This window comes from Vidua macroura, chromosome 17 (genome assembly GCF_024509145.1).
Source record: "Vidua macroura isolate BioBank_ID:100142 chromosome 17, ASM2450914v1, whole genome shotgun sequence".
In the NCBI taxonomy this organism is placed as follows: domain Eukaryota; kingdom Metazoa; phylum Chordata; class Aves; order Passeriformes; family Viduidae; genus Vidua; species Vidua macroura.
In genome coordinates, this window is record NC_071587.1 from 1,971,122 (window position 1) to 2,253,389 (window position 282,268).

At 49.6% G+C, this 282,268-nt stretch overlaps 2 protein-coding genes and 1 long non-coding RNA gene across 3 annotated transcripts; 1 reads left to right on the forward strand and 2 right to left on the reverse strand.

Annotated features, from left to right (window-relative positions):
• Positions 1-63,362: 63,362 nt before the first annotated feature.
• TOX2 (TOX high mobility group box family member 2) lies at positions 63,363-212,256 on the forward strand. Its single transcript, XM_053993323.1, has 9 exons — positions 63,363-63,486; positions 125,512-125,577; positions 153,318-153,563; positions 191,941-192,180; positions 196,439-196,666; positions 206,363-206,443; positions 208,734-209,141; positions 210,760-210,894; positions 212,146-212,256. Exons 1-9 carry the CDS (start codon positions 63,385-63,387, stop codon positions 212,254-212,256), a joined length of 1,617 nt encoding a protein of 538 aa, XP_053849298.1. The 5' UTR covers positions 63,363-63,384.
• On the reverse strand, positions 196,668-200,512 carry LOC128816054 (uncharacterized). Its single transcript, XR_008439780.1, has 2 exons — positions 199,949-200,512; positions 196,668-197,387 (listed from the first exon to the last, which is right to left on the reverse strand). It is a non-coding gene; the product is annotated as an uncharacterized LOC128816054 (long non-coding RNA).
• Positions 212,257-249,736: 37,480 nt separating the features above from the next.
• On the reverse strand, positions 249,737-263,047 carry SNTA1 (syntrophin alpha 1). The gene is made up of 8 exons (XM_053993105.1): positions 262,754-263,047; positions 260,306-260,491; positions 253,007-253,205; positions 252,708-252,915; positions 252,509-252,639; positions 251,144-251,340; positions 250,876-251,063; positions 249,737-250,605 (listed from the first exon to the last, which is right to left on the reverse strand). Exons 1-8 carry the CDS (start codon positions 263,016-263,018, stop codon positions 250,513-250,515), a joined length of 1,467 nt encoding a protein of 488 aa, XP_053849080.1. The 5' UTR covers positions 263,019-263,047; the 3' UTR covers positions 249,737-250,512.
• Between the last annotated feature and the right edge of the window lie 19,221 nt (positions 263,048-282,268).

Genomic DNA, 282,268 nt, shown 5'->3' on the forward strand with positions numbered 1-282,268 from the left:
AATGTAGTTTTATTGAAAACATTGTTAAGAAAAAAAAAAAAAAAAGGAAAATTTCAAATGAACAACTCTATTTTGGGCACAAAAAAGTTTTGCCCACAAAGATTTTTTTTTCCCTGATATCTACTGGTTGCAGTACCACTGGGTGGCTTCAGTCATGGATCCCTGTGCCATGGAGGTCTGCTGGCACAGGGACTTCTGACATTCAGGATGTCAGTGGGGATGGACCTGCAAGGCTGGTGCAGCTGTGCAAGGACAGGGTCGATGTACTGATGGCTGTGGGTGTTTGTGCTGGGCCACCAGGACCCAAAGTTGGGCAGCGCTTGTTCACTGGGGTCCCCAAGAGAAGAAAGGCATGAACCCATTGGAGTGAGTCCAGAAGGGGCCACAAACATGATCCAAGGGCTGGAGAACCACTGCTATGGAGCCAGGCTGGGAGAGCTGGGAGTGCTCAGCCTGGAGAGGAGAAGGTGAAGAGGAAACCTCAGAAACACCTTCCAGGGCCTAAAGGGGACTACAGGAGAGGGACTTGGGACCAGGGATGGAGGGACAGACAGAGGAGTCATGGCTTTACACTGACAGAGGGTGGGGTTAGGCTGGATATTAGAAAGGAATCCTTCCCTGTGAATGTGGGCAGGCCCTGGCACAGGGTGCCCAGAGCAGCTGTGGCTGCCCCTGGATCCCTGGCAGTGCCCAAGGCCAGGCTGCATGGGGCTTGGAGCAGCCTGGGACAGTGGAAGGTGTCCCTGCCCATGGCAGAAGTGGGAGTGAGATGAGCTTTAAAATCCCTTCCCACGCAAACCACTCAGTGATCCAACAATTCTGTGATCAGCTGCTTTTATTCTCCCAATGCCCCAAAATCTCCTTTCTGAAGGACAAGCCCAAGGTGGGAAGCTCAGCTGAGCTGTGGATGGCACAAGCGTGCCTGGGCCAGCAGCAGTCCCCAGCTGGGCTGCATGTGGCAAAAGCGTGGTTAAAAGCTGTTAAACTACTGCTGGTTTGAGAAACCCCTCTGGGTCTCAGGTTGTGAAGTGCAAAGCCTCCCTCAGCACTAACTGCTGTCAAATATTAATGCAGTTCCCCTTCCAGCTCTTATTCACAACAAATTTTCACTGCAGCAGGAAATGTTGCTACCCACAGCTAGTCTGAATAGCAAAAATGTGGGATTAAGTGACAGCTGTAAGACTAAACAAGGAGGCTCCTAACTAAGATATCATTCCCTGCCATGGAAGATGCTGTCAGTCCTGGCACGAACAGCAGTGAGGGACAGGGAAGATGCCTCCAAGGAGAGAGCCTTCAGTGGGATGGAAAGGAGAATTCTGTTTAAAAATCCCATGGCCTCTTGACAAAACTGAACCTCTCCTGCCCAGGTCAGAGGTGATAAGACATGTGCCCCATGTTGGATGACAAGGTGATGCCCACACTGCTGCCACAGAGCCCGTGGCACTCACTGCAGCCTCTTCTCCCTCCCACATGTCCCTTCTGCTCCTCCTGCCTCCCACATAAAAGTGCAGGGCTGGAAGGAGCATGAAGAGCTGATCAAGACAAATCCCAGGGTTACTCTTGTTCCTGGACACCCCAAACCTTGCCCTGGTCTGTTGTCCCTCTGGCTTGGCAGTCTGCTCTTGTTCTCCAGCTTGGTAAGGTGGTTGGTGAAGTAAAGCCTCACTAGGAGCCAAATGGTGGCAGCTCCTTGGGTCAGGACCTGGTCTCATCTGAGCATCTCTGCACCTTGCTGCTTTGCTCTGGAGCCAAGGAGAAACAGGCATTTGTCACCAGCATCACTCTGGCCCTGAGGATTCAGCCCTTCCTGGCTGTCCTGTCCTCTGTGTGTGCTGGCTCTGCTTGGCCACTGCCATGTCCCCTTCTCCCAGCCCTGGGGAGGGATGGGTGTGTTAAAAAGGTGTCAGTTTGCCAAAGGGAGAACAAATCGTGCTCAAGTCCTGCCTCCACCAAAGGCCTCTCTCCCCCTGAAGAGCGGCAGCAGTTTGTGAGCTGAAATCGTGCCACGGGACACGGGCCAAGGCTGGGCAGATGGAGATGCTGCACAGACAGACCTTTTCTGCAACCAAGCAAGCCCAAAATAACAGAGTGCATGAGTCCATCCTCCCTCTTTACACCAGCCTTCCTTTCCTTCTGACTCATTCAGTCTGGGTGATGAATTTTCTTTATTAGTCAGAAATCAATTCCTCCTACTCCTGACCAGTAGACAATGCACTGTGCCACTCCATGTTATCTGCACTTGTGTCTGGCCTGCCACAGAATGTGGCAGGGACTGGAAATTTCAAGCTGAGGGGGCTTGGGAGGCAGTGAGAGCAGGATGGCCTGTGCTCCACAAACACCAGGATTCCCCAGTTCAGTTTTTAAGTGCAAATTTCAGATTTAATCCCACCTGTTTTTGCAGAGTGAAGCACCATTAGTGGGGAGGATGGGTGGAGACATAGAATCACAGAATCACAGGATGGTTTGGGTTGGATGAGACCTTAAAGAACATCTCAATCCCTCCTCTGCCATGGGCAGGGACACCTTCCACTAGCCCAAGTGGACGTGGAAGGTGTCCCTGCCCATGGCAGAGGACAAGGACGTGGTGCTCCAAGCCCCATCCAGCCTGGCCTTGGACTCTTCCAGGGATCCAGGGGCAGCCACAGCTGCTCTGGGCACCCTGTGCCAGGGCCTGCCCTCCCTCCCTGGGAACAATTCCTTCTCAATATCCCATCTGACCCTGCCCTCTGGCAGTGGGAAGCCCATTCCCTCTGTCCTGTCACTCCATGCCCTTGTCCAAAGTCCCTCTCCAAAGCATTTTTTTAATATGTCCTGGAAAATGCAGAGAAAACCTTTACATTTTCAGTGGTTGTAATTGCATATAATCAGTGAATATCTTTGCCAAATATGACTTCACTCCTTTTGCAACAGTCAAAAAATTCTGGGGTAACAATTCTCCATATAATGTGCATTTGCACTTTTCCCTGAGTGTGTGTGACTCTGAATGCCAGAGATATTCACAGTTTCCCTGTAGGTGTAAATGCTGCAATGTAGGAATGTTATAAAATCTCAGGGAGTACCACAGGGGTTTGTTGAACACACACAACTGCACTGTCCTGGGGGGATCTAACCAAGCCCTGGAGAACATCTGACACCACAATTGCCAGCCCTGGAGTGATTCCTGCATCTCTTCCTTCATTTTCCCTACAAACTTCTCCTGGCTCCTACTTCTGGGTGTCAGGAAGGTTGAGCAAATACTGGAAAAGTTGAGTGTGTAAGGTAAATGTGGGTCTGCAAGGCCAGCAAGTCTCTGCTTTTTAGAAAAAACCAAACTGGTTCAAGGTTTCACAGTGAAAGCAGGGCTAGGAAAACAAATGATAAAGACAGAAAGAGAAATTATCAACTCAGCTAGTCCTACTCAGTGCTTTGCATTTCTTCTCAGTAAGAGCTATGAACTTGCAAAGTTTTCACATTCAAGGTAACCAAAATTCTTTCAGAAAACAGGAAATGAAAGGAAGGGTCCTAAATACATATTGAGTGTTCATTTACATACCCTACATATCTAGGGTTACAGCTTGGGACCCAGATACTGGAGTAGCTGTGCTGGAAAACTCCAGTGACCCGGGCCACTGCAGTCTGCTTTGGAAAGCCAATCCAAGCACAAGTAGCAGCAAGAATAATTTTAGCCCTTCTTTCCCCAGGAAGGTGTTGTTAAGAATGCAAAAGGTGGTTATTTGTACTAAATTTTCGCTGGTTTCAAAGGAATGCACCTGAAAAGCCTTGTGCAGGATGAATATGGACAGACGAGCAGAATGGAGAAAAGCAAAGCTCTTTTCTGCAAAAGAGGCAATTTTGGAAAGGAGAAAAAAAAAATAAAGAAACAAAGAAACAAAATAGAAGTTCTAAAGAGATGGACCTGACTGAGGGAGTGGGTTTTTTTTTGCAGGCAGTTGTGAGGGGTCTGTAAGCCTGTACTTTGCAGTAAGGAAGAAAGAAAGAAATCCCACTGTTCTACAAACAGCAGCAAGGGTTTCCCAGGAAGCCCAGAAGACTCATAATCCTGGATGGCACGTGGATCCAGCACTGTCCTGCTGTGTCAGGATAACCAGGTGCCATTAAGGCATTAACAGAGCTGCAGATTATAAGGTCAGGGGGGAACACTCTGATCAGAATGAGATACTCCAGAAAACATTCACTGTTCAAGGTGAATCACTCTCAAAAACAGAATTAATGCTAAGGAAGCACTGAAGACCTCTGGCAGAAATAATCTCCAGCAGTCTGGCGCACAAGGCTGTGAGGAAGCTGTTTATTTATAGAGCTCAGCAGAGCAGCTTTGCCTGGTGATTGATAACAGTGTCCTCATGGATCATCCCATGTGTGAATGCAGGTGAAGAATCTCCTCCTGTGTCTGGGGTGAACAGGGGAAATGCAGAGCCTTGCTGGGAGCAGAGATCCAGGGAACAGGAGCTGTTTCTCTCCCAGACTGTCCTCCTGCCCATGTCCCAGCTTCTTGTACATCCTTCTCATTGCTCCTTGTCCCTGTCCCAGCTCCCTGGGGTTGTGGGGAAGGTGGAGACCAGAAACTGCCCGAGAGGAGCTGCTGTCACACCCTGTGCATCTTCCCACTTGGAGACTGTCATGCCCTGTGACTCCCACTTCATCCTGGAGGTGACAGTTCAGCGGAATGTCAAGCCCCAAGCCTGGAAGAGCTTCCAGCTCATCCCAGACTGTGTGAATGTGGTCCTGACAGTGAGGAATGGGCCAGCTAAGCACAACAAAGCCATTCAGCTGGAAAAAAGGTTTGCCAGGATGTTTGGAAGCTGGCAGCCTGAACTCTGCCGTAGATGTTCACCTACCAGGTGGCCCCATGTGTAGGCAAGGCATTAAAAGATGACCCTGAGTGGTGTCTGATGGGTTGGAGAGATGAAGCTAGGTCCATCTGCAGGAGTCCATGCAGGTGCATTCACATGGGCAGCAGGAGGTTCTAAATCACACTGGTAAAGATTTCCAGTACTCACCACTCACTTCCATCTCTGTGGCATTATTTCATTCCATCTCATCAGAGCTGCTGCTATAAATTTCCCAGGCTCTGATACAAGTCTGAGAGATACAGACAGACAGCTGACAGTGAATTCAGTTTCGAGTCTTTAAAGATTTACTTTCTTTCTGTAAGCTGGTTTTCTTGTGTTCAGTGACAGTCCAGAAAGGGCAGGACACGGACACACACTGGAGTTTTCAGCAAAGGCAGGATGTTTCAGCATTTCAGTCACAAGCTACCCTTAAAACCAAAGAATAATAACAACATTTTCTGAAAGACACATCTGTAGGAATGGTATAAAAACATTTTAAAATAATTTAATTTTATTGACACTTTGATGACATGATAGAAGCTGAGTTTCCAGATCAGATGAAATTTAAGGTGAGATGGTGAGATCTTTTTTCTGCCTTTCTGAGGTTCTTGATTCAATGGGCATCTCTTGGACAATTAATTTGGGGCTATTTTTCAGAGGCCATCAGAGGTATAAACAGTGTTGGCTAGTGAATATCACCACTCAGAGCAGCTGTAGTTTCTGCCCATCCTCCCTTGCAGGGATGCCAGCACCTCAGAGACAGCTGAACCCTGGCATCAGGATGGTTTTGATGGCTAACAGGCCTTGAGAAATTTGTGGCAATGTTAGAAAGCTCTAACAAGCCAAGTGGCTTTCTATTTACATATCTACATCTCTGACCTGATCAGGGCTTGCTCCCAAGTCCCCATTCCTTGGCAGAAAGCTAAATCTGGGGATTCTTTTTCACTTTGACTAGAGCAAAATACAAAATGAGCAGAGCCAGCATCCCAGAGAGGGCAGCTCCAGGCAGGGCACTGCTCATGAAGATATTTTGTTTTTCTTTCACAAACACAGTTCCTGGTGCAGGTATTTAGGGAACAAACAGTCCTTTTGTAGACCAAATATAAGTGGTTTGTCATTATCTTGAGAACAAACTGTTTGTCTCACCAGTTGTAAACACACTGAGAGCAGCTATTTAGTCCTGCCACTACAATTAATAGTAATTTAGGTCACTTTTGCAGTATACACTGGCTGCAGATGTAGTCTCCCAGAGTTTCTTGCTGTCCTGGTAGAAAGGATAGAAGGAAAAGAATTATGTACCATTTCTTCTCTACAACCCACAAGTCATACACCAAAATGCAGAGAAAATTCTGCAAACAAGCAGCTGCTTTGTGTCCATGTGTGTGTGACAGAGGCAGAAAACACACCCATGCCTTTCTGACAGAACACCAAAGAGGCCATGAGCTTATTTAAGTGAACATGAGAGGAATTTGCAAATCACATGCGTTTGCCAGCACTCCCAGCAGCCTCACAAATGTAAACTCTTCATTCTCCCAAACCCTTCCCTCTCTGAGATCAGACACTGTCATGCATAATGTCCTGTGCTAATTTTTCTCTAATTATTTTCCAGCAGGAGCCATGTATTTGTGGAGGAGAAAACCTCCTCTTCTAAGTGGCAGTGTTCTTACTGTCTCTTGCCATGTTTCTGGGTCATCACGGATCTAAGGCAGAAATTCGCTCTAAGGAAGAAATAAGTCAAATTCTCCAGTTTGGGACTGGAATTGAACTCCTTGGCTTTATTGGCTGGCCCATTATAAAATCATGGAATATCCTCGGAGGAAAGGGACCCACAGGGATCATCCACTCCAGCTCCTGGCCCTGCACAGACACTCCCAAAATCCCACCCTCTGTCAGAGAGCATTGTCCAAATGCTCTTGGAGCTCTGTCAGCCTTGGGGCTGTGATTGCTTCATAGCCACCCCCAATTTCCTGACCTGTGTGGAAAGGCCCCTTCCAGGTGAGTGTGTTTGCACCAGAAAAGGAAAAATCCCAGGATTTCAACACCATAAGGCTGTAACATTGACCCTGGCCTCACTGACAACACAGGCTGAGCACTTCCATTCATCCATCTGTCAGAGTTTTGGGGCTGTTTCTCTTCCAATCAATCAGCTCCAAAAGACTCGGGAGAAAAGTGGAGACACCCTGACCTTTTAGGTTTAGAGAAGAGGCAAAATATCTTTTTTGCAGACTACCAAAAGCAAAGCTTGGCTTTTCCAGTGCCCCTTAGTCTTGTATTTTATACCAAATGAGAGGTAATGGGAAAGAACTAAAGAAACAGTGGATTTCAAGGGGGAAGAGTTTTGGTGCTGGTGCAAACAAACAAAAGTAGAAGGGATGTACAACAGGAGTGTACCTGGGAAAAGCAAGAGGAGTTCCCCAGTATTGGTGGATCCCCAGGTGTCCTTTGTTGTCCAGAAAAGTCCAGGAGAGAAGGGACCTAAAAAAGAACTCAGATTGGAGCCCTAGAATGGACAGATTAAAAAAAAAAACAACTCTGAGAAAAGTATAAAACCAGAGATTATTTTCTCTACACCTGTATCCCCTTGCCTGTTGCTAGCAAAAGATCACCCAAGCCTTTTGAGAGAAATCCAAGGGCTGTTGCTTGTACTCAGACTAATATTTGACAGCTGGAGAATACTAAATACTCAGCTTTCAGACAAGCAAAATGTTATTGTTTTACAAAATCATAACTTGAGTGTGGTAATTAAAAGCATTTTCATAGGCATTGCCAATTCCGCCTACACGTCAGCGCTCACAACAACTTGTCATCCGTGTGGGAATGGATCCCAAACAAGGAAAGCGCTTTTACAAGTGGTTTTTCCTTATTATTTTTAGACCATTTTCTACAGTTTTCTGGACTGTTGGGGAGCCAGAAACCTGCAGCTGATTAAACCTGTCTAAGGAGAGGAAAAATAGGGAAAATGTCCTGAAATAAAGAGTTGTGAAGAGGAACATGACCAACTCTGGTGGTGGAGAGAGCAGAATTCAAAGGGCTTCTCTCATGCTGGGAAGGGTCACGAATGCAGACAGGAATTAAGGAAAAATGGCTTTTGACTCCAAGGATACTGAAGTACTGGGGTGGATCAGTCAGCAGGGCTGGGGAGAGAGGGAAGAGGATGTGAACAGGAGGGTCCATTAGTGAACTTTGAAAGAAATAGGGTTTTTTAGGTTCCTGTCAGAAAAACAAATATGAAGGGAATATTGTTTGGGATTCACTTTGTGCCCTACTTCACTTTTAGCCCTACTCTTTGGGGTTTTTGCCAATAGGTAAATTTGTGTGACCAGGTGTCATGTGCCTGATTCAGGACACTGCTCTTCTTACACCTTCAACTCACTCCTTGGCCACCTGATAGGCAAGCTCTGCATTCTAGGATAATAAAACCTGCTGAACCTTTTGGCTTTGCCATGTCCAGAGACTCCACAGCCTGCACTGGGGCCTGGTCCCTCACCTTTAAAATGCAGGGAAATTGCTCCTTGCAGGGCTGTCATGTCCTGTGCAGGCCTGTGAGGGCAGGCAGGGCAGGCAGGAGCTGAACTGCTGCATGTGGAAGGCAGAAACCCCCGAGGGCTGGCTCAGTGTGTCACACAGTGCTCACAGAAACACTTGCCATTTGAGTCTAATTTATGGTTATCCCACTCACTTCAGAAAATCCTGTTTATTTTTCCAAGACATTAATTTTTCTGACCGCAGAGTAATTTTTAACCCAGTTTGTAGTCAGATTCCTGGAATGCTGCTGCTGCCTGTGGAGCACGCTGCTCCTGGTGAGCACTTGGCACTCGTGGGACGCAGGAGGATGAGGACACAAGGACAAGCTCCCACCAAGCCACCTGCCCCTCTCTGTTCTGCCTGATCCAGTCCTTGTCTCAGGGTCTCCATCCCAAGCACCTCCTGTGCTTTTAGTGGAAAAATTTCCCATCATACAAGAACTTTGCGTTGAAATGGTGCCTCGTAGAAGAGAGAGAAGAGGGACAGATCACTTTGCTGGCTACTGTCCCTTGTCACAGAAGCTCTGGTGGCACCACTCTGGGCTATCTGACCATCCTGTCTGACTCTTCGTTTAAGCCACTGAGGGCTTTGCCTTCCAGAGCAGTACAGTGCAGTACATCCACAATGATATTCCAACAGGCATTGTCTTGTTCCCAAATTCCTGTGTTCACCCTGCACCAACAGCAAGGTCACTTGGAGCAAGCCTGGATTCACCACGAGCCTTTTCAAGCCAACCTGAGGAAGGTTTTAAACTTCTTGGTGCAGTACATTTTGCTATGAATACTTTTTTTTTTTCCTCATATGAAGACTTTAATAGCTGGCCCAGGCTGTTCTCCCCTCTGTGAGGAGATCACCATTACAACCTTTGTATAATTTATGTTTTCATACCAGGAGATGAGTGACAGTGGTCACATGTAGGTAACATTCCCACCACCACTGCCACTTTCACATTGCAGCCTCAGCACTGGAAAACAATTGCAGCCACCCTGGGCATTCCCTGATAATCAATTTAACCTCCTTTGATTAAAGAAGAAGATGGGTCATCAAGCACCCATAACCTGCTACAAAAGCATATTTGAAAGATCCCTTCTAGTCACTTTTGTGGGCAGTAGATGAGCTGATAAACTTAAAACTTTTAGGCTGGAAAGATCATATTCCACAGTTCCACACCCCTGTGGGGTCAGGTTGGGATTTTAACAAGAGCTGGTTGCAAAGCTCTCCGTGTGCCATGATTTCTGTGCCAGTTTGTGTTGCTGGCAGAATTGAAGGCAATGGCATTACTTTTGAGAAATATTTTCTGCAGCTGAGTGATTTATTTTGAAAAGTCAGTTATTGTCATTAATACCAGTTTTTAGCTGCAGAGAGCAGGCTTATTTTTCCATCTCAGGGGAGATGAAGAAAAAGCCTTTGGGTGCAGTTTGGGAAATGCTGATGTTTGCCCTCACCCCTTACTGGCTCCTGCAGGTGTGTGACCTCTGTAGCAGATCATCCCAATATCCAGTTTTCAGAACATTTTATTAGGCTGGAAAACACCCAGCACTGGATCCTGCAGGGAGCTGCCTGGAAGCCAGTTACTCCCCACTGGGCTAAGGAGCTAAGGACATCCTAGGACACCAGTTTAATCCATGGACTGCAATCCAATCCAATCCTTTGAGGACAGGACTCTTCCTTTGCTGGGGTGGGGGAAAGAGGTACCATGGCCCTCCCCTCCTGGGGCTGCAGGTCTGGATGCTGGGCACTGCCCAGCACTTCTTTCCCTGCCAGAAGAGAAAAAAATCTCTTAATTCCAGAGAGAGATAATTATCCCTGACCAAGTCCCTGGTCTCTAATCTGCAAACAGCTGCCAGTACATAATCACCCTGCTCATTAAAAGTGACAGTGCTCCAGCTCCTTGCTTCACCCACGTCCTCTCCTCCTGCACTGACATTCCCTCTCATCTCCTCCTGCTCCTGACTGAGCGACTGATCCCTCTCCAGCAGCACAAGGAGAAGTGGTGATGGCTTGTCCTTCTCATGCCTTTCTGGAAAATGAAGGCAGAGCTGCACCCATGAACCTCAGATCATCTCTGGCTGCCTCTTGCTGCTGTTTGGACCCGATCCTAATTCCCAACTGCATCCAACTGCTCCCCCATATACAAATGCTCCTCACTTGATCCCAGTGCCAGAGCTGTTATCAAGGCCATCATGGCAAAAAGGACAGAATGTTTCTGTGGGCAATGAGAAAAGTCACTAGAGGGGAGTGAAGTTCTCCTGCTGTTGGGACTGGAGTGAGTTGCTCAGAGCAGAAGCTTCTTACCAGGGCCAGGAAGTCTCTGGTGTCTCTGTGGCATTGGGACTCTCTCAGCCCTTCTCCCTTTGAACCTGCTCCTGCCAGACACTGCTCAGACACAGGATATGTGGGCACATCTCCTCTTCTACTTTTCCTCAGCAATACCTAAAAGAATTGTTCATCTGGGGTGTGTCCCAGCCTCTTCTGTCAGCATGGTTCCTGTCTAGCACAGGCTGAAACAGCAGCCAGCACTGACGCCTCCCAATAAGCACTTGCCTGTCTAAATTGCCCTGTTTATCTTGCAGATGTTCCCATGTTATTCTGAATTAAATGACACCAATTTTCTTTTTGGAGTAGGTTGATCTCGCAAGCTGCCTGCTCCTTTTGGAGGAGAAACTAGAAAAAACTCACCTGCTGAGTGGCAAAAAACCTCACTCTGTCTGTATCTCAAGCAGAGCTCTGTCTGCACATGTGTGTGTGTGTGTGTAAAGCTATGTGAACTCCACTTGCCAAGGTGGAAACGATGACAGAAAGCCAGAGAAAGGTCTCATTGGCTCTAAAACTTAAGGCACCTGCAGGGCTCTTGCATGTGTTCCCATGGGAAGTGGGTTTTGAAGTCTCTGTGGTCAATTTTGAAGTCTGAGTTTGAAGCAGCTCCAGGCTGTGTGGGAAAGGCTGCTGGAAAGCTGCTACTGAGCTGTCTCTGCCTGCTCTCCCTCATCCCTTCTGGGGCCAATGCTGGGCCTGACATCCTAACAGCTGCAAGATCCAGCTAATCCCATTGCACCAGTGAAATGGCCCTAAATCATCCCTGTCTGATTCTGGACTCCAAAGAGACATTTCATGGGTGATTGTGAGTGATACAGTGTGTGGTAATGGATGTATTTAAATGGGATTTATGGATGACACCTGTCACATAGACCCTTCCATCAGTGACAGGCTGCAGAGATTTACACAGTGACACTGAGATGTGAGCTGCTGTAAGAGCTCCCTCGGCACTGTTGGAGCTTTACAGGCTTTGTCAGGAGCACAAACTGGGCTCCTCTGGCCACTGGCTGGTACAGCACCACACAAAATCTGTGCCAAAGGCTTGAGTGCATCTTGGCATCTGTCCATAGAGGATTTCCTTAGCCCCAGAGCTCTGTTTGCCTTTTCCTCAAATGCTGTGGGAGGTGTTCTGGTGAGTCCTTGGTCACAAGAGCTTCACAGGAGTGAGCAGCATCCCAGAAGAGCCCCACCACATGATTTCTCCTCCTTCCCATGTGCTTCCCACAGTACACAGTGTCCTAGAATGGAAGGGACTTCAAAGCTCATCCAGTTCCACTCCCTGCCATGGGCAGACACCTTCCACTATCCCAGGTTGCTCCCAGCCCTGTCCAACCTGGCCTTGGGCACTGCCAGGGATCCAGGGGCAGCCACAGCTTCTCTGCCAGGGCCTCCCCACCCTCACAGGGAACAATTTCTTCCCAATATCCAAGGTGAATGTACTCTCTTTCACCTTAAACCATTCTCCCTTGTCCTATCACTGCTGGCCCCGGGCCTCCCTCTCCAGCCTTCCTGTAGGTCCCCTTCAGGTACTGGAGGCTGTTCCTCTTTGCTGATGACTCTGGCTAAGGTGGACACCCCTCAGCTGTGCCACCAGGCTTCTCCTCCATTCCTGCACAGACCTCTCAGCCCAGCTTGCCTCTCCCCCTTCCCCCAGGATCCCCCCCTTCTCCCTGGATCTCCAAGCCGTGGCTCCAAACACTCTCCTCCACCTCCCAGATTCCCCCGTCTCCAGCAGACATCTCTGCCAGCCCCATCCAGGAGATCCTTCCTGCCCTTCCTGTGGAGGATTGGTGGGGATATCTGCAGTGAGATTGTTTCTGGGAGATGCTGACACGGGCCTGATGTTAACTCGCCATGTCAGCTCCGCTCAGGCACAGCCGGGCTGCACCAAGGTTCCAGGCAGGATTTCCATTGTTTCTGATTTTATTTGGGGGCAGGGAGGCCTGGTAGATTGATTTTGTTTTTCCTCATTGCTTTTTCCCCAAGATCTGTCTCTGGCTGTTTACGTGAGGTGGTTCATATCACAGCACTCCCAGACACACACACAGGCATGGATCAAGCAGCTGAAGTCACCAATCAGTCTAAACATGCCCAATATTCACAATAGTTTGCTCCCTGAGCTATCAAAGGTGGCTGGATACTACCTTGAATTGACCTGTGGGAGTTGACTGTGCGAGAACATTTTCTCAGCAGCAACCTGATACATTTCTTGCTTCTTGGGCTTTTGGGGTTTTTTAATCTATATCTTTATAATTCTGCCGTAAGGCAGCCTTGGATTTGTAAAATTAGCCTGTCATAACAAATTCATGTCCTCATCAAAGGCTGCTGTTGTGCTTCCTCCCAGACTGGAGCATTCACAGACTAAAGCTGTATTATCGCAGTAATTTCAAAGTTCAATAGTGTATTTTCAAAAGCAATTGCTTTTAAATGCAGTTTGTTACATAACAGCAAATTTAAACTTACACTTTTCCTCAAAACGAAAATTAAATTCTTTAAATAGTAAGTCAGCTCCTGTTCACTCTTGTCTTTGCTTTTCTTATTCTAAAATGATCCAGCTACGCTTGGTGCCCCTGAAAGTGCAAGGTTAGAAGGACTATATAAAGTCTTTTTATTACAAAAAATGGGATTTTTAAGCCCAGAGAAAAGTGAATTCCACATTTTAAATCTCTCAAAATTCTCAGAAGTCTCTCACATGACTCTCTGGCCTGAATGAGAACCTTCTGTGCAGAGAGGTCCAGGGATGACTGGGATTGAGAGTTATGGATGGCTGTGGTGCAGACTGGGGTTGATGAGAAGGGGATATTGATTGAAACATCTCTGACCAGAAAAAAAAACACTCAGCAACCCAAAACCTCTCCTCCTTCTGATGCAGGACACCACCTTTATTCTTCTGGATGAATCACTGCCCTTTCTTGTCAGGGTGGAACAAGTTAATCTCCTTCAGATCTTGTCTGCTTGCGTTTCCTTGTTGGGGTTTTCTGCTGACCCCACAACTCCTCTTTTGTTACGTTGCTCAGGACACTGCCTCCTCCCAAGGGGTATCTGTGGGGATGCCCACTTTGGCCATTTTTGGCCCAGTCTTTCCTTCCACACCCATGCACACCCACCTTTCTGCCTGGGATGGTCTTGCCTGAGATCCATCTCCTTTTTTTGTGAGGGGCAGAGTTTGGACACATCCAACCCAGTGAGCATCGTTAGCTGGCAAGAGAAAGGAAGACCTTGAGAACCACAATTAACTTGACCTCTCTGTTTTATGTAATTGTCTTCAGAAATATCCTTAAAACGACCTCAGTATCATTCCGCAAATCCATCCTGAAGATTTTCCTTTCCCCTGGCAGGCACCCACAGGTCCTGGGTGCACTAAAAGCATCATCTATCACATTGACCAATAAAATAAGTCTGTTTAGTTGTATTCCCTCCTCTTTCTGCACCCTCTATTTTATTTTCTTTTGGTTTATGGTTAAATTGTAAGTTTTGGAGGCGCTGTCTTTTAATCAAATTCCTAATAACAATAACAATTATAATTTGACGATACACAGTTCTAATTAGTTGGGACAGATTTTGATTGGTGAATCTACACAGGAGGATGCTGGCTAATAAATGTTTAAATGTTTACATCCCACTGGAATCTCTAGGAGATTTTCCTTTCTTTTCCACAGGTGCTGGCTTGCCTTGTAATATAATTTGGAGACACAAGCACTGAGCTCGGTTACTGCTGAATCAACACTGCCATGTCCATTGTTATTTCTGAGAGCTGTGGCCTAAATTGGCAGCTTTGGGAGCCTAAAGCCTCCTTAACTCAAGATGCTGATCATCCCAAACCACTATCCATGTGCAAAGACAAATAATAATTTATATGAATGTGAGCTGGAAAGCTGCAGGAATTTGAGCCTGTAAGTCCAGTGCTTACTCTGCCATTAATTAAGGTTATCTCTTTATTAGTCATTTCCCTTGTGAAGGCTCAGACAGCATCAGTCCTAGTGAACAGAAGATGCTCTTAACCTTGCTTTTTTTGGCAGTTTGGGAAATTAGAGTTTATTGATTGTAAAGGAATTCATACCAACTGGTGCTCTGAGCTACATGGGTAAAGGAATGAATTGCAGCAGATCTGGAGCTCTCAGGTCTATCTGTGTGCTGGGGACAGATTTTATCCAGTCCCTTCCCATAAAATATGCTCAATAATCAGCAGAGATAATGTGAGAAGTAGCAGATGGGCTTTCCCAAGGAGCAGGCAGACAGCATGATCCTGTGGGGTTTGGGAAGGGTGGCTGTGGAGCAGCAAGGAAATGAACAGAAACAGGTGCTCACTTTTGAATAGTGATTTCTGGGCTTGAATGATCCAAGGTGTCAAGGTGCTCCTAGTTCAACCCAGCAGTGGGCACTGGGAAAAGTGTAAAAAATGAGGGTGAAGAGGGTAAAATTGGTTCTTGAGGTCACCATCACCCAACACCACTCGACTCTTGTGTAATGGTGATTCTCACCCAAAAAATGTGCTTGCAAACACAAGGAAATTGCCCAAGAGGCTTCCATGTCCAAGGAGGACCTGGTTGCTGTGGTTTGGAAATGGAGAAGGCTGACAGCACCCATGGATTTGCCACCGGAGTCATCAAGCTGGCTTCTTGTGACAAAACGACAACTTGGCCATTCAAAGGAAGTTCAAGAGCCTCTCAAGTTTTATGTCTTTGCTAAAGGCTGATACAATCATAGAAGAAATACAATTTTGGCTCTTGGCTGCCTGTCATTCCTTGCTTAGTCATCTCAGCTTCCAGACACATTGGGGCATCCATGCTACAACACAGAGGTGAACCAAGACCATGTGAGTCGTGAGGAGCAAAGAGTGAAAGCAAAAGGCTGAGAATTGCAGCATAAAGTTCACAGGATGAATTAATGAATGATTTTCATAGAGAAATAAGAACTATACTCTCCAAGGAGATTACTCACAATTCGATCTGCTCCAGCCTGAAGAGAGGAAAAGGGGAAAAATAAATAGTCTTTCTCCAAAAAGAAAGGCTATTAATACTGCAGTGTCTTAATGGCTCACATGAGGACCATTGTTATCAAGTGTATTTATTAATAGCCTGGATGCCTGAGCATTCATCTCAGTGCATGGGCAGTGAAAAGAAAATTTGTGGATAAATATGAAATTATGTGAAATAGTCAAGTCTTGAAAGCTTGGGGAGGAAATTCCACGAGTTCCACGATGGGGCAGTGCAGTGGCTGAACGAATTTGGTGCATAAAAGGCAAAGTAATGAGAATTGGAAGGGACAATCTGGACTATTTGTGTCCACTAATGGTTTCTAAATTGACTGTAACTGCCCAATAAAAGCTCATCATCAATGTGAAATGTGATGAGAACATCTGCCTCGTGTGATGTGCAGAAGCTGTCAAAGAGCAAACAAAATTTATGAGCTAAGAAAGGGAACAAGGAAGACATGAAATCAAACAAGGTCCTGGAGGGTCACACTGCCAGAGACCTCTGTGCTTGGATGCCCATCCCCAGCCCCCAGAGCACTGCAAAGCCACTGCTGTCACCTCCCCAGCTCGGAACAGCAGGAGCTTGGGGGAGACAGCCCCAAGTGAAAACTTTCCAAACCTCAGTCCACCAGTGTCTGGGGCAAGTCCCTGTTTTCCAGCCTTGACACAAGCATGTAGTCTCTGCCATAAGGTCAGATCCCTTCCTACACAGGGGGATTATTCATAGAATCCTTTAGGCTGGAAGAGACCTCCAAAAGCATTGAGTTCAGCCATTAACCAGCACTGCCAAGCCCACCACTGTCTCATGACCCCAGGTGTCACATCTGCTCCTGGTGTTTCCCACCCTGACCTTCTGTAAAAGAGCTCAGGACAGCAGCCATCAGCCCTGTGCACTGTTAGTACCAAAACAGCAGCCAGCACAGAGGGAACTGTCCCAAAACCTCTTCCAGAGCTGGAGGTTCTTCCCTCCCTCTTGCCACTGGGACCCAGCAATGTCCTTCAGCAATCCAGGTTCCTTGTCTTCCTTTAATAGCACCAATTGCCTGCTCACGCACTGTGCTGAACCATTTTAATGTTTTAATCCCACTTCCCCAGGCTCCTTCCTTTGCAAAATGAATACCCATTGTGAGGAGGGAATTTTGTGATTCCTGCATGAACATCCCTCCCTGTGCAGCAGGAAATCCCAGGCAGCAGCATGGATCTTGTGTCTCACCCCTTTGCACATGGATTCCTCCATCACTTGGTCTGCTGCTGTCACTGCCTCCAGTGTTTTCACAAGTCTTTTCTTCCCCTCACCTCAGCCAACAATAAATTTCACATTTTCTGTAGGAAAAGAGGCTCTTCCCTCACCTGCCCTGACCCCTGATTGCCCTTGGGTTGCTTTCACGCACATGAGATGTGTTTGATTTGGATGTTGGGGGATTTGGATTATAAAACTTTACGTATTATTTCATCCAACCCTGAACTCAGTGCTGGCTTTCTGTGCTGGCTCTTTGAGCACCTGTCAGCAGACAATGAACCTTCTCCAAGTTTCCTGCTCAAAACCTTCCCTTACCCTAAGCCTACCACAGTGGACATGGATGTTTGGCAGAGCATTATCCTTGGAGTACAGCTTGTCTTCAAACCCCTTCCACATAGTGCAGCACTTAATACACATCACTCTCTTCCTTTTCAACTGCTCCATGCACCAAGTTAAAATCCAATCTCATGCCCGTTCCAAAAACAAGCTTCCAGCTAGCATTCTCTCCCTAATGTCCTCTACTCCCTGCCTGGGCACTTAAAATCTTCCATTACTCTGCTCTTTCTACATATTTTATTGTTTGCTCCTATCACCTTCCAGTCCAGTCTTTTTCTTCTGTATAGAAAAAGAGAGATGATTTTCCCATCACCCCATTTATTGCATTTTTATCTCATGAAGTCTGTGGCTAAGCAAATGCTCATGGTCAAATCCTTCAAGTAAAACTGATGTATATAAAATATTGTACAAGCAGCAGTGATAACTCCATTAAGGAAGGCCCCAAATCTGCATAATTCCACGGGCTTCACTGGAGTAGGTCTTCATAGGAAGCAGGGTAGATGGAAACTCTTTCCAGCACTGGCCACATTAGAAATTGCTATTTTCAGGTCCTATTTAAAAGCTTGCAAAATGTTGTCCTTTGGGCTGAAATTGCCTGTAATCAGCACCTATCCCACAGTGATTTCTCCCTTGTTTTGAAAGTTTGTGCAGAATTAGGAGATCTGCTTTTGAATACACTAAAGAGGAAAATATCTTCTTTTTTAAGTCTTTCTGACCTTTTTTTCTTGGCAGCTCTACAGCTGAATTGGCTGTGGTTTGAAAGATGCAATTTGGCAGGAAAATAGCCCTCACTGGGGAGCAGTGCAGGGCTTTGTATTGCAGGAAATTGGGTTTGATTTGCCCATGCTAGAAGTATTCAAAAATTGCAATCTGACCATATGCAGTGGAGGGCTTTTGCTAAGCTGATTAGAGGACATGGAGACCAGGGAATAGGAGTCTGCATGAGCCACAGGAAAAGGGAATTCCTGAGGGATGGGCAAGGGGACCCCAGTGTGGTGGAGAGGGATGTTCAGCTTCTTCCACCTTCAGCACAGAATCCCAGGATGGGTCAGGTGGGAAGGGACCACGGTGGGGTCAGCTGGTGCCATCTCCGTGCTCAGGCAGGGCCATCCCTGAGCACGGGGCACAGGATTGTGTCCAGAGGGTTCTGGAACATCCCAGGGAGGAGACCCCACAGCCCCTCTGGGCTCTGCTCAGGGCTGGCTCTGCCCAGGGCAGCAGTTCTGCCTCCTGGGCAGGGAATTGCTGGGCTCAGGCCCTGCCCGGGGCTCTGGGGCCATCGCTGGGCCTGGAGCAGAGCCTGGGGCTGCTCTGAGCTCTGCACACAGGGACAGACTGGGACAGACAGGGACAGACAGACAGGGACAGACAGGGACAGATGGACAGACTGGGACAGACAGGGACAGACTGGGACAGACAGACAGACTGGGACAGAAAGGGATGGACTGGGACACACAGGGACACAGGGACAGCCAGGGGCAGCCAGGGACAGCCAGGGCTGAGGCCCCTCTCACTGGGGCTCCTCTCCAGGCTGAGCAGCCCCAGCTCCCTCAGCCTTTCCTGGGCACCGAGATGCTCCAGGCCCTTGCCCAGCTGCAGGAGCTCCTGTCCCTGCTGTGCTGAGGAGCCAGAGCTGGACACAGCACCCAGAGGTGTCCCCAGGGCTGGGCACAGGAGCTCTCTGGGCACACAGAGCAGGCACGCTGCAGAGGGCAGGAATGGCTCCGTGTGAGGCTGGGCTGGAGATGGACACGAGGCAAGAGCCACCCACAAGCTGCCTCTAGGTGCTGACCCCCAGCTCATGGCTGTGGTTTGATTTTATGTGTTGAACAGTCCAGTTTCTACACCCCAATGCCTGTACAACCATGTTATTGCCATGCACAGGAGCCATCCTGCTATTTTCAGTGGCTTTTTCATGGTTATTTGAGACGTTGTAGGATTAGATCCATACTGCATGATGAAATAAAATTTTTCCCTAGGCTGCATTGAACACTGGGAAAACTGAGTCTGCAGCAATAAACACAATCCATATTTCTAATCCATTTTAAACCAGAAAGGAGATTTTTCACAAACTTCCTCATCTATGAAGATTCTTCAAATCCTCTTCAGTCCCTTTAAATATTAAATCATTCTCATGCACACACCAGGCATAGCCCATCTCAAAAAGCAGGAATACCAGCAAATCATATTCACATGCACATCCTTTGGAGCAGTTGTTAAACTTGTGGGTGAGCTGACTGAATTAGTGGAACAGAATATTTGACTAAAATAAAAATATCTTTGGGCCTGACAACTGGAAATCAGTTTGCTACAGTGATTTCTGATAGACAGTTGTACTGCATGAGCAAATTCCATGCTTTGGGATAAAGGATCAAGAGAGAGGATGAATAAGAGGTATAGTTAATAATAACTAAGCATCGAAGAAATTATCCCTCTGAAACACGGTTCTGGCCATCCTGGACTGCTCTGCTCTCTCTGACCCAGAACTGTGTTTTCCTAGCAGAAGTAATTAGGTTTTAATTCAGATGTAGTTTCAACACCCTTCGTTCAAGCTGGTTTGTAGCTTACTCTGAAAATCTCCCAGCTGAAAGCAAAGTGTGGGGATAAACTAATGAGCGACCACATAAATCTATCCACAGAGAGGGAGGATTTGATTAACCTGGGCTCTTTGCATTACAAACACCTTCCACTGTGATTTGCCAGGGAGATGAGGATGAGTTGTTGCAGGATGAGTTTATCTGATCCATGCCCTACCCACAGCCTTCATCCTTCCTGGCCACTCACTAAGATGTGCAATTCATACTTTTTTTTCATTCTGCTTACCAATACTTCCCTCCTTCTTCACAGCGGGAGACCACACAGAGCACAAAGAGGGAGGCAGTGCTATTCCTGCCCTGCACTGCAGCACAAAACCCATTAATTGCACTTTTGGCAGTGAAGCTCAATGAGGTACGTGCATATAGGCCTCAAAGCGCTTTAAATATGCAGGAAATGTTCCCCTAACAAGCCTTCACTACTTGGGAGCTGCTCTGCGAAGTTCCAGTGGCAGAGGAGTGGCTGTTCTGAATTCAGTGTCGTTGGGATAGCTGATTGTGCTTGGGGCAAAGGTGGCAGCAGCTGGTTCAGGCATGTGAAGCCTGGGGCTGCTTTTTAATCCAGTTCTGAGGAAATCCTGCACCTTCAGGAGTACTGAATGTAGTAGCAAGGAGGATAATGTTATGCAGCTTGATATAACTCAATGAAAAACCCACACCAGGGCACCCTGAGATTAAACAGGTGGTCTTTGAGCCCCTCATGTTAATGTTCTGTGGCTTTGCTGGGTGGCTGCACTTCTACCATCTCACAGTGGATCATATCCACGTCTTTCTGCCTTGGCAACCTCCTCCCCCATGACAGTGGAGACAAAGCTATGGCATGATTTCCTGCCTCTCCACCTATGTCCTTTAATTTGGACCTAAAGTTGTATTTACTGCCTGTCCTCAGTTCTCAGGGCACAGCTGAAGAGCCCCAGGCTGGGTTTCAGGGTGAGAGGAGGTAACTGGTGCTCACAGCAAGCAGAGAGGAGCTCGGGATCAGCCAGTCCAGCTTCCCATGGCCACGCTGTGCTTTGGCATCCAGATGTATTAAACAGAAGGTGGGCTCAGGAATGAAACAGCAGCTCTCGGGATCAGCTAATCCCGGTTGTATCCAATTCAGAAATGGCTGCTGATCCAGAGGAACTCGAAAGAAGAGCCCTTAAGAGAGTGAATTTATATTCTGAGTTTTTGCTTCTCACTCACAGCTGTCTGAAAAACATCACTCCCCCCCCCCCCCCCCCACCCTGAGCTACTCAATGAGAAGAGCACAAGGAGAAGGAACAGCTCAGATCTGGATGGGCTGTTTGTCAGGTATGAATTCTCTCATCCAGCCACTCTCACTTCTATTCAGCACATGTAATGAATGTCTGAAAAATCTGGAAATTTATGTTCAGATCAATGGGAGCTGATTAATTACCTAAGATGTATTCAGATAACAGAGTTGAGAGGAAAAGCAAAGGCAATGCTTTCAAAAATGCTCAATGAAGTAAACCAAGTACACTGCGAATGTGTTTAAAGGATAAGTGCAAAGACGACCCAGGCAAGCGAGGTATCAAAGAAAGGAGACATCCAAAAGCCAGTCTTACAATCAACAACATAGACATGAAGGAGAAAAGAAATCTCTAAAGCTATTAAAAATCTGGAAACCTATTAAAAATGGATTAAAAAAGGTACAAGGAAATCAAATCAAGAGACATGGAGTGGCACTTGCAAAAGAAACCTTAAACAGAGTGGAAAAATTACTCTGTGATCCAAGTGAATTTGAAGAGTGGCTCCAGCCATGATGGAGAGCAGCACTTTCTGATTTCATAGGCCAGCAACTAACAGATGGAATGTAGATGTGCCTTCAGTCCAGGGCAACACTCCAGGGGGTTCATCCTGCCATGCCACCTATGGTGTCCCCACCTCAGCTGATCAGTGGTTCCAGAGATAGTTAAAAATCCAGGCTCTGCTCTGCCTCCTGCTCCAGCAGCAGATCAACGAGCCCTGCCCGTGTCCCAGAGGTGCTTTGGGAGTGGGAAGAGCACCAGACAGCCAGAGCAAGGGAAGGGCAAGTGAGAGCTGAGCCTGTCTCCCAACTCCCTGCACAATTAACCCTCTCAACACCAGGAGCTGCCAGGGGCCCTGCACAGATGTTGTGCCCAGCCTGCACTGCTGGACACAGCTCGGCACTGTGAGGATTTCATCTCTTTGTCAATGGAACAGACTCTGAGCCATGGACATGGGAGAAAGCTGAGTTAATATTCACACAGAGAAATCTCCAGGGTTGATGTCCAGTCTCAAAGCACAGCCCTTCTGCAAAGAACTAACATTTTATCCAGTATGTGATGGGCAATCTCTTGTGCTGCAGCATCAGCTGCCTTCTAGAAACACCACAAGAAACAGACAGGCACCAATACCTGGGGTGAAAGCAGGTGCTTGTGCAGGTTAGAATGGACTTTCCCACCTCTGCCCCTTCTAGGTAAATATTGCCCAAATCTGGCTTTCTTGTCTCTTCCAGATGAAAATCTACTGGCAGCTCTAACTTTCCTCACTTTCTCACTTTCAGTTTTTATTTTTTTCTGTACAAACATCAACACTAACACCCAAAACATTACTTCAGTGGCAAAGGAATAATAAAGTTCCCACAAACCAGGTGATTTACCTACGAGAATCATGTGAAAGGTTGAACATTCAGAGACACCAGAGGCACTTGAGTGCTGACTATCATTGCTGCACCTCGAGGAGAAGCAACCAGGCAAATGTGGCTGTGCTGCAGGAATGCTGAGCCACACCTTTCACCTCCTGCCCTTCCCCTTTTTTCACATCGCCCTCCCCAGCCAGAGGATGAGAAAAGACCTCCAGCACCCACACCACACAGCCCACCATGAATGTCTCCATCTCTTCTCCAAGCCAAGGTTTAGTTTCCTCCTTCCCCTCATCTTCAGGAGACTTTTCCAGACCATTACTGCTCTTCTATTAAAAATCTTCTCATAGCTTCCCAAATGCTTTCATGGCCTGCATGCTGCATTTGTTCTTGTTCCAAGACAGTCCTTTAGCTTAAGTAGTTTTCTTCCTCTTCTCTGTTTGTTCCCCCTTCTCTCGTTGCACTCAGGTCTTTTTTGGTCATTGTTTGCTCCTCCTGCACCAGCCAAGCCTCCCTCTCTCCGGGCAGATGAGCTCAGTCCCTTCCAGAGCCTTTCCCTGCCCCTTCCCGTCACTGTCCTTCAAGGTGGGAGAGGTCTGCAGAGCTCCTGTGTGTGGCCACACCTGGGCAGGGACGCAGCACTCACCCTCACCCATTCCCAGTGGGAAAAACCTGTCCTGGGATGAGCCTTTTCCAGAGCTGCACCATGCAGGCAGCTCCCCATCCCCAGCAACAGTGGAGTGGAAACAACTTTCTCTCCTGTTCTGCCATTTCCAAGTGATGAGGCCCAAGCTTTAAGCAGAAATTCATGCTATTACTCCCAGCATGCACAGCTCTGCACTTTGTACTATTACATTTCATTCTGCTTCTATTACTTCCCTTGTCAGGCTCATCCAAGTGTTTTATTTGTTATATTTGATCCGATTTTCCATTTACCTTCGGGTCTTTAATTATTCTTTCCTTGCAAATTTATTCTGAGCTTTGCATACCGTTGATGTCTCTAGTTGCCTGGATCCTTTATTTCTTTTTTAAAACTGGAGAACTGAGCTTGTCATTTTTCTGCTTGACGTATGTATTAAAAATCCTGGAGAGTGGACTCATGATTTTGTGTGCCAGTTCTTTTAGGAGTCTAGGTTGGATTATTTGTTCCCTCTGGCTTCAGTGCATTAAAGCTCTTTCAGTTTTGCTTTCACCTTGGATGCTGAAATTTCCATTTTTATAAATCTCATGCCCATTATGATTGTCCCTGTGCCCTTGTGTCCTGCAGCAGCCTCTTTATTGAAAATTGAAGCAAAGTACTAATTTTTTGGTGTTTTTTTTTTTTTTTTTTAATTTCATCTGGTTTGCTTTCTTTTTTGCCTGTGTGACCTGGGATATTTTTTATTTAAAATAAATTTGGAAGTTGTAACTCTGCTTGAGTTTTGGGAACTTTCATTTTAGTCTTGCAATCCCTGCACTCTAAGGGAGTTTGCTGATCCGTCTCTTCCTCTATCCCTTTCAGGTCCCATCCCCTGCCATGGGCAGGGACACCTTCCACTGTCCCAGGGTGCTCCAAGCCTCATCCAACCTGGCCTTGGGCACTGCCAGGGATCCAGGGGCAGCCACAGCTGCTCTGGGCACCCTGTGCCAGGGCCTGCCCACCCTGCCAGGGAACAATTCCTTCCCAATCTCCCATCTGACCCTGCCCTCTGGCAGTGGGAGCCATTCCCTGTGTCCTGTCCCTCCATCCCTTGTCCCCAGTCCCTCTCCAGCTCTCCTGGAGCCCCTTGAGGATCTGGCAGGTCTAAGGTGTCCCTGGAGCATTCTCTTCTCCAGCACCAGGAACATCTGCCATAAATTTGATGAAACAACCTTTGTTGCCAGGGTCTGCAGGTGACCACAGCCCCGCTCCCCCGGGAATACTCTAAACAGTACTTGTAACATTAGTGGGTAGCTGAAGAAAAAGTACTCAGATTCCCTTCTTCTGATCTTATTTTGTAACAATCTGAACAACTTTGTTCCCTTGCTCACCTAACAGCAAAATCTTATGGCAACAATAAAATAAGAATCGAAACAAGAAACTTTTCTGAGAAATCATCAACCTTTTCCCCTGCACACGTGGTTCCTGTGGTTGGAGTTTTATTCAAAAGAGCTCAGGTTACTGATATTGCAATTTAGATCTGATTAAAAAAACACCCCTTTGCTAAAGCTGAAGTTTGTCCTCTGCATTTCTTCTACTTGAAGATTCCTTAGATGCCTACAAGTGCAGTGTCTCTGGATGGGTTCTAAATAGCCCAACCAAACAAAGAAAAAGCAGTTTTAAGGTGAGCCAGTGTTAGAGAAGAGAGCCTGGAGAGTTTTGCTCCACACAAAGATATTCTGCAGCAAAATAGGACATCCTGCATCAGCCTTTCTCATCCTCCCTTTTGTTTGTGTTTCTCATCTGATTTGGTTTGTTTGTTTTTTTTGTTTTGTTTTCAGTTTGTTGGTTTAATTTGGTTTGGTTTTAATGAGATTCATCATTTCACTGAAATATTAAGTCTAGGGAGAGACAGCAGGATCCACTCATTTTTAGTGTCCAGCATTTCTCATCCCAGTGAAAAGTGTTGACACGTCAAAGACTTTCCCAATTTATATTGAGATGAAACCATTTTTAAAACCATTCCTATTAAAAAGAAGAAAGCATGATATCCCTGAGTTTAGGGCCACACAAACTTGGACCCAGCTCTGGCTTTTCCTTGAGCTAAGTCAGCACCTCATGTCCAACACAGTCCCGTGTTCCCTCAGGATTCTGCTGTCCCCAACAATTTTGAGAGGTTCCAGGAGGGACAGGAGTCTCCTCGTGTCACACAGAGCTGGGGGTGAAACCAAGGAAAGAGTGAATTCCAGTGGGTGTGGGACTGGCATGGATGGGAGCAGGCATCTCAGGGAGAAGGGGAAGCTGTGGGAGCAGCAGAAAGGGATGGCTGAAAGGCAGGCGAGGATCATACAAATAGAGAAACACATGGACTCGCCATCTCTGGTGCCCAGAGATTCCCCAGCTCTTGGTTTTCTGTATGGAGGATCCTCACTGAGGAACCATTCTGGGGGGACCAGTCCAACCCCAGCACTGCTGATGGTGCTGAGGGTCCTGCCAGATACATCCTGCAGATCCCATTGCGGATTTCCCAAATGCTGCGTCCAAGCTGTGACACAATGCTGTTAGGACAACCTCATAAATCTCTGTCTTTGGAACGATGAGTCAGCTCTGCTGCAAAAGGGAACGAGGACAGAGGTTCTTTAAATGCATTTGGTCAAGAAAAGAGTTCCAGTTTTTGTCTGAACTGTTAACTTCCTTCACATTGAAATAATTCCTTTACTAATGAGGTCCAGACCAACTTAGGAAAAGAAAGTGAGCTAATTCAGCATTTGTTACACCTCTGATTAACTAAAAATGTGATTTTAAGCAGTGATTTTTCCCTATCAGACCTCCCAGATGTGATTCTTTGCCATGCAATAAAAGCTTTTTCTAATGAAATCTAACATGCTCTAATAAAGACTAGATTGGCCTTGACAATGCCACCTTTTACTCCAAGTCATGCAAAAACTACCAGAGAATGATCTCAGGAGCACAGGGAAGTTCTGTGGGTGCTGTTGGTGGAGCCTGTGGCTCCCTTTGTGTGGGATTTCCACAGGCTGCATTAGTGGGACTGAGCCAACACAAAGGCTCCATCTGAGAGCTCATCACACACTAATTTACTGCAGGTCCTGCTATAAATAATGCATCCAGTGGGGAGCTGAACAGCCCTTTGTGGAGTAATGCACTCAGGCTTCTTCCTCCCACAGAGGCCAAACCTCACGTCTGTGCTGGGATCACAGGAGAACTTTCCCAAATCACCTCCATGACTTTGGATCAGGATAGGAAAGACTCTGGGATTTAGATCTTACATCTCAGTCAAGGCATTTATATGTCTATCAGGCTATTCCTTCCTTTACTGTCAGGAAATGCTGGCTGAAAAGCAGAAAGCAGGCAAAAGATCTGTTTAGATATTCCATGGGGATGAGATGTGGGTTCCCTGTGGGGTTTTCCAGTCACTCCAGTGAGGGCCAGCAGTGGAGGGGAGGACAAGAATGGTCACAGCTGCACTGTCCCTAGAGCCCCTCAGGCTGCTCTTGGCAGGGATGGGGATGAAGACTCATCACAGCCTTAGTCCAACACCTGCAAAATGAGAAAATTATCCGTCAAAACTGATTCTGATAAATGGAGTTAAAAGTTTTTCTGAAAATCCATTTGAATGCCTTTTTTTTTCCCATCCAAGAGGAGGATCCAGGTGATCCAGTCTTCCTGCTCTAGCATTGCCTGTGTAGTGAGGATGAAACCCGGAGCTCCTCCCACGGAGCTGTGCAGTCTGTGCCTCTCCAGGTTTCCAGCACAGGGGCGGTTTTAGTGACAGACTGGATATTTTTGGTTTCTGTTCCACCTCTTCTCTCTCAAGAATCTGAAGAGATCTTGGCTGACACCTTCCCTGCCTTGTGTGCTGTTTTGCTTTTTTTGCCCCTCCTTATTCTTTCAGTTAACCCCCTCTTGTGTCCCCTTACGTCAAAGCCCTGATGGGGCTTTGGCCTTTCTAGCCACAAACATGCCACAGCTGTGTGGGGTTTCTACTGTTCAAGATGAATAATGGAGATTCCTCGGAGTTTTCATGTTTTTCCTTCCCTTCACTGGCATTTCAACAGTGCCACAATTTTTTTGCAGCCTTCTAGTCTCTGACAACAAGCTCTCTTGCTGCCTGTTTCACTGGGGGCTGTTTTGGCCTCAAGTCCCCTCACATCCTTCACAAGGGTGGTTTGTTCTCTCTGTTCATGAAGTTTCTATAGGACAGGAGAGGCGTTTCCCCAGGCCAGGGATCAATTGTGGATATGAGGACTCTAACACCTCCAGAGTGTCCCCAAGGTGTGGAGGCTTCTTCTGGAGAATGAGCTGAAAAAGCAAATAAAGAGAGTTCAGTTGCATGCTGTACTTTGCCTTCACCCTGGAAGGGCGTTGTGCATGTGCCTGGGTATGGAGCAGGGATGTGTTGGTGCAGGTGAAGGTACCACACACCCAGGGATGGTGCTGATGGCTTTCTTGGGCAGAGATCCTCAAACCAGAACCATTTTTGCCCAGCATAGAGTGCAGGGGTGAAACAAGGTCATGGCCACACCCAGTGAGGCAGAGCCTGAAGGCCAGTCAGACATTCAGAAGCTGCTTTTTGCCAGCTGCTTTGAAGAAAACCCTTCAAACTCTCCTAAAAAACACCATAAAATTGATGTAGCTCCTTGGGACCCTTGAGACGTGTTCTGTTTGTATGACAGCAAGTTTAACAGCACATCCACAGGCCCTGAGAAACAGCCTCTGGAGGTTGTCCTCGGGGTCTAGTTTGAGCTGCAGACACATCAGGGGCACCCTCAGCTGCCCTGGAACTGCCCCTGCCCCCTCCAGGCTCCACATGCACCCCCCCTCTCCCATGGCTCTTCCTGCCCCACAATCTCCCCATCCCCAAGGCAAGAAGCACTGGGGCTGTGGGGCAGGGTCCCACTCTGGGCAGCCTCCACCCCCAACTGGGATCAAAATTCAGCCACTGGAAACTTGGGTTGGAGTCAAATCCCTGGTTACACCATGAGAGTCCCCAGCTTATTAAGCACGGAAGCAGCAGCCCAGCTTTGTTTAAGAGAGGATTTAGGAAATGTAACAAGCTGTTTTGCTGTTAGATGCTGAAAGGGGAAGAACAGAGCTGTAGTAGTTGTGTTGGTTGGTTGCTTTTTTTTTTTCCCAGTCCCTTTTTATCTTTTGGCAGCCCTTTGTAGAATTAAATAGCTCCACAGGGATGCCATATGTTGCCAATAGTTTTACACTTCTCAGTAGTGGGAGGCTAGAACACTTTCCAAATTGACATGATAGGAACCCATTACAAAATTCTTCTCTAAGAGGAACGACTAAATGTTCTGTCAAGGAACCGAATTAAAAATAGACCAACTGCTATTGTTATCTCCCCTAAAGAATGCACTTGGCATCACCCACAACGTGGTACAGCTGGTGATACATCTCTGCTCCTGGGAGCCCCAGCAGGAGCCTGGAGGGCTCTAAGAGGTGAGGGACAGGGCTGGGGCAGACCCCAAGGGCAGAGGGGTGGGTTTGGGACCTGCCTTCCCTTCCCCACAAGCCGCTGAACAACGTGGTCCTGCCAAACCCACTGCCCTGGGCAATGTGCTGTCCCAGCGATGTCCCTGCCTGCCACCACGGAGGGCACCACAGGAGGACCTCACGGGACTGTCTGCCTTGCCTCTCTCCAGCACCCTCCAGATAAGCTTTTTCCTGCTGTTCTGGAGCACGATGACACCCAAGCACTCCTTGGGTCAAAGCTGGGGAGTGTCAAATCCACTTCAGTGCTGTCTGCTGGTCCAGCACACAAAACCTGCTCCAGATGGATTTTACTTCTCTGCGAGGGTGGGGAGGCCCTGGCACAGGGTGCCCAGAGAAGCTGTGACTGCCCCTGGACCCCTAGAAGTGTCCAAGGCCAGGTTGGATGGGGCTTGGAGCAGCCTGGGTGTCCCTCCCCATGGTATTTATGGTTCCTTCCAAGCCAAACCACTCTGTGATTCTACAATCCTATGAATTTATTTCCTCACAGTTTGATGCTATCAGTTTCTGGGCCTCACGTTGGGCTCCTCCCTGGGGGTTCCCCTGTTGGGGGGAACCCCTCCTGGAGCAGTTCTGTGTCAGGAAAAGGAGACACACAGGACTTTCTGGGTCTTCAGCTTCTTGTTTATTGTTATCTTATCTAAAGTTTTGCGTGCCGTCTATACCAGACTCTGCGCGCTAGACAAGCACTGCAAAAATGGCCAACAATCTCTTGTTACAAGGTCTTTTAAGACCAAGCTATCCAATTAAGAAATGACACCTAGATTGTTTTCCCTTTTAACCCAATAACTGACCCCTCAAAGCCTGCAATGTGGACTTTCCTGTCCAATCACAAAACATCACCCAAACCCATGAAGAAGAAGGAAGAAGGCGGTGAAGAACAACCTGCCTCTGCCCTAAAACCTCCATCTTGCTCCCATCTGCAACATACTAAAAATCTCAAAACCTAAATTTCTCACCCAAGTGACATGCCATACTACTCTCTATAATCTATTTCACACGCTAGTCTATCTTGAAGTCTTGGAAGCTTTCTCCACGAATGAGGGTCAAAGTCAGTGCTTCTCTGGGGGTCAGGACCCCTCAGAGCAGACAGAGAAATATTCCCTGTGCCCTGAGTTCCCACAGGTGCCTTCATGAAAATAGACATTTTTGCCCTCCCCCATCTCCCCCTTATCTTTGACTGCCCTGTTCTTTACTTGTTTGCTCAGTGACTCCTCTCTGCAGGGCTGGTTCTGCTGTGGGACTCGTGGTGACACACATCCAGCACGCCGCTGTGGGTGGTGCAAGGGGGATCTCTTAATAACTTGATAACAGCTATTAAGTAAATACCACATACTGGAACAAAATACTTCATTTCAGCCTCAAACAGGGTGGGGTTAACTACCAGAACTGAGCTGTTTACCTTGGGCTGAAACGCCTGAATAGGGGGACTTGGAAAATCTGCTCCCATGAATTACTGGTTTCCACAAGGGCTTCTGTTCTAAGGTAGTGACAGCTTGAATAAGCAAAAGGATTTTCTTTTTGTCTCAGTTATGCCTCTTCTACAATCCCAGAGCATCATTCACACAATCAAAAATTGCCAGTGTGCCAGGTGCTACAATTGCAATCAGAGCTGCCCCTTTATTTACTCTGATGCTGTGCTGATACTGAGTTAGTAAAAAAAAAAAAAAAGAAAAAAAAAAAAAAAAGAAAGCCTCTGTGATTCTTACTTGAAGTTTGTACTAAGAAAGAATAAACCAGGAGCAAAATAACCAGGTGGCAGTGTTGGGTCAGGGTGAATTGATCTGGTTTTGGTTGCCTGGCCCTGGGAGTGAGCCATGCCAAGCCTCCCTGGGATGCACCTGCCCTGGGGTTGTGTTTGTGGAGCCTGTGCTGGGCTCAGGGGAGCTCTGCTGAGTGGAAATGTGTGTTAACCCGATTGCATGACACCTTAATGGGGTCTGCACACCTCTGTGAGCCCAGTGAACATGTGTCTGTGCTTACAGAGCTCTGTAGGTCCCTCTGGAGCCGTGTCCAGGGGCCAGATACAGTGGTGTAAGATATAACCAGTGTAATATAATCCACGTAATTCAGACACCTGGGCTATCAGAGGGTCAGCTGCCAAAACAAGGGACTTCTCATGTGTCTGCCAAAAACCCCTCAGAGGTCAGTACCTAGTGGGGTAGAGCATATCCAGAACTATGCCGTAGCAATGCCAGTTTGACAAATTAAAAGTCAGGGGATAACATGCTCCAATTATTTTTTCCTTTTTGCCACTGGGGTCACTTGATCAAGCATCACCTCAGCTCCTTCTCCTCCATGCATCCCACCATGAGAGCCCACAGCTACAGGGAGGGCTGTCCCCAGCCTGTCCCCCTGCTGCAGCTCACCATGGAGCTCTGAGGGTTCAGGAGGCCTTTGGGTCACCCATTTCTGGGAGGATGCTGCCAACCTTCCGTGCCTTTGGTGGGAGCAGGTATGGACCTACTTGGCCCTGAGTCATGTCCTAGCCAATATTTTGCCTTCCAGACAGGAGTAAGTGCCTGTAGGCTGGAGTAAATCAGCATTTCAGCCTCTGAGGCCAAATCCAGCCTCAGGCAGGTGGAGGATTTCAGGTCCCCTCACAGAGGAGCCTGGACCTGGCTGCCCTGGCTCCCTTTGTGATGCTGCCAAATTTGAGCTGGGCAGAATTGAGCTCTTGAGGGGCTGCACAGAATTGGAGTGACTTCCCCCTCTTGTCCTTTCGGGGCCCTGAGTGTGGCCCCACATGGGAGGATCGAGCCACCCCTGGAGGAAGGAGATCCATTGTGCCTTTCCTGGGACGTGCAGAGCTGCTGGGCTCATGGAGGGCTGTGGGGGAACCTGAGCTGTCTCTGTGCAGGAGCTCAGGCTGGATCATCAAGTTCTGTCTCCTCTGAAGCTCAATGAATCTAGAAAACCATCTCCCCTTGTCATCTGTGCTAAGAGATTCACAGCACCTGCACAAAAGTGCTTTTATGTCTGCTTCATGCATATTGAGAGTTGACATTAAAAAGGGGGAAAGAAAGAACAATCCATTAGGCTCTGTGCACTAAATCCTAGATTTCAAACTGACACATCTAAAAATACCTATGATATGAAAGCAGATACAGCATGATAATTATATACTGCAGGTCTATTGTACCATTGTGTTCTGTATGGGATTGCAGGAGCAAACCAGCCTGGTTCAAATGGGGAACCTTGCTGCTGGATGGATTAATAGCAGCAGCATCTCAAAATGCTCCAGACCCTGGAGGTCTTCTGTGCTGGGAGTTGGCACTGGGGGGCTCTTCCTTGCCCAGGTTTGATGTATTTCTTTGAAGAGTCCTTAGGTAGCTGGTCTGAAACCAATTTCTTGTGAGAAATGGTGAGCATCTGTGCCTTCCCAATTTCTGGAGAGATTTCTCATGTCCTCAGACATGAGAAATGAAAGAATGTGTCATTAAACTATTGCCCTCACGTTGGCATGGGGGAGCCACCCAGGCTCTGAATCATTTAACCATGGCAAAGGATGAAATTTTTTTTTTGTGTTTCTGGCAATTTCCTGTAGTTAAAAACGTCAGTGAAAATTAAGATTAAATTGTAGTCTCATTAGTTAATGATTTAATTTTATATAAATAGACCCAGTAAATCATGTTCATTATTGCATAATAACACAATAATGTGTTTGTTTGTGTTGAAAATGATCTTGAGAAAATGCACCATCCGTATCCCTGCATATGAAACATCTCCCATGGAAAGGAAGCTTTTAGGAGCTTTCCCACTCTGACTCAGTGACAACACAGGACAGACTTGCCTAAAAATCAAGCCTGCTGCTAGAATTCTGCTGCCTGCCTGAGAAAACATGAAATATCCCCTTCATCCAGGCAAAACAGAAACTGACTGGTTTGGAAACAGCTATTGAGGGAGCAGGGTGGAAGACAGACCCACGCTGCAAATTCCCGGTGTCACCGAGTGTCCCTGGCGCTGGGATCTGTGCTGGCATTTTGCAGTTTGCAGTGATTCTAAAAACCCAGTCCTGGTCAGGTGGGGTTGGAGAAGGTCCCATTCCCTTGGTAAAGGTTCTTTGGGAACCTCTGGCTGGTGCTGCCAGCCTCACCTTCCAAGTGGCCGTGTCACTGTGGTGATAGCTGTGGGTTTAGCTGGTGAAGCTGGCTGGGATCCCCCAGATGAAAGACTCCATAAAAAGGCAAGTCATTCCCTGTAATTTAAAAGTATTGCCAAGCCCAAATGTTAAAAACTTCTGAGGTTTCCAAACCACGAAACCAGACAAACTGTCACAAGGTTTTCACTTTTAATTGGAACTCCTCCTTATTTTCCTTCTGGCTTTTGAGCCTGGGTTTGGGACCTGTTCGCATTTGCAGGGAAAAGTCACAACGAAGCACAAAAATCTCTGGGTTTCAGAAGTGAAACTCAAATATCGCTCCATCACGTGTCTCTCTTAGAAATGGGGTTTCTGAAATGCCAGAGAGGGGAGAGCATCCTGACAACAGCCCCAGCGTGGAGCAGGTGCTTCTTTGCTTCCCATGTGTGTCTCACATGGCTCCTCATAGCTCTGCCACTCCCAGGGGGGAACACAGACCCTCAAGGCAGTTTTGTCCTTTCCCAGGGAGAGCCAGGGCAGCTCTGTGGGAGGAAATCACTCCTCCTGCTCTCTGAGAAAAGCACCTGTGCTGAAGTGGGTCAGAGAGAGCTGTGAAGTTCACACGTCCCTGCTGTGAGAGCAGGGGACGTGTGACAGGGAGGGTGCGGATCTCACCTCTGGTGCTGAACTCTGCTGCCAGCAGAGGTGGCCAGGACAGGGCATGTGATTGATATTGGTGCTCAATGACAGAATTGCTAAAAACCCCTCAGGAAGAGCCCCAGTGGGAGGTGATTCGTTTTTGTAATTGCTTGTTGCCTAACAGGGATGGTCTCTCCTGAGTCCAGCCCTCTCCTGGCAGTGACACCTCTGTGTTTTAGGGGCACTAAAAACAAACACCACCCAACCACAGTGTTTCAGAAGTGAGGTTTGAGCCTCTTTGTGTCTCTTCCTGTGCTCAAACCACAGGTCAGGCTCTCAGCTGTGCTTCTGGAGACAAGCAGAGGTTTGCTCCCATAGACCCACCAGCTGGGACATACGAGCAAGGGTTACAGTCCCCTGCCAGGGAACAGAGCTTGGCTCGTGTCCCTTTCCTCAGGAAATGAGGGAAAACAGGTCCCAGCTCTCCCAAATCCTTGTCTCCAGCAGTAACTCCTGCACTAGGCAGGGCCACGTGTCTGGGATGAGTACGTGGTGGGAGCACGAGCCAAAAATGAAACCTTCAGGGGTTGAGATGGGCAGTGCCACATTCCCAGTGATGAAGGGGTGGAATGGGATCCTCCAACGTGCCGTGGAAAAAGCTGCACCTCTGTGCCTCAGCTTCCCCCTCTGCTGCTTCTGGAGACAGGGCTCTGACAGGCATTCCTGGGAAAGGCTGGATGAAAGGCAGGAGTAGCAAACCCGAGAGGACAGAGCAAGCCCGGATTTGCTCAGGAACGCCCCTGGCAGCAGCAGGACCTGCAGACAGCTCTCTGAGCTAGACAGTGGTGACCCTAGGGAGGGGTTGCCTCGGCCTTTGGGGCTGCTTTACCGTTGCAGCTCTTTCTGTCAGGCTGCTTCAGCATCTGCCCAGAGCAATGAGGCTTCTCCCCAGCAGAGACCCCTTCTCTTAGCACTGACAGGACCCAGGCCTTGAAGGAGGAGTCAGGGAACAAAAGGCTATGAAGTAGTTGAAGACAAAACACAATTTCAGTGACTGTGTAACCCTGGCTCTCCCCATATGTGTTTTTTCTTGCTTTTCATCTTGCTTTCAAGAATCTGTCAAAACAGTTTTCCACTGAAACACCTATCCTGGCAGAAACTTGACTTTAGATACCATTATTTGTACAATTTCCTAAGAATATACACTGCTGTAAGGACTTCCTTACTTGTTTAAGGTCACTCACCCTGCAGTGCATCTTCCTATCAGTATCAGGTGTGTTTGTAACACAGAAGTTCTCAGGAACAGGAGTTCTGAAATCAGTCCTACCGGGAAATTAGGACAAAGGGAGATACTACACCTTCCCTCATTATTTTTCAGAGAGAGAAAAGAAGTTGCAAAGCAGGAAGAGAAAAGGGGGTTGTGTGAGTAGCAGAAAAGGAAAAATAAAAAGTAGAAAATAACAAAAAAAAAAAAAAAAAAAAAAAAAGTCCATAGAGAAGGACAGAAAGAAGGAGTAAAGGTGGAGGAAGGCAAAGCCACCTGTCCCTGTGGGCGGTGTCTGGGCTCTGCAGCAGGTGCTGCTTTGATCCCACATCCTGCCCTGCTCAGTGATAACAGCCCGCAGGACCCTGCCAAGGGCCTCATCCCAGAGTTTATGGCTCTGTCCTGTCCCCAGAGGATCTCTGGGTGTGCAGCCCCAGGTACACGGTGTTTGTAAACCACCTGCGAGGACAGAGGTGTGCCGTTCTCCTCTGCTCGGGCTGGCTGAAGAGGGAAAGGAGGGAAATTTGGGAGATAAATGGAATAAAAATGCCCTGTGGGTAAACTCCAGAAATCCCGTGTAGCTTGGCTTGCTTTTTATAGGATTAGCTATTCCTCTGCATCGTCACACAGGGATGGATGTGTCAAAGGACCACAGATTACTGTCGCTATTAAGGTCACCTGCAGGAGCTACTCCGGATTCCCTCTGATAGCACAAACCCCGAGTCTATTCAAGCAACATAAAGTAAGACAGGCTGTGACAAATTTCTAAGCTACTTCCCCAGTGCTTATCCTGCCTCAGCCATGAATCCCCACCGTCAGTGTGCTGAGCACAGGGAGCAGGGGCTGCCAAGGTGGGCACGGCCAACGTTCGGGAAAATCCGGCGGCTCTGGTGTTTGCCGACAGGAATGGAAATGATATTTGTTTTCTGATAAAAAGGTTGGCACTTTGCTCTTTTGCAAGGTGCTTTTAAAAGCAGGTACTCTAGGGAGGGATTTAACTCCTTCCAATAAGTTCTGTCCCTGCCTCTGCCCATAGAGATGTCATAAAACCTCATGAAGCTCCTGGATACTCAAAGACATCAAGATCCTCTCGCTTTGGGGAAGAAAGGTCCTTCCCAAATGAAAGTCCATCCCAAATGAAAGTCATTACAGCTGAAGCTTTTAGAGTCTGGCAGTAAGTGTATCCCACAAAGCATCTCATCCCTGAGAAAAGTGCTGTTGGGCCTGGTGCCTCTCTCTGCTCTCACATCTCCCCAGTGGGAGAAGGAACCTGAAGGACCATTTGGGATAGGAAGCCCAGCCCCACGTGGGAACTGGTTCCCTGGTGATTCACATGCTATGGGAGGAGTGGTGGTGCCCAAACCACTTCCTTTGTCTGAGGCATGAACTAGTTAATCAGAGAAAGTCGACTAGGAAAAAATTATATTGGTGAGCACTCTTTGCCAAGTGACAGAAAAAAGACTGGTGATTCATTTCAGGGGGTAACTGTAGTTCAAAGCTCCTCAGAGAAGGTTAACTACTTGTGACAATATACCCAGAAATAATTTATTTGGCAGTGGATGAGAAAAGATTAAAAAAAAAAAAAAGTTGAATAAACTATTTTTGGATAGTGCTGGATGGCCAGGACCAAGGAGCAGGACATGGGATGGGTCCGTGCAGCCAAACCCTGATGGGGTGGTGGGTCCCACACACACCTGCATCCACAGAACATTGCAGGGACAAGCAGAAGCTGGTCCTGCTTGGATCCTTGTCCCTGGAGTGCCCAGCCTTGTCTCCCTCCCACCCTCAGCCTCCCCGAGTTTCCATGCTCTGTGGTGGGCACGGGGCCAGTTTGCTGGAGGAGCCTTGGAGAAAGAAACCTCTGGTCAAGGGGTAAAATTCCCTGGGAATGAGAGCTGCCATGCCAGGCAGCAGCAGAGCCAGAGCAAGAACCCCCTGATTAGTATTCCTAGAGCTCTGCACTTTTTCAGGAGAGAAGCACCTACATTTAGTAGCCAGAGTAAATATCAGGCCTTAATATTGTGTGTTAATAGACTCGCTTCTGCAGCTACTGATGACTGTAGTTTTGGAAAATTTATTGTTGCTATAAAATGAGTCTCTCTCTCTCTCTCTCTCTCTTCCCTCTCCCTCTCTCTTCTGCTAATTGACAAAGAGGCCCAGTAATTAAAGGACAATAAAAGTTTTCCAGTAATTAGTCTCTGTTGTTTGGTTACAGGCCATCAATTGTTCTTTAATAATACCAATCGTTAGCATGCAGTAGTCAGTGGGCTCTCAAAGGCTTCTGGGGCACAGCCACTTACCAACACTACACATTCCATTCCCATGAGGGCATCCTGCCTCCAGCGGGAGATTAACCCTCTCCTAGGATGAAGCACTCCTACCCTGCCTTCGTGTTTTGGGGTAAACAGCTTACATAGCTAATGACCAGGAGATGGCAATTAGGGAAAGGTAATTATCTGTACCTGGGGAGGAGCAGGGGGTAGAGCAGCTCACGTGGGTACGGGGCAGGGCTCTGGCAGCCCGGGGTTCTGCCTCTGTTGGGAAGCTGCCATTCAGCACGCCCTGCCCTGCTGAAATTCATGACAAATTATTCTTCCAGGGTCTAATTTTGCAGAGGGGCATTCCCACTGATTACAGCAGGATTAAAGGATGAAGTACTTGTGGGGGTTCTATAAGAAAGATGAGGGCAAACTTTTTGGCAGGGGCTGTTGAAGTAGGACATGGAGCAATGGTTTAAAACCAAAAGAAGGTCAATTTAAACTGGATATAAGCAAGGACTTTTTTTTTTACAGTGAGAGTGATAAAACACTGGCACAGGGTGCCCAGAGAAGCTGAGGCTGCCCCATCCCTGGAAGTGTCCAAGGCCAGTTTGGATAAGGTTTGCAGCAACCTGGGACAGTGGAAGGTGTCCCTGCCCATGGCAGGGGTGGGATGAGATGAACTTTAAGGTCCCTTCCAAGCCAAACCACTCTGGAATTGAGTGACCATATAGGCAGTAAGCAAATCCCTGATGATTACAGCTTCATATCTGCCCCCCTGAAGGGTGCCTTTGTAGCTTGAGGCTGAAGTTGTTTGTGAGATTTGGCACCCATCTAGGGAGGGCTGGAGACAGTATTCACTGGCCTCTTTTCCCTTGCTGGACCCAGCTGAGGCTGAAATGAGAACAGATCCAGAGAGGCTGTCTCCAGGAGAGACCTCAGCCTGCAGAGATGTCAGGATCTGATCATCCTACGTCAAACTTTAAAATAGATGCTGAGGGTTCCCTAATGGTGGAAGATCCCACATCCAGGAGATGTTGCTCCTGCCAGCTCCTCCTCCCTACTGATGGTGCAGGTATCTCAGCAGGCCTGGGTGTCCAGCCTGGACTGAGATCCCAACCCAGCCAAGCTCCCTACCACCCACCGGCCTAATTTTGGGACAGATGGATTTGAGGGAAATATTTAACAGGCAAAGAAGAAAGTAAATACTTTCCTTCCACAAGGTTTTTCACAGGCACTTATTTATACACCTGGCTCACAGTTCATTTGGAAGTTGTCTCTCAAATGAAATCCTTTTATGGTTCCGTGAATGCTGACAATCTCCACTGGTGTTGCTGGTTTTTTCATCACAGGAGTCCTTTGGAAGTTGTGGCTCCTGGAGCTGGGCCCTGACCAGCAGTGTCAGCCACCAATTAAAAACAAATAATAATAATAAAAAAATTGAACCTCAGCATTGCAGAGAAAAGATTCAAAATATGATCTTCAAAATTCAGAAAGAAAATTTAAAGCCTCTTCCCATCCTCTATTCACACTGAGATACAGATAAATACCCATGGATAGTTTTTGTAAGGCCAAGACCCAGTTTGGGGAGATACAACTCCCAGTTTCTGAATCCTCAGGGTTGCAGTGGAGGGGAATTTTGCACCACCTCCTCAAGCTGCAGCTTTTCCCTAGCATTCACAGCAAGCTGAATTTTTTAGTTTGTTCTCATATTTCATTTTCTCCTCCTTCACTCCCAGAGCAGGTCCAATGAGAGCTGGCAGAAGTTCTCCAGTGCTGTGCTCCTCAAACACACCTCCCTGGTGGAGCTTTCACGGACAGCTGCTCTCAGGGATGGGGTTGAACATCAATGGAATCAGTGGAAGCTGTTCCCAGGGGGCAAAAAGGATCCCTTCTCCCAAGCGGGAGTTCTTGCTGGCCTGGAGGAGCTCCTCTCCTGCAGGCAGCTCCTGTCATGCCTCTGCCTGGCTCTGCTTTCCATCAGAGGTTCCTCACGTGCCACAGCTGAACAGCTTGGTAGGCTCCTGTGAAAAAACCTTGTTTTTGCCTAATCAGAATTTTCTGACATTTCCTGGAAGATTCCCAAAGAGCACTCAAAGCCTTGAGGAGCCTGGATCCTGGACATGATTCCTGTCCATAAATAGCCAGGCTGAAGTTCAGTTAAATAATCATGGCATCCAACTGTGTGGGCCCTGCCAGAGCTTGGCACGGGCTTGTGACCCTGAGCCAAGCACAGGGGGCTGTGCTGGGGTGTCTCAGCCTTCCCTCGATCTCTCTGGCCACCATTTCTGCCCAGCTCCTCTTCTTCATCGTGTCCTTTGGCTCCTCTTTCTCCTCCTGGGCACACTTGCCCCAGGAGGTGCTAAGGGACATCAGCCCAGATTTCCCCCAGCACTCCAAGGCTTGGGGAGGAGCTGTGGAGCTGCAGAGGAGGATGGGGGCTCCAAGGTTGGCAGGGATGGATGAAGTGTGGGCAAGTGCCATGAAGGGCTCCCAAGGGTGGCTCACCTCGCTGCAGGGCAGGAGGGAGATGCTGCTGGTGCACACAGGGCAGTACCTTGGGTCACGGGCACACCCCTCCAGTGCAAATGAATACTCAGCAAAACCATCTCCCACACAGACCCCAAAACCTTTCCCATGCACTCCTTGGCAATGGATTTGCCTGCTGTGAGTCCAGGTGCAGCTGCAGGACTACCAGAGAGACCTTGTCCATAAAAGCATGTTTCAAATTTAGTTATAACTTCTACCCGCCTCGTTTCAGGCTTCCCTTGGTGCCCACCTTGGCACAATCTTCTGAGGGACCTGCTGGTGTCCCCAGGGCTCTGGGCACCTGTCCCAGCCTGGAGACCACCTCCAGGTGGACACCAGGAGCTCTCTGGAAGGACCACCCAGAAATGAGCCCAGGGCCACTGCAGGGGACTCCTCATCCTCCATTCCTGCTCCAGCCCAAAGAGTGCAGAAGTCCTACTGACACCTCCCAAGGGACTGAGCTGCTCTCCCTCAGCCATGGGAGACTCTTCCAGGTCCTCTTTAAGCACCTGCTTTCCCATCTGTCTCCTGCATATTCTGGATCAGACAGGAGCTGAAAATCATCAGCAGAGAAACAACTCTTTTGGAGCATCAATCCTCTTTCTCAGCCTCCAACAGCTGATTTTTTTCAAGGAATCAGTCTAGCTCCATCACAGTTGGTGCTAAGGCATGGAGCACACCCAGCACAAGGGATAAATCTGGAATGTGCCCTCCCTTGTGCTGAGATGGATCAACCCAGGAAGACTTTTGCTCTGTTTGTCACTGTTTTCATCTGTGGCATCAGATGTTGGGCCTCTTCCAGCAGTTCACTAATGGAAAAGATAAAAATGCAAGGGAACACAGATAATAAACTGATGTCTGCTTTCACCTGCCTCCCTAAAGGCTCCCTGGGAGGGAGCTCATCAGAAATGCGGGGTGCAGATTCTCCTTCAGGCATCTTAGCAGCAACCTCTTCTTCTGTAACAACACAGGTACCTGCTTTAGCAAAATGCTGAGTAGCCTCAAATCCTGCTGCAACCAGGCAGGATGGGAGCAACTTTGCTGCCCAAGACAGGGCCCTGCATGAAGCCTGCCATCACTTCACCTCTGTTTTTTTTTTCAACAAGGGGGATGAGTGTTATCAGACAAGTTTTGCACATGCAGTTTGCCCAGTTCTGCCTCTGTCTGGTGAGGTGGGGAGATCTTAGAGACATGGGGTGAATTCTTCTCTTCATCCACCTGATGCAGCCCTGGCTTGAATCTGTACTCCATCCTTGGCTTCGGGGATTGCAGAGTGAAGGAAGAGTTACTCGAGTGTATAAAGAAATAATTCTCTACTACCTGCCAGTCTGGATGACGTGACATCTTCCTGTGGGCAGGGTTGAGTCCATGCACTCCTCCCTACATCTTTACAGAATTATTTTAAACTCTGTTTAATCTGAGAGGAGCAGGTTGAAAGGAGAAAACTTTGGTGCATGCAGTTATTATTTCATGGAATCATGGAATATCCTGAGCTGGGAGGGACCCAGAGGATCACCCAGCCCAGCCCCATCCCTGCACAGACACCCCAACAACCCCACCCTGGGCACCCCTGGCAGCGCTGTGCCAACGCTCCTGGAGCTCTGGCAGCCTCGGGGCCGTGCCCATCCCCTGGGGAGCCTGGGCAGTGCCAGCACCCGCTGGGGAAGAGCCTTTCCCTGATCTCCAGCCTGAACCTGGGATATTTATCGATATGACAAAGTGATAACTATCAAAATGCTGTGGGAAAAGCTGGCAGGGCAATCAGGGCATGAGAAGCTGCTGGCTCAGTGCTGGGGGGCTGCAAAGGCTTACATAAAGATTGGCTTTCCCTATTCTCCCTGCTCAAATGAGCTTCCCAATGTCTGGGTTTGGCCCTGCTGCTGGAGCCCTACGAAAAGGCTGGACACATCCTCAGACTGCACAGATGTGGTGGAAAGCCAGGGGAGGAATGTTTTTGGCAAAACCTGAGGCATATCAGACAATCCATTTCTGAGACATGGGTCTTAGGGAAAATAAGTGTAATTCAGAGTGTTTGAAGCATCTCCTAATGCTTTTTCATGTCATAGCTCAGAAATGGCTTGGCCTAGAAACTTCAGATTTGTTTAATTCAAGAGCCCTTGACGTAATCTAGCACAGATGAGGGCTTCTGAGAGGCTGCAGTGCTTATTTGGAGTTATTCTCTTCTGAATTAAAAATATATTAGTGTTTCACCAGCTGTGACAGTGAAAAGTTAAGATAGGCTTTCCAGACTTTGTAAAGCAACCTTGGAGTCCTTTTCCAGGATCCCTGTGTCAGACTTGTTTCACCCACACAAATGGTGCAGCAAGGCCTGCTGAGAAACACTGTAAACCAAAGGCAGCCCTGAAGTCTACATCTTCCATACCTCCTCAAACCTGCTTTTTTCCTCAGCTGGCAGGGAATTCCTTTCTTCTGACTTCAGTGCCCCACTCTGGTGTTGCTGCTCCCTTGCCAGGTGCACCCACAGCATCATCCCAGAAACGGTTTGGGTTGGAAGGGACCTTAAAAAATCATCTTGTCCCACCCCTGCCATGGGCAGGGACACCTTTCACTGTCCCAGGTTGCTCCAAGCCCTGTCCAGCCTGGCCTTGGACACTTCCAGGGATGCAGGGGCAGCCCCATTTTCTCTGGGCACCCTGTGCCAGGGCCTCAGCACCCTCACAGGGAACAATTCCTTCCCAATATCCCATCCATCCCTGCCCTCTGGCAGTGTGGATCTGTTCCCCCTTGTCCCACCCCTGCAGGCCTTTGTCCAGGAAATGCTGTAATAGACAGGTTCAGTGCTCAGGCAGAACCTGATTCCTCTCCTCCCAAATGCCCTCAGGAGCCCTTCCCCAGGATTGCCCACCTCTACTCCCCTGCCAAGCCTGTGCCACCTTCTTTCTGTGGCCAAGAGTGGGCTGAGTTTCCACTCATCACCCACATCCCATTCCAGCCAAACCTAAATAAAACTAAAAAGTGTCAGACAACTCCTGGCAACAATTCATCTTAGAGAAGGAGTGAGCCAGCATGAAGTTTTGGAAGAGATCTATTTGCAGTAATAAAACTGGGGGAAAAAAACCAACCCCTACTGAAATTCATTTCCTCTCCCTAATGGCCGGGGTGGCTGGGGAAGCGTGGACTTTTTTTTTTTTATAATTATCAGAGCTAAGGAGAGATGTTGCAGACAGGGTGTTAATTAGACCTGATATACTTGGGTATGTTGCATTTCATTAGGAGAGTAAATAACCCCAGCAGATTTTAATCCTGCTGGCAGTTGGCCAGGTGCTGCAGAGGGATTATCTATGAGGGTTCAAAGTAGGCCAAAGAGCTAAAAGCACCCTTTCACGAGAGAAGGCGGCCAAGGATCCAGGTTAGGAGTGGAAGGCCAAAGCTGTGGGATAATCAGATTGAATTCCTCAGCAGAAAGTACACTAAAAAGGAGATCAATTATTGTAAAGTGCAGGCGAACCCAGTGGGAAGAAATGATGATGTCCAACTCCAGTTCAGAGGGCCGAATTATTTTTTATTATAACTATACTATAATACATTCATATACTATTTAAAGGAGATACTAAAACTACAAACCTACTTCTCTAACTACCATATCTAACTCTCACAACTTGTGACCCTCTCTGAGAGCCCAGCCACAGGTGGGTTGGATTGGCCATCAGGCTCAAACAATCCTCACCAGAATCCAACCAGGCAATGACCCCAGGTAAACAATTCTCCAAACACATTCCACGTAGGAAAAACAAGGAGCAGAAATAGAAATTGTTTTATCTTTCTTTCCCTCTCTGCTCCTCTATGAAAAATCCTGAGAGAGAGAGAAATGTGCTGCCACAGTCAATCCCAATTGCCTTTCTGCGGGCGAGCAGGAGGGAGGCCAACCTGGACACTTTCTCCAGCTGGAAGGGAAACGTGGCCCGATGTTGTTTGTCTTTCCAGCCCCGGGCTGATGGAGCTGCCTTGGCTGTGGGGCTGAGGGTGACCCAGCACCACTGCCAGGGAATCCTGAGGGCACCAGAGACCCCGCAGCTGAGGGGACAACGGTCCTGGGGTGCCACAGCACCTCTGAGTAGAGGGAAGAGAGATCCCCATGGAGAGGTCACCCCCAAAGCTGTGCCTCACAGCTGTCACACACTGTTTGTGACCCCCAAAGGGTGACAGCCATTCACTGGGGAGGTGACATTCAGGGCAGAGGAGCAGAGTGACCCTGCTTTGCTTTGGGTGGGATTTTAGGGCAGCACTGACCAGCCAGCATTCACCCCACAAGGATTTCATTACTGCTGAGCTTCTCTTGTAAAGGCACAGGTGGAAATGAAACCCAGAGGTGAGGTTTTAAATTGACAGGAAAGAGGAAAGAGTTCCCAGTCCTGCCTGGTGTCTGTGGTGCAATTGCTCAGAAACTGGGGGAGCTGACCCTGTGCTCCCCCAGGATTTAACACAATCACAGAATGGTGTCTGGGGAATCTAAAAAAAGTGTCATTCCCTCCTGTGGCTACTCCTGTGCAATTCTCCATGGGCACTGGAGAGGAATCTGGGTCCCTTCTCAGCATTCAACTGCATTTTAATTGAATTAAGCTCTGTCACTGCAATCCAGCCATCCTGTCACCAAACTCCAGGAGCTTAAAAAATCATCCTGTTCCTGCCAAGGGGAGGCACACCTTCCACTAGACCACGTTGCTCCACCAGCCTGGCCTTGTTTATTGCAGCTGCTGCTTGGGAGCTGCTGCTCAGGAGAGATTGATGGACTTAAAATCGGTGCAAATAAAAGGTAGAAATGAGACCTTCTCCAAGCCTTCAGGAAGCAAAAAGAGAAAAAGGAAAAGGAAGGAAAGAAGGCCTGTCTCTGGGTGAACAGCCATGTCCCACTCTTCATCTGCCTCCTTACTGCCAGCAAGATTTGAATGTAGAAAATTACTGCTGAAAAAAAACAAGTTTCAAAACTTTTCAGCCTGGAAATGAGGGAGAAATTAATTTTTGTCCTTTTCACTCGGGAGCATGACTTGTAAATCACTGGAGAGCTATTTCAGGGCAGGGCTGGAGTTTGGTGATAGGATGGCTGGATTGCTGTGACAGAGCTTAATTCAATTAAAATGCAGTTGAATGCTGAGAAGGGACCCAGATTCCTCACCAGTGACTGCAGAGAACTGCACAGAAGTAGCCACAGGAGGGAATGACACCATTTTATGATCTCAGCTGTGAGTAAAGCTGCTCTTACCCTCCTGTGCCCACAAGTCATGCCAGTGCTGGTCCCACAAGGATGCCTTGGTTGGAGAAACCATGGGAAAAGCAGTTTGCTGAACAAATCCCAGAGCTGGAGAAGAACACAACCATCTAAATATCTCCATCCACTGCACAAGAAGAGCTCACTGGAGAATGAGTCTCAGTGGCAGCTTTGGTGCCTGTGGTTCCTGCTGGAAATCCTGCTCATGGGTCTGAGACTTTAATATTTAAACCAATACTTCCATTTGGATCTTCTCCTCCATCTCTGATGTAGTGATCCTTTGGAAATGAGAGGGGAATGAAGCCAGCCTGAAGGGAGGAGCAAACACCAAGGATGAGTTTTGCATTTATTGAGGGATCAAGCCTAGGAAATTGTTTCCTTCCCACATGGCTGCTTGTAATTCCCCTTTGGAGACGCTGCTCATTAATGCCTAAGAGGCTTCGGTGCTGTAGGTGGATGTGAAAGAACAGCAGAGCATCTGTTAGGAGGTCTCAAAATACCTTCTGCTTCCACTTAATCATTACTTCTAAAGCTGAACAGCAATTTAGAATGTTAAGATTTGGGAAAATAAATTAAATCTAGCTTCAGCTATGGGAAAGGCCAAACCTCAATGGAAGAGGACTCCTACACTGTGCCTAAGAGCATGGCTGATCAGTTCAAGAGGTGTTTGGTATTTAACCATAAGAGACAATATTGCTAGAAACAAAGGACTCTATTTATTTCTTTACATCTGTTAATTTAATTTATTTTATATATGTATTTGTATTTTATTCATATGTTCAGATATAAAAATATCTATTTATATTTAGTTATAACACTGCTAGAAACAAAATCTTCTCCTGTGTCATACCTGTTACATCTCCTATCCAGGATAACAATCCTATACAAAACTTGATTTTCATGATAGTTTTCTGAAATCACCACGATTGAATCACAACCTTAAAATTAAGAATATTGAAGTGTTTTCGTGTGCCTGACGTTGATGCTGCCTGTGCCCAGCACTGCTCCCTCCAGCCACAGGGAGCAGCTGTTGGTGCTAAGTGGGGCTAAAAATGAGAAAGCAACACAGCTTAAATGACAAAATCTTTTTAATTATCTACAAGGGACTAAACTGTTCATCTCATAGAGCTGTTCCTAAAAGCCCCAAACTGAGGTGAAGAGGTGATGGATGATGAAGCACGGAGAAGAATAGGAAGCAAACAGCAAGAAAGAGATTTAGGGGTGTTTATGAGAGGATTACTCAAAACTTTCACCTGTGAGCTCTGACTCAGCTGCTGCTGGGGAGCACTGGGTGGGTACTAAACAGCCAGCCCCAGGCAGGGTCTGAAAATAAGAATTTTAGTAGTGTCCACGTGGTGGAGGGTTAGGTGTTTTATTCCCCAGTGTTTTAAAAAGGCTCCATCCTCTAAAATAAAAAGGAAAAAATATAAAGTATTAAAGGGACTAGTTCTGCAGCTTTGTCAGGTGTGTGATTCCCTGTCTTGGATGCTAGGTAGGTGTAAGCTACTGATTATTTGTTGTTTTGGGACTGTTTTACATCTTCTGGGTTCGAGGTCGGGTGGTAATGCCTCGTCTGGAAAAGGAAAAATCAGGCTGTCATGTGTCATTTAGAAAAGAAAAAAAAATCAGAGATGGAGCAGTAAGTTTGGGAGTAGAGAGCTGTGGGAATAACTTGTCCAGTAAAAAGGCCATGGAAGGGAAATGCCTTCTCCCTCATGGAAGGGAAGAGGCCCCTGAAGAATATCAGGAATATTTATTCCCTGAAGTGCCCAGCTTGGAAGAATTCCTGCAGCCAGCATGCAAAGCTCTCTCTGCTGTTGCTATCAGCCACACATCAGGCCACTACTGAACAATTAGTATTGTTTGCAGGTAATTCAAGAGTAGAAAAAGGTCTCATGATTAAGGAATTTGGGGCATCTAATTATAGAAAAAAACAAATTCCATGTAGTTGAGGTGTCTAGTCATAAAGCTTTTGAAGACAGTCAGAAATGCTACAGGTGAGTTTGTCTGTGTGTCCAGACAAACCCTCCCGTTTGGTTCATGTCCAAATGGCTTCTGGCCAAACCAGGGCAACAGAAGTGACCTCAGAGTCAGGGCCCACCTGATGCCAGGCAGGTTGGAAGCTTTGCTCAGTGGCAGAAAACTCTTCCTCCTGTGGCCTGGCTTGGGTTGGTACTTGGGGCACGGTGTGGCAGTTGGGCTAAAGTTGAGTTTTCCCATAATAATCTATTTGAAAAGGATGCTCAGGAGGAGATGCCACTGGCTGGTGGAGATGGACAGGAATGGGATGGGACAGGAGCACAAGCACAGGTCATTTGGTGCCCAGCTTTGCTCAGAAGGAAGCAAAACCACTCTGCCTCCATTAGTTTTGGGATGCAAATGAAGAAAAATGAAGGCAGCTTTCAGGTTCCTGGGGACAGATGACATTCATTCACACTGGCATTCAGCTATTTCTGTTGTTTACATTTGATGCCTCTCATAAATACACTGTTTCTGATTAAGGAGAAATATTTTTCTAAAGGTTTGCTTAATTTTTCACTTCAAAGTCAATCTTTAAAAACCTCTTTGCCATTATCAAGCCTGCAATGGTTTCATCCTAATCCCTCTTACTCTCTACATACTTATCCTTTGCTGAGGAGAAATGATAAAATTTATTCTGACACAGAACTTGGATCCAGTGCTGAAAGATAAGCTGTTTCAAAATAAAATCATGGATTTCAAGCATTGGTTAATATTGCCATTTTTATAGATCCTTTCCTACTGCAGATTGAACAAAGCATATTAGCTAAAAGGCCTTTTCCTGAAAGAGGAGCTCATACTTTTCTAACCCTCCTTCTTCATTCTAAGTTTCCACTTCTAAGTATTGTCTTTCTATAGTAATGAACATACAGACATCAAACCCAGCTTAATAATTATAAATTCAACCAAAAGTAGGTCTGGGAAACTTCCAGTGGGTGAGTAAGCTTTAGGTGAACTTAGGTTTAATTGGTAGCTGGGTTTGTTCTAAGACTATTTTTAAGGTGCTTAAAGCCTCCCTGTCTTAAAAACTGGCACTTAGATTTTTGTCAGACACACTGACAAAAAGAGATTAGAAAAGGATGCACAGGTGGCCTTGAGCACTTTTCTGTGCAAACTCCACTGTCTTTCAGTACAGTTTGTATTGGAGTCGAGGCTGGGAGTGCTTCCAGGTAACATCTGAAAATGTCTGCCCAAGGGTTCTTGTCTCTATTGGAATGAACTGGCCCAGCATAGCTTTTTTTGGGTTTTTTATGGGTATGGCCTGGAATAGTTTCACAAGAGTCAATAGCATCACCAGCTGGGAGTGCTGAAGCAAAAAATCATAGGAAAATGTGGGTTATAACACAGATTTAGTTAAATGTGCATGTTCTGATGGAACCAGAGGGTGGAAGGTCTGCTCTGTTTATGCTTTGGCTGTTTTACTTAACTTTGGGGATGAAGCAAAGCATCCCTGACAATGTGTACACACATGGCCATGAGCTGGGCCTACAGGGTAGGATACATGGATTAATATCAAATATTACATTTTTTGCATCCTTAATATCATCAGGGAAGTGTTAACCCAAGGAGGGAGCAGTGGTTCTGGGGGTTCCACTTTCCCTCACCCTGTCTCTCCATTCCCTAATGGACACTAATATGGAATTAGGGCCTGCAAAGAGCCAGAGACAAACCCTGGGCTGCTTGTTCCTTGTTCAACAGCCAAAAAACATCAGCAGCAGCTGGAGTTCCCCCTGGTTCTATTTGGATGGCAGCAGGACCATGCCAAAGCACAGCCTGCCGTTGACAGCCCCACAGGATCCTGCCCACCTGGAACCACGGAGCGTCCTGAGCTGGAAGTGACACTCAAGGATCAGTGAGTCCAACTCCTGGCGCTGCACAGGACAGCCCCAAGAATCCCACCAGTGCCTGAGGGAGTTTTCCAAATGCTTCTTGAACTCTGGAAGGCTTGGGGCCACTTGTCCATGGCTAAAGCATTTCTATCAACTGGTCTCCAGCTACGAAGTGCCATTAGCAAATCCATATTGCAAATCCAAGTGGTAAATAGTCCTGGAAACTCGCAGCCAGGCTGGAAGCTCTTATCTTTAACTCCAAATGCAGCTGTGGCCAACACCAGGTCTGTAAAAAGCTGGCAAAATCCTTCATTGCTGGAAGTTTTCCTGGTAATGCTGTGCGCCAAGAATATTGTGTAGTTCTGAGGAACAGCTCTGCCCCACCAAACCTTCTGATGTCCCCAAAATATTCCTGCAGGAGGACAAGAGGGTGTCGTGGTTACAAGAGAAGAGTGCCAATGAGGGTGTAGCCAATCTGTGTATTCTACTCCCCTCTACCCATTTTCTGACAAATTGTTGATGATGGGTCATTTGCAGGAGCTGCCCAGCGCACACCTGACACCTCAGGCTCAGAGCTGAGTGTTAGATGGGAGAAGGAAGGAGAGGCAAACCCTGTGAGGCAGGGCAGTGTTTCTTTTTCAAAGAACCCAGCTCTGATAACTCCCTCTGGTGAAGCACCAGGACAGAGGGGTTCTCTGCTAATGGACCATCATGGGCTCAGGGCACCAGCACAATGGGCAGCTGCAACCACTGAGGGTATCAAGGACTCCCAAAAACATCCTATTACTCACAGGATTCCATCATTCCCCTGTGAACCCCCACTGCAGCCCAGGGCAAGGGACTGAACATTTCTGCCTGACTCTGAGTGTATATAATCTGGAAGTTTGGGGTCTGAGGACACCACCACCACCACTGGATGGATCCAGATGTGGAGCAGAACTTTCACAGGATCACTCATTTCAACAGGACTGCAATCACCACTTGATAGGGCTGTGCCACCACCCTGACCATCAGGGCTGTACTCTGAATTTGTGAGTTCAAGCCAGTTTTCTGTATCGCTGCATTTATTGTAATCCTTCTATTAAATTGTAACTCTGACCTGAAATCTCTCTCAAGGTATTTGTGTGGGTTTATTTCTCCCCCCCTCCCCAGTTTATTTTCAAAGCAGCACAAAGGTCTTTACCAACTAAAGACCTTTACCTACCCCATCTTGGGGTTTAGCAATGCTGAGGTAGGCAAAGACTAACCCCTAGACCCCAGAAAAATCACATATTCCCTTATAAACTACGGGATGCCTTAGGTCAGGTGTCTGACCAGGAACTTGGACCCATGTGATGGACAGAGCAGATGCATGAAGGACTGTGGGCTTGCTGGTGTAGGACCTGTGGCTGCAGCTTTTCCCACGGAGCTTCATATTTGGAAGAGGCTTCAATGAAGGTGGAATGTCAGGACTTTCAGCCACTGGTGTGGAAAATGAAGTGTGAAGTCACAGAGTCATTGAAGGGCTTATTTACTATGTGGAGGTGCTTGCACAGGAGACAGGGGTAAAACTGTACATGAAGAGTCCCCAGTGCCTGTCCTCACCCAACATCATTCACGCTGTGTGTTCCCATCTTTGATGCAAATTTTCACTGCTGATCAGAGAAACCTTTTCTCAAGCAAATTTTGTCAGAATCAATACATTCCTAACACTTAGATGAATCCTCAATGTCTGATTTTTAAGAAGTGCCATCCAGAACCCCAAACCCAGCCCTAGCCTGATGTTAATGAGACCTGAATTGTTGCTTTCAAAGCGTGAAATCGGTGCTGATATCTCAAGACTGAAAATGATACACGGGCATCAAGCCCTGTTTAGTTTGAGAGGGGGGGTTGTTTCACAGCACTGACAGGTTTTATTTGTTGTGTTTTGTACATAAAACCTCTTTACCCTTTAGTGACACCAGGGGCTTGTCCACTTGGGTGATTTTTGGGTTTAGGGCTTATAACCATTAGTTCATCTCCGTTCCCGCCACACTCCGTGTTTTCTAGTAACCTTTGGAAATTGTTCACTTCAATTTTATTCACCAGAGACAAAATGCTAATCTGCTGGCACTTCACATGGTGAGGGAGAGAAGGAGGGGAAGGAAGGAAGACCTATGTGATCTATTCATTCATTATTCCACGGCGCATGGGAAGTCATCTCTTTACATGATTGACCTGCCTGGGTTTGATTACAACACACAGCTAACCTTTTCCAAATCTGCTTGTGTCATACAAGAGAAGGGTTGAAGGCTGTTGCCATGGCATTGAGGTATCTCTTGAGAAAGAGGAAGGGGGGAAAAAAAAGAGAGAGAGAGGGAGAGAGGAAATGATGCTTCTTTACTTCCTAGCCAAGTATAAACAAGAAACACACGCACATGTTTTTGTTTTGGAAGAGCTTTCAGCTTCTTATCGAGTCTCATCTCTTGCTGTGTTTCCTTGGGAAGGGAAGGAAGAATTGTCTGCTTTGCAGATCAGTGGGAGGGGGATGACAATTGGAGGGAGGAAAAAAAAAAAAAAAGAAATCAGTCTTGCCACCATTCATGATTTATTCATGAGACACGTGAGTTTTGCATTTAAATGTGACATTCTCATGATCTCAATATTGTATATGCAAATCTAAAGATTTCTGCATCTCTCCACATGCCCAGCTTAAGTCTCGCCTCAGATCCGCAGCTCTGCAAATGTAAAACCAGAGAGGTTCACGCAGCTTCTGCTTCTCTCCCTGTTTGTTCCGTGCCTCAAAGACTGGAAGCAACACCAAACTGCTCTTAATAGCAGATCTGTAATTTAGATGTCATTATTTTTAATTTTTTTTTTCCTGATAGTGAATGCTCGCAGTCGGGAAATTACCTGTAGGTTCATGAATAGTTTAACTTTCTGAGGTCTGGCCTTGCCTGAGCTTTCCAAGCCCTTTCCTCCTGAGGCAGATCACTTGGGATTAGCACAGAGCAGTGCTGAGCATTGCTGAACAAAGAACTTACACCTTGAGCAGTGCCTGCTTCAATGCTCCAACAAAAACGTGTCACTTGTCACTCAATAAATAAGGGGAATGACCTTGTCTGCAGGTTTTTAATTAAGATATGATTGATAGAGTAAAACATAAGTACCAACTCAAGGCCACGTGATGAGGCTTTGAGCACCCTGATCTAGTGGAAGGCGTCTGGCAGGGGGTTGGAATGAGATGAGCTTTGAGGTCTCTTCCAAACCGAGCCATTCTGTGGCTCTGTGAAATGTGCTGATGTGGAGAGGACAGGCTCAGTTTGGGGCAGAACCGGAACCTTGGTGACATCTCTGTCCCCAGCCAAGGCTCTGACTCCAGGGCCACTCAGCAGCATGAGGGGTGTGAAGGCAGGACTCTGCAAAGCCACACAAACCCAGCTCCCAGCTAGCCCAGGATGTCCCAGCCCCTGCCCAGGAGAGACCTTTGGGCCAGTGCTTGCAGGAGGGATTTGTGTAGGGAAAACCCTGGTCCGTGTGCCTGCAGTGCTGCTTCATGATCTTCTTACTTAGTGAACCAAGCAGAGCATAAGTATTTTTATCGGTTTTTGGATCAGCTCTGATGCAAACATTTCTCAGTTATTAATGAATAACCACAGCATTCACTGATAACAGTGAAATTTGTAGTTTTTATAGCACTTTCCCACATTCATCGCTCAGCACCTGTTTTCTTGTCATATTGAAGCCAGAGCTCGTTGAAGTTGATCAACTTGTGTTCATTTCCTGAAGTCAGGGCCCATATCAGCAAAATTCTTCCTATTTGTTTTATGATTTTAAAGCCATAAATGTTTTCTAGCTATCCATATAGCCCAATATCCCATCTCCACCAATGACTGCTTCAGGAAACTGGAAAAGAGGCAGAGCTCGTATTGAATGACATTTCACGAGGGTGTTAACTTAGATTTAGGAAAATCTGGATATAGAGACTTCCTGATGTCATGTATTCAGGTCCAACTAATTGCTTTCAAGAAGTTGTCCCTTTCAAACCCACCTGCACATTTGCTCCCCCAGCATGGCAATGGGTGTCACAATTTAATTTCCTGTGGGGTGGGCAACTACTTATGTTTGGGAAATTTAATGCTGTTGATGCCTACTGTTTTTACCATTACAAGAGCTAATAAAATAGTTGTTCCTGAGTATTCTTCTCCATGCTGCTTATGATTTCAGGAGCCTGTGTCAGAATTCCCTCAGCAGTCTCATCTCCAAGCAAATATTCTTATGTATCTACCTACCCTATTAGGAGCTGCTCCTATGGAAGCTGCTTACAACTCTGATGCTTTAAACCTGTCTCTATAAATTTTCCAGTTCTCTAACATCCTTTCTAAAAGGGAACATTAGGACTGCCTGCAATATTTACGAAGATGGTGCAGCAGGAATTTATGCACTGGCGAAATGACTTTTTCTTTTCAGTGTCCCATGCCACAAGCTCTGGCATTCATGTTACATTTTTGACCATCCCTGATTGCTGAGCTGGTGAGGGTTTTTGAGAGCTGAGGTCTTTGTGACACAAACAGCCACAGCACATCTAAGGGCTGGAGTTGCTGTGCTCTCATTTGCAGTGCATGGCATTTCTTGCCTCTGAATTCCCTCTGCTGCTGCATCTTGCTCGGTTTTTTGGGTGGCTGTCTCCCAACACTTCTCCTCCAGCAGCAAAGCTGGTCAAGGGAAATAACTGGATACTTTGACTTGTGTGCAAACATCTTTGTTGTGTTAAATTGATCTCCTTTCCAGACCACACAGACCCCAGCCCACGTCCCTGTGGGGTTCCACTGGCCACCTCTTGCTCAGGTGAGACCATCCCTTTTTTCCTGTCTTTGTTTCCCATCTCCAAACAAATTATTTATCTCCACAAGGCAACCTGCTTCTAGTCCACGACACTGGCTCAGAGCCCACAGTGTGAATGCGTTTTCCTCTCCCAATGATCTCAAACTTGCATTCAGCAGAAAGACAGGGAAAGATTAGCAGGGGAGGAAAAATCTCAGGACTTGAATATTTTTTTTAAACTGGGTTTTTTTTTCCATCATTCTCACATCCTCTTATGCCATGTCTTCAATACTGATACAAGCACCTGAAATAGCACAATTCATAGCTGGCCAGACTGTTTTAGCAGGCAGGGAAAAGAAATTCATGCAGGGATTCCATTGTTATTTAAAGATATGTTATCAGTTTTAGCCCCTATTTAAAAGCTGAGAGACAAAAACATTTCTTTGCAAAGTGAAAAACCCAAATGTGTGTTGTCCTAAATTCAGACTGAGTTTCTTCATTTATTCTTGTTTAGCCTGGATTTAGTGGCGGGGTCTGCAGCCGCGGTCAGCGGTGATGAAACGAAGTGGTTTATTCCTGAAAATGCCCCAGGATGCATTTTCTCCTGCCCAGGGCTCTCTGCCTGAGGAATGTGAGAGCCTGTGTGTTGAGGGTACTGCTGGAACACCTTTGGACATCATTTGGGGCTGCATTTGTGAAGAATCATGAAATCCCAGAATGGTTTGGGTTGGAAGGGCCATTAAAGTCCATCTCATTCAACACTCTGCCATGGGCAGGAGCACCTTCCACTCAACCAGTTTGCTCAGAGCAAGGATGAAAGGGCCAGGGGGGATAAGCAGAGCTCACACTGATTTAATTCATGCAGGTGGGATTCACCTTGCTAAAGTCTGCTGGTGCCTGCATTCATGTGGAGCAGGGGTGTGTTCTTCCCACAAGTGAAGAATGCACTGCCTTGCAGACCTTGGTTTCTGCAAACGTGGCCCCTGTGAATGTAATCAACGTTGTGCAGAGCTGCTGAAACTGAAAACAAAGCCAGAACGATCATTGTGCTAAGTTTGGGTTCCTCATTGTTCACTGAATTACATCAGTGTTTTCTTTAGTTGCACAGTCAGCTGGCAAAGGTTTGTTTGAAATCTCGAGACTCTCCCCTTTCAGGGGAAAACATGAATTTCCGGAGATGTGGGCTCTGCTCTGCATCACGGTGCTGGGCTGCCCCGGCCCAGGACACAACCCAGCCACACAGGGGGCTCAGCCAGCCCTCAGCCCCTCAGCCAGGGCTGAAAATGCAGCCACGGGAAGAGGATTTCTACTTTTTTTTTTCCCTTTTTATTTAGCTTGATTTAATCTGCTAAAAAAAAAAAAAAAAAAAAAAAAAAAAAAACCACAAAAAAAACCAATGCAGTGATTTAAATATATTTTGTAGAGAATTCCTTTCCCCAGCTCATGGCCAGTGTTTTGTTTCACTGGCATTTTGTTAAGGTGATTCCATGGGGTAAAACTCTTGCTTTCTCCAAAGATTTATGGATGCAGAGAGTGAGAGACACGTCCCCCTGGAGTGTTGATGTCCTGCCTGGTGACATGGTGAGTGGCAGTTGTGTCACTGTAATGTGGGAACCCCTGAAATTCCCCCAGGAATATCAGGATGGGAATCAGAGAGTGGTTTGGGTTGAAAGAGACACTAAAGATTATTCTGTTTCAGTCCCCTGCCATGGGCAGGGACACCTTCCACTGTCCCAGGTTGCTCCAAGCCCTGTCCAACCTGGCCTTGGACACTGCCAGGGATGGAACAGCCACAGCTGCTCTGGGCACCCTGTGCCAGGGCCTCACCACCCTCACAGGGAAGGAATTCTTCCCAATATCCCATCCATCCCTGCCCTCTGGCAGTGGGAAGCCATTCCCTGTGTCCTGTCACTCCAGGTCCTGCCCAAAACCCCTCTCCAGCTCTCCTGACACCCTTTTAAGCACTGGAAGGGCTCTGAGGTCTCAGTGGATCCCTCTCTTCTCCAGGTGAACACCCCCAGCTCCATTGCTCATTTGCATTTAAATTAATTTCCCTCTAAAAGTCTGATTTTCATCATCCACATCCTAACTTTTCCCAGAATCATAGCCCATGCTGTCAGGGCAAACTCTTCTGGAAGGTGAAGTTGCCAGAACAAGAGCTGCTGAGTGGTGGGGCTTGGCTTTCTGAGAGTTGTATTTTTGTTTGATCCAAAGGAGGCTCTAAGGGGCTCAGCCTGCACAGCCCAGCTGATTCCAGGCTCTTTTCCTTGCTCAGGGATGGGCTTCTTGCCTTTTTTAACCACGTGGAAGAAAAGAGTGATAAAAAGGCAGAATCTGGGATGAAGTTTACTAAGAATCAAAGCAAAAATCCATCTTGGAGGAAGCTGTACAACATCCACGTTGTACAGGTTTCCTAAGAAACATGCAGAATTTAGGAAAGTCAGAAAGAAACTTTGTCAGGTGTTGTGATGCTGCTTCTGTTTGCGGGGGAGGTCTTGTATAAAAACATAGAGAACTGGAACTGCAGCTCAGAAGACCAAGGAGAGGATGCAGCAGTAAAAGGCAGGATGGAGAAGAGGGCAGTACCAGAACAGTGAGTAGGGGAAGAAAAACAGGAGCAGAACCTGAAAGGAAGAGTGTGGGTTGTATTTCACCAGGGTGCCCAGAGCTGGGGTCTGAGGTCTCTTCAGCTGGGCCTGAGGCAGACAAAGCTCATCCTGCAACACTGATGGGAGGAGGCACCTTTGTAGTGAAATCTGAACTTACCAAGGTTAGCCAGCTTGTGATTTGTATTAATTTTGCAACTTCTTTCTGTAGAGAAAGAGAGGTGCATCAAACAAATTGAAAATATTCAAAATATCTCATTTCACATTTAAAAAATGAACCATTTTCAGTTTCCACTTGGAAAGAAGGCCTCTGTCTCCTCAGCAATGTGATTATCTCATGATAGAGAGGCAGGAAGTAACCTGACACTGAGCTGCAAGCTCTGTGTCAGATGGGACATTTTGGGGTTAACCTGTGATAATTCCCCGCACCCTCCCTGGCATTGCTGGAGTCTTTAGTTCTGCCATTGAAATGAAAATCCATTATTTGTGCAGCTCAGCTAATAACACCAACCAGCATTTCCATGGGCAGCAGAAACCCTGGAGGAAGGCTGCCAAAAGCCCGGGGAGTCAGAGTTCCTTTTCATGTTCAAAGCTTCAGCTCTGAAATGCTTTAGCAATGCCATTACAAATGCCTAACGTCAGACCTGTGTCGAGCCTCTCCTCTCCCTCACTCCATTAGCCCTGCAAGGATGATGACAAACCATCTGAGGAAGCAGGAGTCATCCCAGGTCAGGCTGAAAGAGCTAAAAACCTCTGATAATCTCCAGGTTCATTAACATTTTTGTTTTTAAAAAGGTAACTTTTTGTCACTAGGAATGTATAATATATAGAGAGAGCAAGTGGAAGCTGGGATGTAATTTTAGCCTTGATTCTTGAGGCGATGTATTCTAGGTTGTTGAGCAGGGGTGCAGCCTGTCTTCATGTGTGGGAATACATGCAAAACCATTTTTAAAGTGTAGTACATGTGCTGTACTTCAGCTCAGAGGTTACCCTGGGAAATTCCCACCCTGCCCCAAAATGCCCAGTGATGATTTGTTGGGTGAAAGCAAAAGCAGAGACTTGGAAACACAAGAAAAAAACACAGCGATGAAACTGAGCTAAAATGCATTTTGACATTTAATCCTAGACCAATTGGCAAATCTTGCAATAGATGTTTTTTTTTCTTGTCACCTTGGCAAAGCAGAGCCATGGGAAACTAACTTTAAAAAAAAAAAAAAAGAATTAATTTTGAAGATCAGCTGCCAATCTTCTCCCTGGGCTGAGGGTGAGCACAGGAGCTCTCCTGCACTGTCAAAATATTGAGTAAGTTTAGAGAAAACCCAAAGCTCAGGAGATCATTTATAAAACAAAAGCCACTCTCTTCTGCAGTGAGGAGTCTGAGAGCTGCTCTGAGAAAGATTAATTTTCTGGGTAGAGGAGGGGAGCTTGGCTTCACCCCCCAAAATGAACCGACGAGATGATTCAATTGCTTCACTTTCCAAGCGCGAGCCCGAGACGCTCACGCAGAGCGTGGTTATAAGAAATGACTCCTTTACTTCAGGAGGAAGAAACTGAAGAAACTGTTAAACTTGGTCACAGTATGTGACATCCTTGAAATCAAAAGCAATACTTCTTCTCGGCGACTGCACAGTAAAATTAAAGATACGAAGCCAAATTCGTCTCTGGAGTAATTCTCTTGCCAGTGGCTGGGGAGGCACCTGGGATTAATTTCCTCTATTATACAAGTGGCACAAGACCCTGACAAATTATTTTGAATGTTTTTTGTAGCACTTAGTTAACAGAAACCTTATTCACTACGTGTCCCACACCTGAGAAATGGAGTAGCTGTGAATTTGCCTGGCTGAGGATGAGATGTGGGGTGGATTGCAGCTCCCACCCCCTTCATGTGGGCAGAAAGTGGGAAGCCCATGTGAATGTACTGATTTCTCACAAAGTAAAAATGCCTCCATGGGGAAACAGGAGATCAAGGAGGGCATGTCTGCCTTGGTGAGGGGACAGTCCCTTGGTGAGCGGACAGTCTTTCACCAGATCTGGGCTGGATTGTTGAGCTTGCCCCAAACTCCTGGGTTGTCCCGTGGCACCTTCCCCAAAGGGTGACAGAGCTCACTCACCTCACTATTCCTGCTGTCCTTCTGTTTGGCTTTGGGCTAGACCTTGCAAACCCTGTGTGAGAAACATTTCTGCTCCTGGACATATATTCCCATTCTTGGCCTACAGTTTGCCTGTGAGAAGTTTATGTTTTCCTGGAGGAATTCTGAACAGCAGCGTGGTGTGGCAGTGCTCAGTGTGCCAAGGTGAGAGCTGGGGCAATGCTGTCCCAAAATTCCCCCAGCCTTCATCTCCAAATCGACCTGGGTCCTCCCTCCTCCCCAGAATGCAAACTCCTCTCTCCTCTGCAGCCATCCTTATTTTGCTGTCCCAAATTTGGAGGATCATCTCAAGCCAGGTCAGATTTAAACATGCACAAACCATTCAGAGTTTTTCTTTCCCATGGAACAGCACAAGGAAGGAGGGAAGCTGTTACACTTCCCTGGGAGACGAGGATCCCAGGCAGCCAAACAGGCAAATAATGACCCAAGTCAAATGCAAAGTCAGGACACGTGTGAGCACAAAGCCCAAGGTCAGGGTTTCAAGGAAGCCACCTGCAGCTGCCTCCCAAGGCTGCTGCTGGCAAGTAAATCCATTTTCTACACATCTTGGAGGCTTTGAAAAATCAGGAATGGCTCTGGGTATGGGTTTAAGGAGGTGAGGTTAAGGACAAGGTCCTTGTCTCATGTGTTGAAACCTCTGGGCAGTAGAAGCAAATACATGTGACTTTTGAGAAGATCCTGAAGGTCAGGAGAAAGGTTGCCCAAGGAATCTGTAGTTGCCCATCCCTGGGAGTGTGTTGGCCCACGGCAGGGGGTGAAATGAGGTGCTTTTAAAGGTCTTTTCCAACCCAAACCATTCCATGATTCTATGAAGAGTGGTTCCAAGGTTTGATGCATCAAGCACTTGTATCATCTTGAACACAAGAAGAAACGTGCTGATATATTTTACAGTATTGGGACCTTTTGTCTTTAGCATTTTCCTGCTAATGAAGGTTTTTTTGAGGGGGAAATTATTTGCTTATATGTACAGCCAGGTTGGTGTTTGACCAAAGGTGAGATGTTTTCACTCAGGCAGAAGAAAATTGTCAATTGATGTTGTGAGTGTCCTTAATACTTCCCTGTCATGTTTGAGCTTGTTTTGTCTTGTTTTATTTGGGTTTCTGGAATGTTTTATCCTATCAATGACATTAATTATGGAGTAATTGCCTTAGTAGCATGTAACAACTCTCTTCTTTTTTTTCAAAGAGATTTTCACACAATGTGTAAACTTTGCTGTATATGTGCGACGTTTCTTGTGTCATGAAATAACGTGTAGACAAAATAATGTTTTTCCTGTCAGAAATTCAATGGGCATCTAAAGCAAAGTGACAGGTGGTTAAATAGCTGCATTTAAAGGATGTCAAGAAGATTTTTTGGACAGGTACCAAAACCCAATGCCAAAAAGAAGGCCTAATACCATCTGTTTTGTTTAGCAGAGAGATGCAATTTTACATTAGATTTTAAACGACACGAAATGCCAAATTCATAACCTTGATTTGTGGGTCAGATCTAGCTTATCTAGATTGTGAATGTTTTTATTTACCAGCACAGTTCCTGACCCAGACCCCACACAGGTAAATGATGATGTTTTCAATCTGCCCCATTTTAAAGTCACAGGAAGCTCTTGAGCTGCATTTAATTTTGTTTTGTATTACATGTAAATCCAGATGCAATGTGGATTTAATTAATCCAATTTCACTGCATTTAAATGTACACATTTGCATTGTGTTTATTGGCAATTGGCTTTATCCATTTGTTCAGCATTTTTTATGACCACTGAAACTACTGAATATTTAGAGATCCCTCTACTTCCAAGTGGGAACGAGGAGTGTAGCTTTGAATTAAATCATTCTCAGACATAAACTGGGGATAAGACTAAAATGTCAAAATATAGCTGCATAATACAGTGGGGAAAATTATATCAGTATTTTAAAGTAATAAACTGCACTGTGCTAAATTATTTTAAAAATTGTTCAGCATGCTTTTGGTTTGGTTCAGATGGTTTGTTGAGAGGAGGAGGACTACTTTGAAACAAATAATGAAACTGATAGATTTGGAGGCTTTTTCCTGCTTCTGAAAAGTGCCTTTGAAATTATGATTGTTCAGGTTTAGCCTAATATTTAGAAATACTCACTGTGGAGTTTTCCCTTCTTTGTGAGGAGTCTGTGTGGCTTAAATGGGATTGCTGAGATAATCACACTCTGCTGTTTCTGTTCCAGAGCTAATGTGAGCCATGAAATGTGAGTTGTCATGTTGGGAGCTCCTCTTTCAGCTGCCTGGCCAAAGCAACTGCAGACATTCTGGGGTTTTGGGGGTCTCAGCTGGGACAAGGAAGGAAAAGATCCCGGTGTTTGCAGCCTGTTTGGCTGCTTGGCTCAGCCCTGTTGGGGATCCTGCAGCTCCAGTGGTATTTCTGGTTCCCTTCAGCCATCCCAGAGCACTCCTGTCACCTGTGAACACCTGGGCAAAACCCAAAGTCTTGACCTGTTGTGGTATGACAGCAAGCCCTGGTAATAGGTCTGTCCCAATCTTTCTTACAGGCTCCCTTCAGCACTGGAAGGAGCTCTAAAATCTCCCTGGAGCCTTCTCTTCTGCAGGCTGGACACCTCCAGCTCTCCCAGCCTGGCTGCAGAGCAGAGGGGCTCCAGCCCTGGGGCCACCTCCATGGTGCACTGTTGATCCTGTGTGGAGAGGTGCTGGAGGAGAGCAGAGTTCACACAAATCTGCATCCCCTGGCAGACCCACATTTGCTCGACAGCAAAGTGCCACCAGGACAAAACACATTGAAACACAGGGAAAAATCCTCCTGAAGGAGGATTCAGCAGCAGGCACACGTTGGAGGCTTCCTGGACACATGGTGAGGCTGGGCAGGGGCAGGAGCTGCTGATGCATGGGCAGAGAACCATGGAGGGAGGCTGGAGGCACCCATGGCTACCCAGGCCCTGACCAAGGTGAGGCTCAGCTCCACTAGGTTGTCTTCTTCTGACAGTCTGAGGAGGAGAAGCACTGGAGATGTGAGGTGAGCTGTGAGAACATTGCTCTGAGGAGGAGCATCCCCTCTGCCAGCTTTCCTTGGCATATATATGTGTATATACACACATACATACATATATATATATATATATAAAAGCATTCTGGCTATTAATAGCAATAACGCTTTGTGACGCCGGGTGTCTTGGATCAGTCTCTGTTTGAGGTCTAACGGAGGCAGATGAACGTGCAAAGTTGGACAGGGCTGAACTGTGTAAATCTGAGAAAACCGGGCTTCACTGGGGAAAAAATGAGCTTTGAGAGGGTCTGAAAGGGAGCCATGGGGTGGCTCAGGCGCTGCAAATAAATTGGGTTGGATCAGCCAGGGAGATGCTGCATGTTTGGTGATGAAATGTGTTCATTTTTGTAGGAAACAACAGAATTAAATCCTGCTTTTAGTGGGAAAGTCAATTCTGCCTTAACTGCAAAGCCACTAGCAATTACTCCACAATATAAGAAATATAATAATTATGATAATTAATAAAGATAATAATACAGTCAAACCTTGCTAATGACTCAGAGGCTGCTTACTAATTACTGACTTTGTGGATAAACAAGCCAGAATAATGCATCAAAAAATACACTTTGTTCCATTATTTTGACATCTCTATTATTTTAATTATTTATACTTCGTAATATACCAGTCACTCTACTTGGGAAGGTTTTACAAAAATAATGAAGCTCTGATAATATGACATGTCAGTTCAGTATTTGCTGAAACAGGGAGACAGGAAAACCAGTCCTTTCAGCGTGTGTGTAAATCAGGAAGGGCACAGATCAGTGGAGCTCAGATATTCAAAGTTTTAATGCAAAATATTAGACATCTCTATTATGCTTTTGACTGGGAGCCGTCGGAGCAGCTTCCCTGGTGGAGAACTCCTGAAGCCAACCTGCTTCACTGCTAAATGAAAAAGGATCAATGCTGGTTCTCCAGAAAAAATCACACAGTTTGAAAAATAATAATAAATGTGAAGTAGTTTTTGTGCCCAAGTCAGTTTTTATCCTTAAATCAATTTTTTCCACCACCATGACAGCTGAAATCTTGTTTTTAATTTAAATGAGAGCTGCGATTTTTATATAATCACTTGATTCCTGGAGCTGGCGTTCCCTCGAAACCCCAGCCTGCCTCTCCCTCCCTGAATTTGGCAGGAATTGGCTCCACTCTTGCAATGAACGACACTGGAGGAAGAACTCAGCATTTATTTAGCTCAGTTTTCCAGCTCCAGAGAGTCCTGAAGGGTGCATGTTGGAAATAAGCCTTTGGAGTCAGTCAGGAGGGTTTTTTTCTAAGAAAAGAAAAAAAAAAAAAGGCAATTTCTCTTGGAGATTTGCCAGCAAACTGACTCGACCAGCCTTGTCCCAGCTCTTTGCCAGCGTATGGACCCGTTGTTGCAACTTTCAAGCATTTCCCTCTGCCTGGGGATGGGATAACATACTGCAAAACCACGCTGTATATAACATTCTCTCCCACTGGGCTGCTTTTCCAGAGGGATCTGTTGGGAGCCGCTGGAAGGGAGCGGGAGAGAGCGGAGCCTGCGGCAGCGGGGAAGGGAGGGGGAACCCTGCAAGCCCAGCCTGTTCACCTCCGAGCATCCTCCCTCCCCACGGACACATTTGGGTTTTCCATGCTGCTGTGCCCTGAAATTCTCGGCCCGTGGGAGTCAGAGGGGGATGGCCGGGAGGGTGGTCATGGACGGAGCTGCCTTCCAGCAGCGGGAATTATAAAGATGCATGGATGGGATGTGTGGAAAGCCGAGGTGGGGGGACAATGGGGGTTGTCCGTGCCCTGGGGAGCAGGAAGCCAACGCCAGGTGCAGAGGTTGAGCCTGGCTGTTCTCTCCAGGCTGGGAGAGGCATAGGCCTTCCATAAATAGGGCGTAGTTAGGGGTTCTAAATGGGGGGACCTATTTGGGGTTCCTGCTGAGGGTGGATCAGCGCGCTGGACACCATCCTTCATCAGCGGGCGGGCACCAGGTGCAGAGGGAAACGAAGCTGCTGGGCACCGTCCCGAGTCGAGAGAGGGCACACCGGGCACGGTGCGGGTTTGTGGGGCACGGAAGACGTGCCAGGGTCCCCGGCGGGCAGCGGGAATCTGTGGACGGCTGTCGCAGCCTTCCCCTCGCCGGGGCGGCCGGGGATGGGGGCCGGGGAGCGCAGCGGGCTCCTCCGCGGGGCTCCAGCGGCGCTGCCCGCGGTGCCCGAGCCCCCGGCGGCGGCGGCCGCGGGAGGAGCCGCCCGGCCCCGCCGCGAACAATAGCGGCCCCGGCGCGGGGCGGTGCGGAGCGGGGCGGGCCGGGGGCCGCCGCCCGCCCCCCCCGCGCCGCCGCCCGCCCTCTCCCCGCCCTCTCCCCGCGCCAGAGGCACCGCCGCCGCCGCAGCCGGGTCCATGCCCGCTGGAGCCCCCGCCTGCCGCCGCCCGCAGCCCCGGCATGGACGTTCGGTTCTACCCCTCCGCCCCCCCCGCCGTGGGCTCGCTGCCCGGCGCGGACCCCACTTGCCTCGGCCCGCTGGATTATTATCACTGCAACAAGGTACCGGGGGCGCGGGTAGCCCGGGCTCGGCGCGTCCCGCCGCTGCTCACGGGAACGGGGACAGGGGACGGGGACGGAAAGTGCCGGCGGCGCCGGCTCCTGCGGGAGGGAATTTTGAAAGTGGTCTGGAAGCGGAGCGGGGGGAGCCGTCGGGTGCCCGCAGCGGGCGGGGGGAGCCCGAGCCCGGGCGCTGCTCGGCGGGGCGGGCCGGGAGCGGAGCGCCGTGTCCGTGTGTCCGTGTGTCCGTGTGTCCGTATGTCCGTGCCGGCTGGGTTTAACCTCCTCCGCTCCGGGAGCGCTCGGCCCGGGGCTATGCGCGCCGTGGGGGGGTTGTTGTTGCGGTTGTTGTCGGGTACTTTTTTCCTGCTGTTCTTCGCCGCGTTGTTGTTTTGCACCTTCTTCACGAGCTGCGGAGCCGCCGGGCCGGATCGCGCCTCGTCCCGAGCGGGGTCCGGCCCCGTCCCTCGCCTCTGTCCCGCACCTGCCGCTGCGCTCCCGCGGAGGGGGCACCCAGCTCCGGCCTGGGGGTGTCCGTGTGCCCCCAGATCCCCAGCACGGCGGAGAGATCTCCCTCACCCACATTTTCCCCGCTCGCTGCAGCTGCGAGGCGAAGCATCCTGCACTTGTAATGGGAGAGGGATGCGCAGGGGATATTTGAGAGCGCGGAGGTGCTCTAGGAAATTTCCTTCATCCTGGAGAAAGCGCAGCGAAGGGGATAGATGCTACTTAAGGGATAAGGAGTTTTCTGCGAGTATCGCCTTGCTCGCTGTGGGTAAACAGCGCTGATGTTTCAGCTACAAAGCCCTGGGATCCAGATCTCTTTGGAGGAAGGGGGATCATCCCAGACGTAATCCTGGCTGCCTTCCGGCCGAATTGCGTCGAAAAAAAGTTAATAAAAGGAGAAAATGCTCTCCTGCGTCGGTACAGCAGTTCAGCAGTTCAGGATGCTCTCGGCTCACCTCACTGTTGTGATACTTTGGGATCAAACTCTTAAAACACAGGCAGAGGGAAATTTGTGCGGCTTCCCAGACGCGGCAAATTAATCTTAATGTATCAAGAGATGTATTTAACTGTTTCTCTGTCAGTGGGTTATTTATCTCTTTTTATTAAGTTGTAGCAAACCTAATAGTTCTCGTTTATTTTGAGATTATACTGATTATACTGAAAGGAAACAACTTTCGTTGTTTCCGCCTGTATCTGCGTACTGCTGGCTTCAAAGCGTTTTATTATCATCGCCGTTGCTCTTAAAACACTAAATAAGCTCTTAAAATACTAACGAGAGCCGGATCACCTGGGAGCAGGACATTTGTCCGGCTGAAACATCCGCCCGTAGTGTGTGAAAGCAGAAATCTGGGATCATGTGAGCGTGAGCCACTGGCAACTGCGGCTGCCCCCAAATCCTGCTGGCTTTCAGAACTCGCTTTTACCAAGAAGTTGTTGGATGCCAACATGATTTACTTCGCCTTGCAGTGCTTTTTGCGGGAGCTGGGGCTGGCGGCCGTGCTCGCAGTGTCTCAGGCTTGGGGCTGCGTGGTCCGGTGTCCCCCCGGCAGCGCCGCCCGAGCCTTGGGGCGCGGGGCCCCTCGTCGTCAGCTCATCCGTGGCCTGAATCCCTGAGATTAGTCCCGGATTAGGCGGTCGCAATTGATCCGCGGGTCCTCGCTGCCGCTGCGGCCGGGAGGCTGCGGGAAATCGCCTCTTCTGGGCGTGCAGCGAGCTCAGCCCCGGCGGGCGAGCGGGTGCGATGGGCGCTGCTGCCGGCCGGGGCGGATGGGACAGCGGAGAGAGCAGCCCAGGTACTGACCACTGCCACCAGATGCTGCTGTTGTCACTGCTACCGAGGATCGGTAACAGCGGCAGAAGAAAGGAAGTGACTTGCTCTTTGCTGATATTCAGGGTGCTTTTTCCATCCCCCCTCTTTTCTTTTCTTTTCTGAGTTATCAGATTACATTTGCTTATGCACAGCCGTGCACGTTTGTCTGTGGCATGAGGCCGCTGGAATGAAGCCAGCGATGGAATGGGCTGACTCAGTTTCCCTGACGGGCTGCAGGTATAGCAGCTATAACTTCAGCATCAAACCGTGGCCCGGAGTGGCGCGGGAGGAGCTGTCTCCTGCTGCTTTTCCTTCGGATAACTCCGGCAGGTGCTGGGGGGGATCCGGCCGAGGATCACCAGCAGCGTGCTGTTCTCTTGTGCCTGCCATGGAACAAGAGTTCTCCTTCTTCCTGGAGCCACATGGGATTCTCTGGGAAACTCCAGAACCTCACACCAATCCCAACCCCATTGCTCCTGTCTGGTGCCAGTAGCTCAGCACAGGGCTGGGCTGAGACAGTATCTGCCTCGAAGCATTTCCACTTAGAAAAGCTACAGAGGAGAGTAGGGTGGAAAAAACAGAATTCTCCCACTATGGCGTGCAGATATCCCGGATAAAATCCATCTCTGGGAAGGACCTGGGCAAGGAGCACTTACAGGCTCTTTGCTGTCCTCCTGCTTCACTGAGTTCATGGAGACGCTCTAAAGCCCTCTGATTTAAAAGGCTTGTTTTGTTCAGGATTTTTTTGTTTGGTTTGTTTGTTGTTTTTTTTTTCCCTTTACTTATTTATTTCTTTAGGGGGAGGCAGCAAAGCTGGGCTGTGCAGTGTCACTGTGCATAAATAACTCGCTGGGAGCACGGCAAAGCTCTGCCATCACCGTGAGCTGCCTTAGCCCAGAGCAGCCTGAAATGTTAATGGAATTGTTTTGTGCACTTACTGGACATGATATTGTTACCAGGAGGTCTCCAGTCTCGCCTGCACGCTGCAGTCAGCCACAATTCCTCTTTGCAGCTACGCAGGGGCCCATTGCACATCAGCATTTCCATTTCTGAAAGGACAAGGGATGTTTAGAGGGATAATGAAATGGGAGTGCGTGCTCAGCCCAGGCCTCCCCAGAAGGGGGGAATTTGCACCCTTTCTTTAACTGCTTCCACAGCATCCCTGTTTTCCCTGGAAGGGCTGGCCACTGGGGGGGATGGAGAAGGTGGTGAGGGGGTGGATACCCACAAGTGGATAACGAGAACCCTCCTGCCCCATCAGGCAGGGTGAGAAGGAGCCCTCCCTGCTGCTGGCTGCATTTGGTGAGGAGTTGTGACGGATCAGGAGTATTGGTGGCATCAAAGCTGGGGAAAAGGGCTCCCTGTGTAAACCAGTCCCTGTTACTGGTATCCTGCATGGAGCAGCCTGCCATGGCAGATGGGGAGAAGAGCCAGCTCCAAACTTCCTGGTGCCCAGGGAGCTGCTGCTCACAGCCTGATGCTCCTTGGCAGGATTTTTAGGGCTGCAGAGTGCTCAGCCCAAGGTGTGGGGGTGATGAGGGGCCACCTGCGAGGACAAGCTGCAACAAGCGTTTCCTATTCTGGAGTACTGGCCCCTCCATCCTGTGGGCTGGATCCAGGACCTTCTCAATCCCTGGGACAGCAGGAACACTTCTGGTGTCTTCACAGTGACCACAGTGGCGGACTGAGGAGGTTCAGCTGAAAGTGTGAGGAGCCCTCATCCAAACTGCGACACCCATCCCTGTCATCTACCACCTGAGCATCACTAAAGGAAACACCTACCTCTGGTTTGGATTCCTTGTTTAAATTTGGGTCTAAACCCCTTTTCCTGTCCCCTCTGGCCATTTTCCTGGGGCATTGGTACCTGCTGCATTCCCCTTCCTGCTCGCTTGCCAGGAAAGCTTTCACAGGCCTTTGAGCTGCTCGTGTGTGGTGCCGGTGTTTTGGGGAGAGCAGCGTGTTCCTGCACCACCTAAGGGGGTGTTGCTCCCTGGTGGGGCATTTTCCCACCCCTCCAATTGCTTTGAGAAAATGTAGGGATTTTTCCCACTTGAGCTCTAGGGAGATTCTGCAGCTCTATTTTGCAATAAGTAAAGCACGGTACGGTAAAAAATGTGCATTTTAGTAACGCCGAGACTCGTTCTGCTCTTAGCAGAGCTTTAGTGACCGGATCTGGTGTGTTGGCTGATACACCAGCATAGAAGGGTTTTTCCTAGATCCTAAACTGTGTGTGTGGGTCCACAAAGCTCAGGAGGGAGTTTTTCCTTCTCAGCCCAAGCAAAATTGCCTTGGCAAGGGAGGCCTGTGACAGGAATCCTGCTAGAGCACGATGCCCTGCGCTCTTTCATGCAGGGTGAGCAGAGATGCTGGGATGCAGGAGGAGTGATCCTGCTCCCCAGGGACATCTTTGGGGAGTGAATTACCATCTCTATTCTTCCTGCAGAAATAAATTTAAATATAAATTCTTCCTGCTTGCTTCTGGTGTTACAGCGGTCAGACTGGGTTAGCACAATGCCCAATTTCCAGCCAGTGGGATTGATGGGGATTGATGAGGAGGAGGAGGAGGAGGAGGAGGAGAGCTCAGCCTCAACCAAATCCACACTGCTGTGAGACCCTGGGAGTGTCCGTGGTCCTTGGGAATTCCTGTGCTGGGGGCCCTGTTATTAACCCTGCAGGATTTCTGTAGGATTCATCAGCACCATCAAACCTTTTCCCGAATTTTCCTTGTAGGATCCCGTGGTTTTCCCTCTCCAAACACACCCTCTCTCTTGCCTTTTGGGCTGATAAATTGACAAAAACTATTTTGCCAATACACCATTAAAATCTACTAGTCACGTGATGGATATTAGTCAGCAACCAACGCTCTCTTCTTTTAAGAACCCTTCTGAAATGGGATCTGAGCTGGTATGAGCCCGAGTCAACGTAGGAAATGCATTTCTGTGAAATGTTCTGGTTTGACTTTTACAATAAATTGTACATTGCAGTGATAAACATGGTCCCTTTTCCCTTGTTCCAGCACTGCTTTGCCATTCTGGAAGATAAAATACATTCTTTCCCTTCGTAATTCCGAAGGCAACTCTGTTTTGAAATAGCATAAATCTTTCTTTGGAGATGGAGGATTTTGGATGGAGAACAAAGTCCAGCGGATTTTTAATTTGGGGCCCATTTCATTCTCATTTGGCAAGCAGCTCCTGTTGATTTGCAAATGTAGATTTTTTTTTTTTATTTTTCCTTTAAGCCCTGAATATGGGCAAGGGCTTCCTCTGAAAAGTGGTTGAGTTACTCAGTGGGACAACCCTGTGTTCTTCAGAGTGGCCTTTGATGGGTTGCACAGCAGAAAGTATTTGAAGCTCCATTTTTTTGCCTTGGGCTTTAAGTCAGGGATTGGGAGCTAAATAATGAATGTCCATCCATTCATAGAAAATGTTGTTCTCTCTGCATGCACGGGGGGGGGGGGAGGCTTTAATCTGGTTGTTTTGGGAACAATGGGAGATGTTTTGAAGACCGATCTGACTTGTGTGTAACAACATGTTTGTTTGGGCTGCTTCTGAATAACCTTGTCAAGGGCCTGATCCATGGAAGTCCTTGTAGCAGAGGAGACATCAAGAGACAAAAAATTCAGGATCAAAACTGTACAGGTTTTCTGATTTATTTATGATTCTTAAATCAATGATTGTCCCCTGAATCGGTGTTCCAGAGCCTGTGGGTGTTACACCACCAAAACTGCAGAGTAAATCCATGAAGAGCTCTGCCTTGGACCTCTGAGTCTGCAGCAGGCACCAGGATCACTTTGTGCATCCGTAACAGAGAAAACATCCTGTTAATAAAGTGAATTTTCTTGTACAGATTAGAGCACTCAATAACTTGGAGGGTGCATGGCTGATCCTCATGCTAGGGCAGTGGGAGAGCACCTGGAACCTTGCAGAGCTCTTCCAGTTTTTCCTCCTTGTAAGGACGGGCACTGCCAGCTCCTTCCTGGGGGTTGTTGTTCCCATTGCAATCTTTCTGCAGCATTTGCAGAAAAATCTCTGCTTTCATGCTGCCTTCATTTTGCATGTCCTTCCTGCTGGATACAAGGAGCAGGAGGTGAGGATGCTCCAGCACCACAGACTGGCCCCACGGGGAGGGGGGGCATTTTCCCCTCAAGGTACAATTTTTCTCTATTACCTTTGTACTCCCCTGGTTTTTTTACTAAACGAGCTCTAAATGCTTTTACCATAAGTTGGGTTATATCTTGCAGTATAAATGAAGCATATAATTGTGTTTTCCTAACAGCTCCACATTAAAAATAAGTTATTGTGTTGCTAATGTGTTTTTCCTGACAATTTTCCATCCGGTGAGTGCGAGGCTTCTGTCTGAACTGTTGTGTAGCAGCACCTCTGCCTCCTCTTGAGATCTTATTCAGTATTCCTCAAGTCAGGCTGAAGTGTTAGTGTGATTAGAGCTTTCAAACTATTAATTCCTAATTGGAGGTTTGAGCTCTAATGTTCCACATTTGTGATTTTACACTCGTTTTAATATAATTAAATAATGCATAATGTATGTTCTATAATATTACACATAAATTATAGATGGCATATACTATATTCTATGGTGTACATAAATTATCTATTATCTAATATATGAGAGAAATTATATTATGTATTATATATGGTATATTATATATAATTATAGTAATTGGGGATACACAGCTCAGCTTCAGCAGGAAGAAATCTCTCACCAAAACTTACTGGAACAAGCACTGATCACACCACTCTTTAAAAAAATAATAATAAAAAAAAAAGATAGAAAACAGCATTAAATCACCAGATTTTGCAGCTGTATGACCAGATTTAAATATCTTAATTGTCTGCCTCCCTCCCTACCTTTTCCTATTGTTTCCCTCTGGAGGTTTTGTTCTGATGGATGCCATTTCTTCCCTGAAAAATGGCCCTGGCTGCCGCGGTGCTGCAGGCAGAATCTTTGCGTTGTGCCACAGAACCTCTCTCCGCCTCCCCCATCTTTTGCATGGATTGCTTGACCTCTGCAGATATAATTAAATCTCTTCCTGACGACTGTGAGATTGCAGCTCGGCTCCGTGGCGAAGGGAACTGGGAGGGAAGTGTTAAACGGGGGCCTGAGCCAGGAATTGTACTTGTGGAGAGATTATTGGTTTGTGTTGGTCGCTGCACGTGGCTTCAGAAGAACCTGATCTGCAGAAATCAGCCCAGCCTTGGTCCGAGGCAGCTTCTTGACCTCTAATTCTGGGCTGGACCTGGACACAGGAGGTGGAATTTTGCCAATGTTTAAAATGAAGAAGGTTTAATTTTTTTTCTGTTGGTTTGAAGACTCAGCCCCTTGCTCTCATGCTGCCTTTTTTCCCCCTGGGTTTCTAAGGATCTCATGACTTAGCAGGTGATAGGAAAGGGGGGGGTGACACTTTAAGGACCTGTGGGGCAGGTGGCAGAACTTGCCACAGCTCTGCTCTGAGCCTCTTCTCCCCATTCCCAACGAGCATCATCTTCCAGGCAGCAGAGACCCCCAGCCTGGAGGAGAAGGTCTGGGACAGCTCTGGCACTGTGGTGCTCGGGGGCAGGGGGAGGACAAGCCCTGGCACGTGCCACCCTCCCCTCTGGTGACATGCCACCATCCTCACTGTCACCCAGGTTGTATTTTCCCCACGACCCCATGGATCCTGTTCCACCCCCAGTGGCAAGGAGCACTTTTTTATCAGATTAGCTGGATCACATCAGCAGGTTTCTCTTCCCACAAAACTTACTGATGAGTCAGAGTTTCCATCCCCATCTGGGCTCGTCAGGGAGGCTCCATCCCCTTTCTTCCCGGCTGTCTGCATGTGCATGGTGCTTTTCCTCTCCACTTTAGAAAAAACAATCATCTTCCTCTCCATCTCTGTTCCTGCCAGTGGCCAAGGTTGGGAGATAAGAGCTGTGTCATGGCTCTGCTTTTTATCCTCTCCAGGAACTGGAGCTCACCTCTCCAAGCTCACCCTCTCCAGAAGCAGCAGCTCAGTTCAGGGCCCCCCAGACCTGTGGGGGTTATTTTAAGAATAATTTGAGCCACCCTGAGCACTGAGTATCCATTGCAGGAGATCCAGGCTCGTGGAGAAGTGCAAGCAGAGCCTGGGACATGTGAAAGGCTTCTCTCTTCCAAAGATGTGGAACTCCACATTTATACCCATGAAGGAAGTTTCACCTTTCCAGCCAGGTTCATCCAGCTGTTTACTCCTGAACATCTCCCTCTCCCTGGGAAGGTGCTGGGGCTGTGTAGGCTCTTTAGGAGTTGTCAAGCCTTTTGAAAACCCTCCAGTGCAGCAGTTTTAGTGTGAAAGATGATGCTGGGAAGGGGAGGAGATTGCCATGGAGAGCTTAGCCTCGTGTGGAGCTGGTGGAGCTCAGCCCTGTTCCAGTAGTGCAGGCTGAGCTCCTTTCTCCCCTGAGAGCAAACCCTTGGTCAAGGGTGAGCTGTTTGATTCCACCCCACCCTCACCTCTCCTTTATGCAGAGGAGAGGATGCTCCCAGGGACCTCTGTGGTGCTGTGGGGGGCACAGGGTGGGCTGCTGAAGGGCTCCAACAGGAGAAGGACGTGGAGCTGCTGGAGCAAGTCCTGAGGAGGCCACAGAGATCCTCCAAGGGCTGGAGCCCCTCTGCTCTGGAGCCAGGCTGGGAGAGCTGGGGGTGCTCACCAGGAGAAGAGAATGATCCAGGGAGAGCTCAGAGCCCCTGCCAAGGCTAAAGGAACTCCAGGAGAGCAGCAGAGGGACTGGGGACAAGGCGTGGAGGGACAGGACACAGGGAATGGCTCCCACTGCCAGAGGGCAGGGCTGGGTGGGATATTGGGACGGAATTGTTCCCTGTGAGGGGGTTCTGAGGCCCTGGCACAGGGTGCCCAGAGCAGCTGTGGCTGCCCCTGCATCCCTGGCAGTGCCCAAGGCCAGGCTGGATGGGGCTTGGAGCAGCCTGGGACAGTGGAAGGTGTCCCTGCTCATGGCAGGGGTGGCATGAGATCCAACCCAAACCATTCAGGGATTTTGTTACATCACTTAGAATTACTAAACCCTAAGATTTTTTATTTCTTTTTTGTCAATAAATAACAGATCCATTCCCTGTTTCTTAGTTTTCTTGGGTGCTTCTTTGAACAGTGGGGTTTTATACCCTGAGCCATCTCAGAACATTGTGCCTGCAGTGGAAGAATGAGGTATTTTTAGGGATTTAGATCTGTTGTCCCTACTGTCAGAAGAGGGGCAGTGTACCCTGGAGTCCTCAACAAAAAGAAGAGAAACTTTGACAGCATGGAAATGAAATGTATGAAAACCTTAGTGAATTCTAGCTGAATTATCTTAGTTTGTTTCAGCTTATGCAATGGCCCAAAAAAGCACTAGAATATCATATGAAGAAGAAAAAGCAGAAATACTGGGAAGGGGGGACATAAAGAACAGAAACTGGGGCTTGTAGCTATGGAAAATATTCCCCCCCCCCCATCAGATCCTGCTCTGTTTGTTCATGCTCAACCCAGGGAGGCAACTTTTCCCCTGCCACATTATCTTGTCTCTAAATAGCGTTCAAAGGAGAAGCAGAATGTGCTGTTAAAAATATCAAACTTTTGGGAATGGCTGGCAGACTTTAGCCCTGATAAGCATTGTTGATTGAAGATCAAACAGCCCTGGAAGAAAAACCTTCCAGCAAGCACCGTGGGCCCTGCCCTGCAGCCAGACAGTGAGGTCAGCCTTCAATCCAGGGATATTTAGGGACTGACACTGGAATTATGGTCTGGGCTCCTCTACCCCAGACGGATGTTGGTGACACTGTGGTTTAAACTTGATAAATCTGTTCAAGCTGAGACCAGCATTTATTACGTGCCAAGAGTTTGCATTAGTAGGTGATAGCTTAATATATATATTTTTTCCTTCATTTAAGATAAAGAGAAAAGGATGCAGGTCATAATGTGAACTGAAGACTGCTGGCATTTGTTTTTTAGTTAATTGACAACCTGCATTTCTGTGTCAAGGTTGCAAATTAATAGTGGGTGGCCATCTGTTTGCAAAGCAGATAGTTCTGGCTGTGCCAAACATGTGGAGTATTTAACCATTTGATTTAAATCAGACCAGAATGGTAGTTTTTTGAACACTCTATTAAGTTGGATTTTCCGTTTAAGAGTTGGGCTTTAAAAAGGTAAAAAGTATTGAAATGGTCTTTTTAGTTCATAGACTTGCAGGCCTTTAAGTGAGTTGTTTGGCATATTTGGCCTTCTTTTTAGGAGAGGCCAAATCCTGGTGGGAATAACAACATGGAGCTTCAATCACCTGTGGAAGTGGGGAACCAAATTTGTGTGAGAGCACCAAAGGAACAAATACATGTTAAAAATCATAAAGTAGCTCAGGCTGGAAAGGACCTCTGGAAGTGTATTTGAACTAATTTCAATAGCACCTTCTGGGATTGAGATGGCAGGAAAGAAAAATATCAATAGATTTTCTGCTCTAATACAGTGAGAGTCTCAGTGGTGGTGGCTGCAATCAAATGCTAAATAGAAAGTTTGCAATAAAAAGGGCTTTAGTTAGAATTAATAAAATGTGAAATGCCTCGTTCCTTGGAAAACACGTGGTATTGACTGAGATTTAGAATATGTCCTGGGAGCAGGGATCTGGACTGCAGGCTCCAGAGCTGACTCTGGCATCCTTTCCCTGCCTGCATTAATAGTATTCATTTATTTTTATTTTTTTTTAAATTTTATTTTTTGCCGGGAAAGGTCACAGTGTGCAGGCTGGAGAGGAAATAAGTGAAGAGCTGGAATCAAGGGCAGCCCTGCACAAAATTGTCATCCCACTCCTTCACCTTCCTGTGAAGGTGCTGTGCATGGCAGGGAGATGATCTTTAAGACCCCTTCCAACCCAAACTGGATTCTAAACCAGGATCCCTGTATCACAAGCAAATCCAAGTTTATCATGGAAACTTTCCCAATTAAGTTTGATTTTAAGTCCTGCTATCCAAGCTGCCCTCCAGAAGCTGCACGTGAAGCCACAGGTAGTTCCCATTTTCAGGAAAGCGCTGCTTGAATTCTCTGGGAAATGTGGATTTTAACATCCTCTTGTTTTGAGGAATTGTCTGAGGATGTTCTGAAGTTCAACAGGGGCTTCTCATTTGCCACCAGAGCTGGAAATCTTGGATAGCTCAGAGGCAGGAAGAGCCTGGTGCTGGATCTGGGGCTTGAGCTTGTGTCACTGTCATCGTGCCATGAGCACGGGGACGGTGCCAGCTTGGAAGGGATGCTCTGCTTGGCACAGAAAGGTCTCGAGAACAGGCTGCTTCCTTGCTTAGCACAGATACAGCAGGAAGGCTGCAGGACCCACAGGCTCCTGGAGAGCTGCTGGGGCTCTTCCCACCACTGGGACACCAGGCCACAGTGCTGAGGGACCAGATGTCCTCAGAAGTTGTGAGATAGGGCTGGTGCTTGCTGTCCTGCTCTCTGGGTGAGGGCATGTGCTTCCAAAAATGTGGAGATGTGGTGCCTGGGGACATGGTTTAATGCTGGCCTTGGCAGTGCTGAGTCAATGGCTGGACTTGATGACCTCGGAGGTGTTTTCCCACCTCTAGGGTTCTCTCATTCTCTGGTGGCACTGTGGGACATACAGTAGGACAAGGCAAGCTGGGCCACATGAAACTCATCCCTTTGGCCATTGTGGAGCCACTCACAATGCCAGTGGGGCGATCCAGCCTTCTCTGGGGCTTTTTCTGGATTTGGTTTGGGTTCTTGGGGCTGTCCTATACCAGGAGCTGGACTTTGATGATCCTTATGGGTCACTTACAACTCGGAATATTCTGTGGTAAGCATAACCTTCCAGAGTGAAACCCAGCAACACCAGGCCGAGTTGAGTTAAAAATGAAGAAGTTTGTGCGACGGAAGGTTTCGCGTTGCGGGTGCGGTGATGGAGCCGGGCTCTGCAGGGTGGGTTGGCCAGTGAGTTCCATGCCTTTGGGACCCTGATAAGCAGCTCCTCAGAGCCCCAGAGTTAGTGGGAGCTGCTCATCCCTCACAGCCCTGGAGCCCCATGAGGCTCAGCTTTGCCCTGGTCATGACTGAGTGTGGCCGGCATGACTGGAGCGCCTTGGTGAAGCGCAAAGCTCGGTCCCACGGGGGTGGGAAGGAGGTGACAATAGAAAGTTTAATTCCCTGCTCGTCTCAGCCACGGTTCAGGCTTGGTTTCCCTCTGCGGAGGCTTCCCCTCTCCCTCTCTGCTGTCCAAGCTTGCTTCTTTTGCATTTGTTATTTATTTTCTTCCTAGCCCGGGGGCTGCTTTGAGAGGTGTCTCTTTGCTCTGCCGGCTGTTCCTGATGCTTCCTTTTCCTTGCTAATACCAATTGTTTCTGCCAAAAGCGCTCGGTGGTGTTATGTAAACCTCGATTCACACGCTAACGCTCCGATCCCGGGGCTCCCCAAGGCGCTGGCTGGGATTCGCCCCCGCGCCGGCTCCGCTGCCATCAGCCTCGCGCTGTGCCAGGGGTCCCTGGGCTGCTGAGCCCAGGCTGGGGTGGCACTGGCCACAGCAACCCCGGCCATCTGAGCCAGCATCGCTGCTGTTGCTGGCAGCTTTAGTGGGGGCAGGAAAGCTCCCTGGGCTGGGGCTGTTCGTGCGGAGCAAAGCTGCGTTTTTGGCACATTTTGGGTTTTTTGTAGCGGTGTTGGCGGATGCTATGGGAGGGTTCTGCTACCACTTGGTGCATCTCCACCCCACCCCTGCCCTCGGTCCAGGGCAGAGCTTGCCTGAGCAGTCCCTGTGCTTGCTGGTGGAATTGGAATTCCTGGAGCATCTTCATGGAGATACCGTGTTCCTCCAAGGCTCCTGGGTGGGCACCTCTTCTCCTCAGCCACGTAGTGTTCTGTCCAAACCAGTTATTTACCTGGAAAGTGATATTATCAAAATCTTAATGAATTTCCAAGTGCTGCTTTGTGTGATTTGGCAGCCAGGATTCTCTCAAAAAAGAAAGAAAATAAAAGAGAGAGAAAGAGATCCACCACTGCTGTGTGCCCAACCTCTTTCCCATCCACTCCACTGCTTTTGAGAGATTAAAAAGAGATTAAATCCTGCTGAGCTGGCAGGTGATGTTGATGAATGTTTGGAGGGGATTAGGGTAAATCCATTCCTCCTTGTGATTTAGCTCAAGATTTGAACTCATTGATAAAACTTGTCCAGGTTTTACCTCTGAAACCTCCTTTGAGCCAGTGAAGGTGTAAATGAAGGCAGAGCTTGTTTTTGGAGAAGAAAGGATAATGAATTAGCCTTTGTAAGGCTGATGAAGGCTTAAGATTGCTGTGCATCTACAACTGTTGCAGTGTCCAGTTAATCCTCACTGCCACAGTGTTAGAGGATGCCCAGGCCAGTTCCTTGGCTGGGGGAGTCTGGCCTGAAGCTCCTGCTGTAGTGCAGCACAGCTGTGAGATGCTCTGCAAGAACCAGCCTGCCTGTGAGGACACTGTTTCCACATGGGACTCGAGTTCCCACCAAAAAATGCCATTTCTCAAACTAGGGATGACATGGAAAGGACACAGCTGCAGACTGGGGTCAGGGGCTACATCCAGCCAAAGCTGTCTTGATGTTCTGGCACTGTTTGGGTTCTGTGGTGGCACTGCAGTGGGACAGGAGGAAAAGAGGATGTTCTGGCAGCTCCAGCAGCTCTTGGACCTTCTGGTCCTCCATGCATCCCACAGCATGGGAGCAGGCATGGTGGGACTTCAGAGGGTGTTCCTGCCAGGTGTCCCAGCATCCAGAAGATTGTCCTCAGAGGAGCACTGAAACCTGCAGTGTTGCCCTTTGGGCTGAGGAGCAGTGCTGGGACTGGCAGCAGCAGAGTGTGCTGGGCATCGTGCTGGGGCTGCAGGAGAGGGTTCCACTTCCAAGGATGTATTTGGAACAAGGCTCAGCATCAGCACTGAGTGACTGTCCTGGTGCTGGGAGGAATGATCTTCACTGCTCTGTGTTGCCTCAGTGAAGTCCTTGAGGCACAGGAAGATTTGCTGGGAGGGCAGAGGTGCAGTGTGGAGCCTCCAGCCTGGAAGAGCTTTATAAACCAGGGCAGGGCATTGCTGCCAGAGCTCTGCACTGCCCAGGGCATCCATGGCAAGGCAGAGGGGGGAAAAGCTCTGTGCAAAGCCACTTGGGTGGTTTTGGTGAAGAGCTCCCACCTGCTTCCCTGCTTGGAGCCTTTCCCTGAGACTGCTTGTTCCAAAGGGCATGGCTTGGTCACCTCAGCATTCCATGCCCCTAGTTCCCAGCTCGGCTCTGAGTTCCCCTGCATGGAAAGAGTGGTAACCTTGAGATAGCAGCTTTGCAGGTCTCTCTGTGCTGCTTGGCAAAAGTGACATTTAGAAATCACCTGGATACAGGTGAAGGTGCCAGGTGGCTGATGCTGAGGGTGACCTGGAGCTGCAGGCTCAGTAAAACAGGGCTGAAGTCAGAGATGGTCTGAAGAAGCAGAGCTGTGGCCTGGAGGATACCAGGATCAGGCTCGTTCCCTGTGGAACAAATCTGCTTCCTCTGAGCTGCTTTGGATTTATGCAGCGATAGCAGCAAACACAGCCCCCTCCCAGTCCTTAAGGATGCTGGTGGGGTGGGTAGGAAGCCTGATAATGTCACAGACAACCAGGAATACTTTCAAGAACATAACTGGGAACAATTTAGAATTAATTTCTAAAGAAAGATTTTTTTTTCAGTGTGTCATTGGAATGTATGCTTTTCTAGAAAGTAGGAGGAAAGAGAGCTTGAAATTAAATGTATTATTAAACAGACCTTTCTTAACTCTCATTAAGGAAGAGGATTTGGACAGAAGTGTTTTCCAGTTTCTTTATCACATTGCTGCAAAATCTGGTGTTTGCCAAGCTGGTATTCTTGACTCCTTCAAGAAGAGCAAAAATGAAAGTTAAATTCCTTGTATATTGGAAAAGAATACTTGGTATCTGTTGTTTGTGATGATGTTAGTCTGTTTAAAGTAAAGTTACCTTTGTATTTGCTTAGTTTGACTCTAAACAGAAAAATAATGGCTTTTGTAATGTCTCTATTAGAGGAGCATTGTTTGAAAGCACTTTGAGCTTACATTAGTTGAGTGCAAAATGAATTCCTGCTCTGGAGCAAATAAACCCCAGTGGGGCAGGATGCTGGGAGCTGCCAGTGTGATGTGGGGATGTGCATCACACAGGTCTCTGGGGGCCAGTTCTTGATGTAATTCTTCATGCTCCTCATCTTCCCTCCTCCCTTCACTCACCTCAGTGATGCAGCATCTCACCCCAACAAACTGGTTTCACATTTAAATCTGAAACTGGGGGCACTGGGCAGTGTGAGGAGGGGGCCGGGAAGCTTTTCAGTGCTTTAAATAAAGCTTCTCCTTGTGCCAGCACGCGAGTAAACAGATTTTGGTGAAATATCTTTTATTTTCCCATCTGAACACCAACAAACACTCGCAGTTTGGGGGATTCCTTGGCTTTCTTTTTTCCTAACGGTGATGGGAAAACGGGAAGCAGAAGGAAAGTGCTCACTGGTGGTGCTGGGTGTGTCAGGAATTGCACGAGTACCTCTGGGGTGTGTGAGGTGCCTTGCACGAGCACCAGAGGCAGCTCCCAGAGCTGCAGATGCACACACAGGATGTGAGCTGTGGCTGCTGAAAACTCAGCACAGTTTGGTTTTCCAACAGTACCCAATGATGAGGCTGCCCCTGCATCCCTGGCAGTGTCCAAGGCCAGGCTGGGTGGGGATTGGAGCACCCGGGGACAGTGGAAGGTGTCCCTGCCCATGGCAGGGAGGGGGATGAGATGAGTTTTTAGTTCCTTCCAACCCAAACCTCTCTTGAGTGCTGTGTCCAGTTCTGGCCCCTCAGTTTGGGAAGGACATTGAGACACTCAAGTGTGTCCAGAGGAGGCAACGAGGCTGGGAACACAAACCCTGTGAGGAACGTTTGAAGGAGCTGGGGTGGTTTAGCCTGGAGAAGAGGAGGCTCAGAGGTGACCTCATTGCTCTCTACAACTCCCTGAAGGGAGGCTGTGGACAGGTGGGGTCGGTCTCTTTCACCGGGCAGCAACTGACAGAACAAGGGGACACAGTCTCAAGCTACGTCAGGGAAGGTACAGGTTGGATATTAGGAAAAAAATTTCACTGAAAGAATAATAAAGAACTGGAATTGTCTTCCCAGAGAGGTGGTGGAGTCACCATCTCTGGATGTGTTTAAAAAAACACTGGACATGGCACTTGGTGCTATAGTCTAGCTGAGGTGTTAGGGCATAGGTTGGACTCGATGATCTTAGAGGTCTCTTCCAACCTCATTATTCTGTGATTCTGTGGTTCTGGGATGATTCTGTGTAATGCAGCAGGAATTAGGAGAACAGCATCTGGGGGCTCTGCTGTCCCCATGCCCACAGCAAGCAGCTGTTCAGACTCAATGTTCAGTTTAGTCACATAACAGCATGGTAGGGGACCCATGGCACAAGCAGTCAGGACCACCTGCTTGCCTCTTTTCACAGAAAACAATGAGGACGTTTTCATAAAAAGCAGCTAAATGCATTAGAAAGAGAAGCCAAGATCTCTCTGTGCAAAGGTGTCAATGCTTTTATTTTAAGCTGGATGTTACATTTAGTTTGTTATCTACATATTATAAAATGTGGGTGGGGATGACTCTGATGTCCTGCTGGAGGGATGAGTGCCCCACTGCGAGCAGGAGGTGTTTTCTGTGCAGAGCTGGGTGGGAGGTGCTGCTGGGGCAGCTCTGGACTCTGGAGCTCTGTCCCACAGCTTCCCCCAGGATGCAGCATCCCAGTGGTGGTTGTGGCAGCACCCCTTTTCTGTTCCAAAGCCAAACAGAGCTCATAGCTGGGGTGAAGCCAAGAATTTGGGGGATAAAATTCTGTAAAAGCTCCTGCTCTTCCATATTCAGTTCTTAAAGGGGGTCAGTAAAGATGGGGACAAACTTTTTAGTCAGGGCCTGTTGCTAAAGGACAAGGGGTGATGGTTTTAAACTAAAAGGGGGTCAAATTAAACTGGATATAAGGAAGGGTTTTTTTGTTTTTTTTTTTTACAATGACAGTGGTGAAATGTCAGATTATGTCCATTTCTGACCCAGAGATGGGGCAACTGAGAGGCATTTTAAAAACCTTTATTCTATTTTCAGTCTTATGTGAAGGGTGAGACAATACAGGTGTTATAATTAATGCAATACAGGTGTTATAATTCATGTTATAATTTTTCTACAAATTCATTTCCTACAGTAAAACACTGGCACAGGTTGCCCAGAGAAGCTGTGGCTGCCCCATCCCTGGACATGTTCAAGGCCAGGTCGTGGCTTGGAGCAACCTGGGATAGAGGAAGGTCCCTGCCCATGGAAGAGGAGTGAAACTGGATGGGCTTTAAGGTTCTTTCCGACCCAAACCATTATTTCTGGCAAGGATGTGCCTAGAGGATGCAAACCTCCCTGACTGCTTTGCAGGCAGATGTGTGGTGGTGGCTGTGGAGTCTCCCAGCTCTGCATGAGCAGAGGATACAGATGAGCTCTGCTGCTTCCTTTGTGGCTCCTGTGGGCACAAAGCTCTGTTTAAACTTAGGACCTGGGCTGTTGGGTACTACTGCAATGACATGTGGCCAGCAGAGTTTTGAGGCTGCAGCTGAAAAATGTCCTATTGGGCACTTAGGAAAGGCTGGTTCCTAAAAAATACAGCTAAGGTGGACAAAGAGTGTGGATATGTGGGTGCATAAGGGAGAGAGGAATCATACTGCTCCCAGGGAATTTCTTTCCAGGGTTATTTTTCAGAAGAATCTCAGTGCTGCATTACCAGTGTGTGTGACACGTGGTACCCCAGACCAGAGCAGGGCCCTGCCCTGTGTGCTGGCAGAGGTGTGTGACACCAGAGTGCTCCTCCCTGTCCTACTGCCAGGGAAATCCATGTCCTTGCAAGCCATGGGCTTGGTGAGATTGCAGCTGGGCTGTGGCCTCTCTCTCTGCTGTGGTGGGGAGTTTGCACTCTGAGCAATCATTAGGTAAGCATAAGAAAGTACAGGGGTGATGCAGGTGAGAAAGTGTGGTTTAAGCTCAGCTTTAGCTCCAGAAGACCTCTGAGAACATCGATGCCATCAGCATCCTCCAGCTGTGTTACACAGGGGCTGATGCAGCCGCCAGTGGTTGGCACCAGGCTGCTGCCTGTCAGCAGCACTGACCTTGGAACAGGCTCTGAAACAAATGGGACTGGTCACACATCCCTGGTGGGTTGCAAAAAATGTGACTTCAGACATCAAAGAGTCAATTTTACCTCTGAATCCCTGGGCACTGTGGTTGATTAATTTGTGGAGTGGGTTCCTGGAGCATTCTGAGGTTCGTGGCTTTGGTTTTACCAAAATCAACAAAGCTGAAAAATTCATCAATCCTATTCCTTCCTCCCAGTGACCACATACTTGGCAAAATTCCCACATTTTTGCTTTCTCTTTCTCTGTGTGTGAGGTGTCCCACCTTCCCACATGAAGGGCTGCAGGGATGAGGATGCTGCCTGTGCTGTGGGAACCCTGGTCACTGCTCTGAGCCACAATGGAATGGAGCTCCAGCTCTCCAGGCTGCCAGGATGCTCCCTGTTCAGCATGTTGTCTGCTTCTTTTCCTTTTGGAAAACTCTGGGAAAAAATAGTAAAAGAGGAACTTGTCCATTTTCAGGCTCTTGCCTTGCTCCAGTGGTGAGAGGGTTAATGGAGAGGTGGCCACTGGACTGGTCACCACTGTCCCCATGGGTTTGCTGAGTTCCTAAGCACTGAACTTCAGAGCTGGGCTGAGATGCATGCTGTCAGTGAAGACCATGGGTTGCACAGCTGTCCTGTGCCCGTGAAACTGTGCTTTAGGAGGGAAGGGTGGTGCTGATAGAGGGAATTTCCCCAGAGTGGCCAAGTGACAGCTGAGTGATGGCATCAGAGGAGGCTCCCTGGAGCCCCCACAGGGGCCAGAACCTGGGTGTTGGCTTGGATTGGTGTCTCTGCACCAGCCTGGGGATGAGGGAGCCGTGGAGGGGAGGAAGGGGTTAAGATCAGTGCAGCTTGTCCAACAGGAGCAAGCAGCTGGCTGTGCAGAGAGACTCTTCTGATGCATTGTGCCCTTTCCAGACAAAGGATTGCAAAGATCAACCAGGGACCACAGCAGAGCCCCCACTCCTGTGCCCCTGGCATGGAGGAGGTGCCCAGATCCATACCCGGGCCTGGGTCTTGTCCTTAAAGCCTTCTCTGGTACTTTGGGGCTCCAACTCGTGTTCCCACCTTCATTGATCCTGAGCACCAAGGAACATGTGAATGGGAAGGAAAGCAGTTCTAGTTTACCACGTTTGTAAATTTGATATGAGCAGACTTTAATAATGAAAAAAAAACCTCAAAAACAACCAAAGAAAATCTTCTAGCATGAAGCCCACGAGATGGGTGGATTTAAGTGCTATTAAGAGATTACTGGTAATGCCCAGCTGTGTGTGTTGGTTCAGCTGCAAGGCAGCAGCAGCACAGCCTCATTCCTTGTGCAAGTGCAGCTCATCCCTGAGCTGTGGAGCCCCATCTCTTCTTAGCAAAGATTCTCTGGTGTCCCCATCTCTATCTTTCCCTCTCTGCTTGTCCCAGCAGGCTCCATGAGCCCTGCCAGCAGCATCCACAGGGATGGGAAGGAAGGTTTCCCTGGGATGTCCATTCTTTGGTCAAGATGCCACTTGCTGTTGGGCACGGACCAGCAGCCCTAGAGCTCCTGGGTTTGAGTGAAACAGCTCCTGGCACTGCTCCTGCATGTGCCAGGAGGTTGTGGCCTGAGGTCAGGGTGAGAAGCCTCAGCTGGAAGGTTTGTGTTCACTGGTTTTAGTTTAATCCCTTCACATTTCCCATCACAGCTCCTTGATGATGATGATGGTGATGAGTGCTTCTCTCCACCAAGTCACTTTTGGTGATGAATTAAATCATGGCATCCCCCCCACACCCCCTTTCCAGTATTCAGTGTTCTGAGCTAAATTAGAATAGGAATCTTTTCAAACCATTCCCTTAATAAAAGTATTTAGTTAATAGATGATGCATAGCTCACAAAGCTTGCAAGAATCTGACACGGGGTATCACAATATTATGATATTTAACAGCAAAACCTACTGCATTATCAACTTACCTCTGTAGCATGGGGGAGGCAACAGCTGAAGCATAAAAACTAATGCTTCAGTGTGACAGAGCTAAAATTGAACTTGGCAATTACCGCGTGCCTGATTCGCAGTATTGTGAAGTGAAGCTACTATATAAATCAGCTCCAGTAATCACAGGGTTTAAAATTAGTCAGTTACTATTAACTCTGCCAGTGTTAGCATATGCTGAAGAATTATAAAAGTGAAAGGTATGGAATATCTAAAGTACAGGTTTAAAGTAAACCACTTGAACAAGCTCCCAGTGGGAGGATTTGAAGTTCATGCAGAAGTAAGGTTTTGGATACTCCGACAAAGGGTTGTGGAACACATTTAATTGCACATTGCTGTCTAATCTTTTGAATGCTTAACATCCTTTCGAAAGCACCTTTTCATGTTCCCAAGACTTTCACAGTTCACAGAGGGTAGAGTGATGATTGAATTTAATTTTTCCTCCCCTACAGGATTTTTTTTTTCAGAGCAGCGCAATTCAAATAGTTCGCAGAGCTCTTCAATGCCAGGCATAGAAAAAAGGAAACAGCAGGATAATGTTTAAAAATCATTACAGGGAAGTGAAAGGCTGCTCTGAGCACAGCACAGAAATTAGCAACTGCTATGATTGATAAATTTTTATTCCATGCAAAATTCATGGAATTTGCTGCTATGAAAAATAGGGGAGTCAAGTTATTTAATAGGATTCTAAATTATGTAGGATGCACAAATATTTTATATGGGGCAGGGAGCTGTGTGTGTTTCTGTAGGAGAGCAGAAGCTGGGAGCAGCTTTGCTGGGGTCAGGTGGCTGTTGCCCTGCCCAGTCCTGTTCCCTCGCTCCTCTGTCTCATATCAATGTTTTTAGCTCCCTTTTGGAATTAACGCTGGCTTGGGCTCAGTGACGCCCGACTGTGATGAGCGTGCTGGGGTTTGTCACCTCTGAAGGCTTCCTAGGAGGGGTGGGGACAGGCAGCTGCCTGCAGCAGGGTCTGTGCCCCTTGCTCCGTGTCAGGGGACTGTCACACGTGGCACCTCTTCTGGTCACAGGGACCTCGTGCTTGTGGCTTTTGTTGTCGGGGCTGCGCTGTGCCAGGGTGATTCGGAACGAGTGCCCCCAGGGTCAGAGTGATGGAGGGGATGGCACAGTCCCCTCGGGGCTACCAGCCTGCCCTGGGCTGCTCCTAAAGGATGCTCTGGCACTTGGTGTCATTTCAAACGCCCCAGTCCCTGGTTTGTCCCTCTTGCATCCCCTCCAGGGAAGGTGGGCTGCAGTCTCATGGGGTTTCCTAGCTGGATCTTTTTCTGCCAGTGGATCTAACTCCCTGTTTCCTCACCTTCCCCACAGCTCAGGCTGAGCCCTCACACCCCACAGCATCCCCAGCACTCCTGCAAGGCAGTTCCAGCCCTGGCTTTGCTCTTTTCATGGCTGACCTTCAGATTCCCGTGGAAGTCATGATGGCTTTTGTGGGTTTTCTTTCCCTGCTTGCCTCCTGTCCATACTGTTTTGTTCAGTCACAGCCACATCTGGTTTTCCAGAATAGGCACCTTGTGTCTTGTTTCTGACTCCAGTGAAGTGGAAACGTTGCAGCAAATCTGTGCTTCAGTCTTCCTTTACTTTTAGTCCCCCCATGTGTCCTAATTATTTAGTGCAACTTGTTCAGCCAGTGGTTTTGAAGATGCTCTTGCTCTGGCAGGGATAAGGATCAGATGAGACTGTTTTTTCTCTCTTTCTCTTTTTTTTCCCCCTCTTTTTCTCTTGCTTTTTAAAATAGAGAAACCAGAGCAGTGGCAGCAGCTGGACCGTGCCATGCTCCTGGCAAAGAGCACACAGAAGATGCTTTGTTAATCAAAGTGCAGCCTGATCAAAAGGAATTACAGAGTCACAGAATGATTTGGGTTGAAAAGGACCTTAAGGCTCACCTTGTTCCACCCCTACCATGAGCAGGGACACCTTCCACTAGCCCAGGTTGTGGAAGGTGACCCTGCCTGGCCAGCCTGGCCTTGGACACTTCCAGAGATCCACAGCTTCTCTGGGCACCCTGTGCCAGGGCCTCCTCACCTTCACAGTGAGGAATTTCTTCCCAATATCCCATCCAGCCCTGCCCTCTGGCAGTGGGAGCCATTCCCTGTGTCCTGTCCCTCCATCCCTTGTCCCCAGTCCCTCTCCAGCTCTCCTGGAGCCCCTTTAGGCCCTGCAAGGGGCTCTGAGCTCTCCCTGGATCATTCTCTTCTCCAGGTGAGCACCCCCAGCTCTCCCAGCCTGGCTCCAGAGCAGAGGGGCTCCAGCCCTTGGAGGATCACCGTGGCCTCCTCTGAACTCATTCCTCCACTGGTGCCCTCACTGGTGGGTTCAGCACTGGAGGTGGAGTCTGATGAGAGCAGGAGAGGGGCAGAAGCCCCTGGCTGTCCCTGCTGCCCCTGCTGTGGGATGAGCCCAGAGGGAAGAAGGGATGGAGAGGTGAACACCAGGGGCTGTTGGGGTGCTGCCCTGCACGTGATCACAGTCTGTCCCCGTGCTCTGTGATGAAGATTGGAGGCTGTGAAGGTCACTGTGCACTGATGAGCCTGTTTGCCATCACACTGACTTTGCATTTTGGAAATAGGCTCTGTTATTGGCCTCATCCTCAGGAAGGCGTTCCTTTATCAGTCAGAGTTAAACCTTGCTGTGTTCCATTAGAGGGTTTTGAAATATATAATTTTCAATTGACTGGTACAGGGTAAATTGCCCCCATTCTCTCTGCCAATAACTTTAAGATTCATGAAGAATTATCAGTACATTTAACACTTCCACTGAAACTCTATTTCAGAGGTTATGGAAATGAGCTACAAATGAAAGTCACAATTCAGAAAGCAGGAAACAAGCCTGTGAGTGAGGAAAAAGCTGTCACTGGCATTGTGAAGAAAGAGAGGTATAAATAGGGCACTGGGTTAGAAAGCAGGAAATCTGCGTGCTGTGGGTTTTACTTGGAATTTCTTCTGGTGACCCCAGATAAGATTAACCCTTGTCTCTGCAGGCAGCTGTACGTGCTTGCTCGGGGCTCTGCTTTTGGGATTGTCTGCATGAGCTGGCTGTTTGAAAGGGGAGCCACTCCATCAATCATGGCCACGTGGTTTTTGTGCTTAGGAAGGATCACTTCACCAAAGAGTCTGGATTTCTCAATATTTCCTGTGCAGAAATATTTAGCCTTGTCCCCACACTGCACAGTCTGGGGAGAGTGAGCTCAAGGAGAAGGGTCTGTGCTTGTGAGCAGCCAGGGGAGGCTGGGTGGTGTCCCAGCCATGAGGACAATTCCTGCTGTAGATGAACTTGCTGCAGTCCATGACACAATTTCATGTTCAGTTTTATTTTGATGGAGAAGGTGAAATAAACACCGTAAACCAAGAGGGACTTTTCTTATCTCCATGATGGGCCCAAGAAGAGCCTCCCACATGAGCCACGGGTGTCCCTGTGTGTCAGTCCTGCCCGCAGCCTCCTCAGGACACAGCAGAAATGGCTCCATGACAAGGCTGTGTCCTGGGCGGTGCAAAATTCCCGTTTCCAGGAAAGGAGAGCTTTCTGCCCAAAACATGCTGTGGTGTTTCAGCCTCCTGCCAGCACTGCTAAGTGTGTAGTGTATCTACAGAACATGATCTGTTTGTTTGTTTGTTACATCCTTCAGTATAACTTTGTTAAAGTGTTTGGGGTTTTTCCAGCATACACCAGATATGCTGATAGTCTGGGGGGGCAATGAAGGTGGATAGCAGGAATGGGAAAGGCACAGAGACAGGAGGGATTATTGCCACAAATAAGACACTGTGCAGGATCCCACCCCAGCGAGGTGCAGGGATGTGCATTGCATCATAGAATCACACAATGGTTGGGCTTGGAAGGGGCCTTTAAAGGTCACCTAGGCCAACCCCCTGCCATGGGCACCTTCCACAAGACCAAGCTGCTTGGAGCTCCATCCAATCTGGCCTTAAACACTTGGGGTTCAAGGGTTGGGGAATCTTCATTCTCTTTGGGCAACCAGTGTTTTACCACCCTCATTGTAAAAAACTTTTCTAATATCTTATCTAAATTGACCCTGTGGCAGTGTGAAGCCATTCCCTGTGTCCTGTCCCTCCATCCCTTGTCCAAAGTCTCTCTCCAGTCTCTTGGAGACCCTGTAAGCACTGGAAGGGGTTCTAAGGTCTCCCCTGAGTCTTCTGCAGGTGAACACCCCCAGCTCTCCCAGCCTGGCACAAGAGCAGAGCGGCTCAGCCCTCAGAGTATTTTGGTGTCCCCCTCAGGGGAGATGTGGCTGTGAGAACAGCCATCCCACTGTGGTGTTTAGTGCCTTAAAATCCATACTGAGACAAAACTGATCCCGTGAGAAGGGGCCTGGCCTCTCTGACAGCTCTGCTTTCAGTTCCTGGGCTGGCAGCTCCAGAGCCTGTGCAGGTCAAGGGGTCGTGCTGGCCTTAAATAAAATGACAAGTGACTATGATAGTTCTGCCTGTTACCAGTTGTAGATTTGGCCTAGGGAGTTATTTCAGGCTTGTGCAGCCTAAAATTTTCTCACAGCCTGAAATGACATCTCCAATAGCAATAATAACCTCCAATTGCTGCCATCTCTGCGTGCTCTGTAATAAACAAATGGTGCTTCCCTGGAGGTGTCACCCCAGGAGTGCTGGTGTCGAGGAGTGCTTGTCTCATGGATGAAATTCAGGAGTCAGGATGTTTGCCATGCAGCTCCTGCTCCTGGAGAAGCTGGGAGCAGTAGGTGCATTTTGGTCTTGGCTCTGTTCTCCAAAGGTTAAATCAAAAGGGAAAGGTGATGATTGCTTTGTACCTGGGCAGGGTGGGGCTGATCAGCTCTTGCAAGCTAAGTCTGAATCCTCCATAGGAAAACGTGAAGGATTCCCCCTGTTTCCTATTCTTTGATATCCCTTGCCCCAACACCATCTGTCTGTGAATCCCAGTGCTTTCACAGGGACATTCCTGGTGCCAAACCTGTGAACTGGTGACTCCATGCCTGCCTTTGACTACAGTGAAACCCCCAGACCTGAGCATATTTGGGAAAGGATTTGCCCTGCCTGCGTGGCCCTTTGCAGAAGCTGTAGCTGAAACTGGTGGGGGCAGAGCAGTCATACCCCTGTGCAAGCAAAAGCAGAATTTGTCCTGTCCCTGGAGCACAAAACATTCGCTCTGTGGGCTCTGCTCTTCTCTGTGCACAGGTTGTTTTGTTTCCTGTGGTGTCTCTGCTGCTGTTGAGGCAGTTCCACGAACCTCCTGTTTCTCCTAGGGCTTGTTTTCGTGGCAGGTGTTTGCTGTGATAAAATATTGATGGGGAGGAGGAAGGAAAGCTCTGTGCTCTGGCTGGCCCTGCCTCTCGTTTTTCAGGTGGGAGGTACAAAAAGGGTGACATGGTGATTTAAAAATCAACCAAGGTCAAGATGGAGAGTCTGAATGTGTGGAATCTGAATATAACTGGGTTTGGTGTAGCTCAGGATAACTCTGTTAAATGCCTGCCCTTGCCAGAAGTTGAAGCTGATTCTGGCAGGTCTGACTGCCATGGACTGAGGGGCAGGGGGGCAGATGCAGAGAAGTCTCCTGCAATGATTTGGGGTGTACAGCAGCTTGTGCCAACCTGTGCCACTGCACTGGATGTCCCCGCAGCTGAGGTCACCACATGGCCTTCAAATGCCCCAAAATGCAGAGTGTTCCAGCTCTTGCTGTCTTTGTTGATGTCATCAAACTGTAAGACCTAAAAGCCAGTGGGCTCTGAAGAGCAGAGCAGCTCCTGACCTCTGGCCTGCCTGGATCCTCCCGGGAGGAGACTCCAAAGTGATGCCAGCCCATGGCACGTGGTGGGCACAGGCTGAGCCCCAGCCTGGGTGCCTGCCTGTGGCAGAGGGGCTGGCACAGGTGGCTGTGCTGCAGCATCACCTCTTTGGCAGCTGGGCTGAGGGAATGAGCTGCTTTGCACCCCTGTAGGACCCGCTCCTGATGGGGAGAGGAGACTCGTGGGGCTGGGAGGAGAAGCTGCATTCATTTCCTTTTAGCCTCATTACATTGCTGCTTTTGTGCTCTTGCCCAACCCTCTCCTGCCTGCTCTTCCTGCCTGCTCTTCCTGCCAGTTCTGATTTTCTGCCCCAGCAGGCTGAGGCTTCCCCATCTGTAACTAAAGGTGAAGTACAGCGTGTATAAAGTGATTTTGTATTGGACAGAGATGCTGAGTATTTAATAACCAACCTGGAACCTGCAAGCAGGAGAGTTTCTCCCCTTGCAGGTGGCAGGTTGGGCAGGTAGGACCTTGCTCCATCACATTCCTGTTTCTTTCTGTAAATAAATATGTTGGATGATCCTGTTCCCTTCCCAAGAAAGAACAAACCCTGATGTCTCTGGACCTGTTTTGTGGAATATTGAGAAACATCAGAGTGAACGTGGTGAAATCAGGAATGAAGGGAAGGAAACCAGATGAGACCAGTGTGAGGATGGAGAGTTTCCCCTGGCAGTGGAGATGGGACCTTGCTGCACCAAGTGCAAGACTGAATGGGGTTTTGAGGAGCTGTGGAAAAGTTGCACACAGCAGGGTGGCTTCCAGTGAGACCAGTAAAGCTCTCTGCGTGGCTGTTCCCTGCACACCCAGTGCAGGGCTCAGCAGCTTGGCCTTTGGTGTTTTATTTTTAATACAGATCTGAAAATAAAACCCACTTTTGTCTTAATTGAAACAAAAACAGGAGGTGAGTGCCTCAGAATTTCACAGTGCACAAGCTTGAAGTGGCTGTGGTTTTTGTTTCTAGCTACTTATAACTATCTGATAAACCGTTTCTGCTGGGTTTCTTTTCTATTTTTTTTCTTTTTCTATTTTCCCTGCATGAAGAAAAGCTGATTTTCTTTTTTTCTGGCCAGTTTGTAACTCTGCTGCTCCCAGCTTTTGCCATCAGCAGCCATGTTCATCCCTGGTGCAAGCGAGTGTGCCCCAAATCCATGTGCACATGCCAGGTCTGAATGTGACCTCCAGGGAGGACTTTAAATGACTCTAAAAGCCTTTCTGCAGCAGTGCAGGTGTAACACACCGTGGGTTTGCTGTTAGCTCTCACTAATGGCAACAATATGAGCTGCAGGGTGAGGGCTGCAGTGCCTGGTCAGCTGCACTGGAATTCCCAAGTGCCAGTGGGAGTCACACACCTCCACATGGGCATAAGGTACTGTCCACTCCTCTGTGTCCTGGTTTTGGCTGGGATAGAGTTAATTTTCTTCTTAGTAGCACAAAACAGTGCTGTATTTTGGGTTCATTGTGCCTGTAATGCTGATAACACACTGATGGTTTAGTTGTTGCTAAGCAGTGCTCACCTAAATTAAGGACTTTGCAGTTTCCCAGGCTCTGCCAGCAAGGGAGAATGGCCAGGAGAGGTGACCCAGACTGGTCTGGGGGATATTCCATACCACAGGCCATCATGCCCAGTAGAGAAACTGGGAGGAAGTTGGCCAGGAGGGACCAGGAGGGACTGGGCACTGTCCAGCAGGTGACAAATGACTGTATTTGGCATCACTTGTCTTTCTTGGGTTTCATTCCTGTCTCACTCTCTCCTGTTCATTACAGTTGTTATCATTATTACTATTAAATTTTGCTTCATTTCAATTATTAAACTGTTCTTATCTCAGCCCATGGGTTTTACTTCTTTCTGATCCTCCTCCCCATCCCACTGGGAAGGGGCAGTGAGGTGGCAGCTTCCTGGTGCTGTGCTGTTCTCTGGGGTTAAATCAGCACATACCTGCCACAAACTAAATATCTGCTAAGAGTTAAATAAATGTTCACTCACTCTTAGTACTAAAGAGAGACAGACCTGTGCTCAACTCAAAGGGACATCCAGTAACTGACCCATGAGTTTGGGGTTTGGTTTGGGTTGTTACAGTGAACACTTCTGCTTCACAGTTTTTGTTTTTTTTTTCTTCATTTCTATGTTCCTTTGGACTTGCTGTTCCTGTTCCTTGTCACTCATGGGCTGTGCTGCCCAGGGACTGCTAAAACCCAGCAAGGGCTTGTCAGACCTAATCCCCAGAGGTGTTTCATCCCTTTGCAGTTCTAGGCAATATATGGGTTTCATCTGTCGTTATCCAGACACTGTCCCATATGGGGAGTTTGGGCTTTTTAAAGCCTTCCCAAAACAAGGGTTCTTTCCAAAAAAAAAAAAAAAGGCATTGAACTAATTGGCCTGACCAGCTGCAGCAGATCCTACAGTGCAGGATTCTCTGAAAGCAGACTGATGTGACTTCTTGGTGAAGTTGGCATGTGGGTATGGAGGGGAAATGCTGGAGCAGGGAGGAAGATCTGGTTGGAAAATGGGAGACACTTACTCTCTTCAATATTCTGCTATTAAACAAGATGATGCCCTTCACTGGAAGCAAAGGAAACTCAATAAATATTTACCTGGTTGCAAACCTAGATCTTCTTGAGAAAGGGGATCAGAAGCTTTTAGGGAGTGAAATTCCAGCTGGTTTTTAGTTCTGTCTTCCTTGCACAGTCTCAAAGTAACCATACCCAACTATCAGCTTAATAAACCATGGATTAAAAATGCCAAATCGTATCTAAACCTTTGAATATGGTAGTCAGAGAATCACAGAATGGCTTGAGCCTGAAGAAACCTTCAAGACCATCTGGTTCCACCCTGCTGCCAAGGGCAGGGACACCTTCCACTCTCCCAGGCTGCTCCAAGCCCCATTCAACCTGGCCTTGGACACTGCCAGGGATCCAGGGGCAGCCACTGCTGCTCTGGGCACCCTGTGCCAGGGCTTCCCCACCCTCACAGGGAGGAATTTCTTCCTTATATGTAATCTAAATCTCTTCCCTTTCATTTTGAAACCATATTGCCAGCAACTGATGAAGCACAGACTCACAGCTTAATATTTCCAGCACTTGGTTGTGGTTTCTGCATTGTTCTGCTGGGGACATGCTCAGTGTTGATCATAATTTGTGGCTGGCATTGAAACAGGCTCGGGGAGGAGCTGGGGGTTGGCTTGGTGGTGGTGAGCAGAGCCAGGGAGCTCAGCTCTGCAGGCGGGCATGTCCCCACAGCATGGGGATCTCTCTGTCCTGCCCTGTGCCTGAGGCCAGCTCAGCCCTGGGGCAGTGTGCTGTGCTGACTCTGCTCTCACCCAAAGAGATGCCAGTCCCCTCTGTCATTGGCATCTCCTTACAAAGAACCGCAGCAACGCCTTATCAGATAAGCAGGAGAACATTTCTGATAAAGATATTATCAGATATTACAAAGTCCTTTAGATAAGATTTGTGCGAATGATGAGGCCTCTGAAAATAGCTTGTTCTTAGAGGTTTGCGTGGTGCAAGGCAGACTCCTTGTGCACCAGCCCGGTGGCAGGTGTCAGCTGAAGGATGTGCTGAGTTACACTGGCTCCCTGTGTCAGCACAGCTGGCCAGGCCTGGCACCCTGGGCGAGCTCCCCGTGCCTCTGATTCTCCTGGCTGTTCACGAGCTGGGTGTCAATGCCCTTGTGTTCCACTGCGACGCCCTCGAGGTATTGTTTGAAGAGCACTTCTGTGTGCCTTGCAGCCTTGCTGGCACTTTGGAGTGGTTATTTATTGGTTTTCGTGGGGCTTGTGCACAGCTGAGCAAACGAATGCTCGGTCCTTGGAGGGTTTTTGCACGAAGCACCTCAGAGGCAGCTCGAACGAGCAGCCTCAGCCTTGCTCTGCATCCTGCCAGCTGTCCTGGGCTGCACCAGGAGAGGGGAAAGCAAAGACCCGTCCTGCAAAGGAGAGTGAAAAAAATAGTTGTTTCATTAATAAGTCAATTGGATTAATGTAATTTTTAAACTTTCTTTAATGTAATTTTTAAACTTTCTTTAATGTAATTTTTAAACCTTCTTTGAAGGATCCTGACACAGATTACCACTCTGTAGCCCTGCCTGTTTTGGTCAGAGGTGTTGCTGCCATGTGCCCTGAGCTGGGTCGTGGCTATTCCCCCTGGCCAGCTCGGGATGTGGGGTCAGCCCTGACAGCTGTGGCAGGTCCCACCTGGGGCATGCTCCCACCCCTGGGCTGCGTGTGCTGGCCCTGTGAATTTCTGTTAATGGAAATACAATTTATTACAGAAAACAAGGAAGTGAAAGATATTTAGGAGTCATAAGGCCATCAAATTATGTCATGGTCACCCAATGTTTGACCATCCTACCTTGTGGTGAGTCCCACTGCCCTCACAGCCGCAGAGATCTGTGTCTGGCTGACACAGCTCTGGTCCCCTCGCTCACAAACAACTCATCCTCCTCATTCAAAGCGACCTGTGCCAGCCCTTCCCCTGTTCCTGGGGCACACTGGGAGTCCTTGTACCCTGCTGGGGTGTTCAGTGAGAGCCCTGGCACCAGCTCTGTGGCCCTGCAGCCCGTGGTGCAGAACTACACTGTCAGCGTGCGGTTTTGTTCTTATGTTCTCTCTCTCGGTGGGAAGGATGCACCCTGTGAGAGGGGCCAGGGTGCAGCACCTTCATTGTTCTGGCCACCACACACCCCAAGCAGCCGAAGTCATCACTTGCAGATCGTTATCCTGCACTTCTGTCACGTCCTGTAACCACCTGCCTCTTCCGATGGCAAGAGCAGTGCGAGATCTGGGGGGGCAGTGGCTTCCCAAAGACACAGGGTTTCAGGGTTTAAAGGCAATTAGCTTTGATTCTTCTGTGTGCCACGTGGCTCTGGTCCAGTGCAGGACTTAGAGGGCAGCAGCCCCCAGCTGGGCAGCGTTTCAGTGTTGATTGAAGCCTTTCCATGGGGCATGAGGCATTTGCTGTGATCCTGTTAATTTAACAGACCTTCGGAGGGATTGCTGCCCTGCAAGCCACCTTAGGATAACGACATCCCCTCGGGCAGGCAGATCAGCATCCACCCCAGGAGGGGCAGTGGAAGGAGGGCATCCCTGAATGAAATGATCCCTGAATGTCTGAGCAGAGATGAATGAAATGATGCTAAAAGCCATGCGAGGGGGGCCGGTGCTGAGTGTGGCAAATCCTCCCTGGCTGGGCCTCAGGTGAGCTCGTGGCAAGATGAGCAGAGCTCTGTCTCTGTTAGCAAAGCCTACAAAGAGCACATGCATTATTTATGCAGCCCGGATCCTGGTGTGACGGCACAAAAGCTAAAATGACAGTAATTAGAATGGATCTGCACTCAGTGACCCAGGGAAAAGGGAAAACCTGGGAAGATAATCGTGAGCGAAAGAGGCAACGCACACCACAGAACAGGGATGCTTACAACCTGAATGAGGAAACGAGCTCCTAAAGCAAACTAGCTCCTGGAGATCCCATTAATGCTGACAAATACCCAGCTCCAGGATTCAGGAAGTATCACAGTGAACATCTGTTCAGGTAAATAATGAGGATGAATCCAGTTGCTGTTTGGAAACGCTGCCTGCTCCCCTGCTTGAGGTGAGCCTGTTAATGTTCTCTGCCTGGTAAAGGCACCTGTGCTCGTTACAGTGCTAACAATTATAATATTCTCTGTGGTCGGGGATTAGGGAACACCTGGCTCCCACATTAACTGCAGCGCCGAGGATAACCCCGCCCCTCGTATTAGGGATGATGGATTGCCAGAGGAGAGCTGGGGAGTGGTTTTAAACTAAAAGAGGAGAGATTTAGATTAGATGTTAGTCCTGGCACAGGGTGCCCAGAGCAGCTGTGGCTGCCCCATCCCCGGAATTGTTCAAAGCCAGCTTGAACAGGGCTTGGAGCACCCTGGTCCAGTGGGAGGTGTCTCTGCTCATGGCAGGGGACTGGAACCAGATAAGCTTTGAGGTCCTTTCCAACCCAAACCATCCTGAGATTCAATGAAAATGGGTGAGATTACAGCAAGTTCAAGTCTGGATTCTGTTTTGACATGTTCACTCTTCCAGCTGACTGTTTCAGGTCAGGTTTTAAATCTGAACAAATGTTCTCCTCTGATGTCTCCTGAATCTGTCTTGGGCTTGTTTACTTTTCATAAGGAGGCTCAGCTCATGAGCTGAAGAAGTCCTGAAAGGTCCCCTCTGAAGACAACTTTGCCTCAGTTGGCTGGAGAAGTGACTTACTCAGCGTCACCATTTTGCAGACATCGAGCATAAATAATTTATAGCCATAAAAACAACCCTGGAAAAGAGCCCTTCTCATCCAGGAGTGCTGGAAGCATCGCACTGGCTTTGGACCTGGCAGCCCTGTGGACTCTGAGGTTTTCTGGTTGGCTTTCAGTTTTGTGAAGATAAGCGGAGGTGCATCAGGTGGGATCGTGTGTGCCTTTGGAGAGCAGCCTCTCCTCCTGCATCCTTGGCGACACACCCCGTGGCACTGCCTGGGCTCCTTCAATACAGGAAAATAAGGACAGTTTGGTCCAAGCTGCCTCTTGGCCAGAGAACAAAGCTGTAGCTGGCTGGGGAGAATGTTCCAGGCTGCTCCCCATGCACAGGGGGGGCAGTTGATCAGGACTGGGTCAGATGCTGTTCCAGGGCTTTGTTCATGTGTGAGGCCCATTCATGTGTGAAGGAAGCTGGCAGCTCTGTGTGTGAGCCCAGTGGTCCTGCCCTGCACCCCCATGAGCAATGTGAACATTTTTGGGACAAAAACTGCTGCTTTTCAGGGTGCCAGTGACAGCATGACCACCTGAGCCATCACCCAGAAGTTGACTCCTGTTTAATTTTCTCTGTCATTAGTCCCAGTGCTGAGGGGCTCATGGTCCATCCTTGTCCATCCCTGGCGTGGTGGTTTTCATCTGGGACAGGCCAGGGGGGCTTGGGGCATGCTGGGAGAGTGGAAGATGTCCCTGCCTGTGGCAGGGGGTGGAGCAAGGTGATCTTTAAAATCTCTTCCAAACAAACCTTTCCACAATTATATGATAAACTGTGAGTGAAGAAGGGACACAGCTAAACAGGGAAGGCTGTTTCCTGGGTTGGAGTGTTTTGGCTGGAGCCTGGTGTGCAGAAACCAGCCCAGAGTGAGCAAGCTGGGATCACTTTGATCCCCAGAGCATGCAGAGCTGCATTTCCAGGTCCTGATGTCATCCCTGCCATCCTCCATGGGGTTCTTTGCCTGCAATAAGACACCAGAATTTCTCTCTTGGCTCTATTTGCTCACCAAAGGCAATGCTGCAGCGGGACAAACTGCAGGAAGGAAGAGTTGGAAGAGATCCTAGTTATTTTCTATTGTTTTATCCTTGTAGTAGGATTTTTTTTTTCTTTTCATATAAAGAGTGTTAAATGTTTCAGAAGTGACAGGGCTAGGCTGGGACCCAGCACATGTGGGAGAAAAAAGCGTGTCAGCGAGTCCCCTGTCCCTGGGCTGGCTGACAACCCTCTGTTCTGGCTAATTTTTGGTGTCATCAATCACAAGCAGCCAGACAGCAGCCTCGGTGTGCCCTGTGTGCACCGTGGAGCTCATTGAGTGACCTATTAGTGCTTCCAGTTAATTCTGGTGACATATTTATAGCAGGGAGATCTACAGCACCGATTTCCTACAGGACACATCAGCCTTTGACATCAGATTAAGTTATAGAGTCCCTTTTCCTGGCTGGATCAATAGGCAGAGTCAAACAGAGCCTCGTCTATATGCAGATGAGGAGGATTAGATTTAAATTGGCAAATGTCAGTAATGGCTGTTTTTCCCACCAAGGGAAGAATAGGCAAGGAAAAATTTCCATCATTAATAATTGAAGTTTATAGGGGGGGGAGAAGAAAGAAATGAACGTATCATATACCGCTCCTGCAGATAACAGGGCCCTGCTTTTGCTGATAATTCTGTCTGGCAGACAAGTGCTAAAAAATTATTATGATTATCACTGGGTTTCTGAATCTGTTATGAGTCTTCTGCAGACATGGAATATTTTAACAAATGCCCTTTTGTAGCACAGCTGAAAATACTATCAGTAGCATGAAAGAGTTCATAGAAAAATATGGACAAAATAGTTGGAAAAGAGAGTTGGTTTAATTTGCCAAAATGGGGAGAATAACAAATTCTGGTGGAAAGCAGCATGGGGTGGGTGGCTGTCTCCCTCACCAGCTCGCAGCATGGTGGGCACTGGCCAGCAATCCTTCCCTGACCCCTTGGGAGAGCTTGGGTGTCACAGTGCTGCTCCAAGGGGCTGACAGGAACCTCCAGAGGCAGTTAAAGAAGAGCCTTTTGTATCTATTTGCAGCACAGTGTGTGAAAATGCAGAATTCTACTGGCTTGAGGAGGACTTTTCTGCTCCTTTTTGTGTTTTCAGGGAAGGCTCCCAGTGGTAGCCCAGGGATTTCATGTGCAAGCCATACCTGTCGATTTTGCTGGCAGGGACCCATCAAGTGTCCATAAAACATTTTGGTTCCTCTTCATTGCTGCTACTCTTCCTGCTGCCAGTAATTTCTCCAGGCTGCACAGCACTAGAGGTCGTGGTGCTCTGCAGCAAAGATCTCTGCTCTGTGCTCCCTTGGCTTCCAAGAGCCTTAATCCCAGCAAGCATTCCAACAACAACGGCCCATGTAAATCACACAGGAAATAATACATGGGAAGGAGGCAGCATGAATTTCTAATTAACTAAATTTGCAACTGGTACACACAAGTTAAAGGGCATGTGATTTATCACCTGTCAGTAAAAATATTGGTTGTAGCTTGTGCTTTCAGTGCTGTGGTGTGTGCAGAGCTCAGCTGGGGAGTTAAAGGGCATCTGATTTATCACCTGCCACGAGCCATACTGGTTAGAGCATCACAGCTGGGGTGGCACAGACACCACGTTCCCATTGTCACCAAATGGCCGTGCCTTGGGCATTGCCCCAGCGGAGAGAGGGGGAAAGACTTTGTTTCAATAAACAGGTAAGGAAAAGAAAGAGTGGCAGCTGCTTAAACCCAGCTGAAAGGGAGCACTGGAGAGCTGTCAGAGGCATGATGGGCCTGGTGGTTCCTCAGGGGTGTTTGTTCCATCCCTGGCAGTGTCCAAGGCCAGGTTGGACTGGGCTTGGAACAACCTGGTCTAGTGGAAGCTGTCACTGTCCAAGGCATGGTTGGAATGAGATTATATTTAAGGTTCTTTCCAGCCCAAATTATTCTATGATAGTTCTGTAAATGAACTCCTTTGTCTGTGGAGGTTTGAGTTTGTTAAGACCAGACTTTAGGAAGCCCCTTTAATTCCAAGCTCCTTCCTATGTATTAGGAGCTCTGCTTGTGCTTCCTGGCCTGAGCAAAGATTAATTTTTTAATACTTTCAAAACCTAGATCCTTCCTATTCCCAGCAAAATGATGAAGGAGCTCGAGCTGTGTGTGGGATGGTGTGGCCTGTTCCCTGTTGGATTCCAATGCCATGGGTTCAGCTGCAGGAAGTTCAGTGCCATTTTAGCATGCCCAAATCAGCCCAGTTATCTCTCTATGTCAGATTCCAGTTTCCAGGGGTTTTCTGAAGGAATCTGTGGGAGCCAAACGTTCACTGTGTGTGGAAGGTTGGCCTTGGGCATCAACAGGTACTTGCAAGTGTCACTCTGCATTGTTGTGTCTGTGATCTCCTCTTTTGACACCTGCTAGACTTGAGGAAAGGCTGGGGTTTTACATGCTTTTCTCAAGAATTAGATGCTCTCTGAGAAGAAGCAGCTGTAGGTGGAAGTGGAATAGATGAGTTCCTGTTCTTCCTTGTGAGTCCACACAGAAACCACGGTCCTGTCAGGCACAGGAGCTGTGCTGCTGGAAAGGAATCCTGTGAAATGTTTCTTCCCAGCTCCTTGTGACCTTCAACAGGCACTTTGGGTATCCCATCACCTCCCAGGGTTTGGTGGGGTCTGCCACATCTCTGTCACATTTAGGGATCAGTGGTGTGAGAAGCCAGCACAGTTCACAGCTGGGGTCCACCAGAACATCAACCTGTTGTGCCTGGATCATTCTAACTGTAGCTGTTAAGATAGAGTGGGGTAAGGTTTGTGTGTGATCTGACAGTTTCTGGAGTATCTGATGGAAAATCCTGAAAACATTTCTCTCAGTGTTTGTGTGTGCAGTCATTGCTGTTGGCTGCAAACTCAGAGAATCAGTGAGAAAGCTCTGTGGACCACAAAAACCTCATTACCTAATGTCTGGAAATACAAGACATGCATGAGTTCAAGTAGGAGCTACAGTAAATCACGAGGCTCTTGAGGATGGAGGAAACTCTTTTAAGTGGGTTTGAATTACCAAGCTCAAAAAATCTCCCAGCCCAATGCTGAGTAGAAGCTGGTGCTGACTGGAAGGGTTGGGTGCTGAACCTGATGTTTTCAACTGAATCAGTTCCTGGATGAGGCTTCCAAAAAGCTCTCAGATGATGAGCAGAAGCTCATGGTGGTGTGAAGCTGTGCTCCTCACCTGGCTGCTCCCCATCATGCAGGTGAGTTGGAGCAGGTCCTGTGAGGGGCATGGAGTGAAGCCCTGTCTCCAGCTCATCACCCAGCTCTTCTCCTGGGCCCTCCACTGTAGTCTTGCCCTACTTCCACTTTTTTTCTGTGTCCATCTCACCTTTAGGTTAGCTCCTTACAGTCCCTGTGACCTACATGCCAAGATTTAGTTGCTTTGGGGTTTGTTTTTTTAAAGTCTTTAATCTTCCCCTTGCTTTGTGTTTCGAGTGTTTTGCAGACCTGGGCAATTATTTATCAGGGTAACCAAAGTGCCCTACTAACAAGGGAAATATTCCATCAGCTAATAAAATAAAAGTCTGGTGAAGTCTTCCACATTCCAGGGTCTCAGAAGGAGTGCAGAAATGAAAAATGGGCAATGCAACAGCATTCTGCTGCTCCCTCAGCTGAAGGATGGAAGGAATCAAGGTAACACGTTTGTTTGACAGGAATACTTTGTGTTCTTGTGTATTCAATTGATCTGAAAATTAAATCATTTTCTTCTTCACCTTCTGTGCCATTGATCTCAGAGTCATTAGTGGAGGTACAAGGTGTCACGGTGACACGTCCCCTGCCTGGCACAGCCTGCAGGGAGCACGGCCTGCAGCAGCAGGTGCTTTATTTGTGTGACTCACTCTGGGCTGGGCTTGTCCCAAACCACTGCGAGGGAAAAGAAAAAACGAGGAGTTGTGAGACTCGTACAGATTTAGTCAATTTTCCCTAACAGTTCCCCTCTCCCTGGTTTTGGAGCTGACTCCCACGGGTGGGCTCTGCTCTGATGCCTTCGAGCTGGGGTTTGTGGTTTTACAGTTGGGTGCCTGTGGCTGCAGGGAGTGGGGGAAGTGGGGTGCAGGAGGCTGCGGAGCAGCACCCACCCGGTCCCACAGCTCCTGTTTTCCCAGCCCTGTGCCTGCCAGGCTGCTACAGCACCAAGGCAGCAAACTGAGCCCCCAGGCTCAATGTTCATATTCATACATGTGTGGGGCTTTTGTGTTATCTCTGTGTGTGCATATAAATATACAAGTATATGATACCAAGTCTGTGTGTGTGAATTTGCATGTGTGTACAGTATAATTTCTACAGTATTTTAGCTCAGCCTCACTTACAGTTGTAATCTAATCATAGAAACACAATCAATCTGTGCTTTAGAGATGCAGACCAAAATGAAAATTTGATAAATTCCACCGGAGGACTTAAACAATTGCTTTATTTAAATTGTTGCTCTGTATACAGGATTCAAGGTGACCTTATATTTAGATTACATTATTATTATTGAGATTTTTAGATTTAAAGGAGAGGAGATTTAGATTAGATATAAGGAAGTTCTTTATGCAGAGTGTCAGGTGAGGCCCTGGCACAGGGTGCCCAGAGGAGCTGTGCCTGCCCCTGCATCTGTGGAAGTGTCCAAGACCAGGTTGAATGGGGCTTGGAACAACAGTAGCAACCTAATGGAAGGTGTCCCTGCCTTGGGAAGGACAAAGGATGGTTTTGGACAAAGCATGCCAACCTTGCCATCCATCATGGCAGGAGTGGCTGTGGGTACCTTGCCACCACCATCTCCTCTCCCAGCGTGTTCCCACTCAGCTTTCCAGAGAGGAATTTTTGTGCTGCTAAAGCTGTTGTTGAAAACCCTCTTCTGCTGGTTTATTCCAGCTGTGAGGGATCCCTTAAAAACCACAGCCTGCTTGCCCATGAGTGCTTTTGGGATGGAGGCAGCATGAGCGGGGCCAGGGAGCCCTGCCATAGCTGGGAATAGATTAAAGGAAGGTGGGTGTTGAAAACACTGGGCAAAATAACACAGCACGGGGCATTTAGGTTTGAATCTTCCAGCTGCCTTCTGGTTGTTTTGCTGCATTTCATCACTATCCCACAGGGATGGACATGACCAAAAGGAATGGGCTCACTCCCCACCATGCTGTTTCCCCTACACCTTTCCCAACACCCTCCTCCTGAGCTCCCAGCTGGATTTCCTGTCAAGCAGGGTGCCAGGTAACCAGGGACATGTGCCAAGAAACCAGCCCCATGCTCCTGACAGTGCAGAGCATTGTCCTGGAAAGCAGAGCACAGGGCTCAGTGTCTCCCACCACTGGGAGGGATAAAGAGAAGATAAAAGGAAGGATAAAGGGAAGATAAAAGAAACAATAATATTTTTACACTTACTGTAACTCGGGTTCAGTTTCATATTTCATTAATTATTGTTTTGTCATGTTAGGAGCCTGGGGAGGAAAATATTAATCACAGGTTTTGCTGAGTGCTGTTTCAGTAAGTAAATTAATTTCAGACAGGAAACTTGTTTGTGGATATTTGGCTCCTTCCCGCTGCCGGCAGGCGAGCTCGCCGTGCTTCCTGGCACCCTGCCGAGCCCCAGGCACCCCCTGCCCGACTTTTTGGCACATTTTTCTTCAGGATTCACTGTCTCCACAGCAAGAAGAGATTGCAGGTCCCCTTGCGTTTCCTTTTGCTTGTTTTTGTTTGTTTTTTTGTTCTTCAATAACTTCTGGCAGAAGCCAAGGTGAAGAGATGTTGAGTGTGTCTGGGGCAGGAGGTGGTAGCAGCCGTGGGATGCTGCAAAAACCCAACCTGGTCTTTGCAAAACTCCTCTGGCCTGAGGCAGCTGTGTGAAAAGAACCTAATAGCCAGGACAGAGGATGGCCCATTGCTCCTGTCCCCTTTCCATCCCAAATCACAGCTCACCCTGGCTGTGTCCCACATCCCTCTCCAGGCACAGGGCTGTTCCATCATCTTTATTTGCCCACTCATGGCACTGGGGAAATTCCAAAGACACTTTTCCATCTTTTTTAATAAACCAAAGCCAGCATTTCTTTGTCAAGAAGAGAGCCCTGAGGTAGATCTGATTAATGGCACTCAGCATGTTCCCCACCTCCCTGTCTTAGAAGCAAGCAAGGAGCAGTGTTGGCTGAGCGTGGATCAGAGCAGTTACACCTCAGCTCCTCAAGGCAAACCTCCCAGGTGCCTATTTTGGGAGAGGGCTTTGCATCCTTTCTCACTTCTGGAGTTTGTGACCCCAGACAAAAATAAATAGCATGTAACTGCTCCTGCTCTGGGTTATTTCTGGCAGCACCACCAAGTAACTGAATTTCAGAGGGCTCTGAGTGTGTGTGTGTATAAACCAGTAGATCTCAGTAAGATAATCAATTATATACAAGAGGAAACCAGAACTTTTTCCATTGATTTTATCAGATATTGTGGTCAGTTGAGGCAATTCAGAGCAACTCGGAACCCGATTACGTTCATTCTTCCTATAATCACTCCATCTCTGTTTACCATATTCAGTTAAAGTGGCTTGTTTGCTACATCCGCTCTGCTGCCAAAATAACCTCATTTACCCTTGCAAACGGCTCTGCTGCTGTAGTGTTCCTGCCTTGCAAACACACACTTGGCCACAGCCCTGAGGTTTGGATATACTGATCTTTGAATCCTGACCCGGAGTTGATTGGTTGGCAGCTCATTCACTTTCAAATACCTTTTGAATGACAGCAGGCTGGTTTGGGTTTTTTTGGAAACATGGGCTTTGCTTTCACCTGCTGTGGAGCTGAGCAGTCTCTGAGCTCCAGACTGCTTCCTTGGGCTGTTGGTGCTTTGCTAATTTTTGGGTGGTTTATTTTGTTTTGGTGGTGTATTTTTTTTTTTTTTTTTTTTGTGTGTGTGGTTGCCATTGTTTTTGTTGGATTTTGCAAATTTAAGCTTCAAACAGAAGACTGTTAAAAATACTCAGGTTGCTGCTTGATGGAAAGTTGAACATGGAGCTGGTAGGAGCCTGCTGCAACTGCAGGGTGCAGGGAAGGGTTTGCCTGCCCAGCCTGCAGCCATCAGCCTGGGCTCTGTGGGACTGGCTTGTTCTGCTCCTTTCCTCCTGCCCCTTGTTTTTGCTGGAATCACATGTGGGAAGTGCCACTGGGATGGGTTGGTTTGGCATGAGGTGTTTGGATGATGCTGGAAGAGCTGTCCTCTTTGGGGGAGTTCTGGCATGGTTTGGGTTGGAAGAGACCTTGAAGATTTGTTTTAATCCCCTGCCATGGGCAGGGACACCTTCCACTGGCCCAGGCTGCTCCAAGCCCCATCCAACCTGGCCTTGGACACTGCCAGGGATCCAGGGACAGCCCCAGCTGCTCTGGGCACCCTGTGCCAGGGCCTGCCCACCCTCCCTGGGAACAATTCTTCCCCAATATCCCATCTAACCCTGCCCTCTGGCAGTGGGAGCCATTCCCTGTGTCCTGTCTCTCCATCCCTTACCCCAAGTCCCTCTGCAGCTCTCCTGGAGCCCCTTTAGGCCCTGGAAGGGGCTCTGAGGTCTCCCCAGAACCTCCTCTCCTCCAGGCTGAAAAACCCCAACTCTCAAACTGTCTTCATGGGAAAGAGTGCAAGGAAAACTGGGCAAACCATTTAAACCCTGGATTTTTGCCTTGCATTCTCTCTCTTTGCCATGGCCCAGCCCCTGCTCCTCACCCTGGCATGCTGACTGAACGTGCATGAGCATTGCTGGTGCAAGCACAGTCACCTTGGCCCAGCAGCTCCTTGGTCTCCAAGGACCATTGGCCAGGTTGGACCGGGATTGGGACAACTTGGGCTAGTGGAAGGTATCCCTGCCCACAGCAGGGGTGGAACCAGGTGAGCTTTAAGGTCCCTTCAAGCAAACCGTTCTGGGATTCTGTGATATCACCCTGTGCTGCTCCATCTTCTGTCACCAGACCTGGGATGAGGGAAGCAGATGGCGCTGGGCACCAGGAGCCTGGATCTCGTGGTGGGATTTCATGTGTCCCTGCTGGGCACCTGGATCCTGTCCTCTCCCTCCTAGGTAGGCTTTGTTCTCCCGTGTGAGGTGCACCATCACTCGATGGGAAGAAAGAGCTTTGTCTTCTTGAAGCTCAGGAAACCACCGTGGAAACAAAGACCCAAAACAACCCGAAGCAGGGATGGTTTTGTGGTGCTTTTGAGTTTCTTACGCCTCTTGGCTCAGAATGTGATTTTAGTGCTCCAAAATGAAACCGTTTTGAAAACATTGTGGGGGTTTTTGGTTGTTTAGGTGGGCGGAGAGAAACTGCTCGTAGAGAGAAATCTAAAGCCAGAGGTGAATTTGTCCCTCTTTGTTTTCCTATAAGAATTACCTTCTTCTTCAAGACATATAAGCATTTTTTTTAGCCTGAAATTCTGCTTTCAGTGTACAGAGCCCTGATTTGTTTCACTATGAATTGTGGCTCTGGCCCAGCCCCCAGTGGGATCTGCATCTGCGTTACAAAACTGGAGATAGGAGGCTGAAGTGGCAGGACAGGGGATTCTCCTTTCAGTGAACTCACAGGCTTTGCTCCCCGCAGGAGCATCATGAAGTGATTCATTGCTGTGCTGGAGATAAACACAGTTATCTGGATTTCACATGTGGGGACATTGATAGTTTCTAAATGAGCCCATCTGGGGCAAGATTAGAGCAGTTTTTCCCAGGGTGCTGGGACTCCCACCAGCTCCTCAAGCGACCCTTTCCCAGGAATAGCCCCTGTGCTGGGGACTTGCATCCCTGCATTGAATGATTTGCCAAAATAAATGATTTTATATCTTGTCATAGGTCTCTGCCACCTTTTTTGAGAAAACAAGGCCTTTTCCTTTTTCCTCCCATGAAACATCTCCGTGTTTCAAATGTTCTCACTTGCCCCAGGGCTTTGATTTCCTGTCTTTCTGTCTTTCTTCCCTTGTTTTCTCATCTCTCTCTGCTGAGAAGGGGGGAGTGGAACTGAATTCAGCACCTGGACCAAGTGTGTGCTGACAGTTTAGGTAAGAACATTGCAGGATTTTCTGTGTTCTCTCCTGACCTGTTATTTTTGCACTCTATCATTTTGATATTGCCATGATTTCAGTGGAGGTTTGTGTAGGGCAGCGGACATGATGGTTGGTCTTACCACTTACTGCTCTCTGAATTTACCCTCTGCTAAAGTCTAGAAGGATTTCAGACCCCTCCTTCCTGCGTGGACTGTTTTGGATTTGTCAGCACAGGGTTTCTCCTGCTCTGATGTTCCCTTCTGCTTGGTCAGGTGGCTCAGAAATTCCCAAGACTTCATCATTTTTAATTAACCTAAATAATGTTCTTTTCATCTGCAAACTTTGTTTCAGTCTGCAGCCTAGTTTTCAGGTCATTAATAAAGATATTGAGCAACAGGAGACCTGGTTAAATACTTCTGCTGGTGTGTTGTTAATTATTTGCCTATTGAAAAACAAGTCCCAGGCTTAGTTTTGTCAAGGCCCTTAGCAGCCTCAGGTCTGTGTTCAGTGTCACCCACACCTAAAGCCCAGTTTGGTTAAACCAAAGCTCAGCTTGGTATGGGAGGTCTTCACACAGCTGAATTCAGCCTGGTAATAATTTAGGCTTAAGTCAGCTCCTCACAGAGCAGCTGTACTGAAATGAAATTTCAGTTGAGAGCATCCACAGCAGTGGAAGATGCATCTTCATTGAAATGGGCTGAAACTCGAATGGAGGTGGGTTCAAAGCTTTAAGTTTCCTTTTTAGAGAACTCTGAGAAGAAACCTTGGAAAGCATCAACACACTGTTTCTCTGAAAACTCTCATGGCTGAGGGTGAGCCCCAGGATGCTCTCTGGGACCATCATGATCTCTTACAGCTCCTCTGGCTCTGTTTTGCTGTCACCAGTCTTCCTCACCCTACCACAGTCGTCCTTATTTTCAGGTTTGCTTTCCAAGTCTCTCTTAGGGACAGATGTGGCATTTGCCAACCCTGAGCTCTTTTTCAGAGCAGCTGTTTTTGCTGGTGATTTTGTGCCTGTCACATTTTATAGGCTCCTTTGGGACTGTTGTGCTTGGAGAGGCAAAGCTAAAGATGCTCTTGCCGTAACATAAGCTGGAGTTTAAGCTGGTGATAAAATGCTTGTTCTAATTGGATGTCTGGGGTGGGTGGTCTGAATCCTTATCCCCCAATATCATTGCAAACCCTGGCTGGGAAGCCTCAGAGAAAGGCAGAGGGATGTGATTGCTGCCATCCTCTTCATTGGCTGATGGGACCATAGCTTAGCAGTGGTGGGAGAGCAGAAACTCCCCAGGAGGGGCACAAGGAGCCTCATTTCTGAATTCAGAGGATAATTAAATGCCCTCAGGTGTTGGAGGTTGTCAGATGCTGTGGCTCAGGCTGCTCTGAGAGCCAGGGGATGGATGGATGGATGGATGGATGGATGGATGGATTGATGGATGGATGGATGGATGGATGGATGGATGGATGAGGGATGGATGGATGGATGGATGGATGGATGGATGGATGGATGGATGGATGGATGAGGGATGGATGGATGGATGGATGGATGGATGGATGGATGGATGCATGCATGCATGGATGGATGGAAATCATGTACCAAAATGATGATCTCTGGGCTGCCTGCAGTAAATATCTCCAGCAGGCTTAAACTCCAGCCCTGGCAGGCAGCAAAGGTGAATGTGATCTGCACAGAAAGTGTTTGCTGGGGCTCATCTGTGTCAGCACTTGCAGCTCCTTCAGAGCCAGCCACGTTGCCGCTTGTTTCCGCTCTGACTTGCAAAGATTTATAGATATATTTTTAGACCTAATATATTAATACACTCTTTTCCAAGAAATATAAACTATGAGCTTCCTGCTCTCTGGGAGATTCATTATGTTTTGCTGAAAGCAACTGAAGTTGTTTTCCTTTCCAATGAGCACACAAGTGTCTGGTCCACTTACTGACTGAAGAAGGTGATTAATTCCTCTGGTTTTGGAGGCAGCAGCAAAACACAGTCTGGAGATGCAGAAACACCCTGCAGCCTCGCTGGGGCTGAATTATCTGGCACAATGGAGCCTGTAATTAGCAGGTGGAGAAGATGCTGCACGTGGAGCATTAGAGGATCACAGAGGGACAGGTTACAGGGCAACTGAAGAAAACAAAAGATTAGGCCCAGGCAGTAACAAATTAAATGTTTTCATCTCTCCAGGATTCTTAAATCTCTATAATACAAATTTGAATAAAGAAAACCTTCACTGATGTAAAAGAGCTCAACCAAAACAGTCTGGGGCTGCTGTAACACATAACATGCAGCACTGGTATAATTCCTGCTGCTCTCTGTCAGAACAAGAAGGATTCTTTCTCTTCAGTTAGGAAAAATTTAGAAGTGGGGGAAAAAAGGTATCTTTACAGAGGTGCAGGTAAAATACAAAATAGAGCATTTTCACTGGAGGGCCTGAAATCTTGGTGTGACTTCTTGAATCAGGATGCAGAGTATTGGTGGAAATCACTTTCCACCACTAAATGGTTTTAGAAGAAGTGTGGGATACTAATCATTAGCTAGTAAATGGGATTTTTTTAGGTGTCTGACTTGGGCATGGTGAAAGCCTAAGCAGAGAGTCCTTTTCTCTGGAAGCATGGGGATCAAAATAACTTCATGAAATGTCATGAGATGTGGGGCAGTGCCATGGGCACAGCAATTATGGGACAATGGGCATGGGCACAGCAGTTAGGGGACAGTGCCATGGGCACAGCAGTTAGGGGACAGTGGGGCAGTGCCATGGGCACAGCAGTTAGGGGACAGTGCCATGGACACAGCAGTTAGGGGACAGTGGGGCAGTGCCATGGACACAGCAGTTATGGGACAGTGGGGCAGTGCCATGGGCACAGCAGTTAGGGGACAGTGCCATGGGCACAGCAGTTAGGGGACAGTGGGGCAGTGCCATGGGCACAGCAGTTATGGGACAGTACCTGCTGCTTAACCCCACTGGCACAAACAGGGTGGACATCCTGGGAGGTGGGCAGTGGGGTTGGGCACTCATCTCCTCAGGCTTTCAACCTGGCCTTGCAACCCCTGTTTGGAGCTGTTGGCTGCAGGTGTGCTCGGGGCCAGGATCCATCCCAAGGGTAAAATTGTGCTTATGTGGATGCAAACCAGACCCAGCAAGTCCATACACAGCATCCCTCATGTGTGCTTGTGGGAAGTGCCCCATGGTGGGCAGGACTGCTTGCAAGGACCTGGCCCTGGAGTCCCTTTTGCTCCTCAGGTGATGTTTTCTCCTCTGGAGAGGAGATGAAGCCCATGCAGGTGACTGCTCTGACAACCCAGCCCACACAGACATGGACTGGGTGGACAGCAATGTTCCATAATACCCCTCACAATTGCTCCTTTAACAGGCGTTGCTTGGGTTATTTGCAAGAATTAATAAATATTAGAGTGGATTTAAGAAAGTGGATTTAAGAAAACCCTTTGGTGTTGGTAATTGTGACTGGCAGCCAGCACCACTGAGCACAGCTACTCTCTGTGTGTCCTGGCAGGCAGAACATGAGCTTCTTTTCTTGTAAAGCCCATGCTGGGCTCCTCAGGGCCATTCTGGTGGCAGCTCCAGTGTCATCTTTGTGGTTTCTCAGGCAGGGTACAGAGTGTTGGAGCACAAGGATTTCAGCAGGGGTTAATGCTTCCTCGTTAGTGTGGCTGTGCTGATTAGTGCCTGTACCCACGCAAGTGACAACAGCCAGGCCTTGGTGCTCCATCCCATGGCAAATCCACAGCAGGCAGTCTGGGGAGTGTCACCAACCCTGGGAGGGTGGCACAGCCAGAAATCCTCCATGATCCGAGGGTGAGGGCTGTGGGAGGAAGATGGGAGCTCAGCTTGTCAGGGCAGCCTTTGCATTTTCCCTTCGTCAGCGTGAGCTGATGTTGAACAGGGCAAATCTTTCCCCCCAGAAGGAGCCTGGCAAGACCTTCCCTGTGAATACATGAATAGCAGTTGGGTAAACAGTGCATCTGAATTTATGAATGATTTGACACCGACAGGCTGGAACGAACTCTGTAATTTTATTGTGGTAGATTTAGTGGGTCAGACATATACATGCCAAGTCAAAATGACCTAGAAAACCTTTCTAGGTCAAATAATTGCTTGAAAACTTCTCTTTTTCAAAGGCAAGGCCATAAGTTTTCATGCTTACTCTGACACATTTTCCTTCTGAAAGTGCAACATGAGTCTTCAGGACAGGATTTGTCATGTCCTACACTGAGAAGAAAGAAAGAAACCTGAAGAAGGGTGATTTATTAAAGAAATAAGGATATTGATCTAGCACCGATATCCAACTGTGACAGACAAAAACTCTCTAACAGTTTAAAGTTAGAAAGTGTATGTTTATTGCGACGCCGGGCAGCGTGCGGGATAGCTCCCAAATACACACCGCACCTTTCAAATGATTACAGAGTCCTTTTATCCACACAAGTATTGAATACCCAAAATACAAATACATGTTCATAATTTTGGTACATCCCATTCCTCGCTTCCTATGCTAATCATTTCAAAAGCTATTAAGCATGCGTAGTTTGTTCCTTGAAATGGGTTGGTGGTCCCTTTCATGGGGAGGGGTCCCAAAATGAGGAAGTAAATGAAGTCTTCCTCATTCTGACCTTTCTACCTTTTCAATGTAAATATGACAAATGAACCTTGGTAGAACTCCCATTCCCTGTCTTCAACTGGTTTCAGAACAGAGGAGGCCCACAATTGTCTTATGTTCCTAAAAGCTGTTTGTCAGTTTCTATATTCTTCATTATAAACCCAGCTAACTAAACATTGTGTTGACAAGCAATCAATTATTAGTTAACTACTAACTCTTAACTTCATCAAGGTCTACTCATTTATTTTAATTAACTCTAATAAGGCTTACCTCTAACTAAAATCTTAGCTCCTCTAAAATCTCTAAATCCCTTAAAGTTTATGTTTCAAGGGGGATACTAATTTCTGAATGAAACAAGACCTTTTCTGGCCACCTCTGTTGTCCTGAGATAGAATGTTGGATACCTGGCTGGCAGGAATTTAGGGCAGAAGTTGCAACACTGATTGTATTCACACTGTGCTGTTTCCAGTGGTGTTAAAACCTTTCAAACTCCTGGGTCCTGCAGCAACCAGCACCTCCAGCCTGCCTTTGGAGCCCTAATCCTTCATGAGATGGGAAATTGTTTATTAGGAGCTCTTTCTCCCCTGAAGAGGTTCAGGGAGGCTGGTGAGGTTTGCATCTGATGGTTCCTCACTGGAGCTTTGGGGTGGGGCAGAGCCACACTCTGCTGCCCTGGACACTCCAGCCTAGGAGCCACAGGTGTGGGTGAGGCTAGAAGGACCCAGAACTTCAAAGTTGTCATCCTGAAGCTCCTTCCTGCTCTGGTAACTCCTGAGTGTGAGCAAAGGCAGCTTTTGTGCTGTTAGGAGGAAGCCTAAGCTGCTAATAAAATCTCAGCTCTTCTTGTGGGTTACTTCTTTCAGAGTGCAAACAGAACATAACAGAACCAGGGCTTCAACAAGAAGCACAGAGGGCTCCTCACCACCCTCATTTGGTCTGGGGTGGGCTGAAACGTTTTTGTCCTGTGGTGCTTGTGGCCGTGCTGTGAGATGTGGCTGGCTGAGGACCTGGGCTTGGGTGGAGCCCAGCTGTTGGCAGATGGGGGGCTGAGCTGGCAGCATCCTCAGAGGTGCCCAAATCATGGAATCTTTGGATGGAAGGTTGGAAAAGACCTCCAAGATCATCAAATCCAGCCTTCCACTGAGTGCCACCATGCCCACTAAGCCACAGTGGGACATGCCACAGTGGGAGATGCCACACTGGGATGTGACACACTGGGACATGACACACTGGGATGTGCCACAGTGGGAGATGCCACACTGGGACGTGACACACTGGGACATGACACAGTGGGACACGCCACACTGGGACAAGCCACATCTCTCATGTTTTTAACACTTCCAGCCATGGTGATCCGGCTGTGCAGCCTGCTCCCAGCAGGAGCTCCCAAGCAGAAGTCCTGCTTCCCAACTGGAGCCAAAGGCACATAACCCCTCTGGCTTTACTCCCCATGAAGAGGGGGCACCCATGGCATACCCAGGGCTCCTCCCTGCTCCCCTCCACCTGCCCAAGGTGGGGCTGTTGGAAATAAATGATCTTTAAAGGCCTCCCAAGCCCAAACCATTCCAGAGTCCGTGGTTAACCCCACAACAAGGCTGGGTGCAGGTGGGAGCCATCACCGTGGGCATCCCACCAGCTCCCTGCCAACGCTCCCCCTGGAGCAGCACGACCCAAACTCCACAGCTTCCAAATGGGTTTTTCAGCCCAGCCCTGACCTACTTGAAAGTAGCTTTTGCCATCCCAGGGAAGTGGGTAATGGAAGGCTGCAGTGCCTTCAGAACAATTACAGCTCACAGCAGTCCAAATGAAAATGTTTGTTGAAAACAACATGTGCATAATTAAGGCTTAATGAGCCCTTGTCTGTTTGGAATCTGCAATTAGATTTATAATAGAAAATACCAGCAAATGCCAAATAGCTTTAAAAGAAGATGAGATAAAAGATAATTTTGCTGCAAATCTATAGTAATACTGTAATTTAATGAGCTGGAAGTGGTGCAGAGAAAGACTGTAAAAGCTTTGGACAAGTTTGTATTGTGTGTGTTTATCTTATCTGCCCATTTCCCTATCTATAAAGCTGTCAGTCTTGCTTTTAACTGCTTGGAAAAAGGCAGGACTTTGCTAAAATCAGGAAGACTCCCTTTGTTTATTTTTATTTAAGTCATTAATTAGTCAGGCAAAGCTGCTCTTTTCTCTTTCTCATCAACATGCTTTAAACTTCTTGTTAGGGTTAATAATAGTAATAATAATAATAATAGTCATAATAATATCTTTATTCAATTATTTACAGTGAGGCAGGGGCATAATAATAATCAGAGGTGCTTTTTTTCTGGTTAGTTTCATTAATTTTAATGAGTTTTTAACTGTCTTTTTAAGATGTTGACAATTTTCAGCACTAAGGGAGATGTTGAACAAGTAAACCTAAGGCCAGCTTGGCTGCAGTAAGCACAGAATACCTTTAGCCCTAATGAAAATGTTAGAGGGCAGAAAATTCTGGTGGAATGATTAATAAAGTGAACAGACAGGTAGCAAAAAAAGGAAGAGAAGCTGAAATTAGAAGTGCTTGAAGGAGATGGTTGGGGTTTTTTTCATATTTAATAGTTGAGGTTGGTAATGAAGATTTAGGTGTGACACGTGGAGCAAGGGAACCAAGGCCAGGGCAGTGGGGTGATGGGGCTGTGAGGTGCACACCTGGAAACACAGCTCAGCAGCTTTGTGTGACCAGCCTAACTCAGCACTTGATGGAACAGGGCCACAAGGATGTGGTGGTGCTGCCTGGGGAGGCACCTCTCCGATTTGCTGTTATGGCCCGTGGGAAACACTGCTGAGCCTCAGCTTCTGTAAAACCCTGCCTCTGCCTGCCTTGGGTCTCCTGCGTGTGAAGCTCCAGCCCTGCGGCTGTGTTTGCAGCTGGGGTGCTGCAGCTCCAGCTCAGCCTTGCCAGCAGTGATGGGGGCCTGTGCATCCCCCAGGGCTGCACCTTCCCAGCCCTGCTCCTGACCTGCTCCACAGAACCGCAGGATCACAGAATGAACCAGCTTGGGAAAGATCTTTGAGATCATCAAGTCCAACTTATGACCTAACACCTTCTCGTCAACTAAACTGATGCCTTAGGATTTTAGCTTTTCTATTTTCCATGTATTTGTAACCCTGCAATTCTTTAGTGTAGAACTCTAAACTCCATGTCCAGTGTGAGCTGCTGCTTTCCCATTTTGGGCAGACACAACAATTCCTCTCCAGGCCTGGCAATCAAGGACACCTCACTGCCTCAGGCCCTGAGAGATGCAAACAAAAGTGAGGTGGGGGGAGCAAACTTGGGGTAAATTGCTTCATTACCTGAAGCTGTAATTGGAAGATGAACCCCCAATATGCAAATGGACCAAACTTAGAAAAGTGTGAAAACCAGTGACCTGTGGTCCATCTTTGTGTGTAGCCCCCGGGGGGCTTTGTCTGCCCGAAATGTACCTCAAGGCCCTTCAATAAATATAACTGCTTTTTTACTCTCTCAATCTTGTCTGCCCTCTGTTTTTAGGTAGTCCCAAAAAGGCATCAAAACCATGGCACTGAGTGCCACATCCAGGCATTTTCTAAACCCGTCCAGGGATGGTGACTCCACCACCTCCCTGGGCAGATGATTCCAGTGCCCAATCACTCTTTCAGAGAAGAATTTTTTTCCTGTTGTCCAGCCTGAACTTCCCCTGGCACAGCTTAAGGCTGTGTCCTCCTGTCCTGTTGCTGGTTGCCTGGGAGAAGAGCCCAACCCCACCTGGCTGCACCCTCCTGTCAGGGAGTTGTAGAGAGTGATGAGCTCTCCCCTGAGCCTCCTCTTCTCCAGGATAAACAACCCCAGCTCCCTCAGCCACTCCTCACAGGACTTGTATTCCCTCACCAGCCTTGTTGCCCTTCTCTGGACATGCTCCAGCCCCTCCATGTCCTTCCTAAATTGGGGGCCCAGAACTGGACACAGCACTCGAGGTGCTGCCCAAGCAGTGCCCAGCACAGGGCAAGAATCACTGTCCTGCTCCTGCTGGCCACACTGTTCCATCCACTGCTTCCCAGGGTTTTGCCCTTCTCAGGGACATGGAACTGCATGGCTCCTCTGGATCAGGCTGCCCCGTCCAGCCTAACCTTGCAGTTTCAGAATCTACCTTTCTATCATCCTTGTTTTAGGGTTGGGTTTTATTTAGTCTTTAAAGACCTCCCTGTTCATTAGCTTTATTCTTTTTGAGTCAGGAACCAGTCCAGACATTGTGAAATGGATTGTACTTTGTCAGCCTTTTTTTTTTCTTTTTTTCCCAAGTCATTCTAAGTACCACTGCAAGAGTATATTTGCATACAAAGTGGAGTGCAGAATCACAGAAAGCAGGTTTTTGCTGGTGCCAAATATCCATGTGTTGGAAACTATTTTCTAAATGACTGGCATGGAAGATCTCTGATTTATTTTTTTCCCTCCCAACTAGCTGGTTTTGCATAATATTCCCCATGGTCTTAAAAAATCAATTATTCATTTCCTTTATGCTTTGCAAGAGAAGAAAATAGACAAGATCTTGACTTCGGGGTGGGGGGGGGGGGCAGAAATGTACTTTTGCTTGGAAAGAGGTTTGAGTTGGAAGGGACCTTAAAGCTCATCTTGTTCCACTCCCTCCTCTGTCCAGGCTGCTCCAACCTGGCCTTGGACACCACCAGGGATGGGGCAGCCACAGCTTCTCTGAGCACCCTGTGCCAGGGCTTCGCTATCCTCTGAGTAAAGAATTCCCTTGTAATATTTAATCTGTGCTGAAAGAGCAGGGGCTGTGGGGTGAATTAAAGCTCCTGGGTTTTTTTGTGAATATCAACTGAGTAGCACATGTGATTTTAGGAATTATTGGAGTGAGTTAGGAGGTATTTGGGATCCAGGCTGTTTACCTGTGCAGCTGCCAGCAAGGCATTGGGATTGGAAACAAAATACATGGTCTTTAGAAAGTGCCCAGCACTGAGGCATCCCCTCCTCACTCCTCTGACAGCTCTGTTCCTCGCGTCGTTATTTACTCGCCGTGCAGTCAAGAAAAGACAAATAGAGATTTCCAAACCCGTTCCTGCTCTGCATACATCAACGCCTGCGTCACCCAGCCACTGCTGCTGCTGGCAGCTGCTGCGTCACTCCCCAAGGGATTGCTTTGATTCTATCCAGGAATTCACCTCAGGTGTGTGGCTGAGCATCACTGCCTGTGCTGCACAATCCCAGGGCAGAGGGGACCAAATTATAGGGTGGGAAAGCTTCCCTCTTAAGATTTCTTCATTCCCAGCTGCTCCCTTGCCTCCTTGGCTACTCCAGGGCCGCGTGGAGCCCCTCTCCAGTGGTTCCTCTGGCTATTGCTCTGCTGTGGAAATCAGCACCTCCATAAAAGACTCCCAGAGCAGAGCCAGGCTGGTAGCTGCTTCCCAGGCACACAGGTATCAGCGCTATTTTTATCTCAGCCCCGAGGTTTTATCTTGCAGAAAACAATGTTTCTCAGAGCCTTTGACGCTGGCACTGTTCTAGCACAGAGTCTCCGCAGCTTCTTTTAGATCTTTGCGTGTTTTCTGCCTCTCTCGGTTTCCTGTGAATTACAAGTGTTGCTGGAGGAGCAGGCAGTGCAGTTGTTGCTCATTAGCACTTATTGTATTTATTTAACACACACCAGGCCAGTGCCAGGGTGATGCTGCATCCCGTGCCCTCCTCCCTCCCCTCGCCAGGTTCCTCAGCTCTCTGCTCACTCAGCTGCTGATGGGTGAAGGACCAGCTCAGCAAGAGCCTGGTATTTATATTTTTTTGCAGATAAACTCCTTGAACACCTGTGATAAGCAGCTCCAGATGTGGTTGTTGTTTGGTTTTGAGAAGGAAGTGATGTACATGCCTGAGCCTTGCAGCGGCAGCGCTGCAAAACAAACAGCATTGAGCTGATCAGCAAAGGGCTGGGGAGGTCCTGGCTGAGAGCAGCGGGTGCTGCCCACCTCCCAGCAGCCTGATGTCAGTAGCCATGCCCAGACTCAGAGAGAAATCTGAAAGGATTTGGGTTTTGGCTGCGGCTCTGGTGAGCTCTCGGTGCCACTGCAAAGGATGGAGATGTGCTGAGCACTCCGTGCACCAGGGCAGCTCAATGCACCAGCAGCAGCTCTCCCCAGCAGCATTATTACACCAGGCTAAAAGCTAAACACAATCATCTGAACACAGTCAAAATATATTAGTTCAACATCTACCCTCAGGAGCAAAACCTGCTCAGCTGAAACCCCAACCCCTCCTCCACGCACAGCGAGGTATAACCGTGAGTGACTTTGGCCTTTAAATTAATCACCCTTTCTCTGGGCATCCTTCTCCTCAGTGCAGCTGGGAGAAGAAGAGGAGGCTGGATGGATGGAGGGGTAGCTGCTCTGTGCTGCTTTCACTTCTTTTTGGAGCCGCACGAGAAAGGGTTAAGCAGAATTTTGATCTCTGCAATATTTTCATGCTTATACATTCTGTTTCTCATTTCCATGACAAAGATGGTAGGAAGAGCAGAATAAGGTACAGAATTTGCAGAGCAATTTTAAGACTGCAATGAGAACAGAAAATAGTAGGGGGAGAAGAATTGTAATTAGAATATGAAATGGGAAAAAAAAAATTAATCTATTTCCATGTCAGTCTTAAGACTAAATTCTGCTGCTCCCTGTAGCTTTCAGTGGATGGGTTTTTTGTGTGTGTATGTGAAGAGCTTGAACTCCTCTGCAGGCTCTGAAAGATCCAGGTAAATGAGTTTAAGGCCTCATCCCCCCCAAATAATGTAATAACAATAATATTGTGTGCAGTGTTGACAGAAAGCCAGCCAGTCTCTTAGATAAATGAATGCTGTCAGTGGAATAGTGGTGGCATTTCAGGAGAATAAAAGGGGATGCTGGAGATGCTTTTGGGGTGGAGGTCTGTGTACGTATCACATGATCACATATCACAGAAGCCCCCAAACACCAAATATTGCCAGTCCTGAGGAACATCTGTGTGTCCTGAGCCCCCCAAGCAAAGCTGGGCCACCCTTATGGGGTTGTGCAGTGCCTGGTCCAGCTGAGCTCTGAGTATCTCCAGGGATGGAGGTCCCACAATGCTATCTGATCACCCACATGCTAAAAAATGAGATTATGTGTGCCCACAGAGCTCCCAGGAGCCCACAGGTCAGGGTTTATTACTATCTTTCATTTGTCCAATTGCTGTTCTGGGTCCCTCTAAGCCACAGCATCCTGCAGCAAGAGGTTTTGGTTTTGGGTCCAGTATGAAGAACTTCTCTGGAAGGGTTTAATTTCACTTGCTAATAATCTCAGTGTCTGTCTCCTTGATTTTAGGCTGTTAGAACCCTGCTCTCACTTTGTTTTTTCACGTACATCTTCGTTGAGTCCATCTAACACCCTTCTGTCCCTTCATCACCCCCGTTTCCTCATCCACGTGTGCCATTCCACACCTTGGATCCTCCTTGCGGTTGCCCTCTCTCCTTCTAACAGCACAGATGGTAAAATAATCCTTGGTCTTCTCTTCTTTGCTCTTTTCCTGATTGCTTCTAAAACCCGAATGGCATCTTTGGCAGCTGCTGAGGACTGGAAAAAAATTGGACGTGAACTCTCTAGAAAAGTTTCTCTTCTGGACAGCAACATCAATTTTAAAGTTCATTGTCATGTCTGTCGTTGGGATTGCTTTTCTTCATTGCATTACTTTGCATTTATTGACATTAAATTTAATCTTCCATTTCCTCAGTGCCACTGAGTGCAGTGAGAGTCCTAATGCAAAGCTATTCAAAGTCGCTTTTAGGTTTGGCTGGCCTGAATCATTTCTGTCTCATTAATAAACTGGGCCCTTCCAGCTCAGTTATATGATGAGCTGGGTAGATTTTACTGCAGATGGATCATGGACCATGATCTTCTGCTTGCTAAAACCTACTGAGTGTCTTGCTGTGAGTAAAAGAACCTTCCCCTGGGTTCCATGACGTGTTGGGTTTTGGGGTTTAGAGCTGGCTTTTGAGGAACCTTGTGAGAAGTTCAACCAGAGAGATCAGTTCATCTTCCCTAGGGGCTTGCTGACCCTTCTAAGGGTGAGAGGCACAAGGTCTCTCATCTTGGCTCCCTCTGGGCTCTTTGGGGTGTGTTGAGTGTGATGGGTTCACACTGAGGAGTTGGACATGCTGCTTTGGAACCTTCCCCTTCCCACTCTTGTTTGTTTGGGCGCAGAGACAGAAGGTCAGAGATTTAAAATCACTGAATCATTTAGGTTGGGAAAGACCTCTGGGATTGTTGGGCCCAACCATTGACCCAGCACTGCCAAGGCCACCTCTAACCCATGTCCCCAATTGTCACATCCACGTGTCTTTTAAAACCCTCCAGGGATGGTGGCTCCACCATGCCCTGGGCAGCTGTGGCAGAGCTGGACAACCCTTTCAGTGAAGAAACTTTGCCTTATCTCCAGTGTAAACCTGACACTCTGGGCACACTCTGAGGCCGTTCCCTCTCCTCCTGTCCCTGTTCCCTGGAGCAGAGCCCCACCTACCCCCGGCTGTCCCCTTCTGCAGGGAGTTGTGCAGAGCCAGAAGGTCCCCCCTGAGCCTCCTTTGCTCCAGGCTGAGCCCCTTTCCCAACTCATCAGCCTCTCCTGGTGCTCCTGACCCTTCCCCAAGCTCCATTCCCTCCCCTGGACATGCTCCAGCCCCTCAATATCTATGTTGTTGTGATGGTCCCAAAGTTCCCTCACATTGTTTTAGAGCAGGTGGGTGAATGTCACTTGGCCATGGGGGCTCCTTAGGATTTTCTTGGTTGGTTTTATGTTTTCCTTCTGGCCAGCCCAGTGTGAGAGCTTCTCAGATGGGTCTTTCCAAGGGAGATGCTCCAGTTTAGGAATTTCTGAATACTCACTCCATCAGTGTCCAGGCTGGTGATGGCCATTCCTTTCTTTTTCACCTGGCTGTAGTTTCTTGACAGCTTTTACCATACCTTGGCTCCCCCAGCTCTGCAGGTTTCCTCCTCCTGGTGTATTTGAGAACCCCCCCCCCCCAAAAAAAAAAAAAAAAAAAAAAAAAAAAAAAAAAAAAAACCAAAACAAAAACTCCTACCAGGTTTTTATCCTACTTGTGCACTGTTCTTAAAACAAACAAATCAACCAAACAAACCACTTTTTACTGTAAGGCTTTAAGCCTCAAGATTTAAACTGTATCAAGCTGCATTTCCCCTGGGATAATGTGTGAGAATATTCACTGCTTGTAGGAAACTCAGCCCCTCAAAGCCCCGGCGGCTCCTGTGGATGCTGCGTTTGTGTTGTGCCTCTGACACCTGCTGTGGGGTCGTGCTCCCTGTTAATGCCGTTTGTCCCCAAACAAATCGCAGTGCACGGCCGGGCTGGCTGGCACGGACAGGGACACGCCGAGCTTCCCCTGCAGGGCTCTCCTGGGGGCAGTGTAAATCTCCTGCTGAACTCCTGACCCTCCCTGACAGGATCAACCCAGGGGCTACCCAAGCATTTCAGCACACAAATAAATAATGCTAAGTAGATCACTCCGGGCCAGAGGTCGTGTAAAGACCTTAATGGGGGAGCTGCAGTTAAAGAGATTAAGCTAACCTCAGCCGTGTATTCCCTGAAGAGGTGCGACGCTAAATTACTCCTGCAGGAATTTGCAGTGGCAGCTCAGCCAGCAGCAGCGCTGGCAGGGGCAGGGCTGAGGTGAGGATTTCACATCCCAGAGATGTGTACAGAGAGCATCCTTGTCGTAGTTGACTCAGTCACAATACAAAGCAACACAGTACATTTTCAGAAGGCTTTAAACCCGTTTTTATTATAGCACACATGCTTTTCATACATTCTTACAAAACTCGTAAGTTTACACTCTTCATTGGTCAGGAAAGACAAACAAAGTGCTCATTGGAATAGGTAGTTGCAGGTTTTTCTTATTTATCCTTCTTTCTTTCTTGGTCTCTATGCCAGCAACCTTGGTAAAAATTTTTTTCAGGGGTGAACATGGATCCTCTTGTCAAACTTGTCTCTGGCTGACAGAAGTTGCTGTAAAACCTCTTCCACATTTCCTTACCAGGACCAGCACCCTTGGCTGTGGATCCATCAGAGGGCTGAGCCTGGTGTGCAGGAACAGCATCCTGGGGATGCAGGGCTTGGAAGCACCATGGACAGAGTGCATTTACAGCAAAATGTGCCACTCAAATAATACTGATAAAAATGAATTGTGGATAAAACAATTCCTGTAACATTTTCTAAAGAGTTATGTTTCCCCATGATGGGAATGGTGCCATTGGAAGCAGCTGAGTGGAGCCCAGCAACACATGGGCTGCAATTTGTTTTTCTTAATTATTTTTTTTTAAATGAGGAGTATTAAATACAAATTAACTCTGTTACACAAGTTTTCTTGGGTTAACTTTTACTCACTAAAAACCTAAAGGCATTCCTTGCATGGCATTACTTTGGGTTGGATGCCTCAGGTTTTAGCTTTTATATTTTTCAGATTCTGTGCTGCTTTAGTCTGTGGGTCTGGGCTTCATATGAGGGGATGGTGAGCTCTCTGCACAGAGCAGGGAGACAAAACAATTCCTGCTCCAGCTGGGGACCAAGGACAAATGATCCAAACCTCAGGCCCAAGAGCACAAACAGCGTGGGCTGGAGAGAGAAAAACAAGCAGGATGGGAGTGCCTGGGCTAAAGCTGGAATGGGACAATGAACTGCAAGGTGCAAATGGAGCAGAGCTGATCCCAGTGAGAGCCCCCGGGAGCGCTCGTGCATTTTGGGACCATTTTGGTTCCTCTTGGGGCAGCCCTGGCTGGGCTCTGGTGCTGCCCAAGGTGGATCCATTGAGGAGATCCTTTGAATAAATCCCTGCTTTATTCTTTAGCTCTGCCCAGCCTCTGTTCTAGGTCATCAGGTCACTCTGTCTTGGTGCTGGTGTAGCTGAGCTGGAGCTTGCTGGGAGACAAACCCAGATGCATTCCAAGAACCTCCAGTGAAATGTGGCATCCCCAGTGCACCAGTTTGGAAATGAGGTTGTCATGAGAGGGAACCCACTGCCCATCTCCTGTATACAGGGAGGAAACCAGCAGCAAGTGTTTATAGCTCTGAGCAGAAGGAACCACTGGAGGCATCCATGAACAAAAAAAAAAAAAAACAAACCAAAAAACCAAACCAAACCAAACCAAAACAAAAACAAAAAGAAAAAGAAAAAGAAAAAAAAAAAAAAAAAGAAAAAAAAACACAAAAAACACCCAAAGGAAAAAAAAAACCACCAAACCCACCACACATAAAATGAAATTAAATAAAAAGTTTGGAAGGCTTTTGAGATCTTGCAGGTGTCACAGAAGGTATTAGTGGTATGAATTTTGCCCACATATTCTGGCCTAGTGGAAGGTGGCCCTGGCCATGTCAAGGGAGTTGAACTGGGTGAACTTTCAGGTTCCTTCCAACCCAAACCAATCTGTGATTCCACATTTTCATACAGAGCTGAAGTTTCCATCTCAGTTCATGGCTCTCACAAAATAAAAATGATGTGATGAGATTTATAATAAAATTGTACAAGCTGGCAGTGCCATCCAGGAAAAAGTAACACCTTCTTGGAATCTTGGCAGGAGGTTGTGTTTCTTTCCACTGGGCCCTTCCCAGTTAGCAAACATTTGCTCTCCCTGTTTGCACAGAGCTGGAGATCCCACAGCTGCTGCACTTTGGGGTCTGTCCCAGCCTGCTGCCTGCATTTGTTTTTCCTTTTCATATTCATGTGGCTCACACGAGACCTGTGTGACCTCTGGGCACATTTACAGGTTTGAAAATAATGCTGTGGAGCAAAAATAACAAACCAAAGCGAGTCTAGATAAGCAATAAAAATTTTAAAAGCACTTTGTACAACAACATCTGAATTGAGCTCCGTGTATGGGCTGGTAGAGCAGTGCCAGCTGCAGCTCCCCTGCAAGAGCTGTAGTAAAAGAATTATATTTTTAATTAAATTCTCTGTGAAAAACTGAATTTCAGAGGGTGTTTTCTCACACTTTTATCTTTTGCTTGGACCCAAAATAATCAGTAGATTGTCCCACGGAGGGGTGCAGTTGTGGCTTGGTCTCCATCACCCTGATGTCCTTGGAGCTCCCTCTCTGAATGAGGCTGGCAGCTTCCCTGTCCTTACCCATCAGTGCCAGGCAGAGCCACATCCTGTGGCACGAGATGGCCTCGGGGCTGGAGCTCTTGTCACCTGCAGACCAAGGCAGTTCAGTGGTGTTCATTTGACTTTGTTGCCAGAATTGGTGGAATCTGGGGCACTCTCTCTTCTCTCTCACCCTTTCCCTTTCACTTCCCCCTTTTTCTTCCCCCTCCCTTTTTATTTCCCTCTTTTCCCTTCCCTCCCTGGCTTTGTGCTCATTTCATGCAGGAGAGAATCAGCCACAGCCACTGATTTGTTTAATAGGCTGCTCCTATTAACCAAAGAATAATAAAATTAACTAATTGCAACCAAGCAAAAGTGATAAAGTGATTAAGACAACTATACAAGAGGATGTTGCTTTTGAATAAGGACTTGAAAATGATCCCTGCCACATCACTCAGTGCAGGCTGGGTTTTGGGGTAAGGAGGGTGATGAATGGCTGTATCCAGGTTTGGAACAGGAGCTAGAGTGAAGGAAAAAGGGGAGGAGGCATTTATAACCAAGGGGAAATATTAAAATTTCTGTTTCTATCATAAATCTACTCGGTATGATGGGGTTGATTGTTTTGAAGTACATTCTGTAGCAAAACAATAATGAGAAGAGGGAGAGAACATTACTTATCTGCTCTACCTGGCTGCTGCATAACTGGCAAACATCTAATTGAAAATATATCCTGATGGGAGAATTTCTAATAAATTTGTTTGCACCTTCATAGCCTGGAGGAGAGGGAAAAAAAAATCCAATCAGCACTGGGGAAATTCCAAAGTTTCCATTGCATTTTGAGTCTTGATTTTCAGGCTCGCTGCTCAGCCTGGAAATCAGAGAAACAGTAATTTTGAAGGCAGGATTCATTACAGTTGTTATGAAGGCATCAAGGGCAGAAGAAATTGTGGAATGGAGGTAGGGGAACAGTAGAAAGCCATAAAAAAATACATTCTGACAAACAGAAGGATGTGGAGACAGGGGAGGGTTTGTCCTGCTCTGGGCCTCGCCACTGACAGATACTTTTGGTTTGCTGAATGTAACTTTTAAGATAATTTTTTTTTCTGGAGAAAAAGGTGGTGGCCAGGTGTGGGTCAGTGTCTTCTCGTGGGAAACAAGGGGCAGAATGAGAGGAATCAGCCTCACGTGCACCAGGGTAGGTTTAGATTGGACATTAGGGAACATTTCTTCACTGGAACAGGTAGCTCAGGGCAGGGGTGAAGTCACCATCCCTGGAGGGATCTCTGAGAGGTGATGTGGCACTTGGGGACATCATTGAATGGTGGCCTTGGCAGTGCTGGGAGAATGTGGGACTCAGTGATCCTACACGGCTTTTCCAGCCCTAGAGTCTGTGATTCTCCACCAACCTCTGGCAGCTCTGCTGCCAGTCCAGGTGTGTCTGCTGGGGTTGGTGGGGCTGTCAGAGGGTATTTAGGTGGGGTCAGAGGGTATTTAGGCTATAGAGCTGGTTGGATCTGGGTTCCTGGAAGCTCCAGCTGGTACTGTGCTGCCAGGAGCTGGCTGGGCCAGTGATCATCTGACAGGTGGAGGGAAATCCAGGTTAAAGTGGATGGTCCCCAGCTGCCTTCTGGGGAAATGGCTTGTCCCAGTGCTCACTGCATCCCACAGCTCCTGCCTCACTGGTGGATCGCACAGGAATCCTCTCCCACCTGCTGCTGGTATCACTTAATGAATGCCACAATACCTGCTCCAATTTTACAGCTTTTAATTGATTTGCTGTGCCAGAGGACAGTTTGGCAATTAGAGGATGTCTGAGGCCAAGCAGAGCCGTGTTGCCCCCACTTGGCTTGACTAACTCTGCTGACTTTAATAGCTAATCCTGTAGCACTCTGAGAAATGGAAGCGTAATTAATTGTCTAGGCTGAAAGTCTTCACCTGGTTTTATTTAGATTTCACTTTTATTGCTCTTAATATGGCCAATTTCTGTTAAGGCATAACTGGAATCAGCTTCATATCAGAGAGTGAGAGAACAGGTGAGAGGTAAATGATCTCCAATTCATCATCCTGCTGGTAAGGGCAGGAGGGTTGGCTCTTCCCCTTGTTAAGTGCAAGGTGTCACTCACAGCTGGTACCACCATCCTCATCTCGGGAGTGTTTTATGGCACAGCCTGTTTTTATTGCCATAATTAATTTGTGAACTCAGCCTTGAGGCCTGCCCCAGCTGTACTTGGAGCTGGAGACAATCCTGGAGGGCTTTTTTCCTTCCTTTGGAATCTGAGCGAGTGAAAAGCTCCCGTTGCAGCTGATTAGTGAGAAGAGTTGTAGTTCTCCATGGGGGTTTTGTGACCTGAGAAGTGGATTAGCAGCTGGGAATCGGGTGTGCACTGGAGCTGTGGGACACACGAGGACGGGCTCAGGCTGCCCAGCCCAGCCCTGGAGCAGAGTCCTGGCAGGACAGGCAGGAGAGCAGGAGATGAGGGGATGGATGTGTCAGGCTGTGCACAGAGACCCCTCCTGAATGCTCCGTGTTGTAGGTGAGACTGAGACAATACAAAGCAATGCTCCATTTTCAGGAGGCTTCAAACCCGTTTTTATTATAGCCTGCATGCTTTTTTACACTCTTACAAAACTCATAATTTACACTTTACTCATTGGTCAGGAAAGACAAAGTGCTCATTGGAATAGACAGTTGCAGGTTTCTCTTATTTATTCTTCTTTCTTTCTTGGTCTCTTTGCCAACGACCTTGGTAGAAAATTCTTTCAGGGGTAAACATGGATCCTGTTATCAAACTTCTCTCTGGCTCACAGAAGTCACTGTGAAACCTCCTCCACAGCTGGAGTGATTCTGCATTGCTGCAGGAACTTTGCTTTGGTGTTGAGATCTGTAAGAGGATTGAATGTGACCTGCCCAAGTCTGGACATTTCCACTGATGGAAGCTTGCTTTTTATATCAGATTGGTGGTCTAGTAGGAATTTCAGTAACAGCTTCTTTTGGGTGATCTTTGCTGCAGGGGGCATCTGTGGGTTCACACATTTGAATTATTTCTTTGAACTGGAGTGATTCATTCCTCATTTCACTGAAAAAATCCCATATCCATGCTATGTTAGCATATCCCATTGCAATAACTGGGATGAAGTTGTGCTCATACACTCTCAAAAGTGTTCAAACGGCAGCTCAGGGTTTTCCTCTGGGAATTCTGGCTCTTGATGTGAAGAGCCAGGAAGGTATTTGGGATGCACAGGAGTGTTGTGTGCAGATGGCATTTTATTAACTCTTTCTTTTGCCTTTCTAGTTTGATGGGGAGAACATGTACATGGGGATGAACGACAACGCCCAGGAGTTTCTATCGGCCAATCAGGTAAGTGTTGTTTTGCTGGGGTGAGATTTTTTAGGGGACTAAAGCACAAATTCTAGGAGCTCTCTGTGAATCTGCCCTCCTGGGACATCAGGAGTGTCCATGGAGGAGGTCAGAGCCCAGCTGCTGCTGAGGAGCAGCGGATGCACTTGGTGGAGGGATTGGGATGCGCTTCCATCCTGGTGCTGCTGCCTCTCACTGGAGCCTGGCTCTGCTGAAAAGCTCTGCTGAAAAGCTTTGCCTCAGCATCCCTCACCCAAAATGAAGGTGCATTTGGTGTTTCTGGACACAGTGAAGTTTCCAAGTATTGTGTGCAGTTCAGGTGTCTCCTTCCCTCATGTGGAGTATTTCCTGTAGCTAAATAGATTAAGAGGGGAGAAAAAGGAATCAAGGGGTTCCTGTTTTGGAGCTAGAAACCCACGTGTGGGGGATCAGAATAGAAGTGTTCATGTCCTGCAGGTGCCTGAGCCTTCTCTGGGCTTGGATACACATGGAAAAAACATGGAGTGGGGTCCTAAACCTGTGTATGGGTTGGAACATGATCTTTAAGGTGATCTTCCACCCTGGTTCTGTGATTCTGTAAAGTTAAGCCCATATTTGAGTCCTGCTGGGACAGGAGGACTTCAGCACATGCCTTTCTGTCCCCCTGACGTGAAGATGAGAGCTGGCCCCCTGTGCACCCCTCAGGGGTGGCCTGGCATGGTTAGAGGTGCTGCACCCTCAGCACAAAGCATCTCATCACATGCAGCCTCGGGAGGGAAGGTGGCAGCTCCTTGCTGGCACATCCCAGCACCCCATTTTTGGTTGTGTTGGGCTGTTTTGTTGACCACAGACCCAGCCCCACAGAGTGGCCCTGTGGTTTGGGACATCACTGTGGATGACATGCTGCAATGGCAGCAGGGGTTAAACTCTGTCCATATTACACTGGGAATGGGATGAAATCCTGTGGTTTGCCTCCTTGGAGCACAGCAGTGCATTGGCTCATGGCTGGGGAGAGTTGTTCCTGCTCTGGCTCTGGGAGCTGGCACTGGTGTGGGGAGAGGTTGTTCTTGCGTGAGGAGGAATTCCAGGGTGGGGAAGGAACAGCAAACTTTGTGCTGCTGAGTGATTCAGCAGAAACAAATATGTGTTCAACCAACAACGGCATGGGGTTGAGCCAGGAATTGCCAGAGCTGAGTAAATATGGGAAAGAATGGGGTGATCCCCGAGTGCCCCATCCAGGGGTCAGCCCTGTCCCCCCCAGCTGTGCAGAGCCACATGCTGTGGATGGTCACAGGGCAGTTGTTGTAGATATTTTGCCTTTAAAACCTCCCAGGGGACAAGGATTTCCCTGGGAAGGGCTGGCAGTGCTGGCACAGAGACCAGCCTCCGTCCCTGGCCACGATGTGCCTGCGGGACCGGGCTGGATTTGGGCAGAGCCATGGCCAGTATGAACCACTGGTGTTTCCTGCTTAGCACCTATTTCATCCCATTTCCCTCAAGGGTGGGCATGAGAGGAGGCCAGCAGGGTGCTGTGGGGATGGGAATGGTTTGCTGCACCTCAAGGAGGATGGTTGGCTCCCAAAGGAAAGCAGAGATTACCAAGTGGTGGAGGAATCATGTCCTGAGTTTGAGCCTGGAGAAGGATCAACCAAACCAGCTTAGATCCCTGTAACTTGGGCAGCAGGAGTTCACTCTTCATTTGCTCTCTGGTTACTTGCTGTTTCCCATTTTGGAGCAGCAGTTAAGGGTGGAGAGGAAGGAAAGTTCTTTCCCTTGGCAAAGGAGGGCAGGAGCCCCCACTGCAGGGATGGCTTCTTGCACAGGGGCTGTGCTGCTCTTTCTCCACCAGGAAAAGCACTGTGGAGAGTAACATGGAAAATAAATGTGGGCCTTTGCCTTGTTTGGCATGCCCAGTTCCCTCCCTGGGCTGGTATGGGATGGTCAGAGGGCTCTGGGAGTACAAGGGTGCAGGGGGGCACCTGGGGCTCTGTGGAGCCTGATGTGACCCCCCATGACCTCATCTGGCGTGGCAGGAGTGTAACTGGGAGGGAGGGTGAGGATCCCAGTTCATGCCCTTCAGGGATGTGGGTTCACACCCAGTATGAGCTTTGGCCAAGGAGGATGAGGAGGAGCTTCCTCCTCACCCTCCTTAGTGCATCACCTCCCTTTATTTACCTGCACATCAGCACTTGTTTACTGGTTTTACAGCCCCAGCCATGACTTCAGCACTAATGACACAACTCTGTTATTTAAATGGAGGTTCCAGATGGTTTTTATTGTTTGCTAAACCTGCTGTAACCCGAAGGAGTACATTAAACAGCAGGAGGGGGGTTTCACAATCTCACCTCAGAGGCTGCTGAACCACCAGATACCTTTACAGCCCATGAGGGACATCCAACAGCCCTTTGGTTCCTTCAAGACAAAGGCAAATTGTACACAGGGCTGGAACCATCTGATGAGCAGATGAGCCTGCTGGGTTGGGGTTTTTTCTCCATCAAGATCCTGCAGCTCCCTGACAGTAGCTTTGTCTCAGGCCTTGTCTGGTTTTTGATCCTAAGGAAGTTCTGTTCAGCCCAGGGGAGAAGGTTCCAGGGAGAGCTCAGAGCCCTTGCAGGGCCGAAAGGGGCTCCAGGAGAGCTGGAGAGGCACTGGGGACAAGGCCTGGAGGGGCAGGACACAGGGAATGGTTCCCACTGCCAGAGAGCAGGGATGGATAGGAGATTGGCAATTGGGAATTCCTGGCTGGGAGGGTGGGGAGGGGCTGGGATGGAATTCCCAGAGAAGCTGTGGCTGCCCCTGGATCCCTGGCAGGGGGGTGGAATGGGATGAGCTTTAAGGTCCCTTCCAACCCAAACTTTTCTGGGTTTCTGCAGTTTCTCATGGCAAGAGTGAGGTAAAGCCAGGATCAGGGTCCTCCTGCCTCCCCTTCATTATTCCCTGCCTAGCTGCCAGCTTGAGGGGAAGAAGAAACAGAACCCCACAGCAAAGCCCATGTAAAACCCCCACAAAACACCATCCAACACGTATGGAAGCCAGGTGCCCTCTTCCTTCCCCTGATTTTCCTTGTTGGGATGGATTTTGTGCCATGGCTGCAGTTCTTGTCATCCCAGAGGGGTTGGACTCAGATGAGGACAAAATGCAGAAATAAAGGAGCCTAAAACATAATGAGAGCACTGACAGCTCACACCAGCACAACCTGCTTGGGGAAAATAATTCCTCTTGTTCCATCAAATAGGAGGGACATTTGACCCCAGAAGTGAGTCAAATGTGAAATGTAATTCAACCTCCAGCAGAGGCCAGGGTATAAATGCAAGCTGACATCTGATCAAACCATCATGGACATTTGACCCTCGAGATGAGTGAGGTATCTCTTGTGTCTTGTGGAGTCAGCAGAGCATCATTCCTCACCCCTGTCAATTTTCCTTCTTTCTTTCCCACCCCCCCTCCCCAGACAAAGGCAAGGAATTAAGTAATGTGAAAAATCCCAAGGAATACACAGATAGGAAGTGCTCTGAAAGAAATGCAATGGTGCTGGTAAAAGAAGTAAAAACACCTGCAAAATCAGTGGCAAAAGATATTTATTAAGGTCATTGTGATAAGGACAGTAACACCAGGAAAGGGAAAGGCTGAGGAGTGAGGTTGGTTTTATTTGGTATTGAGACTTTTGCACTTGCAAGAAGAGTCCATGGGTGCTTTAAAAACATGGATTAACTCTGCCTGGGAATCCCCTGTGAGAAGGTATCATCATCCCATGTGCTGGGTGAAGAAATGCAGGAGCTGCCTTGTCAGGGAGCTGGGGGTGATGTGATGAGGTTGTGGGGACTGCCCGGCCCTGGCGTGGCTTTAGGGACCACTGTCCCCTGGCTTTTGGGATGTGACTGTGTCCCTGGTCAGTGCAGGGACATTATGGAAAGCCTTAGGGGGGTGTTTGCTGCATTTCCCCTCCCTCCATCAATATCTCTGGCTGCTAGCTGGGCAAGAGGCAGCTTGGAGGAGGAAAGAGCTGATTATTTATCACTGGACACTTTGGATCCTGTGCTCTGCCTAATCCCATGAGATTTCAGTGCATGGCTTATTCCAGCTGAGCAACCAGCCCGTTTCTGTCCCAACAAGTTAATTAGTGTGACTCCTCATGGAAAGGCTGTTCAACACCACTGTGGTTTGTTCTGGCCAGGGAGACTGCAGCTCTTTGCTTTTGAAAGTGAGGGCACAGACAGGACCCACTGCTATAAAGTGGTGAAAATTTGAGAGCTCAGTTGAAAATAGGAGAGTTAATTTGACAAAATTCTTTTGTACATCATTTCCTCCTCCTAAAGCTGTTCCTGTGTGTTGCTCCTGCTGGCAGGCTCATGCTGCCCATCTGTGTGTCAAAAGTGTCAGGTCTTGGCTGCCAGGTTTGCACAGCAGCACTGAGCAGCCTGGGGTAGTGGAAGTTGTCTCTGCCCATGGCAGGGGTAGGAGCTGAATGGTCTTTAAGATCCAACCCAAACCATTCCAGGGATTCTACAGCTGAAAAAGTAGGATGCCTGGAGAGGTTGTGGCTGCACCTGGATCCCTGGAAGTGGCCAAGGCCAGGTTGGATGTGATGCCTCAGGTTTTAGTTTTTATATTTTTCAGATTCTGAGTTGCTTCAGTGTGCACTTCTGAGCTTCATATTATGGGATGGTGAGCTCTCTGCACAGAGCAGGGAGACAAAACAATTCCTTCTCCAGCTGGGCACCAAGGACAAATGATCCAAACCTTAGGCCCAAGAGCACAAACAGCGTGGGCTGGAGAGAGAAAAACAAGCAGGATGGGAGTGCATGGGCTAAAGCTGGAATGGGACAATGAACTGCAAGGTGCAAATGGAGCAGAGCTGATCCCAGTGAGAGCCCCCGGGAGCGCTCGTGCATTTTGGGACCATTTTGGTTCCTCTTGGGTGCAGCCCTGGCTGGGCTCTGGTGCTGCCCAAGGTGGATCCATGCAGGTTTTCTAATAAATCCTGACTTTATTCTTTAGCTCCATCTAGCCTCTGTTCTAGGTCAGCCTTCACAAGGCATCAGATGGGGCTTGAAGCAACCTGGGACACTGGAGGGTGTCCCTGCCCATGGCAGGGGTGGAATGGGATGAGCTTTAAAGTCCCTTCCCATCCATCCATTCTGGGATTCTATGACAGAAAAAGGCAGGATTTCACCCAAGCCTGGTGAGACACCTGCTGCAGATAATATCAAGTGTCTCACCTGATGCGTAGAGCAGCACTAGGGGCTTTAATGTGGGCTCTGGGCATTAGGGTGGGACTGGGTAACTCGTCGATGGGCTGTTTACACTGCCAAGAAGGCAAATCCATGGGCAGGGATGTGTTTCTGGAGGCTATGGATATGTGTAAAACAGAAGGTGGGTTTTCCCTGGCTGTGTGTGACTCGGGGAGCCCCACTGGGCACAGGGGTTTTGCTGACACCCCGAGGGAGATGCAGTTAGGAGAGGTGATGTCTATCATGTGCACAGACATCCACAGCATCTGTCTGCAGCCATGCTCCTGTATGAGCCTGAGTGTGGGGTGAGCCACGGCCGCCCCTTCCTGCCCACGTGGGATCCATCTGCGGGTGTCCCCGCGTGCCTGCGTGTGGATAAATCAACATTTATCTACTGCATCTATTGCCCTTTATCTCCCTGCCTCCGTATATCTCCACGCTGGGGTCTGTATTAGCCATAATAGATACAGTGAGTCACTGATCTGGTGGGTCAAATGGTCAGGGCTCTCTGATCAGCCGTCAGGATCCATTACCACCAGGGCCTCTGCTGGGGCTGGAATTACAACTTACATTTGACTCATTTCTGGGGTCAAAACGTCCCTCTTATTTGATCGAATGACAGAAATTGTATAATTTGTATATATCCCTGAGCCATATGTGCTCTGAGTGCCACTCTAATGTGTTTTATAAAGGCACAGCTGTCTTGGTGACTTATTTAAAATGGGATTTTGAAGTAGTGTTCTTGCCGTTTAATGTCCTCATTCAGGGTTACACAAGGTTTATCAAATAATAAATAACATTTAGAACATTGGTTTTAACATAACAATGGCTTTGGTGCTTATAAGGAACTGGGCGGTCCAATAAAGCTGTGTTTGGTAAATAAGTGATAATGCAGAAAGCAAAGATAGGATAATTAGAAATTAATGATGTGTGGGAAGCTATGGATACCTTCCTCATGTTCTGCTAACGCTCCAGACGAGACAGAGCTCGTCTTGGCAGCCTCTGCTATAAAATATGCCTTCAAACCTTGTCATAATACTGGCAGACGTGTTGCTCCCACCAATCTTGACTGAATCACAGCAAAATGTCAACACTTGATAAAATAAACCTGGGGCTGGGGCAGACCCACGTGAGTGCAGGGGTTCCCCATCACTGCAGGGAACCACGGAGGCAGAACACAGTGACTGAAGTGGCTGTGGAGCCCTGGGCAGAGTGAGGGTAGCTGTGTGCTCCTAATGAAGATGTGGGTCACCCTGCCCTCATTCTTGCTCCTCCCTCCAGAGTAGGAGCTGGAACCAAGGTGGTTTTCAATCCACCAGTGGTGGGGCTGCTCTCCCACTGACAGTGAAGAAACAACATGCAATTGCCCAGGTGTGAGATGTCCTTAGGGCAGCTGGTCTCTGGCCTACCAGATGTGTGAATTTGGAGGGGCTTCCAGCACTTTGTTTGTCCCATAAAGAGCAGCAGGTTGCTCATGGTCACCACAGCCACTGCCTCAAACCTGGGATTGCTTGGGAAGAAAGGCAGGAAGAACCCAGGAGATCACTTGGCTGAGCAATTCCTTAGGGTGTCCTTCTCTTGAGTCTTATAGAAAGGTCTGCACAGAAACTTAGAGCTTATGGTGAGGTTATTCTTTGTGCAATTTCCACTCAAGTCCCTTCATGGACTTTGGTGTTTCTGATTAATCCTTTGCACATGAAGAAACTTGTTTTAACTTTCATAGAATCACAGAATCACCCTTAAAAGTCATCTAATTCAAACCCTCTGCAAGGAGCAGGGACATCTCCAATGAGATCAGGTCACTCAGGGCCCTGTCCAAGCTGACCTTGGATGTTCCCAGGGATGGGACATCCACAGCTTCTCTGGGCAATCTGTGCCAGTGTTTCACCCCGCTCTGAGTGAATAATTGAGGAGGCAGGGTTTGGGGGCTCCATATTCTGTTGATTTTTGGCTTGATCTGTTGATCACAGGAGCAGATGATATCAGAGGTTGGTCAATGTTAAAGGAAGTCACAAGTAAGGGAGGGGTTTAAATAAGGGGCAATATGACCTCCTTTCTTAAGGGGTCGTGGAGAGCTCTGGTGCTCCTGAATCTCCAGCTGTCTTGTGCTCTTTGGATTTTATTCTCTTGTGCCCATGCAGAATCTTGGTCTCTTCCAATCTGCAAATAATCTATATTTTTGAAGTCTGGAATTGGCCCCATCAGGGGCAGAGCACACCTGAAAGTAAATAACTGAAGACTCCCCACTCCCTTTACAAGGATACATTGCAAATACTGCAAGAACATACAGATATATGAGTATAAAAGACCCCTGGTGAAGGGAAGAGAGAGGTTTGTATAGACTCAGAGTTGAAAGAGGATTACACAGAGTTTGGGAGTGTGCACTGCAGGCCTCCATGCTAAGATACAGATTTTTGCTCTCTCCCTGCTGTTCTTTGAGTAATACTGTATAATTTCATATGTTGTGCTGGAGAAGAAAAAATAGAGGGGAGACATTGATAGATCCTAAATGCCTTTCTCAGCAGACGATTCAGGAAGAATCTCATGTGCTATTTTAGAATGAACAATAGAGTGTTACATGTCATTTATTATAATCAGCAGCTAATGGAAACCCTTCTAGGAGGGGTTTGGGAGTTGAGCACAACTACAGCTGATGATCCAGGCTTGTGAATTTTGCATGAACTCCTGTGTGACAGCAAAATTTTTGAAAGGTGCAGTCAAGAAGTGATTCCTGTAGCTTAGTCATAGCAAGAGGAGGTTTTACTGCTGGTGCAAGGCCAGCTGTAGTGTTTAAATAAAATAATAATAAAAAATCCCTTTGTATTACAAGCAAAGTGAACGTCATCTTCAACCCTTGGTCTCAAGGGACTCCTAAGTTTTTAGCATTAGGGTGTTTGAAAAACAGCCACCAAGCATCCCAGAGTGAAAAACGAATGCAATTGAGCTGTTCCTAGACCAAAATGGATGGTCTCTGCTTCTACTGCACTCACTCTGGGGAAAAAAGGGAAAAAGAAACAGCATCTCAAACAGCTGAAGACACCTACCTGTCAGGTGGCACACAGCACCTGGTAGGGATGGGAAACACTGAAACTGTTGTGGTGGCTGAATTTCATGGGCAGATATTTCATCAAGGAGACTGCTGATAGGTTTAGGTTTAGGGCCAAAGGCAGGAGGGAGAAGGAGATCCTCAGGTGCACTGGAGGACACACACCACACTTGACAGCCTGAGGGCTGGCCACAGCATGCACCACTCTCCAAGGTCTGCTGGAGACCATAGCCAGCTCCAGTAGCTGCCTCTCCTTGTCTTTCCTGTGTCTTTCCAAGGTTTTCTGGGATGTGAATCACCTCAGAGAATGTTTTTAACCCAAAAAAGAGTGTATGTATTAAGCAGCACATCTGGCTGTAGCCCTTGTTCTGTAAGATGTGGAATCAAAACGTGCCTGCCAATTTTCAACCAGAGCTGGGATTTCTTTTGCAGTGAAACACTTAAAAAATAATAATAAAAATCCAGTCTGTGCAGGAGATTGGCCCAGGGCTGGAGGCAGCAGAGCTGGGGAGGTGGTGGGAACCTGGGGGTGGCAGAGAAGGAGCAGCAGGACCATGTCCATCCCCCTGAGAAACAGCCTTTGCTGCTGCTGCATCTTGATCTGAAGGGTTCCATATAGAAAATACTGGTACCAGGATGAGTTCTGATAGAGGATTGGACATGGGTGGTTCTTGGTACCAAAATTCCACCCTGCCCACCAGTGGGGCTGCAGGAAAGGTGTACCCCAGATCCCAGGAATGCTCCCTGCGTGCTGGAGGGTGAAGGAGATGGAGTGACTGAGACTGCTCAGAGCACCGTGGGGCACAGCTGAGGTCCAGTCAGACTGAACAGGATCTGCTGGTGTGCAGGGTGGCTCCTGTGGCATGAGGACACGTGGCCTGACTGTCCAGCAATGCTGCTGGGCTTGTAAAGCCAATGGCTCCTGAAAGAGCAGCAAATGATGAGGAAGGTGGTGTGCTTTAGCCAAGAAAGTGTCACTTTGTCAAGATTTCCCATGTGCTTTTACTGCTGTAAAGGGACTGCACACAGTGTAAAGAGAGCCACTGTCTTTGATGGTCAGCATGGCCCAGGGCAAGGTGGAGATCTGCATGGGGAGCAGCCTGGAGCAGCTCTGGAGAGAGCAGACCCCCTTTAAAGCACAGCTCGCAGGTTGATATGGTGCTTATGCGTGATTTAAACCCCCATCAGGGCCACTCCTGCTGCTCCCAGGCTGGCCTGGAGTGGTGGCAGTCACTCAGCCAAAGGCAGTCCCATCCACAAGCTGTTTGTGCCTTTGGATCCTCCAGCTCCTTGTGCTGAGCTGACTCCCCAGCGTGTCCCCAGTTCCTGCTGTGACACAGTGTGACAGGGAGCCAAGCTGTGCGTGCCAGGATTGATGCTGAGCTCTGACAGCGCAGCCCAGCACTCTCGGGGAGCTGAGATGAGCAAGGATTTCCTCCTGTGTCCTGTTGGGGGGTTGGGCTTGGCTCCTGCAGAGGGTGGTTTGCTTCTCTAATGGACCTCTGGGGAGTTGCTCTGGAAAACTCTGTTTATTTGTGGAAATGCAGCTCCGTGGGCCACAGCAGCGTGCAAGAAAATACCCAGCCCATTGCTCTAGGGATTTCCTTTCCCAGCTGATTGATTACTTCTTCCCTCCTCATCAGAGACCCATCCTGAGCTGGTGTTTGGGTCTGCTGTCACAACACAGTGATTAACTGAGGAGCCACTTACTTCCAGCAGGAAAATGTTATTTTCCACTTCAGCATTTGGATGAAGGCCTGGGCAGAAAGGAAAGCCCCTCTGTTGCCTTGGCTGATGGCAGAATGAGCCCTTCTCTCTGTGTCAGCTCTGAGGCTGCCCTGGGCACGTGCAGGGTCGGGCTCCATTCCAGGACCATCAGCAGAGCATCTGTACCCAAACCAGAGTGAGCAGCAGGACTAGGACAGTGATTGTGCCCTGTGCTGGCACTGCTGGGGCACCTCGAGTGCTGTGCCCCGTTCTGGGCCCCTCATGAGAAAGGCATTGAGGGGCTGGAGTGTCCAGGGAAGGGAACAGAGCTGGGAAGGGACTGGAGCTCCAGGAGCAGCTGGGGGAGCTGGAAAGGGGCTCAGCCTGGAGAAAAGGAGGCTCAGGGGGGACCTTGTGGCTCTGCACAGCTCCTGCCAGGAGGGGACAGCCGGGGAGGGGTCGGGCTCTGCTCCCAGGCAAATATCAATAGAATGAAAGGAAATGGCCTCATGCTGTGCCCCAGGAGATTTTGATCTGATATCAGGAGGAATTTCTTCACTGAAGGGGTGGTCAGACATTGGAGTGGGCTGCCCAGGGAGGCACTGGAGTTCCCATTCCTGGAGGTGTCCAAGGAACACCTGGCCATGGCACTCAGTGCTCTGGGCTGGGTGACAAGGTGGGGACAGGTTGGACTTGATGATACTGGAGAGGTTTTCCACCCTGAGTGACTCCATGATGTCAGGGCTCTGCAGGCTCTGGAGGATGATGAGGGCTCTGTACCCCAAGTGCAGCCATCCAGCTCCTTCTGCTCAGAGCCAGGCTCTGGTTCACTCCGACCTCCCCTCGCTCGTGAGGCTGAGCAGAGCGGGGCTGAGGAGAGAATGCCACCAGTCCTTGTGCTCCTGCTCCTCTGGGGAAGGCTGAGATCTTCCCTCTCAGGTGACACACCAGGCCAGGCTGGTCAGAGCCATGGTGGGAACCAAAAACCAGGGGCATTTGGGCAGCTTTCCCAGGGAGCTGAGCTGTGACACGGGACCCAGCTGAAGGATGGCTGTCACAGCAGCTCCATCAGCTCCACGTTTGGCCCATGTTCCATCGCCTGTTGGGCTGTTCAGCCAAGGGCACTGCTGGGTCTCACCATCACTGCAACCATGATCAGCAGCCTCGGAGACAGCCTGAATTAAACTTACCTCAAAGTAGCAAATCCATCAGCTGCCATCAAAAGTGCCAGGTCTGATGCTGTCTAGCTCAGGTCTATCTATCTGTGTACACCATAAAGGGCAAGATATGACTTGGCTTTTATTACTTTAATTAAAACATGAGTGAAGAGTATGAGATTCATATTGAATTGTATTTTCCTGGCTGCTGTGGGAAGGAGCTAACTGATCTGATTACCATGAAGATTACAAACTATCAAAGTGAAAAAGAGCTTTTTGCAAGTATTTCATATTAAACCTTCAAACATAACACTTTAAGAATAATTATAGTTGTATTACTGGAAAATGATTCATGAATTCTGAATAAATATAAGGCCCTTAAAGGGAAATGTTCCAAGACCACAGTTTTCATTCCAATCTGATGAAATTTAGTATCATTTTGCAGCTGTAGAATAGAATGAAAAAAAAATATGTACATAGACTGTATTGAATATATGTCAGACTAAACTAATGAGATTTTTTACATCAACTCTGAGCACGAACGCAGACAAATGGAATAGCCATCCTCATTTTCTATAATAGAAAGCACTGAAAGGGAAGGCAGAGAGGATCTTACTGCTCACAAGTCTTTATTCCACCCTTGATTGTTAAATAATATATTTTAAGTTCTCATATCTCGCCCTCAGAATGTTTGAACTGACACTAATGGGTATGTAAGAGAAAAGAGTGAGCTCTAAGAAAAAAAAGTGAGGAAAGGCTAGGTTTGGGAATTTTATCAGTATTCCCAGTGGGCTGTAATAAAGATACTTTTCACACAATACAGTGAATGTTTACAGCAGACAGTTTAGTTTCCTTCCAACAATTATGAGAGAAATTGAATCTCAGGAAATGTTAGTTTTCACTAAAATTAGACATAACAATAAAGATACCCCTGAAAGTTTATTAGGGAGAGAAAAAAAAAAAAAGAAAGAAAGAAAAAGCCATCAGTCTCTGGAAGACAATTTAGCAAATTTATTTTAAGAATTCCAGATGACTTCTAAACAAAACCACACACCTACGTGGCACTGAGGGCTCAGGCTCCCCATGGGAGCTGCTTTTCTCCTGAGAAGCTTTCTTTCCCAGGCTTCATGAATTCCTAGTGCATTTTGGAAGCAAATATGCAAAAAGTGCTCGTTTCCAGGCTGGATCCAGCTGGAGGACAATGCCCATCACTTCTGCAAGCAGATGGAGCAACAGGTCACATTTTTTGGGTACAAGTCAGGGTGCTGCAAGGCTGGGAACCCAACTGCTATTGAGAGCAGGTTACTGAATGCACTTGAATGCAGCTTTAGGAAGGATCTTACCATGCTCAGACAGAGATGCTGGAGATCCAACAACAATTCAAAAATAAAAAAGGAAAGATGTTCTGTGAAGTGCAGGAAACTCTGGCGTGCTCTGAGCAACTCATGTGATGGTGTTTAATTTTTGAAACACAGCAAAGTGGAACATGCAGTGGAATTCCACTGTCCTGATTTCCAGATGTCTGCATCGAGGAGTGCTGCAATATCCCTGTTAGAGACACCTAACAGGGATATTTTCCTCCCCTTTTGTCCATGCAATCCTTGATTTTTGACTTCTTTCTCACTCTGTTTCAGTCTGGAAAGAGATTCCTGTTATTTGATATCAAGAATAGGGATGCGAGGAGAAGTGGTGAAAGCTGGTGCAGCTTAGCTTGCAGACAATGTGTCCCATTTTGGTTGTGTTTGGGGTCAGACTGGGCTGATGCTTTTTGGTAACACCAAGTGGGACTTGAGGTGCCCAGTTTGGTACTAGAATTGGCAATAGAAGCACTTGGCTCTGAGTCATCCCAGGTTTATGGAAATATCTAGGCCTTGTGTGGGCTTGGATTTGACAGATAGCAGCTGCAGCCCTTCAGTGCGCTGGGAAATGTGAATTTTTACCATGAGGTTGATGTTTTGGCTTTGTTATGTGCAGTCCTGTTGTGCTCAGAGCCTCCCCCTCCTCTCCATCAGCATATCTCCCTCTCATTTTGACTCTTCCACTTCTGTCCAGTTTTTTGGAGCAGTTCAGGTTCTACTTGGTGTTTCTAAACCAGTGAAAATAACAGAAACACCTCTCCAGCTGCTCAGTGAATGGAGAGTTTCAGGTGGTTTGGCCTCTGGAGAGCTGGGGCTGGATTTCTCTTCTGACCTCATGCCTTGGGTGTTTGGTTGGGCCTTCTGGTTGAGTGATCCGTGTTGGGCTGGTGTGGATGTGAGTCCTCTTGCACCTTCTTTTCCTCTGCAAAGCCATTCCCTGTGTGCACAAATGATGTCCATGGCCTCTGGATCTGCCAGTGCCAGCTCTGGAGTTGGTCCTGGATGCAGACTCCTGGCTGTGAGCAGCAGATGGATGCCCTGGCTGACCTCCTAGATGGACAGTTGTCCTTACTTTAGGGAAACATTGCTGTTCTGATTATTAATGTGGTGGTTTTCCTTTTTGCCTTCCTCTTGAAAGGACGGTTCCTACTCTCACTGCTCATTTTGTCCAGGTTGCTTAATGCTGTAGAAGGAATTTGATGAGTGTCTGATTTAGGGCATAGATGAGTCTCTCCCGACCATGTGTGTGTTCCTGCCTTTTTTTAGATACCATATATAAGCCTGGCTTTATTAAAGGAAAGAAAAAAAAAGTTGTTAAAATTGTTAAAGATAAAATCTGTTTGTTTCCCAAAATTCACATATTGGAGGCTTAAGGCTGAGATTTTCACGCCTACTCTGGGGATTTGGATACTTGGCCTTGCACCACGTTCCAGTTCTCACAGTTCTGTCACGAGTCTCTTGGTGCTTCCTGCTTTCCCTAACAGCCCCAGCACCTTTGTGCTCCTGTGACATGACAGCTTCTGCTTTGGATAAGGGAGGAAAAGAACAAAATTCTTGGAGCTGTAGTTGTGAAGGAAGAGTCATAATTGTGGCTCTCAGCAAATGCAAAGGAGGTAGAGAGAGATCCTGTGTGATTATCATGGAATGCTTTGGGTGGGAAGGGACCTTGAAGTTCACATGGTTCCACTCCCTGTCATGGGCAGGGAACCAACCTGCCACTGTCCCAGGTTGCTCCAAGCCCTGTCCAACCTGGCCTTGGACACTGCCAGGGATCCAGGGGCAGCCACAGCTGCTCTTGCCTTGACATCGCATGGACTGGGAGTACTGGGAGTACTGGGTTCAGGGGGTATGGGCAGTCAGAGATGGAGCTTGATGGACTCGGAGGTCTTTTCCAGCCTCAGTGATTGTGTGATTCTGTGGCTGGCCTGTTCCTGAGTTGTGCATATTTAGGATCTGCAAGGAGTGAGACATCCCAACCCCATGGTCAGTCTGTCATTGACCTCCCTTGGCCAACCACACCCCGTCACTGCCACTGGAATTGGGTCAATGCCCTCTCTGTCCCACCTCAGGGTTTGCTTTGGCAGAGCTGACTCAGGAGTATTTGGCTTTGGCACATCTCCCACGTGCCAGAGCCAGATTCGGGGGCTGAGGGTCTTCGGGATAATGTGGGAAGCTGATTTATCACCCTGGAGATTTCAGTTCATTTCCTTTCCCCATTTTGGCAACTTCCTGGCAGCCTGAAATGTTTGGCAGTGGATGGGTGGGTGAAGAATTTCAAGCTGTTCTTGGGGGTAAAGAGTAGAGAAGGGAGGGGAGAAGGTGGCATTTTACAAAGCTGTGGTACATTCTTAATTTCAATAAAATAAATGTTAAAAAAAAAAAAGGTAAGCAGCACCTCAGCTGCTGAGGTGACAGGCGCTTAAGAAGCACTGAATCAATACATTAAACATATTTGCTGAAGGCATTTGTTGTTGGAAGTTTAAACATTAAACATGCCTACTTCGTCTGATACCATAATAAAGCAGGGATGTTCAAAGAGCCATTAGTGGCGCTCTGACTACAGCTTTACATCTTCACTCGTGTACCAGAGAACCTGCATTACATCAGCAATGCCTCAGTGAGTTTTTTCCCCAGAAGGGAGGGATTTCAGTGTGGGCTTGGGCTTTTTTTGTGGTGCATTTCCCTTTTCCCATCCATCGATGTGGATGTTTTGGTATTGTTTCCCTTGTAAAGTGCTGGGGCAGGTCCAGGGTAGGCAGGAGCTCTGCCTTTGTCCCGCTGTCCCCAGGCTCAGTAAGTGCTGGCTCGGGGCCTGATGAGACAAATAAACAGGTTTGTGTACTTAGGTTTTTAAATTACAGGCTAAGGAGGAACACAGATACTCAATCCATTAAGAAATAACTAGGTGGGTGATTCAGTACCATTTGTGTAAATGGCACTAACTCCGGTCTGCCTGCACAATTTATTAATACTTCACGGAATGAAAAAAAAAATTATTTTAATCTCATAATGGATGATGAGCTGTGAAATTGCTTCTGCAGCAGCTGGGCACCCTGGGGGAGGTGCTAGATTGCACCACATTATGCAAGCCATCCCCACATCCCTGCCTTCCTCGTGCTAATCACACACATCAAATCTGGCTGATGGCGAGGGGGGGCACTGCTTCTGCTGGGATTTATTACTTTTCGATTTTTTAATATCTACAGTTTTCTTGTCAGTTTGCTTTGGGGTCCCAAGCCTGGCTTGGGAAGTGTGAGGGCTCAAATCCAAGTGGGTTTGTGATGATGCTTTGTACTTCAAAGGTGTTGGCAACAGGAAATAAAGAAATTTAGCAAAAGTACCAGGTCTGGCCCAGATGGTGAAGATTTCACCTGGCTGATACCCACACTGTGAAGGAAAGGGTACCAAGAGCTGTTACTGCTCTTTGCTCTGCCGTTATAGGACTGGGACCATGAGCAGGACCAACATCCCAAGTGCTGTGGAGTTCCCACACTAAAAACAGAGCCTGAGGTTAAGGACTTTGGTTCTGTGTGGGAAGAGGGAGCAAAGCAAGGGGTAGCATGGGGCATTTAGGAAAAAATTGTAATTGTCCCTTTAGCTCCAGCATGGGATCCTCAGCATTGGTGATGTGCTCTTGGTGGTGTCTCTGGTGCCTTGCCCACACCACCACTTCTGGTGTGCTCTGGGTGGTGAAGGCCATGCAGGGCTTCTCTAGAAAATGTCTCTTTGCTGATGAGAGCAAAAAACCCAAACAGGGTATATTTGAGGGAGAAAAGTCTGGGTTGCAGATGGGTTGTGTTGGCATTGTGGCCTTGCTGAGGGACCTTGCTGCAGCCCACAACATCCCAGAGCAAGGGATGGCTGTGAATGCCACGTGCCACACATAGGACATGTCTTTGAGATGAAACTCTGGAAAATGTGGTGCAGAAAAATCATCCATGTGAAGTGTGGCACAAAGGATTTATTTAATCCCTTAACTCCACTCCTTCAGTTTTGAGCACATGGGAAATACTCTAAGACAAAATCTGAAAGAGAACAAGCGTGGTACAGAGTGCAGTTTCCTTCCTGCTCTGCGTCCTTCTGGCTCAGCTGAAGCCAGGTTGAATTAATTTCTTAGAGTGCTTTTTGCTAATTCTTCCTTGCCTGTGCCTGGTTTTGGGCTGCCTTATCTCCTGACCTGCTTACAGTGCATTATACACCATTGTGTAACACACCCTGGGCTCAGCACCCTCCACCAAATCCATCCAGCCCAACAATGGATTGCTGTGAGTGCACTGAGCTCATTATGCAAGTTCAGTATGCCATGAGACAAAAAAGCCAATTATGTAAAACCTGTACTCAAATAATTCCCTGAAATGCGTGATGTTCTTGAGTAGAATATGATATTCCTTGTATTCACTTCAAGGAGAGATCCTAGGAAAGAAAAGAAATGGGTTTATATTTGTCTGGCCTAGTCAGTCTAATTTTAGATTCCATTGGCTGCTGTCTCACTGGACGTACAGCGCCTTTAATACATTTTAAAACCAGGCAAAAATCATTATAAACAATTTTAAGGAGGCTGATTGTGAGGCAGATGACAGAGGTTGCTCTTTGCCAAGGTGGAGCAGAGCTTGCAGATGCCCTGGCTTTGCCTGGAGCACTGCCACGTTTGCTCTGAGAGCCTGGGGAAGAACAGCCACGGAAGCAGGCAGTGAAAGGAAACAGCTCCCTCCTCAGCATGGGGAGGTAAGGAAAAAATCGGTGAGCTGAGCTGAGCTGAGCTGAGCTGAGCTGCTGCTCTGGGTCACCGAGGAGCAGCTGTGCATCAAACGTGCCCCCCAGCCCGGCCCTGCACGTGGACTACAACCGAGGGTTTATTGCTGATGTTTGTGTAAACCAATACTGAATCCTTCTGAAAACGCTGTCAGCAGGAATTGAGCCTTAATATCCCCTCTGGACAGGGCTTGGAGCAGCCTGGGGTACCGGGAGGTGTCCCTGCCTGTGGCAGGGAGCAGAGCTGAGTGAGCTTCCAGGTCTCTCCCAGCCCAAACCACTGGGTGATTCCACGATCTGCGTACCCAGGAGTGCAGGTCTCCGTGCAGGGACGTGGTGCTGCCATGCAGAGGTGGCACCTGGTGGCATGAGAAGGTGGCTCTGGAGGGACAGCTGTCCCAGCAGGCTCCCGTGGGGCTCCCTCTGGGACATGTGGGGTGCTGGCAGGGTCCTGCCCTGCCCTCTCCTGCGAGGCAGCTGCTGCCTTGCCATGAAAGCAAGAAAGGCTGAGACGCGTGGTTACGTTTTTCTTCCTCTTCATTCCTGGGGGTATCTACTTCCAAAACTCATTTTTGTCTGTGTCACCAGGGAATTAGGGGTCTGTCTGTCTCTCTTTCCTCAGGAGGATAAACACAGCACTCCTAATCCTTTCTGCACCCCTGCCTGCTGCACTGCTGCCCCTTCCATCTATATCTGCCTTTATGGAAACCGTAACCTTTGCTTGAACCAGAGATTTTCCTGAACAGGAGCCCTTTGGGATCTGAGTGGGCTTTCCTGGATACATTTTTAATAAACACAATCATTTGACTGCAAACCCATTACCTATCCCCTGTTTGTTCTATGGGATAGTCATTTCCATGCCTGCAAAAGCCACTAACTCACAGGGCAATCAAAGGAGGAATGACAACCAGGATAAAATTGGTCTGTGTTGTGATAAACCCGTCCATCTTCACGTCGTGCTCTGGAGCTTTATGTACTGCCTATAAATAATGGCCTCAAAAAGATATTAAATCTTTAGAAAAAAATCAAACTTAATTGTAACTATATTTTTGTTTTCCATTTTGGTTTATGTACAGTATATGACTTCTGTGGAGACATTTTTATTCCAGGAAAATGACAGGCCAACAAGAAGCCATAATTGCACTGATTTTTAGAAGTGCCTGCATTACTACAGATCTGATGTACTGCAAGACATGAATCAGAAAAATTCTATTAAAAAATCTCTTGAATGGCTGACACAGGAGTATTATCCATGATGATTAATTTGACTTGGTCATTATGAACACAGACAAGTCTGACAAAATTGCATTTCATTCCCCACTGAATTCATAAAATCACTATACACATAATAAGAAGTTATAGTTCCCTGCTATCCACTATTCTTGACAGGATTCCAGTTCTGGATAAGATACTGATTAAAAAAAAAAATAGAGGGGGAGAGAGAGTTGTGAGCCTTTTTAAAAGCCTACAATAAGGCTGATTTCTTTTGCTCTAAATTGTTCACAGAACTGTATTATTTTTAGCTTTTTTTTTTTTTTTTTTTTTTTTTTTTTTTTTTTTTTTTTTTTAAGTGGTGATGCAGGTCAAGAACAGCTTGGACAATATCAAACCTGACTGTGAGCTTGTGCTGCCATGGGAAGGGATGCAGCAGAATGGCCAGGCTGAATCTCAAGGGTTTTCCATCCTTCAGATAATTATAAATAATTGGTACCTTATTCTTCATTTCCCACCCACACAACAGACAGGTTGAGGCCAGAGGGTCCTGACAATGTTGTTTCTGTCCTTAGTAGCATGTAAAATAATCCCCCAAAGTGGAGAATTTGAGGCAATCCTCCTTTTTTTTTTTTTTTTTTAATTTTGGTGTGAACTGAGATTTTCTGCTACCTGTGGATCTTGCTCCCTCCAGAGCCCCATCCTGCTGAGCACCACACGAGAGCCTTCCCTTTGCCACTGTGGCACCTTCCCAAGGACATCCAAGGTTAGTAGGACAAGCAAGGATGTTCAGGACCCTCTGTGAACAAATGGTTTTATGAAATACAAATTTTTGTAAAATGTGTAGAAGAGAGACCTTTCTGAGCTGTCAGTTTTGGTTGAAACCATCCAGGCTTTGGGGAGCGCTGTGGCTCCAGGACTGCATGGGATCTGCAGGAGACAGGAGAAGATCAACTCATGTAAAGTTTAAAGGTATAAACATCCCACTGATTCAAAGGTGAAGCCATCCAGAAGAGCTGGGATGGAGCTGGGAATGGATTTGTGCTGCAGTTGTAGTGTAGAGTCAGCATCAGAGCAATGCCCACGGAGTGGGGAGGTGGGGGTTTGATCTTTGGGACAGCCAGGACTTGCTTGGGGTTTTTAGAGAGAATAACCTTGTCTTGGGAACAGGCTGGGAGAGCTGGGGGTGCTCACCTGGAGAAGAGAAGGCTCCAGGGAGAGCTCAGAGCCCCTTGCAGGGCCTAAAGGGGTTCCAGGAGAGCTGGAGAGGGACTGGGGACAAGGGATGGAGGGACAGGACACAGGGAATGGCTCCCACTGCCAGAGGGCAGGGATAGGTGGAATACTGGGAAGGAATTGTTCCCTGTGAGGGTGGGCAGGCCCTGGCACAGGGTGCCCAGAGCAGCTGGGGCTGCCCCTGGATCCCTGGAAGTGTCCAAGGCCAGGCTGGACAGGGCTGGGAGCAAACTGGGATGGTGGAAGGTGTCCCTGCCTGTGTCAGGGGGTTTTGAAAAAGATGATCTTTAAGGTCCTTTCCAACCCAAACCATTCAGTGTTTCTATGATTCTAAACCCCTGTACTCTGGATGTGGAAGAAGAGCACACACAGAGGGAGGAAGAGCCCACTTTCCCACAGGTTCCCTGCTGCTCTGCTGTGCCCCCCACCTCTTGCTGAACATTGTGCAGACACTTCCAGGGCACATTTCTGTTCAGGCAAGAACTCATTTTCCCTTTTCAACAGCATTCCTGTAGTAAAAAAACCTGAGCATGTGAAAATTAATGTAGCAGGGGCTGGGAACACTTCAAAGACAATTTGTAGATCGTATGTGACTGTTAATAAATACTTCTTTCCAGTATTTATGCACCTCTCCCCTCATAATTCATTGACCCTGGTATTCACACAGATCTCCATGTGTGTGGATGAGGCAAATCAATTTCCATTCCTAAGGCCCAGAGCTGCTGACGCAGAAAATCAGCACTGCTTCACTTCTTGGCACAGGGCTTTGGGAACGCAGGTGTGAACAGGAGCCCTCTGCCATCCCTGCCTGCAGAAGGGGTGATGGGAGGGACAGCCCCCCTGGCCACCCCACAGCAAGCAGCCATCCATTCCCATGCTGGCCCCAGAGCATTTCTCTGGAGTTTGAAGGTCCCAAGTGAGTTCCACCTTCTCCTGCCACCTCAACTGACATTTCTGTCCCTGTGGCTTCAGTGCCATGAGATGAGCAGAAAACCCCTCTGGTTTCTGTGCTGGAGAAATGTATCAAAATTCCCTTCTTGCAAATAGGATCATGCCTGTGTGAGTAATGGGTGTAGTGGGCAAGGAGACCAAAGGCTTTTGAGGAAATACGGGCAGCTGGTCCCAAGGAAGCTTCAATTTTACCTTTTTCCTTGTGTTTGGACTCTCTGTGGCTCAAGGTGTTCTCTCAACCTGGTGATCCTTGCAGTTGCTGTGACCAATGGCATGTGGTGAATCTTTGAGATGCTGTAGGGAATAGGGAATATGTCTGTATGGCAAATCCATCCATGTGCTTCTCTGTCTCCTGACTCCATCTGACACATCATCCAGCTTTGGATAAATCAAGATACCCCCAGAACCACCTGGCTGCTTGTCTGCAGCTCCTTCCCTGTGTGGTGCTGGTGGGAGAGTGCTCTCCCTGGGTCCTGCTGGGATTGGGTTGGGGGAATTGCCATCACAGCTCGTGGGATGGTGTGGGCACCCCATAACTTCCGTGTGCTCCTTGTGCACACCAGGAGCCCAAGCTGTAGCACCTCTCAGCCTCACAAACATCAATGTTTTCCTCACTTTGAAGACTTGCCAGGCTGGTTTGTGTCTCTTTAGACCCATCTCATCTCTAAAGTGTCAGGAGTGTCACTGAGCTTTTGCATTAGCTTCAGGAAAAGCCCAGTTAGATGAGGGATGTCACAGAGTCCATGGTGGTTTGTGTCATCTGGATAGATTGCAGCAGCCTCCCTATTTCCTTGTACCTTCCCAAGAACAAATGTTCTCTCTCAGGCTTGCATTTACTGTTGAATGCTTTTTGACAGGGCAAATATTTACCTGCAATAATACTACAAATCTTTTATCCTTCTCACTGTGCAGAACATTTCTCTGAATCAATGCTTGGCTGCAACACCTGGACCCTCACAGATAATCACACAGAACATGACTCAGTGGAGAATTGGGGTCACTGGACATTTGCCACGCTGCCAAGGAGGAGAATGGTTCCCCAGGTCCTCGGTCAAGCCATGTCCTCTGTGATTTATACCAACATGCAGCGCAGAGATGCTGCTGCCTGGCTGTGGAGTGTTTTGTAAAGGAGGACAGCACTTTCCTCCCCTTCCAGGAGGGGAAAGGCAGGAGAAAGGTCAAGACATCATTCATAGACATGCTCAGCACTTGTCCCTCCCTCCTGAGTCACCTGCATGAGGATCTGCAGTGTCTTTTAGAACATGGCTGTGCCATGGCTTTGGCTGGGTCACAGCTGGTCCCTAAGAGCTGTGTGACATTCAGACATCTGGACGTCCCTTGGCCCATCCTCCTCTTTGCTGCAGTGCTGGGAATGCTGCCCCAGGCTCAGGGGGTTCTATTATGGGATGGCTGGTGGGAGCTTGCTGGGGCTTGGCTTTATTTACAGTCGAAGAGGAGGTGCAGCACAGGAGCAAAAGGTGAAGCAGCAGCAACATCAAGGGTGGTTTTGGGGCCATGGCAGAGGGTGAGCAGGGTCACTGTGCCCATCAGGCCATAACCCCCACATGTGCTCTGTGTTTGCAGCAGAGGAGTCCCTGCCATGGACAGACATGTCCCCAAAGCTGCCTCCCACCCGAGAGCCCTCACCTGCAGGTCCTGGGCATCTGGGATGCCTCCTGTCCATGTTTGCCTCCCTCTCCTGAAAAGCATCAGGGAATAGAGCAAGTCTGGGAGATCTCAGCACCTTGTCCCTGTGGTGGGGAGCAGCGTTGGCAGGAGACCACATTGGGGTGTCTCCAAGGCCTGCAGGTGCTTTTGGCAGCTCAGCAGTGGGGCCTGGCTGCGCAGGCCAGCCCCTGCTCTTGCAAGGGGTTCAGGAATTCTGCCTTTCCTCTCAAATTATTCCAAATATCATGTCCCCAGCCCCGTGCTGTGAGCTGGGAGGGAGCAGCCAGTTCTCGCTCTTCTTGGTCCTGGACATGGCCTGGGTGTCACCTTGCCAGGAACCAGAGCCTCTCTCCCCATGACAATCCCCCCACACCACCTCCCCTCCAGTCTGTCTTCTGACCCTGAATCTGCTGTTAGATGGAGATGGTGCAGGGACCCTCTGCTCTGACTTGGATTTCAAGATGGAAAAAGTGTTTTAAAATACAGTTTTGCTGCTGCTGGAGGTTGGTTGTACCTGGTGTGATGCCATCCTGTGCAAGCATGGGGCAGAACCAGATTTATGAGGTGCTGAGGCCCTGGCACAGGTGCCCAGAGAAGCTGTGGCTGCCCCTGGATCCCTGGATGTGTCCAAGGCCAGGTTGGATGGGGCTTGGAGCAACCTGGGATAGTGGAAGGTGTCTCTTCCATGGCAGGAGGTTTGGAATGAGATGATCCTTCAGGTCTTTTCCCAGACTATTTTACAATTCCACGATAACCCCGGGGCCGTGCTTAGGGCAGTTTGATCCTATACAATCCCTACAGCTGGTGCACAGGGATACCTGTGGGGCTGAGGGCAAGGGGGGCACTCAGAGGAGGGGCACTGTCCCTCTGTGACAGGGCCTGGCTCCATCCTGTGTCTCCAGCCCACTGCAGGGCTTCCCTGCTCCAAGCAGCACCCGGCATCTGCCCCGCAGCGCCAGCCACGAGAGGGTTTGCAAGAAGAGGCTTGTTGTTTCAGCTGATTTCAGTGTTTTAATTTGAAGAGGAATAATGTGTAATCACAACAACTGTCATCTGTTTGACAGTGGAAAGTCCTCGATCCTTTTTTGTGCACAGTAAATGGGCAGCTATTCAGCAGCACGAGCTGCTCCACGCTCGAGTCCTGGTGGGATGAATGGCTTCAGACCAGCCCGCTAATCTAATTTGTAATGTATCCTTAGAACGTATAATTGGCTGTTTAATTTAATTGAAATTAACATAAGAATAGGAAATATAATCTGCCACAGAGCCCCCATGGTGGTGGAGAGGAGCTGGGTGTTGCTGCAGAGGGGCTGAGGGGACAGCGCTGTGCACACCGTGTCAGACCACTCCGTGTGGGGACAGAGGTGTCACTGTGGACACGTCAACATGCACTGTGTGTGACAATAAACCACCCCTTTTCCCAGCCTTCCGAGTGTCTGTGTACCTCATCTCCCTTCCTTATCTCTCTGACCATCTATTTCAAGCACACACAGAGGGAGTGAGGGCAGCCTGCTCGGGGAAGCTCGGTAGCGACAGGGTGTGAAAGCTGGCAGGCGCCGAGGCTGATTATGTTGATTGGATATTGTCTAATCTGATTTTGATTGTGTACAGCTTTGATTGTAATTTTGATACGTCTGCAAAATGCTGTAGCTATTCGGAAAGCTTTGTGATTTAAACAGGTCTTTTTTTTTCTTTTCTCTCTTTCCCCCCGCCCCCCCGGCTTGAATAGAACAGAGGCAGAAACGTGCCTGGGGGTGAGCAGGGCGCTGGGGCTTTGGCACCCTGTACAAAACCACCTCAAAGCCCTTGGGTGAGCTGCTCTGCAGCAACACAGGGGACTCAGAGTTTTGAAGAGATCTTTAGGAAACTTTGAGTGGGTTTTACATAATTTAGTTAAGTACAGCAAAGCCACTTGCTTATGTACCTGATACCAAAATAAACCAGTTGGAGGAACAAGTTTGCTATGTGATGATTTATTTAAATCCCTTTCTGCAAAGCATGGAGAGAAATCCTCTTAAATAACTGGGAAAGAATCAGTGTACCTCGAGGAGCGTAGCTCAAATGGAAACCTAGCTACGAGATGTGTTAAATGGGATCTCTCTGTCTGCCTTGAGTACATCCCCTCAGCCCACTGCCTTCCCTGTATCACAACAATGATAGGCAGAAGCTGCCTGGAAAAAGAGCTGGGCTTGAATTTCCTCTGAACAGCAACAGTGGGTACAGAGCTGTCATGGCCCAGGCTCTCTCCTGTGTTTCTGTCGTGCTCCTGTTTCCCTACAGCCAGTGGGAATCTCAGGCAAACATAAAGGTTTGGGTCAGATATGCAGAACCTGCTCTTGAATCACAGAATCATCAAACGGGTTGGGTCGGAAGGGACCTTGAGGCTCATCTCCTTCCAATTCCCTGCCATGGGCACCATCCCAGGCTGCTCCCAGCCCTGTCCAGCCCTGTCCAGCCTGGCCTTGGGCACTGCCAGGGATCCAGGGGCAGCCACAGCTGCTCTGGGCACCCTGTGCCAGGGCCTGCCCACCCTCACGGGGAAGAATTCCTTACCAATATCCCATCTAACCCTGCTCTTTCAGTGTGAAGCCACTGCCCCTCTTCCCATCTCTCCAGCTCTTGGAGCCCCTTTAGGCACTGGAAGGGGCTCTAAGCTCTCCTGGAGCCTTCTCCAGGCTCAAAACCCCAGCTCTCCCAGCCTGGCTCCAGAGCAGAGGGACTCCAGCCCTTGGAGCATCTCTGTGGCCTCCTCTGGAGCTCCAGCAGTTCCGTGTCCTTCTCCCGTGTGAGCCCCAGAGCTGCAGGCACCCTGCAGGCAGGGTGTGCTGAGAGGGGAGCAGAGAGGCAGCGTCCCCTCGCTGCCCACGTGTGGGGTGAGCCTGGCACACGGGGGGTTCTGGCTGCCAGGGCACAGGGCTGGCTCCTGTCCAACCCTTCCTCCACCAGAATCCCCAAGTCCTTCTCTCACAGCGCTGTTCTCAATACTGACCTCTCCTGCTCTGTACTCCTGCCTGGATCACCCCGGCACAGGAGCAGCTCCTTGACCTTGGACTTGTTGAACCTCATTAAGTTCCTGTGGCCACACTTGTCCAGTTTGTCCAGGTCCCCCTGGATGACATCCTGCCCTTCTGCTTTGTTTGTTCCTTTCTGCAGTGGGGTGAGGGAAAATGAGAGATGTGGGCTCAGCTTAGCAGAGGATGGGCCTCTTCCAGCCCCAGCTATGGGGTGAGGCAGGAGTGCCCCCCTGCTCTGACACCCCACAGAGCCATGGTTCTCCCTGGCAGTGCCCTTTCACCAGTCCACAGATCCCTCCTTGCTCCCACTGACTTCTGTACTCCAGTTAAACACAGGCTTTATTTTATTTTATTAAGGACTTTGTCTCCACAGTCTGTGGTGATGAAGAGCATGAATCCGAGGGTGAGCTCTGGGACGATGGATTATTAAAGCCTACAGTGCTTAATTTTTTTTTTTTTAACATCTGGGGTTTTGCTCTTAAATCAAGTATTAAGTCCAAATCCAACCATGAAACTAGGTGATCTGGGAAATTTAGCTTTAGCATGTGTGTAATGCTATAGCTAATCAGAATTTCTTATGCTATAATAATATGTGTAACAGTAGATGTTTAGAATAAGCCTCCTCTGCCAGAGACTCATTATATTCTGTGTTGGTAATTAATAATTTTGGATAGATTCACATGTTATGAAGAAAAAATGGTTTTGTCTGAAGTAAAAATGCACAGGTGTGATAACATATTTTTATATAAATGGGAATGTTTAGAAGTGAACAAGCCATGAGGAAACACGGGGAGCAGAGAGAGTTCCAACATCTCTGCATGTTTGTGTCACCTTGAGGGAGTTTTAGTAGGGAGGTGAGGGAATGCTTTTCCAGATGAAATTTGGGAGGGGATATAAGGAAGGACAAATCTCCATGTGGAGTGGAGTCATGCAGGCTTTCTTTAAAGGGTTTTTAAAGAGTGATGGCTGTGTTTCCAAATCCCCCTCCCTGGTTGTAGTTTCTGTGCTGGAGTTTTTCAGGATTCTGAGGGAGTTAGGACGAGAGAGAATGGCTTTAGCCTGACAGAGAGCAGGATTAGATTAGATATTAGGGGAAAATGCTTTAGTGTGAGGGTGAGGAGGCCCTGGCACAGGGTGCCCAGAGCAGCTGTGGCTGTCCCTGGATCCCTGGAAGAGTCCCATGCCAGGTTGGACAGGGCTTCGAGCAACCTGGGACAGTGGAAGATGTCCCTGCCCCTGGCAGGGGGTGGGACTGCATGGGCTTTAACATCCCTTGTAACCCAAACTGTTCCGTAAATCTGTGAATTTTGATCCCAAGTAATTGTTATTTCTACAGCTCTAATTCTAACAAAAGCTCTTAAAAATACCAGCTGTAGGTTGAGAGCTGAGCTGGGTGCCCAGAGAGAGACTTTGACCTAGCAGCTGGTCAGGAGGCAGCCGTGCCCTTCCATGGCCGTGGTCCAGGTGTGGGAGTTCCTGCTGAGGTTTTTGGGACTCAGAGATGAGCAGGGATGCAGTGAGGGAGCGGGGAGCAAGGGGATGCCTCAAGGGGCTCCATGGTGTGTTCCTGATGGATGGTGCAGTGCTGCCACACTCACACCCTGGCTCCTATCTCATTACAACCTGGTGTACAGGAGTGGAGGTGCCTTTTTTACCACAACAAACCCATTTCCACTGGAATTTGCATTTCTCAGAGAAATAGTAATTTTTCTTTGCCGAAGCAGCAAGGCACTGATGATTTGTGGAATAAGGACTTTCCAGTTAAAATTTGTAAAGCAGGTATGTTTTATTCCAGCTGGGACAGATGGGGGATATTTCCACCAAAGACATGTGTGCCTGGTGAGACAGATTTCAGGTTTAAATACAAATTGATCCCCCAAGCCCACACCTCCCTGCCTGCCCATTCCCTGCCCAGAGTCTTTGGTGGTGCCACACCTCCTGGTGATCCTGAGTGGATGTCTTTGATGAAGTAACATCATCTTCCTCAATGTTCTCTGCTTGTTCTCTGCTCTTTTCTCTTTCTTCCGGGCAGGTGCAGTGGAGGTTTGGCTTTCTCTCAGGTCAGTTTGTCCTGGCCAAAACCAGGAGCCTGGTTCTTGCTGGCTCCTTAAGGAAAAGGTTCTGCTTTATGGGTTTCAACAATACCTAAGTCTTGCTTTACTGAGTTTTCTTATCTTTATGGCCTTTACCTAGCAACTCAATTCTTATGTGTTCTGTTACAAGTTGTCTCTACCTAGCAAGTTGCATTCATGTTACAAACTGCGTTCTGCACTTTTGCAAATTTGTTAAATACATTTGTTAAATAGATCTCTGTTATTTCAATATATTTCTATTTTCCTCCACCTGCCTAAGTACATTAAATGCTTCTAAAATTCCCAGTTTTCATACATATCAGTGACACGTTGCAAAATGTCTCTTTGGTGTTTCAGACGTACAACGGTCAGAATGAGAACAACGAGGACTACGAGATCCCTCCCATAACGCCTCCCAACCTCCCCGACCCGTCCCTCCTGCACTTGGTGGACCATGAAACTGGATACCACTCGCTGTGCCACAGCCTCCCTCCCAACAGCCTGATCCCAGCCTATCCCTACCAGAACATGGACCTGCCGGCCATCATGGTGTCCAACATGTTGAGTCAGGACGGGCACCTCCTCTCCAGCCAGCTGCCCACGGTCAGTGCCTTTCCCCTCTCTCTGCCTTTCATCCAAAGCACTCTGTGTTTGCAGTGAGTGAGCTGAGCAGAGGAGGGTGTTGGTGATGGGCTGTCTGCCGTGAGGGGTGGCACGAGCTGGGGTGTGTTGCAGAGAGTGTGGTCACCGTGCGCATGGTGGCAGTTTCAGCCTTTGTTTTGTGTCCTCCTGAGCCTCATTAACCACTCAGGATCAGGGCAAAGGGGTTTCCCTCCCCGTGTGTGGAACATCCTCCTGTTGCCTTTTCCCCCAGTTTGGAAATGAAGCTCGAGATAATTTTAGTAAGGAGGTAATATTTTGGGGGCTGGTCTCTTTCTCCAGGCAGCACTGACAGAACCAGAGGACACAGCCTCAAGCTGCACCAAGGGAAATACAGGTTGCATATTAGGAAAGAGCTTTTTACAGAAAGAGAGATAAAGTTCTGGAATGGCTGCCCGGGGAGGTGGTGCAGTCACCATCCCTGGGTGTGTTTAACAAAGCCTGGATGTGGCACTGGGTGCCAGGGTTCACTTGAGCTGTTGGGGCTGGGTTGGACTCAATGATCTTGGAGGTCTCTTCCAACCTGGTCATTCTGTGAATTCTGTGTATAGAAGAGCTGATTTTTATTTGAAGGTTTCACGGGCAGTCATGGAAAGATGTCCACAAAAACCCACCCCCACAGGGGTGAGTACATTTTTATAGGTTTTAGGAAATTAGTATAATTGATAAAAAGCCCCAGTTAGGAGCACAAGAGGTGAGGCAATCCTCCCTCAGGTCAAGCCCCTTCTCTGGAGTCCCCCCTCAGCACTGGCTGTTCTCTGTCCATGAAATGGATCTCCAAGAGTTGTTCATGGCCTTGGTTCCCAGGAAGAACCAAGACAGCACTGGGATCCTGTACCCCTCAGGGCTTGGAGCTCTGGAATTTGTTTGGTTTTCTGTCTAGGAAAAGGTCTTGGAAAATTACTGGGAAAATTAATCACTAATACAAGAGGCTACAGAGCTACAAATACATGTGTGAAGAGTACAGAGAAAAAATACATGTGTGAAGAGTACAAAGAAAAAAAGGCAAAACCAAAAGGACATCACTGCCTGAACCAAGCAAAGTGCATGTGCCCATCCCCCATGGCAAGGTGGCCAGCCAAAGAAAGCCCCAGCATCCTGTGTCCTTTCTCTTCCTCCCTGTCACCCCTGTCCCACCGCCAGGGTGGCACCAGCAGGAGGAGCACGGATGCTCCCTGAAGGGAAAGCTCTCCTGTTGATTTCAGGGGGAACAGGATCCCTCCTTGCTCTTACAAACTCCAACTGCCTCCAGGCTCATGCCGTGGGAACAGGATACCTTGCAAAGTTTCAAATGACTGGTGCAGGGATAAACAAGGCAGGGATAATGAAGTGAAGTGAAGCTCTGGGAAGAAACTCCAGGGCTAATTAGAGCTTACGATGCTTCTGCATCAGCAGCACCGAGGAAAGGTTGTGACTTGATTTTGACAGTGATATTGAATTAATATTGCTGCTGTTTAATACCATTTTCCTCTCCAGCAGCTTCAGTCCCGTGGTTGGTTTTTGACGTTGTTTCTCTCTAAGATCATTGATTTTGAATGACATTGATATCAAACAGAGTTAATTTTACTTAAAGAGCGTGGCTGTGAGCCTGGCCCTGCCTAGCTGGGGAACGCTTGGTGTTGATTGCTTCAATAGATAAGGGTCTGAAAGGTAGTGATATTTAAATATTTAAATGGGATATTATCTCTTAGTCTAGGAAAATCCCAAGGCTTTCTGAAGTCCTGATGAGTCTCCGAGTTTCATTGTTAGTGTGTTTAAGAGAAATATCATGTTCTGCCCATCAATATTGAACAGAGGCATATTTCTATGGAATTAAATATTACTAAGGGCTCTGTGTTACCTTTTAGGTTCTTAGGTGATTAAAACATTCATTTCTGAGACAGAAAGAGTCAATTTCAGATGAAATATTTTTCCCTGGTTTAATTTAAAGCACAGCCCCTTTGCCTGACCCCTATTTTCATAACACGATAATTTTATCCCATGTTGATTGTCTCATTTTTGAGAGGTGATATTGCACTTATAAATCACTTTCTAAAATACCTAAAGAAAAAAAGAAGAGGGGCATTTATTAAGCAGCCTCTCTGTGTCTGAAATAATTTATTTTGGAGTAGTCCTTGGGAAATGTTCTCTTTCTTACTTTATGGTACTGTTTTACAAATGCAGCTCGGTGACGATAAATCAGGGCCGAGCCACAGAAGATTAGAAGGGGACTTAGTGGGCTGTAAATGTAGAATAGAGAGATTAAGATTTGTTTGCCCCTTACCATGAAAATAAAAATGTCCAGTGAACCCTGAATTTCCCAGCTGGGAGTGAACTGAAACTGCTCAGTTTTGGAAACCCTCGGAGCTGTGATACATCTCCAGAGGTCCCAGCAGCAAAGGCATCAGGGAGGGAGCTGTGTTGCAGTTTTAAGTCAGAATTAAATCGTGCCTTACCCTCCCATCACAGCCTTTTTTCCACGGAAGGGTACCACCTTCTGTCCTTTTTGGTGGGGAATCAAGTCCCCCTTTGCTGCAGCACCAGCCCACGATGGCAGCGCTGGTCCCAGAGCACACCTACAGCTCCTGAGGGTGCTGAGGGGAGCAGCACGTGCACAGCAGGGCACAGAAGAATCCTGGAGAGAAAGCTCACTTTAAACTCATCTGGTTCATACCTAATAGTTCATACCCTTCCAGTGCCTACAGGGGCTCCAGGAGAGCTGGAGAGGGACTGACAAGGGATGGAGGGACAGGACACAGGGAATGGCTCTCACTGCCAGAGGGCAGGGATGGATGGGATATTGGGCAGGAATTGTTCCCTGGAAGGATGGGCAGGCCCTGGCACAGGGTGCCCAGAGCAGCTGTGGCTGCCCCTGGATCCCTGGCAGTGCCCAAGGCCAGGCTGGACAGGGCTTGGAGCAGCCTGGGACAGTGGAAGGTGTCCCTGCCATGGCAGGGGGGTGGAAAGAGATGATCTTTAAGGTCTCTTCCAACCCAGACCATTCTGGGCCTTGTTTGCCAACACTTGCAGGAAGAGAGGGATCCTTTCACCCAGGCAGTGATGGGAGTGAGCCCTGCCTGCTCAGGGCTCAGAGGAGGTGGCTCAGCATGCAGAGGTTTTGGGTTTGTTCCAGGACCAGTGTTGCTGATGCAAATGCTGGAGCTGGAGCCTCTCTCCTCCCTGCTGCTCTCTGCTGCAGCTCACACAGGTTTTTGCATGCACAGCTATTTCCTGCCTCGGTTGCCATGTCTGTATGTTTGACTACAATGAGAAACAACAAGCAATTCATGGTAAAATGTTTAGACGTTTGGTCTAAAAATGTAACTTGAGCCTTAGGATTTTTTTTAAGTCAAAAAGAAAAAAAAAAAAAATGGACAAATCTCTAACTGCTGAGAAGGCATGAGCCAGGACTCACCAAGAGCCATAGGACTGGTATTTTTTCCTGAGAGCTCAGAAGTGAATAAAGACAATCCAGCTGCAGGTTGCTGTCCCCTGGGTGTGTCCCTTGTCCTGGGATGTCCTACATTACCCTCAGACTGCATCAAACCTCCCAGTGCCTCTCAAGGGATACCCTACTGCTCCCACTGTGCAGGTGACCAACCCTGAGGGAGTTTAATCAGCACAGAAATTCCCATGGCAGGACAGGAGCTGGGAGTGAAGGAGGAATTGCTGTGTGCCAGCCCCTGCTCCTTGCTCCAGCTCAGCCATGGGCTGTCAGATGGAGACCCTGGTTTGAGCAAAGCAGCTGTGCCCTGATGGGAAACCCAAAATCCAGCATCCCTTCTGTTTGCTCATCCCTTCAGCAGCAGCACCCAGAGCACCCTCCACACCACCACTTGGATCTGCCCAGGGATCAGCTCCACATTCCCATGCCATGGCTCTTCACTGCTGTTTCTGTCACTTCATTTCCCCTTTTTTTTTTCCCCACCCATGAGTTTTTAGAAGTTAAGGGAGTTTTCAATCCCTGGACAGGGTACAGAGAGCTGCAGAGCAGGGAAGCAGGGATGGATGGACAAGAGTAGGCAAAGACATGGCACAGGATGTGATGAGTGAAGAACTGCTGGAAGGGGTGGGGGAGGGCTGGGGAGGAGGCAGAGCTGGCTCGTTTGGGAAAGGTTTGTTGGTTTGGTTTTTTTTTTTTTTTTTTTTTTCTGTTGATGACAAGAAACAAACAGAAAATTCTTACTGCAGTGGATTTTTCTTTTCTAGTGATTCCTCTTTTCCTGTGGGAAAAAAGGAAGGGAAGAGAAGGGAAAGGAGGAATGACAGGAGGGAAAGAAAACAGGAGAGATGTGACTGTCACTGAGAAATGGGAGTAATTAAGGAAAAGTAACCAAAGAGGAAAAAAACACATTTTCCTTGGGAAGAGAATAACTTTGCTCACTGTGAACATCCCAGCAGCAGCTGAGCCTTCCAGAGATCCACAGGAAGTCCTGCTGGGCTGGGATCACACTGGGGCTGGGATGTGGGGCTGTGGGGAAAGCAGGGGAGGAGGCAGAGATGTGCTCTGGATCAGTGGGGAGGTGGGTGAGTGCTGGGCTAAGGAGCTGCTGGAAATAAATGAGATTTCAGAGGGGATTTGGCAGAACATTTTTGACAGAAACAAAGGGTGATCAAGGTCAGAGCCCAGGAATCTCCAACGCAGCACAAACGTATTTCCATAAATGTTGGCTAGCAGCCGAGAGGGCTGGGGGTGCCTCTGCTTATCAGGTGGGACAGTGCTGGGGTGGGGGGAGCCAGGAGCCCCTGACTGGGGGGACAGCACTGCCCAGAGCCCTCCAGCACTGCTCCAGGACCCAAAACCATGCTCCTCCAAGCCTGGCCACAGGATGCATCTACACACTCCAAAAAAGCAGCCACCCTGCTTCCTCCTGCTCTGCCCTGGCCAGGGGCAGTGTGGGCACAGCCATGCATTTCTGCATGTGGCTAGCATCCTTTGGGGCATGTGGCTGCTCCTGTGGGCTAACATGAGCTCTGCAGGTGTGTAGAGCTGGTTGGAGAGCCTGACACCTCTCCCTGTGTCTGCCTCTTCCCATTGCTTCTCACGATGAGTGATTTTTGTGACTCCTCTAAAAGCACTAACATTTCCTTCAGCCCACCGGGGTTCCTTTTTATGCTCACAGCAAGCTGGAGCAAGGGCAGAAAGGCTTCAGCCACAACCTGAAAGGTTTCATTTCAGTTTGCTGAGTGGAACGGAATTATTTGAAAAATATTGAAAATCCTCCGAGGCAAAAAGGAACATCCATGGTGTAAAATGTCACATTTCCTGTGAGCTGTGGAACCTGTTTAGGTGGAGGTGAGAGAGTAAAATGGTAAATGGGGGTGAATTGTAGAAGAAAGGTGAGTGCCAGCCTGAAATTCTGGAAGTTTTCAGTTGACTTTGAACAGCTGCCTCCCAACACAACGGGGCTTTGGTGTGGAACAGAGAGGAGAGCAGTAAAATAAACCAGCAGGAACCCAGCTGCCTGTGTCCCACGTGAGAAGTGGAAAGGAAAAGTAGCCCTTGCCCAGAGCTGGGATGTGCATTCCTGGGATGCTGTAGGCTCCAAGGACAAGCTTGGTGCTCGCCAGGCCTCGAGTGAGGTTGTCCTGCAGGAAAATTGCAAGGCCAGAACCCAGATTGCTCCAAACCCCATCCAGCCTGGCCTGGGACACTTCAGGGATGGGGCAGCCACTGCTGCTCTGGGCAACCTGGGGGCAGTTTTTACCACCCTCATTGTAAAAAACACATTATGTCAATTAAATATTGTCACAAAAACCAAGTAAGCTGTGCCAGTCTTTCCTCCAGGCCGCTGGAAATCCAGGATCCCAGCAGGCAGAGTGGTTTACATGCTGTGGGCAAATACTTCCAAGGCATCGATATTTCAACAATTTTTGAGTCACTGCCTGCTAAAATAAGTGATTTAAAATAATCCACATCCCAGTGCAGTGTACAGGCAGCATTGCCCTTCAAAGCAAGTTCCTGCTCTTCAGAAGAGCCTTTATAAATAAACAAACCAACAAGAGCATTGCTCGGGTCACCAGCAGCAAAAACTTCCCTGAGTTCCAAATGTTTCAGTCCTGGATAAGTTTTCACTGGCAGTTTTGTGTTGTGAGCTTTAAGGTTTTGACTAATTTGGCTTTCTGCTTATTAATGGTTCAGTATTTAAAACCTAAACTCCCAAACATGAGGTGGAAAATAGTAATAACACAACCCTACATGAAGGGTTCTTTGTATTAAGCAGAGCCCTGTTTGCAATTCCCTGCTAGTGTTTTTCTCAGAGGCAATAAATGAAAGAAATATGTCTTTTTAAATTTTATAAAACTCAGAAAAATGGTTTTAAACAGCTTTTCTTCACCTTCTATAATTATTTATTTTCAAACAGTCCTTCAGGGTAATGTTCCGTTTTCTTATTTCACACTCCTTTTTCTCATAAATGAACCATCACTTCAATAAATCATTATGAAAACAGAGACTAACACAAACCCTGAAAGGTTGAAAGATTTATGTAACACATTTATGTTTTCCATTTTCTCATTCTGGTACTCCACTGCTAAAGCTAAGCTAATAAAAGCTGCTATTAATATTTCTTGTTGCCTGGCAACCACTGAGAGGGAGTAATAGCTTTAGCTAGAAAAATAGATGACCGATAAGGAAAAATTCAATTCTTTTATTATCTCAAGGGAAAATGGGCTTTTACTGGAACATTATGATGTACGAGTGTGAAGTTGAATACAAAGGATATTTTTTCAGTTGTTTTTCTATTTTTAATGAACATTATTTTACCTTCACAAACTCGTTTAAGGCATTTGCCCCACCTACTTGCGAGCTTAATTTAGCAACACCCACACACGCTTCTGGCTCTAAGTATCTGTTGGCATTTTCCCTTGGAAGCCCCTTCCCTCCTTGCCTCCCCCCGAGCTGGAGGGCTTGCTCATAAAATTTCACTCCAGGTCGGAACCTGGGAGACAAGATCCCAAATCAAAGAGTAACTTGTTCTTGTGTGCAGAAGTTGCTTTCTCAGAGGAAGGGGCTTGTGTGGAGAGGTGTTTTCTGAAGTTTGAGGTGTCGTGGCTGGGCTGTCTGTGCTCAGGGAGAGCAGGAGCCACTGCTGCTGCTGGGGGTGCCAGTGCAGAGCTGCTGCCTGTGGGCAGAGTGTGCGTGGATCCCTCTGCCAATACCAGGGCTGGGGATGAACAGATCACAAACAGCCCTGGGAGAAGGACTTGGGGGTGCTGGTGGGTGAGAGCTGGACATGTGTGTGTGCCCAGAAACCCCCCAAGCCCTGGGCTCATCCCCCAGTGTGAGCAGCAGGGCAGGGGGGGATTCTACACCTCTGCCTCACTCAGGTGAGACCCCACCTGCAGAGCTGTCCCAGCCCTGGGGCCAGCACAGGGAGGACCTGGAGCTGCTGGAGAGAGCCCAGAGGAGGCACCAGAGATGCTCCAAGGGCTGGAGCCCCTCTGCTCTGGAGCCAGGCTGGGAGAGCTGGAGAAAAGAAGGATCCAAAAGGCCCCAGAGCCACTTCCAGGGCCTAAAGGAGCCTATAAAAAATGCAGGGATAGACTTTATGTCAGGGCTTGTAGCAATAGGACAAGTGGGAAAAATTTCAAACTGAGAGTTGGTTTAAATTAGATATAAGGAAGAAGTTTTTTGCACTGAGGGTGGGCAGGCCCTGGCACAGGGTGCCCAGAGAAGCTGTGGCTGCCCCTGGATCCCTGGAAGTGTCCAAGACCAGGCTGGACAGGGCTCGGAGCAACCTGGGCTAGTGGCAGGTGTCCCTGCCATGTCAGGGGGTTGGACTAGATGACCTTTAAAGGCCCATTCCAACCCAAACAATTCTATAATTCTATGAATACAGGTCCTGTTCTATGGGAGAGGTTCTCTCTGAGTTTCTCAGTCATCCTGGGCACCAGCAGAAGCTGCCTGTGGAGCAGCAGCCCCTCTTTTCACATGGCTGAGGCAGATTCTTCATGGTCCCTTGCCAAGTGCTGCTGCGAGAGAACTGGGGGGATGTGGGTCACTCTCAGGACCCAGCTCTGTGAGTGCTCAGGGAACAGCAGAGCTTGTGAGGACTGGGCTGTGCTGAGGACAGTGAACACGAGGAGCCTGGATGGTTGTGTGCTTGGTCTTTAGGCTCACCCATTGCTATCCCATTTCTGAGATCTGAGTAACCAGGGTGTCATGATACACTTTTCACACAAGGGAACTGTTGTGACAGCTGAGAAGCAAAGCAGATGTGGGCTTTGCTTGGTAATGAAAGAATTTGTCCCTGAGCAAGGGAAAGAAAGAAGACAAGGTGTCACTTGAACTTGCAGAGGGTGACTGTCACCTGCCAGGGTGGGAATCTCACATGGGAATCTGCTTTTCTCCCTGGAAACCCCTCATAGCCACCTCCCTGCAGGAGAACTCCGACTCAGCAGGGGATCCCTTCCAACCCAAACCATCCCAGGAGTGTATGTCCCAGAGCAGGGGGATGCAGGAGAGCCTTCAGCTGTGCTCTTACCCACAGCACCACATCGTGCCTGCAGGAAGGGCCCTGTGATGCCTCATGAAGACTGCCCTAGAACAGAGGCCAGACAGAGCTAAAGAATAAAGCAGGGATTTATTAAAAGGCCTCCATGGATCCACCTTGGGCAGCACCAGAGCCCAGCCAGGGCTGCACCCAAGAGGAACCAAAATGGTCCCAAAATGCACGAGCGCTCCCGAGGGCTCTCACTGGGATCAGCTCTGCTCCATTTGCACCTTGCAGTTCATTGTCCCATTCCAGCTTTAGCCCAGGCACTCCCATCCTGCTTGTTTTTCTCTCTCCAGCCCACGCTGTTTGTGCTCCTGGGCCTGAGATTTGGATCATTTGTCCTTGGTGCCCAGCTGGAGCAGGAATTGTTTTGTCTCCCTGCTCTGTGCAGAGAGCTCACCATCCCCTCATATGAAGCTCAGAAGTGCACATTGAAGCAGCTCAGAACCTGAAAAATATAAAATCTAAAACCTGAGGCATCACCTGCACAGTGAACTAACATGTATGTATGTGTGTGTGTGTGTGTGTGTGTGTGTGTGTGTGTGCAAGCCTGGCTGCAGACTCGCCTCTGCTGCCTGTGCCCCTTTTGGTTTTAGGCTGCAAACTGGGTCCTTATCTCCCCATACTCATCTCTTGGCCAGAAGCCAGCAGGTCCCAACCCAAGATGCACCTGCTGCTCTCAATGAACCAGAAGCTCTTCTTCAGTGTTTGTACTCCCCCTTATAGCTTCTCCATGAAAATTCATCCTCCAAAACTTTCCCTTCCTCTCCTTGAGTTGGTCACTCTGTCTCTCTGATAAACCAGTACCCTGGGGACAGTCCCCGTAGGGAAAGTCCCCTTATCAGCCGTACAGGAGGGCACAGCCAGATCCCGAGTGGGACAGTCCCTCTTGTTCCTTCCGTACCTGCCACAGCTGCCATTAATTGCTGGCGACACAATTTGCTTTGCTTTTACAGCGCTTTCTGATAGCCCTGACTGCGCTTAAACCCGCGCTTAAGCAAACTCGCGTGGAGCTCTAATGAGCGCGGTTTGCGTAAGGCCTGGGAGGAGGAGGAGGAGGAGGAGGAGGAGGAGGAGGAGGAGGAGGAGGAGGAGGAGGAGGAGGCTCACTGTGAGCAGCGCCTGTGTATCAGCAGTGTAATTAAAATATCAATTACGCCGTGTTGACAGTGTGCCAAAGAACTGCCTCTCGTGTGCGCGCTAAACTTAATCACTCCAAAGTCTCCTCACAAAACCTGACGCAATCGTGATGCCAAACACAACACAAACCCGGCCTTGCTAAAGCAAGGCTGAGATATTACTCTGTGTAATGGTGCCGTGCTCCAGAGCTGGTATCATGTTCTGGAAATTATCTTTTAATGTACAATTTGTATTGCTGCGAAATGTCACTTACTTTGCAGAACGTCTCGCCGGCATAAAACCTAAGATTTATTCCTGTCATTTTTTTGTCTCCTATGCCATGTTGATAATAAGAAGTCTATTTTATGTGCGTAATGCCTGTGTCAGTTTTGAAATTTGGGGTTTCATAAAAGACAGTGGTATAAATAAAACATGATATAAATTAAAAATATAGTGGAAAATAAAATCTCTGAATTATGGGAGCAGATGAGATGAATGCAGCGTGAAGGAGGTTTTCAGAACAATATCAAGTAACTCCAGTAAATATGTTCAAGGAATGGGATGGATCTTTTTTAAGATCAGATTCTGATCTCAGATGTGTTTGTCTCTAGTGCACAGACATGCAGGTAGATGCTTGTTCTTAGCTCAGTTTTAACCCTTTAGGTTTAGGCCATGTCCACCTTTGGGGTGAAATTTTTTTCAACCTTCTTAGCAAAACATCCCACTTCAGCAATTTTCCTGGGTGAGGTTAAAAATCCATTTTGCCTCCATCAAAAAGTCCTGCAAATGAGAATGTGCAACATACTTTGCAAAATGAACTAGAGATTTTGAAGAGAGTTTCTCTGGAATCTGGGATGCGGCTTTAGAGAAAGAGTGTCCCAGCATGAGCAATTCCTCATTTCCTGGTGAAGGATTTGTCAACTTAGTCCCAGGAGCTGGAGTTGGTGCCTGGATGGGCTTTTCCCCTGCCATTTCAGCTCTGGTGTACTGTGGGACCATCTCCGTATCATAATTTGTAAAAACACAGGAAATTCTGTCAAAAGTAGGGATGAGGAAAGATAAACTGAATAGATAAATAATGGTCAGAAAGCTTTGGGATTACCCTTGTTCAGGCTAACTAATCTGGGGCACTGTGGAATGTCTTGCCTTTAGCTGCAGCATGAATTAAATGATGCCAGATCATCTCTGCTTAAAGGCTGGTTATCTTTGATGCAACAGTTTTGGGTGTGTTTGAACCTCAGGGATCCCAATCCCTTTGGGAACAGTAGGTAAAGTGAACAATGATGTGTTTCCAGGGTCTCTCTGCTTACCAGGACATGGGTTTCAGCAGCAGCCAGGGGCTGCAAAAGGTTCATGTGAGAGCTGCAGGCAGGATCTTCCTCCCTCCTTGAAGTGTTGGAGGTGGCTTGCAGCAACCTGGTCTGGTGTAAAGCGTCCCTGCCCATGTTAGGAGAGTGGAACAAGATGAGCTTTAAGGTCCTTTCCAACCCCAACCATTCTGTGATTCCTTTGCCTCTTGCTGAATGTACTCAGCCCTCTCTCAGCTGATTAACCAGAAGCTGCTTCACCCTCCCCAAAATGCTGCCTTTGTGCCTTATTTTGTACATGTGACCAATGGCACAGGTCATCTGAGGACTTGTTTTTGTTTGGGTCACACACAGGAAAACAGAGGCATTTCCAGGCAGGAATAATCCCCAAGGCACGTGTCCCTGCACCTTCTCCTGCCTCCCATTCCTGCTCTCTGACTGTGCCAACAAAGCTGAGCTTTTATTGCCACCTCTGGACTGACAGCAGGGGCCTAATGTGAGGAAGGTGGTTTTGCCAAGGAGATGGAGCTCCCTGCATCCTCCTGGAGCTTGCACCATCTGCCCACCTTGTTTGCTGTCCTTTCTGCCCCATGCTTCTCCCCTCTTTTCTCATTTCCATGGGAAAAACGAGATGTGGTGGCTGTGAGTCAGTGCCAATGCAAAGAGGCTCCAAAAGACAAGTGAAGGGTTTTAATTTTCATCATAACCTCTGCCACACCATCAAGTGTTCACATCCACAAGTGTGTTCACACCCCACATCATAATGTGACATAAAATCTTTTTTGAAGTGCATCAGGCAGCTGTAAACAAAACAATTTTTTGCCATTTTTAACCAGCATCACCTCTGATACAAGAAAAACCAAAGTAGCGTGTCTGGTAACTCTTTGCCATCCATTTTGTGCATTTTGATCAATGTTGCAGCCCATCTTTAATTGCCCTTATCCCTTAGATCAATCATATTTATCTCATAGCTGTCGCTGGCCTCCCCTTTGCATGTTACCAGGGTGCATTAACCTGCTCCAGCAACCACTCACTCACTGCCCCGCACAAGGAGGGGCTGCGGAACTTTGAGGTTCATTCCCACTCATGCACGTGCCTTGCTTTCCATTGCTTTTCCAGAAGTTTCAGCCCCAAATGGCCTTGCAGTGACTGGTGTTAGTTCCATTCCTGTCCCGCCCGCGGCAGGAGAGCACAAAAGGATGGAAATTTCCACGGCTTTTGTTTCAGCTGTAGAAGTTATGATGACTGTTCACTGCTGTAGGTGTGTGCACGTTGAGTGAGTCTCTTTGTATTATTTCAATGGGAGCCGTTTTTAGAGGCAAATAACAGAAAGTGCTTACAATAAAAATAATGGGCTGTAACAGGCTTTGTTATGCAATGAGGAGATCAAAGAGCCACATCAGCCACTCGGCTGAGCTCCGGAGTGACAGGAGGAATGGTCCCTAATTGGTAGGTAAAATTTCCTCAGCTGGTAAGTAGAAATGGCAATCCCAGCCCTTTCAGAGGAGTTTTCCCCTGCCAGTGGCCTCGGTGGGGCTTGCTGTGAGTGTGAGTGATGGTGCAGAGCGAGGGAGACCACAAACAGCAATCCCGAGGCAGATTTCCCTTTCTTCAATAAAAACTCCCCATCCCTACCTGCCTTTTGGGTGTGAATCTGACAAGGTCCGGCTGCCAAATTCAGATCCCACCCTAGAAGACTGAAAGCTCTGAATGTGGGAAGCACACCCTGGGAAAAGCTCTGGCAGCCCCTGCTTCTGAGTGGTAGAGGCTGAACCACTTCACATCACCGTAGCCCTGAGAAATCAAAGTTATCATTTAAATGAAGAGTGCTACTTGAGTCCTGCCTCTGTGAAGAGGTGTGGGATGCAATGTCAAGAGAAATTATAATGATTGCTACAGATGCAGCTTGTCAAAGAAAGAGAAAAATATTTCTGCATCTGATGCATGGCAGCGAGCCAGTTGGTAATGTTATATGTCCGAGTGTTCCACTCGGGCTCTGCTGGCTGGAAAGCATTCCTTAATGCTCTGCCTGGCTGTTCCATTTGTCTCCCAGCTCTGCAGAATCCCATTAGGAACCTTCAGTTGACACCATGGAAATTGTTCAGTCTCTGCTGCGGGCGGGCGGCGTGAGGAGGGAGCCGGGTATTGCTGCAATCCTCCACCAGCCACAGCAATTGCCAGCTGTATTTCTCACTTACCCCTGCTGCACTGCGCATTCCTCATCAGGGATCCAGGTGTCCTGGAACCTGCAGCAGGCAGCTGTGGGACACCAGGGTGCTGTTGGAGGGAGTGGCATCTGCTCCCTTTTCCCAGAGCTGGCCCCAATGTCTTTTTGGCCGAAGCCTGGGTATCAATTTGGAGTTAAAGAAACCAAAGGTGGGTATGTAGTGGCCAACATGGGCAGTCCTGTCTCACCATGTGCTGGACATGGTTCCCCCCATGGACACCTATCTGGCCCCTGTGAAAATGGGCAGCAGGGCAAGTGAAGCTGATGGAAGTGGAAGTGGCAAACTGGGAGGAACATTCCTTCTCCTTGTGCTCCTCCTGAGGCAGAGGTGGATGAAATCAGAGCAGTTTGAGGTGTTGCTACAAAAAAAGGGATAGCAAAGTGTCAGGGAGTGGCTGCCCTGAACCAGGACATTTTCTGTGGAGGAGAAGAGTTTTTTGCCAATCTCTTCCATTCTTGATGTTATTTGCAAACACTAGAAAAAGCAGTGATTAAAGACTCATGCACCTCATGATTTGTAAGGGTCTCTCAAGGTTTTGTCATTACCCTGGATGCTCTGTTGTTTATGCTTTTGCATTAGCAATGCTGAATGTAGGCAGTGAGGGATAAAACTGGAGGGTGACACAAAGAAATTGGACATATTTGGGACAGAAGAAAGGAAATTCGTAGAGATGTAAGCATAGGAGAGAAATGGACTGCAAGATTGCAAAGGCAGTTTGTTCAGCATTGATAAATGTGGAATTAATGCATGTTGAGGGGAAAAATATTCACTATTCATAAAGCTTGCAGTGCTCTGGATTGACTGCTAGAAAGCACCTCAAAAAACCTTGTGCAGGGATAGAGGACAGGAGAAATTCATGGAGGGGGGTGGTTTGGAGAGATGTACACTCTGTACTGTGTTGGTCATCCCCTCTCAGGCAAGAGGGAGAAAAAAGAGGCTCAAAGAATAGAAACAGAAATTATTATGGGTATGGAAAGATCCTCTGTGATGGCAGATGCTCAGTTTAAGAGGGAGGCAAATAAAGTAATTGAAAGCATAAAGGTGCATGGAATACACAAGTGAAAGCAGCTACATCAGGAAACTTCATGGGAATTGAGATTTGGAATTTCAGAACAATAAAAGGGAATACTTTTGTCCATACTGGCAAGGATAAACACTGCGACTTGCTGAGAGTAAGGGTGAAAATGAAAATGCCAAAAAGATATTTTGAATATGCTTATGGATCTACCAAAAACGTGGGGAATTGCTGCAATAGATGTTAAAATGTGTGTTGGTGGAGAGTAGTAAATCCAGAGCTGATTTCTGGCTGGAATTAATCTGAAGCTGGGAGCACCTGGTCCCATCTCACCTGTATTCTGTCTCATTCCAGGGAAGGTGTGGTGGAATGGGACCATCTCTGCTCTGGGCTCCTGGGAGCACTGTACCTGTACTGGTTTTGCCATAGAATATTGTTAAAAACAGTGACTGAATCAAGTCTGGCTCCACTGTTACACAGAAATGCAAGCAATGTGTTGTTTCCCTCTGCATCCAAACCCTGGATCCTCTTTTCCTTGATAGGGTAGGGGCAGAGATATGGGCACATTCCCAAATTAAACCTCATAGTATTAATAACTCCTTATTACTCAAAACATTTTTAACACATGTCATCAACATCACCTTCTCTAACATAGAGAGAAGATCTGTCTCAATACATTTTTTCCAATGCCCACTGCTGCCAAGCCCTTGGGACAGAGCAGCCTTCCCGAACCACCTCTTTGAAGGTGCACTTCCACATGGGCCTGGCTTACACTGCTGCCTCAGGTTTTAGTTTCTATATTTTTCACATTCTGTGCTGCTTTAGTTTGTGGGTCTGGGCTTCACATTAGGGGATGGTGAGCTCTCTGCACAGAGCAGGGAGACAAAACAATTCCTGCTCCAGCTGGGCACCAAGGACAAATGACCCAAATCTCAGGCCCAAGAGCACAAACAATGGCAGAATGAAGAGAGAAAAACAAGCAGGATGGGAGTGCATGGGCTGAAGCTGGAATGGGACAATGAACTGCAAGGTGCAAATGGAGCAGAGCTGATCCCAGTGAGAGCCCCCGGGAGCGCTCGTGCATTTTGGGACCATTTTGGTTCCTCTTGGGTGCAGCCCTGGCTGGGCTCTGGTGCTGCCCAAGGTGGATCCATGGAGGAAATCCTTTTAATAAATCCCTGCTTTATTCTCTAGCTCTGTCTGGCCTCTGTTCTAGGGCAGTCTTCATGAGGCATCAGCACGTGCAGGACTGGCCTCTGGAAGAGGCTCTAGTTGTTAGCACAGGTTTCGTGCTCTTGGTGTAAAACATCCATCTGCCACTGCCAACCCACCTGCTCCACCACAGAGGGTGTCTGTGCAGTGCTGGAGACAATCCCTCACACAGCTCCAAGTTTCATGCCGGTTGGGATTTTTCGTGGCACATTTCCAGTTCTAAATCCGTTCTCTGTGTCTGTCCTAGAGACTCTCAGATTATTTCAGCCTGTGGTTTTTAGCAGCAGTCTACAGGCAGTTGGCATAAATCTAGGGGAGGAGGAGGCATGTTCACCTGCAGGAAAATCACTTCCCTTGCAAAATGAGTCCTGTCAGCTTTCATGTTCCTGTTGAGCTGAACCAACAACCTCCAGTTTTGGTGAGAGAAGAAAATGGGATAGCTGGGACACAGTCCCTGCCCAGCTGTCACACACACAACCCAAAGCTGGGATCAGTAACTGAAGGTGAGCTTTTGCATTGATTTCCATGTCCTGGCACCTCGATGAGGTGGAAGGTGCCTGCCCCCTCACCCAGCATGGTGAGGCAGGGGCAGGTCACTGCTCAGCCAGCTGAGGCCAGTGCTGGTTGGTAGTTGGTTGGTAGTGCTGGCTGATTCTCTCCTTTGGGAAATCTGCTCCTTTTTAAGCTCATGTCTCATGGTGGCACTGGGTGGGATTCTTGGGGTTGTCCTGTGCAGTGCCAGGAGTTGGACTTCAGTGATCCTTGTGGCTCCCTTCCAGCTCAGGATATTCTGTGATAGGATTTGTGGCTACCGCAGCCTCACTCCCCTTACAACTGCCCCATAAGAAAATACATTTGGGGTTGTTTTTCCTCTAACAGAGCTGAGGGTACAATTCAGCCCCTGCGTGGGATATGGGAGGTGAAAGGTCCAGAAATAAACCACGTTGTGGAGATCAGAGCTTCTGTGGACATTGAGTAAATATTTGCTGGTGACAGAACTGTCTTCATGGCCCAAGAAGTTACTCCAGGACTTTCCTGGGGTGTCTTAGATGCCAGGCAGCTGTAAGTGAAGAAGAAGGTTAATTTTAAGACCTCCACACTGACGCTGTTGAGCAGGACGGGAATAAAAAACTCTAGATCAGAAGTTTAATAAAATGAAGTCTCTTTATTTCAAATGTACCACTCTATATATAGAGAACATCGTGCAGACTAATTTCATTGGTCTTAGAGTAAAAACATGTCACACCATTGGTGGGCAGTGAACGACGCACAGTGGCAGAGCATATCTATAAACAATGTGAATAACAAGATAGATTAGAGAATTATTTACATTCTTTCCCAACTGTTTCCCAGGCTAGAAAACCTTTCTCTTTCTCTCTGACTGAGCTGAGAATACCCACACCACACTGCAGGCTGAAGGATAGAAAGATCTGTGCTTATGGATCTTCCTACTGCCTCCATCCCATCAGCTCACCGAGAGGCCCTAGCACTTCTTGCTCAACTTTTTCATCTTCAGGGGGTTCATTTCTTCTTCATTGTCTTCCTGTTCCACCAGAATTTCAGCCTCCTCATGGAGGCCAGGAGATGCTCTACAGCATCTGCAGAGAATCTGAGAGTTGTCCTAAGAATGAAACCTAAACAGCAGAGATCAAGACAGAAAAAAAAGGGAGTTAAATCCTTCCACCAAAGCAAGTACTGAATTGGTAGAGTCTTAGTTGTGTCAGGAATCCCTACAACCTGTCCCAAGAACATCACAAGGTGGATTAGACATTCCTGTCCCAGCTGGGTACAGCTGATTTTGAAAGTCCTTCTTTTATATGTAGTTCTGCCATGGCCGTGCTGGTTTGCAAGGCAGAAATGCAGTTCCTGGAGGGCTGGAAGCCAAGGTTCAGCACAAAGTATTCTGCCCTGGTGAGGAGACTGTGTTGATGCCAAGTGGAGGAGCAGTTCCACTGCTGATTTCCTGGGATGTGTGTGTGGCTAAGCAGCATGAGGTGAACATTTCCCCTGCTCACCCCGTGGCTCCTCGTTTTACAGTCAAGATCTGTAAAATTAATCTGCTTGTGGAAGAGCTCCCGTGTGGAATTCTGCCAGCAAGTTCCACAAGTGGGACTTCTTTTAAAGGTGGTTTTTCTCTAGCTTCTCACAGTCACAGAGCATTGATGAAATGTGACCTGATAGAACCTCCCTGATGTGGATTTCCAAGGAATTTGGTGGAAAAGAGCCTGGATCTGCTAGGATCACACAGAGCTGTGTCCCCGAGCTCCTTGCACGTGCAAGGGCTGGTTTGTGTGTGCCTGTCTGTACACGTGGCTGTTGTGCACTGATTTCAGGTCTGCACAGGAGAACTTCTCTCTGTGCCAATCCTGCCTTTTGATTTTATGCTTTGCATCTTACGCCTCAAAAATCCAGGACTAAATTGAGGCCCCTTGGACAATTTGGATTTCCTGTTGCATAATGGTTGATGGGAGCTGGAATTCTCCTGAGTGACAGTTTGCTTCATTCCCTTTTGCTTTGCTTTCTCACTGAAGTAGAAAAGTCATATACAGTACAATGACTTTAGTGCAGTCAGCAGCATTTCAGCCATGCTGATTTATTTGAGCCATTCACCGAGAAGTTCTGCCCTGCTCTGGAAGTGCTGGTGCCCGTGAATTTCATGTTGATTTTTTACTGTTGCCCGTGAGTGGTCAAAGGTTTTAGTTATTACCACCAGATTTTTGCTGTTGTGTTCCTTGGGTGATGCTGAACTCAGTTATCCAGCTGTGCTTGGAGGATGCACAGGTGGAAGTGGATCTGGCTGGGTGTTACTCCAATTTGGGAGTGGGGTTCTTGTAGTGATTTTTAATCATGTTCCATTGTATTTACATTCCTGCAGTGCTTGTGTTGTCGTTGCCACATGATCACAATAAATAGGTGTGAGGAAACAGCCAGTAACATTTTTAGCACCCAATCGATCACTTGGCATACTCAGATGCAAGGTGCACCACGAATAATAATAACTGGCCCTCAGTTATAGCTCACATTGAAGAGTCACCAGGGACAAATTAGAGGAATAACTGCAATTATGGCTGTAGCAAAATGGCTTCTTTGTAGTCCATCATCTACAGTAATTTAAAATCGTGGATCATTAAAATCAATACATATTGCAACCAGACCTTAGGAGCTCACACAGACATGTCAATCTTGTCAAAGCTGGCAGCCAAGGTTACAGGACACAGCATTAGTGCAGGGAAGGTTGGACTTACTGTTTTCCCCTAAGAAACCTTTTCCTAGTTCCCATCTTCCCTGTGTTTATCACTGAATAGGAATGCAAGTATTTCTTTGTAGTGATTTTAGTTCACCAATTTGAGATATTGCCAATTTTGAAATTTCCTGGCCAATGCACCAATGAGTGTGGTGGGTTCAGTGCTGCCAATCACCAGTGCACTCACTTCCTGCTGTGAGATAGGATTAGGAGAAAGGTAAAGCAGGCTCAAAACTTTAAAAGGGCATAAAGAAAAATTTATTAGCAGAAACTAAAAGAAAGAGTAATACAAATCAGAACAAAGCCTTCAGAACACTTCTCCTCCCTCCAAAACTTTTTCTTTCCCACTGACAAGGTAAAGAAAGAAACCCTAAAATTTCAGTCAGTTTACCACCTCTAGAATAGTCTTTTCTTCAGTTCACTTAGGGAGAGAAGTCCCTCTTGTTAATGTCATGGAGACCTCTCCACAAGAAAAAAAGTTCTCTCATGGCTGTCAATTTTTTCACAAATAGCAGCCACCCAGGGAAATCTGCAATTGTGAAGTCCCTCCCAATTTCCACATACAGATGATCATAGAATCATTTCAAGTCCAATCATTGACCTGACACTGCCATGCCCACCACTAACCCATGTCCCAAAGCACCTCATCTGTATGGTTTTTGAACACTTGCAGGGATAGTGATTCCAACATTCCCCTGGACAGCTTGTTCTGATGCTTGACCTCCCTTTCAGTGAAGAAATTCTTACTGCTGTCCAACCTGTACCTCCCCTAGTGCTTGAGGATGTTTCTTCACCATGGGAAAATGGAAGCCACCTGGTCATTGTACATTTAGGTGACTTCTTCAGTGCCAAAACAAGAAACAGAGAGGAAAGAAGGAGAAATCCCCTGCCCTGATGGGAATTGGGCCAGAGGCACTGAGTACAGACAGGGCTCTTCCTGAGTTATGAAAAGTCTCTAAGAGATAGCGGCTTACAGAGTCCTTAGAAAAAAAATTCTCACTGAAAAAATAAGGGTTTTCAGCCAAAGTCAAGAATAAGATTCCCAAGTGCAAGACAGTGTCAGTGTTTACTGTAGACTATAAAAATACTAAGTAGTGATCCTATTTTGTTAGAAGCATTCCAAAGGTGTAAAACACCACATAAATAAGCCAACTTTGTGGAGTGATACCCAGGGTGGGCCTGAATGAGTCCCCCAGGTTTCTTTCACAGTAAGAAGCTCTCCTGGAGTGTGATTCATTGAACTGTCTGAAATCCTTTCCCTGGGAAGAAGCAAATGTCTCTGCAGGGACTCAAGGAGGAGCAGACCCCCAGCTCAGACACATTAACCCACATTTTGGGTATCTGTGTTTGCACACTTGGTAATTTTTTCCAGGAAGAGTTTCATGTCAGAAGTGAAGGTTAGTAAAAAATTCACATTCTGCCTTCACAACACACTGAAGAGATGTGAGTAGACATGAACATGGCAAGGAACAGGTGGAGCTGGGAGTGAGATCCTGGTCCTCAGAGGGCAAGGCAGTGGTGGGGTGGGCTGAGCAGGGGCTGAGGTGCAGGAGGGAAGGGGCTGAAGGGACAGAGGATAGCTGTGATTTGCAACCTCTTCACCTGATACACAAGAAAGGAACTTCATAGAATAATGGAAAATCAGGATGACATTTGCCAGTTTCCAGTCAGCTGGCACCTCTCTGGATTCCCAAGATTGCTCAAAAATCATTGAGAGAGGTTTTGTGATGACATCAGCACAATTTGAGTATTCTCCCACAAATTTCAGCAGGCCCCATGGATTTGTAGAGATGAAGATGGAGCAGCCAGTCCTGCACAATTCCAGATCAGCTGGGAGCTGATCATTCTCACAGTCCTGATCCTCCAGCTCCAGGCACTGAGAGCCCCTTGGTCCCTCACCTGTGTTGAAGACAGAGGCAAAAATGCATTAAACACCTCTGCCATGTCCATGTCCCTGCTTGTGAAGGGACATCATCATCCCCATCCTGGAATCCACTGATGTTATTTCTACACTGCCTTTTGCCATTAATATAGTTGAAAAACCCTGGCAGCATTCCTGCTGGTGTCACATGAGGGACATTCCTGGGTGCATCATCCCCTGCAGCATGGGCTGCAAAAGCAAAGCAGCAGGACACGACCCTGCACTTGTGCAGCAAAGGATGTTTCCTGAATTCACTTCATGTTTCTCAAGGGCTGGGACAGCCAAGAGCCTCGTCCATGCCATGGTGCTGCAGCCCAGCCCTCCTGGGTGAGCTGTGTGTTCCAGGTGTGCCTGGAGCTGTGCATCAATCCCATCCAGCTGAGGGAGAATTTTAAAGGGAAACTTGACACTCCTATTCGCTAAAATTTCAAGAACAAAATTCTTCCATGGACCAGGAGTTTCCTTCCCGCTTTCTCCTACATTTAAAACCTGTCAGATTTCACTTTCAATGGACTGTCCTTCCTGCCTCTGCAGATCCTGCTTCTGGGGTGGAGGCAGCTCTTAAAGCCATCAGTCTCACTTGGGCCACGAGATGAGGAGATCCAAAGGGAACAGAGTAATGACCCACCCCATTTAGTGTGCTGGATACAAGGATCGACCCACTCCCAATCCTCAGGGCTTCCAGCTGAGCAAAATACCTTTTCCCAGTGTAGACTGCCAGGCTGAGTGAATGATGGCAGAGTCTGTAGGAGCCCAGCCAGCTCCTTGTTTCTCAGGGAAGCAGAACGAGCCCTGGATCTGGGAGCATAAAGGAAAACATGTCTGAATCATGCATTGACATCACCGGAGCGCTGCCGCTCTCCGACTCACGTCAGAGCTGGATTGATATGGTTACAGCAGAGTGCGTGCCTTTTGGTATTCTGGGAGAGCTGCTGCTGTGGCAGAGAAAATTATTCATGGATCAAAAAAAAGAAAGGCGTTAGCTGTACAAAGTGTCAGGATTGTCTGCGTTCCACTGCGAGGCTGAAACACGGTGCCAGCTGTGGTACATGAGGAACAGCTGGAAGGCACACCAACAAAAATGCACAGATTAGTCCTTGCAACTGAAGCCAAGGTATCACTTACTAATTTATGGGGAAGTACAGCGGGTGCAGAGCCCTGAGCTGACTCACAGGCGGGTGATCTGGAACAAGAGGGATCACAACAGAGGAGCGGAACAGTCGGATGCTTTCTGTCACTGGAAATAAAGGTTGAGGTGAACAGATGATCTGCCAGCCAGCCACAAAGCCATAATTAAGAGATGCCAAAACAGCCTTTTGTCCTACAAGGGGGTGGGAAAAAGAAATGCAAAGATCACAGAGGAGATGGTGGTTCCTGCCGTGCACACAGGGGAATAGAGGAGGGAATAATCTTCCCCACGAGGAGTCACATTCAGACGCCAGCAGGCAAATGCTGCACAGAACGTTGAGTCCTGTGGCAGAGGCATAACATGGAAAAAGGAGCAGATCCAAAATCACCTTAATGCCTGAAATCTTTTAGTAGTATCAGTGGTGGAGTGTTAAGTTTGGCAGTGTGAGTACTGCCAGTGGAGCCGTGGGTGGTCAGCACCAACCCACTGTCTCCACTGGTGGAAGTAAAACTGTGTGTAAAATACATGTAGGTGTCTGCAGGAGGTACCATGAATGCATTTCAGCGTTAGGAACATCCAAATACAGTGCTGGAGAAGAAACACGTGTGGACCTCATTTTCCTTGAAACTGGGTCTAAAATCCTTCATATGATCCCAAGCCACAAAAATGCCTCGGTGCAGAAACAACTTTGCGAAAACATTGTTTCGTTAAACTTCTGCGGTTTTGAAGTTGTTCATTCAGCTGAGCCATTGCTAATTAGCGTTTAAACACTCTGTGAATATTCATTAGCTTTGCCAACCCTCCTGGCAGAGGAAGATGACTCCTGGCATCCAGGAGGGGTCGGGGGTGAAGGCCCCTGGCAGGGATGTCTCCGGAGGGAGCTGGGAGCTGCTGGAGACCCTCCTCTGCCTCTCTCTGTGCTCACCTCGGGACACGGGAGCCACAGAGCAACTCCTGGGCACAGCAGCATCAGCCAAATCTCCTGCTGGGATAAACTGCTTGGCCTCTGGTCTTTCCTTCATCCACGTGCTAATGAGATTGCTCCACACGACACAGGGACAGTGATATTGTCCCCTGAGCAAGGCAGCAGGGTTTGGTGTGTCCGAGAGAAAGTCCTGGCCAGTGTTCGCTCCAGGAAAAAATTCCTGTTTTCTCTGGAAATAAGGCAGTGGCTGCTGTTATTTCCCACCTGGCAGCTCTGATCTGAGAGGGTGGAAGTCAGTGCACAGGAGGGGACATTTGAGTCTGGGGTTTTCCTGGAGCTCACCACACTGCTGGGAGCACTCAGCAGCCCTGGGAGAGCCTGAACCTCCAATACTTTCAGGCTCATGTCACCAGCCCTGTTTGCAAGGAGGGAATATTCCCCCCGTTGGCAGGGAGAAGGAATATTTTAATTTCTAAACTAACCTTGTGTGTTATGTGGTGCTGCTGAGAAGCCACAGCAAGCGAGCCCCACGATGTCATTTTTACAGTCTCTGGTCAGAGCAGGATCTCACTTTGAAATGAAAACGTTCAGGCTTAAAATAGAAACCCACACAGAACTGTACAGCCTCTTGAGAATGGCTTTTTAGGGCTGCTGCTAAAAATGCCCCATTAAAAGCCTATAAGGTGCTGCAGAGCCATCAGGCTGCCACGTGTAGGGATTTTATGGTGGCTGCATTTTATTTCCTAATTTTGATGGGCCAAAGGCTGGCGACCACAGAGCAAATATTCACAGTATCTCCAGTTATCCCTGTGTTTCTCGCTCCTGTGCAGTGGGAGCAGGGCACAGCACAGCTGCTGGGGTGCCAGCTGAGACTCAGGCCATCCCACATGTGCCACCCAAATTTGTTCTGGGCAGTGGGGAAAGCTGTGGTGCCAAAGCTGTGACGTGGCCACACGTGCCAGGCTTTGAAATCCAGTCCACGTGCTCAGAGCAACCAGGAGGGAAAGAGCCGCCCAACATTAATTATGACTTTTGAAGCTTTGCCTAATTACATTGTCTCTCTTAAGAAAATGACACAAATATTTATGAGTGGGACTTTTAATTCTCATTGTAATCAGTGGCATAAATAGGTAACACCTTTATAAAGAGTTAATAAAAATGTGTCAACACAAGCTCCAGCACAAACTATCGAGCAGTGTGCAGTAAAACATTCCAGTGTTTATTGTATTGATTGAATATTCATGAGATGCCAATTTAAATTACAGTTCACAACTGTTGCTGTGTCTAATGAATAATTTAAACAAGTGTGGCCAAAGAGATTTCAACGCTGCATTAGCAAACTGCAAGGGATTAAGCAACAGAGAATTTATAATTAGCTTTGTATATCCTATAATAAATTCATTGGAAAGATGGTTTTAATTATCCCACATGTTAATTCAGAATTCAGTGCATTAATTTTCGATTGAAAAGTAACCCTTTCTTCCCAGATAATATATTTGGCTCTTCTTCATCTTCTGCATCTCAAGAAGAGAGAATTGCAAGTATGGAATGGCTCAATTTTTGCAAATCTCATCCATCATGACACAGCATTTGTACCTGTCCATCTCAGGTCTGGAGCAATTCCTTTATTCCATTTCCAGCTGGAGAAGCTGCGACCAATGAGATCAAATCCTTTCCTGCAAGCTGGATCCCAGAATCCTGCTGGAGCTTCTCCCAGATCTGTGTGCTGCTGCACATCCTCTTAGATCCACTCGTGGCTGCTTGGGCAATACTGTCTGCTCCTGGCAAACAAGTCTGTGACAGTGATGAAGTTTTTGGCAGTTGTCTCCTATAAGCAGCTTTAGGGTTTTGTTTCATAAAGGAGGATGTGTGTAGATAACAAGTGTAAACCTCAGAGTTGGAGCTGAGATTGCTGCATTCTTCAGAGCCAACCAGGGATGGTTTTGTATCTATTTGGCAAGTCTATAAAGGGCTTTTTCCTGGGGGAGATTGGTCCTTTTGCCCATAGGGACAGGCCTGCAGAGTCCCTGCCATTTGTCCATATCCAGGGAGAGGAGGGCACCAGCCCTGTGCCTGTGAGGGGCTGGGGGCTGCACTGACAACGTGGCTTTGACCTTGGGTAGCAAGGGGACAGCAATGTCCTCAGCAGCAGAGAGGCCTGATGAGCTCCTCATCAGCTGATGCTCAGTGAATATTTCTTGTGCTTTCCCCTCCACCTGCTCTCCCTAAGCCATCCCTTTGCCTTGCTGGTTGTCCCCAAAGCCTGTCCATATGTACGGACGCTGCTGTAGCTCTTGCAGAACCTCAACACTTGTGCTGAAACTCCCTGGCCAGGAAAAACTTGGGAAGTATTCCGAGGAACATAAACCCTCACACCTCTGTGCAGCCGCCCATGCTCAAAGCCTGTCTGGGAAGCTCTGAAGGTGTTTTGTGGTGCACGTTGGGGAGGGAAGCGCTGCCTTTCCAGGTGGTTTTGTTTAATTCCAGGGCAGCAGGGTAATGAGATTGCTGGGATATGTGACTTTATCTGGAATGTAAACTCGAGGCTGGCACGTGTCCTTGGTGTCTGATCAGATGGAAATGCAAATGCGGCGCCGAGCGTGGCGCGCCATCCGAAATGTTTTGGTGACACAACGTGCAAGACAAAATAACGATCACTTTTTTAATTGAAATGTCTTCTGTTGCATTTGAGTCCTGCCATATCCATCTAATCAACAGCCTGGCACCGAGGGGGATGTGCCTGAGATGGAGGTGGGAGCTCCTTCGGGAGCGGGGAACACCCAGGGCTGTCCCAGGAGCCACCGGCTGCGCTCAGACTTCCCCCAAGACTTTAATTGCTGCTTTAGTGCCTCTGTCTTCTGGGTGACTGGAGTTACTTAAGGTGATGAATGGAGAGCATGGCTGGAATGCAGTAATGTTGTTGTTGGCACGTATTGATTAAACCTCAAGGCTCAATTGATCAAGCTCCCCAGTGCCGGTGTGTAATCCCAGGGGAAAGAATCAAGACTGTAATGGGGTTATGCTTTACTCTTGGTTTACCACTTGGGGTTATATGTTTTGGGAGGGAAGGAAGTGTTTGTGATGGCCTGAATCCCTGCTGTTACCAGGATTAAATGAGGACTGGCAGTAGGAACACTTGTTATTGTGGCAACCCAGTCCTGGGCAGACCCAAACCTCATTTAACATGGCATATCTCACCTCCAGGAACTGAGCGTCTGTCTGGGTGTTAGGAGGAAATAAATGAATCTCTGAGGTGTTTGTTATCCATCATGAGGAAGCCCAAGAGGACAGAGATGCTGCTGGACTGAATATTCTTCCCCTGGTCTCCCTTAATACACTACATTTAATCAGCATTGCACAGTGCAGGCAGAGCAGCAGCTCAGGTTAATGTTGCTGCTAGAACCTAAGTGAGCACTTCCTAAATCTGTATGGCTTCAATTCTGCATTTATCTAGATTTTGGCCTGTCTGTAACTTGGAAGAGCAGCTTCAGTTGTATTGCCTGGCTAAGAAATGAGATGGGTTTGCCATTGTCAGGAGTCAGAACAGAAGTTACAGCATCTGGCTCTTGTGGCGACAGTCAGTGCTCGAGTTTCCCTTCCCTCTTCCCTCCTGCAATTAATTTTGTATCTACACAGTCATTTAGGCTTTTCACACCCTATTTAAGAGTGTTCAGCATTTGCCATAATTAAAGGCAGGAAGATAACTGACTGTGCCTCCTGGTAACAGTTTGTGTGATGCAGCAAGGTCGTGGCACATCCTGCAGTTCCCCTCTGCAGGGCAGAAGCATCACTGCTGGTAGAGAACTGGTGTGCTGGAGGTTCAGTTTTGTCTCAAATTGCTCCAGCAGAGCTGGGCTTTGAAAATCCCACCATTTTCCAACACATATTCAGCCATAGAGCCATCCTCCTTCCCTGCATGCTTGTATTCCTGGGATTAAGAGACCCTTATGAAACACTTCTTCCAAACTAACACAATAATCCCAGCAATATCTGGCTGCAGAGGGAAACTGAGTGGGGGCAAAAAGGGGGCACTCCTTGCAGCTGTGCAGAGGAGCTGTGGTTTGTGAGCAGATGTGGGATCAGCACTGGGCACCCAACTCTTCCTAATGCTGCAGTGTTTCTTATGGTGCTTGAAGAGTGGGCTGTTAGACTTTGCAATCAAAAAAAAACCTATTAAAATTCATTCACAGAGTTTAATCCCACTGGGATGAGTTTTCTATCTAGTCTTCCCAGTTTCCTGTTGTGTTCTAAAATTGCTTCTTTTTGCCTTCTTCTCCTTCTCCTTTTTTTTTAATGTTCCATGCAATAAAACGTGGACGTCTCTCATTACCTGTGTGAATGCAATATCTAAAATGTGTGAAAAGAGCCAGGAGAGACATAAAGCAAAGGGAGGCTGGGAGTGCAGAAAGGCTTCAATCAGCTGCACAAGCCCAGGGAGGGGCAATAAATTCTGGGGGAGATGAGGGCCCCACCATTGGGATGGGGGAGTGTTTGTGCTGCCGTGGGAGAGATGGGGCCCATGGGAGCTGGAGGTGCTCTTGACAGTGTTAGTTTTTATCCTCCTGAGAAGCAAAACACCTGGATTTACACAATCCAGCATCTTCTCCAACCAAAGTGAAGCTCCTTGCTGCCCTGCCAGGCTGGGCACAGATCCATGGTCATCACCAAGTGTGCCAGGGTGCTCTCCCTGGGGAGCGGGATGGGGAAGGGCCCAGTGTGATCCTGCCCTGGCAAGGACACACAGCAGAGCACACTCTGGCCCTGCCCATGCTGCTTCTACAAAAATTAAATTAAATTATTGGCCTCCAACCCACCTGGAGCAGAACTTTGGTCCATCCCAGCAGTTCAAAGTCTTGTAAGGAGGCTGAGCTGTAACATAGGATGTTAAACATCTAATAACACCAAGGATGTGGCAACCCACCAGGAAAAGTAAGCCCCCCAAGGAATCTCTGTCAAGCTGAAGATGGGAAAAACTTTCTGTCTCTAGTGTTTTCCTGCTTTCCCTTTTGTTTTTTAATGCCTAAGGTTACTGACATGACACCAGACCACTGCTTCTCAGGAGTTTATTTGTGTCTCACATCCTGTCCTTGACCTGTGGGACAGCTTTGCTGGGCAGCTGATGGTGCCATGGAGTGCACAGCTTAGCAGGGTCCTAAATTCCCATTCATGAACAAAAGGGCACCTCAGGCATGTGGCCAGGGACCACCTCTAGCCCCACACCACTTGTGGTGTCTCACCCCAGCCTTGGAAGCAGCAAGTTCTGTTTATAGGGGTACTTACTGCAGAAGGTTTTAACCCTGGCCTCTGACTCCATGTTTCACCAGTGTCTTTGGGATTAAAAGGTGAAAGACAAAAATTAAAGAAAATCTGATGGATAAACAGGTCTGATACTGATAGATATTTTCCCCTTGCTTGGGATGGTTTTGCCTCACCATTACACCCAAATAAAACAACAAAAATACTCCATGAGACAGTTTGTCTGCTTCTCCATCCACCTGGAGTGTGGAGACAGAAATCCAGATTAAGGAAATTGTTCTGGATAGACTCCAGGGCTGGTGCAGACCCTTCTCATCTCCCAGCACCATCTTGGCCTCCTCATTCCCTCACCTTCACCCATGAAGTTTTTATCATCTGCCCCTTTTGCTTCTATTCCCCTCCACAGCTGGTTCTCCCTGTCTCCAATACACATGTAGGGGCTGTGACAATTTTATTAAGTTTTATACTCCCCATGGGTTATAAAACAGGGGGGTCAGTGTCTGTTGCTGTTTAATTACCTCCCAGTGCCCATTCCAAGGAATTCTGCCCCAGCTTTTGGTGATGGTGTTATGGTGTTCTGCCTGGATGAGCATCAATTCCCTTCCTCTACAAATGGGGTTTGCAAAATGGCTAAATAATGCGTCCAGAAAACAGGCTGGAAATTAATGGGATGGATTATTTGCAAACATGTTCACTGGATTATCAAGCTTGTTCTTTATCTGTAAAATCATGTACTTTAAAAAAAAATGGAGTTTATTGAAGATGTTATTTACATACAGTTCTCCAGCTGAGAACTGCGGGAGCACCGATGGGCACGGGCACAGCCCAGCTGCACTTCCAGTGCCAGGGGCACCCCTGCTCCTCCAGATCACTGAATCCTGCCATGGTTGGGCTTAGAGGGGACTTCAGACTGTCCATTTGCAGGCCCTGCCATGGCAGGGACACCTGCCACTGTCCCAGCGTTCTCCCAGCCCCATCCAGTCTGGCCTTGGGCACTGCCAGGGATCCAGGGGCAGCCACAGCTGCTCTGGGCACCTGTGCCAGGGCCTGCCCACCCTCACAGCCAGGAATTCCTTCCCAATATCCCATCCATCCCTGCCCTCTGGCAGTGAGAAGCTGTTCCCCCTTGTCCTGTCCCTCCACCCCTTGTCCCCAGTCCCTCTCCAGCTCTTCTGGAGCCCCTTTGGGCCCTGGAAGGGGCTCTGAGCTCTCCCTGGATCCTTCTCTCCTCCAGGTGAACATTCCCAGCTCTCCCAGCCTGGCTCCAGAGCCAAGAGGCCCTTGGAGCATCTCTGTGTCCTCATGGATCACTCCATACTCCACATCTTTCCTTACTTTGGGGTCCCCAGAGCTGGGGGCAGCTCTGCAGGTCTCACCAGAGCAGAGGGACAGGACCCCCCCTCTCCTGCTGCCCTCCCCGTGGGATGACCCCAGGATGCAGCTGGGTTTCTGGGCTGCCAGTGCTCATGGGCAGGTCATGTTCAGCTTCTCATCCACCCAAGTCCTCCTCAGAGCTGCTCTCAGTCCATTCCCACATAAACACAACTGTTTGAAGCCCTGGGAGCCTTGTCTGGGGACACTGTGTGGCTTTAAGGTGAAGCTTTAAGGTGAAGCTTTATGTTTGAGAGCGTTGCATTTGAAACTGTCAACATTCATAGGAAAGATCACGGTTTTATTTAAAGCACTTAAAGCAGAAAAGTTTCTTTTCTCATATTTGTCTACTCAAGTTCCCTCTAAGCCATCAGGCTGAGCTTGTCTGTACAGAGAACTGACTGAGGAGCTCTGCTAAGGCTGGTATTTAATAATTCCTGGAATACTGGGGAAGCTCTGGGGGACTAGAAAAGAGCTAATGTGCAAATATTTAAAAAGGGAAACAGAACAGCCCTGGTAATTACAGACCTGTCAGTCTGTCATCAATCCTCAGCAAAATAATGGAGTGGCAGATCCAGGCCTCAATTAATAAAGAATTAAGGGAAGGTAATATAATTAATGCCAATCAACATGGGCTGATGGAAAACAAATCTTGTCAAACTAACTTGATATCTTTTTTGATGAGATTACAGGTTTGGGTGATAGAGGTAACAGTGTTAGCATAACACACTTAGACATCTGCAAGACTTTTGACTTGGAAGCACAAAATCGTTGAGGAAGTTGAATAATACAAACCCAGTGTTGCACAGGTTTGGTAGGCTGGATTGTCACTCTGTCTTGCTGGAGGGTTTTTATGTTTCTGCCAAAGGAAACATTAAATAATTGCCAGTGGAGCTGGCAGATGATGGTGCAGGGAGCAGGAAGGTGGCAGAAGGCAGAGATGCAGAGATTTTGGCATGGCCTGGTAAACTGATCCCCAGTAGAGAATGTGTGCTTGGGAAAACAGAATTGCCCCCTTTGCAGGAGCAAAAAAGGCCTTTCAAGGTGAGAACTCCTCTCCTTAGAGAAAGGAGTCTGGAAAAGGGGTGTGAGATGTTTTGGGTGGGAGCTGCTGAGGGAGGTGTGCAAAAAACATCCAGAGCAATGAGCAGGGTGGGGAACATGGAGAGAGGGCAGGGCTCTGTGTCTTTGGCCAGGACAGGAAGGGGTTGATGGTGCTCTGCAAGTGTTCTGGGGAAGGAGAAACTGTGAGAGCCCTCCAGTCTGGCCAGGGATGGGCTGTGAGCTCCAGGGCTGTGAGCTCCAAAAATGGGTTGTGAGCTCCAAAAATGGGCTGTGAGCTTCAGGGCTGTGAGCTCCAGGGCTGTGAGCTCCAGGAATGGGCTGTGAGCTTCAGGGCTGTGAGCTCCAGGAATGGGCTGTGAGCTCCAGGGCTGTGAGCTCCAGGGCTGTGAGCTCCAGGAATGGGCTGTGAGCTTCAGGGCTGTGAGCTCCAGGGCTGTGAGCTCCAGGAATGGGCTGTGAGCTCCCGGGCTGGGCTGTGAGCTCCAGGGCTGTGAGCTCCAAAAATGGGCTGTGAGCTTCAGGGCTGTGAGCTCCAGGAATGGGCTGTGAGCTCCAGGGCTGTGAGCTCCAGGACTGGGCTGTGAGCTCCAGGGCTGTGAGCTCCAGGGCTGTGAGCTCCAGGGCTGGGCTGTGAGCTCCAGAGTTGTGAGCTCCAGGGCTGTGAGCTCCAGGGCTGGGCTGTGAGCTCCAGGGCTGTGAGTTTCAGGGCTGTGAGCTCCAGGGCTGTGAGCTCCAGGGCTGGGCTGTGAGCTCCAGGGCTGTGAGCTCCAGGGCTGTGAGCTCCAGGGCTGTGAGCTCCAGGGCTGTGAGCTCCAGGGCTGTGAGCTCCAGGGCTGGGCTGTGAGCTCCAGGGCTGTGAGCTCCAGGACTGGGCTGTGAGCTCCAGGACTGGCAGCACAGGCTGGCCATGGAGGCTGCATCCTGCTTGTTCCAGGGATCAGCCACAGGGGGATGTGATAAGTGAATCCACCCCCTGGGCAGTTCTGAACCCCCCCTGACAGCGAGGGGTTCCCCACCTCCTTGCCACCCTCCTCTCTCCATCCCCTCCCCGGTGGTGCCCCATGGGCTCACAGAGGTGCTTTAGATCCCCCGTGTCACAGCCACCACAAAAAAAGCAGGAAGGCTCAAGGCTGGTGAAACCGAGGGCTGGGGAAAGCTGTGCCTTCAGACCTGCCCCAGGGCATGTCTGTGTCTCAGAAACGCTTTTTTCAAACCATGGATGTGGATTCTTCCTCTTTGCTGCCTGGCTCTGAGTTCAGAGATGTTCCTTCAAGATCATGTTTGCAAGCTTGAGTTTGTAAAACCTTTTTTTTTCCCATTGTGTTCAATGAAGACAAACTGTAATTTCAAAACAGATCCAAAAAATTTCCGTGTGCCCAAACACCCAAAGCTGGCACCAGCAGTTCCCATGGGCTCCTGTGCTGCTGCTGGGCCAGCAAAGCCCCCCCATGGCATCCTGGTGGGGATGCAGGTCCCCAGGAGGTGGCAGAGGGGGGCTTGGTTCCTCTGGGAACTGGACACAGCCAGGAGCGAAGTGAAACCACAGCTGAGAATGCCAGTGCACAGAGAAATCCTCTGCCATGTGATAAATGCCCCCCACCTCCTCCAAAATAAATTACTTCCTTTTAAAATCCTTTCCAACTGTTCCCCTTGTGTTCATAATAGGATGATCGGTGGAACCAAAGATGTGGCTGCTACTTTAAAGGATAAATTAGTTTGACTCTTAACTCAATAATTAAAACTGTTATGGCTATGAGCCTGCAGGGATAATGTACTATTATTATAGTCATTTGTTTCAATTAAATGCTTACTGATTTTACAATAGCAGCTGGGCACCTGTGTGAGATAGCTATTACTCTGAACAAGACATCTCAAATTCCAGCAGAAATTTGTCACTGCACTAAAGCATTTTACACAGACCGTGAAAGTTTATTAGGAGCAGTTACAAATCGGGAAGAGGAGGGGTGGTAATTGGGGATATATTTTCTTATCAGCTCCCCTCTCTCCTGCTCTCTCTCTTTTTTAAGTAAATCATCTTTAAGTATTTCAGCTGTGGTGATGCGTTTACATTGAAACTTCAATACAGAAAAAGCCTGCTGGGAAAACTTTGCTTCAAAGCTGTTCAGAAGATAATTCCTCTCCCTGGCTGATTGTGATTATAATGGCTTGTTCTTGGGAACAAACCCAAGGAGAGGGAAGCTGTGCTGTGCTTGAGCCTGGTGGTTGCCCCTGGAGTAGCTGCTTGCCTTGCCTGGAAGGCAAGAGGAAGACCCTGGGTGAGGAAGGCTCTGACAGCTCACCTGTGTTAACACCACCTGTGCTAACTGACCCTGGGAAGGGTGGGAGTCATGGAATCATGGAATGGGTTGGGTTGGAAGGGACCTTAGACACATCTCATTTCAACCCCCTGCCATGGGCAGGGACACCTGCCACTATCCTAGGTTGCTCCAAGACCCATCCAGCCTGGCCTTGGACACTTCCAGGGGTCCAGGGGCAGCCACAGCTTCTCTGGGCACCCTGTGCCAGTGTTTAACACCCTCATCCTATAAAGTTTCTTCCACATACCTACTCTGAATCATTCATCTTTTAGTTTAAAACCATCACCCTTTGTCCCTGTCCCACAACAGGCCCTGCTAAAAAGCCTGTCTCCATCTTTCTTATAAGCTCTTTAGGCCCTGGAAGGGGCTCTCAGGTCTCCCTGGACCCTTCTCTTTTCCAGGTGAGCACCCCCAGCTTCTCCAGCCTGTCTCAATAATAACAGAGGTGCTGCAGCCCTTGGAGCATCTCCGTGGCTTCTGCACTCACTCCAGCAGCTCCACATCCTTCTGGTGCTGGGAGCCCCCAGGCTGGGGCAGCTCTGCAGGTGGGGTCTCACCTGAGCGGGGCAGAGGGGCAGAACCCACCCTGTGCTGCTGCCCACGCTGGGGGATGAGCCCAGGACAGGGCTGGATTTCTGGGCTGCCAATGCCCATTCCCAGTCTCTCATCCCCCAGCACCCCAAGGTCCTTCTCCACATGGAAGCCTGGGGTCTGACAGTGTGACAGTGTGACAGTGTGACAGTGTGACAGTGTGACAGTGTGACAGTGGCCTGCTCATCTTGGCCACTGTCTTTTGCACATCCCTATTTATCTCAGGGGGCTGCAGTGCAGTGCTGTGTGGCAACCTCCAGCCAGATTTCTCCTTTTGCTGCTCCTTGGCTAACAGCACACGTGGTGTGGCACGGATCCCACCCTGGGATCCCACCCAGCACTGCAGCCCAGCCAAGCAGGGCTGGGGCACTTGGAGCATCACTGCTCCAAGGGCAGAGCACACCAGGGGGAACAAGGCAGAACCTCCAGGTTTGTCCTTCTGCCTCCTAAACACGGGGTTTGTTCAGGGTGTGACCGAGACTGAGGAAGGTGAGAGGAGGAGGAGGAGGAGGGGTGTCTGGTTAAGCCCTTTTCTGACCCAGAGATGGGCAACTGAGAGGTGTTTTAAAAACTTGTATTCTATTTTCAGTCTCATGTGAAGGATGAGACAATATAGATGTTATCATTCACACCATCACAATAAGAAGTTATTTATCAATTATAATATATTATAAGAATTTCTTGGCTTATTATCTTTTGATAATCTAAAATAACTCTATAAATCCTACTACAAGATATCTTTTATAATTATATTTCTCTAAATTATCTTTTAAAACTTATTTCTAGTTCTATTTCACTTTTAACAATATCTATCTTATTCTATAATATTTCTAAGTTAACCTTTCTTGTCTCAAAGTTTACATACAAATACATACTATATAATCTTTCTATCAAACTTTAATAATTCTTTACAGATCCATTTCCCACAGAGGAGGAGAAAAATCCCATGGAAGGCAAAGGCAGAGGTGGTTTTCAGGGTGGGACCTGCCTCGAGGCTGCAGCTGGGAGTCAGGATTTAGCAGGAGGTTAAATCCATGACACAGCCATCCCTGCCAGATCCTGGGGCCCGAGCCCCAGCTCTGCTGGATGGTGCCCTACCCCAAGAGCTGCTTTTTACATTAGAATTTTGGGGAACAGTCCACTTGAAGCTGGGCTTGACACATTTGGAACATTATCTGTGTTAGCAGAGCACCCCAGTCCCCAGCTGGGCTCTTCCTCATGGCATTTGTCACTCCTGAATTCCCCCTCTCCCCAGAAACAGGGAACGTGGACCATGTGCTGTTTGTCTGCCTGCTTTTCTCTCCTTCTCTAGATTAGCTGGAGCATTTATGGACCTGATATGCATATTCATTAAAGGAATTGAAATATTGTGGAAAAAAAGAAGCTGTCTTTGAGTTAGCACAGCCTTTGGGAATCTGCTAAGTAAGATGCACTTAATTACTTCAGCTATGACTACATCACATTGCACTCTGGGTTTCCTCTGAGATGCAAAGCATCTTTTCAGCACAGGCTGCAAACCCATCCTGGGTCTTTTGCAGCACCTCGTGGTGAGCTTGTAGTGCTGAATTCCCGGGATGGAGAGGGGATCTGACCTGCCTCTCACAGCCTCTGCTCCTGGGGAAGGAGCTGATCACATTTCTGGTGGATATTTAATTCCACGTGTGTTTCCATCGGGTTCTGTGGGTCTGCTGAGTGCTTTGGGGCAGGGAAAGGCATGGGAGAGCCCCACTGAGCCCAGGGCTGGGACTGCATCCCACAGGAGCAGCTTGTTTTCTTTCACACAGCATTCATTGCCTCCTTTCACTTTGGTTTGCCGTGATCACAATTTCATTCATCATTTACTTGCCTAATTAGGCTGTTTGCTGCAGGGAATCATCTCAAAATCCTGCTCCTGGGGGTCTCTCCTTCCTTGGGTCTTTTTTTTGGGGGGGTATCACCTGCCTTGGGTGCCCCTGAAGCAGCTCAGTGTCAGCAGGATGCCGCAGTGGGAAGCAGGAATAACCCTTTCCCTGCCTTGAGTGAGAGCCATCCTCACCCTTAATCCCACTTAAGAAGCTCCAGTGCTGCACACGAACAACTCACCTGCATTTTCACTCCAAATATTTTACAGCTGGAAAACTCCTTTTCCACCACTCCTGGGGACACCAGGAGCCGCCACCAGGAGTGATGGGGAGGTGGCAGCCTTGCGTGTTGCTTCCAAAATTGCATTAAAAAAAAAAAAATAAATAAAGGGAAGTGGAGAGAAATGCAGTGAGGGCCAAATGGTGGGGGCAGCTCCTGCCTGTCCAGAGTGGTCAGCAGGGTGCATGTGAGGAGCTGTGCATATCCTGCAGAACCTCCTGGACCGGGGGAGAAGAGATGGAGATGTGGGAGAGGGAGAGAAGGACCAACAATATTCAACTAAAAGCAATTTTTATCATTTTTGGGTTGGGAGGGACCTTTAAAGGCCATCCAGTGCCACCCCCTGCCATGGCAGGGACACCTTTCACCATCCCAGGGTGCTCCAAGCCCCATCCAGCCTGGCCTTGGACACTTCCAGGGACCCAGGGGCAGCCACAGCTGCTCTGGACAATCTATGCCAGTGTTTTACCACTTCCATTGTAAAAAACTCCTACATTATATCTAACCTAAATCAACCCTCTTTTAGTCTGAAACCATTCTCCCTTGTCCTGTCACCTGAATAAAGATCCGTCCCCTTCCTTCTTATGGGGTCCCTTTAATGATGTAAAGAAGTTGGGAGGAGGCATCTGGGCTTAAGATATCCTTGGAGAAGAATGTCCCAGGAAAAATGCTGTGTCTCTGCTACTTAGAAGGGTTCTGTGATGGGCTTGTTGTGAGCATGGGGCTTCTGGAGGGGTTCTCTGAGCCAGGCTCAGGTTCCTGGTTTTTTCTACAAATTTTCAGAGGCATTTACAGCATGTGGCCCATATCCATAATTGCACTCCTGGACCTGTTCTGCTCTGATGCATAAATAACATGCACTGTAAAGAAAAATGCGTGATTACATATTTAATGGGTAAACGGAGCCGTTGTGGTCCATTGGCCACATAATAAAAGTTTCAAAGAATTGTCTTAATACAATATTTCCTCAGGAGACTACTGTAGCTGAAACGTGAGCAAGCTATTTTAAATTTTAGAATTTTTTAAGCCACATCTCATAGCCTGCCCCATTTCTCCAGCACCCATCTTCTAAACTTTCCCTTCATTTAAATTTAAAATAAGGACAAGAAATTATTCTTTTCCTTAGCAGCTGGCAGATCTTCTCCAACATGAAAGGTCTGGATTAAACTGACAAAACCCAAGACAAATGTATGTTTTTTGGCTGGAGTTTGGGAATGGCTGGCTGCTCAGCAGATGGGAGCTGTGTCCCTGCCTTGCACGGTCCCTGTCACTGCCTGCCCCACCCAGGCCATTCCCATGACTTTTGCAAATTTGGTTTAAATACAAAAATTGCACCTCTGGTGCCTCCTGTGCTGCCCAAGCCTGGTGTCTGTCTCCATGGCTGCATCATCCTCAATGTCTTTATGACCAGTACAGCCAGAGTAAGGCACACAATAAGGTTTCAAGAGCACATCATAAAGTTTTAAGGGCACACAAAATTTGCCATAGTTAATCTCTATGGCCCTAACCAAAGCATAGTTAAGCTCTGTGCCCCTTTGCCTCTAAGCAAAGCCAGCCCTGCTGCCTCCTTGACACCACCAAAGCCAAGGGCAGCAATTCAGTGTGGCCCCTGAGTCAGCCTCAGTCGTACTCATGCTTTTGAAATGCAGAAATATATTTAATTCCTGTGAGTTAAATCCTTTCACAATTAATACAGGAAAAGGGCAGATCCAGGGAAAGCTGTTCCCCCTGACACTGCTTCTCTACTGCTGGAGAGTCCAAAGGAGAGCAGAACGTTCTGTCTGTGTAAAGGTGTGGTGTAAAGCTCTTGGTTCCTGACCTGCAGCAGTAAATCTGGGTTTGTGTTTGGATTTATGTCCTCTGAAGCCTATGGAGCTCTCACAGGTCCTCCCTGGGTTTCCTTCTGTGTGTGCTGCTGATGGAGCTGGCAAAGCTCCCCTGGTAACGAGGGGTTGCACCTCAGTGGGCTGATCAGGAGCTCAGGTCTTTAAACTTGTGTTAGCATTAATCAGATTAATGTAAAAAGGGAAAAGTCTGGCAAATGTTTCAAGTAGGGTTTGTCTCCCTCCCACTCCAAGGCTGGATGAGGCTGGGCAGGAGCCAAGCTCTATTAGATGAACAAGGATGGATCCTGGGGGAAATGGGGTTTTGAGGAAAGTGATTCAAACTGGGAATGGGGTCTTGATGCAGAAGACAGCAGGGTTTGTCCTCATATCTCATCTCATCTCATCTCATCTCATCTCATCTCATCTCAATCTCATCATCATCTCAATTTGCTTCTTAGTGTAGAGGGGCTGGACCTGCTGAAATGAGTCCAGAGGAGGCCGTGAAGATGTTCCAAAAACTGGATCTCCTCTGCTCTGAGCCAGGCTGGAAGAGCTGGGGATGTTCACCTGGAGAAGAGAAGGCTCTAGGGAAACATTAGAGCTCCTTCCAGTGCCTAAAGAGGCTCCAGGAGAGCTGGAGAGGGACTGGGGACAAGAGCCTGGAGTGACAAGACAAGGGGGAACGATTTTAAGTTATAGGAGGGTATGTTTAGATGGGATATTAGGAAGAAATTCTTCCCTGAGAGGGTGGGCAAGCCCTGGCACAGGGTGCCCAGAGCAGCTGTGGCTGCCCCTGGATCCCTGGAAGTGCCCAAGGCCAGGTGGGATGAGGCTTGGAGGAGCTTTCCTTCTCCTGGTGATTTTGCCATAAATCACTTGTTTATGAACCCTCTTTTCAGCCCCCTGATAGTTGCCAGCCACCAGTGGTCCCTGAGGCAGGCAGGGGCACCTTCTGGGCACACAGCCCCACACACAAAGCTGATTTAGCACCTCTCTGTCGGGCTCATGGGCACAGCAAGGGGTGCACAGTGCTCAGCTCTCACCTCACTTGGAAGCGAGCTCAAGGAAGACTTTCCCAGCCGTGTAGAACAATTTAAACAACAAATCAGCCTTAAAGCGATTTGGCGGTATGGCAAATAGATGAATGAATGAGGGAATGAATTTTGTAGTGACAAGTGATCTCCTCCTCCCTCAGATCCAGGAGATGGTGCACTCGGACGCCGCGTCCTATGAGTCCAACCGCCAAGTGCCGCTGCTCAACCGGCCCGGCATGCTGGGCGGCCCCATGGGTGCCCTCAGCCAGTCCCAGCTCATCTCCCAGATGGGCATCCGGAGTGGGGTGACCCACGGCTCCCCCTCGCCCCCGGGAAGCAAGTCTGCCACCCCATCTCCCTCCAGTTCCACTCAGGAAGAGGAGACCGAGTCGCATTACAAGGTACGTGCGGTCATGTCGGGTTTGGTGCTTTTCAGGGAGGGGTAAATGGTGCTAAATAAAACCACAGACTTCTGGTCTTATTCTGACATTTATAGTGGGAGACTTTCCCAAGGATGAGGGCGCTGCTCCCAGCCTAGGGTGAGGTCCAGCATGGCAGGCTGGCACTCACACAGCAGGGTTGGAGGTCAGAGTTGTTCTTCTGCCTCCACGTTTGACCAGTTCCATCAGGCCACAGAATTTCCTGGGGTGATGATTACGATGAGCAAAGCAGCTTCAGGGCTAAGAGTCTACAAAAGCTTGGAGTTAAATTAGATTTCTGGTGGTGGGGAGAGAAGACTGAAACAGGGAAGGAAAAAACTCCTGGTGGGATTTAACTGAGCTCATTGCACATGGCTTGCTAAGGAAAACAAACAGGAATTCAAAGAATCTTCTGTCTTTTAGTTCACCAAAGTGGTGTTTTAAGTAGTCAGCAGTGTCCCAAAGGGTCTCTACAGCCAACACTGCTGCTGAGTGTGGCACCAACAAACCCAAGGAATTCCTGGGGGTTTGGGCACATCTTGGTTGTTGTCCCTCTCTTTCTAAGTGCACCAGCAAAGCCAAACAACACGTGCCATGTTCCAGGAATCTGTGGCTGCTATTTGCTGAGGGCAAGCTGCAGCAATCACAGTGCCTCTGTGCCTGCAGGTGAATTGCTGGGCTCCCTGGGGACTTTGATTAAAGCCTTCCATGGAAAACTTTCTCCTGGAAGGCACTGATATTGTAACCTCGTCCCACCCAAATAGACTGTTGTGACAGGGTTTGAATGTATAACCAGAGCAGCAAACAGTGCACGGGCTGGAAAACTAGGAAAATGATAGGACTGAGCAAAAACCTTTCCCTCTTCATGGAAACCCAGGAAAATGGATTCCCATCAGTCCTGTAGTTTTTCATCCATTGGCAGATTTCACTTCAGATTGGGACATTTCAAAGCAGAGTGCTTATGTGGATGGAAACACAGCTTCAGTGGATAAAACTGCAAAAAGCAGGGATACACAAGGTTAAAAACAAATGGAATATTCCAAGCTCTGTGATTCCATGTTCAGGGGACACCGTGGGAGGGGTTGTGCTGCTGGATCCCACAGTCTGCCATCTCCCAAAGCCTGCGTCACAGAGCTCCAGGCTCTGTGCACCTGGGAGCTGAAATCTTTCATGTCAGGGGAAAATGAGTTTCAGTTTAGTGACACACCAGGTTCTGTCTCTCTGCCTCCACCAGCATCACCCAGCTTTCCTGTCAGCCACCCAGGAGTGCCTGAGCAGGACACAGCTTTGGGGTTGGATCTTCTGTTTTCTTGAGCCAGCAGTACCCATGGGGTAGGAAATGTGGAGATGTCCAGATGATGACAGTTTGCAGAGATTAGAATTTTTCCTAATCCTCAAGGCAATCCCTCTCATTGTTCCACCCTGTAAACCCCCCAAACAGGTGAGAGTGATGTTGGAGGGAGGAGGAGATGCTGAGTGGGAGGAAAGCAGCAGATCCACACTGTGGCCTGCAGGTTTCTGTTTGCTTTCTCTGTCTACACAGCTGCTGCCTTCACCCATCAGTCACTTTTTCATGTGACCATTAAGGCCTTTTCTGCAACAAGTCATCAAAACAACACCTAACAAGCAGAAATTAATCTTGTGAGCTAGAAGGTCACAGGTTAAAGAAATGAGTCTGCTGCCAGCAGGTCCTTCAGGTCATCTGAGCCAGGGAGCTTTTGAATTTCAGAGGTCTCTGAGCCTCACTGGTGTATTTACCTGCTCCATAGCTTGGGGGGTGGGTGCACATGAATGGGAGGGACAGGTGGGTACAGCCCAAATTCCAGCTGGATTAGTGGCCACTCTCCATATTAAAATCACAGTGTCCATGAGGTTTCAGCTCTTCCTGGGTTCAACATCAAAGAAGGCACCAAGTTTCTGGGATCACATCATTGCCCCAGTCCACATCTGCCACCAAACAGACCTTCTGCTCTCTCTCCAGGGCAGGTCTAATGCCAGTGGCCACCATGGGCAGGTGGCCATGCTCTTCATCCCCTGCCCAGCCTCCCTGGTCCCTCTGACCATGGGGATGACCCTTGGCGGTGCAGATGCTCCGGGGCAGCAAGGCACTGGCTCACGGGGGGTTGACTTTAGCCATGAACATGGTTTGGGTTGGTCAAAACTCTTCTGAGGTCCAAGCCCAGGCTGTTGTCTCATCCCACGTGTGTCACACCTGGAAAACCCCATGAATACCAAATCCTGCTCTGCTCCCTGCTGCTCTTTTCCTTAAATCCCATGTGCTCTTTGGTGCTGCCTGTGCTGTAAATGCAGCTGGGGTTGTGATGCTGCTGTTCCAGCTCCTTGGTTTGGTCAGTGGCTGTGTGGGAGTAGGTTCCCCACAGCACTCCACTGAATCAAAAGGGATCACAGTTAGTTAAAATACCATCTCACTTCCTAATGGGCTCAAACCCTGTCATGCATTTTTTTTCCCCTCCTAATAAGCTGGCCTTTCACCTCCAGACCTCCCATTCAAGCCCAATTGGGCAATTTTAAATTAAATGCAATTTTTGTGGTCTCTCTGCTCATTCACTAATGGTCACTGTCTGTTTGACAAATGTCACTGCGCTGATACTGAAATTAATGATCAGTCAAGAGCTACAGAGTGGAGAGCAGGAACGCTGCTGCCCTTTTCCTCCCTGTGCCTGGCCTCTACCAGCTGAAGGGAAGCCTCTTAAATCCTGGCACTGCCAAGCACATGCTCAAATTGACCAATCCATCAGGAGAAGAGGCTGTTTGTCCCCAGCTCAGCTGGAGGCAGTGTTTTCACAAGATCTTGATGTTTAGAGCCATGTCTTTCCAAGTAATTCAACAACCTGTGCAGCTGATGGTAGTGCCTTGAGCTCAGGGCCTGCAGGTGGAGGGGCTGGTCTCCTGTTTGCCCTCAAGGATGCAGAGATCCAGCCAGTGCTTAATTCTCTGCCATCTGGTGTATTTAGGTTTTCCTTCACTACAAAATAAGGGTAATGGTGCTTCCCTGTAGTGTGAGCTTTCACTGGCCATAGTTAATGCCAGCTGAGAGCTTTGATGGGTATCTAAGTGTTTACCAGGCGTCTTTTCCTTTGCACATCCTTCTGTGGAAGCTTCTGCAGTCCTCTGTATTCACAGAATCATAGAATATCATGAGTTGGACCCAGAGGATCACCCAGCCCAGCCCCATCCCTGCACAGACACCCCAACAACCCCACCCTGGGCACCCCTGGCAGCGCTGTGCCAACGCTCCTGGAGCTCTGGCAGCCTCGGGGCCGTGCCCATCCCCTGGGGAGCCTGGGCACTGCCAGCACCCCCTGGGAAGAGCCTTTTCCTAACATGCTGCACAGGGCATCCCAAGGGAGGCCGATACAGGATCCTCTTTCCATGCTGCCTTCAGTGGAAGCATCCCCGTTTCCAGCCTTGCTGTTTCACTCCCCAGCCCAATGGCAGCATCCCTGCTGGGCAGCCACAAAGGGCAGCTCCTGTTCCCTGTGCCCTGCTGCCCTGAGCTCCAACACCCACTGGGCACTGAGTGTGGACACAGCCATTCCTGGTCACCCAGCGGCACCCAGATCCGTCGGAGGGGTGAACAGCATGGGCAAAGCAGTTAATTGGGGTGATTACAATAGTTCAGTTCCTGGAGATCCTTCTGGATAGGGGTACATATATGTTAGCAGGATGGAGCAATTTTTGGATGGCCCCGGTGTGATGTTTTGGATGCTGGTGTTGCTTGGTCAGTGCTCAGAACCCTGCTGGAATGGGGAGGGGAGGCAAGTCAGCAGCAGATGCAAAGGGGGCTTAGTGGGGTGGAAATCAGAAACCATGTGGAAGCCAAGTTTGGAAAACTCATGGACTGCTAAAGCAATCTAGCTGGGAAGCAAGGTATGTGGAGAGGTTCCAGAAAAGGATCAAGGAGTGAGTGTGCTGGGGAGGAGGGTGGGGAAGGAGAGTGACTGAGGACTGGAAAGCCCCAGATTTGGAGCAGGGACAAAGGGATGAACCCAAGCTATGAGCTGGTCTGAGAGGAGGCACCAAAGCAGGCTCAGACCAGTTTGTGCAATGATCCAAGAGGGTCCTGGGGGACAAAGAGACCCCCAGGGCTGCTGCCCCCTCTCCTCACTGGGACGTCTCCACTTCCCATTCCCTCTCTCATCTCCTTGGCTCAGTAGCTGTAGCAGGGGCTGGTAGCAGACCTTAGCTGACTGCTAAGCTTCATCTCTTGGTTTTGCAGGCTACTGGAGAGAAAAGACCCTCAACAGACCTGGGCAAAAAGCCCAAAAGCCAAAAGAAGAAGAAAAAGAAGGACCCCAATGAGCCCCAGAAGCCCGTGTCAGCCTATGCCCTGTTTTTCAGAGACACACAAGCAGCCATCAAAGGGCAAAACCCCAACGCCACCTTCGGGGACGTGTCGAAAATCGTGGCATCGATGTGGGACAGCTTGGGAGAAGAACAAAAGCAAGTGAGTTACTGAGTTATTTATTTTTGTCTTTCAGCTGTTGAAATGTGCATTTCCACGGTGCAGGCATGCTCAGGGCATGGCCAGGGGCTTCCACAGGCTGAAGTGCAGGACCAGAAGCTGTTTTTAGGAGCAGTGCTGAAGTGCCCACTGTGCAAAATTGCTGTTGTTGTGTGGGGAAGAGCAAATCTTTACGACAACTAATTATTCTTGATAAGCTCATACTCTGCACAGCCATCAGTGGCCTTTCCCTGACGTGGGGTTTTACAGCTTGAGATGAGAGATGGGTTTGGATTTGCTTATTTATTTACAAGGAGTGACAGCCAACTGGCTGAACACTATTAACTCCCTGTGCTGCTGCCTTCAAACCCAACGTTCAGGATTTAAAAGCTTCAGAAGGAGATGTCTGAAGTGGCCTCACAGAGGAAACCTTGCTGCCCCAAAGCTGTCAGCCACTTTCCGTCTGCTTCACGTGGAGAATTCCAGCTCCTACTTTCCCTCTTTGGCTGCTGCTGAGTCAGTTCCAAAAGCCTGTAATTGCTCGTTGCCTATGGAGAGAACCCCAGGGAACACTTCCCGTAGCAAGGATGGCTGTTTATCAGGCAGAGTGAGATCTGACACGGTGTGTGATGTGTCCTGGACCAAACAGGCTGGGAGCATTTCTCCTGGAGCCTGGCCACAGCTCCAGCTGGGCGTCCATGGCCAGCACTGGAAGCAGCTTCATCTGGGGAGAGAGCAGCAGGGAGGGAAAAAGCCATTTAACTGGGAGTTATGCTGGGAAAGAACCTTGATTTCCACCCCACACTGAGTCAGGAGTAAGAGCAGAGGATCTTCAGGGATGAAAGCTCTTTTGCTGCTCCCTTTTCTCCTCTTTGGGTGGATCACTGCAGGATCATGCAGGCAGCAATTCCACATCTGAAGAGGGGAGGAAGGTCAGGAGGCTGACCCCAGCCCCGGGAGGCTGCAGGATAGGGGCTTGGTTTTTGCTGTTGCTTCAGGGTGTGGGAGGTTCAGGAGTGCGGAAAAGCTTTGTGTCAGCTGTTTCTCCTGCTTGCATCCCCCCAGCATCTCAGGCTGCCCCTCCTTTACTGCACCTGGTTACAAATACCACCACAGCTCAGGCACTGAGCTCAGAGTGGAAGCGCTGCTGCGACCCTGACTCAGCGCAGTGCAAACGCTCAGCTCTTAATTAACAGCAGGGATTAAACCAGCCCGTTTATCTTCCCTGCTAACTCTCCCTCCTCCTGCTCTTTCATGAGCTCGCAGCAGCCTCCCGTCTCTTTACACACGCTTTCTAAGTGGCTCCATTTCTCCCTCTGTAATTGATTTAATTAAGTCATTTGTTCCTTGTCTGAATGCTTAAATATTAACTTCCTGGCTTTGTCTCCAGCTGGATACTTCTCTCCCACAACAGTTACCTCTCTGCCCGGGACTCTGGCTGGAGGGACACGATTTCTCTTTGGCTCTGGGAGCCTGTGGCTGGTTTGTGTGATGTGGCACGTTCACTCTGGAAGTGTCTGGCTGGAGAAGAGTTCATTTAGCCCCTGTTTGCTTTCCTCTGCCAACATCCCCGGTGAAGCTTTTTTTAGATTCATGAGGCAATGCAATGAAAAGGGAAAAAGGAAAAGAAAATTCTAAAATACCTTTAATATGTGAAAACAAGTGCCTGGGCTGTCCTGTAGGTGTTTCCTGCCTGGGGCTGCAGGATGTGGTGCTCACATTCCCTGCGAAGGCAAGCAGGAATGCCAAGGGCTCTCCTGGCACATCTGGAGAGAGGATGGAGTCCGAGCAGCACAGCCAGGCGTCACTGGCCAAAATCCTGCTGCAACCTGGGGGTCCAGCCTGCCACAAGGCTGCACCAGCCCATCAGCAGGCAGGATTGTGCTCTGGGAAGGGGTGGAAAAGCTGGAGAAGGGAAGTGTTTCATCAGGGACACTGCTTTTAGCTTTGTGGACAACAGTGACTTCATGTCCTCACTGCAGAAAGCAGTGCAGAAGAAAACCTGGGGAAAAGCCAACACAGAGGTGGCACAGCAGGCAAACAAAAGCCAGATCTGGGTATTTTGGCTAAATTATGACCAAAGTTTTAATTAGAGAACAGTTCCCCTCTTCCTGGCTTGAGAAAGGGTGGATGTGAGGGTGTAGGATCTGCTCTGGAGCTGATCCCACACTTGGATCCCCGGAGCTGCAGAGCCCAGCCCCACTGTGTTACTGAGCAGTTCTTTACATCCCTGGAGTTTCACAGACCCTCCAGGGTGCCAGTTATCCCAAACCCTCCAGGGTGCCAGTCCTGGGGGTGTTTTTGTTCCCACCTTGTGGGAAAGCAGCAGGGAGGGGGTTCCAGGGGAGCTGGTCCATAAACCCAGGGTTGTGTGTGCCTCCCCTGACACATTCCTGCTGTGCCTGCCCCGTGTCCATCCACCCCCCAGCTCCATCCTGCACACACGGGGTGCACAGAGGTGGGGTGGCCCCCGTGCCAGGGCCAAAGGGCTGAGGGAAGCCCAGTGCTGGTGGCTTGTAGCCATGCCAGACAGGGAAGGGTGGTCCTGTGTGCCCTCCAGAGCCCCAGCCCCTCTCCACAAACACCTCCTGGAGCATTTCTGCTGGCAGCAGTGACATGCCAGCCCTTTGCTAGGTAGTCCTGGCCGGCACACAGAGGGTTAATCCTCTGCCATTTGTGCTGCTAATGATTATATGCACTGTAATATCAAAGCTGGAGCTATTTATTTGCCATTGAGCAGGTGCTGCTGCTCCCACAAAGCAAATTTGCTTTCTCCTCCTGATGAAACAAGGAAAATAAAGGTTGCTCACGTCCCATTTCAGATATGTTTTTTTTCCCTGTGCACCAGCTGAAAGACAAACACAGAGAGGGAACCAGAATGCATATTATGCAAGAAACCATATAATCTAGCAGCATCTTTGATTTGGCTGCTGCTGTCACAGACATGCATTTCACAGAGAGGCTTTTTTCTCCCCCATTTCTTTTGTTCTTACTGGTTTATCATTTGTGGCTTTGTCATTTTGTTCCTTCTTCTTCTTCTCTTCTCAGCCTCTTCACAATGAATCTTCATTTTCCCTCTGACACACTTGTATCTAAATTTCCTTATTTCCTGCCTTTTTTTATTTATATCTGTTGCCTGGTGATTTGATCATGCTGTGGAATACAGGATTAGCAATCTCCGTGTCCTTGGGTACTGCTCAAGGACACCTGTTCGGCAAAGCACCATTTTCTTCCCCATTTTAACCCCTTCCAGTGTGGCTGCAGAATAGGAATAAATAACAATACCTTAAATATCCCCAGCGCCGCGTTAGCAGGACGTTGTAATCTTCATTCTTCAACAGCTGGCATGGCCCTTCCTAAGGAGCTTACATGGGAATCTGAAGAATGTGACTCGAGGAAAAAAAGAAAAAGAATACATCCTCTTTGAACTTTGCAAATAGTTTAGCAGCTGTTCCTGTAGAGATAGCTTCGACTTTGCTGCAGAGTGAAATGCTAATTCAGCCATTAGCATCCAATGGGGTACCTGTCAGCGGAATCCGCCCGCAGCTCCATGTCCCAGCTCCAGAATCCCGTGCCTCGGTGGGAGTTTTTTCCATTAGCAGATCTCAAGCAGCGTTCCCCAGCAAGGTTTAAAAGGGCTGCCTGATTTGACAGAAATTAGAAGAAATTGAGCGCTAGATTGGAGCCAGCTCTGCTGATTCCCTTGGAGGATTTTCCCCTGGCACGGACAGCCTGGTCTGTGCCACCCACAGCCCCTCCTCTGTTTCCACAGGGCCACCATGGGCCAGATCTGCTCAAGAGCAGGTGACAGCAGCCCTGGTGACTGCCCTCCCTCAGGGGGATTTCCTGGGCATGATAAGCCTGGAGACTCTCCAGAGAAGTCATTGGTGGGATTCACTCTCCTCTGCCAATTTCTGCTCTTCCCTCCCCGAGCACCTCCCTGTTCCCTGCAGTATTTTGGTGAAGAGGAGGTTGGATTGGAGCCAAGCAATGGTGGAGACCACAGAGATCAATGCCAAGGTGGCAGTTGCAGGAGTCTCTGGAACCAGCTTATTTTTGTGAGCAAATCCAGCCACAAAGTCACAGCCCTGGGCAGGTTTTTCCACAGGCCCCGGGAACTGAGAGCAGAGGAATCAAGGAGCTCCCAAGCAATCTGCTGGGTGATCCCCAGGCTGACCCAGAGCTTCCCATCTGAAATGAGCAGAGACTGGGCAAACCCAGCATTTTCAGTTGAGTTTCTGAGTCTGGGACACAAAGGTACCAGAGATGAGTTCTTGCTTGTGCTTCACCAGGACCAGCTCAGGAATGCTGAGTGACTCCATGGCCAAACACAAATGGGATTTTCTGACACAAATGTACAGCCTGGAGAACAACACAGCTCCAGGGATCTAGTCACACTCCAGGGGTAAATTACCCAGCAGAAGAATTGCCTGCTCAGCAGAAAGTAATAGATCACCCATTTAATCAGATCCATCTGCTCATTGAACCTGATCCATCAGCTGCTGACAGGACACTGCAGGGTCTGTGGTGGGACAGAGGCATCGTGGGCCAGCTGTGAAGTTGTTTTATGAAAGAGCCATCAGAGGGGGAGATCCCACAGGAGCAGCCATGCTACAAGCTGCCCAGTTCCAGCTTTGTACTGAGCTGTCAGTGCCGGAGCCACAGCAGGATGCACTTTCCTCTTGCAGCCCAAAGCCCTGGCAGTGAGGGGCTGGAAGGGTCCAGGCAGTTGCCCTGGCCTGGAAGGAGGTTTCAGCATCTTCTGGGCATCGAGGAAAGCCATGCACCAGAGAGGAATCAAAGCACCAACCCCAAACAAGGCTTCAAGAGAGGTCTGGTGGAGAGCAGGATAACGATGGGGAGGACGTGAAAGGTCAGATCTGCTTTTAACAGCTCCACGAGTGTTACTTTTCTTCTTGAAGAGCAAGGTCAGAGGTTTGGAAGGTGAATGGTGTGTGGTTTTCATTGGAGGTTAGGGTTTGGATTTTTCAGCCTCCTGTTCCCTTTGGAATCTTCAGTGGATTGTCCTGGGAATAAGCTTGTGCCCTCACATGGAGCAAGGGATGGCTTCCACCCCATGAAGTCGAGGCAGTGGAGAGCAGGAACCTCTCAGGATGCTTTAACCAATGGCAATTCCTGCTTCATTGCAGGCTCTTCCATTCATTCTCCAAAGGAATTGCTTCACAGCACTGTGTCTCCACCAGGATAAAGCAGGACTCTCCTGAAACCAAGCTAACAGTTCCCACAGCAAGGGTCTTCCCTGGAGGTATCCTCAGGGTTGTTGACCTCAAGACTTACAATGCAGGCCACAGGCTTTTTTCTGGAAGTGTAGCTTGGGTTAGGTGGTTTTAATGGTGGGAGGGACAGAATAAGTCTTGGCCTAGAAGGGGATACAGAGGGGAATGCAAGGAGGAAAGGAGGATCTGGGAAGGAATAAGGACAACCTGTCCATGTTTCCTATTTTCCTTTCCAGTGGCTGTGGTAAGGATGTGTGGAGAGAAAGGGGGACATGGCAGGGAGGATGTGCTTTGAGACATCTTGTGAATAAACCATAAGTTATAGTGATCTGAAGACATATCTTGCAGGAAAGTGTATAACAGTTACAAGAAAAACCCTGCAGACTTACAAGCAGAATAAAAACCAAATTTACACATTTGGGAGAAGAAAAAAACCAGTCATGGAATCATAGAGAGAAGGGCAAGGAGAGACTTAAGAGGTCAACCAGACCATACCGATGCCTGAAGTCAGGATCATCTCTACTTAAGCCATTCCTGATGGATGTGTTCCTAATCTGTTCTTAAACGCTCAGTGGTGGAGATTACACATCTCCCCAGGCAATGTCTTCCCGTGCTTAATTATCCTTACTGCTTCCAAGGCTTCCCAGTGCTTACCCAACATTTCCCTTGGTGCAATTTAAGCCTGTTTTGCCTCCTTTCCCACATGCAGAGGATCACCCCGTGCCTCCTTTGCTACATCGTGGTGGCTCCTCTTGGTCTTCCCTCCCAGCTTTCCTCCTGGAGACCTTTCCTGCACTGCCCATCTCTCCTCTCCTGATGTTCTACCTTTTTTTGTGAAGCAAAACACCCCAAACTCCACCTGGGATTGCAGCAGAGACGCTCCCACTCGGGGTCAGTGCACCCCTGGATTTTTTGGGGGAGAGTTTGAGTTCTTCCCCTCGTTGCCCAGGCTTGGGAAGCGGGGTTGCTGCTGGAGCAGGAGGGCTGGGATGCAGAGGTTACGGATAACAGCTCCGGCTGTCACTCAGCGCCTGCGCGACACGGAGCCGCTCGTGGGCGTCAGCAGGGCTTGCAATAATTGTCTTCTCTAATTAACTTGTTATCAAACAAGAACATTTCATTATGGTACAATTACTGGCTGCTTAGCTGAGACACAGAGGTGTCAGGATTATGATCCTGACATATGCTTCTTACAGCTCTGATTTTTTTGTTTTCATAATCACTAACCATTTTTATTTCCCCATTTCCCCCCCCACCTCCCTCAAACCCACCCACTCACTTAATGACTAATGAATCCTCCTGCTAATGAATAAGGAAAATAAATCAGTGGGCATGGCAGGTTAGGAAGAAAAACACGCAAAATGTTTTGAGGATCCTTAAATTTGATAAATTACTTCAAAATTAAAATCCCTGGGAGAAAATGGGATTTAATTAGAAAGTAACGTGGTTTTGTCAATGTTTAAATTAAAATTTTAAAGGTTATAAATGCTGCACTAGAGCTGCTTTTACACAGAGGATTTGTGAGGAGCTTTGTTCAGATCCCACGTCAGCGTGGTGATTCCCTGGGGACAGGCAGCTCAGTGTCCTTGATGGAGCCCTGTGTGGATGCAGGGCAGGACTGCAAAACTCCCAACAGGAGACCCTTAGGGATGGTTCTTTACAATGAGGGTGGTGGCACAGGTACCCAGAGCAGCTGTGGCTGCCCCTGGATCCCTGGCAGTGCCCGAGGCCAGGCTGGATGGGACTTGGAGCACCCTGGGATGGTGGAAGGTGTCCCTGCCATGGCAGGGGTGGATCAAAATGGTGCCTTCAACCCAAACCCTTCTGGGATTCTATGATTAAAACCCAGATAATCCACCAGAAGTCTTCCAGAACTTCCAGCTCACCAGAGGAACATCAGAGAGCACAATCCCTGAGCTTCCCCCATCACCCTTCTTGGCAGCTCTGCTGGTGGCCAGGCTTGAGCCAGGGCTGGCCCAGGGAGCACAGAGGCTCCTGCCTGGAGCAATCCCCCCTCCCTTCAGCAGAATGAGCCACTGGCTGCCCCTGCCCAGTCCTGCACCAGACCCCGCCCAGCAGCACATCCCAGTACGAGATCTCTAAAAGAGACAAGAACAGATGAAGGGTGGCATAAAAAAAAGAGTTTAGCAGGAAAAGCAAGTGATGGAGATGAAGATATGCACAGACTTTATTGGTTATTTATTTATTTGCATTTACTTTTACGAAGTCTCATTTACCTGTCCTCTTACTGTCCAGAAATTGCAGGTTTTTCTCCAGGCAAGTCTTGCTAATAATTAAATATTTTATCTCTGCATAGCTCTGAATACTTTGTTTTCCCACCATCCTGGGAAAAAAAAAAAAAGAAAAGAAAAAAAAAAAAAAAAAGGTAAAACCACTCTTGGATTTTGCTGTTATAGTGGAAAAATAATTAAATATCTTCTCCATAGAACAGCATCCAACTGTGGCTTCTCTTAAACGCTGGCCTGAGATACAGGAATTCCTATTTCATTGCTGTGGGGGCATCAGGTACCACATTTAAGAGCATCCACCAGCTTTGCTGCTGAACACAATAAATTCTGTGGTGCTGTGATGGGCACAAACCTGCTTCAGTGGAAGGTGTCCCTGCCCATGGCAGGGGGATGGAACTGGAGGAGCTTTAAGGTCCCTTCCAACCCAAACCACTCTTTGATTCTATAATAAAAGATCTGGAGATTGCAGAGAAAGGTAATAGCTTTTATTAAGGGAACTGATACTGTTTGAAGAAATAGTTACTTTTCACAGGCAAATTCTTCTTCAGGCTGACATTTTGAAAAGTAATTTTGTTCTGAATGGAGCAAATGTAATATTTCCTGAATGCCATAAAGCCAAAGACAAACGTAGAGAAATGCTCCATTTCAGAAAATTGCCGTCTGAGACCTCCAGTGTGTCAAGTCAAAACGTTTCATTACAGGACTCACTGTGATTTAGCAATGAAAATAAGGCTTTCAATCCATTTTTAATAGAATTTATCTGTACTGATTTTTAACTCACATTCAGTTCAACTGCTGGAAGGTTACTCTTCCTTCAGAGGTCAGTGTTGGGAGGGAGTCTGCCATGGCCATGGAAATTTGCAGGGGAAATAAGCTAAATCATAGAATTGGGGGATTGTTTTGGTTGGAAAATGCCTGTAGGATCATCCTGTCCAACTGTCAGCCCAGCACTGCCATGGCTACCATGTCCCCAAGTGCCACATCCATAGGTCTTTTATACACCTCCAGGGATGGTGACTCCACCACCTCCCTGGGCAACCTGTTCCAAGGCTGGGCAACCCTTTCCATGAAGAAATTTTTCCCAATATCCAACCCAAATCATCCTGGACAGAGAATGTGCCCACCAGGCTTCAGAGTTTCAATTACTGAAAGCTGTTTTAAAGCTGAATTAAATACATGCAAATCTGTTCTAATTGCAATCAACTTTCAATGCATCACTTGAGGAAGGCTTTGGGTTTCCAGTGGAGAAGAGGGTTGGTGGGAATTTTTCCTGGGAGCTCCTGCCTTTATCCTGAAATTTTTATTCCATTTTAAAATACTCCTTTTTTATTCAGTTTAATCTGTGTAATCCCACGGGGAGTCACTGCTGGGGGCAGACTGGATCACACCATTCTTTATTGGAGGTCTTCACCTCCATGTGGAGGACCAGGATCCAGGCAGGAAGGGGAGCAGCACTGACATGATCAAGAGGCATCTCTCATTATGGGGAAAGATGGAAAAATAAACCATAATTCACTCTTCCAATTTTTTTTTTTTCCTTAGAAAAAAGGAAAGCAAAAGTTAGAGAAGCAAATTCTCCTGGTACTTGCTGCTTCCCTGCAAGCTCCAGCTCACCAAGTCATAATATGAGCCAAAAATCTCAGCTTTTATAAGATCAAAAATCAGTTCCCAGCTGTCTAGACTGAAGGGAAGAGCTGGAATTTTGATCTCTAAAGGACTAATATTGGGAAAACCAAGAAAACAAATGGTTAATTTAAGAATTCTGACTGTCTTACATATTTTTAAGCTGGTCATCATCACAGAATCATAGAATGGATTGAGTTGGAAGGGACTTTAAAGATAGATCTGTCTTTTGAGGATTTGGGCTTTTGTCTTGCTCTTCCAAGAGCCTGGATCACTCTTGACTGTGCTTCCTGTTGGGAAGGGATTTCACTGTGTTCACCTTATCAAATCAGACTGTGTCTCTCACAAATACCTGTCTAAACACACAGGCCACTCTGACCAGAGATCCCAGCATGGGACCAGATCAAAATCCCAGCATGGTCCAATGCAATCATTTTCTTGGATTGGCATAGATTCATCTGCAGCAGAATTGAGCTTTTCATGCACACAGCCCCACTGAAGGGGGTTCCCACTGAGCAGGTGGGGTGCAGCCAAGCCCAGCAGCCCCCTGTTCCCTCTGCTAATGATTTTCCATCCCTTGGTCCTTTCAGGCATACAAGAGGAAAACAGAAGCTGCCAAGAAGGAGTACCTGAAAGCCCTGGCTGCGTACCGGGCCAGCCTCGTCTCCAAGGTACAGCCACACTCACGGACAGGTTACAACTCACAGGAGCCTCCAGGGAGGAGCACATTTATCAGAAATGCTATGTAATTGTGATATCAGAACTGATACCAGCATTAGCACCTTCCCAAGGGGCTGAAAGAGGGGCTCTGCAGCACGGTTAGGGCAGGAGCTGGGCTGTCACCTGCCTTTAGAGCCCTGCAACAAGACCCCACTTCGGATGGGTTCAGCAGCAGGGAGGTTTCATCAGTGTCCCTGTGTGGGGTGAAGGGGTCCCTGCTGCCAGTCCCCACTGTTCCTTGCCTGCTTTCGGGGTGTGAGTGCAGCAAAGGGGTCAGGAGGACAAGGTAGCACCAGGGACTGGCCCGGGGAAGGAGAAACCCAGTACTGGGCTCACTGGTACCAGCATGCTGCTGCACCCTGCTCCATGCACTTGGGCTGTCCCACCTGCTCAGGGTCCCAGGGGTTGCTTCTCCTGTACATGCTCAGCCTAGACCAGATTTTTAGGAAGTTTTGGGGAGTTTTTAGGGAGTTTTATGGAGTTTATGAACCCCATAACTGTGGGTCGATGAGATGTGAGCACATGGGTGCTTACCACACTGCAGCCAGGCCAAACCCAGAGAGCCCATTCCAGTGCCTAAGAGTGAAATTCCAGGGCATTTCAGGCTCAGAGAGGAACTCCCAGTGCTGCAAGAGCACACTGGGGAGCAATGATGGGCCCAGTCTCCTAGATGTGGATGCCATCCCAAGGGACCTCACAGCTTGCCCTCTTCCACTCCTCCAGAGAGGGGACACGGCTTTCGCTGCTTGGGAGTTTGGGGTGGTTCCTGTGGAGCTCAAAATCTTCCTGGCTCAGGGGTAATGCTGCCCTTGGGTAGTGAGTGATCCTCCTTCAAAGCTACTCCTTGGTGCTACACCACATCCTCAGAGCCTAGCCATCACATTCAGCTGCCCTGGGAAATAAAGTGATCTCCCAGACCACCCCTCACCCGCAGGATCTGTGTGCTGATGGTGAGCTGGAAAGGCTCAGAGCCCCTGTGCAGATCGGTAGCTGCCAATTTCTCAACAGAACAGCAGCAAGGACAGAAAAATTGGATGGGGAGGACTTGCTGAGGATTTAAAACCCTTTTGGTTCCTCTGGAAGCCTCTGAGGATCTTGTCTTGAGTGCTCCTTTCAGCAGTGTGGGGTAGGAGTCGTGGAATGCGTGGAAGTTATGGAAGCATCTGCTCTATGGCTTTGTTTTTTTCCCAATTTCTCCAATTGCTTTTCTGCAAAACTTTGTTTTGAGCAAAGAAACACAGTATGGTCCTGGCTGCTGGGTGAGAAAGGATCAGGACTATCATTACAGGGCCCATCACAGGACAAAACCCTCATTGTTCAACCCAGAAAATTTCCCCTTGTCCTTCTCTTCTTCCTGCCAAAATGATGCCATGATTGTCCCGTGCATTATAGACCCACCACTGCTGCTGGGATGCACAGGATGGGGAAAGCAGAGGGTTTATGGACCCATTTGTACTCTGTTGGAAGCAGGAGGGGTTTGTCAGTCACCCACAGCAGTGAGCTGCTGGTGGGCAGTTTGATTCTGCACTGGTTTGATGCCTTGTGCAGGCTGCCCTAGAACAGAGACTGGACAGAGTGAAAGAATAAAGTCAGGATTTATTAAAAGGCCTCCATGGATCCACCTTGGGCAGCACCAGAGCCCAGCCAGGGCTGCACCCAAGAGGAACCAAAATGGTCCCAAAATGCACGAGCGCTCCCGGGGGCTCTCACTGGGATCAGCTCTGCTCCATTTGCACCTTGCAGTTCATTGTCCCATTCCAGCTTTAGCCCAGGCACTCCCATCCTGCTTGTTTTTCTCTCTCCAGCCCACGCTGTTTGTGCTCCTGGGCCTGAGGTTTGGATCATTTGTCCTTGGTCCCCAGCTGGAGCAGGAATTGTTTTGTCTCCCTGCTCTGTGCAGAGAGCTCACCATCCCCTGATATGAAGCCCAGACCCACAAACTAAAGCAGCACAGAATCTGAAAAATATAAAAGCTAAAACTTGAGGCACCAGGTTCAGTCTCCCTGATGCTCCAGGCTCTGGCAAAGGCACCGTTGAGTTACTGGGCTTTAGTTTTCCAGCTCTGGATGCTGCACCCAGCCTGTGGGCACCCAGCTGCTGCAGGGCTGGGAGGTCCCGTGCTGGCAGGTGGGAGAGGAGCAGGATCCACGGGGAGCTCACCTGCACTGATGGATATCTCGGGATGCACATCGATGTTTCCTCCTTTCCTTCCTCACCACCTTCCACTCTGTTTCCCCACAGAGCTCTGCCGACCAGGGGGAGACGAAAAGCACCCAGAGCAACCCCCCTTCCAAGATGATCCCCCCCAAGCAGCCCATGTACCCCATGCCTCCGCAGGCATCCTCTCCCTACCCCGGCCTGGGCTCCTTCCTGTCCCCGTCGGACCTGCAGAGCTACCGTGGCCACCCCCACGCCGGGCTGTCCCGGACCCTGCCCTCCAAGCCCCTGCTGCCCAGTATCAGTGCCTCCCCCCCGCCCTCCTTCCAGATCAGCCCCCCGCTCCACCAGCAGCTGTCCTTGCACCACCCGCAGAGCTCGCTGCTGCCCCAGCCCCTCAGCATGCAGCAGGTCCCCCAGCAGCCCCTCCTGTCCCCCCCCATGGCACTACAGGTACAGCCCCCCATGAACGCCTCGCCTCCCGGCCAGCAGGTCAGTGCTCGGGGCTCTCGTGGGCTTGGGGCTGTTGGGTTGGGCTGTTGTCCTCCACTTGGGTGGAGCCTTCCCAAAGAAGGGAATGGAGCACCAGGAGTGGCTGAGGGAGCTGGGAAAGGGGCTCAGCCTGGAGAAAAGGAGGCTCAGGGGGTGTGGATTTTCTCAGTTCAGTCAGAGAGAAAAAGAGAAAGATTTCTGCCAGGCTAAGCCTGGGAAAACGTCCAGGAGGAATGTAAACAATCTATTACCTTGCTTTCCGTTCATATTGTTTATAGATGTGTTCTACCACACTGATGTGAGTCCAGTGCACCAATCAGGTGAAATGTTTTTACCTTAAGATCAATGGAATTAATGTTCACAATGTTCTCTATAAAAGAGAGAAGTGCTTTTGAATAAACGCTCATTTTGCCTTCTGAAATCGTGCGAGTCATTTCGCCCGTCCCTGGCTCAACAGCGGCAAGGGGGGACCTTGTGGCTCTGCACAGCTCCTGACAGGAGGGGACAGCCAGGGGGGGTCGGGCTCTGCTCCAGGGAACAGGGATGGGACAAGAAGAAATGGCCTCAAGTTGTGCCAGAGAATGCTTAGATTGAAAATTAAGGAAAATGTCTTTGTTGAAGGGGTTATCAGGCAGTAAAACAGCTGCCCAGAGAACTGGTAGAGTCACCATTCCTGGAAGCATTCAAAAAATGTGTAGATGTGGCACCTGGGGACAGGGTTTAGTGGTGGGGTGGCAGTGCTGGGTTAATGGCTGCACTCGGTGATCTTGGAGGTCTTCTGCAACCTGAATGATCCTGACTTCTCCAGCACAGGGGCTGGGCTTTAGCTCTGCACAGCCAGAGTGGCTTCTGTAATTTGATGATAGCATTATAGGGGATCCTCACACTCACTCATTGGGGTGGGAGCTGTTGCTGAGGGCAACATTTTCATTCCACATAGATTGTGAATAAAATATAAAAAAAAAAAAAAAAAAAAAAAAAAAAAAAAAAAAAAAATATATATATATATATATATATATATATATATATATATATATATATATACCCCCCATTGCCCTAATTTGGGTAATTTGGAAAAAATCATGCTCTTTGCTAGGTAACTATCATGAATCTGGTTTACATTGCCTAAAGGATATAAATTTAATTAAACCCACACCAAAAAATGGGGAAAACTGGTCAGCTTTCAGCTAAAGCAGCCCCTCAGTGTCCTTGCAGAATTGCCAGTGGTGGCAGCTCGTGGGGACAGTGTTGCTTGTGTGGCTGGCCCTTGTTCCTGAGCACTGGGGTGGGGAGCCCAGCACTGCCCTGGACACTGCCTTTGGTGGCCAGACTGCAAAAATCCCAAAGGCTTTTGTGGCTGTGTGCCCTCCACAGCCATTCCTACCCTCAAGGAGGGGGGTCCTGACAAAAAGAGCAGGGAAGAAGGATATCAAATGTGCTGCTGCACTGACACCATGTCTGGGCTTGGACCTCCCTCTGTCCCTGGGGCTCCTCCTGTGCTCTGAACTGACAGGTTTTGGGGACAAGGCCTGGAAGTGTGATTATGCACTATTACTAAATCTGCAGTTCTCCTGCTTTGTATGCTCCTGTAACCCTCCTTTTCCTCTCCACCCTGCAGGACTTCTCCCATATTTCATCTGAGTTTCAGAACAGTGTTGGACCCCGTTCCCCTGGTGCATCAAACCCCCCCGGAAGCACTGAGTGGGACAACGACTACCCCAGCAGGGAGTGTGGGGTCAACCACTGCAGGCCAGTAGACAAAACAGCTCATTGCTGTTGCTTTGATTTTTAAAAGTGTTAAGTTTTTTTTATAGTTTGTTTTTTTTTTTTTTTTTAATCACATCAGAGTCACCAGCTGTTGCTTAGACATGAAATAAGTATATAAAAGCTTAGTGAGTCTAAGAAAAAAAAAAGAGTAAATTCTATTTCTAACCTCACAATATATAGAATTCCAAAAGTAACAGTGGATTGGAGGGTGAAATTGCCACCTCTCCAACCACACTGGTCAAACCAATAGAGCATCAATACTCTCCTCCCACAAAGAAGAATACAAAACAATCATTGTTTACATAAACAGTGTGTAAAAACACCAGTAGAAATATATAAACATTATCAAAAGACTAAAGAAGTTTTATGAAAACTTTCAAAAAAACTATAAAAGAAAACTTAACACTTTTAAAAAATCAGAACAACACATTGCTAGTGCACATCTGGGCTGTGACAGTGCCCAACAGCTCCATGCCTGCCCTAAAATGTATGGCCAGCTGTGCTCAGGGAAGCTCAAGGCTCCCTCATCTCTGGAGGCTCGCTGAAGTGATGCTATGGAAGCAGGTAGCTTAAAAAGCATGGATAAATTCTTCATTGGACATGAAAAGTTGTATTTTGTTTTCCCATTTTTTTATTTATTTCCATTCCATGGAAGGGTTAGAGGCATTTCTTTCTGGAGCAGTCCCCCCAGCAGAGCTCCTGGAGGTTTGAAAGCAGCCATGTCCATAAGGCCAGGCCTCTATGTGGCCTTCCAGTACTTAAAGAGTCTTATTAAAAAGCTGGAGAGCAACGAATTGCAAAGGCAGATAGTTATAGGACAAGGGGGAATGGCTTTAAACTGAAAGAGAAGAAATTTAGATTATATGTGAGGAAGAAATTCTTCCCTGTGAGGGTGGGCAGGCCCTGGCACAGGGTGCCCAGAGCAGCTGTGGCTGCCCCTGGATCCCTGGAAGCATCCAAGGACAGGCTGGATGGGGCTTGGAGCAGCCTGGGACAGTGGAAGGTGTCCCTGCCCATGGCAGGGGTGGATTGAGATGGGCTTTAAGCTCCCTTCCAAGCCAGATGATTCTGTGATAAGCAATGTTCTTCTGTTCCTAAAGCAATTGCTCTTATCACTGAGGCCACAAGCTCCTGTCATTGTCTCTACCAGCAGAACCCTTACCATTCCTGGGGTCAGTGTACAAATCCTCAATCCTCCCAAGAGCCACACAATGCTCCATCCCCCTGCACCATGCAGGAAAGCCCTGCTGACATCTACACACATCTTCCCCTTATGCCCTACAAGCTCTGGCATGAATGTGCCAGCGTGAAGGTCCCTTTAATGCTGCTGGAAATCCTCAGTAAATGAAAACATCAGGGTAGCCTTAAAGCTGGGGAGCGGGGAGTGTGTGGAAGCCATTTCCAACCTCTGCCTAGCCCACTGCTCTTGGCTCAGCTCTAATGGTTTGGAGGCTCTGTTGTGCTCTCTAGAACATTCCCAGGGTTCTCTGTGGGAACAGGTTGGGAAGGAGGCTGGATGTGGTCAGAGTATTGATTTCCTTCTGTTTTCACCAGAAATAATAACCAGCTCCCAGGCTTTTCAGAGCACAGCTCCTGTCTGTGCCAGCAGAGCACTCACAACTGCTGGCTGGGCACAGAGTGTACAGACATTTATTTCTTCCAGGGCAATAAATAACTGCCTGATCCATTCGAATATCCCTGCTGTCTGCCTGCCCGAGGGGCTCAGGGACACGGATAGCTCTGACCTTTGCATGCTCCTTCCTGAAGTCTCTGCAAACAGCCTGGAAGAAGGAACATGACCAGAACCTGATTGTAAAAGTCACTTCACATGTTGTGGGTAGAATGCTGAAGGTGCTTGGAGGGCTGTGGCACATGGATCCCAATTTCCAGAGGTGCTGGGCAGATCCCAGGATTGATCTCCCCTAGAAATAAGCATCACTTCTTAAAGGATTGGCTGGGAAAACATTTGATTCCCTCTGCAAATCCCACTGCCTGGGTCCATGCAGAAAGCCCAAGGCACTCCAAAAACAGGTGAAATGTTCCCATAGCAGTGGGGGCTGAGTCCTGGGTTGCTAAAACAAGCTCTGTGACATGTGGCTGGAGTGCCACACTGTAAGCAGAGGGCCCATGCAATTCATGATCAAAGCTCATGCATTTCATGCCTTTGTCACAGCAGAAATATCAAATTTCATGGGTTTATCACAGCTTCCTGGAAAAAAAGAAGTCATTCTAAACCCAGACAGATTATGCAGAGACTTCCAGATAATTATTAGAGTAGATTATAGCAAGGAACTCAGATGGATAGAAATCAGTCCTGCAGAAAGTGCTTAGTGCACTGAAAATATCATGTGTCTGCTGAGGAAGGAGCCATCTCCTGTGACTAAAGGCACAGGAGCTGCTGGCAGCCAGTGCCCAAAGCTGGATTGTTCTCATTTATTGTAAAGCCTGGTATGTCAGCAGTGCCCTCACCTCCTGCTTCTGCTGCCCTGGGATTTGCAGCCTCACTGCCCCCTCTGCATCACCTGGAGCAGCCACAGACATCTGCAGCTCCCTGTGCCTCAAGGTTGCTCACAAGCCAAGAAAAGAGATGATCTGGATCTCCTCACCCAGGGCAAGGAATGATGGGGCAAGGGGCAATGGCTTCCCACTGCCAGGACAGGGTTAGATGGGATATTGAGAAGGAATTCCTCCCTGTGAGGGTGGGCAGGCCCTGGCACAGGGTGCCCAGAGCAGCTGGGGCTGCTCCTGGATCCCTGGAATGTCCAAGGCCAGGCTGGACAGGGCTGGGAGCAGCCTGGGACAGTGGAAGGTGCCCATGGGAACAAGATGAACTTTAAGGCCCATTCCCATCCAATCTACTCTAGGATTCCATGATCTCCCTGACTCTTCTCCTTTCTCCAATGCACTTTGTTCTAATTTCCAAGTGACATTCAAAGTTGTCATTGGGCTCCTCCACAGCACCTTTTCATTAGCTGGGTGGGTCCAACCCTCAGCAGATCTTGGGCACAGCAGTGATAAAGGGATGTTTTCTCCATGGGTTTGGTTCGTCAGTGCTGCCCTAGGTATATTTGGGAAGTCTCTGGACCATGTAATGGCTCATTTCAACCTCAGAAGGGCATTTGGCTTAATTGCAATTAAAGCAGCACTGTGAGGAGCAAAATCTGGCTGGGAAGAGAATGTGGGGATGTGACTCAGCTGTAGAGCCCCAGACTCCTGGAAGAGAGGATCATCCCAACCTCCCCAGCACACAGACAGCCCTGTTGGGTTATGGATTTTATTTCATGTCTAACCTTGATATTTTTTTAGCTTCCAACATCTGTTGGCACTGGGCTAGTTGGGGTAAAACCTCCCAAGCCTCGTTTTCTTTTGTGTTTGTCATCCAGATAACTTCTGAAAAACTGACAAGGTTGTCTTTCTTTCTGTGCTTCTCTATCTAATAAGGGAACTGCTGTAGGGATTTTTGTTTCCCAGCCTATCCTTGCTAGTTAAAATCCATCAAATCACACATCTTCCCTCAAATTCTGGGCTCCTGTGAGCAGACACTCCTTAATTCATAACTCAGCCATGCTGGAGAGAGAGTTTTAAATGTTTCTTACCTCCTGCTCTCCCTATTCTTAATGACTTTTTGCTTACTGACTTCCATCTAATTTTCCTGGCTCTTTCTGGGCTGAAGCCCAAGCTGTCCTAGATTGTGAGTGAAGACATGGGGAGCATTTCTCAGCTCCTGCTTGGTGTTTGACTAGCACTTCCCACAAGTGACTGCAGCACACAATTTCAATGCTTTTTTGCCACCACATCACAAACTCCTTTCCTAGCCCCCTGTCTCCCTCACCTGACAGCCTGATTCTGGCACTTGCTCTTTCCCAGGCACTGAATTCCTCTGTTTCACTGTGATTTTCTCCAAGGCAGCTGCCTCACCTCCACCAGAGGAGGATTGGTTTACAATCACATGCAAATCTTTCTTAATCCCTAATTCAATCTTAACTCCTCAAAGCACCTCCCTTGTTTTTTCTGCCTTGTTTTCTGATTACAAATCTCTCCACACCTTCTCTAGGGGTTGTGTCCTTTCCATCCTAAAACATTCTATGATTTACCTTTGTCCCCTCACACATAGGTATTTTTGGGATAACACTGACCTGGGTTCATCTTTCTATGTCCTTCCTCTCATTTGCAAGGCATGGATTCGGTTCTTTTTGGCTGACATCCTTTAGCAACTTTCCCCCTCTCTTCCCACTCTCGTTTAGGCTAAAAGATGGGACACTGTCCATTACGCCTTGTCCAGGCACAAAAAAAACCATGTACAGCCACTAGATCCAGACATTTATAACCTCCCTAATTCCTTCCAACAATGAAGTGATCCTCTCCAAAGTGGAGAACTTTCCAAATCAGGAGCTAAATGAGCAAACACTACAAAAAGGCAAAGATAACCCATCACAACTGCACTTACTTTGGATTCAATTATTTATGGAAATACTTTGTAATGAACTGGGAAATGCTCTGTAGCATGCTGTGTAAAATTAATGAAGTTTTAGGACTGGAATACCTCGCTGCTGCTCAGTGGCATTAAATATTTTCTGAGTGCAGGAGGGAAGACTGTGCATTTTAAATGCAGATTATAAAATGTGGTGATTAGCAGAGGGTGGGCTCCTGACTCTGTCAGAAGACAGCTCTATAACACCAGCCCTGCTTTGCTGTCTGCCCCTTCCCTATTATTCCACTCACAAACACACTCACACCAGAATCTCCCAGGACTTTAACTTTTAACACTTTTTAAGGCCAAGATGTCTTTATGGAGCTGGTGATGTTTCCATCATGTATGTGCAGGTGATAAACCCCACTGAAAGTCCTGAATCTCAGAGCAAAACCCCCACAGATCATCAGCCAGGGGAGAGGGGCTTCAGACACTTCTCTCTCTACTTTGTCCCAAAAAAAAAAAAAAGGTGTCTGGGCTTCCTCTTTGGGCTCTCCTTATGTAGTGTGAGAATGAGCACATTTGATCCAAAACTAACTCTCTAAACCTCCTTGGCTCAGCCTCAGGTGTGGTGAAGTAGGGGATGGTGGCCTGGGGCTGATCCCAGGCAAAGCATCCCAACATCCTGCTGGTGGGATCTGCAGGGACCCCAGAGTTGGCCCTGCCCTGCAGCTCCACCAAGCCAGAGGAAGAAACTGATGTTGTTGCCCTTGTGGCTGAAATTCAGGAGAAATACAATTGCATCCAACTCTCAGGGGGACCTTCTCACTCTCTACAACTGCAGCCTGAAATTTAGGATGGAGTTAGGGTTACCCCCTGGGGTTGGGGTTAGGTCAGGGCTACCCCCTGATGGAGGGTGTAGCCAGGTGAGGGTTGGGCTCTTCTCCCAGGTAACAAGGGACAGGACAAGATGAAACAGCCTCAAGTTGCACCAGGGTATTGGGTACCCTGATTAGATTGGGTATTTGGAAAAAAAATTTCTGCAGGGAAAGACTGGTCAAGCATTGGAAGAGCTGCCCAGGGCAGTGGTGGAGACACCATCCCTGGGAGGGCTTTAAAAGCCACGTGGATGTGACACCTGGGGACATGGTTTGGCAGTGCTGGGAGAATGGTTGGACTTGATCTTAGAGGGGTTTTCCAACCTGAATAATCCTGCTGTGGTCCCTCTGTGTGCAGCCCTCCCTGTGTTTTGTGCTCTTGATGCCTTTTTTTCAACGTGTACATGAAACAACACACACTTTTGAGATAAGTAGAGGAGGTAATATGAAAGCTGGTCTTTGTTGGAGGCCTTCAGGGGCAGTTATGGAAAAATGTCCACAAAATCCCACCCCCATGGCGGTGCAGACAGTTTTACAAGTTTGGTAAATTAGAATAATTGACAAAAAGCACCAATTAGGAGCACAAGTGGTGATGCAATTCCCACCCCTGGGTCAAGCCCCTTCTAAATCTTCCCTCTGTCACGTGGGACTGGTACTTCGTTGATGAAAATGTCTCTGAAGAGCTGTTTTTCCACCTTGGTTCCCAGGGAGAACCAAGATAGGACAGGGGTTTTGGAATATGTTTTGTCTTTCTGCCTAGGGAAAGGACATGGAAAACTACTGGGAAAACTAGCCACTAACACAATAAGTTACAAATATATGTGAAAAGAATACAGAGAATATATTGATGCCTTGAAGTGGCTCCCTAGAACAGAGCTATGCAGAGTTAAAAGAATAAAGTAGGTATTTATGGAAGGCCTTCAATGGACACACCTTGGGCAGTGAAAGGCCTGGCAGAGGCTACACCCAAGGTAGATAACAGTCACGAGTTTCTCAGACAGATATAAGTTTGGTCTAATTGCATATCAGGGGTTAATTGTCCAATTACAGCTTCAGGTAATGAAGTCACATTGCCCCAGTTTGCTCCCCACATTTCACTTTTGTTTGTACTTTTTTGGGCCTGAGGCTGCAATGATGCCCTTGGTTCCCATTGGGAAAAGGATTGTTTTGTCTGACCAAAATGTGAAGAGAGCTTACTAACACTCTGCGTGGAGTTCAGAGTTATACACTAGTGCAGGGTCTGGAAAACATAAAAGCTAAAACCTTAAGGCATCAATATAAAAGAAAAAAAAAAAAAAAAAGGTAAAGACCAAAACGGCATCACCCCAAAAGCCACGGCTTGGCACAAACCGTGTGCCAGCTGTGCCAGCTGTGCCAGCCCCTTCCCTGCTGTCTCACTGCCTCTGCTCTCTCTTACAGCATGCTGCCAAGGGACAAGGCACTCTACCTCACCTAAGGCTCAGCATCCCTTCGGGAGGAGGCTCAGACGAAGGACACTTGAGAGGGTCAATCCTGCAGCCCGCGCGGGAGGCACGGGCGGGTCGGACGGGCGGGACAGCGGCCGCCGCACCTCAGCGCTGGCTTCGTTTCCAGGCTCTAAGAGCAGTTTTCTTTTCTTTTCTTTTTTTTTTTTTTCCCTTTTCTTTTTGAACTCTAAAAAAAAAAAAAAAATAAATAAAAAGTCTACTTTCCGTGGAAGCCCCCTCCAAAAAAAAAAACAAAAAAAAATACCCCACCTCATAAATCGCAAAGAACAAAAAAATAAATAAAGAGAGAAAATTCAAATAAAAATAATAAAATAAGCGCAAAACCAACAAAAAAAATAATGAAGTTAAGCTAAGGACACAGTTTTTCTGCTTGCCATCAGCTTAGCTACGGACTATTTTCCTAGTGAACTGCTTTTAGACGCAGCATAAACCCAGGTCTGGTGTCCTGCAGCATTAGGCCAGCTCAGTAGGAGGATGCACTCTTTTGACTTGCTAACAGCACTAAACTTTGTGCAAGAAAATGTGAAGTTTGTGTGAATATTGTACATGCAAAGGCCTTGGACGGTCTGGCGAAAAAAAAAATACAAAAATAAATAAAAACTATTGCTAGGTAGGTGGGGGAGAGAGCAGAAGGCAAACTACGAGAGGACAAATGTGAAAGAGATCATGAAAATATAATTTGTTGGATAGTTGTAAGTAGTTTACTAAGTGTTTTAGAGCTGTGCTAAAGACATCTTTAAGATTTTTTTGTGAAAGAAATTAGTAGTTTACTTTATAGTAAAAGCATTTTATATTAATTGTAGCACATTTTTTAGTTATACATAGAAGGGAGATGTGTATAAAAAAACAACAAAAAAAGCCTGCCAAACTTGTTTTTATTATTTGTACAGCAAGAAATGGACAATTTATATCCATGTTGTATGGCATTATTATTTTTTTTCCGGCCATATGTCCATCTATTTAAAAAATTGCTGACAATGATTTTTGTCTATTTATGAAAAATTAGAGAGCATAATTACAGTTTCTCATAAGGTGCATTTTTGGGGTTTTTCTTATTTTTTATTTTGTTCGAGGGCGCTGCTTTGGCAGCACCTGGCACATTCGGTTCACAATGCTTATCTTACCTTTCTTTATAATAAAACGTATGAAAAGTAGAGCTGAAGCAGTCTCTCCTTTTTCTGGGGGACATCCTGGATGTGGCCTCTGCCTCGTCCTCCTCAGCTTTCCAACCCTCTCTCCTCTCCCATCCTCACCTGCCCCACCCTCTTCTCACTCTGCAATATCAAAGTAATTAACTTCATAATAAATACACAATGAATAAAATAAGTGGGGGGAAAATGGAACATTATGAAAACCTTCCTGGAGTTATCATGGCAAGGAGACAGGATTTCCTCCAGGGAGATTTTCTGAGATGTTAATTCTCTGTGTGTGTGGCAGGTAAGTGGCCCTGAGACTCTGAAATCGCAGGGAGGAGGTTTCCAGCCCTGGGAGAAGGTCTGGAAGGGATCATCACTGGGGGTCTTGGTGCCACCAGGAGCCTGTGGCTTGTCCTCTTTGAAGGAAAGTGCCACCCATGATGTCCATCCCCCTGCAGCCCAGCGGGCAACCCCAGCTCTGTCACCTTTGGGTCGCTGTGGCCGTGGATTTGGAGCCCTTTGGAGGCCTCCACTGGGAAGGTTTGTGGGGCAGCAGTGCAGGGAGCCACTGAAAGGTGGCCCTGCCAATTCAGGGGCAACTGTGCAAAGCAACAACCACGTTGTTAACAACTTTCTGGCCACCTCCCTACATTTCTTCAGGGCTGCCTCTGCTTCTCTCAAAGGGCTGGTGGCTGCTCTGGGGCACCACGGAGGGCACAGTGACCCATCTCCAGCCTTGGGCATGTGGAGCCATCTGGGAATGGAGGGCAGTTGGCTATTAGACAGCTCGGAGCATTAATGAGAAATTGTGGGGCTTTCCAAACCACTTTAATCCCTACTAATCTCTAAATTTGCATGATGGCAGCTGTGCTTAAATGGCATTCCAGCTGTTGGCTAATTGTCATGGAGCTGGAATTGCTCCAGGGAAGGGACTGGGAGCTGAGCCTGCCATCCATCATCACGGCTGGCTCACAGAGACACAGAGTAATTTGGGTTCAAGGGACCTTAAAGCCCATCTCAATCCACCCCCTGCCATGGGCAGGGACACCTCCCACTGTCCCAGGCTGCTCCCAGCCCTGTCAAGCCTGGCCTTGGACACTTCCAGGGATCCAGGGGCAGCCACAGCTTCTCTGGACACCCTGTGCCAGGGCCTCAGCACCCTCACAAGGAAAAAAATCCTTCCTAATATCCAACCTAAAAACTAAACTCTTTCAGTTTAAATCAGTTCCCATTTGTCCCGTCACTATCTGCCTTTGCAATTAGCTCTTCTCCATTTTTACCTGCCTCTTCAAGTGCTGAAAGGACACATCCAGCTCAACAAAGGGGTTCAGCCCAGCCCAGAGGCTCAGGACCTGGGGCCCTGGGCAGGCAGGGATGGTGTGGCTGGGGGAGCTTCCCCCTGCTCTGAACCCTTGGTCTGTTATTAACAGTAGTGGAAAATTCAGTAGCCAGGTCTCAAGAAGCCTCAGGGCAAGGTCAGCTCCCCCTAAACCCTGCCTGTGTGCCTAACCTCCCTTTAAAAACTTTTAAATTCCAGGCAGATAACCCAAATCTCTCTCCCTACAAAGCAAATCCCTTGCCTTTGAACACAGGGAAGAATTTATTGCTTTCCTTGTTGTGATAATTTTTTCCATATTTGAAGAAGGATATTGGCTGCCCTTCACCTCCTCTGCAGCTGCCCCAAAGGCAAGGTGGTGTTCCGGGGCAGGATGAGCTGTGCAGCTCCCAGTTTTACTCAAAGAGCACCAGGGGGGTCCTCAAAAGGCTCTGGAACAGCTCTGGGGGCAGCGTTTGCAGGGCAGGGGGCAGGACCAAGGCAGGCATTCCCAGACTTCGGGCTAACGATGGACAGGGATGTGAAGAGGCAGGAGCAGGGAGAGCCCTGGTTAATTGACTTTTGTTTATGAACACATAATTAGCAGTGCTGCAGGGTGTAATAAGGGGTTTAACAAACCTCAGCAGCAGCGTCTCGGTGCTGTTAACCCTTCGAGCACAGCCCCCTGTGAGTGCCATGCCTGGCTCCCGCAGAAATGGGGAATATCCACCAACATCCCACTGCCCCACCAGGACACAGCCTCCCAGACAGCCAGGGTGTGTGGAGAGAGTCTGCTCCCCACCTGTGGATCCTCCTGTGGCACCACCCTGAGCCGTGCCCATGGCACAGGGCCACGAACGCCCCGGCAGGGCTGGGAGGACGCTCTGCTACATCTGTGTTATCATCACTGAGGTGGTGGAACAAAAGGGAAAACAGCCCTGACAATGTTGACAGAAGGATCAAAGGAAAGGACTTCATCTGACAAATCCCAGGTAGGTCGTTGATAGCTGCAGCACGTGCTGGGAGCAGGGGCTTTGTGCCAGCCTTGGTGAGGTCCTGGTCCCCACCCAGGGCAGGCTTGAACCTTGGCAAATGGCCCTGTTCCCAAAGATCCTGTTCCCAAAGGTCCTGGAGTCCAGATGCAGAGCGAGTCCATGGTGAAGGACATGAGCTGTAGCCCTGGGAGCTGGCTCTGGGCATCAGCACCCTCAGGCTGGGCAGTGCCAGGCACAGCTTGGGTGTCAGACCCAGCACGGGCTGCACAGCACCTCCAGCTCCTCCTCCTCCTCCTGTGCTTCACCAAGCTGGGGCCACCAGAGAACCCACACTGCCACCTGTGGCCACAGAGGCAAGCATGGGATCAGAGAATCTCTGAATGGTTTGGGTTGGAAGAGACCTTAAAGCTCATCTCCCTTCATCCCCTGCCATGGGGGGCAGGGCACCTTCCTCTATCCCAGGCTGCTCCAAGCCCCAATGCCCAACTTGGCCTTGGACACTGCCAGGGATCCAGGGGCAGCCACAGCTTCTCTGGGCACCTGTGCCAGGGCCTCACCACCCTCCCAGGGAACAATTTCTCCCTAAGATATAATCTAAACTTCCCCCCTTTCAGTTTGATCCCATTCCCCTTATCCTGTCCCTGACAAAGAGTTCCTGACAAAGAATCCTCTCCCGCTTCCCTGCAGCCCCTTCACGCTCTGGGAAGGTGCTCTGAGGTCTCCACACAACCTTCTCTTCTCCAGGTTGAACAGCCCCGGCTCTCCCAGCCTGGCTCCACAGGGGAGGTGCTCCAGTGCCCTCAGCAGCTCCATGGCCTCCTCTGGACTTGCTCCAACAGTTCCACATCCTCCTTACGTTGCAGGCACCAGAGCTGTACCCAGTGTTCCAGGTGGGCTCTGCTGCATGGAACAAGGGTTGGGATGGGAACCTCCTCAGCAGGACCAGCTGAGCTTCTCCTGCCCTCTGTCCACTGCTGTCCCCAGGGGGTGGAAAGGCTATGCCCACCAAGCAAACATGACATGAGGCACCTTTGCCATCCTTCTGCAGACTGAAGAGCCCAAAAAGGAGCCTGTGTCTCACAGGGACGAAGCACAGTCAGTTTGCTTTCACTCCAGGTGCTCCACCCTGCAGTGGGAGGTTTGTGAGTCTGAGTCCCAAAAACTCAGCATCCCCTTGGCAGCTCACCACAGAGTGCAGGCAAAGTGCTTCCTCCAAAACACGAGGAGTGCAAAATTCCCGGTTTGAATGATGATTTTTGAAGATGAAGAGAGGAATAACAATGAAATACTGTGCTGGCCAGAAGAGTAATTTAGAGTCAGAGTTGAGATCAGATGTTTTATCACTGTCTCCTCAACTCTTCTTGACTTTCAACTGCAATTTGATCAATCAGCATAATACCTGGCACAGTAATTGCTGGAGATTTTATTCCTAATGGGGTTACTTTATTACAACTGCAAGCACATTAGAGAACTTTCTGCTGCTCTGCCATTATTATTGTGGGGACAGAGGTCAAATAAAGCAGGGCTTAGGAGGTGGTGTTTCTGCAAATGATACTGCTGAGCTCTTTTCAGGTGTTTGTGCAGCTGAGTGCCTTCAGCAGTGCTCAGCCTCTCCCTCTCTGCGCCTCCGCAGCTCCTGCTCCCACCCTGCTTTGCTCTTCTCCCTGTGTTCATGCTCCCATTGTGGATCCGAGGCACCAAAATCTGGGAGCACACAGGAAGCCTCACCCAGAGACAGCAGCAAGGACTGGGAGATGCTGCAGTGCTGTCCCTCCTCATGGCTTTTAAGGCCAGCCCAGCCAGGTGGGGACCTGCAGTTGCCTGAAGTCCCTGCCAGCACTCAGCCACGGAGGCAAAATGCAATTCCTCAGCCGGTGATCCCATTAAAATTTTATGATGGATGAAGCCTCTTGCACTGCAAGTCTGTGGGAGAGAGTAACACTTCTACTGCTCTTTAATGTGTAATTAATGCACATTTCATTGCTTCCCAGATGAATTTTTGGTCACGGGAGGCGGGTATGACTATAAAATGACACTTACCTTAGATGGGATACAGACCAAAGGTCAGTGTCTTGTGCAAAGGCAAGAGAGCCATGTGTGCCCTGGGCCGTCCATTTCCCTCAGAGCTGCTGCTAGTGGAGGGAAGGCAGATGGAAAATGTGCATCCATCTCTCCTAGAGGGTCTGCTGCAGTCTGATGTGACTTCACCCTCCTCTTACACCCCCCTGTCCCATGGTTGAGCATCCCTGTTCACATTGCCATCAGGACACCCTTGGGCCAAGCAGCTGTTCCACAACCAGGTTCCTTCAGCTCCTCAACCCTTCCCGTGGCTCCTGACAAAGAGGGGAATTCAAAATGCCACATGTTGGCAATAAACAAGCTGAAAATCCTGTTGGTCTCTGAGAAATTCCCAGGCAAAACCAGCAATTCCCCTCTGGATTCCCTCCTGATCACCCACAGGCTGGTCAGAGCTCAGTGTGGGCATGTCTGGGGATGTGGCTCCCTGCAGCCCTGCCTTGGTTTGAAAAGCCAGGTGTCTGCTAAGGAAGGCAGGAGCCTCCCCTGAAATGGAAAATGTAATCTCCCTCCCTCAGAATTATTATAATTTTGAAATTAAGGGGATCTCAGGCAAAGATATAATAGGAATATAAAAGGAATAACAGTTCTTTACTAGGGAAGAAAATAAAAATAAAATAAACAATGCAGTAACACAAACCAACCCTGCCAGAGTGAGAGCAGGCCCTGGCAGGCTGTGGGTCAGGGGGGTGCCAGCAGTCCCATTCCATGGGGGCTCAGCCCTCCTGCAGTGCCAGCTGTGCTTCTGCTGGAGCAGGATCCTGGACAAGGCTGGAGTTTTCCTCTGAAGCTCCAGGGCTGCTGGAGATGGGCCTGGGCTCCCTCTGGGAATGCAGTGGGGAAGAAAGCTGCTCCTCTGGGAATGCAGTGGGCAAAGGCTGCTGTGGGGTTCCAAAGTCAGATTGGATCCAGGTAGGAATGCTTGGCTCCTCCCCTGGGCACAGCATCTCCCCATGGGATGATGGAATTTTCTCAGCCATGCAGGGACACTCAGTGGCCATGGACAGCAGAGATCTCCTGGAGGGAGGATTGGCTGTGGGAGAGAGAAAGAAAAAACTGCCCAGGGAACAGCAGAGAACTGCCCCAGCTCTGACAGATGGGGACAGAACACACCCCCAGCCACATCCTGCATTTCCAATTAAACCCCTGATTTAATCCCTCCATCCCTGATTCCATCCTGCACTTCAGCCCCATAGGGAGCAGCAGGACCATTGGATGCACCCTGCATCTGATGGGAGCAAAAGGGAGCAGGGAAGGCTGGCTGGAGAGAGCAGCTGGGCCACCCCAACTTCATCCAGCAGCCCTTGGGGCTCCATGCAGCAGGAATGTCCAGAGTCAGACTGCCTCTCTCCATCCCCTTGGGCACATGGAGCATGTCACCATTTCTATCTCCTGAGTAGGAACTTGTAACTCCCACAATCAAAAGGAGGCCTGGAAGAAGTCCCAGGGATTTGGGATTTCTCCAGGAGACAGACTGGCTTGGGGGAAGTTAGCAGAGAAACAGGATAAAGGCATTTCTGACCATATTGAACTCTTTTTTTTTCTCTCTTTCTGGAGTGCACAGACTGTCAGAACACGAGATACCATCTCCAGAAGCACTACACTGCAAGGAGATTTATTGGCTTGGAGCACAGTTTATACGAAATTTTTTTCTCAATTTACACCAAATATTTCAGTAGTTATGCAGGGGAGTTTTTATAATTAGAGTGTTATTTGAGTGCTTTAATTGTGGCTGGTCTTTTGAGTAGTCCTACCCTTAGGAAGCCCATCCTGTCTCCCACTCACCCCAGTGAATGTGGGATACAGAGGGAAAAAGGCCACAGGCACTCCCCCAGTTTTCCTACCAGCACTCTGGAAATGCCCCGTGGGGAGGCTCTTCCAGCTTCTAAAATTATCCAAAGAAAAAGGTGGGGCAGGATGGATTTGAAGGCCTTTTCCACCCTCAGGTCTCATCTCCTGGGAGTTCCTCGTTTCACCTCTCTCTCTGAGTCTTGTGAAGGAACACCTCTAGGGAGAGCCAGCCTGCACACTGAGGATGGATTAATTAAGCAAGTCACACTAATTGCCCTGACAATGGGCACAGTGAGTGTCAGCTCACGGATTGTCCCCCTTGCTGATGTCACCCAGGTGGGCAAGTGCCAGCTTCCCTCGTGGAGCTGCAGCAGTGCCCACAGGGACTGTCCCCTTCCATGGAAATCAGAGGGAAATAAATGCCAGCCACAAAAAAAACCTAAATTTTTGAGGGTATTTCTGCCAAAACACCACGGGCACTCTCTCTCAGTACTCAGTAATACCATTGAGAATATTCACAAAATCTACATCAGGTTTGGGCTCCAAATATCAAGAGGAAAAAAGCAGCTAAATAGCTTCTTTTGAATAATTGAAAAGCAATCTAAAGTCATGTTGCAAAACAAATGCACCGTTCCCATTTTACAGATTAGAAAAATTTGATTTCTTGACACACCCCACCCCCAGCAATTCAAACTCTCAATCAAAAGTTTCATGGGTTTATGTTATTTTTTATTTCCTTTGACCCCTTCATAACACTGAATTCATTAAAGCAAGAACTGCCCAAGAATTGATTTCTTTTCTTTCCTCTGCACTGAAATGTCTCAACACTTCACTTTTTCCCTTTCAAGTTGCCATTTTTACACAGTTTCAGGCATTATTTAGAGCTATAGAGTTGAAAAAACTCACAAACCTGGAGAGAGTACATCTCCTCTTCCCTATAAACATTTGCCATCCATCCCTTTGTATTCTCATTTTTGGCACAGAGGAAGAGAAAGAGAGAAGCAAGAGAGAGCGAGAGCAGGAACTGGAGACATGAATAATTTCTTCTTTCTCAAAACCCAAAATGAAAGGAATACAGAATGAGACATAAACCTTAAATTTCTTTCTTTCATCTAGGAATTTCCCATGAAAAGATAATAATGCACCTCCACTGCATCCTTGTCTTCAGCTCCTCCAACACACAAATCCCTGGCAGGAAGGCAGGGGAATATTTGGCTTCCCAGGGGAGTGACCTAACCCCTTTGGGGGGTCTCTGGATTTGCAGAGACATCAGCACCCTGGAGATGTGGGCTTTGCAGAATGTTCCAGCCATGCAAATAATCAGTCCAGTTCTGAGAGGGTGGAGTGAGCACAAAATGGGTCATTTCTTCCACGCTTGGATGTTCTCCTTGGGGACACTTGGCTGCACTGGAGTGAGCTGTGGAGTGTTTCCTTTTGGAGGTGGAAATAGCCAGATTCTGCTGGATGTCAGAGTAGAAAGATGTGTTCCTGAAGGGTTTAGCACAGAGAATGGTTTAGGTTGGGAGGAATCGTAAAGCTCAGCTCATCCCACCCCCCTGCCATGGCAGGGACACCTTCCACTGTCCCAGGCTGCCCCAAGCCCTGTCCAGCCTGGCCTTGGGCACTGCCAGGGATGAGGCAGCCATCCTGTGCCAGAGAACACCCTCTGAGTAAAGAATTTCCTCCTAACTCCTAACCTAAATCTCCCTGCTTTAGTTGAAAACTCTTCTCCCTTGTGCTGTCCCTGCTGGTGTAAAGAGCTGCTCTCCCTCTTCTCCACAAGCCCTCCTCCAGGCTGCACAATGGTGTCCTCAGAGCCTGCTCTGTGCTGAGCCACTCCAGCTCTCTCAGCCTTTGTAGGAACATCAATAAAAGCTAGTGAGGGTTTTATCAAAGTGCCCCAGAAGGAACAGCTCATCCTTAGTGCTTTTGGAGGGCTTAGATCAAGCCAGATTTATGTTGCAGCATCATGAGGTATTGTTTAACTCTGTTTTTTAAACCACCAGGCAGGTTTATTCACCTGGTCACTAGGTCAACCCATGATCAACCCACACTCAACCCACCAAAGCACACGTGTTTGAGGGTGTCTGGGCTTGGTTTCATGGCAGTTCTGGGCCCTGGAAGTGAGCACTGCCCAGCATCAGCTCATCCCAGCATGCAGGGCAGGGCATGGCATCGGGTGCTGCTTGGCCTCGAGGAGAACCAGCTTGTTTGGGGAACAGAAGGAGTTTGTCTTGTCAAACTGGCAGCTGGGCTGACAGCTCCCCCTGAATTCTGCATCCCCAGGAGGGGCTGGTGTGGTGATGGCACCATACCAGGGTTAAAAAGGGCCTAAAGGCATTTCTGGACAGCACCCCAAAGTCCAGGCTGAGAGGGCACAGGCATTCCCACATCCCTGCCCAGCACTGCTGCTGGGGTGCACGGGGAGTGGGCTGCAGGATCCAGCCAGGCCCACAGCCCAAATCAGCATCACCCAGCACTGCTCCTGGAGACAGCCCGTGGCCCTGGCCCTGCACAGCACAGGGCATCAGCTGCAGAGAGCTCCAGTGGCACTCCAAGCTCCTTGGGAGCCCCCTTGTCTCATCAGCACCTAAGTGTTTGCCCTGGGATAACCTCCAAGAAGCAAATCCCATTAAGAGCTGCCTGTCTGGAGCTGCCTTGACTTTGCCAGGTGCAGGGGAAGAGCTTGGCTGTGAAAACCCAACATGAGTGAAGGTTTTCCTCGAAGCTGAGCGATGCAAAGCTCAGCTGGCAGTTCCTGGAGAGCCACGGGAGCCTTCTGTTCCTGCAGCTTTTCACCATTCCTCCTAATTATGATGTTTTAGGCATGAAATCTGCTCTGGGGTTTGAAGCAGCAGTGGGTATCATCCACTGCCAGCATGACACTGAATGCATAGCAGGACAGGGCTGGGGGACATGTGGGACAGGGCTGTCACAGAGCTTTGGGTAACACAGCCCACCAGATGTTTTATCCCCACGTCCCTTCCTTGCTCAGAGGTACATTTCCAAGCCCCAGCAGTGCATGTGGAGACCCCTCAGAGCTCCTGGGGTGACCACAGCAGGGTTTGTTGTGTATTTATAGGACCGTGTCACACAGTCACAGAAGGGTTTGGCTTGGAAGGACCTCAAAGCTCAGCTCATCCCACCCCTGCCATGGGCAGGGACACCTTCCACTGTCCCAGGGTGCACAAGAGTGACCATCCCTGCCTGGTGGCTGTCCAGCCACAGTGTGTTTGGGGCTGGGACAGCAGAGCAGGAGCAGCTGTGCTGAACCACCTCCGTGCAAAACAGGCTGCAACAATCTCAGGATGAAGCCCGGGAGATGCATTTAGTTCTTTTGTTTTGGCCTCGTCTCTGTGAAAACCCTGAGGGGTTTGTGAGGCTCCTGTTAATGCTCTTCCTTGCACACAGGATGGAGAGGGAGCAGAGGAGCACAGAGACAAAATGCTTTGGCAGGACACATGAAAAGTGCCAGTGTCCCATCCATGGAGGTGTCCAAGGCCAGGTTGGACAGGGCTTGGAACGAGCAGGTCTGGTGCAAGGTGTTCCTGCCCGTGGCAGGGGGAGCAATGAGCTGAGCTTTAGTGTTCCTTTCAACCCAAACCATTCCAGAGCCGCATCAGAGGTGGCCAACAACACCTGGGGGAGAGACAAGACTTTCAGAAACTTGAAAAAACAATCTCTTTACTAAAGCAAGTGCCGGTGAGAACACAGCGAGGAGCTCCCAGAAGCAGAGGAGCCCCACACCACGGGTCCCACAGCGAGGGACACGATGACCAAAAACGGCTGGACAGGGCCAGGGGCTGAGGCCAGCGCTGCCCTTGGGGCCAGCAGCCCAGCCCGGTTATGCAAGCGGCAGGACAGAGGTTTCCGGTGATATTTGCAGTGCCCGAGGAGCAGGGTCCGCCTCCCCCCGCAGAGCTTTGCACTCCCAGCTTGGCTGCTCAGTTCATTATCTTGCGGTTTGAAACAATACAGGAAGGATGTAGGTGTTTGCAAGAAGAGGAGGAGGAGGAGGGGGAAGGGAGGGAGGGAGGCTCCAGAGCCGCGGCCGGGCTGCCCCGCCAGCATCGCGTGCTCAGAGCGCTCACCCACACACGCTGCTCAAGGTGGGGACATTCATTCGGGGCAGAACAGGGCAGAAAAGGGTCAGGTTCCCACCAGAGCTGAACTGGGAGGGGCAGAGGTCCCCTCCTGTGTGATGGGTGTCCTCATGGCAGCCCTGGTTCCTCTGCTGGAGGGATGAACTGGGAGAGCATGAAAGTGAGGATGGCTCTGGGACTCTAATTAAACAGCTGGGAGCAGGATGAGGCGCAGGCAGCCCCCAGCCCACAGCCCAAGGTGTGTAGGAGGCCCAGCAGTGTGCAGAGAGCCTGGGCAAGAGGCTGACAGGAGCTCAGGTCCTGCAGGTCAGCCCCAAAGAATTGCCGTGGGATATTTGATGACAAAGGGATGGATGGACCCAGCTCATGCACAGGTCCCAGGGAACTGTGTGTGCCCTGGGCTCTGCAGAAGGAGTGGGAGATCCCGAGGAGCAGACAGATGTGAGCGCTGTGCCTCACCTGCTAACAGAGCACACCGGAGCAACAGCAGCAAAGGGCTGTGAACCGGGAGCAGCCTGGTCAAACCCTGTATTTCCCACACACAGGGGGCTCTGGATGCCTCCTAAAGCAGAATTGTCCTGCTTCCAGCTGGGATGGAGTTCATTTTCCTCTCAGTAGCTGGCCAGTGCTGTGCTGTGGGCTCAGCATGAGACTAATGCTGATAACACGCTGATGTTTTAGTTGTTGCTAAGGAGTGCTTACCCTAAATCAAGGACTTTGCAGTGTCTCGTGCTCTGCCAGCGAGCAGGAGAAACCAGGAGGGAGCATGGCCAGGACAGCTGGTCCCAAGTGGCCAGAAGGACATTCCATACCACAGAGCATCATGGCCAGTACAGAAACTGGGGAGGGACTGGCCAGGAGGGGCAATCACTGCTGGGGAATGGGCTGGGCATCAGTCAGGGGGTGGTGAGCGACTGTAGCGGGCATCCCTTGTCTTTCTTGTTTTTTTTTCTTGTCTCTGTTTTTGTTATTTCCCTTTTAACTGTTGTTGTTGTTGTTATATTATTATTTTACTTTATTTCAATTACTAAACTCTTTTTATCTTGACCCCTGGGTGTTTTATTTTTCTGGTTCCCCTCCCCATCGCAGGGGTGTGGGGGAATAAGCAGCAGCTGTGTGGTGCTGAGTTACCAGCTGGGGCTAAACCACAACAGGAATAAAGTCAAATATTTGGGGTTGTATATTTTGTGTACAAAAAGAAACCACACTAGACCAGTGTTATTTTGAAAACTTTACTTTGGAAAAGTACTGAATTGCTTTGTGGAAAGACACCCTCATTTAAAAAAGTATTTTATGGCATTGGCATTATGTTACTGTTATATCTAAAGTTGGGCTTGTAGCAAGACAGCAACAAATGAGCAAATGAGTAATTTAGTAATTTTTTTTTTTTTACCATGGAAACCCTTCTGTACTGCACAGGCCACTGTGGCTGATCTCCAGAGTGCCAGGCATGCCATGCAGTGCCTGTGCCCCCCTGCCTGGGAAAGCTGACCCCAGTCTGGTTTTCTCCAGCAGGATAACAGCAGCAGAGCAGAGCCATGGGATACCTGCAGTGCCTGGGGCCAGCACACAGCCCTGGAAACCAGGGGGCTCAGCTCTGCCTCAGCATCCCGGGATGCTGCTGGGGGCCCTGGCACTGGGAAGGGAGCTGGCAGCAATCCAGAGTGGGATGTGAAAGGTGTATGGCTGCTGCAGTGACAGGAAAGCTGTTCTCCTGAGCGGTGTTATCTCATCTATTTTGCAAATACAAGTGTGATAGAAATCTGCAAAATAAGGAATATGCATTAACTTCTGAAAAGTTTTGACTACATATCATTATCTGTAATTTCACTGCTTTGATTTGCATATTCATAAAAGAAACATGCAGCTCGAATGTGTCAAAGGCTTTCAGATGAGCAGGAACAAAAGCAGCAGACTTGCAGGCTCAGTGCTGAAGTAATTGCCAAGACACCTTTGCTTTCCCTGCTGTCAGAGTGATTTTGTGTCCCTGGGCTGGCAAAGCCCTTCCTTGGTCCTGCTTGGGTGAGCTCATCCCCAGGATGTGAGGAAGAGCTTTGGCTGGGCCTGCTGCTGCTGCCCACAGGAAAGGGAACTGCTGGAGAGCACACGGGACACCAGCACCAGCAGAATGGCTCGGAGGCTTTCCAGCCTGGATGCTGCTTGCCCAGAGCAGCTGTGGCTGCCCCTGGATCCCTGGAAGTGTCCACGGCCAGGCTGGACGGGCCTTGGAGCAGCCTGGGACAGTGGGAGGTGTCCCTGCCCATGGTGAGGGTTGGAACGAGCTGAGCTTTAAGGTCCCTCCCAACCCCACCATTCCATGATTCTGTGCTGTCCTGGCCCTGAGCTGATAGGAGATGCCAGCTGGGTGGGCAGAACCCAACAAGGTTTGGGTGCTCAGGCTGGCCATGCCTCTCCCCACCGCTGGCCGTGGGCACGTTCAGGGGTGTGCTGTGTCCCTGATTTTTCAGCCAAGTGACAAAACCAAGCAAACCTGCAGCTGCTATCCCTGCAGGCATCGTGGAGGCGTCAGCACCTGTAGCACCGCTGATAACGAGGTGATAAAAAGTGCAGGTGACTCGGCTTTTAACTTCTTTCCATGCTTTTGAGCTGCTGAGTAGGTGAAGCCACTGCAACTGCCACTGCACCCAGCCACCCTCCGTGCTGCTCTCGGTGTCACAGTGATGAGATTCCAGTGCTTTTGGGGCTCTTGTGGCTCCTATCTGAGTGTTTCAGTATTTATAACGCCTGAGCTACACCCTTCCCTTCCTTTTCCTTATCCCCTCCCTTTACAGAGGAAGAACTCATGGAGGTGGGGTCCCTGGGGAGATGCAGCACCCAGGATCCCACCCAAGCACTTGTACCCAGCTCCAGCAGCACCCACTGGCTCAGACATTGTCAGGACGCTGGAACAACGCCAGTTGCTGTCTAAGGAAAGCAGGTGTGGCAGCAGGAAAAGGGGAAAATGTTATTTTTCAATTTCCCCCTGACATTTTTTCAGGCGGAGAGCAGTGGGGTTTTTTAACAACAGAGAGCAAAGCAGAGCTGACAGGCTCAAATATACCCTGGTCTTCAGTGCTGGTTTGGGTGGAGAGTGTGAATTTCTGCCTGTAAAAATAAAACGTTCTGGTTTTGAAAGCTTAACCCTTCCCCCCTCCCAACCAGCAGAGTTAACCCTCAGCTTGGGGCTTTAGTTCTGGCACTAAAGCATCTCCTGTCCTAAGGCATCCCAGGTCTGGAGGGCACTCCAGACTCTGGCATCACCTCAGGGAAGTCCCCCTGTCACCCCCATCACACTGCAGCCTCCCTGGCACGGGGATCATGTCACAGCTGGGAAAGCCAGTCAGTGGCCCCTGAGCAGCTGGAACCCCAAAATCAGCAGCTGGGGGCAAAAAGGTTCCCAGAGGCTGCAGAGCTGAGCCCTGCAAGGGGAAAGGGCTGAGCTGGACCTGCCCCATTCCAGCTGCAAAGGCTGAACCTGATGCCTCAGGTTTTAGTTTTTATATTTTTCAGGTTCTGAGCTGCTTCAATGTGCACTTCTGAGCTTCATATGAGGGGATGGTGAGCTCTCTGCACAGAGCAGGGAGACAAAACAATTCCTGCTCCAGCTGGGCACCAAGGACAAATGATCCAAATCTCAGGCCCAAGAGCACAAACAACGTGGGCTGGAGAGAGAAAAACAAGCAGGATGGGAGTGCATGGGCTAAAGCTGGAATGGGACAATGAACTGCAAGGTGCAAATGGAGCAGAGCTGATCCCAGTGAGAGCCCCCGGGAGTGCTCGTGCATTTTGGGACCATTTTGGTTCCTCTTGGGTGCAGCCCTGGCTGGGCTCTGGTGCTGCCCAAGGTGGATCCATGGAGGAAATCCTTTTAATAAATCCCTGCTTTATTCTTTAGCTCTGTCTGGCCTCTGTTCTAGGGCAGCCTGCACAAGGCATCAAACCCATCCCTGAACACGAGCTGCTGGTCCCTCTGCCTTACAGGGCTCAGCACTTTCTTTTTCCAAGCAGCTGCAAAGTCTCTCCTCTGGCCAGTGGCCACTTACTTATGTGAGGCAAAAAATGAGCCCTTGGTTTTAAAGGGAAGGCTGAAAATGGAAATGCTGCATGCTCAGAAAGCAAAACCAAGCAGCCAGAACTGAAGATGTGTAACTGTAAATACAGGCTTTTCTTCACTCACACTATGGGTGTCACGAGTGAGGATTTCTGAACCTTCATCAACTCCAGGGTACCAAGCTGTGCCTAAAACTGCTGGTACCAGGGCCTGGAGGGTCACTGAGCAGTGAGAAACTGGGCCCAGTGCAGTGGGGCTGACCTGGATGCAGTAGAGCCTCCCTTGGCTACAAGAAGGAAAATGAGGGGTTGGAGTGTGGCCAGGGAATGGACCAGAGCATCAGGAGCAGCTGGGGGAGCTGGGAAGGGGCTCAGCCAGAGAAAAGGGGGATCAGGGGGGACCTTGTGACTCTGCACAGCTCCTGACAGGAGGGGACAGCCGGGGGTCAGGCTCTGCTCCAGGGAACAGGGACAGGAGGAGAGGGAACGGCCTCAGGCTGGGCCAGTGAGGTTTAGATTGGAGATTAGGGAACATTTCTTCATAGAAAGAGTGGTGAGGCAGTGGAACAGCTGCACAGGGCAATGGTGGAGTCCCCATCCCTGGAGGTGTTCAGAAGATGTGTAGATGTGGCCCCTGGGGACAGGGTTAGTGGTGAACACGGTCCTGCTGGGTCAGTGGTTGGACTGGATGTTCTTGGAGGCCTTTTCCCACCTGGGTGGCCCCATGACTGTGGGATGCAGTGGGCAGGATGGGCTACAGGGTGCACATCCACAGCCCAAATCTGCCCTTCCTGGCCCATTGTCCTGTTGGACCTCTGTGCTTCTGCACAGGACAGGATCACCTTCCTGAATACCAGCTGCTGCTGTCCCCCTTTTCCCATGGTCTATCTTGACCTTTTCACCTCCTTTGGCCCTTGGACAATGCCCAGCTTCTCTTATTCAGTGCCAAGTTTCCATAAGAAGAACCCTTCACCCACTCCTTCCCTTTCACGTGTCCCTGGTGAGCAGCTCCTCCATGGGATCCCACGCTGACAGGGACACTTCCTTGACACCCCTGGTAGTCCAAGAGCACAAATCTGGCCAGGTGCCACATCCAGGTCCTCCGAGTCTGATTCCTGCATCTATTTTAGCCACTTACCTGTTTCCCTTACAAATAATCACACATGACATTTTGCAATAAATTACAAAGAAAAGAATTCAAAAGCTTTTATTAAAATGAACCATTTCTTTCAAATGAGAGTGGTGTTTTCATTGAGCAGCAGGGGGAGGGGGAAAAAAGCACATTCAAGAGCTTTTGAAACCAAGAAAGCTCATATTAAAACAGCAAACAGACCAGGGACTGGAAAGTAGCATCAGCTGAACACCAACCTCCCCTCCACGGGCACATCCCAGGACTCCAAAGGCAAAGGAAAGGATTTGATGTGTAGCTACACCCTGCAAGCCAAGGGCTTGGACAGCCAGTGCTCCTCATTCCTGCCTGAAACCAGCATTCCTGGGTGCACTTCCCAACTATTTTTTGCAGGTCTTTGTGTTCTCTGAAGCTGTTTGAACCTCCAGCACTCCCATCCAGGGCTGCAGTTCATGCAGCAGAAGGAACTGGTCCAGCTGGCAGTGGGAACAATCCAAATTGTCATTTAAAAATAATTTCCAATTTATTCCCTTCTCTGTGCTGCTCAGATGGAAGTTAAATTGATTTTTTTACACTGCCTTCATTTAATGTACACAGCTCGCTCTCTCTCTCTCTGCATCACTGGAAGGAACCTATGAAAATCAGTTAAATAAACACATCTGTGCTCAGAGCCCTGTAAAGACAGAGTGGGCGACTCCCAGGGGAAACCAGGGGAGAGTTGGCAGACCCAGGAACAGAGCTCCCAGCTATGGAGGGGCTGGAGGACATCACACCCAGAGCAAGTGATAACCCTAACCCTAATCCTCACCCTAATCACCTCCAGGGATGGGATTCACTCTCACTCTGGTGATACCCCATCTGCAGAGGTGCCCCCAGCTCCGGGAGAAGGACATGGAACAGTTGGAGCAACCCAGAGGAGGCCACAAAGTTGATTAGAGGGATTGCTGTGAAGAAAGGCTGAGGGGATTGAAGTTGTTCAGCCTGGAAAAGAGAAGGTTTTGGGGTAACCTAATTCCCTTTCTGTGCCTGAAGGGAGCCTGCAAGAGAGAGGGAGAAAGACTTGACAAGGGCCTGCAGTGACAGGACAAGAGGGAATGGCTTCACACTGACAGAGTGGGTTCAGCTTGGGTGTTAGGAAGAAATTCTTTACTCAGAGGGTGGTAGAACCCTGGCACAGGTGCCCAGAAAAGCTGTGGCTGCCCCTGGATCCCTGGAAGTGCTCAAGGCCAGGTTGGACAGGGCTTATGGGTGACCTCAGAGCTCTGACAGTCCTCTTGGAAGAGGATAACACCAGGAACTGCTCCCATTGCCCTGGAGAATCAACCAAAGGTTTCAGCCAAAGGTTCCAACCAAAGGCTTATGGACTTTTCTGCTGGGAGAAACACAAAGGAGGGAAGGAGAGGAAGGAGAGGAAGGAAGGAGAGGAAGGAGAGGAAGGAGAGGAAGGAGAGGAAGGAGAGGAAGGAGAGGAAGGAGAGGAAGGAGAGGAAGGAGAGGAAGGAGAGGAAGGAGAGGAAGGAAGGAAGGAAGGAAGGAAGGAAGGAAGGAAGGAAGGAAGGAAGGAAGGAAGGAAGGAAGGAAGGAAGGAAGGAAGGAAGGAAGGAAGGAAGGAAGGAAGGAAGGAAGGAAGGAAGGAAGGAAGGAAGGAAGGAAGGATCTGGGTGGTTCTGGTGACAGCATGGCTTGAAAGAAGGTGCTCCAGCCCCAGGGATGGGGCTGTCCAGACACCGTGCAGCCTCCAGGGGAGCTGGAACAGCAGAAACTCCCCCCTAAAGTGGAAATCACCCCTGGATTTGTCCCCCTGGAACTCCAGGAGTTATACAGGCAATGATGGATGTTTAAGGGGAGTTGGGAAGAACACAACTCTCCCTTTTTGGGGCCTGTTTTCTGTACTGACCCTAAGTGTTTGTTGCATGAAGACCACGCTCCCGGAGGTATGGAGCTAATGGCTCTCAAGGAGCCACCATCTCTTTGCTGATGGCTCGTAAAGCTCAGCTATTCAACCACCAGGAAAACATGAACAGAGACTTCATAAAGGCACATTTCCAAAATACAAAAAAATTAATGAATTTGTCTGGTATCCTGCCTGCAAGACACATTAATTTTGATAGACAGCACTCAAGGCTTTAAGAGCCAATGCTGCAGAGGGTGGACAGAGAGAAAGCAAAGGAGAGTAAACAGAAGAGAGATTTCTAAGTGCCCATGACATTTGTTCAAATACTTTATTTCAATCAGCTTAAAAGGGAAACATAAAGCTGAGCTTGCTCCTAGGAAAGGGAATGAAATTGAAAACCAAGTAATGCACTGAGAGCAATTCAAAGGGAGCTGAGAGGCACCATCTGCTGCAGAGAGGACACAAGCAGCCCCAACAAGGGCTGGGTTTTGCTGTTCTCATGATATTTTTGTCTCCAAACGCCATCTCGCATTGTCTTGTCTGGAGAAGAGAAGCCACTCCAAAAAGCCAGTGTCTGAACACCACCTGGGAGAGTTTCACCTGCACGGACTATGGGATTTCACACTTATTTTGCCAGATCCTTGAGGTGAGGGTCCAGGCCAGACCCTGCCCTTCAGGAGACCATCCAGGGTTCAAAGCTCATGTTTGATTCTAGAAACACCAAGAACCATTAGCAGCAAAAAGGGGAAGGGGGGAAAGCAGGGACTGAAATATCATCTCAGAAAAGGTGTGAAATTCCACTTTGGCCTCTTCCATGAGCACACTGAGGGGAGGAGCAGTGTGTGATGTCTGATCTGGGTGTCCTTTCCTGGGCAAACTCTCTGGTTCCACTGGGAAGCAAGATTTGGTGAATCTGTTCTGGTTCCAATCCCAATCCCACAATATCCCCTCTCCAAATCCCATCCCATGGCAAGGCAGGGCTCTGCCTCCAAGGCATCAAACCACAGCTCCAAGGGGGATAATGAGGTGGAAAAGTGGATTTTGGGGCAAAGTGATACCTGTGGCTTGGTTTCCAAGGAAAGTTGTAACATTTTTTTTTGTTTGGAAAATAGAAACCCATCAAGCTGATGAAGAGGGAAGGCTGTTTGTGACCACCTTCTAGGGTAGCCTGTGGGGTAAAAAGTTTATTTGTTCGGCAATGTAATTTACTTTTAGTAACAGAAGAGAAAGGTGAGGCTATTGATTTATCATTATTTTCTATTTGTTTGCTCCTTTTTTACATCCATTTTGTTCCCTGGGTTTCCTTTATCTGAAAGCTGTCCCTGACAGGACCCAATACATTCAGCATTTCTATAAATATGTAAATATAAGATATGTATGTGTAAACACACCCGCATAAATCAAATGGTAATGATGTGTGTATCTATATTTGTGTACATATGAAAGCTAAATTATCTCAAATTTATCCAATGCCTTTTCTATCTCCTATGTGCTTCCTATGTATATACAGTCTTCATATTAATATGAAAACAGCATCTATGAGGAATACAGATAAAAGACTAAAGAGCCTTCCTGGTGGATAAGTCACTCCTAATTCCTTGATTTCTTTCTGCTTGTTCCCCAGAGCAAGCAGTGGAAGATACATAAATAAGTCTGCACATGTTTATTTAACCTCCCTGTTCAGCCAGTTTTCGTGGGGTTTGTATCCAAGATACCTGCACTGATGCCAGGAGGAGTCTGTGGTTGTCCCAGGAGTTGGTGCTTTTGTCCTGGTCCAGAACAAACCTTGGAATCAGGAGCAGGAAAATAAGGATGCACCAGACAAGATGAAGACTGAGAGGAATTAAAACACAGAGCAAACCTTGGAATTATGAGCAGGAAAATAAGGTTACTTCACACAAGGGAAAGGCTAAGAGGAATTTAAATATTCCAGGGAGATCTTGAGCTGAGTGGTCCTTGAGATGTATTTTCCTTGAGCTGAATTTTTCCACCTTCCTTTTCCCCCCTGCACAGAGTTAATTCTCAACCTTCTCTGGCTGCAAGGAAAGTAAAGCAGAGGAGAAAATTCTCCCTCCTTGTTAAAAATTGCGAGATTCCCAGCAGTGCACTGAGATCCAGATTTTGTCCCAAAGGGAGTCTTGGGGTCACCACGGTCTCTGCTGCCCCCTCCACCCTCTACCCATCTCCCGGGAAGTTTTTACTGGAGCAAGGAGGAAAGCTCCTCCCATAAAGGGTAGCCCAAGGTCTGCGGTGTTTTGTGTCAGCAAACGCTCAAAGGGCCGAATGCTCCTTCTGGAAATGGGCACCAGAACCCAGAAAACCAGCGACGTCAGCTCAGATGATGCCTGAGCATCTTGAGCCTAAAAACTGCAGCTCATTCTGGCTCTTTTCAGGATTTAACAGTGGCCCAGCCAGGCTGAAGTTCTGGATTTATCACAGAATCATCCCAGAATGGTTTGGGTTGGAAGAGACCTTAAAGATACCTCATTCCACCCTCATGGCAGGGACACCTTCCACCATCCAAGGTTGCTCCCAGCCCTGTCCAACCTGGCCCTGGACACTGCCAGGGATCCAGGGGCAGCCACAGCTGCTCTGGGCACCCTGTGCCAGGGCCTGCCCACCCTCACAGGAACAATTCCTGCCCAATATCCCACCCAGCCCTGCCCTCTGGCAGTGGGAGCCATTCCCTGTGTCCTGTCCCTCCAGGCCTTGTCCCCAGTCCCTCTGCAGCTCTCCTGGAGCCCCTTCAGGCCCTGCAAGGGGCTCTGAGCTCTCCCTGGAGCCTCCTTTCCTCCAGGCTTTCCCAGCCACAGCTGCTGTTGACCTCCCGGCCCGTCTGTCCCGGGCAGCAGCGGGATCATTCGCAGGATGGTTGAGGGAGACGCCTCCACCCTCGGTTTCTCCTCAGTTAGAGGCAAGGTACGACACTGGGGCTCAGCCGAGACCATTTCCCGCGAGCAGGAGCAGCATCCCGGCGGGATGCGGAGGGATGGAGCTGCCGCACGCCTCGAGCTCCCCCTGCAGCGCCCAGGGCACAGCGCCTGGGGGACCAAAGCCACCAAGTCCAACCAAAATCCCCCTTTGGAGCCCCAAAACTGCCCCTCGCCGTTGACACGGTGCCAAGCCGGAGCACGGGTGACCCCCGGGGTGGAAGGAGGTGCTGGGAGAGTCTCCTCTCCCTCTTTATCCCATTTGCCGTGTTTTAGCAGTACCTAAAGGAGCAGCAGCCAGAGCTGCGGGCTCTGCTGAGGGGGTCCCTCAGTGAGGGTGACAGGGACAGAACAAGCCCCCACATCCCCCTGCTGCCTCCTGCCTCCAGCAGCCTGCCCTCACCTTCCTGCTCTGGCCACATTTCAGGAATATTTGTGCAAACTGAGCTTATTTTGCACTCTGTGTCCATAGATGTAATGGAAGGGGGGAAAACCACTGATATTTTGAGATGCCTTTTTCAGAAACAGACATTTCCAAAATTTCCAGAGCCCTAGGATCATTTTGGCTTGAGAGCTGCACTCTGGCCCGTTCCTGGTGGCTTTGATGCAATTTTGGATTTGCTCTCTAATGGAGAAGGGAGCTATTTATGTATTTATATATTTATAGCTCTGCTGGGCTGTGCTGGGCATTAACACTATCCTGGAGCCAAGAACCTCAATTCCTGCCTTAGGCTAAAATGACATGGATATCAGAGCCACCCCACAAGGGAAAAGGGCAGGCTGAGGAGATTGGGAATCATGTCCACAGGAAATCCCCCTTGGCTGCAGGATATGGAGATGAGGCCTGAGCCCAGGTTATAGGGCTGGGAGTCCTCAGCTCCCTGGTCCCGGTGTTTTGGTGGGAATGTGAGCAAAGCCACACCAGCACAGGGGATGCTGGGCCTGCAGTGTCACTGCCAGGGGCTCTGCAGGCAATTTGTGCTTCTCTTGCTTCCCTCTAAACATAAAGGTTCTGGGAATTACCATCCACTCCACTCTCACTGCCCTGAGCCGGGATAGCATCCCTGGGGTGGGGATGGGCTGTGGGGTGGTGGAGCCAAGCTGCAGTGCCCAGGTCCTGTGCTATCCCTGGCTCTCAAGAGATGCAGGATATTTCCTCCTGTGGGATCTATCTGTGGGATGACTTCCCCCTGCTGCAAGGATGCCCACTGCTGCCTTGTGCAGGCTGCCCTAGAACAGAGACCAGACAGAGCTAAAGAATAAAGCAGGGATTTATTAAAAGGCCTCCATGGATCCACCTTGGGCAGCACCAGAGCCCAGCCAGGGCTGCACCCAAGAGGAACCAAAATGGTCCCAAAATGCACGAGCGCTCCCGGGGGCTCTCACTGGGATCAGCTCTGCTCCATTTGCACCTTGCAGTTCATTGTCCCATTCCAGCTTTAGCCCATGCACTCCCATCCTGCTTGTTTTTCTCTCTCCAGCCCATGCTGTTTGTGCTCTTGGGCCTGAGATTTGGATCATTTGTCCTTGGTGCCCAGCTGGAGAAGGAATTGTTTTGTCTCCCTGCTCTGTGCAGAGAGCTCACCACCCCCTGATATGAAGCTCAGAAGTGCCCACTGAAGCAGCTCAGAACCTGAAAAATATAAAAACTAAAACCTGAGGCTTCACACAGAGGGTTTTCTCTGGGCAGCAGATTACTTCAGCCCCAGGTCTGTGCTCTCCCCTGGAGAGCACGGCAGAGTGCCAGCAGCATCCAGGGATGCCATCTCCCTTCCCTCAGCACTCTGGTGAGGCCAGAAATATTCCCAGGTGTTTTGCCAGGAGAGATTCCCTGGGACAGTGCTGCCAGTCTGCCCTGGGTGGGTGTGGGCATGGCAGGGTCACCACAGGCAGTGTGCAGCAGCAGCAGGAGGGAGAAATAACAGTTCACAGAATAGAATTACAGAATATCCTGAGGTGGAAGGGACCCACCAGGATTATGGGAGTCCAGCTCCTAACCCTGCACAGAACAACTCCAAGAATCCCACCATGTGACCCACTAAGGCATCCCAGCAGCAGAGGTGTCAGAGCAGGGAGGATGCAGCCTGTGGGTTTGGGTCAATTTTTTCCCTTTCTCTCTCCATTCCTAGGTCAGGTTCCCCCCTCCACAGGGCAGAGAGCACCCACAAGAAGGATTCAGGCTGGGGTACCCCAAGGGGGTGTTTTTACCCCACATCTCAGTGCTGTCAGCAGGCAGGACCCTGAGATGCCCCAGGCTGAACCCCAAAACCCAGAAAGAGCCATGAAACAGCCCCAAAGCTCTGAGCTGCCCCAGCACACACAGGCTCCTGTGGCTGCCAGGATATCCCTCCCTGCCCTGTGCTTCAGCTCTGCTCCTCCCTGCACAGTCCTGCACCACCAGGACACAAGCTGTCCCTTGTCTGGGCATGCCAGGGCACGGGCATGGGGACATGGAGGTCCAGTCAGGTGCTCCACACCTGGAGCAAGGTGGTTTTCCCAGGGTATCCCAGCCCTGCCTCCCACACCAGGCAGGTTCAGACACCTGGACTTTTCCATTGAGGAGGTCACCCCTTGCCCCTTGCTGGGGAAAATACAGCTTTTTTTTCTTCTCTCCCTTTTTCCAAAATTTTCTGCAAACACATCCCTTTTCACCACTGGGGAAATGCTGACTCGCCAGCACTGTTTTTTAGCCCATTTACAAAGTTCAAACCAAGGAAAAGTTCAGCCAACAAGCTTTTCTCGATGATTTTCTCTTTGCCAAAAACTCAAAGCCTTCCCCCAAAGCTGCTGCAGCTCACAGGACTACACGTGTCCCTGCAGTCCAGGGGGATGTGATGCCATGAGGACATCCCTGCTGACACTGGAGCTTTGGCTGCTGCCACCAGACCCCTGCAGGGTCCCGGGGCTCCCCTGCAGCCCATCCTGCCCTGCACCAGCCCAGCCCCTCCATCTCCAGCCTTTTCCAATGGATGTGCATGGCTCCAGGTGCACAGCAGGGTTCAGCTCATCCACGCTGCTCCCCCAGGCATGGCGCAGGAATGTGGAGGAGCTGGAGGCAGCCCAGTCCTGGATCACAGAATATCCTGAGCTGGAAGTGATGCCTCAGGTTTTAGCTTTTATATTTTTCAGATTCTCTGCTGCTTCAGTGTGCACTTCTGAGCTTCATATGGTGGATGGTGAGCTCTCTGCACAGAGCAGGGAGACAAAACAATTCCTGCTCCAGCTGGGCACCAAGGACAAATGATCCAAACCTCAGGCCCAAGAGCACAAACAGCGTGGGCTGGAGAGAGAAAAACAAGCAGGATGGGAGTGCATGGGCTAAAGCTGGAATGGGACAATGAACTGCAAGGTGCAAATGGAGCAGAGCTGATCCCAGTGAGAGCCCCCGGGAGCGCTCGTGCATTTTGGGACCATTTTGGTTCCTCTTGGGTGCAGCCCTGGCTGGGCTCTGGTGCTGCCCAAGGTGGATCCATGGAGGCCTTTTAATAAATCCCTGCTTTATTCTCTAGCTCTGCCCAGTCTCTGTTCTAGGGCAGCCTGCACAAGGCACCACAGGGCCCACAAGGGTCAGCAAAGACCAGCTCCTGGCTGTGGCCATGGGCTGTGCCCCATCCTCCTGCCAGGGCTGTGTCCCCATCCCTACCTGCAGAAGGTGGCAGAACTGCTGGCATCACTTCCTGGGCTCCTCTGGCTCGTTCTTCACTTTGCTGCACAATATTTCATCATCCACCTCACTGAAATGTATATTTCCCTTTTAAGAGCTCTCCTAGAATAATATATTTTTTTATTATCGTGACAGTGAGGGCTCCTGTTGCCATGGCTACATGCCCTTTGCTGGAGCAGGAGCTTTCTGGGTATTGGAAATTCCGCAATTTTTCCTGATCTACATGGTTTGATTTTATTTTATTTTAATTTGGTATTTATTCCCATTATCATCTGCTGAAACAACAGGTCATTTATGCTGCATATGGATGTGTCACCAGTACAGCAAAGCCTTCAGAAACAACCTTCTGCTTTCAAAAGGAATTATTTTGGGGAGGAAAAGATCTCCCATGCAGCATTGATAATATATAATATAACAAAACCACAGGAACTCTGAATAGGTCTCATCTGTATCTCACTACATCATACATTAAATCCCATTTCTGAACTCCGGAATGAGTGTTATAAAACCAAGCCAAATTTTCTGTGCTTTTCATCTCATTGCTGTAAAACAAACCTTTATCTTCTGGTTGTCAATTGAGCCCCACTCTGGACTGAGCCTCTTGAAACCTCATTTATTTGAGAACACATGGAGGGAAATTAAATGGATGTATTAAATTGAGAGATGATAGATAGATAGATAGATAGATAGATAGATAGACAGATAGAAAGAACAATTCCAGTTTTTGCTCCAGCATTTCCTTACAGACAAGTGCCATAACGTTTACATTTGGAAAGGGATCACACATGGACAAGGACATTTCATGGTGCAGGATTGTGCTCTTCTTCTGCTGTCAACACACACTGGGAGGGAGCAGGGATGTGCCCATTATACAGAAAGGGAAACTGAGGCACAAAGCCAACCCATCCCTGCTCCCAAAGAAAATGAGTAGCAGAGTTGAGGTGAAAACCTCTGAATTTCTGCTGATTTTTTCCCCAGTGTTTTTAGTAACAGCATCCAAACCACTTGTTCTTGTCTCCTGGTGAGGAGGATGATCCAGGTGTCACCTGTGGGTTCTTTTCCCTGTTTCATCAGGAGCAGGGATGCTGCATGACACCCATTTGCTTCCCTCCCTCTGTACTCTCAGCTTGTATTGTATTTTATTTTTAACTAAAAATAGTAGAAATAAGAGAGCAAATGCTCCAGAAACTTGAAGATTTGCCTACAGTAAGGCAAAAGGAAATCTTAAAAGGAAGCAGGTGAAGGGAGGTACTGAGTGGATTTAGCTGGAGCCCACAGGAGAGTCCTGGGAGGGGAGGTGAAGCTCCTGGAGAGTGTGTGATGGCAAGGAAACAGCAGCTGGGGAAGGGAAAAATGGGAATGTCCTCACCTGGGGACGGAGAATGAGGGAAAAGGTATTTATATTCCCACCTCAGCCTCGTGGAGAGGCCAGCTCTGCCTGGAACAGAGGCAGGGAGAGGCAAAGGGACATGCCAAAGGGACTGAGGAACAGCTTCAGCTGGACTGAGGTCCCACCTGGGCACAGCATCTCCCTGCCCACACCAACCTGCTCTGTGTCCCCACAACAAGCTGCACCAAGGGAAATTCAGGTTGGATATTAGGAAAGAGTTTTTCACAGAAAGAGTGATAAAGTTCTGGAATGGCTGCCCGGGGAGGTGGTGCAGTCCCCATCCCTGGGTGTGTTTAACAAAGCCTGGATGTGGCACTGGGTGCCAGGGTTCACTTGAGCTGTTGGGGCTGGGTCGGACTCAGTGATTTTGGAGGTCTCTTCCAGCCTGGTCATTCTGTGAATTCTGTGAATTCTGTGGACAAGGAGATTTCCACCCAAGGACAAGGCTGAAAACTTCCCCCACCAGCTGCCCTGTTATTTTAGGGGACAGTCTCCCTGAGAATGTCACATGTTAAAACATCTTCCCCCAGTTTGCTACACCTCTAATTCCAACGGGAGAACAGGGTTATCCATTACTCATTTCTCCTGCCATCCATGAGATTCCACATCATGTCCTGTTCCCATGGAGATGTCACATGAGCCACCTGGAAGGGACCCAGCACCCAGCACTGGGGAGGCAGAGAAGGAGGAGCAAGCATTTTCCAGAGGGAAGGAAAAGGGCAGGAACGTGGGAGAAAGCAGCAGCCCAGTGGGCACAAGGGAAATTATCAATTATCAGGTCCTGCTTCCCATCCCTGGCTTCCAGCAGCACCCATGGACCAGGATGGGGTGTTTGGGTACCCTGAGCACCAACCCACGTTTGAGAGCTGACCATATTCAAAGTGCAAATTTTAGGTGCAATTTAATAAAGGTGAGAAATAAGCCTTAAAAAAAAAAAAAAAACACCCCCCAAAAAAACCTGCTTTTCATAGAACCATGGAATATCCTGAGTTGGAAGGGACCCACAAGGATCATCAAGTCCAACTCCTGGCCCTGCACAGGACAACCCCCAGAATCTGTAGTTGTGACACAAATGCTGATCGCAGTTCTCATATCAAATCCTAAAGGGATGTCCCTGCACAGAACTTATGTTCTTCAGGAAAGCAGCTCATGGAGCAACACTGGGAAAATACAGCGAGAGCATTTTGGATAGCTTAAGTTCTGTAATTAAAACAAATGTATTAATTTATTAAGTATTGTATTAGCAAAGGAAGAAAATATCTAGAGTATTTTGGACTGTTTAAGGCTATTTCTGGGATGAGGTTGTCCTGGTTTTCAGCCTGAGTGCTCTGTTTGGAGGAGGCAGGAGGAGCACTGAACATCATGAGCAGCAGTGTGGGAAACCTTGTCCAAACACTTCCTCAATGGATTTAACTCCATAAAGTGGGAAGCTATCCCATGGGAGAAGACACTGCATGAGGACAAGGGGGATGGATGTAGGACCTGGGGGCTCCCAGGGGTGTTTTGGCTCCCAGAACACCCCAATGTCCCACTGGGACATTGGCTTTTATCCTCACCAGGTAAACATTGGGCTTGGTTCCCCTGGAGAAAGGTCTGGAAAAACCCATCCCTGTCCAGGGATGTGCACGAGGATGGCACAGCCAAACTGCCACCATGGGGCACATGTGGGGCTGTGGAGCCAGGGACGTGCCACAGGATGCACTGAGGGATGTGCCAAGGGATGCACCAAGGGATGTGCCAAGGGATGTGCCAAGGGATGCACTGAGGGATGTGCCAAGGGATGCACCAAGGGATGCACCAAGGGATGTGCCAAGGGATGCACTGAGGGATGTCCCATGGGATGTGCCATGGGAGGCAGTGAGGGATGTGCCACAGGATGCACCGAGGGATGCACCAAGGGATGCACCAAGGGATGCACCAAGGGATGTGGCATGGGATGTGCCACAGGATGCACTGAGGGATGTGCCATGGGATGTGCCATGGGATGCACTGAGGGATGTGCCATGGGATGTGCCATGGGATGTGCCATGGCATGCACCAAGGGACGTGCCACAGGATGCACCAAGTGCTCACATTCCAGGGAAGGATTCAGCCGAGGCTGAGCGAGAGAAAACATCCTCATTACAGCCTCAGATCCCTAACATTTAACACAGCTTCCCCACTCCCCCAGGGCTCCCTCCTGGGGAAGATCTCTCCTGTTTACACCCATCAAATATCAAATCCAGTTTCCTTGTGCCCTGATGGGGTGATGTAGGTGGGATCACACGAACTCCAGGTGAATATTGACTTTCCAATGACACTGTTCCAGCCCAAACACCGCCCGCTGCACCGGGCAGCCAAAGGGGGCCGGCATGCCGGCGGTCCAGCAGAGGAATTATTTGATTCCCCTGCCCTGCAGCATGCTGTCTGGCAGGAAATTTTCATTTGGTCTCTCCAACTCGAGAACCAATTGTAAATGTCAGTGCTAAACACTCAGATTTAAGTGTTGGGTTGTCTTGTTTGATTACGGCACTGAAAGGTCACAGCTGACTAATGGAAGTACAAGCGGTGTCAGGAGGGAAACTGTGTTCTGACAGGGGTGAGCAAACACCTGGGGACAACCTAATCACTCTTCCCGCTGCATCTCTCTCTTCCCTCTCCAGCTCCTTCAGTCAGGGCTGTTTTTCAGGTCTTACAACCTGGAAAAGCCATTTCTGGGGAAAATTCCTGCTCGTGATGTTGCTGTCGGGGATGCCGACAGCGCTGGGTTTCCCTGCGGAGGAAACAGAGCTCATCTAACCACGGCCTGGCTGGATTTTCTCCCAAAGGGGAAGGGATTGAACCAGAATTGGGCTGCTGCCACCCCCACTGGCATCACCCACCTCTCTCCATGCATGGCTTGGGCTTTGATGCCAAAGTCTCTGTGGCCTCCACTTCCATTCCCCATTTCGGCCCTGCTCTGACAACCAGCATCCCAAGAGCTCCACAGAGTAGAGAGCAGAACAGGGCTGTTTTCCCTCTTCCCTTCCCATTCCCCACCCCTCACACACCTTTGAATTCCCCTTGCCCTGAGCTGTTCCAGTTGTAGTGACCAAATAAATATCCAACTGCCTCAAAGTGACCAAGCTGTAAAAATCTGCTTTAACCTGAGGATTCCCATCATTCCAGGTCTGTAAGCAGAGTTCATTATATTTATTTTAAAGCTGCTTTTAAAAATATTAGTCCATCTGCCGGGCACAATAAAACCCTTAGGAGCTTCTACTCCTCTCCAGAGAACAGCGTGGTAGTCCCAAGCAGGAATGTTCATCACTCCATACAGATGCCATCCTGCACTGGGATCCAGTCCCTGCTGCCCACCCCAAAATCTTCCCTGGGCAGAGAAATTCAGTGATTCCAGATGTCTGAATGTTTCTGACATTTACATCAATGAGCATTGGAAATTTTGGGAAAACTAGGAGTGTTAGGGAATAACTGCAATGTTTTTCCCCCAAGACTCTAAGGTCTGTGATGAGCACTGGCCTCGATTTTACGGTACCAGCCTGGAAAATAGCCAAGGTCCCCAGGGTGCTCACAGCACCCCTCCAGACATCTTCCCAGGAATCCAACATGCTGCTGGGCTTAGGGAGAGTTCTCCAGCTACCTGAGCCTCCTTTTCTGCAGGCTGAGCCCCCCCCCCCAGCTCCCTCAGCCCCTCCTGGTGCTCCAGACCCTCAGTACAGGAGGCAGTTCCCTATTGACAGGCCCCCCTGCAGGAGCATCCCTGGGGAAAGGATCCTGTTAAGAGATGGATGGTGCCAGAAGGGTGAAGAGGCTGAGAAACCACCATAAAATGTGGAAAGGGAAAAAATCCACATACCATCACCAAATGCAAAGAAAGCCAAGAAAATAAATATCCAACTCCAAATGGAGCTATTTCCTCCCCAGCTCAGGCATGGAGCAGCAGTGCTGGGAAAGTCAAAGCAGTTTGTGGTCCGTAAGATTAATAGGAAATCTGTTCTGGATTGGGAACGATTCCCTCTTTTATTGCAATGAACCCCAAAGAGTAATGGCTGCAGGGCAAGAAGAGGAAGGTAAATTGCAGTAATAATGTGTTTCCTTGTGCTGACATGCTTTTGATCATAGAAAAATACACCATCTGTTTCTAAATTACTTGTTGTATTGATTTAACAGTTAGGAATGGGGGCGGAGGGGATCTCTTTTTTTTCTTTTGCAAATCCATTTTGCGAGGTCTCCTGGAAATCTGACAGTTATGTGCAATAAGAAGTAAGGGCTTGTTTATCAGAAAAGATTCCTGCTGTCAGCCATGGGGCTGTGCTGGGAGGAACGGGACATCCCCTTCCTCTCCATCACCCTGTCCTGCCAGCAGCTGTGCAGCTGAGTGCTGATGTACCCAGGAGGAATTATTTCTTACACCAAATAAACTCTTACTGTGCTGCTTCTCCCCTGTGAGGGTGGGCAGGCCCTGGCACAGGGCATCTAGAGAAGCTGTGGCTGCCCCTGGATCCCTGGAAATGTCCAAGGCCAGGCTGGATGGGGATTGGAGCAGCCTGGGACAGTGGAAGGCCCCCGCCCATGGAATGAGATGAGCTGTAAGTTCCTTTCCAACCCAAACCTGTGGTTCCACGGTTCCTCCCTGCCCAGATCACACCCACCTCACTGCCCTTATTGCTCTCTATTTCTACAGATTTCCTTCCTTTCTTTGCAACTTCTCCCCCTGCACCCCAAAGGCTGCCACAGCACCAGGGTCCCTGCCCTGGGGAGCAGTTCAGCACATGGCAAAAGCACGTGTGTCATCCCAATACGTCCCTCAAGGCTCCCCCTTCACAGGGCAGCAGGATACCTGACATCATTGAAAACCACAGACTCAGAGAAGGTCTTGGTTGGAAGGAACTTCAAGCCCAGCTCATTCCATCCCCTCCCATGGCAGGGACACCTTCCCCTATCCCAGGTTGCTCCAAGCTCCATCCAACCTGGCCTTGGACACTCCCAGGGATCCAGGGGCAGCCACAGCTTCTCTGGTATTTTGCTGCTAATCAGTTGTTGTTTCTCTGCCTGCAGCCTGACTGTTTTAGTCCCTGGCCAATGGCTTTCCTGGGAGACTCCAGGTGCCCCCATGGACAGGGCCAGTCCAGAAGGAGGAGGTTAACCCAGAACTTGGCACTGCAGTGATGCAAACAGCTCATTCCTGTTTTCCCAACAACTTTCCAAGCCTCTGCTGCTGCTCAGTCAGGCAGTTGTGATTATTGGAAAAATATAAAAAACAAAACACAACTTTCTTGAGTTTGGAAATGATGCCCACCCTCCTCTGAGCATCCTAAAGTGCAAGTAATCCAATCCCACTTGATCACCATCACCAAAGCTGGTGCTGGCATCAGCAGGTCCTTCTCTGCCACTCCCAGCACAGTGTTTGGCACCTTAAAGACATTGTATCCCCAGCTGAACCCCTCACAGTGTCCCCAGCACCACCAGCTCACAGCAGCCTCCAGGCAAATCCCTTCCTCCCCCTGGTGGAAAACACCCCAAGGCTCAGCCCAGGCACCAACCACAAACTGATTTTCAATTTCTCCAAGTGAAACCAGGAGACGGATCTTGGCTCCTGCTGGTTGTGATCTGCAAAGTTTATTTAACCCCCCCAAAAAATGCATTTTCATGCAGAATCTTTTGGTTCATAAAAGAAGTCATTCCGCAGCAGCCACCTGACAACCCCCCCCCCCCCGCAAACCGAGAAATAAAGTGACCCCAGAGTGCACAAAACCAAACGAACCGTCCAACTCCAACAGAGAAAACTGGTTCCTATCATTCCATACAATATGGAAAAATTTGGCAAATACAGCTGATCTTGCAGTTCCTGTCCCTTAAACACTTTAGGGCTGCTTTGGCCTCCAGCCCTTGGGTTGCCTGTGTGGAAAAAAGACACAGGGGTCCTTGTGCTGCAGGACCTGGGGACTCTCCAAGGGGTCCAACCCAGGTGCAGAAGAGCTGCCGCATCAGCGTTTGGAAGTGGGCAATATAAATATAAAACATGAATACAAATGGGTTCTTTGTACACAAAATATCATCTCTCAAGGCACTGGGGTGATGGCCACGTGTCCACTCGTGGGCTCCCAATGGGCTTCTCCAGCCACCAAGGAAGGAAGGGAGGAAGGCACCGGGGAAGTCCTGGTGCTGCCATCCAAGAGGGGTTTCACCCCACTGCTGCCCCCAAACGCCCTGAGGGGGGTTTTTCCTGGCTGGATGGTGCTTCTCCTTGGTGGGGGGGACTGATTCCATGGGGGCTGCAGTCTCCTTGGGATGGCTCGGGCTGGGTTCGGCCAGGAGGGAGATGCATAGATGTGCCGGGGGCTTGGGCTGCTCCGGCCGCTGCTGGGCTCCCTCGTCACGCCAGCAGCCCCAGCCGGGTCACCTTGGCCGACAGGAAGGAGTGGATGATGAAGACGATGGTCTTGGGGCAGGAGTGAAGGTCCAGTTGCTACAAAAAACAAAAGGGAGAATGTTTGCAATGGGGAGGGCTGTTCCTGCAGCAGCCAGCTTTCAGCCAGGTACCACCCAGAGCTCCCCAAACCCACCACAGCTTTACTGGGGCCCTGGGAAGGGCTGTGCACCCTGGCTGGGGTGGGCAGACGGGGCCACGTGTCACGCCTATGCCAGGCGGGACGGACGCCATGAGCAGGGTGGGTGCTCTGCTCCCCTTCTGCCCCCGGGAGCATGAGTGGGGCTGCTGAAGGCAAAGCCAACTCACGATCTCTCCCTCTGGTCCACCGAAGTCCAGGTAGAGCATCTTGATGCCATCATCCGAGGACATCTGCAGCTTCTCAAAGGGCTGCTGGAGCAGGATGGTCCTGCTGAGCCCGGGCTCGCTGGTGGAGATGGTGAAGCCCTTGTCGATGTGGACGGTCAGGGTGCAATCCTGCCCCTTCCATGTGCAGGCTGAGGACAGGGATGAGACAGGTGTGAGCCGGGGGTCCCACTGCACCCCCTGCCCCCCCCCACCCCGGGCCCCCGCTGACCTGCCGAGACCTCCTGGGCCAGCTCGGCGGCGCCGTGGGTGCCATCCACCAGCAGGCGCGTCCACAGGGCGAGCTCTCGGGGGCTCTCCAAGCTGAAGAGATGGGTCTGCACGCCCAGGCGGCCGCCGGCGCGCAGCGCGAAGGAGCGCTCGGCTTCATAGGGCGCCGAGCCCTTGGCCGGCCCCGAGTGCACCAGCCTGCGCCACGGCCAGCGCTCAGCACCGCGCCCCGCACGGCCCCGGCACCGCCACAGCGCCGACCCAGCACCGCACCCCGCACCATCCCAGTGCCGGACCGACCTGGCTCTGCACCCCTGCACCGCAACATGCCAGCACCAACACAGCACCGCCCAGCACCGCACCCCTGCACTGCCCCGGCACCACACACCGAACATCCCAGCACTGCCCATCAGCACCGCACCGCCTCAGCACCGCACCTCAGCACCGCTCCTGGCACAGCTCAAGCCCCGCTTCGCATCCCGCACAGCCCCAGCACTGCCCCGCACCCTGCACGGCCCCAGCATTGTCCTCCATCCCGCACAGCCCCAGCACAGCCCCAGCACTGCCGCGCACCCCGCACGGCCCCGGCACGGCCCCGGCACAGCCCCAGCGCTGCCGCGCACCCTGCACGGCCCCGGCACAGCCCCAGCGCTGCCGCGCACCCCGCACGGCCCCAGCACGGCCCCGCACGGCCCCGGCACAGCCCCAGCGCTGCCGCGCACCCCGCACGGCCCCAGCACGGCCCCGCACGGCCCCGGCACAGCCCCAGCGCTGCCGCGCACCCCGCACGGCCCCGGCACGGCCCCGGCACAGCCCCAGCGCTGCCGCGCACCCTGCACGGCCCCGGCACAGCCCCAGCGCTGCCGCGCACCCCGCACGGCCCCAGCGCCTCACCCCGCTCCGCCGCGCAGCGGGGCCGCCAGGGGGCGCTGCAGCCCCGCGGATGAGGCCCCGCAGCGCCCGCGCTGGAGCCACCCCCGCCCCAAAACCCCGCCCGAACCCCGCCCAGAGCCCACGCCCTCCACCCTGAAACCCCGCCCCAACCTTGTCCCGAATCCCTCCCTCAAAACCCGCCCTGAAAACCGGCCCCGACACCCACCCGAAATGCCCGTCCCATCCCCGCAACTCAGTACCACTGTGCCCATTGCCCTGACACCAACCCTGGATGTTGTCACCACCCCCGCGCCCTAAGCCCCCGCACTATGCCCGAGACTCTGCCACCAACCCTTGGACACTGTCACCACTTTGGGGGTCTGACACCAGCCCTGGGTTCTGCCCAGACTCCCAGACCCTAGCACTGCCCCCAGGGACTGCCACCACCCTATCCTTGAGCGGGGCAGGAGGGCACTGAGCTGGTGGCCCCTACCTGGTGGCGATGAGCGGGTAGCTGTGCGTGGGCTTGCCCAGGGCGTCCCGGCTCTGCGGCAGGCTCCCGTACAGCAGCAGCTCCTTCTCTGTGAGCACGGCCAGGAGGTTCCTGGTGCCGGCGCTGGGGAGCTGTAAAGGGACTGCGTCAGGGCCACCGGCAGCAGGGTGGCACAGGGTGGCAGGGGACCGGGGGGTACCTGCTCGGTCAGCCAGCCCACGTGCTTGACGTCCCGTCCGGCCACCGTGCCAGCCCCCGCCAGCTGTGCCCGCAGCTCCTCCTTCACCGGCGGCAGCAGCGCGGCCGCGTTGGCCTGGATGGCGCCGAGCCACGACTGCGCCGTGGCCTCATCCTTGGCCCGCAGGAAGAGGGCAACGCGCCCGTCCGCCGAGCACACCTCCAGGTACCTGCAGGGACACGGCCCCGATGAGTCCCTGCCCGCCCTCGGCTCCCCGGGCCATCGCGGTGGCATGGCCCGCCCCAGTGCCAGGAGCTGACCTGTGCTCCGGGTCGGTGGGGAGGCACTTGCGGGACACGTAGCACATCTTCAGAGGGACACTCCGGCTCTCCTGGAGCTCCCGAGGGGACAGCAGAGGGGATGATCGCTTCTGCTGGGCAGCAGGAGAGGGGTCCCAGCTGACCGTGGCCCCCGACGAGGAGTTCTTGAAGTAGGGCGAGATCTCCTTCATGTACTTCACTGGAAGAGAGGCAGCACCCACTGAGGACACGGCCCAGGCCAGGGCAGCCTCATCTTACCCTGCTGAAACCTCCACACTCTCCCTGCATCAGAGCTGCTGAGCCCTCCATTAGATCCCCAGAGCTGCCACCCATGGCTGCTGCAGTTCCCTGCCCCTGCGGCTGCAGGGGTGGCACTGGTGGGTGAGGTCACACAGGGAGTGACACGGAATCACAGAATGGTTTGAGTTGAAACGAACCTTCAAGATCATCCCATTGCAACCCCCTCATTCCATTACTGAGGATTTCCAGCAGCATTAAAGGGACCTTCACGCTGGCACATTCATGCCAGAGCTTGTAGGGCATAAGGGGAAGATGTGTGTAGATGTCAGCAGGGCTTTCCTGCATGGTGCAGGGGGATGGAGCATTGTGTGGCTCTTGGGAGGATTGAGGATTTGTACACTGACCCCAGGAATGGTAAGGGTTCTGCTGGTAGAGACAATGACAGGAGCTTGTGGCCTCAGTGATAAGAGCAATTGCTTTAGGAACAGAAGAACATTGCTTATCACAGAATCATCTGGCTTGGAAGAGAGCTTAAAGCCCATCTCAATCCACCCCTGCCATGGGCAGGGACACCTTCCACTGTCCCAGGCTGCTCCAAGCCCCATCCAGCCTGTCCTTGGATGCTTCCAGGGATCCAGGGGCAGCCACAGCTGCTCTGGACACCCTGTGCCAGGGCCTGCCCACCCTCACATGACACCTTGAACCTTCCCAGTACCTCAGCTCCACCACTGCAGCCTGGGGAGCTCTTCAAGAGGGGTTTAAAACGGCCTTTCCCCCCCTTTTTCCTTCCCTTTAACCCAGATCAGTTCACAGATCCAGGCCTGAGCAGTTCCCTAGGGCAGCACACACAGCCAGGGGTGGGGAATGGGAAAGAGTCCCAGGCCAAAATTACACAGTCCAAACTGTGCTGGTACAGCCAGTCCCGCTGCCAGCTGAGGAACAGTGCTCAAATACCCTGGCTTGGCCCCAGGAAAAGCCTTGGAGAGCGTGCTCTCTGCTCGTACAGCCCTGCCCCGTGAGCCTCAAACCAGGGACAAGAAACCAGTGCTCACTGAGCCTGGCTCCAGAGCCAGAGCCCTCAGAGCCACGCTGGGATGGCAGCTGGTTCCAGAGGTTTGGGAAAAGGGGAAGATGAAAGGTACCACAAATTGACGGGGCTCCACAGCCACATCCTGAAAATGAATTTGGCAATGCTGGCTGAAAAACTCCAGCTGAGCAGGCGGGATGCCAGTCCTGGTCCTGCCCTGGGGTAGCATGGGACCAGCTACTGACTCCAGGGAAGGGTTTCCCTCTGGAGGCCCTTAGGAAAACACCATGGAACAGACACGTGCCTGCAGCCACGTCCCCAGCCATCCTGGCTGCTTCCACTCCAGGTCCAAGCCAGCAGAGTGGGTGGCAGGATGGGGGACACAAGTTTGGCTTTGCAGCCAACCCTTGTGGGTGGCTGGATGGGCCCAGCTCCATCGCTGCAGCCAAGCCACAGCAGCCTGACGTGCTGCCAGAAAGGAGCCCTTTACCCACCAGGAAAGAGTCTGCATGCACCCACTCCCAAACTTCACCTGGCCACTAGATGGGTCATCTCCTACCCATCTTCCCCTGAGGTCACGGCTCCAAGGCCGCCAGAGCTCCAGGAGTGTTTGAACAATGCTTTCAGGGATGCTCAGGGTGGGATTGTTGGGATGTCTGTGCAGGGCCATGGGTTGGACTGCATGATCCTGGTGGGTCCCTTCCAACTCAGCCTATTCTGTGCTCTCCCCTTTCATTCCTATCCCAGTGAGCTCCCTAAAACCCCTAAATCCTGACAGGCCTGCAGGAGCTGTGTGGAGCCAGAGCCCCGTGGGTGCTCTGCGGGACGCGGCTGTAAATGGCCACGGTGCTGTGCCACGTGGGCCGGGTCACCCCGCGGTGGCCCCGGGGCCAAGGCGGCGGCGGGGGGCCATCAGCCTAGTGCCCTGCGCCTCCCGTTACAAAAATAGCCACGTTCCCGCAGGCATCCGAGCCGCGCTGGATCTGACTCGAGCCATTAATCTTGGCAGCGAGGACCTGCCATTATCCCGGTGCCTGGGAACTAATTGGAGTTCAGAAAGATGCCATTGAGCCGCTGAAACCCGAGCGGCGTCCCTGCGCCAGCCCCTGGCTCCCCGGGCACGCGGAGGACGTCACGGGCATTAGCTGGGCGGTGCCGGGGTCACGTCCCGAGGGAGCCGCGGAGGGCAGGAGCAGTGCCCAGTGCGGGACAGGGCACGGAGAATGAGGCAACGGCAGGGTCTAATGTCTCGGATACGTGGCTTTAAGGAGGCTTTCAGACTGGTCGCAAAGCACGGGGGTCCTGAGCCAGCACGGGGAGCTGGGAGGTGCTGGAGGCTGTGACACTCCCTGGCCAAGGCCAGATCATCGTCCCATGGGAACTGCTGTCCCCTCCAGTGACCCCAGCACTGGCTTCACAGCGGGCTGACTTACACTTCTGCCAGTCCCTTCACTGTAGTTGGTATTGAATGGATTAATTAATTTCATCCATTTCAAAGCAAACAACTCAGACCATATCATGCAGTGGTAACTAGTGGTAACTGTAATTCTTGAAGGTTTTTTTCTTTTTAATTAGCACCTTGCAGTGCTGGGACTCCTGCCTGCTCCCTGGCAGCCTGCACCCTCCAAAAACCACTGGGCAGCAACACTGCCTGGCTGCTGTAAACTAAAAGTCACCTACAGCAGACACACAGCCCTCAGTGGCTTCTGGGCTAATCCACATGGCCTCCAAAGCCACGTGGGCTCTCCAGGGAAAGAGCCTGTCCCAATGATCCTCTCCAGAACAGAGGACAGGGGACAAATAGGACCTTTAACTGCTCAGGGCTTTGCACTAAGGAAAAGTTTGTTTTAGGGTTATGGGGAACAACAAAAGTCTCTGGGTGTGCAGCCACTCATCCCATGCCAGGACAGTGCCTCTGCAGAGGGCCAGGTGGTGGCACAGGAGCTCCCAATCACTGGAGCATCCCATGTGTCCTGAAACCTGGAGTGAGCTGTACCAGGGACATGTTTAACCAAAGGCCCTGGGTCTGCCTCTGTGTGGCAGCTGTTTTTTTTTCTCCCCAGCATGCCAGAAAGGGGCAGAACCATCAAAATTCCTTGGTTTGACTTATTGGCTAGAAATTCTCCCCCTCCATCAGCCCATCCCTCAAAAGGATGGAGAACAATCACAAACCAACCACTCCTGGCACCCTGGATCCTGAGTCAGCACAACCTGCCCCACGCATCCCCACAGCTCAGCACTGCTCAGAGCCAAGCCTGACCCCACAGAGCTTCACTGAGGAGCCACAATGCTTCCTCCAGGCTGGAAAACAGACATGGACACCCAGAGCAGTTCAAGAACACCGTCTCACTGCTTGGGTCACCTGCACACTCTGCTTCAGATCACAGCGTGGATTCAAAGAGGTTCCAGACTCCATTTCTGGTCAGGAGTAGGATGGTACTGCTGTTTCTGCTGCCAAAATCTTCCCAGCAGCATCTACACAGCTCAGCAAGGCTATCACATCAGATGAGCTCCTGGAGATTGAGTGCTGGCCCTACAGAGATGCTAACCCCACCTGCAGCTGGTCCCTCTCTGCCTCAGGATTAATGAGGCAAAATTGGCATGTTAAACTGGGGGGCTGAGCAAACACACATCCCAAAGAGACACCCTGAAATGACCTGCCAGCTCCAACCCGATGCTCTGATGTGTTTCCAGAAAGGCCAACACAGTCCCCAGCAGCCCACCCTGGGACCATGCCCTGCCCCTGGCTCCAAGCATGAACACAACAGCAGCTCCTTGTCCCAGCTGCCTCAGCTCAAGTCCTTCTACCCCAGGGAGGAAGATGCCATGGGATGCTGCAGGGTGAGGCGCCACTGCTGTCCCTCCTGCCCCAGGATCCCATCCCAGCACTCAGTGCCACATTCCATGCCCCAGCTCTTTGCTAAACATTCCCCTGTGCTGCACCGTCAGCAGGGACATCACGGGACAACCCTCCGTGTTTCCAGGGAGGAGAAACAAACCCAGGAAACTCCCCAGGGAAAGCAAAGCTTCAGAGCAGCAACGTGTGGAGGTGGCAGATGTGCCCCATCACCTCTTGGCATCATCCCTAGGGCAGATCCAAAGCCTTCCTTCCCACGGTTATGGCAACCAGCACTCTGGAGAATCCCCAGCCCCACTCTCTCCCAGCACCCATTTTTCTGAATTTCAAATTCCAAGCAATTACTTGGCCAAGCAAGTCCTAAAGAGCAGAGATAGCCCCAGGAGCATCCCTGTGGCAAATAAGTCATGGATGTGAGATGTCTACAGCTACCCCAACCCCTCCTCCCCACTGCTCCCAGTTCTTCACCCATGACAGTACAGCACAGGGGCCTCACCAGGAAAACCACTGCTGACCCCAGAACCCTTCCGAGGGCAGCTGGAAGGATGTTTATCAGCCTTCCCCCTGCCATGGAGTCTCTGGATTCCAAGCAATGAAAATAAGGGGGAAAAAAAAAAAAAAAAAACCAAGGGAAAAATAAGGCAACGGAGAGCAACTCTCCCTGAAATAACAATGTAATATAAATACAGTCCAACTCCTCCAGCAAATACCAAGAGAATAGTTTGGCACATTCAAAAAAAATCTTGGCAGGACACACGGAGAGGTATCTGCATGTCCTCACGCCTGGGCAGCAATGACACCCAGGAGCCTGAAGCCTAGCTGAGCAGCCCAGGGTGAAATCTGGCATGTGGAGCCACTGCTGATGCTCACACTAAAACACATCACCTCTCAGCTCTGCCACTTTGGGGAGTCTCAGTCCAGCTCACTGCCCTGTGAGGAGGTGCCAGCTCTCCTAGTTTTGTTACCTGCTGCAATGCCACCTGCAAACCACCCTAAAAACTCCAAATCCCAAAAATGACTGCAGCCAGGAGCAGCAAGGAATGAACAGATACTGGCTGTGCCAAATACTCTGGGTTAGCACTCAGAGCACTATAAGGAAAGCTGGAGTCACACCTGGCAGCATGTGGGGAGCAGAAAGTGTCTAAGTAATGTTAAGGTGCTCTTTTTTAAGCTCTGCCTTCTCCAAGCAGGAGAAGTCAGCAGGGAACACCCCACTTTAACACCCTTCAGGCACTTTAAGGCCACCCCCTGCCCCTCAGCCCTGCCGCCTCTCCCTGGGGCAGGGCGTTTGGCAGCCAGCTCCTGGAGAGCCACAGGGGTGACAGGTACAAGGCAGGGTCACCACCTCCACAGGGCAGTGACAGCCTGACCATGGCACAGTGCCAGCCCACCACCCCCATGGCAGAGCTGCACTGTGCCAGCAAGCCCAAAAACAGGGAGGGGATGGAGATGTACCATGTTTATCAGTGACATCAGTGAGCAGATGAGCCGCACAGATCCCTTCCCTGCTCTGGCTGGACCCCAGCAACATCAGATACAAACTCATTCCAGAGCTCCAGAATGCTGTAGTGGGAGCCAGCCCAGCCCCAGTCTCTTCCCAAGGGTACCTGCTGGGAGTTTTAATTAATTAAGAAACCCAGCAGATCATACCTGAGCTCAGCAAGCTACAGCAAAAGCCCTGCCTGCAACTGCCTCCCAGGAGGGAGACCTGGATCCCAGGGGATGGAGGAGGAGGGGTCCAGGGAGAGAAACTGTTGTCTCCAGAAAGAGCAGCTCCTCTCCACCTCTGGCTGGAGCTCTGGCAGAAGGGAAACCAGCACCAAAGGATGAACAGAAGATAATGGAGGGAAGGTGGTCCAAGAGCAGCAGCTCCAGGCAGGAATTTCACAGACTCACAAAGAAAGAAGCTCTTGTATTTTTCTTTGGTCAGAAAAAAACAACAAAACCACCCCACCACCAACCCTATCTGCTCCCAGCAGCTGTGCAGAGCAGCACATTCCTCCAGCTGAACCGTGGTCCTGAGGCTCCCAGGAGAGGAGGAATCCACAGCAGAAAGGGCTGAGTAAAGCTAAAAATGAAAATCTGGAGCTGAGACAGTCTGGGGAAGGCACAGGAAAGCCAGAGCCACCATGGTCGCTGGCAGCACAGCACACAGAACTGCTTTGTTCAGGGACAGCCCTGAGCACTGCCCCCAAATCAAACCTCCCTTTGGAACCTGGGAAGGGTCTCTGATGCCAAGACCCCCCCTGCTAAGCAGGGTGACCCCAGGGACTAGTTGGAATGAGGGGAGGGGAAGGCTGCTTTCCTGAGGGACAGATCTGGGATGTTCATCCCACCCTGGCTGAGCTGGCAGAGGGTGGGCAAACATGGACAGATACGAGGTGAAGGGTAGCCAGAGAAGAATGGGGTCTCTCCCTCAGGACTCCCATGGTCCCAACCCATCAACCCTCACCCAGTCCTCAAGAAGGGCTTGAGGGGGCTCCTACAGTGTGCCAGCCCTCTCAGGACTCAGAGACCAGGGACCATCTGCCTGGTACCGAGAGGGAGCCTGTTCCCAGGGAACAGCCTGCTCCAGGGTGGTGAAGGCTGCATCCCTGGGATGTTTTTAGCCTCAGCTTCCAGGGATCCCCTTGGTGGGCAGCATCCCCTGGATGGGTAGTTCCTGAGCAGGCCCTGCCTCACCTTCCACCTGCCCAAAACCCACCCAGCAAACCTCAAGTTGCTCAGCAGGAGTGGGGGACCAGTGCACCCCCTCCCTGCTGGCATAAACCTACACCAGCCAGGGATGTGGGTTTAAATTAAAACCACAGGAAAAGTAGCTGATGTTTTCTCTTGCCCGAGGAACTGCAGACATGGGGGTGATGCCGTGCAATGAAAGAATCCCAAATCCCAGAAACTTGTCCCACACCTCCCACTGCTGCCTGCCTGAGGTCCCACAGCGGGGTGACAGAGCCTCTGGGCATGGAGCACTGGCACACACATCCCTCCCTCTTCGGAAGGAGACAGGGAGATCCCAGCAGTTACCTCCAGCTCTCCGGATGAGCAAATTACCCTGCATATGTTGTTTTCCATTTGAAAGAGTATGCAAATGCAGCTGCAGATGATATGCCACCCCTATGTCATCCCAGTAAAGGAAGGAGGACCATTCTGCCCTCATCACATCTTTGTCTCCTACCTTCCAAGATCACTTCCTTGCCTGTCTTCTTCAAGGCCTGCACAGCCTCATCGTGGGTGGCCTCGGACAGGTCGGTGCCATTGACGGCGAGGATGGCATCCCCCACGTACAGCGCCTCGGTCTGGTCCGCTGCCAGCCCCTTAAAGATCTTGGAGATCAAGATGGGCATTTTATTCTCTCGGCCACCTTGAAACAGAAGAGACAGGGAGTGGTTGTGGCTGTAGGAGCACTTGGAGGAGTGTGTGGGGAGGGGGATGCTCTGGTACCAGATGGTCTCAGCAAGGCTGAGCCTTTCTGCTGGCATTCAATGCACTGTGCCAGGTCAGCCCTCTGCCCACTCCCCCACAAACCCACAGGACACCTGTACCAACCACAGCAGCCAAAGTACCATGAGGCTTTACAGCTGATGAAGTGATTGCTTCAAAACCACTCAGATCGGTCACAGATTATTCACAGACTGAACACGTACCCTGGCCATCTCCCCATCAGTTTTGGCAGGAAAGTGTATCGTTATTTGCATTATTAATCGTGTGTGCTGAGCAACTATCCTGGCTCTAAGGACTTTATGATCTCAACGATAAGACAGCTGAATGTTTTTGGAGAGGCCAAAGAGGCAGGGAGAGGTGAACCAATCTGGCTGCATGTTCCTGTCTACACAGCAGCCCTATTTACTGGCTGCTCCCCGCTGTCCCGACTAAAAGAATGCTATTCAAACTCCCGGCGGCTTCGGGAGATCAATTTGCACATCGACTTTTGAACCCGCAGGGAGATCCGAGCTGCCTCCGTGCCAGGGCGCAGGGATGCAGCAGCCACTGCCCGCGGCAGCCGGGGATCAGCAGTGCCCGATGTGCCCTGCGCCCCGGGACAGCCTGTCCCGAGGAGTCTCCAAGAGATAATCCTCATCCCAGAGGGAGATGCTGAGCACAGCCCGCTGTCACTGCCCGCCCCGGGCTGCCCCCAGCCAGTGCCACAGGCATTTCCTCGCTCAGCCGCCTGCCAAGCCAGCGAGGGCTCCGGTTATCAGCTGTCAGAGGCCCCGGCGGGGGCTGCTCCGTCCTTGCGCCAGCGGCTCCTCGCCCGGCTGCTAGTGCCGAGAGCCCTGCCAGAGCTAAGAACCTCCGCCAGCCCGGCTCTCGCTCGGCTTCCCGCTGTCCTGCCAGCCCCAAGCCACGTCCTGTGGCAGGACATTCAACCCCCGGGTGGCACCCAGTGTCCCTGCGTGAAACACGGCTGGCACACGAACAGCGACATGCCAACAGCCCGGTGAGGAGTGATGTCCTGCCCTACCAAGGCTGCCTCGCCCTCCACAACACCTTCCACTGCCCAGTTTTGATGGTAACTACATCTTTTCCACATACGTCACTGCAAAAGTAAAGTTTTAACTGAACCAAGGGAAGCTTCTCCTTTCCTGGGAGAGCCACAGAGCAAGCAATAACTTGGCAGCCAAGGGATGGTTACGAAAGGGGGTTTGTGCTTCCCAAAAAAAGGGCTGGCATGCTGGGACACCCTGCAGACACGGCCAGCAGTGTCGATCCAGTTCCAGCACCCGCACATTCACATTGCAAAACCTCCCCACTTGCAGAGGGAGCCGGCGGCTGCGTCTGTGTCCCCTGTGAGATGGGAGGAGAAGCCACGTCAGGAGGCGAGAGCTGTCCTGTCACTGCCCCCGGGGCGGCCGAGCCCGCTGCCTCGCACAGCCACGCTCCGTGACAGCCCTGTCCCTGTCTCCCCGCTGCCCTTTTCATCCTGCTTTCACAGTTCCAACACGCTCGGAGCCGCGTGAAAATCAAAGCCAAGCAGAAAGGCAGGAACGCCATCCCTGCCCTAAGAAGTTTTCAGCCTGAAGTTCAGGCGAGTCACCAAGGAGCGGGACAGCTCGGGAGGGAAAACAGACATTAAACAGGGAGGCATCCCGCTGCCGCGCTTCCCGGGAGCACACATCTCCTACCCAGCGCCGGCAGATCTCCGGGGGCTTTACATCGCTCCCTTCGTTTTGCTGACCGTTTTAAAGGGGCATTTCCCAACTCAGGAACACGGTAGGACAAGGACACGCCGTCCCAGCCCTCCCTTTGGCTGCTAAAGGGAAACTTTCGTGTAACCGGGTGCCCCCCCGCACCCCACCTGCCCCGTGAGACAGCACCCTACCCGTGGGTGCGGAGGACAGGGGGTCCCCCTCCGGCTCACAAACCCTGGGGTCCCTCACCCGGGCCGGGGCACGGCGGGCAGACACTGGCCGGTCACTCCGCACCCCAAATCATCGCTCTTTCCGTAGGCTGGGAATGGTTCGGGTGCCGTCACTGCCACGTATCCCCCTCCCCGTCCTGAGCTGGGGCTGGGGGCTGTGAGCGGGGTTCGCTCCGAGCGAGCCACGGGACCGCAGCAGCAACAGGTCCCGGTGCCGATGCCCCTCTCCCCGCGCCGCTCCGGGACCCCCGGGCCCGGCCTCACCTTTGATGCTGATGCCGAGCCCCCCCACGTCCTGCTTGACGACGCGCACGGTGCGCCTGATGTTGGCGAGCGCCTCGGGCGCGGCGGAGCCCGGCTCGCCGCCGTTCAGCTGCGCCGCCGGGGCCTCGGGGCCCGGCCCGGGGCCGTCTGCAGGGCTGACTCCCAGCACGTCCTCGGCCAGGGTGAGCAGGACGCGGAGCCACTGCCCGCTGGGGCCGCGCAGCTCCAGCAGCCCGGTGCGCGGGGCGCGCCTGCCCGCCGCCATCTTCGCGCGCTCCGCGTCCCACACCGCCCCGCGCCGCCCCTCAGCGCCCCGCGCACCGCCCGTCCCACACCGCCCCTCACCGCCCGTCCCACACCGCCCCTCACCGCCCGTCCCCGTCCCACACCGCCCCTCACGGCCCCGCACCGCCCGTCCCACACCGCCCCTCACGGCCCCGCACCGCCCCTCAGCGCCCCGCGCACCGCCCGTCCCACACCGTCCCTCACGGCCCCGCACCGCCCCTCAGCGCCCGTCCCTGTCCCACGCCGCCCCTCACCGCCCGTCCCACACCGCCCCTCATCGCCCCTCACCGCCCGTCCCCGTCCCGCACCGCTCTGCCCACTGCCCCGCACCGCCTCTCCACACCCTGTACAGCCTCTCCGCGCACCACTCCGCACCGCCCTTCAGCGCCCCGCACCGCTCCGTGCCCCGTCCCGCCACGCACCGCCCCGCCGAACCGGGACAGAGCCCTGGGAGAGACCGGGACCCCGGGCCCGCCCCATTCCTTCCCGGGACGGGGCACCGGGATGCTCCCCAGTGCTCCCGCACCAGCCCCGGCGGGGCACCAGGAAGGGACACGGCTCCACGGTGCTCCCCTTCATGGAATGGGGCACAGGGAAGAGCACAACTCCCCGGTGCTCCCCGCTCCATCCTGGGGCAGGCACCGGGAGGACACGATATTCCCAGTGCTCCCCACTACTCCCTTCTCCAGCCCGGATGGAGGGGCACCAGAGGGACATGGTGCTCCCCAGTGCTCCCCATGCCTGCCCACGAGGGACACAACTCTCCTCTCCATCCTGGGATGGGCACAGGGAGGGACACAGGGCTCCCCACCGTATCCTAGGACAGGCACCTGGAGAGCCCAGAGCTCCCTAGCTCTCCCCATTCCGGCCTGGGATGGGACAACAGGAGAGACACGGCTCTGGCCTGAATGGAGCATGGGAAGAGACCAGGACACCAGGGCCCCACTCCTCCATATATCCTGGGGTGGCACTCTGGAAGAGCCTGGTTCTCTCCTCACCATCCCGGGATGGGGCAGCAGCAGGGACATAGCTCCCCAGTGCTTCCCAGTGCTCCCACTGCATCCTGGGACCAGCATGGGGAGGGACACAGGCCCCCAGCTGCTCGTCCCAAGTCTGGCCCTGGACATTTTGGGTGTCCCTGTGCTGGGCTGTCACAGGAGGAGCAGTGGGAGCTGGGCACAGAGCTGTGGCTCATCCCAGCAGCCACAGCCAGGGCAGGAACCTCCCAAGAGTCCCAATGGGTGTTAAACAGGACCTGGGCAGGGGGAGATGGTGTCTGCAGACATTCAGATGAGTCTGCATTGCTTTTTCCTTACTTGCCCTGAATCTTGAAAACGGGAGTATTTTTACTTCCTTGGCAGACAATCATTCTTACTGCATTAATTAAGAGTAGGAAATACCTCCAGGAGTAGCAAATCACTCTTGGCACATCCCCTCTGCCCCTTGCAGAGTGCTTCAAGCAGCGCCAGGAGCCTCTGGGACAGGACTACTGAGGTCTCAGCCCCTCTGGAAAGCACAAGGATTTGTAAGACTTCTGTAACATTTATGGTTGGCTGAGAAGGGGGTGGAGAGAAGCTCTGGGCACCTGAGGCAGGGGGGCTGCAGCATGTGCTGCTCAGCACAGCCCTTCCCAGCCAGGGGCTGCAGCCAGCCCTGAGCATCAGCCTCACACAGAGGAGAAAAATGCTCCCTGGGCTCCCTCCCACACACTAGCAGCTGCGGAATTTCTTGAGGTTGCAGCAGAGGAAACCCTGAAGGTTATTTCTTTACAAAACAGACACTTTACATATCCCTGATTTTCTCTTCACTAAAATGTCCAGGGTTTGAGTGACATTTTGCCTTTGCAGTACAGTGCTGCTCACTGTGGCAAGCACTTCTACATCACCCCAAGGATATTCCCCTCTGGTCCAGCCCCACTCTGGCTGCCAGTGCCTCTCGATTTGGGAACAGCAAGGGGACTTTGGTCTTTCGGTCCTCAAGTGGACACAGAGCTCATTCCCCCTGAGCCCCATGCCTTGGGAGCACTCACTTTATTTTCCAGCCAGGCAGCTGCAATCAGCAATTTGTCCAGCTTTTTTTCATTCCCAAGAGCTGCTTTTGATAATTCCATCCTCTAAGGGCCCATTCCCATCTGAGCCAGCAGTGGGATCTCTAACCAGCTCTCTCGGTGCAGCAGAACAGCAGCGTTTGGGTTGTTCCCTTTCGTTTCTCAGCTCTGTGCCCTGAGGCAGGGATGCTGATAAGCATGGCCTGGATGCATGGAAGCCATCCAAACGGTTCCAATGCCTTTCCCTGTCCTGCTGCTGGGATGGAGAAAGCACCATGGTCCTTGGATCCAGGTCACAGCACTCTGACTTCACCTCCTTTGGGGAAACAGCCTCACCCTGTGAGTGCAGCGAGGCCAATGCTCAGTGACCCCAGCAGAGAGCACGTCCCCCAGCCACCACTTCTGCCTGGCTGTGGGACCGCCTGCTTCTGTAATTAATATTCCTATGACACAGCAATTAATATTCCTATGTCAACTTATGTGGGATAGAGACCCCAGGCAAGTACTGCAGGTGGTGTCTTCTAACGGAAACAGGGAATCCGAAGTGCCCTTAAGATCCTAGTCCCAAACTGGGAGGCTCACCCTGAGCAGGGGGTCCATCAGGAGAGTTCAAATTTGGCTGACAGACTGGTGAAGTACTGGGGGCTTGGCTCCAGCACTGGGGGGCTTGGCTCCAGGTTTAATCAAAGACAGGAATCAATCATTTGCTGCCTCCTCTGCACAGCTGGGCCTGGCAAGAGCTGTGGCCTGAGAAACTGGGACATTGCCAGGATGTTCTTGAAGGTCTCAGTGCCCCCTAGGCAGAGGGTGCTGATATTCTGGGGTTTTCCCACAGGCTTGGCTCCTCCAGGCTTCCCCACTTCTTTTTAGCCCTTTCCTGTCTCAGGGCACACGGTGAGCACTGGGAGCCCAGCACACAGAGTGGTCCCAGCTCGATTTGACCCTCACAAGATACCATGAGCTTAATTCCCGTGCCGTGGAGATGTAGGACAGGCGCTGGGATGGGAGGGCGGAGGGCGGAGGCTCCGGCCGGGGCTGGCACGCAGGAGTGAGCCGCAGCTTCCAGGCATGCCAGCGGCGTTCGTCAGGGCTCCTGTGAAAGCCAGCAGGCGGGGGAGGAATTGCTTGAAAAATTGCTATTCACAGAAATAGAAACTTCCCGCAGAAACACGCGTGCGTCGGTGACAAAAGCCCAGCTGGGAATTTCTCCTGGCAGCAGGAGCAGTGGGAGGGGAAGGGGCTGGGGAGTGCAGGAGGCTGAGGTGCAGGACTGGGGGTGCTTTTTAGCTGGAAAAAAGCATCTCTTTACTCCACTATCCTCCAAACGATCCCCAGGAGAAGGACCTGGCAGTGTGGCGGTGAAGGGCTCTGTGCCCCCCACCCTGAACCATCCCCTCCAGCAGAGCTTCCTCAGTGGCTGCTGGGATACTGCAGAGTGCAGAGGCCCTGGCACAGCGTGCCCAGAGCAGCTGTGGCTGCCCCTGGATCCCTGGAAGTGCCCAGGGCCAGGCTGGATGAGGCTTGGAGCAGCCTGGGATAGTGGAAGGTGTCCCTGCCATGGCAGAGGGTGAGATGGGATGAGATTTAAGGTTCCTTCCAACCCAGACAATTCTGGGATTCCACATTTCCCCAGCTGATTTTCACGGCAGGTTTAAGCCATCCTGGCATTTTCTCTGCCTATTCTCTCCAGCCCCCCAAACCCCACCGTTAAGCAGCTATTATTAGTCCCATTTCTTGGCATAGCCAGGAGCTGTGTCAAAGCCCACCAGTCTATTTATAGAGTGCTGTGAGCTGGTTTGTTACTTGTGTTAATTGAATTAATCCCTTCTGAAGAAAAGACTTGAAGAGCTCAAGTTCAATCCCTGGGACAACATTCCCAAGCTGTGGAGATCCAGGCAGCATCTCAGGCTGCTGGATGCCCTGACAATCCTTAGCCCTCAGCACCAAGGAAGGGCTGCTGTGCTCAGTGTTCCTGGGAATTCATGGAAGTGGATGACACCAACCCTACCCTGCAGGACTGAGACTCGTGAAACCCTGCAAGGGATGGAAGGGAAATAGCTTTTATTATCTAGATAGATTTTAGGGTAGATATTAACAGATTTAGATAAGCAATATGTACTTAACAGATGGATTCATCCGTCACTATGCAGGAAACACAGCAAAAAAGTGTGATTCTAAAGTACCTGACTTTAGAATCACTGGGATCTCCAAGTCCTTTAGAGTGTTTCTGTCTGCGTTGGGGCATAATTAGTTCCTACAAAGTTTCTTCCATCTCATGCAGGCTCTTCCCTTACAGATCCCTGTAAGATAACCAGTCAGCTGGGCATTCACAGTGGGAAAATGCTTATGCCACTGCATGGCAGCCCATATGTTATCAGGGCAGGATCATTTAATCAAGGAACAAGAGACTGGATGGGAAAAAGCAGTACCCAGAAGCTAAAATAATTTCAGAAAGGCAAAAGTTGTCACACATTAATGCCCAGTCACTACCTCCTGCAGCTTTGGCTCTCTGATGCTCTTAAGACCAAGTGGTATCAGTAGCATGGGTGTTGATCAGATAATGGACATAAATTATTAATAAAATCAGCACATGACCTGCAGATTGTAAGATTCACCATCATGTTTGCAGTTCAACTGGGCCATTTTTCAGTTTAATTTGCAGTTTGCAAGTGAAAATGCTGTTTTCTTCCTGCCTGGCACTGGGAATAAGCATCTCTTGAACTGCAGAGTTAGTGGGATACACTGCCCAGGAATCTAGATTCTGCAGCTCTCCTGGGGTTTTTATAACTCAACAGGCAGAGCTTTGATAAACATCACTTCTCTCTGCTGCTGCCACCTCTCTCTGATGGCCTGTCAACGTGACACCACCAAGGTTGTGGACACTCCACCCCCAGAAGTGTGCAGGGCCAGCTTGGATGGGGCCTGGAGCAACCTGGTCTGGTGGAAGGTGTCCCTGCCCATGGCAGGAAGGTTGGAACTGGGTGAATTTTAAGGTCCCTTCCAACTCAAACCATTCTATGATTTATGATTCCAAGAGGTGCTCCTTGGAGCACAAGCAGACCTTGATGGATGTGATTTCATTCCCTGACTCAGAGGACATTGCAGGAAGAGCTTCCTGTGCTAAGCCCGTAACAGAGGCACAGGAGGGATGGAATAGACTTGTATCCCAGGAAAAGGTTGTGCTTGAAGCCTGAGGGATGTTTTCCCACTTCTAGCTGGAAAGCCACCTTCAGCATCAGGGTTTTGAATTAAGTGCATCCTTTGTGGGGCTCCACCTTCCCTGCAAGAGCCCCATCCCTGCGGGGCGCTCCTGGCAGGTGCTTGGCTGACAGCCTCCAGGGACCCGCTCCTTCCCAAGAGCGTGGCGAGGGCCATCCCCGGGCCGAGTTTCAGCGTCGCTCCCTGGGAAGAGCTGCAGCATCTCCCGCTGTCAGCAGATGCCAGCAAAGAGCCGCTCTGCAGCCACCGGCGCTGCCGCGGGCTGGGGGCGGCCGGGGACCCCCACCCTGGGCGCTGGGACACCTTCTGGCCCCACCCCACCGTCCGGGTGGGTGCTGCCTGCCGCGGGACAAAGCCTTGCGGGGATCCGGGGGGCCTTGCCCCCAGCTGAGAACCCCCACGCTCAGCTCACGAACTGCAGCATCTGCGGCTGCTGCAGAACTGGTGGCACCAAGCAGAGGAACGGGACAGGGTGACCCTCTGGCCCATCTCACCACGCGTGGCTTCTTCTCACACGGGGGCAGGGGACACGCTGCCGCTGCCTGCTGGTTTTGAAAGTCACAGACTGGTTTGGGTTGGAAGGGACCTTAAAAACCATCTAATCCAATCCCCCTGCCATAGCAAGGACACCTCTGCTAAACCAGGCTGCTGGAAGCCCCATCCAACCTGGCCTTGATGTCCCAGCTCTGGGGCATCCACGTCTGCTCTGGGAAACCCCGTCCTGTGTCTCACTACCGCCGTTGTACAAATATTCCCTCTTTATCTGGGCTAAGAGGGCACTGGGGAGGAATCCTCACCTCTTCTCTCTGCTCAGTTATTCTGGGCTCTGGGTCGGCCCCAGCGCCGTTGCTTGGAGGGCGGTGTCCAACAGGATCCTCCCACATGCCCTTTCTGCTCAGCACCCAGGGCACAAACCCCACCCTCCTCCTAACCCACCCTCCCCTTCCTCACCCAATTCCTCTCCTAAAGACTTGGGAGGCACCTCCTGCTCCCTCCCAGCTTGGCGGGCGGGTGTGACGTCCCTGCTCCACAACAACAGCTATTTTTACCTTTAAAATATTCATGCTCCCCCGGCTCAGCCTCGTGCACTCCCCGTGTCCCCAGTTCCTGGCTGGGTCCCCGCTGCAGCTGGGATCAGGCTCTGCTTGTGTCCCCAAGCACCCTGCCGCTGAGGGGGATGCAGGAGGAGCCCATCCACTGCCCCATAAAAAGCTCTTTTTCCAGCCTGACAAGTAGCTGGAACTTGTTTTATAGGAGGATGTACACATATATATATATGGTTCCTGCTATTTCCCCTTCCCTCCCTGCTATTTTCCCCTTCCTCATGGTCTTCTCAGGTCTCTCAAGTGAGCTCAGGGCTGCCCAGGGGGGCAGTGCTGGCAGCTTTGCCAGGTCTTTTTCATGGTCAGGGAAGGGTGCTGGGCCTGGAAAAGCCTCAGTTCCTTGGATTTGGGTGCCAGGAAGGGTCTGTGATCACTCCCCATCCTCTCCTGAGCTGCTGGACCCCACATGCCTCAAGGGAGCCCAGCACTGTCCCAAGCCCTGCGGACACGCTGCCCATTTCAGTGCTGCTTTGAGGGGCACCCTAAACCAAACACCAGCGCAGCAGCTTGAACCCACAAGGCTCCAGGAGAGCTGAGCAGGGGCATCCATCCCTCTGTATTCCAAGGTGGATGCTCCAGGCACGATCCCTAGAGGGCTTTTGCAGGGACTGGAGGGGCTGCAGAAAGGGAATGGGGGGCATCATCCCTGCTGTGAGCTCATGGCATCTCCAGAGGAACCCCCTGGCATGAGGGGGATGGCAGGGATGGCAGCAGTGGCCCCCCAGGGGAAGGACACCCATGACCATTCCCCCCCTGCCCCAGGCTGGCCCCCTCTCACCTCTGCTACAGCCCTTTGCTCCTCTCCAAAGGGAGGTTTTAATTTACCCTCTTGGCTGGGGAAACCCTATCCCGAGCAATTCCCCAGCCGTTCCTCCGAATCGTAGTAACTACCTCATTACTTTGATATTAATAGAATTCATATGGTCTGGAGAAGATAATTGAAATTAGCCTCGTGGCGAGGGGGAGCCGAGGGGCTGGGGGCTGAGCTGGGTGAGGGGCTGAGCTGTGGCAGGGGGTGAGCCCTGACCCCTGGCTGGATCCTGGCCTCCAGAGTGGGTCCTGGGGCCAGCAGTGCCCACGGGGATGAAGCATCGCTTGCGGTTTGTCCAGCTGTACAAAACTGGGGAGCAGGATGACGCCCGTCCCGGTGTCCATCCAACTCTGAGGATGCCCGGCCAGCCCCTGTTCTGGCTCTCTAGCCACTGACCCTCTCAAGGTCCCCTGCCTTGTCCCCAGCTCCAGGCCAGGGCATGCAATAACCCCACGAGCATCTCCTGCCATGGGGCCATTGCCATTCTTTCTGGGACAAAAAAAAAAGGGGAAAATAAAGGTTCATTATCTGCAAAAGCTCAAAGGCAGACCGAATGTCTGTCACAGGCGATGCCACCGCCCGGCAGGACCCTGACGGAGCCATCCCGCCGCCCCTCCGGCCCGGGTCCCTGCGGCTCCCACCCCACCTGCTCCCCATCAGATGGGAGGTGACCCCCACAAAGGCCTGGGCCGCGTCTGCCCCCCTTGGGTTTTGCCCTGACACGTGTCACCTTAACCTCTTCCTTGGGACCAGCTGCTGCCAGGGGACCCTCCTTTGTGGCCCCGGCGAGCGGCAGACGAGTCTCCCCATCTGGCCGGCGAGGCCTCGTCTGTTAGAGACCCCCTGCCCTGGCTCCTAACGGCATTAACCTCCCCCTGCCCCGCTCCCACCCCCTCAGCTGTCACCGAGCGCCCCAGGTCCCCAGGCTGGGGACAGACTGCATCCCACAGGGCCTTATCATACCCCTCACCCACCCCTGGCACCTCACCGGGACCCAGGCATCCCTGGCTGCACCTCTGCCCCTGCCTGAGGGTACCCCGAGCATCCCTTCCTGCACCTCCAGCCTCCTCTGTCTGCACGGACCGGGGCAGGACAAGGCAGGACGAAGAATTTGCCTCCAGGGGCTTAAAAAATTCCTGCACACCTGTGACTGCAGGTGGGGTGAGTCCAGCCCTGGGGCTCAGGACCAGCCCAGGAGCTCCATCCCAGCCCCCGCCACCAAATCACATCTCTCTGCCCCTTGTTTGGTCCAGCACATGGGGAGTGGGGGATGCTGTGGTGCCCAGGAGTGCCCGGCAAGCAGGGGACCATCGCAAGTGGCATGTGAGGAGCAACAGGGTCAGGCCCTGGAGCATGAAGGAACAGGAGAATAGGTGAAGGAAGAGGAGAGTGGCAGGATGAATTGGGTGAAGGATCCGAGGCAGAGGCTGGCATTCCCTGGCTGCCCTGCCAGCGAAGTCCCCGGGCCAGGACAAGGCGAGGTGAGACTCCCCCTCCCGCCCCTCCCTCCCCAGCCAGCCATCCCCGAGGAGGCCTTATCTGCCGACAATGCTTCGCAGCAGCCGCCCTCCCCAAAGCTTGCGGGCTTGGCAAGATGCTCCGAGACTGCATTTGCTCCAAATGGATTGTATCGGGGGAGAACAAAGCACTGGAGAGTTTTCAAAGCGGAGTTGTGATCGCCGCCCGCAGCAGAGGCCGCTGGTCCCCTCTGGTGGCACCTCACAGGGGACCCTCTGGGGTCCAGGCTCGGCCCCAAAACCCAGCAGGCAGTGGCTGCTGCCCCTCAGCTCAGTGTCCCAGCCCTGGCTCTGCCATTCCCCAGTGGTGTCCGGGCAGGGGCCATTCAACAAGTGCTGGCCACAAGACAACAGCTCCATTTTCACCAAAAAATGTTCTGCTGCAAAATCTGGCCTTGCTCCAGCTGCAAATGAAAAAAATTAGGTTGATTGGTTTTTTTTTTCTTTCCTGCTGCAGAATTTCTTGGAAAGCTGATATGGGGCAGGCACTGGAGCAAACGCTGACCTTGGCATCATGCCCTTGCCCACTTGTCTCCCCATCCCTGGTGCAGGAAGTTCCAGGCAGAGCAGCTGGCAGAGCGGATTTTTTTTCTCTAACACCCTCAAGAGCCTGGGGAGAAAAAGGGAAACATTCTGTCCTCTGTTGACATGAGCATAAATTGCAATCACAGTCAGGAGGGGCAATAGTGTAGAGCTTCCCCTGCCCAGCCTGTGCTCCGAGCCCTTTGGAAAGGGATACAGGTGATGCCAGGACTGACCCAGGGCACCAGGGCCACGTGGTGCATGAACCAAGGGGTGCTCCGTGCTCATGGGGAGGTGTTCCCAAGGAAGCATTGGCACACAGGGAACTGTGCCTGTCAGGAAGGGCTAGAGCAGAAGGAACCAAAGAATGAGACCAGAAAGTCATGTTGGCTTGGCGTTCCCTCAGATCCTCAGAAAAGATGGTGTCAGCAGTGAGTCAGCTCCTGGAGGTATGTGAAATCATAACTGAAGAATGCTGAGAAAACAGCAAAATCCCACAGAAAAAAAAAAAAAAAAAGAAAAGTGGGGGAAAAATATCCCAAATAACCTTCAAGCAAAAGCAAGTGTGGATCCTGGAGCCTTGGTGCTGGGGAGAGTCATGAAAGAGAAGGGGTTCAGCAACTGGGCACATTTCAGGGAGCAAAGGGATAACTGCAGGATTGCATCAGGGATGGGGGAAAAGGAGAAGCCAGCCCTGAGGCAGTGGCTCTCTGCTGTGGGACAGTCACAGGGCACCACATGGCCTCACAGCAGTGGGCTGGGGGCACACACAGGAGATCCCAGAGGCTCTCCCAATGCATTCCCAGCCCGTGGGTAGTGTCACAGGCACGAGGACTCCTCTGGACAAAGTCACAGAGAATCTGGGGAAACAACAGAGCTGCCCAAGGCCAGGCTCTGTAAGTGTGACTGTCACATCGTGAGGGACACAATCATCTGTGCCACTTCAGCAGGAGGGACAGGGCAGGGGCTGAGCCAGGAGGCTTCGACATGCCCATGGCCACAGCAAGAGAGACTCAGAGCAAGTAAGGAGCCTTCTGCAAAGGCAGTGTGTGGTTCACTGAGAGACAGAGGGGAAAGAGGGGGAAAATCAAGCAAAATGTCACAAATTCAGAAGTTCGAAGGAAAAAGAGGTCTGTGTGTCCTGTGGGGAGATGCTGAGAGGGGAAGAGAAGCTCGGGGGGACAGTGCTGGATGGTGGGACTGGGGAGAGGGGTCCTGCCCATTGCTGAAGGGGATCAAAACCAACCTCTTCAATACCCCTTTGGGCCTTCCAGCCCTCCTGGAAAGGCCCCAACACCTGGCCAGGGAGGGGAGCTGGGATCAAAGGCTGGGATGTACAGTCCTCGTGAAAATGCAGGGAAATGACAGAGCCAAACTCCAAGCAGCAGAGAAATAGCAGCAGAGTGAACTTTGACTGGGTGTCCCTGTAAACAGGGCTGTGAAACCTTCCCCTGCACACTGGAGAGAGCCTGAGGGTAGGGAGAAACCAGATGGAAACTCAACATAAACCCAGCCCATGTGGGTACCACAGGTACCAGCAGGCCCTCAGGCTTCTGCCCCTTTACAGCAGCACCATGATCTGCATCAGGTGAGATCAGAGCACACCTGGGGGTGGGAATTCATCCATGCAGACACTACCTCCCCTGCCCTCTGGGACAGCACCTCATGCCTGGCAGTATCCCCATGGCAGAGCGAGCTGGCCACCAAACCATGGCTGAAGAGACCCAGGTGGGAACAGGGACTGTGCTGGGAGCCAAACAACTGTGAAACAGCAACCAAAAGAAATGTTATTTTGTTATCATAGATAAATCAAGCAATCCACCCCCTTCAGTGTACTCTTCAAAGTGTGTGCACTGCGTCAGACAAAAACGATGGCACAAGGAATAGCTGTGTCACAGGGGCTCCCAGGCCATGCCACAGGCAGGAGGAGCACCCTAACCTGCACTTCTCGTGGGTGAAGGCACTGCAGTGGTGATACTGCACCGTGACAGCTGTCATTGAGGGATGCTGCTCCAGAGGCCTGACACATTCCCTGCGCTTCCCTCTGCAGGGGGGCACTGCCCTGGGAAGGAGCAAAGCCCCTGGCACAGCTGGGCTAAGCCTTGGCTAGCTGCTGGACCCTCGCTGGGCTCCCAAGAGCTAAAAGCAATGAGGAAACGCCCGTAAGGACTGTGGGACAGGGAGTCAGGGCACGTCCTCCTCCGGTGGCTGGAGCCCCAGTGTCACCATCTGTGAGGCTGCAGATGTCCCCCCCCAAACTGTCCTGGCCCCACAGAGCTCTTTGCCCTTGACTGGGAGGATGAACAAAGAGGTTTTACATAATCCCCCATGATCTGCATAATGCACGGCCCCAAACCTGCTGCTCTCACCCGCCATGGCGCAAGGAGCCACTGGACGTTCCTCTCTCTTCTCAGCCTGATTCCTCTTCCCTGGCGATGTATCACTGCCAGGAGTGAAATCCTGCATTAAGCAGCTCTGCCAGGCCCCCAGGTGTGGGTACCCACAGCCCAGCATGTTTGGGGTGCTGCTGGAGGCACCCACATCCCGACAGGAAGCTTTTGCTCCAGCTGGGAATACCACACAGTCAGCTGGGGAGAGAAAAAACATGAAAGTGTGTGGAGACATTTTCACAGGAACACTTGGAGGGTGCCCATGGCTCATCCTGAAAGGTCTCTACCTCCACTTGCCCCATCACCTCTATCCCACCCCCAGGGAAGGAAAATCCTGGTGGAGCTCAGGTGCTGAGCTTTAGCTGGAGCCGAGCATTTCAGAGCCACAAAATCCTGCTGCCTCGAGCAAGGGAAGAATCCCTTTCTGGGTGATTGCTGATTTTGCTTAAAAATACAAAAGCAAAGCAAAAATTAAGGCCCAGCAGTCCCTGCAGCCAGTGGCAGGATGTGTTTGCCGGCTGGGAACGGCACATCCAGCACAGCCCTTTCCCTCAGCGCCATGCACAGTGATGCTGTGACAGAGACACCACACAGTGGTGCCACACGGAAGTGGCCAGGCACAAAACCACCAGAAATCACCTCAAAGGAAGAGTCCATCCAGTTGGGAATCACCTTGGGATTCTCTCAAGCTCCTGCTCACCACAGGATGGGCACGAGCAGAGCCGGCAGCACCTCAGCATCTCCAACCGACTCCAATGACACCACCCATAGGCTCCAAAATGTTGGGGAAAAAATAAATATAGCTCAAAGGAGACTCAGAGATCGAAGGGAAATGGCCATTAGCAACCCTCCATCTGCAGTAAAGAGCCAGCCATGTCCGGCACTCCGGATCTAATGGGTTTTTAATATTCTCGTGGCACGCACTGGGGTGTAGTTGGGAAGAGGCACTTGGAGGTCTTGCATGAGCACCAGTACTCGGGGGGCTGCTCACAGAGCTCAGGCTCTTCCTTTCCCTGCCAGCTGCCTCAGAGATGTAGATGTTTCAATTATTCTGTCAAGCTGCATATTCCAAATCAAGGCCAGAGAAGTGTCTCTGTCTTATATAGAAAGAAAGGAAAAAATATATCCCTAAAAGGAAAAGAAATGAACTCAGAAATTAATAAGGCTGATTGACAATGCTGCTTTGGAAACTCTGGTACCATATGGCATCCTTGAATGGCTGCAGTGCTGTTAGGATGGAGCTGACCAGCTGGAGAGTTACTGTGGGTTGTTTGTAATTGTAATAATGGATATCAGATGGCTGGTGTGGAGCAGTTTATAAATGAGAACAGACAATGAGCCGCACTGTTTGTCAGGAAATCATTGCTGATATGGGCTTTGTGCTCCCCACCACTCCCGGGTGGAGCTGGCTGCTCCCGGGGCACCCTGGGCTGCCCTTGGGCCCGGCTCCGGCCGGGAAAGGCACGATCCTGGGGCAGGCACTGCATCGCTGATCCACGAGGGTGGTCCAGCCAGAACCTCCAGGAAAAAACCCCTCACCCTCCTGGTGCTATGGGCAGAGCCCCAGGTGCCACTGGGAGATGGCAGCAAGGCTGATGTCCTTCTGCTAAAGATGTGGGGTGCAGCCAAGGGGCCTCCCTGAGAAAGCCAAAGCAAATGGGATCCACTGGAGCCTCTGGAGCCAGTCAGGACTGCTGGGGGCTCAGATACTGACACTTCCAGATTGGTTTTTGTGCTGAACAGCCGGAAAAATCATGACATTTCAGAATTTGCCAGTTAATGGATTTTTCTTTTTCTTTTTTTTTTTTTTTTTAAGTCAGTAACAGTGGAATTCATTATTTCAATTTCTGCTGATTTCCAACTCCACGGTTGAGCACATAAAGCGAAGTCTGAGCTTGGAACAAAAATGTCACACACTTGTTCCCTCCTCTTTTCCAAAATGAACTTCCATCCAAATTAACACAGGACATTGCCCAGCTGGAATGTCCCCTTGCTCCAGCTGAAGCCACCTTGTGCCACATGGCCCGGCAGCCTGGGGCAGTGAGCTCCAGCCCAGAGAACCCAGGGCAGGAGAAGGCTGGGAGAGAAGGCTGCCTTCAAGGCTCAGCTACTACAGCTATTGTTAATTCCTTAGTGGTCCTGTATTATTTTTTACCCTAAAAGCTATTAAAAAAGAAGTGATAACCGAACTGCATTGTGCATATTCCCGCATCACCTGAAGCCCTTTGGCAGTGCCAGGTGATGTTGCAGGGCAGGACGGGCACACCCACGTGTCCATCCACACTCAAACCCAAACACAGCTGGGCACTGCAGCAGGTCTTATTTCGGGATCATCAGCCCCTGGGCAGGGATGGAAGGAGTCCTGCACTGCCGGGCCCCCTCCAGCTCACCTTCAGGCTGATGGCATCTCTGGTGAGGGGGCCAGGGCACGGCAGGAGCGGCCAGCCGGCAGCAGGCAGAGCTTTCTAGGAAAGCCATCTCTGTGGGAAGGAGGCCAGGTCTGGAGCTGCGGCCACGGCACGTGCCAAGCGCCGGGCAGAGCATCCACGAGCTGCCATGCCCCTCTGCAGGGCACCTCCGCAGCCTGGAAACGCTCCCAGTGCTCCTTCTGGCTGCACGGAGAGACTGCGGGTTCTCCGGGAGCCCCCAGCCAGGACAGCAGCTGCCCTGTGCCCATCTGGGTGCGAGGGCACAGGGAAGGGTGGGCAGAGGGGCTGGAAGTGCAAGGGAACGGCCTGGGAGGGTCACACCCAACTCATCACCCTCAGCAAAACCCCTCCTTCAGCTCCATCATTTTCAGCCCTCACTACCTGTAACAGAATTGCTGCTCTCTGGTTTGGTTTGGATAAGAAATTAAATCTCTCAGATATATATATATATATTTCTACATAAATTATATATTCATATTTAAATGTTTTATATTCTTATATATAAAGATTACTTTCATACTATTCTTCTGTAGTAAAAAAATATTCCTTGGGAACCCCAGGGTGCAGAAAGCTTCACACAAAACCCTTGGTGAAGCTGGACATGGGCAGGGCAAAGTGACTGAAGTCCATGGTCAAAATCAGCAGGCAGGAAACCTTCTAACCCATCACTCCTAAGCAAGATCTGTGGTTAATTCCCTGAAGAAATATGGAGTCGTGCTCCCTGTTCTGAAAACATCCCTGTTTATATGGGGCATGGCTCTTCCTCAAAACTCCAGTATTTCTTTTTTCCAGTTCAGAGGATTATTTGAATCTGCCTAATTGCAGCCTTGATTTTTAGGCTTTTTTGTAAAATGTAACTTACCCATTCATTTTAATAGCAGAGATTACAGGTCTGTCTTACATATATCAGCCACTACTTAGGAAAAATTGGCACCCCATTACATGCACCAAATATCATAATTGAGTTTTAATTTATTTGTAAAGGGGTGCTGAGGTGTGGTGCAGACACAAGAGTGTTTTGGACACCCCCTTTGGAGCTGGACTTGGGAAGCAGAAGGGCTGATGACATTCCCCAGACCCACCCGAGGTGTCCTGTCCCCATGTCCCCAGAGACCTGCCATCGACCCCATCACATCCTCCCAGTTTTAGCCTGAAGCTGTCACTCAGTAGAAAAACTCCCCCTCTTTTCCCATTTCCTCTTTTTCCAGCTCAGCTTCGGCTGACCCCAGCAAACGGAGGGAATTGTAGGAAGGGAAGTAGGGGAGCAGCCCAGGGGCCCTTCCTGCCGGGGTGCCGCTGTCACAGCGTGTTGGTGGCACCACCAGCCGCGGCTCCCCGTGTGGCTTCAGCGGGGCACACGGATTTCTTACCGCTCGCTATCACCTTTTAAATCACCGCGACTGCAAGCCCTGACAAGCACTGTCAGCAGTTTCAATGCAGAGAGGATTAGATTTCAAAAGAAAAAGGTATTCAACATGAACCGTACACAAACTCACTCGTTTTTCCGGCACAGCCACTCTGGAAAGGCTGAACACCCCAGGCTGGCTGCAGCCCCTCCCTGGCACCCGAGCACCCTAAACCTCATGTGGTTTAGTGAGCTCAGCTTGCCTTGCCGTCACTTTTGGGGTGTCGTCTGTTTGATCAGTCCCCAACCCCCCCGTGCCTGTGGCAGGGCCCCATGGCAGCCAGGCTGGCGTCGTTGCTGGTTTTTGTTTTCCAGGGTGACACCCTCCCCACATCCTCCCACCCACGCGCTGTCAGCGGGTTTGCTTTGCCCTGCCTGGCAGGTAACGGCCCCCAAAAGCGCTGTCACTTTGTCATCCCACAGCGGGTGGCAGCCCCGTGTCCCCTCACACAGGGGGCAACGTTTGTGGGATCTGTGTGCTCCTGGAGGGATGGATTTGGGATTCCCAGCTCTGCTCCGAGCCCTGGTGCGCTCCTAGCCCATCAGCATGCCATGTCTTCTTTCTCCCTTTTCATGGGAGGTTGAAAAATCACCAAGAATCTGCTGGAGGGAGTTGAAAATCCAAAGTAGGAGCCAGCTGAGCACCAGGACAGGCCCATGGTGGCTGTGAGCATGGACCCTGCACAGCAACACCACCCCAAAATCCTTTAGGAAAAGAGCACCCAGAGGCAGAGGCAGGACTGGGAGGGGATCAGCACCCTAGCTAAGAGGGAAGAGTCATCCTGAGCTGGGAGGATGAGGATGAAAGCACAGTGCCAGGGATGAAGGTGCATTGGGAAATAAATAAATAAAATAAATTTTATAATAAAATAATAAATTTATTATATAAAATCCAGCAGGGAATTATGGTAGAAGTTATGAGCTGCAAAACACACCAAAAATTCCTTCTGCTTCAGACATCTACAAAAAATATCCTATTAAACCCAAAATCAGGCTCCTACCCCAGCCTCTCTCCTCATTTGCTGTTTACTACCAAACACCTCCATGGTGGCAGCTGACTTTTGCTTTGTGTCTGTGGCCGCTCACATCCTGTTGCTGGAAAATGATAAAAAATGTTTTAAAATAACATAGTAAACCCCAAAAAGTGCTGGGTGCTCGCATGAGGATGGGCATGGCCACATCAGAGGAGCAGCAGAAGCCAGGGTGTGTGAGCAACATCCCCAAGGCTGGCTGTGCTCTGACAGGGGCTGTGGTGATTTGCAAAAGCATCACTCCTTAGGGAAATGATGGGATTTACCCACAGGTGCAGGTCTGGCTGGAAGGGGAGCACAGGCAGGCTGGTGGCGATGCTGCCACCCAAGGAGCCACCACGGGACTGCCCTTCTGCCTCCCCAGGGCCCCTGTGGACAAGGGACCGCTCCGAGCATCCCCAAATCCTTCATCCCCAGCCCATCTGCCGCTCCAATCCCGCTCCCCGCCTGCGACGTCGGGGTGGCTCCTGCTCCTCATTAGAGGTCGCTGCCCCTGAGCAAAGATTAATCTGGCACTTGTGCGAATTTATCTGCTTGAAAAGAGAGGGACTGGCTCTGACCTCGCAGTCTGGAGACTGGTGGGGAGTTTACTGTCCCCTGAGCTGTCAAGCCAATTCCCTGCAGTACCAAGCTGTTGTTCTTGGCATCTGCTAGGCAGAAAGGCTGTGAAACACCCCAAATATCTGTTTGTTTTAAAAGGTAAATATTAATTTCAGGATGCTGTTTACATAAGCAGACTCTTGCAGCTTGAACTCACTGCCTTTTGCTGGTGTCACATGGCATTAGTGTGTATTTAACATTTATTTAACTCTCCTTGGCCCTGCTTGTGCCAGATGGCAGGCAGCCTGCACGGCCAGGCAGGGCTCAGCTCGGGGCTGCTCTGAGCGTGACAAGGGGCTGGGTTGAGGCTGCAAAGTTAAAAGTTGGAGCAGTTTTGTGGCTGCAGGCTCCTGAATGGCACCAAAACATGCTGTGGATTTGTGTCCCCAAGGCTGGGTGGTGTCCCTGCCCCCAGACACCAAAAGCAAGGCAACCAGGGAATCATCCTCTGACAAGTCCAAACCAGTGCGAGGGCTGGCCTTTCCTCAGCTCTTGCCAGGCACTGGAGTCTGATCACCTTGGCCTAATCCTGCCCAGCACTGAGCTCCCTCACTGCTCCCCTGGGAGCAGATCTGTGGATCCCAGCAGCCGTCCCAGTTTGCACGCACTGGGTGGGACACCCAGGGCTGAAACCCTGAGCTGCACAAGCTGGGGGGTGCCTGGCCAGCTGGTGACGTGGACGAGCTGATGACATGCCACAGGAGCTGGTGACACGGCACAGGAGCTGATGACATGCCACAGGAGCTGGTGACACGGCACAGGAGCTGGTGACATGGCACAGGAGCTGCTCACTGGCTCCCAGGCTCCTGAACAGCGAGTTTGCTTCTCTCAGTGAGATGCTGAGAGATCTCATAGAGTCATGCACAGCCCTGATGCACAGCTGTGACTGCTGAGTGCTCACACGTCCCTTTTCTGCCTCTCCAGTCACTCACTCTCCCAGCACAGGGCATTTTTTGGGTAATGCAGCACTGACAGTGTCAGTGCTTTCTCAAACAATGAAGAAATGCAGCCAGATGGCCTCTGGAAAACAAATAAGATATTCAAAACAGTATCAGCCCCTTTTATGGCTGCAGCAGGCACCCATCAGCTTGAATATACAAATGAGGAAGATCTGAGATGGTTTCAGGGACAGGATTACAGCTTCTAGGCTGGGCTGGACACCCTCATGCTCAAACATTGGTGTTTGAAGAAAGGGCCAGCATGATAAATAATGTCCCAAGATTTTATCATGGAACTATTGCCTGTTTGGGCTCGACAGCCGCTGTGTGCTCTGCCTCCCACCTGCTGAACAGGTCTCGTCCCACCCATCCCCTCCTCCAGAAGTTTTTGCTCAATGAGGTCCCACCCCCTCCCCCTGGACACACTGCTTCTCCTGGCAATGCTGAGCACTCACACTGTGCCAGGAGAAACACTGACCAGCCACCAGGACTGACCTTGGGAAACTCCAGACCTCCCTTCTGGCACCATCTGCCTCACTCTCCTTTCACTCAGTTCTCACCCTTGCTAATGATGCCTGCACTGAACTTTCTCTTTTCCTTGTTTGGAAAACCAGTTCCCAGCAAAGGAAGCAGGCAGGGTGCTCTGGCCTGCCCTGTGAGAGAAATCCTTCATCTCATTTCTCACTCATTTCTATGACAGTAATGACTTTTTTTCAGCATTTTTAGAACGACAAATACCTGTGAGATGAGAGATTTCCAAACAACGCTCCCTCTTGCTTTTGTGTTTGCTGTTCTTTGATCAAAGCCATTAATCCTTGCCACCACATCTGCCCTCACTGTAGAGGAAATGGAAGGACTGAGCTGCTGTGGGAACTGGGAGGGGGCAGCAAAGGGGTGAGGAAGAGGCAAGACAAGGCTGTGGGGAGCAAGGCTGGCCATACATCTTTGCCTGACAGAGCTTACTCTACCCAGGGCCACAGCCATCAGCTGAGACCTTCGCTCCCTCCAGCTCAGCAGCCACCTGTGTCACGTTGGTTTTGTTCAGGGGGGACTCCAGGCTATGAACTCTCATAGAATGAGAGAATCAGAGAACGTTTGGGCTGGAGGGACCTTAAACATCATCTCATTCTCATCACAGGCAGGGACACCTTCCACTGTCCCAGGCTGCTCCAAGCCCTGTCCAACCTGGCCTTGGACACTGCCAGGGATCCAGGGGCA

What these genes read in the sequence shown, in the direction of transcription:
- TOX2 (XM_053993323.1), top strand. Translation starts at nt 63,385, where the DNA reads ATGGACGTTCGGTTCTACCCCTCCGCCCCCCCCGCCGTGGGCTCGCTG. An exon ending in TCTCCAGCCAGCTGCCCACG is followed by an intron (nt 153,564 to 191,940) that starts GTCAGTGCCTTT and finishes CTCCTCCCTCAG; the next exon opens with ATCCAGGAGATGGTGCACTC. An exon ending in GGGCCAGCCTCGTCTCCAAG is followed by an intron (nt 206,444 to 208,733) that starts GTACAGCCACAC and finishes GTTTCCCCACAG; the next exon opens with AGCTCTGCCGACCAGGGGGA.
- SNTA1 (XM_053993105.1), bottom strand. Translation starts at nt 263,018, where the DNA reads ATGGCGGCGGGCAGGCGCGCCCCGCGCACCGGGCTGCTGGAGCTGCGC. An exon ending in TACCCGCTCATCGCCACCAG is followed by an intron (nt 251,341 to 252,508) that starts GTAGGGGCCACC and finishes GCCGTGGCGCAG; the next exon opens with GCTGGTGCACTCGGGGCCGG. An exon ending in GGCCCAGGAGGTCTCGGCAG is followed by an intron (nt 251,064 to 251,143) that starts GTCAGCGGGGGC and finishes CCCTGTCCTCAG; the next exon opens with CCTGCACATGGAAGGGGCAG.